Source organism: Engystomops pustulosus, chromosome 9, assembly GCF_040894005.1.
Source record: "Engystomops pustulosus chromosome 9, aEngPut4.maternal, whole genome shotgun sequence".
Lineage (NCBI taxonomy): Eukaryota > Metazoa > Chordata > Amphibia > Anura > Leptodactylidae > Engystomops > Engystomops pustulosus.
Window position 1 is genome coordinate 35,375,921 of NC_092419.1, and position 288,358 is coordinate 35,664,278.

At 41.3% G+C, this 288,358-nt stretch overlaps 6 protein-coding genes and 1 non-coding gene across 10 annotated transcripts; 3 read left to right on the forward strand and 4 right to left on the reverse strand.

Moving 5' to 3' along the window:
- The first annotated feature begins 3,526 nt into the window (after positions 1 to 3,526).
- LOC140076729 (pinopsin-like) lies at positions 3,527 to 38,359 on the forward strand. Its single transcript, XM_072123389.1, has 4 exons — positions 3,527 to 3,920; positions 20,293 to 20,621; positions 25,496 to 25,729; positions 37,486 to 38,359. The coding sequence occupies exons 1-4, from the start codon at positions 3,569 to 3,571 to the stop codon at positions 37,699 to 37,701; spliced, it is 1,131 nt and encodes a 376-aa protein (XP_071979490.1). The 5' UTR covers positions 3,527 to 3,568; the 3' UTR covers positions 37,702 to 38,359.
- Positions 38,360 to 66,119: 27,760 nt separating this feature from the next.
- On the forward strand, positions 66,120 to 93,737 carry CD40LG (CD40 ligand). The gene is made up of 6 exons (XM_072123248.1): positions 66,120 to 66,333; positions 68,848 to 68,985; positions 81,375 to 81,420; positions 83,959 to 84,021; positions 89,380 to 89,430; positions 92,948 to 93,737. The coding sequence occupies exons 1-6, from the start codon at positions 66,172 to 66,174 to the stop codon at positions 93,331 to 93,333; spliced, it is 846 nt and encodes a 281-aa protein (XP_071979349.1). The 5' UTR covers positions 66,120 to 66,171; the 3' UTR covers positions 93,334 to 93,737.
- Positions 93,738 to 99,561: 5,824 nt separating this feature from the next.
- ARHGEF6 (Rac/Cdc42 guanine nucleotide exchange factor 6) lies at positions 99,562 to 191,111 on the reverse strand. 3 transcript variants are annotated; one of them, XM_072125314.1, is made up of 22 exons: positions 190,776 to 191,083; positions 176,098 to 176,181; positions 172,626 to 172,710; positions 163,094 to 163,221; positions 159,008 to 159,209; positions 157,773 to 157,843; positions 156,095 to 156,189; positions 154,140 to 154,235; positions 151,090 to 151,212; positions 143,938 to 144,076; positions 139,279 to 139,338; positions 129,212 to 129,358; positions 127,573 to 127,659; positions 126,222 to 126,300; positions 125,255 to 125,394; positions 123,739 to 123,894; positions 116,633 to 116,653; positions 110,776 to 110,869; positions 109,293 to 109,382; positions 106,956 to 107,052; positions 103,493 to 103,547; positions 99,562 to 101,508 (listed from the first exon to the last, which is right to left on the reverse strand). In XM_072125314.1, the coding sequence occupies exons 1-22, from the start codon at positions 190,938 to 190,940 to the stop codon at positions 101,386 to 101,388; spliced, it is 2,337 nt and encodes a 778-aa protein (XP_071981415.1). In that variant the 5' UTR covers positions 190,941 to 191,083; the 3' UTR covers positions 99,562 to 101,385. The 3 variants fall into 3 exon arrangements, with proteins under 3 accessions (XP_071981415.1, XP_071981416.1, XP_071981414.1); XM_072125315.1 differs by lacking the exon at positions 190,776 to 191,083 and adding an exon at positions 182,766 to 182,841; XM_072125313.1 differs by lacking the exon at positions 116,633 to 116,653 and having other exon boundaries at positions 190,776 to 191,111.
- A 14,038-nt stretch (positions 191,112 to 205,149) lies between these two features.
- RBMX (RNA binding motif protein X-linked) lies at positions 205,150 to 210,055 on the reverse strand. Its single transcript, XM_072125476.1, has 9 exons — positions 209,912 to 210,055; positions 207,973 to 208,089; positions 207,680 to 207,786; positions 207,242 to 207,368; positions 206,828 to 206,947; positions 206,626 to 206,749; positions 206,422 to 206,547; positions 206,250 to 206,332; positions 205,150 to 205,774 (listed from the first exon to the last, which is right to left on the reverse strand). The coding sequence occupies exons 2-9, from the start codon at positions 208,079 to 208,081 to the stop codon at positions 205,467 to 205,469; spliced, it is 1,104 nt and encodes a 367-aa protein (XP_071981577.1). The 5' UTR covers positions 208,082 to 208,089; positions 209,912 to 210,055; the 3' UTR covers positions 205,150 to 205,466.
- Positions 207,857 to 207,926, reverse strand: LOC140101505 (small nucleolar RNA SNORD61). Its single transcript, XR_011850101.1, has one exon. It is a non-coding gene; the product is annotated as a small nucleolar RNA SNORD61 (small nucleolar RNA).
- A 22,663-nt stretch (positions 210,056 to 232,718) lies between the features above and the next one.
- Positions 232,719 to 260,513, forward strand: LOC140077988 (transmembrane 9 superfamily member 2-like). Of its 2 annotated transcripts, XM_072125690.1 has the most exons (17): positions 232,720 to 232,959; positions 240,194 to 240,261; positions 241,049 to 241,142; positions 241,230 to 241,351; positions 242,186 to 242,315; positions 246,504 to 246,631; positions 246,834 to 246,945; positions 247,796 to 247,875; positions 248,185 to 248,293; positions 249,672 to 249,804; positions 250,045 to 250,164; positions 251,011 to 251,068; positions 252,057 to 252,216; positions 253,356 to 253,507; positions 255,443 to 255,554; positions 256,804 to 256,975; positions 259,736 to 260,513. In XM_072125690.1, the coding sequence occupies exons 1-17, from the start codon at positions 232,837 to 232,839 to the stop codon at positions 259,801 to 259,803; spliced, it is 1,941 nt and encodes a 646-aa protein (XP_071981791.1). In that variant the 5' UTR covers positions 232,720 to 232,836; the 3' UTR covers positions 259,804 to 260,513. The 2 variants fall into 2 exon arrangements, with proteins under 2 accessions (XP_071981792.1, XP_071981791.1); XM_072125691.1 differs by lacking the exons at positions 255,443 to 255,554; positions 259,736 to 260,513 and having other exon boundaries at positions 232,719 to 232,959; positions 256,804 to 256,969.
- Positions 260,514 to 273,764: 13,251 nt separating this feature from the next.
- Positions 273,765 to 275,764, reverse strand: GPR101 (G protein-coupled receptor 101). The gene is made up of 2 exons (XM_072123790.1): positions 275,631 to 275,764; positions 273,765 to 275,398 (listed from the first exon to the last, which is right to left on the reverse strand). The coding sequence occupies exon 2, from the start codon at positions 275,146 to 275,148 to the stop codon at positions 273,883 to 273,885; it is 1,266 nt and encodes a 421-aa protein (XP_071979891.1). The 5' UTR covers positions 275,149 to 275,398; positions 275,631 to 275,764; the 3' UTR covers positions 273,765 to 273,882.
- Between the last annotated feature and the right edge of the window lie 12,594 nt (positions 275,765 to 288,358).

Genomic DNA, 288,358 nt, shown 5'->3' on the forward strand with positions numbered 1-288,358 from the left:
TCAGTTTTCTTGTTTCATAAAGAACTTTACTTTGTCTTACAAATTGGATGCAACAGAACAAAGAGTTAAAATGTAAAGGGGTCTGAATATTTTCTGTACAGAAGTTATGCTGTATGTTAGTGTGAATAGATACGGCTTGTTAATCTTCTACATACATTAGTACGAGTACTTGTAACTTATTGTATTTCAGCATAGACTATAACCTGTCTTGCAGGGACTATTGTGACTGGTTGTCTCAAGGTACAAACAGTGATGTTGAAATTGCTGACAGTAGGTCTATAACTTACTCTATAATTGGCTCCTCAAATTTTTGCTAAGCCTCACTACCTGTATATCTCCATCACACACAGGAGTATATGTACCTTGATCCGTTACTTTGGCAATCACAATAAACATCTCACTGTCGCACAAAAATAATAAAGAGAAAAGTCAGCTCACCTGGACATGGGGGACATGAAGTTCTGACATGGATATCATGAGCAATGGAAACCTTGGCTTCAAGTATAAATAGAATAGACACAAATTCAGCTTCCAACGGAATCCACAGAAGTTAAAAAATCATTCACATTGAATGAAAAAGCTTAAAAAAGTTGTACATACAACATGAAAGTGTGGAGGTAACTTACGTGGAGTCTGACATTGAGGGTGTGGACCTATGCTGACCGCATATGGAAATTACCCATTAGAATGCAGAACAGCTGATCAATTACCCCCTACTCTTAGGGTTCGGACGCACATGGCACTAGCGTTGCATTTACAAACACAATGCAAGCGTCTGAGGGCGGACCTTGGCCCGATTGCTTATGCAATTCCATGGAAATGCATGCGATTGATAACAAGCATGGGTTGCCTGCATACACAATAGTGTGGGCGGGCACTACTGGAAAAATGCGTAAAAGACTATTGTCCACGTATCCCTAAATGCAACATATGACAACACTGAAGAAAAAGGTGGGATACGTACAAAGGACTGACCATAAATAACAAAATATTTTATTGTAAATAACCACACATATAAACAGGACAGAAAAGAAAATTAAAAACACTTAAAAAGATACACACCAAGGTGTATCTAGCTACCAAGGGTCAATGAACCCTGTGGTCCCTCCCACATGCAGACAATCTGAAGGTATGTATAAATAAATGTACAGGATGACACCAGGTGTCCAGAACGCAATTAACAATATAATTTCAAGTGAAAAATCAATAGCTGAATGAAACTGGGTATACAAAAACCTGGTGATCAGAGCAAGGCTGCCTGGGAAGAAATGCAATGCCACTGAATGGGGCAATGCGTGAGCGATACCTATCTGGATAAAGGTGAAAACCAGTGCCGCAGGCAGACCAAGTCAGACGGGGAGGGATGTGGAGCAGACCCCACGCGTATCGTCACCTGACTGGTGACTTCCTCAGGGGTAAGTGATTTGTGGGTTACCAGTGTCCTGTTAAATACCCAGCATGGGTTGCCTTGCATGGACGCAGTGACTGAAATTTTAGAGTAAAGCTACCTGAACGTGAGTGATATTCTCAGGCTGCAAGCGACAGATATGTGGTTTACGTGCTTCAGGCATCATCACAGTGTATATCCGTAAAAACGCTACGTTACCCTGAAAGGTATAAAAGGGCAACTGATCCGCAAATATATACTGCATAAGGATGACACCTGTGTTCCTTCCATATGGCATCCGTATTGTTCTTGTTCCCATAGACGTCTATGAGAAGACATGGGCTGCAAATTCGAACATGAATAAGACCTGCTCTTAGTTTTCTCCGATCTCCTCACAGACCCGTGAATAACACCTCCATGTACACAAGGACGGAATTAGACAAAATGGGGCCCTGGGCAAATATAAAAGTGGAGCCCCAAAATAAAACTATTTTATGAGCAGTCACAGGCACAATAATAACACTTTGTAGTTACACACAGTAGTATGGTAAGTATCTGTAATATGGGGCTGTAGGAGAATTTTATAAGAGATAAGACAGATGAGAGGGAAATGGATGATAGAAGAGAAATATGAAACACAATACAGATTTATATATAGATTTATACAAATATTTATATTATACAAATATACAGTAGTTTATATATAGATAGATTGTAGAAGATAAATATGAGAGATAGAAGAACAATTGATAGATGGATAAATAATAGATAGGAGATAGGTAGGTAGGTAAAGCTACATGGTTAGCTTGTCAGATATATAGAAAGGAAATAGACAAATTATAGGAGATAGATAACTAGACAGATAGACGATAGATATATAGACAGGACAGATAGATGATAAGCATCTTCACCCGGGCATTCAACCAAGGAGTGTTAAAGTAGCAATACATCCTCTGCCCACAAAAGTCCACATACAGGGGGCCCCTTTAGGACAGGGGGCCCTGGGCAAATGCCCCTTTTGCCACTCCCTGATTCCAGCCCTGCATGTACAGTACATGTTCATTTTGAAAAAAACAGATAGCACATGGATAAAAATCTATAGGTGATTTCCTGCCACACTCTGCATCCTCTGATACATGTGTATGCCATGATAAATTACTGTGGTTCAAAATTTCAAAGGAGGTCCAGTGCCTAGTAAATCGGGGTCTTCACTAAAATATACTGCATCTCAGTTTGTCAACCTGCTTTTTCCCGGTAAATTTGCTTGTCCCAACTTGAAATAGTTTAGGCATCACATTTTAATATCTTATTATAAAGGTTTTTTTTTACATCATTAAAATTTATGTGAATTTCTTTTTCTGAGGTTTTATGTTTTATTGTTTCCTTTCATCCTTATAACTGTTGCTATGTTTATAAATGTTGTTGTTTTTTTTTAATCAAAAGAATTGATAATGACTAATGTTTTGTATGTTTTGCAACATCTACTCCATAAAAAAATAGTTAAAAGCAAAAAGTTCCAGTCAATAGGGGGTTGGTCCCCGCTGACTGTGTTGTGATAGACCAGTGATGGCGAACCTATGGCACTGGTGCCAGAGTTGGCACTCAGAGCCCTTTCTGTGGGCACTCAGGATATCAGCTTAGGACGAAACGAGGACAAATCCATTAAATCTTCCTGCAGTCCTAGGCAACTTATGAGATGCTGCACTCAGCACTATTTTACAGCGACACTTCATTGACTGTTTGGAACTGCTTGAAAAGTGAGAACGTGTTGAAAGAAGTGCATTATCTTTGGAGGTCCTCCTGCTGGACCCACCATTCTTTCTAGACAGAGACCCTGGAGAGAAGCTACAATGATAGTCTGAATTTGCCCACCTTGTTTCAACTGTATTGGTGGCCTCAGGAGGCCGATACAATTAAAGAAGTGGAAGAACAGGTAGCAATAAGTTACTGCTTAAAATGGCACATTGGCACATCAGGGTAAATAAGTGGGTTTTGGTTGTAGTTTGGGCACTTGGTCTCTAAAAGGTTCGCCATCACTGTGATAGACTATTGTTCTGCAGTGCGGCTAGCTGCCAGCAGGTGGAGCTGGCGCACACTCCGGTATCCCGGCTGCTGCAGCAGCTGCTGTACCTGGGTCCTCTAGCAGAATCCTGCAGGAGCAGAGGGTGATGATCAGCAGAGATGGTGTATGTCCTGGGAATGCAGAATGACTCTGGAGGGCACAATCTCAGCCTTGGTGACAGCAGGGACTCCTCAGTAGCTGGACTTAGCAGGACAGCCCATAATGTGGTGGCTGTGTGCCTGGGCTGCATCCTGGTGCTGGGATCACTCTACAACTTTCTGGTGCTGCTGATCTTTGTGAAGTTTGAGGCAGTGAGGACCCCCATTAATATGATCCTGCTGAACATCAGTGTCAGTGACTTGCTGGTCTGTATCTTCGGGACTCCTTTCAGCTTTGCAGCCAGTGTATCTGGTGGGTGGCTCATAGGACAGCAGGGATGTAAGTGGTATGGATTCTGCAACTCCTTGTTTGGTGAGTAATGTGTCATTTTATATGAATAGTAGTAGTGCTCAGCGTGTCAGATGTAGTAGTGCTGAGCGTGTCAGATGTAGGAGAGCTGAGCTTGTCAGATGTAGTAGTGCTGAGCGTGTCAGATGTAGGAGAGCTGAGCTTGTCAGATGTAGAAAAGGTGAGCTTGTCAGATATAGCAAAGGTGAGCTTGTCAGGTGTAGGAGAGCTGAGTTTGTCAGGTGTAGGAGAGTTGAGCTTGTCAGGTGTAGGAGAGCTGAGCATGTCAGATGTAGGAGAGCTGAGCTTGTCAGATGTAGCAGGGCTAAGCTTGTCAGGTGTATGAGGGCTGATCGTGTCAGATGTAGGAGAGGTGAGCTTGTCAGATGTAGTAGTGCTGAGCTTGTCAGGTGTAGGAGAGCTGAGCTTGTCAGATGTAGTACTGCTGAGCTTGTCAGATGTAGCAGGGCTGAGCTCGTCAGATGTAGCAGGGCTAAGCTTGTCAGGTGTATGAGGGCTGATCGTGTCAGATGTAGGAGAGGTGAGCTTGTCAGATGTAGGAGAGCTGAGCTTGTCAGGTGTAGGAGAGGTGAGCTTGTCAGGTGTAGGAGGGCTGAGCTTGTCAGATGTAGGAGAGGTGAACTTGTCAGGTGTAGGAGAGCTGAGCTTGTCAGATGTAGGAGAGGTGAGCTTGTCAGGTGTAGGAGAGCTGAGCTTGTCAGATGTAGGAGAGCTGAGCTTGTCAGGTGTAGGAGGGCTGAGCTTGTCAGATGTAGGAGAGGTGAACTTGTCAGGTGTAGGAGAGCTGAGCTTGTCAGATGTAGGAGAGGTGAGCTGGTCAGATGTAGGAGAGGTGAGCTTGTCAGATGTAGGAGAGGTGAGCTTGTCAGATGTAGGAGAGGTAAGCTTGTCAGATGTAGGAGAGCTGAGCTTGTCAGGTGTAGGAGAGCTGAGCTTGTCAGGTGTAGGAGGGCTGAGCTTGTCAGATGTAGGAGAGGTGAGCTTGTCAGATGTAGGAGAGCTGAGCTTGTCAGATGTAGGAGAGCTGAGCTTGTCAGGTGTAGGAGAGGTGAGCTTGTCAGATGTAGGAGAGCTGAGCTTGTCAGATGTAGTAGTGCTGAGCTTGTCAGATGTAGGAGAGGTGAGCTTGTCAGATGTAGGAGAGGTGAGCTTGTCAGATGTAGGAGAGGTGAGCTTGTCAGATATAGGAGAGGTGAGCTTGTCAAATGTAGGAGAGCTGAGCTTTTCAGATGTAGGAGAGGTGAGCTTGTCAGATGTACGAAAGGTGAGCTTGTCAGATGTAGGAGAGCTGAGCTTGTCAGATGTAGCAGGGCTGAGCTTGTCAGATGTAGCAGGGCTAAGGAGCTGAGCTGAGCTGAGCTGAGCTTGTCTGATGTAGGAGAGGTGAGTTTGTCAGATGTAGGAGATGTGAGCTTTTCCGATGTTGCGGAGCTGAGCATCTTAGATGTAGTATGTTAGCTTGTCAGATGTAGTAGACATGAGCTCTTCAGATGTAGTATATCTGAGTTTTTTTGATGCAGTTGAGGTAAGCTTGTCAGATGTAGCAGAGCTCAGCTTATCAGATGTAGCAGTGCTCAGCTTGTTTGATGTAGTTGAGGTAAGCTTGTCAGTTGTAGTAGAGATGAACTTGCCAGATACAGGTTGTTTATTGCAAGTTCTTTATGTAAATTCCTGGTTTCTACAGGTTTGAAATAACAGATCTCCCTGATTCCTGGCTGTGTATTAGTATCCCCCAGGTTTGTCTAATGGATCTTTATATCTTACCTCTCTTTCTTCCAAGGGAAGACCCTCTGCACCCATTTTTTCTATCTATTATACTTACTTTCTAATGTACCTTTTCTGTCCTGTCATGGTGGAGGCACTGTGCTGTCATTAGCATCCTCTTATGCAGGATTTGTTCCCCACATGGTGCTAAATGTGAGTTTACAATCACACCCACTCCTAGGGTGCTCTAGATGTGAGAATAACTGTGTAACAACATTCTCAAAAAACAGCCATAACCTCAAATAATCCAATCTGTGACTTTTCATGATTTGGCTGAATCCATTATGGGTTATTATGAAACAATGTGTTAGGGGGCACTTTTTTATTGAAAGGTATTGAAGTTGTTATTATCACGGTGCTATGGAGACTGCTGTTCTGTGGGTGATTTATAATTTCACATTGGATTGCTCCATCATTGGAGGGGGGTGGGAGGATCATAACTTTTTTATAGGATCACTTTTGGTGGTGATGTGTTGGATTGTTTGGCACAGAAGATGCCATTATGTTATTACTAGTATTGGAACACATTGGGGGTCATTTACTAAGGGCCCGATTCACGTTTTCCCGACGTGTTACCCGAATATTTCCGATTTGCGCCGATTTTCCCTGTATTGCCCCGGGATTTTGGCACACACGATCGGATTGTGGCACCTCAGCGCTGGCATGCACGCGACGGAAATGGGGGGGGGGGGTATTGGCCGAACGAAAACCCAACAGATTCGTAAAAACCGCCGCATTTTAAAAAAAAAAAAGTGTTGCGGGACTCGCGCTTACCTTCACCAGGAATAGGCCGGTGAACTTGAGTGCCTCGGGGAACTTCAGCGCAGCAGCGCCACCTGGTGGACGTCGGAGGAACTACCTTAGTGAATCCCAGCCGGACCTGAATCCACCGCAGAGAACACGCCGCTGGATTGCGAATGGACCGGGTAAGTAAATCTGCCCCATTGCCTTGTAGTGGTTTTTGCACATTCATGAGTAGTCTCTGTTATATTCGAGTCCGCAAGATCTCCTATGCATTGTAATAGATTGGAAAAAACAAACAAACTGGGAACCATAATTACTTGTAACTAGAGCATGAGCCCCTTTATATGTTCTGATAGTGGCCATACCGAAAAATCAGATGGGTCTTTATCATTCGTAGCTATACCTTCTGAAATCTGTGGTACGAGGACCAGAAGATGATTCATGTCACTGCCTGGTAGCACAGAGCTTAGTGCATGTTATCTGCTGCCCCGCATGTTCTACTGGGTTTAATATGGAGCCATATACAGGCAGCATGAATAGCAAATACTATGCTGCTCCGCAATGAAAGGGGTCCAGCTCCACAATAAAAGGGGCCATCACTAAGGGACTGACATTGAAAACATAATGTAATAGTAAAGCAGTGGTACCCAGGGATGAACCTAAACTCCCTGCTGCCTGAGGTGAGCTATAGTATGGCACCCTCTTCACCCCATCCAGAAATAAAATATCACATTATATTTTTTAGTAAGTGGGTTCTCCATGCGATGTCTCACACCCATGATGACATCAGGTGTGAAGTTACACTATGTTTAAGGTGTCAGGTCCTGCTTTATAGCAGGTACCTGCAACACTAATGGTACCCCCCATTTTGCTGCAGTTCGTGTTTCCTGAGGCAAGAAGCTCAACTCGCCTCATGGGTGGTGCGGGTGAGGTTGTCACCTCATTAAAGGAAATCAGCCATCAATATCCAGCGTCATAAACCAGGGACACTTATTCATGGATCCAGGCACCGTGACTGTGGTAATCTTCTTATATTTGTTATCCATGGCTTCCTTCTTTCTAAAATTAACTTTTAAAACTATGCTAATAAGGCAAAAGTTTTCTGGGGGTGTTATCAGAGCCCGTCAGTGGCCTCTCAAGCTTTTTCACTGTCTCCTTTTCCCGCCTGCTCGCTCATCACTTCTCCCTTCCCTTTCAGCACACTGTGGGAGAGGGGAAGTGCTCCTTGCACACTGTAACAACCTGTGAATCTGCAGCATGGAGGGGCTATAGTAACACCCTCAGGAGCCCTTCTGACAGCATAATTTAAACGTTGATTTGAGAAGGAAGGAGGCCATGGATCACAAATATAATAGGATTAAGTAAGTGCCCCTGGTTTATCATGATGGATTTTGATGGTAGATTTCCTTTAAATGTCATATAGGTTATATAGATCACAAAGTATTAATAGTTTTTTATATACTGTAAATGTACATTGTAGGACGTCACCTGATTTTCAAAGTTTATGTAATTGTGTAGCCTCTGCATTGTGATCCATTGTTTATTGTAGAGCAGCCAATAGAAATAGCTCTTTGCCCTGTTTGTCAAGGAAGGAGCATATATGTTATATAGATCATATATGTTACATAGATCACAAAATATGAATATGGTTTATTTATAGACGGTAAATGTACATTGTAGGATGCCAAAGTTTATGTAGTTGTGTACCTCCTTCTACAAGTCGAGGCTACTGCATTGTGATCCATTGTTTATTGTAGAGCAGCCAATAAAAATAGCTCTTTGCCCTGTTTGTCAGGGAAGGAGCACAGCCTGAGCAGTATCATGGAGGACTCCCACGGCAGAGAATCTATTGTACAAAGATGGAAGAAGTAGGTTGGCACTAAAACGGGAGCTCCTCACTCAGTTTCACTGTATTGCCTACATAAATATTATGTGAAGAGGCACTCCAGAACCTTTCCAAGAAATACAATTTATTCACACATATAGAAACACAGAACGTCACCTCCACTAGGAGGCCATTTTGAAGCTGCTTCTAAAATGTCACATTTCTGTATAGTATCGGAATAAAGCCGATTTCTTTGAAAAAATTCTTTCTCTTCATTTTAAATTCATCCAGATAGAAGAGGAATTCTGGGTCAAAGTACCAACCACCCCTAGTGTAATGGACTATTCTTCCTCCATGTTATATACCTTTCCATCATCAGCTCTCTCTATATTTTCAAGGATCCATCATTCATATCTATGTCTTTGTACATTGACTGAATTATTCACCATAGTTATAGTTTGAAAATTTTTTGATAAAATACATTTAATAAGTCACTTTTTGATTTTATTTATTATTAACCTCCTAAAGACATAACTTTTTTCATTTCCCCATCTACATAGTTGTATCAGGTCTTGTTTTTCGCAGGGGAAGTATGTATAGGTGTGTATGGAGACACCTTTAAAATGTTTTGTTGAGTTTAAGAAAAATACTCAAATCCTTAAGTGCCTTTTTTTTTGTTTTTTTTGTGTAGTGAAAATTTCATGTTAACTGTATACTGCAAGTCAGTGATGGGAAATGAAAATTTGGTTCGGTTATATTTTTCTAATTTAAAAAATACATTTTCAAAAAAACTTGATTTGTTCAAAAATATCCCTTTGTTATTTTTCTATTAACAGATTTGTGTGTGGGCTTGTTTTTTCTGGGACAAACTAAAGTTTTTTTTTTTACAGATATCATTTGGAGTAGATACAACTTTTACTTCTTGTAAATTGTTTGGAAGTTAAGGTGATCAAATCACAGAAGATCTAGACTTGTGTTTTATTAATTTTTTTACTTTGTTGTAATAGTTTCCCTTTTTGCTCCACAAACTTACATCACACTGAAAAATATAGATAACTCTAGAACCACCTTGCACCCAAATTAATAAATGTCCCTAAATGTGTCCTGGGATTACTGTATTTTTCGGACTATAAGGAGCATCAGATTATAAAGATGAATGACCAGCAGGTGGCAGACCTGTGCACAGTTCAAGGCAGCTGTTGTCTGTAAGTACGGTTCATATATAAGGTGCACTGGACTATAAGGCACACCTGATTATAAGGATGAGTGACCAGCAGGTGGCAGACCTGTGCACAGTTCAAGGCAGCTGTTGTCTGTAAGTACGGTTCATATATAAGGCGCACCGGATTATAAGGCGCACCTGATTATAAGGATGAGTGACCAGCAGGTGGCAGACCTGTGCACAGTTCAAGGCAGCTGTTGTCTGTAAGTACGGTTCATATATAAGGCGCACTGGACTATAAGGCGCACCTTTGATTTCTGAGAAAATCACAGGATTTTTTGTGCTCCTTATAGTCCGAAAAATACGGTATGTTGGAATGTACAGTAAGCGCATCAGTTCTTCTGGGTACACTTGTGCAGTTTTTGAAGGAACTTGGGAGGAAGGTGGTTCCAAACATCTTTGAGAACAAGTCACAGTTTTTTCTAATCCAATCACATTGGCTGCATGTTTCGGGCTGTTGTTATGCTACAGAAGAATTTTTAAACCTTCTACTTTTGAAAGGATTGTTATTTTGCGTCATTTTTCCTACACCTGCCTGAAACTTTTGCACAGTACAGTATGCAGCAATCAGCTCCAAACAATGCATCTAATCTTATATATAGGTCCTTGCTGAAAGGTCTTCTTCTTGCTCTGTTTGTAATCTTCTTCCTTTTCTTAACTTGATCTGGTAAATGCAGAGTGACTGGGTGTTACGAGCAACAAGGTCACTTATTTTCTGACGCATTATTTATTCATCGGACTCACAGGTCAGGATGGAAGAAGGATGAAATTATAGTTCTAATTGCCTATTGTTTTCTAGCAGCATGGGATAGGCTGGATACCACAGCACGATGACCTCCTTCTATCAGGAAGAATAATTATACCCTATTCACCACATTGATGTGTTCCCCCCAGCAATCAGAGCGAGGATCCCTCCGAGAAATATTTATGCATCATTGGCTAAAATGTTGTGGTTGATATTATGCTTAGGAAAATTAACATAGGAAAATATTTGGTGGCATGATTGTACATGAGAACTGAAGAAGTTGAAGGATCTATCTATCAAATGAGGGACGGGATTATGGATTGTGCTATCAGTAACAACTGGATTGAGGGGGCTATGGGGGTGTGAATGAAATGGTGCATTGAGCTATTGCTCCATTGAGGCGTAGGATTCGGGGAGCCCAGTTTCTATGATGATCAGGGGTCCCGGTGGTATCTTGACCAAGTGTTCAGACAGTTTTATCATGTGAAAAGAGGATAAGTGTAAAGTATTAGCTGTACAGAGGTAATCTTTTCAAGTTACCCTATTTTTCGGACTGTAAGGCGCACCTGATTACAAGGCGCACCATAAATAAATGCCTGCTAAAGCGTCTAGGTTCATATATAAGGCACACCTAATTATAAGGATGAATGACCAGCAGGTGGCAGACCTGTGCACAGTTCAAGGAAGCTGTTGTCTGTAAGTACGGTTCATATATAAGGCGCACTGGACTGTAAGGCGCACTGAGAAAATCACAGGATTTTTTGTGCGTCTTATAGTCCGAAAAATACGGTATCTATATCCTCAAGATACAGTATAACAAGCTGCTGAAGGTAAGGCTTCTTTTGTAATTATGCCCACAATCAGGATCCCAGCAATCTGGAGTATGGAGGTCTCATTCTCAATGCTGGGTGAAAAGAGCATGAGCATGGGTCGTGCTGATCCATTTAATAGTATGGGAGTGTCCGAAAAGGTTTAGCACATCGCTCCAGTATCTCATTGTCTAAGTGGGTGGGGGAGATATCTGATCAGTGCATGTCCACTCCACCCATGAGTGAGAACCTTCTACGTATTGCTGGGGGTACCAGGAGTCAGACCCCCACCAATCATTTGCTGAGGGCCTCATAACTTCAATGCTTAGCCTTTGAAGGCAACAAGCATGGACATTTTCTTATTCAAGAAATCATATTGTGGACTGTAAAAAAGTATTTCGATTTTTTTCTATTGAGACCCTACACTTTTTGTATAATATGATGCTACATTAAAGGAAACATGTGCTATATTAAAGGAAATCAACCACTGAAAAAACACAAAAAAACCTAGAAATTCTCACCTCACCTAGAAAAAAAATTTCTAATTATTATCACAGATCATGGGGAAACGATGTCCGTTGCTCCGGACTGCCAATTATGCATGAGCTCGCCACGTCCCTCTCACATGCATGGGGAGGGAGGCGATGTCCCTCAAGTGGTGTGAATTCACGCCCTCATACCTTTAGCATGTGAAAGGTAAGTGTGGGGGGCATGCATAATTGGCAGTCCGGAGCACCGGATATCTTATCCCTGTGCTCCGGTCTGCTAATAATAAGGTTCTTTTCTAGGTGATCCCAGCAAGACTAGCAGAGGACAACACTAGGATGAAGATGAAGAAGCGTGGAGGTATTTCTAGTTTTTTGGGGTTTTTTCATTGGTTGATTTCCTTTGAAAATCTAAAGCCTTTTCAAGTTTAGACACCGTATTTAATATTATTTTAGGTTAATTAAAACTTGGGTCAGTAAATCATTTTTTGTATAGTAAACTCGCCTTTTTTAAGCCAAGGAGAGATTTTGGAAAACCGGTTCCAGCTTTCTCTCTGCATTGCCTTTTAGTAATCCCTGGTATAATCAGCTATATAACATGTATTGCTGGTTGCCTACATTTGCTGTAGAGTTGCTCTAGTTAGTGTGTTCTTTGAAAGCACCATGTTTATATTCTCTGTGTGTCGCTGACCCTGTGAAGCAGTCATACTGCTCTGTGTGGGCATCTCTATTGATTTTTGTACCATTATACAGCAAATATCACATTTGTTTGCTGTAAATAAAGGTCATACTGGTAGCTGCACATTCTTCTGGGGAAATGTAACCCTTTCACTCATTGTATTCTATAGACTTCTACATCGTAAGTCATAAGGCAGCAAGAATACACTAGTCCTACAGGGAGTGCATGTGACTTTGATCATTTTTTCATTCTTTATTATATTTTTAAGAGCATTATTTTAATGTTTTATAGTCCATTGTTACAGGAGGAAAAAAATATGTGTGTTTTTGATTGTAACAACTATGGAATGTTTACAAAAACGTTCTTTTAAACACCAATTATTGTTTGTCTATTGCCAACTTTTCAGGTGTATTCAGCAAGAATTTGATATGTGTTATACTATAATATTTTGTTATATATATTATGTTTGATGTTTTAGGTCAATTTATATCTATTACTATTATTCCTTTACTCTAAAAATCGCTTGACATAAAAGTCTGACTGTTGGGACCCCCACTTATTTAGAGAAGGGGAACAAACATCCTGGTGATTGAGATGTCGATGTACAATTTGTTGCTTTAATGGGTCTTCTGCAGTCTTCTGAATGGGGTCCCCCATACTCAGACTTGTGAGATACAATGACACACATTTATACACTCATATGTACACGCATTTATATAAATAGATCATATACTCACACCATATACACACATACAGCATTAACATACAGCATATATACATCCCACACATAGAGATCATATACACATCATGTACACACATACAACACCATATACAGACATACAGCATATACACTCCCAATACACACCCAATGCAAGGGTCCCCATGACACTGTGGATCCCATAGTGGCTGCTATGGCTGCTGCACTTGTAGTTAAGCACCTGGCCATGCACCAAGTCATTCAGCCCTTGCGCCAAAAACTAACATTCCAGGCAAATTTACGGCACAATTTGTGCACCCAAAAAAGGACCCCATGTCACTATTAGGGAATTTAGTTGGGTTGCATGTAGTCTTAAGCTCTTTTTCATGACCTACATTTTTCCATGTAGTAAAACGGAATATGGCTGAGACTGTGCAAGTTTTTTTCTATTCAAATGCACATTTTTTTACAAAATACAATTTTTCAGACATTATATAAATACCTATGGAACCTGTATGTAGCAGGCATTCAGGGTATATCCTGTGGATATAGACATAAATGGCAGGATAGGAATACCCTTCACAGTAATGTGAGCCTGAGGGAGATTCAGGACACTAAACCAGCAGCAGGTACTTATGGACCAGTGTCCAAATAACCCTAAATCAAGTCTAAAAAATATTTACCTGCTTCTTCCAGGGCAGCGCAGTCATTCAGTGAGGCCAGGGTAGTACACCCCAGTTTAGTTTTTATACATTCTCCGTTGGTCCCAAGTGTGTTTTGGGCCACTAAAACACTGGAGCAGTGAATGGTTTGTATTACAGTAGTTTAGTTCATGGCTTGCTGCTTGGCCTGACTGTGGACATCAGTGCATGAAAATAGTTTTTGTCCGCTTTCTATTTTACTGATAGCACACAGACAAATTCATTTCTATGGGCTCACGCACATGGCCATGGTTTCCATGTGTGCGGACTGCCCATGCGGAAAACTCAGAGCAGGTCCTATTCCTGCCCATGATTATAGCTTTTCTATAGTCATGTGAGTGGATCTCACATACCAATGATACATGGGATGTATAACATGGACCATGTATCCATTCTTTGTGGCCCAAGAGTAGGACTGTGCGAGGGCGAGACTGATTTATACAATAGGTGACCCCGGTGATATAAAAATAGCAGCACACCCAAGCCAAAAACCAAACAAATTTGACCTGGCATCCTAAAATTGTAAAGGGAAAGACACATATTGCAGAAATATTCACCTCTAGTACTCTTGATTTTTACCTGCAAGATGTGGTGGATACATCAAGTATATTCACTTATATTACTATTAGTAGGCTATCCCATAATGCACCTGCAGTTAAGATGGTTGGGGGTGGCTTAATGTTGAGCGACCGTTGGTAAGAAAAGAGGGAGAAAGGGAGAAAACTTTACAAGTGTGTCCCACACATCCCACCACATATTCTGACACAAATAGAACATTGTTCTATGACACTTTGTAGCCCAGATGTTTGTGAAACTTGTTCAACTTTTGGGCTTGGAATTGTCCCATTCTTGCACCTCATAAGTCTTAATACAGAGAATGCTGACCCAGACTTACTTTTGGTAACCTTCTATTTGGGACTAAAAAGTGGCACACCACAAAAAGTCTCAAAAGTGAGACCAAATAGACAACTTGTATCACAAATGGGAAAAACGTAAGATACATTGTAATGATTAAGTAGGCAAACTTCTGGAAACTTGAAAAGTGGCAGCCGAAATACTATGATACTTGTATGATACATGTGCCTCACTGTCTCAGAATGATTGGTAGAACTTTCAAGGCAATTTTAAACACAATACCCGCATGTCGCATTGTCTGACGTGTGAACTAATTCCAAAAGCAAAAAATACTGCAATAGGACAATATCACAAAGAGCTGAATCAACTGTGAGGAATCTAACGATTAACATAAACAATAAGCAATTTAAGAGAGAAATAATGTATCCGCTCCACAGCTTCTCCGATTACGTCGGATGCTTCAATCACTTCTTTCCTTCCATGCTGGTTCATGTTGGGTGTATTTTCGGCTCTTTGCCATGGGCTATGTACATTTCTATTAAGCTGTTATAGACGTAGTCACATTTCATATCATCCAAGAGGTGGAGGCAGGAAAATCTGTAGCCAAAAACAATATCTTGTCTGGGGTCTCATTCTTATATTGTATATTTTGTATTATATTGCTTGCAATTTACAATTTACTATGCAAATAGTCTCAGCTTCTATTGAATGTTATGTAATACAGCCGAAGCTAAAAAGACGTAAATCAGCTGAAAATGCCACAAAGAATTACATGCATGAAGTGCTTTACCCATTGGTCATCAGATTTTAGCTGTGTTAATGCTAATTTTATCTTTAGGAGAAAGTGGAAGATGAAGCAATAAAGCGTAAACCAATGGCAGCTATAAAAACTGACTTATGTGTATGTGAGAGGGAGCACATCCACTACTCACTAGTACTTAGGGATACTTGCCCTTTGGGTAAAATTTACGGAAAGCCTAAAAAGTACACTCCACAGAGATATTGGCGCAGATTTATCAAGCAGTCTGAAAGTCAGAATATTTCCAATTGCCCATGGCAACCAATCACAGCTCCCCTTTAAAATATTCATGAGCACTGGTGAAATGAAAGCTGAGCTGTGATTGGTTGCCATGGGCAACTGGAAATATTCTGACTTTCAGACTGCTTGATAAATCTGCCCCATTGTGGCAACTAAGTGCATTCTTACTTTTAGACAGCTTGATAAATCTGCCCAATTATATCATGACAGGAGGTCATTTAAGTAGAAGCAGGTGATGCCATCATATCAAACTATTTATTGCTACAAAAGCGAATAACAGTGATGGATATACCCCCACCAAAAATTTCAGTGTCTCAACAGCTTGCCATGTGGTCTTGGACATCAATTACAGCTTGACAATGATGTCTAACGCTGTTTACAAGTCAACTAATTGGAATTCCACATGTCCTGAAGGGCAGCCAACTGGGTCAAGGAGGTTCTGGTTCACAGAGTTTCAACTACATGGTAATTTAACCAATCCCATAGGTTTTCAATGGAGTTCAGGTGTGGAGATAGTGCAGGACACTCCATTTGAGATCCCTCAATCTCCAGCAGCCGTTCATTAAAGAGGTGACGTTGATGAGTCTGTGCATTGTCATGCGTGAAGATGAAATTAGGCCTGTGTTGCACCATCTTCAAAGTGTATTTTAGTTTTGTATTAGCTAGACACGCCTGTCCACACTATAACACCACCACCACCAAGTGGCTGACATATAGCGCTCTTCTTGAACATCTCAAAAATCATTGGTGGACCTCATTAAACAGCCCCAGGCCCACTGGCCCCACATCTTGCATAGATACCCCTAGTCCATATGAATTGCAACCTGTGCTTGGTTGGGTGGTCAGGTACCCTAACAGGTCATGTAGATGTAAATGGTTTCGAATGACATGACACTTGGGTGCCTCTCATATCCCTAAAATGTGTTTGGAGTTGGGCTTCGATTATCTGGTTCTGAGGGACGTCGACTTCTAAACCTTTTCGTGACTATTCCAATCTCTCTGTGACAACTTGCTGATGACACTTTGTGAAACTCTTAGCTCACTGGCCAGTTCCATCTGAGAACATCCTGCTTAAATTTCACAATTCACGAGATACTGTTGATCAATTGTTAGGTGTCTTCTTGGTCTCATGATATGAACAGCATGATGAGGAGGACTGTTTCAATACAAATTCTAATTGAACCAGGAAATTTATTGGGCGACTCAAGGATCAAACACCTGTAAAGCCTAGAGTGCTATATAAATATATATATTGCAGCTCAGCTATGGGAAATGGATCAGAGCTTACCACCCAAAGGATCGGTGTGGTGAGGTTTGTAGAAGTTATACTTTTGTAAAAATGTACAAACCTTAGTGAAAAGAATAACGCATAGCTATATAGGATGTGTATCCGAAGTAAGAGGTCGGAATTGTTGATCAAACTTCTGGAAACTTGAAAAGTGGCATCCGGAATACTATGATACTTGTATGATACATGTGCCTCACTGTTTCAGAATGATTGGTAGAACTTTTAAAGCAATTAAAAACACAATACCCGCATGTCGCATTGTCTGACGTGTGAACTAATTCCAAAGCAAAAAATACTGCAATAGGACAATATCACAAAGAGCTGAATCAACTCTAACGATTAACATAACCAATAAGCAATTTCAGAGAGAAATAATGTATCCACTCCACAGCTTCTCTGATTACGTCGGATGCTTGAATCACTTCTTTCCTTCCATGCTGGTTCATGTTGGGTGTATTTTCGGCTCTTTGCCATGGGCTATGTACATTTCTATTAAGCTGTTATAAACGTAGTCACATTTCATATCATCCAAGAGGTGGAGGCAGGAAAATCTGTAGTATAAATATTGTTATGCTGCCTGACAATATACTAGTACAGGCGGTCCCCTACTTAACAACACCTGACTTACATATGACCCCTAGTTACAAACGGACCTCTGGATTTTGCCAATTTACTGTACTTTAGTCCTAGGCTACAATAAACAGCTGTAACAGTTATCAATTGTGCCTGTAATTAAGAATTATTGTTAATCCAGGTTCTTATGATAATCCAACACCTTTAAAATCCAATTGTCACAGAGACCAAAAAATTTTTGACTGGGGTTACAATAATAAAGTATACGGTTCCGACTTACATACAAACTCAACTTAAGAACAAACCTACAGAACCTATCTTGTATGTAACCCGGGGACTGCCTGTAGTAGTATATAAGATCAATTGTTGATGACAGGTTCCCTTTAACTTCTTTTGCTAAATCAAGCACACATGGATTGCTATATTTCTATATCTGTTCTACTCTGGGATTTATGATGCTTAGGCTGCCAGATGCTACAGACGGTGGGTTATAAAACAGAAGTCGCTGAGGAGATTGATATAGTTTTGTTTCTGTATTTAGGAAAATGCCTGCAGCTTTTAAGCTTAGGAGCTTAATATGTGAATGAGTGCCTTTCCTGCATGCCTCTGCACACAAGTAGCTGTCAGTCACTAATGAGAACCACCCTCTGGACTCCCTTTTGCTTGATACCCAGACCCCACAGATACTACTTTTGGAATATAGCAAGGCTTGTACTGGCGTTATAGCCTTGATAAACTCGCAATCCCAGGAAATGTGACAATTTTCCTCCTTATGCCACCTCCACGGCAAGTAGCCAGGGAGGGTTGTAGAGAAAGTCGTGGCAGGCCACAAGAGGTGGGGAGTCTCTCTGCCGCCACAAAAACTATAGCATGCGCTGGTTCCTGGTGCAGATTGTAGCACAATTTAGAATTACCTGTCTGCATAGCGAGGCATGCCGGATATACTAAGAGCGCGCAGCAACCTGTGGAGTGCGTGATAAATAGCCCCCTATCTATTGTGATCAGTTTTTATAATTATTGGTTCTTATTCAGACTGCAGCCGATTTTTGCCAGCATTCCTATGGATTTTTAGCACCTGAAGGTCATTGGTATATGACAGTACGGCCAGAATACAGGGAAGTACATTAAGAAAGTGATTTTTATCCAGCTTCATGGTGTTATTCCATTTTCGGAAACAGATCTTTATCAAAAATGAAACACCATTTTAATCTTTAGTAGATCTGTTACATCTCAGGGGATTTATTCTGGTTAGAGTTACTACTTGTTCTGTTTCCAGATGAAGACCCTAGAGTCTTGGCAGTGAGATGTGAATCAGGTTTAGTGTCAGGAATATAAATCAAATTTATCAGAGAAAGTTGTATCTTGGCAACTATGGAACATCATTGATTGGAGTGGACATAAATGTAAGCAAGAGCCACTGGGTCACTGTTACAAGTATATATGAGAAATGCAATATACCTATGGGGAATACTCAATAATTCTATATATAAAAAAATTGTTTTTTAGCCTACTTCAATAACATATCACAGTGGCAAAGATTTATAGTACTGTACACATTTTTTCAGCCAGGTTCCATAATTATTTCAAAAATAGAAGTGCTAAAATGTATTCTGAAACAGGACAAACTTACCAATCCCAAACTTACCAACCAATGTCATTGAGAACTATCTTCAGTAGAAGAACCTGGAGACTTGCAAATGATGAAATGGTCCCACTGAGCCCGTTCTAAAATTCATCGAGTATATCTGGATTTACATGAAGAGACAGAATGATATTGTCAAATCAAGAGCTACAGAACATGTGTGCTTGGTTATCCATGATGTTTGGCACTACCTCCTTACTAAGTTCCTTCAAAAACTTTAAAAAATTATAGAATAGGGGTTGATACTGCCTCTCTGTCCTATTAGAGTGACTCATCTCATTGTAAGAGGTGCAATCCAAGCTGCCTGACAAACAGCACCCGGACACCCAGCAATAAAGGGGCGGTATGCTCTGGCTTGCCATTCTAGCAAGGCCTGTCCACTTTAAGGGCATCAATGACCCTTGTGAAGATCCTCACTCCTGTGCTTCACCACCGTGCCCGCCCCTGGATGACATTACCATTAAGACATCCTTCAGGCTGGCCACTTCAAAAGCTAAGCCTGTTCTCCACCACGAGGTTTAACATCCTCTATTAGATAAAATGAGTCCACCTGCAACTTCCACCCAACTCCTCCACTGCCATCTCATAATTGTGACGGATATCAAAACCTACTCGTCTCTATTACTTAAAATTGACTCCCATTTTATTTGTTATAAATATGTTTTTATTCATCTTTTTCGTTTTAAAAGCCATGAACATAAAAATTATGATATAAGGTCCAGGCAACCAACAACCTCTGACTCACAAAAAACGTTATCACACAGCACTCAGGAGAGGAAAAACCCCCTGTGAAGGAAACCTCTAGGGAAGTCATGGATGAAGGATCGCCCTTCCTCTGGGTTTAGAAGGATAACAACAGCAATAATATAAAAAAGCTAAAACATGACCATTATTAAGTATGCATTAAAAATAGATGTTTCTCCGTGGTCTTCTACTGAGAGGAAGAGAGAGACAAGACCAGAAGTGACATCTACTGCTAGGTGCCACTCCTCTTATATTACCACCTTAGACCCTACATACTCTGCCCTCTTATAGCATTATTAACTCAATGCAACTACATAAAAATGCCAGCGTTATAGGTTACCCATACCAAACTCATGTCTCCCCATGAAGTTGCATGGGCTTCTGCTTATTGGTTTTTGGCCTTTTTCTTGTAGGTTTACAGTATTGCAGATACATATTACAGTATGTTATGGGACTGCAGTATCAAAAATGGTTTATGTACTTATGGTTTATGCTTGAGTTTTTCTGTAACGCAGTATTTAAAAATGATAAATTATGTTGTGTTTTTATTACTTTTATTACAGGCATTGTCTCGCTGATCTCGCTCTCCATGTTATCCTATGAACGTTATCTTACGGTGCTGAGATATACAAAAGTTGATGCTTCGAACTACAAAAATGCCTGGATTTGTGTTGTTGGATCATGGATCTATTCTCTCTTTTGGACGATACCTCCTCTTGTTGGTTGGAGCAGTTATGGACTTGAAAGTTCCGGCACCACCTGTTCAGTAGTATGGCACTCAAAATCACCCAACAATGTATCATACATCGTGTGCCTCTTCCTGTTCTGCCTGGTGCTACCTGTGCTCATCATGATATTCAGCTATGGCCACATTGTACGTGTGATACGAGGGGTAAGTTACCTTAAATTATTTACCTGCTTTTTAAAGTTGATACACATAACTAATTGTTGATGGGGTTGTCTTGCCATTCAGTTTTTATTAAAGGGGTTGTCTCACATTAATAAAAATTTTACTGGTGGGATGGGTGGATCTGTGAAAAAAAACCTAAACCTATACTTACCTCCCTCGGTGTTTCCAGTGTCCCACGTTGCTGTCCCTCGCTGCCGTGCTCCTCTATGGGGCATAGTACCTCCACTATGTCAATGCCTCCACCTGGATGTGGTAGGCCATCGGAAGTTGTCGGAGTGGAGGTAAACAAAAAGTGGCACGGCAGCAATGAGGAAGGTAAGTATAGGTTTCTTTTTTTTCCACAGATTCCAATACTTTGCATCCTTTAAAAGGTGTCACCCATGCAGTTGGAATATCTTCTTTAGTTTTGGTATCCAATGTGCCAATTACTCTTTTTTCCGATGGGGGGTGCCAGGCTGTCCTAAGACCACACCTGGCCTAATTACCATACTGGGATCAAACTTTACTGGAAGAGCAGGGGATAACATTTGTATCCACTTCTCCCTTGAGACCTGGTTTCAGTATATCAATTATTGTAGTCTGTGAATGTAAAGCTACATTCACATCCCTTCTTTTGTGTATGCTCAGTGTATATGCCTGGATAGCTCCCAGAAAGCTACTGGTATATAATGGCAAACAGATGAAACTTTATAAGTACTATACTGTGGAAAGCACAGGATTGAATAACATGGAAAGCTCAGACTTTCCATCCCGCACCCTGAATACGATCAGCAGAGGCCACTGGAGTGAATGGGGGACAGATGCAAAGTATTGCATCCTCTCCCAGCCTCCACTGAACGTACACTCAGGGAGCCCTCTACAGATGTCCCTGTCCATATAAGGACAGTGAGATCACAGGAAAAGCGCCATACACATTGGCAACAGCCAATCAATGGGGAGAAGGTGGCAGGACAATGTATCCCATAGTATGTGAATACAGTGGGATATGTCTTAGTCCTGTATGGACACTTTTAGATTTTGCCAAACATAACATTAAAACAGCGGACAAAAATATGGTGTTCTTAAGCAAGAATGTTTTCACTCACTGACAGCAAACAAATATCTTGCAAATGGGGAAGAGCTGAAACAAAGGGGCAGATTTACTTACCCGGTTCTGTCGCGACTCCGCGGCGTGTTGTCCGACGAGGATTCTGGTGAGCCGCAATTCACTAAGCTCGTGCGCCTGAGTTCCTGCATCCGTTGCTTCTGCGCCGAGGTCGCTCGTCTTGCGACACGATTCTAAATGCTAAATCTTGCGCATTGTCCGAATCCGTCGGGTTGTCCGATGGCAACGCGCCCCACGATTTCTGTTGCGTGCAAGCCGGCACTGATGCACCAAAATCCAATCGCGTGCACCAAAATCCCGGGGCAATTCGGCGCAAAACGGAAATAGTCAGGAAACCTGGCGAAAATGCGCTCCGCGGACCCTTAGTCTTTGAAAGCTGTAGAACTTTTCATTCATATTCTAGTTTAGTACAATGCACATAAAATGTCTTTAAAATAAGTATACAACATAAATGACTGATTTCTGTTTCTTTCCCCCAGAGATTGCTCCGGGTAAAAAAATAAATCCTCCCTACTCTCCATGCTGTGCTTTTCTTTGTGAATAAATGAGTTGATCAGAGCAGCCAGCAGGGGGCAGAGGTTACAATAGACCTGCTACACACAATGATTGTGCTTACTACAGGAGGCAAAGATTTCTAAATTTCTCTAGAATTGTCAAAATAGTTGTTATCCGTTACTATTATTTTCTACATTCATCACGGCTGAACAGCAGGATGTCACCACAGGCAGCAACACTTTTTTTTTTTTTTTTTTTTAGTTTTATAATATTTTCTCAATTTGGGAATATAGTCAAAACAATTTGACGGCAAAACTTGAAGTGAAATGCTAGAAATTCTTCAAATATGGCATATACATTCAAAAAACGCACACGGGCGGGGCAATGCTTTGTTTGTTTGGAGTGGCATTGACTGTCTCCACCTGGATTGTTATAGACTGAAAATGGGTACTTTTTGGGATACGACAATGATTGGGCTTGAATATGGTAGTCCTGTGGTGATCTATTCAATCCTGTCTTTGCTGTGGATAAACAACCCAACTATTGGTGAGACGATCTGGGGAGTCACCTAATACACTAGTCAGGTCCCCCCAATATGCTAGCGGAAATTTCATAAATATGTGCAGGACATCCTGCGGTCAGATGTGGTCCCTCATTTGTTTAGCCTCTTGATTTGTTGTCTGTCAAGTTGTGCTGGGACACCAACTTTGGCAACCAACTTGTGTGCAGGATCTACAGGATCAGCTGAAACATGCCTGCTGCTGGGTACAATACACACAACCTGTAAACCTCCACGCCTGACCGTATTTCATCGTGTATCTAGGATTAGAGTTAGTCCAACAGGTTCCTAAAACCCCCTACCAGTTGCACATTTTTCTGCAATAAACGCTTCCTTTTGGTTTTATATTGTAATTACACTTAATTCATCATTATATTCACAAACGTAAAAGGTTAATTCTGTTCCAACCTTTTGCTTGTACAATTGTTTTCACATCTCAGCTTTAACTACATAAGATTAGATCTGTATGCACTTGTATTTGGCTTTCATTAAGGTCAATAGGACCTATTTGCAAGCGCTTAGGGATTGGATCTTAGGTTAATATAAGTACGTTCAGAAATAATAGATAAAGTAACGAAGTCCTAAAGCTTGATTAAGTTTAATGAGAAAAACAGGTTTAATCCTTCTGTCTTACTAACACTTCTATGTATCACAATGCAAACTTTAATGAGAAGCTCAACTTTTTCTTATACGATTTAGCTGAGGAATTAGGATATTAGACACTTGAATTGTCTATGCGAATACATTTGGTGAGACACAAACTTCTTCAATTCAAACACTTATACTTTAGACAATGGGGGTCATTTACTAAGGGCCCGATTCGTGTTTTCCCGACGTGTTACCCGAATATTTCCGATTTCCCCTGAATTGCCCCGGGATTTTGGCGCACGTGATCGGATTGTGGTGCATCGGCGCCGGCATGCACGCAACGGAAATCGGGGGGCGTGGCCAAACGAAAACCTGACGGATTCGGAAAAACCCCCGCATTTAAAAAAAAAATCTGTTGTGGAGCTTGCACTTACCTCCACTCAGCCCGGCTCGGTGAATTCCAGCGCGTTCCGATGCTTTTCAGCGCATGGTGGACGGCGGAGGAACTACCTTAATGAATCCCGGCCGGACCAGAATCCAGCGCAGAGAACGCGCCGCTGGATCGCGAATGGACCAGGTAAGTAAATCTGCCCCATTCTCTCTACACAAGACTTATTTCATGATATATTTTAGGGATTTTTATATATCATTAGAATCTTCTCACCTTTGTATTCCTTTACAACATTCATTGAGTTAAAAGTATACAGTGGGTATGAAAAGTATTCGGATCCCTTTAAAATGTTTATTCTTTGTTTCATTGGTGCCAATTGGTAAGACCAATTTTTTGCTCATTAATGTAGACTCTGCTACCCATCTTGATTAGAAAAAAAATATATACTGTAGATATTTTTGGTAATATATTAAACAAGAAAAACTGAAATATCTCATGGTGAGAAGTATTCAGCCCCTTTGCTCAGTATTGGGTAGAAGCAGCTTTGGAGCTGGTGCAGCCAGGAGTCTTCTTGGGAAGATGTAACAAGTTTCTCACCCCTGGATTTGGGGATCCTCTGCCTCTTCCTTGCAGATCTTCTCCAGTTCCCTCGGGTTGTATGGTGAACGTTGGTGGAAACCATTTTCAGGTCTCTCCAGAGATGGTCTATTGGGTTTAGGTCCGGGCTCTGGCTGGGTCAGTCAGGAATGGTCACAGAGTTGTTCTGGAGCCTCTGCTTTGTTATTTTAGCTGTGTGTTTGGGGTCATTGTCTTGTTAGAAGGTGAACCTTCGGCCCAGTCTGAGGTCCAGAGCATCTGGAAGAGGTTTTCATCCAGGATATCTCTGTACTTGGCAACATTCAAGTATTATTATTATTATTATTTTTACAGACCCTCCCCCACCCTACAGCCATATATAAAATGTTTTTTATTCCTGCACAAACCCCTTTAAGAACCTAAGGCAGTCAACTTCTTATGATGTCACCAAAACATACTGATTGGAGGTCATTTACTAAGAGCCCGATTCGCGTTTTGCGTCGATTTTCCCTGTATTGCCCCAGGATTTCGGCGCACGCGATCGGATTGTGGCGCATCGGCGCTGGCATGCACGCAACGGAAATCGGGGGCATGGCCGTAAAAACTGCCGCATTTTTTTTAAAAAAGTGTTGCTCGACTCACGCTTACCTTCAACCAGGATGGCTCGGTGAACTCCAGTGCGTTCCGATGCTCTTCAGCGCAGAAGCGACACCTGGTGGACGTCGGAGGAACTGCCTTAGTGAATCCCGGCCGGACCCAAATCCACCGCATAGAACACGCCACTGGATCGCGAATGGACCAGGTAAGTAAATCTGCCACATAGTGTCAGGATGAATGTTAAAGAGCAGGTTGCAGGAAAAAAAAGTCAGTTAAAAATTTGATGGTCTGAACTTATATGTGTAAGTATAATTTCTTTTTATTTAATTAATTTTTATATAGGAAGCATTTAGCAAGTACATTTATTCTGTCAGACACCCCTTTAATTTAATCTGTTCCTGCTGTGGATGTAATTAAATTTGGACAATCTTTTTCTCTGCAAGTGTCGTATCTGGTGGTTCGGTGGATCGCATATAAATACGCATGTTGGATCTATTAGCTGTAAATGTCTTTATATTGCTTTTTTTTTTTTGTTCTTTTTGTAGATGTGTAGAATTAACCTAACTGCAGCTCAGAAGAGGGAGCACCATTTACTCTTCATGGTGGTGTGCATGGTCACTTGCTATTTGTTCTGCTGGTTACCTTATGGATTAGTCTCCTTGATCACAACATTTGGGAAGCCGGGAGCAGTCTCACCCACAGTCAGCATTATACCTTCCATTCTCGCCAAGAGCAGCACGTTTATTAATCCCCTCATTTATATTTTTATGAATAAACAGGTAAGATGTTGGAGGGTTAGTGAGGCAATTATAAGCGTATTATCAATTATATTGGCTATATTTTGTCTATAAAGGTTTATGATTGATATGCAAATAACATTCATGCCTAGTCCAATATCCCCAGAGGATGGAATTTACAAGGAAATTTACTGCACTTATTATGTTCAGTGCTGGTCAATTATCATAGGAGCTTTTATAAAAGGTTGTTAATTGTGTTTCAAATTGGTTTCAATGAAAACCCCTTTAACAAGCAGCACTTAAAGACTTCATAAGACTGTTCTTAAATGCATTTTACAACATTTTAATATTACTGACTGCTAATATTACTGTAATTTTACGCTCTGGGCGGTTTTAGAGACTGCTATGCTATGCTGTTACACTTCCTGTTATTCCAGTGTTCTACATTGTAGTAGAGAGTTCTGGTGTTCTACATTGTAGTGTAGACTTCTAGTGTTCTAATGTAATACATTGTAGTTTAGAGATCTTATGCTCTACATTGTAGGGAAGAGATCTAAAATTCTATGTTGTAGTGTAGAGTTCTGGTGTTCTAATGTTCTACATTATTGTGTACATTTCTAGTGTTCTACATTGTAGTATAGAGTTCTGATGTTCTACATTGTTGTGTAGAGTTCTGACATTTTTCATTGTAGTGTAGAGTTCTGATGTTCTACATTGTAGTGTAAAGATCTTGTGCTCTACATTGTAGTGAAGAAATGTAATATTCTACATTGTATTAAATAGTTCTAGTGTTCTTCATTATAGTAAAGAGATCTAATATGCTACATTGTAGTGTAGAGTTCTAGTGTTCTATATGGTAGTGTAGAGTTCTAGTGTTTTACATTGTAGTGTAGAGTTCTAGTGTTCTACATTGCAGTGTACATTTCTAGTGTTCTATATTGTAGTGTCGAGTTCTGGTGTTCTACATTGTAGTGTACATTTCTTGTGTTCTACATTGTAGTGCAGAGTTCAATTGTTCTACATTGTAGTTTAAAGTTTTGGTGTTCCACATCGTAGTGTAGAGTTCTTTTGTTCTACATTGTAGTGTAGAGTTCTGATGTTTTACATTGTAGTGTATAATTCTAGTGTTCTACATCTTAGTGTAGAGTTCTGGTGTTCTGCATTGTGATGTAGAGCTCTGGTGTTCTTCATTGCAGTGTCAAGTTCTGGTGTTCTGTATTGTAGTGTAGAGTTCTGGTGTTCTATATTGTTCTACATTGTAGTGTAAAGATCTTGTGCTTTACATTGTAGTGAAGAAATGTAATATTCTACATTGTATTAAATAGTTCTAGTGTTCTTCATTATAGTAAAGAGATCTAATATGCTACATTGTAGTGTAGCGTTCTAGTGTTCTACATTTTAGTGTAAAGTTGGCGGTTCAACATTGTACTGTAGAGCTCTAGTGTTCTACAATGTAGAGTAGAGTTTTAATGTTCTACATTGTAGTGTACATTCCTTGTGTTCTACATTGTAGTGCAGAGCTCTATTGTTCTACATTGTAGTTTAAAGTTCTGGTGTTCCACATCGTAGTGTAGAGTTCTATTGTTCAACATTGTAGTGTAGAGTTTTGGTGTTCTACATTGTACTGTAGAGTTCTAGTGTTCTACATTATAGTGTAGAGTTCTGGTGTTCTACATTATAGTGTAGAGATTTGGTGTTCTACATTGTAGTGTAGAGTTCCAGTGTTCTACAATGTAGAGTAGAGTTTCAATGTTCTACATTGTAGCCTACATTCCTTGTGTTCTACATTGTAGTGCAGAGCTCTATTGTTCTACATTGTAGTTTAAAGTTCTGGTGTTCCAAATCGTAGTGTAGAGTTCTTTTTTTCTACATTGTAGTGTAAAGTTCTGATGTTCTACATTATAGTGTAGATTTCTAGTGTTCTACATTGTAGTGTAGAGTTCTTGTGTTCTACATTGTAGTGTAGAGTTCTAGTGTTCTAGGTCGTAGTGTAGAGTTCTAGTGTTCTACATTGTAGTGTAGAGTTCCAGTTTTCTACATTGTAGTGTAGGGTTCTTGTGTTCTACATTATAGTGTAGAGTTCTAGTGTTATACATTGTAGTGTAGAGTTCTAGTGTTCTACATTGTAGTGTAGAGTTCCAGTTTTCTACATTGTAGTGTAGGGTTGTAGTGTTCTACATTGTAGTGTAGAGTTCTAGTGTTCTACATCGTAGTGTAGAGTTCTAGTGTTCTACATTGTAGTGTAGGGTTCTTGTGTTCTACATTGCAGTGTAGAGTTCTGGTGTTCTACATTGTAGTGTAGAGTTCTAGTGTTTTACATTGTAGTGTAGAGTTCTTGTGTTCTACATTGTAGTGTAGAGTTCTAGTGTTCTACATTGTAGTGTAGGGTTCTGATGTTCTACATTGTAGCGTAGAGTTCTGATGTTCTACATTGTAGTGTAGAGTTCTTGTGTTCTACATTGTAGTGTAGGGTTCTTGTGTTCTACATTGTAGTATAGAGTTCTGATATTCTACATTATAGTGTAGATTTCTAGTGTTCTACATTGTAGTGTAGAGTTCTGATGTTCTACATTGTAGCGTAGACTTCTGATGTTCTACATTGTAGTGTAGAGTTCTGATGTTCTACATTGTAGCGTAGAGTTCTTGTGTTCTACATTGCAGTGTAGGGTTCTTGTGTTCTACATTGTAGTATAGAGCTCTGATATTCTACATTATAGTGTAGATTTCTAGTGTTCTACATTGTAGTGTAGAGTTCTGATGTTCTACATTGTAGCGTAGAGTTCTGATGTTCTACATTGTAGTGTAGAGTTCTAGTGTTCTACATTGTAGTGTAGAGTTCTGATGTTCTACATTGTAGTGTAGAGTTCTAGTGTTCTACATTGTAGTGTAGAGTTCTGATGTTCTACATTGTAGCGTAGAGTTCTGATGTTCTTCATTGTAGTGTAGAGTTCTTGTGTTCTACATTGCAGTGTAGGGTTCTTGTGTTCTACATTGTAGTATAGAGTTCTGATATTCTACATTATAGTGTAGATTTCTAGTGTTCTACATTGTAGTGTAGAGTTCTGATTTTCTACATTGTAGTGTAGAGTTCTGATATTCTACATTGTAGCGTAGAGTTCTGATGTTCTATATTGTAGTGTAAAGTTGGGAGTTCTAAGTAGTAGTGTACATTTCTTGTGTTCTACATTGTAGTGTAAAGTTCTGATGTTCTACATTGTAGTGTAGAGTTCTGATGTTTTACATTGTAGTGTAGATTTCTAGTGTTCTACATCTTAGTGTAGAGTTCTGGTGTTCTTCATTGCAGTGTCAATTTCTGGTGTTCTGCATTGTAGTGTAGAGTTCTGGTGTTCTTCATTGTAGTGTAGAGTTTTGGTGTTCTACATTGTAGTGTAAAGATCTTGTGCTCTACATTGTAGTGAAGAAATGTAATATTCTACATTGTATTAAATAGTTCTAGTGTTCTTCATTATAGTAAAGAGATCTAATATGCTAAATTGTAGTGTAGAGTTCTAGTGTTCTACATTGTAGTGTAGAGTTCTAGTGTTCTACATTGTAGTGTAGGGTTGTAGTGTTCTACATTGTAGTGTAGGGTTGTAGTGTTCTACATTGTAGTGTAGAGTTCTGATGTTCTACATTGTAGTGTAGGGTTCTTGTGTTCTACATTGTACTATAGAGTTCTAATATTCTACATTATAGTGTAGATTTCTAGTGTTCTACATTGTAATGTAGAGTTCTGATGTTCTACATTGTTGCGTAGAGTTCTGATGTTCTATATTGTAGTGTAAAGTTGTGAGTTCAACATTGTACTGTAGATCTCTAGTGTTCTACATGGTAGTGTAGAGTTTTGGTGTTCTACATTGTAGTGTAGAGTTCCAGTGTTCTACAATGTAGAGTAGAGTTTTAATGTTTTACATTATAGTGTACTTTTCTAGTGTTCTATATTGCAGTGTCGAGTTCTGGTGTTCTACGTTGTAGTGTACATTTCTTGTGTTCTACATTGTAGTGCAGAGTTCTGTTGTTCTACATTGTAGTGTAAAGTTCTGAAGTTCTATATTATAGTGTAGAGTTCTTTTTTTCTACATTGTAGTGTAAAGTTCTGATGTTCTACATTGTAGTGTAGAGTTCTGGTGTTCTACATTGTAGTGTAGAGTTCTAGTGTTCTACATTGCAGTGTACATTTCTAGTGTTCTATATTGTAGTGTCGAGTTCTGGTGTTCTACATTGTAGTGTACATTTCTTGTGTTCTACATTGTAGTGCAGAGTTCTATTGTTCTACATTGTAGTTTAAAGTTTTGGTGTTCCACATCGTAGTGTAGAGTTCTTTTGTTCTACATTGTAGTGTAGAGTTCTGATGTTTTACATTGTAGTGTAGAATTCTAGTGTTCTACATCTTAGTGTAGAGTTCTGGTGTTCTGCATTGTGATGCAGAGGTCTGGTGTTCTTCATTGCAGTGTCAAGTTCTGGTGTTCTGCATTGTAGTGTAGAGTTCTGGTGTTCTTCATTGTAGTGTAGAGTTCTGGTGTTCTATATTGTTCTACATTGTAGTGTAAAGATCTTGTGCTCTACATTGTAGTGAAGAAATATAATATTCTACATTGTATTAAATAGTTCTAGCTCTAGTAAAGAGATCTAATATGCTACATTGTAGTGTAGCGTTCTAGTGTTCTACATTTTAGTGTAGAGTTCTGGTGTTCTACATTGTGATGTAGAGGTCTGGTGTTCTTCATTGCAGTGTCAAGTTCTGGTGTTCTACATTGTAGTGTAAAGTTGGGGGTTCAACATTGTACGGTAGAGCTCTAGTGTTCTACAATGTAGAGTAGAGTTTTAATGTTCTACATTGTAGTGTACATTCCTTGTGTTCTACATTGTAGTGCAGAGCTCTATTGTTCTACATTGTATTTTAAAGTTCTGATGTTCCAAATCGTAGTGTAGAGTTCTGATGTTCTACATTATAGTGTAGATTTCTAGTGTTCTACATTATAGTGTAGAGTTCTGATGTTCTACATTGTAGTGTAGAGTTCTAGTGTTCTACATTGTAGTGTACATTTCTTGTGTTCTACATTTTAGTGCAGAGCTCTATTGTTCTACATTGTAGTTTAAAGTTCTGGTGTTCCACATCGTAGTGTAGAGTTCTATTGTTCAACATTGTAGTGTAGAGTTCTGGTATTCTACATTGTACTGTAGAGTTCTAGTGTTCTACATTATAGTGTAGAGATTTGGTGTTCTACATTGTAGTGTAGAGTTCCAGTGTTCTAGAATGTAGAGAAGAGTTTCAATGTTCTACATTGTAGTCTACATTCCTTGTGTTCTACATTGTAGTGCAGAGCTCTATTGTTCTGCATTGTAGTTTAAAGTTCTGTTGTTCCAAATCGTAGTGTAGAGTTCTTTTTTTCTACATTGTAGTGTAAAGTTCTGATGTTCTACATTGTAGTGTAGAGTTCTGGTGTTCTACATTATAGTGTAGATTTCTAGTGTTCTACATTGTAGTGTAGAGTTCAGATGTTCAACATTGTAGTGTAGAGTTCTGATGTTCTACATTATAGTGTAGATTTCTAGTGTTCTACATTGTAGTGTAGAGTTCTAGTGTTCTACATTGTAGTGTAGAGTTCTAGTGTTCTACATCGTAGTGTAGAGTTCTAGTGTTCTACATTGTAGTGTAGAGTTTTAGTGTTCTACATTGTAGTGTAGAGTTCTAGTGTTCTACATTGTAGTGTAGAGTTTTAGTGTTCTACATCGTAGTGTAGAGTTCTAGTGTTGTACATTGTAGTGTAGGGTTCTTGTGTTCTACATTATAGTGTAGAGTTCTAGTGTTATACATTGTGGTGTAGAGTTCTAGTGTTCTACATTGTAGTGTAGAGTTCCAGTGTTCTACATTGTAGTGTAGAGTTCTAGTGTTCTACATTGTAGTGTAGAGTTCCAGTGTTCTACATTGTAGTGTAGGGTTGTAGTGTTCTACATTGTAGTGTAGAGTTCTAGTGTTCTACATAGTAGTGTAGAGTTCTAGTCTTCTACATTGTAGTGTAGGGTTGTAGTGTTCTACATTGTAGTGTAGGGTTCTGGTGTTCTACATTGTAGTATAGAGTTCTGGTTTTCTACATTGTAGTGTAGAGTTCTAGTGTTCTACATTGTAGTGTAGAGTTCTAGTGTTCTACATTGTAGTGTAGACTCCTTGTGTTCTACATTGTAGTGTAGGGTTCTTGTGTTCTACATTGTAGTATAGAGTTCTGATATTCTACATTATAGTGTAGATTTCTAGTGTTCTACATTGTAGTGTAGAGTTCTGATGTTCTACATTGTAGTGTAGAGTTCTGATGTTCTACATTGTTGCGTAGAGTTCTGATGTTCTACATTGTAGTGTAGAGTTCTAGTGTTCTACATTGTAGTGTAGAGTTCTTGTGTTCTACATTGTAGTGTAGGGTTCTTGTGTTCTACATTGTAGTATAGAGTTCTGATATTCTACATTATAGTGTAGATTTCTAGTGTTCTACATTGTAGTGTAGAGTTCTGATGTTCTACATTGTAGTGTAGAGTTCTGATGTTCTACATTGTTGCGCAGAGTTCTGATGTTCTGCATTGTAGTGTAGAGCTCTGGTGTTATTCATTGTATTGTAGAGTTCTGGTGTTCTACATTGTTCTACGTTGTAGTGTAGAGTTCTGATGTTCTACATTGTAGTGTAAAGATCTTGTGCTCTACATTGTAGTGACGAAATGTAATATTTTACATTGTATTAAATAGTTCTAGTGTTCTTCATTATAGTAAAGAGATCTAATATGCTACATTGTAGTGTAGCGTTCTAGTGTTCTACATCGTAGTGTAGAGTTCTAGTGTTCTACATTGTAGTGTAGAGTTCTTGTGTTCTACATTGTAGTGTAGAGTTCTGATATTCTACATTATAGTGTAGATTTCTAGTGTTCTACATTGTAGCGTAGAGTTCTGATATTCTACATTGTAGCGTAGAGTTCTGATGTTCTACATTGTAGTGTAGAGTTCTAATGTTCTACATTGTAGTGTAGAGTTCTAATGTTCTACATTGTAGTGTAGAGTTCTTGTGTTCTACATTGTAGTATAGAGTTCTGATATTCTACATTATAGTGTAGATTTCTAGTGTTCTACATTGTAGTATAGAGTTCTGATATTCTACATAGTAGCGTAGAGTTCTGATGTTCTACATTATAGTGTAGATTTCTAGTGTTCTACATTGTAGCGTAGAGTTCTGATGTTCTACATTGTAGTGTAGAGTTCTAATGTTCTACATTGTAGTGTAGAGTTCTAATGTTCTACATTGTAGTGTAGAGTTCTGATGTTCTACATTGTAGTATAGAGTTCTGATATTCTACATTATAGTGTAGAGTTCTGATGTTCTACATTGTAGTATAGAGTTCTGATATTCTACATAGTAGCGTAGAGTTCTGATGTTCTACATTGTAGTGTAGAGTTCTTGTGTTCTACATTGTAGTGTAGGGTTCTTGTGTTCTACATTGTAGTATAGAGTTCTGATATTCTACATTACAGTGTAGATTTCTAGTGTTCTACATTGTAGTGTAGAGTTCTGATGTTCTACATTGTAGTATAGAGTTCTGATATTCTACATTATAGTGTAGAGTTCTGATGTTCTACATTGTAGTATAGAGTTCTGATATTCTACATTATAGTGTAGAGTTCTGATGTTCTACATTGTAGTATAGAGTTCTGATGTTCTACATAGTAGCGTAGAGTTCTGATGTTCTACATTGTAGTGTAGAGTTCTAGTGTTATACATTGTAGTATAGAGTTCTAGTGTTCTACATTGTAGTGTAGAGTTCTAGTGTTTTACATTGTAGTGTAGAGTTCTTGTGTTCTACATTGTAGTGTAGGGTTCTTGTGTTCTACATTGTAGTATAGAGTTCTGATATTCTACATTATAGTGTAGATTTCTAGTGTTCTACATTGTAGTGTAGAGTTCTGATGTTCTACATTGTAGTGTAGAGTTCTGATGTTCTACATTGTAGTGTAGAGTTCTGATGTTCTACATTGTAGCGTAGAGTTCTGATGTTCTACATTGTTGCGCAGAGTTCTGATGTTCTGCATTGTAGTGTAGAGCTCTGGTGTTCTTCATTGTATTGTAGAGTTCTGGTGTTCTACATTGTTCTACGTTGTAGTATAGAGTTCTGATATTCTACATTATAGTGTAGATTTCAAGTGTTCTACATTGTAGCGTAGAGTTCTGATGTTCTACATTGTAGTGTAGAGTTCTAATGTTCTACATTGTAGTATAGAGTTCTGATATTCTACATTATAGTGTAGAGTTCTGATGTTCTACATTATAGTGTAGATTTCTAGTGTTCTACATTGTAGCGTAGAGTTCTGATGTTCTACATTGTAGTGTAGAGTTCTGATGTTCTACATTGTAGTGTAGAGTTCTGATGTTCTATATTATAGTGTAGAGTTCTGATGTTCTACATTGTAGTGTAGAGTTCTGATGTTCTACATTGTAGTGTTGAGTTCTGGTGTTCCAAATTGTAGTGTAAAGTTGGGGGTTCAACATTGTAGTGTAGAACTCTAGTGTTCTACATGGTAGTGTAGAGTTTTGGTGTTCTACATTGCAGAGTAGAGTTTTAATGTTCTACATTGTAGTGTACATTCCTCGTGTTCTACATTGTAATGCAGAGCCATATTGTTCTACATTGTAGTTTAAAGTTCTGGTGTTCTACATTGTAGTATAGAGTTCTGGTGTTCTACATTGTTGTGTGCTTTTCTAGTGTTCTACATTGTAGTGTAGAGTTCTGATGTTCTACATTGTAGCGTAGAGTTCTGATGTTCTATATTGTAGTGTAAAGTTGGGGGTTCTACGTAGTAGTGTACATTTCTTGTGTTCTACATTGTAGTGTAGAGCTCTGGTGTTCTTCATTGTAGTGTAGAGTTCTGGTGTTCTACATTGTTCTACGTTGTAGTGTAGAGTTCTGGTGTTCTACATTGTAGTGTAAAGATCTTGTGCTCTACATTGTTGTGAAGAAATGTAATATTCTACATTGTATTAAATAGTTCTAGTGTTCTTCATTATAGTAAAGAGATTTAATATGCTACATTGTAGTGTAGATTTCTGAAGTTCTACATTGTAGTGTAGAGTTCTGACGTTTTACATTGTAGTGTAGATTTCTAGTGTTCTACATCTTAGTGTAGAGTTCTGATGTTCTAAATTGTAGTGTAGAGTTCTGATGTTCTACATTGTAGTGTAAAGATCTTGTGCTCTACATTGTAGTGAAGAAATGTAATATTCTACATTGTATTAAATAGTTCTAGTGTTCTTCATTATAGTAAAGAGATCTAATATGCTACATTGTAGTGTAGAGTTCTAGTGTTCTACATTGTAGTGCAGAGTTCTATTGTTCTACATTTCAGTGTAAAGTTCTGGTGTTCTTCATTGTAGTGTAGAGTTCTGATGTTCTACATTGTAGTGTAAAGATCTTGTGCTCTACATTGTAGTGAAGAAATGTAATATTCTACATTGTATTAAATAGTTCTAGTGTTCTTCATTATAGTAAAGAGATCTAATATGCTAAATTGTAGTGTAGCGTTCTAGTGTTCTACATTGTAGTGTAGCGTTCTAGTATTCTACATTGTAGTGTAGAGTTCTAGTGTTCTACATTGTAGTGTAGGGTTGTAGTGTTCTACATTGTACTATAGAGTTCTAATATTCTACATTATAGTGTAGATTTCTAGTGTTCTACATTGTAGTGTAGAGTTCTGATGTTCTACATTGTTGCGTAGAGTTCTGATGTTCTATATTGTAGTGTAAAGTTGGGGGTTCAACATTGTAGTGTAGAGCTCTAGTGTTCTACATGGTAGTGTAGAGTTTTGGTGTTCTACATTGTAGTGTAGAGTTCCAGTGTTCTACAATGTAGAGTAGAGTTCTAGTGTTCTACATTATAGTGTACTTTTCTAGTGTTCTATATTGCAGTGTCGAGTTCTGGTGTTCTATGTTGTAGTGTACATTTCTTGTGTTCTATATTGTAGTGCAGAGTTCTATTGTTCTACATTGTAGTTTAAAGTGCTGGTGATCTACATTGTAGTGTAAAGTTCTGAAGTTCTACATTGTAGTGTACATTTCTAGTGTTCTACATTGTAGTGTCAAGTTCTTGTGGTCTATGTTGTAGTTTAAAGTTCTGGTGTTCTACATCGTAGTGTAGAGTTCTTTTGTTCTACATTGTAGTGTACAGTTCTGAAGTTCTACATTGTAGTGTAGAATTCTAGTGTTCTATATCTTAGTGTAGAGTTCTGGTGTTCTGCATTGTAGTGTAGAGTTCTGGTGTTCTGCATTGTAGTGTAAAGATCTTGTGCTCTACATTGTAGTGAAGAAATGTAATATTCTACATTGTATTGAATAGTTCTAGTGTTCTTCATTATAGTAAAGAGATCTAATATGCTACATTGTAGTGTAGAGTTCTAGTGTTCTTCATTGTAGTGTAGGGTTGTAGTGTTCTACATTGTAGTGTAAAGTTCTGATGTTCTACATTGTACTATAGAGTTCTGATATTCTACATTGTAGTGTACATTTCTAGTGTTCTACATTGTAGTGTCAAGTTCTTGTGGTCTACGTTGTAGTGTACATTTCTTGTGTTCTACATTGTAGTTTAAAGTTCTGGTGTTCCACATCGTAGTGTAGAGTTCTATTGTTCTACATTATAGTGTAGAGTTCTGGTGATCTACATTGTAGTGCAGAGTTCTGATGTTCTTGTGTTCTACATTGTAGTGCAGAGTTCTGATGTTCTTGTGTTCTACATTGTAGTGTAGATTTCTAGTGTTCTTTATTGCAGTGTAGGGTTCTAGTGTTCTACATTGTCATGTAGATTTCTAGTGTTCTACATTGAAGTGTAGAGTTCTGGTGTTCTACATTGTAGTGTACATTTCTAGTGTGCTTTATTGTAGTGTAAAAAACTTAAGGGCACTCTTTGTTTTATCAAACAATGTTTCTGATATATTCGGAGTAGCTCTTTAGTTTTTGACCTGAAAGAGCCCAACAGTGGGGAACCTTGCAAATTTGCAGTTATTTAGAGTGCTACTCCCTGATTGTCTACATTGTGATAGCAAAGTGACATACATATAACTCCTGCCGGTATAGGGCCCTTTAAGGGGATCTTTTGATATTTAGGAAATCTAAAAGTAACCTATACTCACTTCTGCGTAAGGTTTCCTTGATTTCAGCATTGTCCTTTTGTTCTTTGGTGGTTCTGGTCCATTCTGGTAGAAATGGTAAACAACAAATGAGGCCATCAATCGGCTTTACTACCATGTGCTTCTGATACTGGAGATCCACTGATGGATTTTAATTTTATCCTAATGCTGCCCCATAAATGGAATTCACATGACCATATGGGGGAGGGATGTACCACCGCAAGCTTGTGTGGAAAATATAGAACATGTCCTATCCTCCTTTCCATCGTGTCAGACTGGATGGGCAAACGTTTGTGTGAATTCGGCCTTACCTTTAGAAAATAAAATGCAATGCCAGATTTTTACCATTGGTGGTACTGTAGAGGAGCACCTTACGATCAGCTGATTATCTGAACCCTCTTATTAAACCGAAATAGAAAAATATGTAAAAAAGATTTATAACTTTTGCTGCTTGGTTATCAGATTGTTTTATGGAATATTCTCTATAACTAGGTGTATAGTAACTTGTACTGAGAATATTCAACAACTCAATAACTCTGTTTAAATGTAATTTTCATATATTTCAAACATTCTGTATTTTAGTATTGATGTGTCCGATTTTTTAATTTTCACTTTCTCATCTTTCCTATTTTCTGTGATTTTTCAGTTTTACAGGTGTTTTTTATCCCTCGTCAAATGTGAGTCAGAGCCTCATGACAGTGACTTCACAATAAACTCAAGACACTCCAAAGACCTACATGTTAAAGAAAATGGCAGGGTGCAGCAAAGCTTTAACCAGGATTTTGCAAGAAAGGACACAATGTCTTCTGCCGAAAAGCAGCAAAAGTTGACTCTTGTAGTTCATTACATAGATTATAGGTGAGCTTTAATGTCACGTTGCCTGCTGCTCAATTACATAAGTGTTTCTGTAAATCAAAAGAAGCAAATGTAAAAGGGTCTTAGTCGAGTTTCGAGGAGAGCTGTGTTAACAGAGTGCATACAGGGCAGTCATTACGTGATACATCAGAGTGGGACCATTATCGGTACAAAGAATGGAAGGAGTTTGACATTTACAATTGCACATCTGTAATTTGCATTCTTTGTAATGTTATATAAAGAAGATGGTTGATGTCACCATGCCTGAGTGTCAGCCGTGACATATTTACATGTATTCAGGCTTGGAAGATCTTCATGAGAAAAAACAAATGCAAGCTTGTCCTATAGCTTAGCCGGAAGCAATAGTCAAAATACGGCTGTGATTTCATGGAAGAATTAATGTACCATATGCTCGGGATTACCAAATGTTGAATGTTTACCTCTGAAAATGTCTCATGAGGATACGCGAGGATTATTGAAAATGTGTCATCTTCAGCTACAAATGTTGATAGTAGCCATGGAGTCGTAAGGAAAGGAAGAAAATGAAACGACTCTCTCAAACGTCTTTAGGAGAACATACTTTGATGATTCCTTTGAGATCAGTCCTGATGTCCCATAAAGATATTATATGTCCATCTTTTGACATTTTTGTGTCCTAGTTTAAAGGGAACCTGTCACCAGGGACCTCATTTTCACAAAAGACAGATTGTTACAAAAGCCCATGACAACTGCATTGTACATCTGCCTTTTTGCTTTCTCTAAGCATTTGCATTTCAATATAATTGTGTGTTTTAACTTACCTTGCATCCTATGTAGTCCCAGGGGTTGGGCTTTGGTTTGGATTAATTAAAAAAAAAACCAACACCTGACTTGTCTGTGCTGCAGACTGCTCAGCTCTTGGCCCCCACCTTTGTGTTCCTGTACAGCTCCAACCTCTTCCACTGATGTCCACTCACCACGTTGTGAGCTCTGTGCAGCAGGAGGGAGGAGCTGTACAGGAGCAAGAAGGTGGGGGCCAAGAACTGAGCATTCTGCAGCACAGACAAGTCGCATGTTGTTTTTTGAAATGCATTCACACCAAAGTCCAACCCCTAGGACTACACAGATGATTCTGTCAGGGTGCAAGGTAAGTTTTAACACACAATTATATTGTAAACCAAAAGCTAAAAGATAGCAGAAAGACATATTTGCAATGCAGGTGTAATGGGCTTCTGTAACCTGTCTTTAGTGAAAATGAGGTCCCTGGTGACAGGTTCCCTTTAAAATAGTTTACTGTGTTACACATTGAGCTCTTTGGATGATTACAGGAGTTACAGTGGAGCAAGAGAAAAGCATTCAGTCAAAAATGCTATCTAAGAAGTAATATTGTAGAACTGAGTAATAGATATACAGACATTTTACATTAGCAATGTAAGCAAATCATTAGTAAGATGTCTAGACAACTATTTACTTCTATTTTTACTGAAAAAACAGTGACCCTACCTGTTCCTTATGTGGCAGAGGGGCTCTTAGGTGCTATCAGACACCAGAATCCAGGTGCTACAGATACATTTGTGCTCCCCCAGGCAGTACCTACACATGCAGTAGTAGAGGTGCAGGCAAAACTTGCATAACTTTCGTAAGATTTTTATTTGACCGTTTATTTTATTAACCCATCTGATGGTGTAGTGTGAGGAATGGGGTTAACAAAATAAATCTGATTGGAGTTAATGCAGTTACACTGTGATCAACCATATGATGAATCCGTACTGTTCTTGTATGGCCGGCCATGAAAGTGACACTACATAGTCCATTTTTTCTTAATGTATAGTCATAAAAATGTGCTGGATTTTTTACATTTTACACTTAGACAGAATCTGACACTTTTTTGTATCAAAAATTTTATGCAAAAAGTAGGAATTATTTTGAAATGCTGTTAAAGTAAATCTACCATGGGTTATCTACTTTCTGAAAGATCCCCCTCCCTGCAGCCGCTGCACCCCACCTTTCCCTAATTCTGGGATGCAGCTCCTGCAGAAATAAACTGTAATTTGTGTTTATGCAAATTTATGTCAGAAGCTACTCACACAGCTCCGGGAGTGGGGCACCATGCCAGCGCCATGCCATGCCACCATGCCATGCCGATCTGTCTGTTGGCAACTCACAGGCAGCGGGCACATCTCAGGCTGGGCTGTGGAGCTGTCTAAGGGTAATGCCACACGTGGCGTTTTTAGTCAGTTTTTAGTCCATTTTTAAGCATGCGCTTTCAGTCCCTTAAAAAGCGCATCCATTTCTGACCACTTTTTTCCATTTTTCCCAATTATCTTAATTAAGATGAATTTTAACAAAAACTGCCAAAAACTGATGCGTTTTCAAACAACACATTTTTAAAAACAGATGCGTTTTATATCGGACTGAAAATGTATGCTTAAAAACGGACTAAAAAAGGAACAAAAACACCATGTGCGGCATCACTCTAAGGCCGGCAGCACACGTGGCGTTTTGAACCAGTTTTTGGACGTTTTTTAGGAGTCCGTCAAAAAAAAGCATGCGTTAAAAAATGTATGTGTTTTTGAAAACGCATCAGTTTTTGACCCGTTTTAGATCATCGGTAAAACCGGTAAAAAACGGATGCATTTCAAAAACGGATGCGTTTTTTAACAGACTGCTTAAAAACAGCCCAGAAACGGGTTCAAAACACCACGTGTGCCGTCGATCTCAGTCTACTCCATGCCCCCAGTAGTCTTTGAAATTCATTTGCATCTACATGAATTGAAGTTTAATTGTGCAGTTTTTAGGCCGTTTTTGGGCTGTTTTTAGTTAGTGCGTTTTCAGATCGCAAAAACGCATGCGTTAAAAAACGCATCCGTTTTTTTAAAATGCATGCGTTTTTGTCCGTTTTAATTGCGCAAATTCGGAAAACCGGACAAAAATGCATGCGTTTTCAAAAACGCACTTACTAAAAACGACCCAAAAATAACCTAAAAATGCCACGTGTGACATGACCCCAAGGGAAAAGGGGATGCAGCTGCTCCAGTGGGGGGAAATCTACCACCGGGAATCTTTCAGAAAGGAGATTTTCCCTATACTGATCATAGACTGTAATGCGGGATACTGGAAGCCATAGGTTCAGTCTTTGTACAACTTGGATTATCACATGTTCCCTTAAAACTCTGGATTTAAGAAAGAATCGGTTGAGCACATCAAATTGTTTCAGAGAATAATTAAGGGGGGCTGACATTGGAGCATTTTATAGGAGATTGTGGGGCTCTAACAACTGTTACTGGCAGAGTGGATGGAGCCGTTGTAGTGGCCATGTTGTGCTACTGCAGCTCAGCTCCCATTAATTAGAATAGAATCAGCAGACCAATATATGACCTATATACTAAGGCCATTCATGGTCAGACAATCTCTTTAATAATGATAATGACATTAGTAGTACTCATGTTTTTATATTTTTTATACGTCTTTTTTCTCATTTTTCTTGGAACCATGCAATTAAAAATGTTATGATGCCTGTGTGTTTCTTTGGACTGGATTATTCAATTTTTATTTTTTTATTTCATTTCATTTATTTACTTATTTTTTTTAATTTTTTTTAGTAATTATATTTTATTTTTATTTTTTTGTATCTTTCTTTTTATCGTTTGTTCTTATATAACATGTAACAGATACAACAATGCATGTGTTACAATAGATACAAATGAAGGCGTATAATTTCAGAGTTTCCAAAGTGTAATTGTATATCAAGCAATACATTTTTATATAAGCCATTTTATATATCGCTTACACTTAGCCTCAGCAATATTACAGATGGCTCAGTAGATAAGAGCTGGAGATGTAACAAGGGCATTAGAGATCACATTGTAGCTGAAGAATCTTTCTCTCCGTATTCCTAATGGTTAAATACAGTATTTTCTTTCCATATGTGGTGTTATTCCCTCTCCAAAGGTTACAAGAGAAATCTGTATACTTTTCCTCAGACTGAACCATAGAATTTACAAACTTTCCAATATATTCATCTTAATATATTCTGTTTAGCTGCTATACTTCCTTTATTTATATAGCGCACACAGGCTACGCAGCGCTGCACAGAGTTTGCTAAATCAGTCCCTATGGGGCTCACTATCTGATCAACATTCCCTTATGTTTTTGGAGTGTGGGAGGAAAGTACAGTAATTGGGTGGTGTGGTATGAGAGGGATTTGGTTTTTGGGTTAAAGGGTTAGGTTAACTCTTGCATCATTTTCTGACATGTTTACTAACTTGTATTAAGGTACAAGTACTGGGTTCCTGGGGGTGTGGGTGATTCAAACCCCCCCCCCCCCTCTGCCCCCCAGTGATCATGAGAAGCCACATTAGGTGAATTTTCAACGTGTGCTCTTTTTACTTCTGTACAGCTGTATCTGAAAGCCCAGTAGACGTCAGCGGAGAAGACGTCAAGCTGGTGCGCCTTCACACCATTCACATGGGTCATTTCGGGGGGCTTGTGGGCCACTATTATACTACATTATAAATTGTATGATTGTAAGGTGTGGCATTAACTCCATCACCCACTCTTTATTGTAAAGTACAAATAAAAGGTAATGATGGATTGGTGCTCCTTAGTTGTCCAGTTGTCACTGGAATAGATTGAGCCCTTTATCCTGGTGGAGCCCTTTATCCCCACCTTCAAAAATCGATAACTTTTTTAAGATGCCGTCACAGGGATTGCCGACCCTCGTCAAGATTTTTTTTAAGCCATTAACACCCGCAAGCCTTTGTTGCAATATACTTACCGGCTATGGAGAGGGTTCAGCCCGTGAGCCCTCTCCATGCACCCGCACCTGACGTGTGACATACTATTAATGGTAATAGGGTCGATAAGGGGTTAATGGATTATAATATCAGCAATGCCTACCACTGGCAGTCATTTGATTTATAATTTAGGAGCACAGTATTGTTATCTAAGGAACTCTGACTGTGGCATTTTTAGTGGCACAGTGTGGAGATGTGCGGTAAGGAGCCAAATCTATATCGGAATCTCAGCATTCTGTTCTTGATAGAGCACAGGCCCCGGCTATCAGTTGTCAGATGCAGGGATCAAGGGAATGGGACTGTATATATGTATTTAAAGGAAATCTACCACCAAGATAAATTGTAAACCAATCATGCTGACATACTGGTGAGTGTCCCCTCTGGTAGGTTCTGCTTTTCTTTTAGCTTCTTAGGACCTTGTTTTTGCAATAAAGATTATGCAAATGAGCCTCAGGGGCTCCAGTCTCTATAGATGTCAATTGAACTTGGAGCCCCGAAGGCTCAACTGCTTAACTTTTAATACCTCTTTTTCATAAAAACAAAGACATACAAAGCTACAAGAAGAGCAAATCCTGCCTGAGGGGATGCACACCAGTATGTCAGTGTGCTTGTTTTAGTATCCTTCATCCTGGTGGTAGATTTCCTTTAAAACCTTGTAACTTGTGAGGTACCCACAATTTACAGCTGTGGGCCCTTGGTAGCCTTATAATAAGGTTAGTTTATCATATAGATGCATCAGGGAGGGAGGGCAGTGCAGGAGCCTGTGCATAGGAAGTGAAATGCCGGACAGCCCGGCACATGTGTAATGAGGGAGAGAAGGAGGGGCACGGGCCTCTATGCACTGAGGAGGAAGGGACCGGCACCATCAACTGTTTCAGAGCAGCGGCCCACCAGCAAGTCTCCCGGTGAAGTCTATGGCCAGTCCGCCCCTGGCCTTAATCCATCACTTTCTGTAAGCTGTAGCATGTTTGGAGGTCATGTCAAAGTGATACTAGAAAATGACCATATTCAGTCTAACATAGTTGTTTCCAACACTAGAAAAAAGGCAGTTTTCACATTTACAGAAGAAAATCATCCTCGGCTCTTTACATCTCACATCCAGCTTCAGAAAAGACATGTTGCGATACCTAAATATAACACCGCGACCTGCAATGGAAAAGGCAGCTCATATGTGCTTTCCGAGATCAAAGAGAAGGGAGCAACAACTGCATTACACGATTGTGCTTTGTAGATTTGTCATAGTTCATGTGCTCAAAACCTCAGATTTATTTAATTTTTGCCTTTTACTGTTTTAATTTTGAACAATAGAAAAGTCATGTGGCTACTCAGATACAAGTTATATGAGAGGACGCATAGGTACTTTTTATTGCTGCTTAGCATCTTAGTTATGGGTCTGTGTAGTGTATTATTCTAGGAGCTATCTATTCTAGGACCTTATTACTAAGGACCTGGCTGCTTATATTGGAACAGAGCTAACAATCATGCGTAACAGACAAAATGATGGCTCTGCGAGGTCTGTGTACAATCTACTCAGCTCTTCTTGCTCTATAACATGCTGCATTTAGATAGGACACTATATATACCATCTGCTCAGCTCCTTCTGTTCTATAACATGCTGAATTTAGATAGGACACTATGTACCATCTACTCAGCTCCTTCTGTTCTATAACTTGCTGAATTTAGATAGGACACTATGTACCATCTGCTCAGCTCTTCTTGCTCTATAAAATGTTGCCTGCAGATAGGACACTATATACAATCTCCTTAGCTCCCCCTGTTCTATAACATGCTGCCTGCAGATAGGACACTCAGTACACTCCGCTCAGTTCATCCTGCTCTATAACATGTTGCCTGCAGATAGAACATGCTGCCTGCAGATAGGACACTACATACAATCTGTTCGTCTCTTCTTGCGCTATAATACGCTGCCTGCAGATAGGACACTATATACAATCGCCTTAGCTCCCCCTGATCTATAGCATGCTGCCTGCAGTTAGGACACTCAGTACACTCCGCTCAGTTCATCCTGCTCTATAACATGTTGCCTGCAGATAGGACACTCAGTACACTCCGCTCACCTCATCCTGCTCTATAACATGCTGTTTGCAAAGTGGACTGCATATTTAAATTGACAGGTTTGCTATAAATGGCGGGGATCTAAAGTATAACTTTGTGTATCCCACGTTTAGTTTCAGAATCTAAATTTAACATAACAACCTGCAAACAATATACATCTACTGCCAACAGGAAATGGTGCAGTCTCTCTTGGTTGCCAATGCTGAGGTTTGGTAGTTTAGGTGTTAAAGTATAAGCAATTTACGTTTTCTAAGAAAATATAATACGATATTTTCCAACTTAAGATATTTATGTCACACATTTATGCATAAGTAATCAATGCTATACATGCTATATACGCTATATATCTTTTTACTTCTTGCTTACAGTACAGTACCATACAGGACACATGGGTGGATGCATTGCCCATTGTAATGCATCTCCATAGACTTGTATGGTGCGTTTTTTAAACAAATGCGTTCAAAAAAAATGTGCGTGTGTGTGTGAAAAAAAAGTCTGAAAAATCCTGTTGATTACAATGGGTCAGAGTGCAATTCAACTTCTGCACGTCAAAAGCACTTGCGTAGCAGATCACGTCAGAGTCTGATTATGGAGAGATCAGGGTTTGGTCAGTGAAAAACTGACAATTTTCAGCAGAGATCAATCAGTTTTCAGCCAGAGTTTGTTCAGTGTCTCAGTTTTTCATGCTCCTTTTTTTGGCAATTTCAATGCGTTTTTCATGCACAGATAATGCGCTTGAAAATGACTCAGGACTCAACTCTATCTTTTCTATGGCAATTGATAAGTGAAAAACGCATTTCACTTGCGTTGGACTTGCATGCGTCTCCATAGACTTGTATGGTGCGTTTTACACGCGCGTGACTTGCAAAAGTAGAGCATGCTGAGATTTAAACGCGCGTTCAAAAAATACTGCGCGTGTGTGCGTGAAACAGAATGCAAGTAGGAAAATCCTGTTGATTACAATGGGGGTCATTTACTAAGGGCCCGATTCGCGTTTTCCCGACGTGTTACCCGAAAAGTTCCGATTTGCGCCGATTTTCCCTGTATTGGCCTGGGATTTTGGTACACATGATCGGATTGTGGTGCATTGGCGCTGGCATGCAAGCGATGGAAATCGGGGGCATGGCCGGACGAAAACCTGACGGATTCGGAAAAACCGCCGCATTTAAAAAAAAAATCTGTTGCGGAGCTTGCACTTACCTTCACTCAGCCCGAGCCGGTGTACGTGAGTGCGTGCCGATTCTCTTCAGCGCCTGGTGGACGTCGGAGGAACTGCCTTAATGAATCCCGGCCGGACCCGAATCCACCGCAGAGCACACGCCGCTGGATCGCGAATTGACCGGGTAAGTAAATCTGCCCAATCCCAATGGGTCAGAGTGCAATGCAAGTTCTGGGCGTCAAAAGCACTCGTAGAACACGCACGGGAAAAATACAAGTGTGAGATGTGCCATAGGCCCCTTTCACACTTGCGTTGCAGATCACGTCAGAGTTTGATCAGGGAGCGATCAGGTTTCGGTCAGTAAAAAACTGACAATTTTCATCAGTGTTCAATCAGTTTTCAGTCCAAGTTTGATCAGTGTCTCAGTTTTTCACGCGCCTTTTTTTTACAATTTCAATGCTTTTTTCACGTGCAGATAACATGCATGAAAAGGACTCAGGACTGAGCTCTATCTTTTCTATGGCAATTGATAAGTAAAAAGCATTGCACCTGCATGTGTCTCAGAGTGCAATGCGTTTTTAATACATCTCCATAGACTTGTGAGGTGCGTTTTTCACGTGTGTGACGCTGAGATTTAAACGCAAAAAATGAGTGTGTCCATGAAAAAAATGCAAGTCTTAAAAAAAGCATTGATTACAATGGGTCAGAGTGCAATACAAGTTCTGTGCATCAAAAGTACGCGCAGAACACGCGCGTGAAAAACGCAAGTGTGAAAGAGGCCTTACCCTTCTCAACTCATTTGCAAATGACTTTGGAGCTGATTTTTCATAGTGGACCTGATGAGTTTAACATAAAAGATGAAATGTAACGCATATTTCACACTCTACCTAAGATTACTGTTAGTCTAGTGCAGTGATGGCAAATCTTTTAGAGGCCGAGTGCCCAAACTACAACATAGACCCGCTTATTTATCGCAAAGTGCCAACACAGAAATTTAATTTGTGATTTATATTCCCTTCTCTGTCACAGTTTTCATTGATACCAGCACCCTGAGGACACCAATAAAGCAGAAAATAGTCCCAGGTAGAGCTGTCACTTTAAAATACCTCTGTGCACAGCAAGTCCTGGGCTGTCTGGGACTGCAGGAAGATACCTGGAGTCATCTCTGGTGATGGCCTGAGTGCCCACAGAAAGGGCTCCGAGTGCCACCTCTGGCACCAGTGCCACAGGTTAGCCATCACTGGTCTAGTGGGGTAAAACAGTAGACAATGTCCCTCCAAAAGGGAATAATTTGTACAAACCTTAGTATTAGATTGATTAAATGCTATGAACTCATGACTGGTTTGTTTGCTGGCGCATAGCCATATATCTTATCCATATAATGTGACACTTTCCAGAGCTCACCACCATTTACCCAGAGCAGATTTATACGGATAGATTTTCAGTTCCGTTGTAATGTAATGTAAAATGTTTGGGTTTTTTTCTATAGACATCTATTAAATCACGTTTGATACACATAACATTATAGCTACAGAAAATTGTGTTCGATTTGCTTCTGCAGACTCCAGTATAGGAACATCCATCTAGTCATTCTAGAAAGCGCATATTGAAAATTAGGATTGGTGAAACTTCCACTTGAGACACTGTGAGGATATATGGGATGACTTTGAGGATTTAGGGGGTTAATTCAGTGCTCGACAGCTTTACTTACTGTATATTAGCAGCACAAGTGTTCAGCCGTATTCCCTGCCATGCATCACTGAATTACCTTGCTGCCTGTGATGACAGCAACATCAGTTGTCTGAATAAGTACATCATGTGCCACTTATAGAAAGAATAAAGGAGACAGTAAAAGTTACTCTTAAAAACAGAATCTGAAATATTACGTTACCATTTAACCTACAGCACTTACACTAAACATGTTTTCCATTTTCCAAGCTGACAGGTTTTAGAAGACGTCAATCGAAAATATCATAAAAGTGTTATTTTTAAGGGTCTCCTGCTGAGTCCAGGGCCCTGGGCAGGACTGCATAAACCATAAAGTCAAAGAAGTATTTGCTTAAGGGCATCAAGCAATGTACTTTATACTGTATATATAGACAGAGCAGACCACCCAAATATTCAATATCAAGCAACAAGAAAGCAAAAGGAAAGAGCCCTAAAATCTAATTTTTTATTCTTGTACTGCATCAGCATGTTATACAGCACCTTGGCCAGACTGAAAGTGATAAAACATTCATACTACTGTGCCCAAGTCATACCAGCTCTCACATGACCTCTCCATTCTTTAGTTTAGGATATGTTCAGAATATGCAATATGCAATGCATTACTGAATTATTTCACAGCTACTAAAGCTCCGAACTATGAACAGTGAAGGTCTCAACTGATCAGTATTTCTTGTAGAATTGGTAATATTAACACAGTTCATTTAGTTCTGCGGAGATCAGTGAATATTTGTACATTTTTTTAAAGTCTTCTCCATTCTTCCGATCTTAACTGTCTTTAAGCATCTGATTAAGCAGAGAACATGGAGAGGACACAATGAAGAGAAGAATATAAATGTAAGTGGCATAACATGTTTACAAGTCTTCATATGTCGACTAGAGTATAAGCCTAGGTACCTAATTTTAAAACAAAAAAACTGAGAAAGCCTATTGACTGTAGTGTAAGCCGAGGGTGGGAAATGCATTGTTCACAGCCTTCACCCAGTATATAGCCAGTCAACCCGCCCATGCCCCAGTATATAGCCAGCCAACCCGCCCATGCCCCAGTATATAGCCAGCCAGCCCAAGACCATATAACCAGCCAGCCCCCTGTCCCCCAGTGTATAGCTAGTACCCCCAGTATATAGCCAGACAGCCAATGTCCCCTAGTGTATAGCCTGCCAGCCCATGCCCCCTAGTATATAGTTAGCCAGTTCATTACCCCCAGTAGTTAGCCAGCAGCCCCTGACCCCAGTATATAGACAACCAGCTCATGCCCCCAGTATACAGCCAGCCCAAGCGCCCTACTATATGAAAGCCGGCGCGATCGCGACACAATCCAATCACGTGTGACGCAATCCCCGGCACGTTCCCTGAAAACGACGGAAAACCCGACAGAGATGGGACTGTGGGGCCTTGGTTCACCCCTTAAGGACGCAGGGTATTTTTGCTCATTTCTCACTCTCCATCTTCAAAAATCCACAACTTTTTCATTTTTCCATGTATAGAGCTGTGTGAGGGCTTATTTTGTGCTTAACAAATGTTACTTTCTCGTGATGTTAATTATTATTTGATGCCATGTAGTGGGAAGCCGGAAAAAAATTCCAAATATGGAAAAATTGAAAAAAACGTGTGTGTGTCACGTTCTTGTGGGTTCAGTTTTTACGACTTTCACTCTGCACTCCAAATAACAGATCTACTTTATTCTTTGGTTCGGTGCGATTGCGGTGATACCAAATTTATACAGGTTTAATTGTATTTTAATACATTTTCAAAAATGAAACGAATGTGTACAAAAAAGAAAAACATTTTTGGCCACCTTCTGACTAATAATTTTTCCATACTTTGGTGCACGGAGCTGTGTGTGGTGTAATTTTTTGCGAAATGAGCCGACGTTTTCATTGCTACCATTTTGAGGACTGTGTGACCTTTTGATCATTTTTAATTAAATTTTTTATGTCATGTAAAAGTCGCGCTTCGGACATTTGGGCGCCATTTGCCGTTCCAGAGGTCACCGCCGGCCGTAACCGTTTTTATATTTTGATAAATCGGGGGTTTTGGGACGTGACGATACCTAATGTGTCTGTGATTTTTACTGTTTATTATATTTTATATCAGTTCTAGGGAAAGGGGGGTGATTTGAACTTTTAATATTTTATTAATTTTTTACATCTTTTAAACTTTTTGTTTCACTATTTCTTGGACCATCTAGGGTACATTAACCCTAGATGGTCAGATCGTTCCTACCATATACTGCAATACCATATACTGCAATTGTAATGAATTGGCCAAAGCCATTCAGCCTCGGGTCAAACGAAGACCCGAGGCTGTCATGGCAACCAATCGCCGCCCCCTCCCGATGACGTTTGGGGGAGCGACGATTGGAGCTAAGATGGCGCCTATGCGCCGCCACATTCTAAGTGCCGCCGGCGAGCACCGGATGCGGGTGTTAGCGATGGGTCTTTACTGCGATATGCCCGTGAGCCCACTTCATACAATCTTCATAGCTCCATGGTGGATATATCCGTCACGGAGCGTGAAGGTGTTAATAAGACCCATTATTTTTATGGTGTGATGAACAGTCAAGAAACAGTGCTAAAAATCCAAAGCAAAAATTGATGATTTTCCTTGTGTCCACGTTGAAATAGTTAATAAAATCTCATGAATAAGATATAGGCCCCAAAATGAAGAATCTGCATGCTGCAGAAGGAATATGGAGCATCTATGGCTTTAAGTCTCCACATGCCTTTAAGGTGGCCTTAATTGGAAATCTCTTCATAAGGAGAACACAACTTTAGACTTCTTGTCGGTCATACTTGGTGTTAAGGGGGCTGCCTTTCAAGGTAGCAAAAGGAGACATTGCTTTCCATCTAACACCTTGGGAAACATACTTGCATACTTCCCAGAATTCCCTAGTGGAGCATCTATGGCTTTAACTCTCCACATGCCTTTAAGGTGGCCTTAATTGGCAATCTCTCCATAAGGAGAACACCTACTGTCTGACCGTAGCTACATGCAGAAACATGTCTTGTTTAATCCCTGAGCTTAGTGGTTTTGCTGAAAAAACTATTATAAAATTATGAAAATGAGGCTCTATCGCTCCTGTGGCAGCCTCGGGGCTCCAGAGAATGCTATAATCACTGTGCTGTCCTTGACAGGCAGAAGTAATCAATCGCTGCACCAGTTGCTGTGTAGGAGTCATCCAGAAATTGGTAGTTAACCTGACATCTACTCTGTGTTCCATTTTTTGCTGCCTATCTCCTCAACATTTTTAAGAACATGAAGTACATTGTAACCTGGACACGAAGCTATAGCAAATCTGGCCGCTTGGACATTCACGTTCCTGCCTGTCCTCTGCCCGGCATCCAGGAAACATGGCCAACCAACTTACTATATGTACCCAAGCTTAAGATACATAACATTGTAGGAAACATTGTATGCAAAGGATAAAAATTAGTTTCTTTCACAAACATGACCTAAATAAGTAACAACACGCCTTCTTGGCATTGTGCCAGAGAAAGACTGATAGTTTCCTGTCGCAGAATAAAACACAAGAGTCAGCGCTTACGGCTAAGTGGTTAACACCTGCCTATCATGGGACTGCTTCGGAAATGAGGAAGCAGCATTTTTTTATCTAAAGTGCAGGTAGGTCGGTGGTAAGTATGATGGGCTGCAGAGCTAATCAGTTATACAAGAACTGCAGTAATGAGGATGTTACAAGTTAATGACTGAGCTGGTTACTCAAGCCAGTAAAGATGCTACTTCAATATAATTTATACATAACTGAGAATTATCGCCATTATCACAAATTAATATCATTTCCTGCTTCCCGTGTTATACATACATGATCTTAAAGTGGGATCTGAAGTACAGCCACAATTACCATGAAACAGATGGCTTAAAGGGATTTTCCAAGAATTATGGAAAACCCCATGGGGACTGGGCTGCCAAACAAAAAGATATAAGGTGTTCTTGCCCTGCTTCAGTTTCCAGTTCCACTATTGCACTAGTACTTCCAATGTCCCAGCACTGATTGCTCGGCTGCAAGTATCGGGAGTCACAAGACCTACTTCAGCCAATCGGTGGCCTCCTCAGACCAGGGGACATCACTTCCTCTTGCATCACAAGTGATGGCAGCCAAGTGGCCAAAGCAGGTCCCATGACCACCTTTGTGGCTGAGTGTAAGTCCTTGAGACTGGAAGTAACAGTGTGTGTGGGGGCCAAGAGAGTGGACGTAAATGTCCTGATTTTACTATACTATGTAAGACTATGGTGTTACTGAATATACTGGATGGCATAGTATACTTTAATTGCCTGTTGTGGGTATGTGTGTGCAACCATCTAATAACTGTATTTCACCAATACCTGTAAATGAATCTGGCACATACTCTTCTTGAGATGCATATTCTATTCGACCAGACCAAGTCTTTTCCACTATAAAACATGCCTTTGTACAATTATTAGACTTTACCAACAAATCTAACTACTAATCTAAGTACATTTCAAGCACTACAAAATAATTTTTCAGATCAGATCGGATATACAGGCGGTCCCCTACATAAGGACACTCGACTTACAGACGACCCCTAGTTAAAGACAGACCCCTCTGACCTCTGGTGAAGCTCTCTGGATGCTTTACTATAGTCCCCGATTGCAATGACCAGCTGTAAGGTGTCTGTAATGAAGCTTTATTAATAATCCTTGGTCCAATTACTGCATTTTTTTGTCTGGCTCTACTATGAAAAAGTATACAGTTTCGACTTACATACAAATTCAACTCAAGAACAAACCTATAAAGGTTTAGTTCTATAGTAAAATTCATTGAGCTTAAGATTATAAAGTTTTTGTCATTATTGTGGGATAAAACCTTTCCATTATACTAATTAACCTCCTGGTAAAAGTGATTTACAGATGTTGTGTCTTTTGCAGCACTTTCACTTTGTTTTATTATTATTTTTTTTTGCAATGGAATAAATTCTGAAAGACAGTGATATAACTATGCATCAATAACGCATAAAAACCTCATATATCTTACAAGGTCACAGTCTCCATTTTTCAGAAGTGAGGTGTCAAAAAAAAATCACTACAACAGAAGAGAACAACACATATTGCAATAAATAATGTAACTCACTATCAATAATGTAAACAATTAAGCCACAAAGCACCAGAGTGCATCTCCCTTATTAACCACTATAGGTCAATTTTTACAGAATAGCACATACATGTGACATTGTAGTGACATTCAGAAGAACAATGTGTAGGATCAAGCTTTATGTTGCTAAATTAACGCAAAAGCACAGAGTTCCTCAAGTGCTAGGTATGCTTCAAGGTGTTGACCTTCAATAATGTTGCAGCTGGTAACAAGCAATTTGCTTTAATTACTTCTCTATTATTAGCTAAAAATAAACTCTACACTTCTGAAAACTAAGAAGAACATTGTCCTTGAGCAGAGTGCAAGATGCATTCAGACAATTACCAATGCATTTTGTACAATGAATGCAATAAGAGGCATCTTGCTGGGGAACCTGGAGAGACCCCATTAGCTGTATTGAGGGACTGCAGAAATTCTCAACATATTTGTCACGCAAGGATCTAAGACTGATATCAGTAGCAGACGGGTAATACATAGGCAAGAAAAAAAGTATTGTGCAAACAGAGTTCACGTGGGGCGCTGAAAGTACAAAACCGAAAAAGTAAAATATACCAAACTTAAATGACTGACTTGAAGTTTGTACTCAATTACCTGTGAGTCCTACTTTTGAGAAAGGGTCGAGGACCCAAAGCGCATCATTTTGGACCATTTTATAGGTATTTTTATTTCAATATATAGATTTTTATATTTATTCATGGCCTGAAAGTTTGGTATATTTTACTTTTTGGGTTTGGTACTATCAGAGCCCCACGTGAACTCTGTTTGCACAATACTTTTTTCCTCGCCCATGCTCTGTGTTTGTCAGCTCAGTAAGAAACAGGCAAGGAGCACTTGGGCACAATGACCTGAGTCAACAATGAACTGGGAAGAAGCTGTCATGGCGAAACTCTGAGTCAGGAGGGTGTCGCTACGAAGACATGATTCTTAAATATACTCAAGATAACAAAATAACACATTCTCTAATTCAACATTATTAACAAAAAAAAAAGCATTTCACAGATAAAAGTCCAACCTGTCTCTATCAGTTCTGGTGTTTACAATTTTGTTTGTCCCTGGTTCCCACTGTAAATCTTCCAACAATTATCTTGCAATTATCTTGCAATGCAGGAGGAGGGGGAGGGTTAGGAGGAAGACAGCACACTACAGACAGTCTCAGAGGCACTTCTTGGTTCATCCGTGCTTCTGTCTCAAGTCTCTTTTGCTATGTGTCAGATACTAGTATATTGTTCAGAAGCTGAATGAAAGTGTATATAAACCTTGTACCCTAATCTAAGCACATTGTCAGCACACAGCATCTCATAGCACAGAGGAATCATGAAGTGTCTGCTCAGAGAGTCCCCGCCCACACTCTGGAATCTTACACTGACCATCACTGAGTGATAGGAGCTAAAACAGCAAAAAGAAAGTAAAATTGCAAAATAAGGCAATAAAATGATCTTTATTGTGTAAATATGAATAGGGGATTACAAATTGAGAACTTTCTTTCATAAGCAAGGCCTTTTTAAAGGGAACCTGTCACCAAGGACCTAATTTTCACTAAAGATAGCAAATATGCCTTTCTGCCATTTTTGGGCATTTGCACTACAATATAATTGTGTGTTTTAACTTACCTTGCACCCTGGCAGATTCATGTTCTGAGTCCCAGGTTAGTTTTGGATTGCCTGTATTTTAAAATTAAAACATGTGACTTGTGTTGCAAACTCCTTAGCTCTCAGCCCCCACCTTTGTGCTCCTGTACCAGCGCCTACAGCACCTTGGTTGGAAGGGAGGATTAGGCTGTAGGAATTATCTCTTCTCTAAAATCTGGACTGAGATTCCTAAGGTACTGTGTTTACTGATTTTCTCCTATTTTTGATGTTCAGGAGCACATTAAAGCAGTGGAAACATTAGGAATTGTATACAAATTGGGAACCCTACTAGTATGGACTAAGGATTTAAAAATCAAATTGTGTCGCAAGACATGGACTTACATGCACCGGGAAGAAGAAGGTGAACTCTGGCGGACCTCAGCGGGGAAGTGACACATGCAGGATATCGGGCGCACAATCTTGGTGAAACTCGACGGACTTCATCCTCGTTGGACAGTCCAGATCGGGATCGCGACAGGATCGGGTAAGTAAATGTGCCCCAATGTTTTTGCTCCATCTTTTCTAAAACTGCATTCAGGGTTTCTTTTTCTAGAATGATATTTAATAGCCAATTTCTATAGTTTGTTTTTTTAAAGATATTAGCAATTAGTCTTCTTGCTAGTGGAATGAAAGGATGCATCATCCACATGTAAGCTCTATGGACTACCTACCTACAGAGAATGCTGATCTAATATAAAGTACAGTAATTGAAAGCTTTGTAAACCATTGGAAAGGTCACTATACTGTACACTATATTGACATGAGCAACCAATCTATTCTCACAAAAGAACAATGTCAAAGGCAAATTACAAAGTGACCCTTCAGGCAAAAGATGAAAATTTAGCCTTTTCACAAAGAGCAGTTGCCCACTTGACCCCATTTGACGTTAATACACATCAATTCTTGAGATCTTTTGAGGTTTTCCTCAAGCAATTCTTCTCTTTGAGCGCACAGAAGACCAAAACACACGTGCACAGAGAGTTATCTCCCATTAAAATTCCCCATGCAGCCGGTGACTCAGGATCGGAGTAGGCAGCCATAGTAAAGGTGTCAATCCTCGGAGGACTCCCATGGGTTCTTGAAATGGAATGGACTAGGACTTTGAAGGGAAAGGGGAGCGTTCTTCTCCTTCTCGCTAGCAAAAGGTTTTTGAACCTCCAGACAACCCCTTTAAGAGACTTAAGAGACTTCCACTTTTTATAAAAACATTGATCGTTTTGCAAATGGCCTTTAATTAAATAGTCTATTGTATGATTTGACTAATTACTGTCAATTGATAAAATAACACCATTGTGCCAGTATCTTGTGTTACGTTGATTCTTACCTGTATTACATGGGAATTTATTGCTACATAATTCATTCTTTTGTGAATACAAGGAACAGCTTATTTCCATATGTATGGCTTTAGGCTGAGAGGTAGCGGTAGAGCTGCCCTGGTGATTTCTATGCAGATATAGGTATACACCTTCTCCATAGCTGCTCTGATTAGGGCTGCTCTGATGCTTTTGCTGTATCAGGGCAAGTTCTAGGTCATTTAGTCAACAGGGCGAGTCTCAGAAAAGCGCACATCCTCTCCACACACAAATAAGGTTAACAGCAATAATAATGATGCTACATAGCTAAAACAAAGCAAAAAGATATGTTTATTAACGTATAATACACATGGCATCTGCTGCAGAATCCCATAATACAACCTCAGCTGCTGCAGAACCTTATATTCAATACGGTTTATTTAGTTGAAAAGTGTTAGCATACATTTCAAGAGAAAACAATGTAAAACATTTTTGGTAAAAATGACAGTATGCATCATAACAGCAAAGGGACACGCAGGTCCCAATAATGACAAATGTGGATCGGGAGCCTCTGCACGCCGCAAGCAGACTGCAGCGGGGTGGTAACACACCGAGCCTACACAGAAAAAACTGACTCTAGAGACCGATTATGACAAGTGATGAATATGAGTAAAAGTGCAACTATAGAGTCAGGAGTAATACATATTAATAGGATAATAACGTTTAATGCAGGACCGGCTACACAGATAATAAAGGAAAGGGAACTAAGCGTAAAGGGAGAGGAATTTAAGTGGGGGGGGAGGGGAAAACAGGGGGGACCAAAAGGGGGTCAGGGGTAGGGAAGACAACATGATAGAATAGGGACACAATACAACTGTCACTCGCCGACGGTTCAGGCGAATAATGCTACATACTCTGCTGTGCCTTTAAACGGGAACCACGGTTGCCAGATTCTAGTGAATTTCTCCATGGTTTGATTTACCTCTGCCGAAAGCTCCTCCATGCGACAAATATTAGAGAACTCATGAATCCACTCGAGGAAGGGAGGAGGGGTGGGGGATCTCCAATGACGGGGGATGACCGTTCGAGCAACTGTGAGGAAAAACCTCAATAGGCCCTTCTTCTGTGACCCTACTGTACCCGGGAGGATGGACAGAAGGCCAATCTGAGCTCGGGTCTCTACTGAGCAGCCTGTGACCTTTTTGTAGGTAGCAAACACTCTGTCCCAGAAAGCTTTGAGAGCGGTACAATCCCACCAAACATGCAACATTGTTCCTCTGGAGTTATGACCCCGCCAACATCTGTCAGACACTGTAGGGTAAAATTTGTGTAGGACTGTTGGAACCCGGTACCATCTTGTCAAAATTTTGTAATTTTTCTCCTGTGCAGAGCATGCAGAAGATAATTTGTGGGTAAAGATAAACATTTTCTCTTTTTCCCGTGGCCCAAACTCGACACCCAGCTCCTGCTCCCATCTTTCCACAAATGCCGGGTCTCCCGGATGTAACTCATCCTTTAAAATAGCATAAATTTGAGAAATAACATGCATAGGTGGAGTGGAGGAATTGAGCATTTCCTCAAATGCAGACAGATTAGCTCCAAAAGTTGCCCTATCTCCCTGTGTGCGTATGAAGGATTGTAGTTGGGAATATTCCAGCCAAGAAAGCTGAGTGTCAGGAACTTGGGCACCTAGATCGTCAAAGGATGGTAGGGATCCGTCCTTAAGGACCAAATGCATGCGTGGGTCATCAGATAGACGCCATATCAAAAAAGATTCTCTACCTAGACCTGGGGGAAACATCGGGTTCTTAAACAACGGAGTTAGGGGCCCTAAAGGGCGGGATAGAAGACCCCAGCGGAGTAACCTTCTCCATAGCACTAATGCAGCCCGAGCATAAGGTGTGTAAGCTGCAGAACCTTATAATACACACTTCTACAGCTGCAGAACTTCATTATGTACACGTACTTCATAGGGCTGTCTCACCTTTATCATTATTTAAGCATGGCCCTATATTTTATGGTTACTGTACTCAAATGTTGTTTGGGGCCGTGTGCTATGTGTGTGTGAGACTAGCTCCACCCCCAAGACAAATCCCCCTATCACCTAACTCTACAACTCCAACCCCCAAACACACTCCTCCCACCATTTTCTGATCCCTCTCAGCCTATCCTTTCATGACCACATTAGGCCCACTTGCAGCCAGCTCAATGCTTACATTTATACACATACTTTACACTTACTTTCTGGGCAATATTTTCATACAGCTCCCCTGGGAGCCAAAACACGTGCAGGGGCGTCGTCATGCCGGAGTCTTGCAGCATGCATATATGGTGGTATACTACCTTATATGTATATAGAGCACTAGCTATTTACCAGATATCTGTTGGGCTCTGTATATAGACTACAATAGGGGGGAATGTACCCCTTTACTTGTGCATGTCTATTTCTTTTTTTGTTGTGACTTGTTATATGTGTACTCTGTACTAATAATTCGGTTCTGCCATGTTGAAGTCTACAGGCAATACTTGTTTTTAAATGTATATATTTAAAAAGAATAATAATTAAATAAAATTTTTATTTTTTTCGAGTGTTTTTTCTTAATAGAGTATATGAAATATTTTGAAGCAGCAGAAGCTTTCACAACCCTGTATTATGCCAGGACAGCAGCCTATCACTAGCCACAGATGGCAATATGAGGAGGGGGAATATCTCAGTTTGTGATTTCGCATCCTCTTCTAGCCTATACTCTTCTGGCCTATACTCTTCTGGCCTATACTCTTCGGGCCTATACTCTTCTGGCCTATACTCTTCTGGCCTATACTCTTCTGGCCTATACTCTTCTAGCCTATACTCTTCTGGCCTGTACTCTTCTAGCCTATACTCTTCTGGCCTATACTCTTCCAGCATTGAGGAAAACACACGTGCTGTAGCTATGAGTGCCCCTTCCACCCTCCTTAACCATACTGACTGTTCATTTAGAACAGTGACCAGTGTGACAAATCAGGGACAGCGCCCTCAATAGACAGTATCATCCTCACAAGGAGAAAGACAGCCCAGATGAGGACACAATGCGGCTATGGCCGCCTGTGACAGTTACTTAGTTAGTTTTCATGCACACTTCCGCAGTTAGTCAAAAGCCTGGTCCTCAAAACTGCCCTGCGCTGTATCACTCTTTTCCCACGTTGGGAACCTATTACTTATCTTTAATTCACAAAACGGGTAGTCAGAGATCATTGAGGAAGAAACCTGGACAGGGAGGTGAGAAAGGCAAAGGAGACTACAGGAGCAGAATGTTCACTATGTTTGCCCTTATGCATAGTAAAACTTATGTTTTCTTAGTAGAGGGTCATTGTAGTTGCCACTATTCCCTAAGAACTATCTTTGGCTACTGCCTTACTGAGGCTTTGCCAGATGAAAATTCACCTTTAGATCAATGTATTGTCAAGTAAGGGAAGATAAGGAAAGGTAAGGAAAGGATACATAGTACATCTGCTGAGATTTACTCTAGATTCTTCTCAAGTGCTACCACTAAAATCAGAGAGTTTGCTGTGCTGAACCAGTATCTAAACAATCTAACAGTATATCTATTTGTATCTAAGCTATCACGTAAGAAAAGCCCAATATCCTGCATGTGTCGCTTCCCTGCTGAAGTCCACCAGAGTTCACCTTCTTCTTCCCGGTGTATGTGAGTGTTTATCTTGCGACACAATTTGAATTTTAAATCCCGCGCTTAGTCTGAATCAGTCAGGTTGTCCGACGGCCACGCCCCCAATTTGTGTCGTATGAAAGTCGTCACGATTGAGCCAAAATCCGATCGTGTATGCCAAAAACCCTGTTAAATGCGGCGCAAATCGGAAATAGTCAGGAAACCCGACAGAAATGCGGTCCGCGGACCCTTAGTAAAGGTGCCTCAATGTGTCTAACAAAGTGATCATCTGAAAAGTTTTATGAGAAGTTGTGGGTATATCTATAGCTAAAGCACGGAAGTCTACGGAAGAAGAATATCTGCTTTATACCCAAAACAACCTGCTACTTTTCATTTATCCCATTACACTAATAGGGTTTTAAATTCTTTGTCTTATATTTTGTTATGCATTTTATGCTCTGGACAAGCAATGCAAGTTACACATAATACAGGTAATAATTAACCACAAAGCACCTCATTATGGAAATACAGTGAATTAGCATAATTTGGAATTAGTGTTACTTGGTATTAACACTGACAAGTATAAGCAGAATGCCGGAAATAAAGACAATGAATAACAAACTATTGACTCAAAAACACAAAAAAAACAACATAAAATCCATGCTGCTTTCTACTTTGAAAGGTGATGGGTTTGCTGTCTTCATTATATCCACTATTAGGAGAATGGAGGTACAAACAAAACACTCGATCACTAAGCTAAAATCACATAATGGGCAGGGAATGCACATCAGGACATTGGACTGTCTGGATTTGCAGGTTATTTAGCACAATAATGTATTATTTTGATAAATCCATTTGCTATGTGGTAATTGTCTTTTCAAATTGATAACAATTCAATTTGTATCCAACATTGGATGTGTAGAAATAATCCTATTTGAGGGATCACCTTAGTAGCACCGAAGGCTTTCAATTGGGTTGAGTTTTTGCTACTGGACTGGAAACTACCGGCATAAATAATGTCTCATCTTACAAAAGAAATTTGGATTCAACAATTCAATGGGTTTGCACACCAAATATTCATCAATCTATCATTAGGCTTATGTTTTACAACTACCTCAAAGAAAAGTTTGCCAAAGAGAAAATAGCCACCAAAGTTAATTACAATAATGAAGGCATAAGTAGCCTTTCAACAAACGTGTTCATAAATGAATAGTAAGGTTTGTTGCCATTTGTGTAATCGGTTTCCACTTTCTCTCCAGGCCTTATCTTTGATCATAAATTGTCTCAAAACTGGTGGTTGAAGACTAACTGCAATCATGTCTCCTACACACTGCCCTAACTCTGACTAGCATCAAAAGGATCATAAAGACCTTCATACTACCAACCACCAACAACCTGTTTGGATGCTTTTAGACACGACCGCTCGCAGGTGGCTAGATAAGATAAGCCAGGCTAAGAGATGAACTGAGGAGATGATATCAGCAGTGTAGAGTAGTGTAGACCAAGGCAGGGATAATACACAAAAGTAGGAACAGTCTGGGGAACATAGTTATGAGAATTGTAGACTGGAATAAAGTTGCAGTATTCAAGCAATGTTAGGATTTCCACATGGTCTTCTAGTAAGCCCAAACAGGAAACAAGATGGCCTCCATAACATGCACCATCGGTCATCTTTGATAAGTGCAAATTCAAGGGCAGGTACAGCAACCTGTGGTGGTGAAAAGTAGAACAAGTGCAGAGCAGTTAGAGAAACAGCAACCACTAGTGGTCAAGAGTTCTCCCTACTCCTCTCTCAATAGTCTTCTACATAATCTAAAAGTTTGTGTGGCAGACAATTTTAACAGATATGTAAAAAAAAAAAGGAATGCAAGTTTAGGAAGGTGGGGCTTAATTGGAGGAGAAAATATATCACAAAATTTGTAGAGGCAAGCACGTAGCAATAAAATTGATATTAATTTATCGACTGTATTTCAACAGGGGCCAAATTGCTTGATGCTTATAGTAAAAGGCATTTGGCTTAGTTGTAACAGTCACAATTGAGTCCAAAACTTTTAAGATTGACAAAACATTAAGAGATTGCCCCTCACAAACCTTTTCTTTTCATACATTTCAATTCCTTAATTAAATGTCATATTTAAAGGGCAAATAAATGACCGTTTTCTACTTATCAAAATCATTTACATTAGCTTTCTTTCCTCTGTTTACCACCCAATCGCCCTGTTTACCCCCAATCCCCTCGGTTATGTCCTGTATTTTTCCCATTGGTTCTGTCGCGCATGCGTCACCGCACGCACTAGCAGAGATTGATTGACCAGATGGGAAGGATAGGAGGATGATGGAACTTGAAGTCCCTTAGAAGTGTGGGTCGGCCATGTTTTTCATTAGGAGGTATGGCAATCGAGAAAATAGGTAAATATAACTATAATAGAAAAGAACAGGGAAGGTTTTGAAGGCATAGAATATGTATATATGGAACTAGAGGCGTGAAATTTGGCCAGAGTACCCCTTTAAAGTCACAAATAGTCTAAGTAGTAGCCAAAGCAGACAATCTTTGTGATAGGCTTCCTAGAGTAAACAAGGATGTCTCCTTATTCTCCCTGATAAAATTGTTATCTTTTCATAGGATAAAATAATAAATGGGGATGAAATGAGCATGAAAATATAAAGACCCATTACAACTCAGACCAAAGTATGTATATATATATATATATATATATATATATATATAAAAACCATTACAGCCATAAACCTTCGTAACAAGTATAAGTATTCACTCCACATACACAATAATACAAAGAATTTACATTATTCATGTCAGGATATATAGGATATACAAAATTCATGTCTCTAAGGGAATAAATAAGCTGTTTGTGTTGTAGGTGTCACGCAATCCTATCATAGCTGAGTGTGTTACTCTGTGTAGGGAAAGGGCTTTTAAAGATCGGAAATAGTACGAAGACGCCAGGTTTATTTGTAGAAATCAAGGTATTTGTATAAGTAAGCAGAAATCTAATTATATAAAACACACTCCCTCTCTCAATATAAAATACAGGGATTAACTTCCTCTCTGATTAGATAATTGTTTGACATCTAATCAGAAGAATTAGATTATACCATTTTCTACTTTCAAAGGGGTTTTCTTATGATACACATTGATTATGTATTAAATAAATGGTGGTGAGAGATGTAGGCGGCCAACAATCGGAAATAATTGTCTCTGAGGACACACATAACATAGACAACATTTTGGACCACGCATGTATATAGGTAAGTGAGGAGCATAGCTGTGGGCCAAGTGATTGGTCATCCACTATCTAAGATATTAAATTCTAGACACCATTTTAGGGAAGAGGCGGGTACTGAAACATCTTCCTTGGGCATCAAGGGATCTTGTGTCATCCCAGATATGTCATTAAAGGCGTTTTCCCACAAAAGAAAATTCTCACATTTCAATCCCCTAGTAATGTTAACACAATAAAGATCATTTTAACCCCTTACTTTACAATTTTATTCAGTATTATTGCTGTTTTAGCCCTTGGCTACTGAGTGCAAAATCCCAGGGTGTGGGCGGAGCCTCTCTAAAAAGAACATTATAATCCATCTAGTTATGTGGGGTGACAATGTGGTTACATTATCAGGGTACAGGTGTATATGCACTTACATCTGGCTTCTGACATTGTACTAACACACTGACACATAGAAGGAGACATGAGACAGATCAGAGATGCAAGAGATTACACAGAGGCTGACAGACTTTTACACTGTTACACTGTGAGCACTGCTACATCTCATAGATATGTGCCTGCCATCTGCTTCCCCTGGATCACTTATCTCCTTGTAGTTGCCAGCCTTTCTCTCTGCTCATGATCTCCTGGCAGGAAGTAATCAGTCAATGTCTCTGAGCTCCGTGCAGGGGGCGTGGCTACATGCACAGAGCAGAGAGAGACAGAAATCTCATCTGCCCAATCTCACACAGAAATCCAAGATGGCTGCCCGACCCTAAACCAGAAGTTACAGGGTCGTGTCTAGGGGCAACTGAAATTGTATACATCAGGGCTGATAGAGACAGGTTGGACTTATATTTGTGAAATGGTGCATTTTTGTTAATAACAGTAAATTTGAGAATGTGTTATTTTCTTATCCTGAGTACATATGACCATTTAAAAGGAGTTTTCCATACTATTATACCTATAGAGAACAAGGTTCTGTTATTCCAGATGACATTGATAAGATCTTCACCATATCACAATACAAGCTTTATGTTTCTTGTGTGCTTGAACATAACCACTTAAAGGGGTATTCCCACGAAGACAAGATTCTTAAATATACTCATGTTGTAGTAGTATTGCCTTCAGTTTGAAAGCTAAACAGTTTTAAATTTAAATTTTTTATACTTATGGCATATCTGCATAATACAAAGCACTTAAATACTGAATAGTTCCAGGTCCTGGTCCAGGTTCCCGGTCCAGTCAAGATAGACACCTTTGACTTAAAGCGTAAGTTAACTGGCCAAAAACAGTTATCAAACAGCTGAATAGAGCCATTGGCAATAATTCTATACCTGTACCTAGACTGAGATCAAGCCTGATAAGGCTATCAGCGGTATCTGTAAAATCCTTTCAAGCTTCAGGAAGTGCATGGGCACTTCCTGGTTCTGACATCAGTTTAGGGTCCCGAGACCAAAGAAGCTTCCCTCACTTTCCATAATGCTGAACTCTCCACACATGCACCAGCACAAAAAGCCTAGCCAATCGGGACACAGAATTTCAACCTGAAGCCTCTGCTTAGCCTTGCTGCTTGTAGAGGCATCAAGTATAGGGCAAGAAAGAGAAAACTCCTGTTAAATTGTTTTCTGCCTAAGGATCCTCCATAGAAACAAGTTCTGAAATTCACAAGGAGTCAATTAAAAAAAATTGTACAGAAAAATTTGCCATTTTGCCAAATTCTGAGACCAATAACTTTTTCATATTTCAATGTACAGACCTGTGTTAGGTGAAACTTTTTTTGCGGGACACGCCCACATTTTTATTTATATCAATTTGGGACCTATATAAACGTAATATCTTTTTATTCAAATATTTATGGAATGAAAAATGGTTGAAAAACTGGTGATTCAGATATTTGGGCGCTATTCTCAAGTACGCTGTTCATAGACGGGAATATTATATATTTTTTTATTTCGATAGAACGGCATTTTGAGACATGGTGATACCTAACATGTTTTTTTACTGTTTATCTATTTTTATATGTGTTAAAACTTTAAACGTTTACTTTTTAAAATAAAAAAAATTATATATATATTTTTTTTTAATTTTCCTATTATTTCAGGTACTTTGGGTACTTTAACCCTGGAGTGTCTGATCCACATACTAGATACTTCGATACTACTGTATTGCAGTATAGAATAATTTTACTGATGATCTCCAATAGCCTACCACTGGCGAGTCTCTATGAGACTGTAGGCTGTCATGACAACTGATCCTCAAGCAGCTTTTACATTTTTTAAAACATTTTTTTTCTATTATTTCAGGCTTGAGGGTTTGAACACCCATGCAATATACTACTGTATTGCAGTATATTTTACTGCTGATCTCTAACGGCCTGCCTTTGGGAGGCTAATATAGATCTATATAGCCATGACATTCCTGCAAGTTTCTATGAGACTGAATGCTGTCATGGCAACTGATCGGCGCCCTGTAATGACATCATGGGGGCATGAACAGCCATCCAAGATGGTGGTACCCACCAGCAGGGCTGTTAATAGGTCGACTGCTGCGATCAGTGTCAGCACCTACCGCAGCAGTTAGAGGCAGGTGTCAGCAGTGTTTTATAGGTAACACCCCTAGTGTATGGAGAGAGCCCACCCCCGCAGTGCCAAGACATTATAGTATGTTGTGGTGTCGCGTTCATTGTAATAGTATATATATGTTATATGTGAATGTTCTCTCCTATGATGGAAATAAAGCTACAGCCTCAATTTTACTGGATCACAGTGTTTGTTTTTGGTGTATTATGAACGGTACAAATAGAAAAATTGATTCTTGATAGTAAAGTTGATTCTTATAGTCCATGTAGGACTACAGCCACTTTCATAAAAGACAGGACAGTGGAAGGTGAGATGGATGAAAACCTTACCTGTAAAGTATCCGCAAAAAACCTTAAACTACTTTGTGTGCTCTGGTGCAATGTAAAAACTGCAATTATCATATGGATAATTCTAAAAAAAATTTAAAAGTTGTACAGGCGGTCCCCTACTTAAGGACAACCGACTTACAGACAACCCCTAGTTAAAGACGGGCCCCTCTGCCCACTGTGACCTCTGGTGAAGCTCTCTGGATGTTACTATAGTCCCAGACTGCAATGATTAGCTGTAAGGTGTCTGTAATGAAGCTGCATTGATAATCCTTGGTCCCATTACTGCAAAAAAATGTAAAACTCCAATTGTCCCTGGGGCAAAAAAATTTTTGGTCCGGAACTACAATTATAAATTATTTACTTTCAACTTACATACAAATTCAACTTAAGAACATATCTACGGAACCTATCTTGTACATAACTCGGGGACTGCCTATATTATCTTTATTTCAGCTTTTAAGCCAAAACGTTACCAGTGTTTAATTTTAGTGAAGGCACTTATGTTTTGTCATAAGATATAAAGTCCTTTCTGAAACAGGAAGACTTGGAGAGTTTATCTTTCACTACAGAAAATGTACAAAAGATAAGAAAAAATAGCCGTGCTGGCATCTTAGTAAGGATGACAAATGTTTCGATAGACAGCAATTCAGTGGATTTTTTGGATCATATAAAATATTGATCAAACCCCTATTTTCCATAGGAATAAATGTCAGTGGAACATGTTCTTTTAGGTACCATGGAATCTTAGTGAAATGTTGCAATGTGTAACATAGACGTTCTGCATCATACTGCTAGCTGCTCTACAAATATTCCAGGAAGTGTGTAGGTCTCACGTTCTACCTGTTGTGTAGCTTTAAGGCCATACACTTTACCAATTGCCTAAAGAAGACTTCATTCATATGCTGCACAATGATCAACTCCTACAATCAAACTCCCCCAGAAGACCCTTCCCGGCTAAAGTCACCGTCATCCATCATGAAAATTGCCCTGTGGATTTTTACTCTTTCTGTCTTTGCGCAGATTGTTGGGATCTGTATTTTTGGTGTATACCTCCACCAGAAAGTAGATAAGGTAAGTTAAGAAACGTACAAATTAAAAACCACTTCATCTTTTTCATTGACGTAAAAATAAGCAAATAAGATACAAAAATAGGAGATTTTATTGGAGACAATTGACATTCGTAAGCAATTGTTTTTAGTGTAACCAAAATATTTCATATCACAAAGTTTTTCTATAAACTTTCAAAAAGTTAAAGCAATTTGCCCATGGGTATTTTTTAGCTGTAAACTTTTCTTCTTTTACTTAACAATAGATGTCATATAGAGAAATACAGATGTATGTTATAGACACAGATACTCAGAAAGCTGTGATATAGGTTTCATAAGGTTTTACCGGTAATATTTTTTTAACCACAATTACTTTTACGTTAATTTTCAGCCCTGCAGGGAAAATCTTTTGAAACTTTTTGTCAAACAACACTTCTCATATGTAATAACCCTACAGGAAAAATTCTCTATGCCGAAGCTTCTTGGAGATCTCAGTTCACGTCCACATCTGAGATTCCATTACTAGTCTCCTTCGCAGATTTCATTAAAAAATCAAGGACAAAACGTCAAACTTGCAGGACTTTTCGACAGAAACTGAAACAAAAGCCCAACTGCCCCCATTTCGGTCAATGGGATCTTTGGGCTGCGTTGGTTGCTGGAATTTTATACATCACATCACATTATTAAATGTAATGCTATGCTATGTGCTTTTATGAAATATCTTCCAATTAAGGAGAAACGTATTGTGGCTTCTGCCTTTTGCTTTAGAGGACAATTATAGGACAGCGATTGGTGTTTAACAAGACTTAATCTTATCTACTGTTTTAGGGAAAAACTTATTAGCAGGTTAAGAGGGAGCCAATTAAATTATGTTAGTTCTAGCTCTACAGAATCTAGTTAAATGACAATCAGCTTCAGGGCAATCTAGAAATGAATCTAATAATATAAGGCAATTACATCAAGTGTTAAAGTATTAAAAACCTGGGACTAGGATTTATTTTTCCATCGATCGACAGCAAATCTCACCTTCAGACCAACTAGAAGTCTGTCCCCTATTTCAACCTGATATCCACTTCTGCCATTCTTCTCAGAGGAATTGTTTGCTTCTTAATGTAATTTTGGATGGTTTTACTGGTCTCTTGAATACATGGCAGAGATAGGTAGAGTTAGCACTGAACAGAACTTAAAGGGGTTTTCTCATCTAGACATTCATTTAATTTAATTCTTTTGGCATATTCAAACATTTCTTCAATGCGTCTTATTAAAAAAAATGTTGCTGTGTAAATATAATTTCCCATGTTTGTCCCTTAGAAACAAGACAGATGTCCTTGGATACGACCAAACCCCATTATAGCAACGGTGGCCGAGCATGCGCTCTTAAACCCTGCCTGACTACCTGGATTCCGTATTCATTGCCACAGGATGGCTGTTGGTCATGCAGTTACTCCCAGAGATTTCGGATGCAAAAACTATTTGTTTCTTTGTGCAGTCACTGCAGCAGTGGTGGTTATATCCAAGGACAGCTTTTTCATTTCTAAGGGATAATCATGGCAACATTTATGCGAAATTATATTCACACAGGAACATTGCAATTGAAGAAATGTACATATATATAATGCACACATATATATATATATATATATATATATATTATATCAGATTAATTATGTTTATAGACTCCTTTAGCAATACAGGTTTATGCTCTCAGATACTTCTTGTCTATTCAAAGACCCATTTGTATTTCATATAAATACAATTTTTTGTTAATGTCAAGTTGTATTGGTCACAACTTAGATCCTGGTCAAGGATTTTTTGCCAAAAGAATTGATTTTCAATGCTTTGACAGAATCTTTTAACCTTCAGGCAATAGGCATTATCATTCTTGTCATGATCAGCCAATTCAATTTTTTTAAACGAGATCATCCACCAGGAGGAAGAATTGTAAACCAAGTACACTTACATGCAGGTGTGTGCCCCCGCTGGTTGGATCTGTTTTTCTTTTAGCTTCTTATGCCCTTGTTTTTACAAAAAAAGGCTTTAGACATTTTGCAAATGAACCTGAGTGGCTCATTTGATGTTAATTGAGCCTGGAACCCCTCAGCCATAATAATTTGCATAATTTCTAAAGCCTTTTTTTGTAAAAACAGGGGCATAAAAATCTAAAAAAAAACAGCAGATCCTGCCAGAGGAGGCACACACCAGCATGTTAGTGTGCTTGGTTTACAATCCTTTATCCTAGTGGTAGATTTCCCTTAAAGCTTTCTCCTGCATCTGACCATTTCAGCTACGCCAATGTTTTCGATATTACAGACTTTACATATGTTGGCTAGCATTTGTTGAGTTTAGGTTCCCAATCTAATCTTCTTATTTCCTTCTAACCCTACAATAATAATTGACATTTAGTGAAGTTTATTGAAAACTTCTGTCCAGTAGGACACTAACACCACCAATGCCATGTTTTTAGCCATATTTTTTTTTTACAAGGTAGTTCAATAGCAAAAAAATACAATGATACTTCTATATTCATCTTTCCATAAAGATTGTAGAAGAAATGGACTTGAATGAAGATTACTTATTCATACGGAGAATACAGAAATGTGTGAAAGGCGGCAACGAAGAGGATTCTATGCTGAACTGCAAAACGGTTATAGATAAATTCAGTGACCTGATCTCGAAGGTATGTAGACCTGCTAATTGCTCGGGACACTTTACATTCATTCAACGTGAGATATAGTCATAAATAACTTTTATTATTCTGATTTGATTGGGCAGAGGCTTCCTGTGACCTGGTTGGAAATTTTGTCTCGAATTTTGTGGAGATAAAAATATTTCACAATTTGAAAATTTTATTGAACCCACTTTAAAGAAGCAAGAAAACCCCTCCAACTATAAAATATTGCTCCTTGAAATATTTGAAAAAAAACATTATTTTTAAGGTCCCCGAAACAATGGAATTTGCATTTCTAAATCGATCGGTCAACCTAATCTTGAAAAACCTATTTTTGCAACCTAGTTAAAAGGCTATATTTAAAATGTATCTTTAAAGGTCTGGTTTTTTAAATACAAATGTCCCCGAAGCAATCACCCAACTGAATTATGTTTAGAATTTGGGATAACTTAAAGGGGTTGTGTGGAGGTTGAAAAACACAGCTGCTTTCATCCAAAAATAGCACCACACCTGACAATGGTCTGTTCTGGTATTGCAAGTTGAAGCTCCATTCATCTCTATGCAGCTGAGTTGGAAGAAACCATGGTCCAGTTGCTGTTCAGGTTTTTCAACCTCTGGACAACCCCTTTAGGGAAAGTAATGGCAGATCTCTCTGCCATCACCAGAATAATTTCATTGCAGCTGACTCCTTTTTCCCTATCTTACAAACATGTATGTTGAGCGAAGCTAAGCAATATTATGGGTTAGTAGTCAGGAGCAGTGGCGTAACGAGAAGCTTATGGGCCCCAGTGCAAAGTCTGTGCCAGGCCCCCAACTATAATGTATGGTTTATAGTAATAGTCTTCTCATATGGGAAAGTGACACCATAAGGGCCCCCTAAACCTCTTGGGCCCGGGTGCGATTGCAACCTCTGCACCCCCTCAAGTAACGCCCCTGGTCAGGAGAAATGGTATTGGTTGCAATGGTGAGTGCATGGTCTTCTTGAAAGGGCTTTCGCACAAACACCTGTAAATAGGAGATAAGTGTTTACTGCTAGTGATCCCACATTGATCATGGAAATGAGAGCGGCATGAATGAAATGAGCAGTGGCGGCCTGAATTCCTAGGATTCTATTCACTTCTATGGGACAGAATTAGTGCAGTACTTGGGCATCTCCAACAGTTCACCCAAAATAAACAGAGTAATGGTCAAATATGCACACTACTGCTACACGGATATAGGAGTTGGGGCGATAAGTGTTGTAAGTAGAGAAAACTTTTTTTCAAATCATACGCATAGGCTTGGAGTTGAATGCCAACAAATTACATGATTTCAGCCCCCACAAGAGGGAGATAGAGAGCTTACTGCATACAGCTTTTACATTACATTCAATAACATAGTAATATGCTCCAGTGGATTTAGGCTCTTAAACTCCCCTTAGTTGTGGCAGCAGCCTGGTGGTGGATAAATTCTAAGGGGAAGTGTGGGATCTCATGCATTTCTTAACGGGTTTCACCATAGAAAAGTCTCCTATCACTACATTGCTTAATGGTGAGCTTGCACGCCTACCACACGGAAATTGGTTAGGTTTATCTTGCTAGATTCAAAAATAGCCATTGCCAGAGCATGGAGGTCCCGTCTATTCCATGTGCATTTGTGACATCTAAATTGACATGGATTATGATCAATGGCCAGCTAAGTCACGGCCAGTACGGTCAACAAATTTGACAAAATTTGGAATACCGGGCAATCGAGGATGATAAACCTATATGGGATAACCGTCCTTCCTTTGGAATGACGGCATCCAGAAGTGCAAGAGGGTGGGTCAAGTAGAGCTGATCAGTTCCCTAACCCCCCCTCCCAGAACTACCTTATTTCCTACTTCCACTCTTTCTTGCTGGTCCATGGTCAATTACGTTTTTGGTCTATGTTACTTTCTACCTTTCTATTTATCTTGACTGAATTGCAGGAACGGGTGAAGCAATCAAAAAAGAGAACTTGATGGACAAGTGTCTTTTTTAAACCGTATAAACTATGATACTATGAAGAATATGCATTTAGTGAGATGGTCTTATAAATTGTCTTATAAAATGTCCTTTCGTATGACTTCCTTGATTCCTCACACTGAGACTGTTCTCTAAACTATGTACACCGCATGTTATGCATTTGTTCTCTTTTTTGATTGTCTTTCCTTTTCATATAACATGGCCTGTACTGAGGATGATACTTGTCAAGATACACCTCTGGAAGGGAGGCATTCTGTTCTGTAATGTCAATTTTTTTGGCAATTCTTAATAAATCTGATTTGAAAACAAGTTATAAATATAGAGCATGTCCCACAGTTAAACTAAACTTCTTATAATACCACCTTCTTTACTCAAAATTTTTGAAATCTTCATGATGATGTACGGCATGTGTAAACTAGAACATTTCTGTAACACTTGGAGAAAGAGAAAAAGCGTGAAAAATTCATCAGACTTTAGCTTAGTTTTGAAATGATGCTTATCACAAAAGAGAACTTATCACTAGGCTATAGATACAGGAGTTTGAAAGCAAACGGGGCACACCCTAGTAGACAGAGTAATGTGACCACATACTGAAAGACAGGATCCCTATAGATAAGCCAGTCTATAACAACAAAAAAGGTAAGAGTCCTAAGGATTGGATGCTTGAGGTAATAGTCCTCAGGATTGGATGCCTTGAAGGGGTTTTCCCACAATCAAGTTAGGCCCTATTCTTAGGATAGATCCTAACTTGCTGATAGGTGGGGGTCGCAGTGATGGGACCCCCACAGATCGTGAGAACGGGGGACCATTGGGGTCTGATATACCCGAGTAGGACCCCTCATTGCTCCCTGAGATGACTAGAGCCGCCCATTAGATATGGTAGGACTACCCTCTTCATCTCTATGGAGCTGACGGAAATTGCCGAGCACCACGCTGAAACTCTCACGATCTTGTGGGAAAACCCTTTTAAAGGAAATCTACAAGTAGTATTAAACAAATTAAACTACAGATACTCACCTATTGTCCTCTTCTTCTGGATCTTGTCTTCTTTAATCATGACACGCCAGGATCGCTAGAAAAAAAGAATGATAAAAAGCAGCTACAGAGCAATGGGAGCAATTTCCAGCATTCTGGGTAGTTAATTATTTGTGCCTCTTGCATGAGGTCACCTCCCTCTCCCATTTTGGAGAGGGAGGTAACATCACACGAGAGGCGTGAATAATTAACAGCCCAGAGTGTCGGGACATTGCTTCCCATGGCTGAGGGCTGTTTTATACAACTCTCTTTTTTCCAGCGATCGCGGCATCCTGGAGAAAAGGAGGATAGGTGAATATCTGTAGTTTAATTTTACTTAATACTACCGGTAGATTTCTTTTAAATTCCATAATCGTTTCATGTTAAGTTATGCATAGCAAGTCCACAATAAAGTGTCATTAGAGGTAACTCGAATTTAACATTTGATCATCTTGTGAATTCATTATATTTAAAGGTGTTTAAAAGGAATCCACCAACTCCAAAACCTCCTCACAAGTAAACAAAGAAGTGTATAGGGCAAGATATAAGATTGAAGACTTATTGTTTCACAATGATATGTTATTTCAGATAAAATTCAATTTTTACCCTTATGCAAATTAGCCTCATGGTACATTTAGCAGGGGGTCATGTCTTCTGGTATACCTGCTTTGTTCTTTCAGTGATAGCACTAAAGAGTACTGCCCATTTGCACAATTGTTGACATCTCCCATAACAATTAGGTGTAAAAAGAAGAAAACTGGTCACCCAGCAGGTATGACTAGTCGCCCTTTGTATTAACTCCCCTCGTATCGTCGTTGGACGTCACTCCGGCTTCCTACTGCTCCTGCACTAGCCGGACCCCGGGGAGATGTGGTGTATTATCGCTTTTCCCTTCTCCACTCCTCACAACATTGCGATGAAGTAGCACAATGCATAGTGGAGCAGGCAATGCCGCCGGCCTAGAGGGGCTATTCAGAGCGGCTGGGTCTAATCAGACCCGGTCCAGCTGTGATCAGCATCAGGGGGTAATTCCCCCTGTAACTGGGGCTCTTATAAAAATGTAACATTAAATAAATAAATAACCTTTTATATTTTATAACCTCATGGGGGACACAAAAAATATTCATAAATATTCATTAAAAAGATTCACATTTCTCAATATAATTAAAAAAACGCTACAAACAACATTGTCATAGTCACCCGGTTTGCCCAAGACTATACATATTATATATATCAAAAGGACCGAAACACAATAGGGAAATCATTCATACACAAAAATGTGTACTATAAATTGCAAAAAAGCCTTTTTTTCCACTTTTAACCCCAAATATTACAAAAAATGAAAAAAAAAGGTTTCAACTTTTTACATTTATGTTTTAACAAGCTCTATGGGGCAGATTTACTTAACCCATTCCTGTCGCAATCCCGTGGCGCGTTGTCCGATGAGGATGCAGGTCTGCCAGGATTCACTAAGGTCATGCGCCCGAGTTCCTACAGGTGTCGCTGCTGCGCCGAGGTCCGCCGGAGTTCACCTTCTTCTTCCCGGTGCATGCGAGTGCGTGTATTGCGACACAAATAGTTTTTTAAAATGCTGTGGTTTTTCCGAATCTGTCGGGTTGTCTGACGGCACGCCCCCCAATTTTCTGTTGCATGAAATCCGGTGCCGATGCGCCACAATCCAATCGTGTGCGCCAAAAACCCAGACCAATTCAGCGCAAAACAGAGCAAAAAGGAAATATTTGGGAAAACCTGACGGAATTGCAGTCCGTGGGCCCTTAGTAAATGTGCCCCTATGTGTCCTGAAAAAGACACCACAGAAAATTTTAAAGTTCAAAAATTGGCTAAAAATACCTGGTCGCTAGAACCTTTTTTAAGCCGCATCACTAAGCGGTTAAAGAGGTAATATGCATGAATTTACATGTTTTGAATTGTAGTAGTGTGTTGACTGTGTTGGAGAAGCTGGGATCACGTTTGCCCTCTCAGAGGAAGTTATGCATTGCCGAGTCAGTGTTCTACCGTGTCTGGGTCTACAGTATCAGAGTCCTTGCAACTGCTATGTGCTCCGGCTAATGAGAGTCTTAAATTTGTGACCATCCTCTATTAACTTAGAATTCCAAGATCTGACATTTGAAAGCGGCAGTTCTCAGCCAAACCAACCATGTAACAGTTTTATTACAGTTCCTTTTAAAGTTCTATAAATGGCAAAAGACTCTAAATTGATTCCTACAGCCCTAGAATTGCATCTGTAAGTCATTTCCTAAGCAATAACGAAAGCCACATGTTGATCCTCAGTAGACAGAATCTGTTAGTTTTCACATTTGTTATGCAGTAAAATATTGCACTTATGCAAAACAGCATCTTCACTTATTCTGTGGTCACAAGATGCTAGATGAAGTAGAAGTCTTAATAAGTGATGTTTCGGTTTATTCTCAAACAACAGCATTGGTGGCAGAATGACTGTGAAGTGAAATACGCCCTAACGCACATTCTGCTTCTTTGACGCTTTTTCTAGGACCCCATTATTGAGTTTTGGTGAAAATTTGGCACAATAAATTTGGCACCGTCCTTAAGACGGTCCCCTACTTAAGGACACCTGACTTACAGACAACCGATAGTTACAGACAGACCCCTCTGACCTTTGTCTGTAACTACAATGAAAAAATATACAGTTTCAACTTACATACAAATTCAACTTAAGAACAAAACTACGGACCCTATCTTGTACGTAACCCGGGAACTGCCTGTAATAAAAGCCTTTGACGTCCTCTTTCAAACACACATAATGGTCCTCAAATATGTGGATCCTTTGTGACAAATTTCTTGAGTCCTTATAGAAGTCAATTATAGGGAAAACAATGAAAAATTTCCAACTTGGTTAAAAATATTTTTATTTGAATTAATTAAAAATCAGTGTGTTCCGCAGAATGACGATTTTCTGACGCGTTTTGGGCAAAAAAAAGGGGTCTTAGTCTCAGCGTGCAAACACTTGCTACAAAGGGGTTTAAGTATACATTTTCCAGTCCCAAGACACCGAAGTCACGTGCCCAACATAGTATCATGTGATTGGAGAACAAATAACTTTTTAAACCGATTTGTACACAAATGTTTGCGTTTTTTTTGTGGGTGGGAATACAATTTTTTCCATGTATTCCCTAAAATTTGGTCTTGTGTCACAAAAAAATGTATCCCAACATTAATAACGGGGTCTCATCAATCACAGACCTTCTAAGCTGCATTAAAAAAATTGTTGGACAGTAAGGATGGAGCACTTTTTGTGATGTTGGGAGAGAGATAGCAGCAAGCCATTCAACCATAGCAAAGGCTAGACTTAATGAGCCAAACTTACTAAAACAATTGAAACGGAGAATAATTATACTTGGATACGACTGCTGCAGTGATTGCACAATAAAATAAATAGATTTTTTATATGAAATGTCTGGGAGTTAGTGCATGTCCCACAGCCGTCCTGTGGAAATGAAAGCTGAACAAGTGAGGTGGTTGGACAGGCCTCAATATTATATCCATAGCAACTGCTGGAGGAGTACAATGGTGGTTGTATCCAAGGACAACTATCTTGTTTGTAAAGGACAATATGACTGCATTTATGGGAAATTATTTTAATCCAGGTTATACTTGCTAACATTTTAATGTGAAATAGATCTTCATCTGATTTATTCACCCGATGTGGAGTATAACCAGTTTTCGCACCCTTCCTGCACCTTGACATAGAGTTACATCATGGTGATCGCCCGGGCTCAAAAGCTGAGCTTGGGAGATCACTGCGGTCTTCCGGCAATATTCTGTAACAACCGGGATTGTGTCTATTGCAATGCCGGATGTTTACCCCTTACTGAGCGAGGTGTCTATAATCCCCCATATGTCCAAATTACAAAAAAATCTGAATGGCTACTTCTGTTTTATACCCAGCCGTGTACCCATACAGCAGTCAGCACCACATATGGGGCCTCCTCATACTCGGGAAAACATTAATACATTATGATGGTTTAATTTTTAATTACTGTCTAAAAAAAATTACATTTTGTACATTACACCTCCAATTTGATATAACCCCTCTGAAACATCAAAAGGGTTAACACGCTTCTTAAAGTAGATTTTTCATACATTCAGGGGTGTAGTTTCTAAAATGGCACAATTTACGGGGTTTTAGTGTCATTTAGGCCTCTTAAAGTCACTTAAACTGAGCAGGTGCCTCCATATAAGGGTTTTGCCGATTTTCATAAAAATTTTAAAAATTGCACCCAAAATTTTAGACAACCTAGAAAAAATAGAGAATGCATAAAAACCCACGCTAATATGAAGCAGACAGTTGGGAAATGTTAGTTATAAAGTTACTTGGGTGCTATTACTATCTGCCTGAAAAGCAGAATATTTAGAACTTTGCAATTTTTAGAAATGTTTGCCTAATTTCCATTTTTTTATAGCTAAACACAAAAGATATCATCAAATTTTTTGTAATAATTTGAAGTACAATGTATGACAAGAAAACAATCTCAAAATCCCCTGACACAGGAGACACATGGCATTTAATAATGACACAGGGCATAATGACCCTAAAGAACTAAAATGGCTTAGTCATGAAGGGTTTAACCCCTTAACGATGCGCGCCGGGTAAAAGTACAGCGCGTTGGATGCGGGTACATGGAGAGGGCTCACAGGCTGAGCCCTCTCCATAGTCAGTAAGTCTTTGCTGCATATTGCACCGATCGTGGCAGTTATCCCTTTTGCTCGCGGCTTTGCCGGTGGCTTCAAATGGGTGGCGCATGGGCACCGCCATCTTGGTGACGACCGTCACTCTTGATGACGACTGTCACTCCCGGTGAAGTCATCAGGGATTGGCAATCGGTTACCATAACAGCCTTGGGTCTTACGAAGACCCGAGACTGTCTCGTTTTAACCATGTTTTAACCTGTCTTGATTTAGCCATTGCGATTTGCACATTGTAATGACTTAGGAGAAAATCCTTCATATACTGCCATACTACTGTATGGCAGTATATGGTAGGATAAATCAGACAACCTAGGGTTAAAGTATCCCAGGGAGTCTGAAAAAAAGTAAAAATAAAAAAAAACTTAAAAAAATCAAATCACTCCCCTTTCCCCAGAACTCATAGAAACTAAATAAATAGTAAACATCATGAACCCATTAGGTTTGCCCGTGTCCGAGAATGCCCGATCTATCAAAATATAATAACCTTTTTTTACTGTGTTTAATCCCGTAACAGAAAACAGCACCCAAAGTTGAAAATGCCACTTTTTTTCCATTTTGAAAAATATTTAAAAAATCAATAAAAAGTGATCAAAAGGTCGTACAGTCCTAAAAACGGTAGCATTGAAAACGTCATCAAAAGTCACACAAAATGACACCACCCACAGCTCAATACTGAAGTATTAAAAAGTTATTAGCGCCAGAAGACGGCAAAATCAAAAAAACATTTTTGTACAGGTTTTAATTTTTGTAAACGTATGAAAATATTATAATACCTATACAAATGTGATATCCCCGTGATTGTACCGACCCAAAGAATAAAGTAGACATGTCATTTGGGGCGCACAGTGAAAGCTGTAAAAGCCCACAAGAAAACGGCGCTATTCTTTTTTTTTTTTTTACCATTTTGACTGCATTTGGAATTTTTTTCCCGGTTCCCAGTTCACAACATGGGATATTCAATACTATAACTATGAAGTGCAATTTGTTACACAGAAAACAAGCCATCAGGAGCTCTTTACCTGTAAAAATAAGAAAGTTATAGATTTTTGAAGTTGAGGAGTGAAAAATTGAAATGAAAAAACAAAAAAGGGCCTGGTCGTTAAGAAGTTAAATATGTCTAATCCTCTCAATTGATCATTTACCCTTTCCCAGCGAAATTGAGCATGCATGTTCCTGGGAAGATTAGTAGAATAACTGTTGGATGAAGTAACTGTCAGACAATGGCTGTTCCACTGAAGGTGTTTTGGATAATGGTTAAAGAGTTTGACCCTTTCCAATGAAATGGTGGTCAGACATTTGTAGCTCATCCTCATTTACATTTTGTAGGATTATTCTAGATACATTTTAGTGTGACATATGACTCATATCTCTTTGAGATGCCGGCATTGAAACCTTCAAGAACAGGTAATAATTCTGCAAGTCACTTTTTTCAAAGACCTGCCAGAAAAGGAAATTACAAGCTTGGAAAGTGTCAGAGCGGCTCCGATGACAGCGCAATCATCCAAAGCGGAACTTCCATCCGAAAAAAACACATCTGCTTAAACATTTATAACACTTTCCACCTAATATATTAAATGCAAATTAAATGTAATATTTCATTCTATAAAACAATTAAAGTTTATAAAGATTTTCCCTTCCTACTAGATAGAGACACTAAACTTAAATCTATCACTTTCTATACTTACTGCCTTAATCATAAGAAATGAAGATTTTTTTTAAAAAAATGAAAAATTAATTCAAATTGGAAAAAATAGTGAAAGAGGAGTGAAAAGGGGAGGAAGGTGTCAATACAGTGATGGGGAAGAGTGGGAGCTTTGGGAAATTAAAATGTGTAGGATTGTCAGTAATGGATGTTGCGTCAACTCTAATTATGATTATAGAAATCAACTGAATCAATGTGTGAAAAAATGTCTGGTAATAGCAGTGGTTATAAGTTATGTCATAGGGTTTCTCTAGGCCATAGATAAAGACAAGTAGAGATGAAATTGATACATATATAGAAGGATATTAACACCTTAAGGACGCAGGGTTTTTCCACTCATTTCTCGCTCTCCACCTTCAAAAATCCATAACTTTTTCATTTTTCCGTGTACAGAGGACTTATTTTCTACGTAACAAATTTTACTTTCCTGTGATGTCATTTATTATTCCATGCCGTGTACTGGGAAGCAGGAAAAAAATTCCAAATGTGGAAAAATTGAAATAGAAAACACATGTGCGTCACGTTCTTGTGGGCTCAGTTTTTTACTCTTCACTCCAAATAACACCTCTACTTTATTCTCTGGTTCGGTCAATTCGCGGTGATACCAAATTTATATAGGTTTTATAGCATTTTAATACATTTTCAGAAATTAAACAAATGTGTACGAAAAAGGGAAAAAAAATTTTGCCATCTTCTGACGCTGATAACTTTTCCATACTTTGGGGTACGGAGCGGGGGGAGGTGTCATTTTTTGCAAAATGAGATGCCGTTTTCATTGCTAATATTTTGAGGACTGTGCAACATTTTCATCACTTTTCATTACATTTTTTATGTCATGTAAAAAGGTGTAAAAGTTGCATTTCAGACATTTGGGCGCCATTTCCCGTCTTGGAGGTCACCGCCAGTTATAACCGTTTTTATATTTTGATAGATTGGGCATTTTGGGACACGGCGATAACTAATGTGTTTGTGATTTTCACTGTTTATCATATTTTATATCAGTCCTAGGGAAAGGGGGGTGATTTGAATTTTAAAAATTTTATAAATTTTTAAAATTTTTTAAGCTTTTTTTTTAATCTTGTTGTATAACGTGTTGATTGAAGCGTGTTTTGAATGCTGACTTGGTCTCACCCACATATAGCCAACCGCATTTACAGCTTAGTCAATAAATTATGTACATGCTATCACATGTTAGATAATGCACTATATCATATTGTTTGTTATCATGGGTAAAAAACGATCCTTTGTCCATATTACAATATTTACAATCTATTCATTTACAGCAAGGATAGCACCCATTTCTCAACTGGCCCAATATCCCTGTCTGTCTGCAAATTTGTGATGGACCTACATCCTCCCTCACTAACCTGTCTTTGAATTTCTGTGAGTATATGATAATAATGAGGGAAGTCACAACCTGAAAGTTTTGACCAGGGTCGGCGAATGATGTTGGTGATATTATGAAAGTTGTAAGGGAATTCTATCAAATCTTTTTGTTTCCTTCCTTTTGGATAATAATTCTGAACTGTCGATTCTGTTCACTTTCTGTAAATTATTGTCAATGATTTTTTTGAGGGTAACCGCACTGTTTAAACTTATTCGCCATGGTTACCAATTTTTTTTTTGTATGTTGTATGGTCCAGTGGTAATTTTTGTGACCCCAAGTAATTGCCTATAAGACAATGATTTCATCATCGTACGTGGATGACTACTTTCGTACCGCAGCAGGGTGTTCCTATCAGTTGGTTTTGAAAATATATCAGTCTCTATGCCCCCCCCCAGTATTGTAACTGAAACATCGAGGAATTGTAACTCGGTGTCTGAAAATACCACTGTAAACTTGATTGTATTATCATCTATCGTGTTCAGGAAACCATGAAATGGCTCCAAATCCTGCCTGGTGCCAGTCCACAGGAGGAAGACGTCATCTAATCTATCTACCTCCACCACCTATCGGGAGGCATGGACGACGTCCTCCTCCAACACCCGCATCACAATATTTGCATAGGTGGGTGCCATGTTGGCGCCCATCGCGATGCCCATGCACTGCAAGAAGTAACTGTCTCCAAAAAGAAAATAATTTTTTCTAAGGACAAACTCTAACAGAGTTAAAAAATAAAGTCCTGTGTTTTTTGTGACAATTTTTTTGTAGCAATTTTCTTCCTCACTGCTTCAATGCCTCTCTGATGATCTGTGGAGGTGTATAATGTAGATAGATAGATATGAAATTGATGGAAAAATAGAGAAATTGTTAGGAAAAAAATAACAGCTGCAGAGAATTATAGGGAATAGATGTATAGAGATAGATAGATGATAGATAGTGATAGGAAATAGATGAGTATGTGGTATGGTAAAGAATGGTTAATGTTGCCCGAGACACCCACAGGTATTTTCAAACCCCTACCAATATATACAGGACAATGGGGCTTACTGACTAAGGGTCACAGATCGCACTTTTAGTCCGACTGTTCACAGGTTTTCTGGATTTGCACAGCTTTGACAGGTATTGGTAGTGGGATTGTGTCACACACGATTGGATTGTGTCGCAGCTGCGCCTGCTTTCATGCAACAGAAATCGGGTGGCGGTCCGGTCGGACGATCCCACTGATTCGGACTGAGCCCAGGATTTAACTTTCAAATTGCGTTGCAAGACATTGCACTTACATGCACCAGGAAGAAGAAGGTGAACTCCGGCGGACCTGAGCGGGGAAGCGACACATGTAGGAACTCGGGCGCACAATCTTAGTGAATAGCGGCACAGGGCATTATCGTTGGACAATGCAGTTTCTGTGAACTCCGCAGGACCGGATAAGTAAATGTGCCCCAATATATATATATATATTCGATTTGTTAGTATATATGAAAGCTAAATTGCTCCCTCTATAAAAGTTGTAGGTTTTTTTTATAAAGTTTTGTTACTTGTAAAAATCAACATGGAGACTTTGTAACTTCTCGCATTCTTTCTGTAGATCGCTGAGACACAGCCTTATAAAGGAAAGAAAGAAAAGTTAACAGGTAAGTCTAAAGTTTTCATTTCCATTCTCTTAATTGTTCTATTGTTCTTTCAATTTATATTGATGGAAAAAGGTTTGGACGCAATTGTGGATGCTTCAGTGTCTTATTCTCTAACTACAGTCCATCTATGGAGACCCAGTGGTTACACATCCATTCTTAGTCACTAGTGGAAAGTTATAAAGAAAGACTCTCACAATGGGCGGAAGGAACGGCTAAACCCTTTTAGAGACCAAACACAGTGATGTTCCTCTGAATGCACCAACTTCCCATCAGAGATTGTAATCATTTATGTCAGAACATAGGAGTAGTCAAGTCTGTACTCCTGAATCCCCACCAACACCTGAACAACGAAAAGATGACACATCAGACAATAGTTATATGGAGGATAACTTATTAGCAAACCTCGTAGACTTTAATAGGACAAGTGAATATGAGAGAATGTGTCATACATCTTATGAATGAAGAAGAATTCTTTTCTTAGTCATCGGGTTCCTTTTCTTCTCCCTTTCAATCCTAAACTAACAATTACTGCAATCTCTCTTGCATCTAAGCTTTAGAGACTGCAGTTCACATTATTATCGCATTACAAAGAATGGTACCGGGGAGGAAGAAGGAGGGTGGAAGAATTGACAAAGGCACAGAATGTTTTATTCCCATCAGTACTTCTCCATATTCTATATGATGCTGCTTGTGCTTCAGAATGAACTGGTAGCACGGTGGCTCAGTGGTTAGCACTTAAGCCTTGCAGCGCTGGGGTCCTGGTTTAAAGTCCCATCCAGGTCAACATCTGCAAAGAGTTTGTATGTTCTCTCCATGTTTGCATGGGTTTCCTCTGGGTCCTCCAGTTTCCTCCCACACTTCAAAACATACTGGTAGGTTGATTAGATTTTGAGCCCCATGGGGACAGGGACTGATCTGGCAAGCTCTGTGTGTAGCACTGTGTCATCTGCATATTACTATGTAAATGAATAAATTGTACTTTTTGTATGGGAGATATGATAGCAGCTAGTTTTCACCCATCGCTTCAGGGAAAACTTTAGATTACAGATTGTGCCTGCAGTGGATAAAAAAAAAAACTACAAAAATGCAGAAAACAAGTAAAATAATAGTTAAAATTATGTTGTTACATATGTACTATTTACGATTGTTTTTTGCACAGTTGAGATGCACTTTATGGGATATTGAACTTATGGGCTCAGAAGCAGAGCCTGCGTGTTCTTGACTGTTTAACACCTTAAATGCTGAGGTCATATGTATATATATATATTGTATTATTTCATGTAATGAAGATAATGTTGAGCGGACCCGAACTGAAAGTGATCAAAATTAACCGTTTACATGCTGGCAAAGTTGCCGGTGCATTTAAAAGGCTGCGGTCACATACCAACACAAGCTATGATGATTTCATTGGGAGCAACGACCCTTCCCAACAAGGGCAGTGCCAGGGCACCAAAGGCACAGTATTTTAAATGCCGCTGGCGGCTTTGCCAGCGGCATTTAAACAGTTAACAACCTCCATCAGTGTAGGCACCAATTGTGGGTGTACATAGTTATAAAAAAAATATTTAAAAATGCCAACATTTACAATAAAAACACTCAAATCACATTACAAATGAACCCCTGGATGTTGGTAATTGACTGTACATTAGCCCTAGGCTACAATAAACAGCTATAACAGTTATCACAGGTTTCTGCAATTAAGCTTTATTGTTAATCCAACATTTTTAAAATCCAATTGTCACAGAAACCAAAAAAATTTGGCTGGGGTTACAATGATTAAGTATACAGTTCCGACTTACATACAAATTCAACTTAAGAACAAACTGCCTGTAATTAATAAATAAAATAATAATAAAAACATCAGTATATTTTAAATGACCACATTAGTTAACTTGTACAGTAAACATTGAAGGATACAAGATTTACACAGCTCCATGGAAAGCAGAATAAGAAAACTAGGCAAATAAATAAGTTCATAAAAAGTCGTCAATAGGCTTCAATGCATGCCACAGAGATAATGCATGCCACAATAAACGAGTCCTTGTCTAGTGATGAAAGGGAAAAAAGTTGTGGCGACTTTGTCAAAATTCATGGCTTTTAAGGTTCTAAACTTAAAATGTAAAGTCAAAATGTAATGTCAATATTTTTGCAAATCATTTCCTTTCAATTCCTTATGACTTTCGGTAATATAATCATTATTAAAAATGTATTAACAAAATGAAAGAGCATGTATGATCCTTAACCTCGTTTATTCAGCTAATTTGTAATTTAATATAACAATCCATTTCTCGAGTGCTGACATATTGACATCATTAAATGATTGGAATTTCTTGTCCAAATATTAAAAGCAACAATTTGTTTTCACCTCTCTGCAGCCTATTACATGTTTCCTAATTGGAAGTGGATGTAACTAAGTTGTTCCATTATGTATAATGGCAATTATTACTATAGGGAAATATAAAAAAAAGCGCGGTTATGAACCACTCAACAAAAAACTGTACATGGCTACTTATACAATATATTTTTTTTCAATTTCAGATACAAAATTGATATCAAAACCACTGCCTTTTGTAGGAGGAAAAGATGTTACAGTAAAGAAAGGTAACGTGAATCTGAATTGTATTGCGATTTTTAAGTAATTTTTTTATTGAATGAAAGAACAAAAAATATTTCAAAGGTAGCTGTTGTCTCAAAATGATTTCACTAAACTTTGAAATATATTTTATTTGAGAAAAACGACTTTCTCTTTGTATTAGTCTTTCCTGTCTGCTAAACTGCCAAGTTACCAGTGGTAGAGTGTACTTACAGGCAGTCCTCGGTTACGTACAAGATAGGTTCTGTAGGTTTGTTCTGAATTTGTATGTAAGTCGGAACTGTATATTTTATCATTGTAACTCCGCCCAAAATATTTTTTGTCTCTGTGACAATTGGATTTTAAAACTTTTGGGTTATCATAAGAACCAGGAGTAACACTAAAGCTTAATTGCGGACACCTCTGATAACTGTTACAGCTGTTTATTGTAGCCTAGGGCTAATGTACAGTAAATTACCAATTACCAGAGGTCCCTTTGTAACTAGGGGTCGTATATAAGTCGGGTGTTGTTAAGTAGGGGCCCGCCTGTATTAGTCTGCTCTTTCAGTCTATGGGATGGGGGACCTTTTTAACACGCTTTCTGGCATCTTTATTACTGAAATAATAACTTTGTTAAACAGCCGGAGGCGCTCAGGCTGACAGTGCCTCTCGGCTTCCCTGGCTTTTAATTTATGCGCGCCTCCTGCTGCTCCCAGCCAGGGAAATAGTAGAGATCACATGCCCCGACCCTCTGACGTCACCGGATGGATCGTAATTCCATAAAGATTCCATAAAAGATATAAACATCTTAGAGTTATATGTGCTCCAAGACCTCTGTGTCTGTGGAGCACATTTACTTACCTGTCCCTTGGAGTTCACCGAAAGTACATTGCCCCGCGATTCACTAAGATTGTGCGTCCGATATCCTGCATGTGTCGCTTCCCCACTCAGGTCCGACAGGTCTGCATGTAAGTTTAATCCCGCGCTGAGTCTCAATCAGTCGGGTCGTCCGACGGCACCCCCCGATTTGTGCCAAAATCCCAGCGCAAACACCTGTTAATGAGCGTAGTAAATGAGCCCCAAAGTCTCATCTGCCCCTCATTGAAGAGGAATCTGGCAGCCAACTGAGCAGTTTAGCAGGCGGGAGAGGACTAATAATGGAGGATAGATGCATGTTCCTCTTTACAAAGGTACTTTACAAAGTTTCTGAGTTATCCTTAGTTATCAATTCACTAAATATAGTATATATATATTTGGAACACTTCTAACTCGAAAGGACCGTAATTTTTTTTATATCTTTTTGTTACATTTGGTGGCCTGATTTCCATGAAGTTAAGTTTTATCACAGTACCATTGCGCTGTTCCATCTCAATCATTGTGCACATCCAGTGATTGCCACTAAATGTATGTGAATAATGACCAAATTTGACAAATACTCAGCAAATATATGAGCTGTCCACAATGGCTCTTGGTTCTGTATTGTGAGGTGCACATTGTTTTTGACAGGGAGAATAACACACATTTCATTATAATATAAGGTTTTGTTGGTATTTTATAGTGGATCCATTTATGACTCAAAAACAAAGCTATTCAGGCTGAGTAATAAACTTGCGCCTCACTTTTTAGTTTTATGTTAAATGAATCCAAATGCTCCATGAATTTAGTTTCTCGATTGTTAAATTTTAAACGCTTCATTTAATCCATGCAAATTCTAATTTAATACCATGGTGTGAGGAGTGGCAAGAGCATTAAATTGCTAAGATATAAAATTTTTTAGGAAAATATTGAAGCAGTTTTCATCATTTTCTACTTTCATGATATTTTTTTATTGCAAAAATTATGCTAAAATGTAAATTACAGCTACACATCATAATAAAAAATCTAGGCATAACAGATATCCATACAACTTCGTCGTCATCGACATCTTCGAGCCAAAATGATTCTTGCAATGTTGGGTCCAGGATATTTGCATTTCATGCACTGTCGGGGGGTTGCCTTGTATTTAGGACATTCGTTTACATGCAGGGACAGATTGCTGGTTTGGTGATAATCATCAAGCTCATTTTTCCAGGATTGTGTCCATGTCAACACACATGAAAACTTAAAGGGGTTGGCCACTATACATCATGTTTTTGTAATGAGTGTGTAAGTGTGAGCAGGTTATTAGGTAATTTACCAATATACATCTTTTAATAATGCTGCTCCGTTTTCTTAAAAGTTAGTAGAGTAAAGCCCCTGGTCCAGTTATGTCTGTTACCACATTATTTGCCTTTTCTGTCCTTAAAAATGGCTGGACATGGCAGGTCATGTGATCCTAACTCTCCATGACCACTCTACCTTCCAGGACCTTAAAGGGGTAGTCCGAGAGTAATGAAAAAAAAACTGTGGCTGGAGGGGGCTGCTTAAAAAAATAAAGATCTACTTACCTTCCAGTGCCGTCCTGTATCCCGCGCTGCTGTCGCTCCGGTCCGGGCGCCATGTAAACAAACGCAATGTTATGTAGTTTTCTGACTGCCACTCCTGCCCAAGACTGCTCCTTACTATCAATTCTAGAACAGCTCGAGAAGGAGCTATTCTCTCAATGTTATGGTCAATGTAATGGTTCTTTACCATGGACTTCTGCATCAAGTGGCTGGTTCTTGGCCGCTCTTCTAGATCTAGACTTAGATAGGCTTCCTATATTTGAAAGATTTACAAGGACTTGGATGGCTCAGTGGTTAGCGCTATAGCCTTGCAGAACTAGGGTCCTGGGTTCAAGTCCCATCCAGGTCAACATCTGTAAAGAGTTTGTATGTTCTCTCCGTGTTTGTGTGGGTTTCCTCCGGGTCTTCCCACACTCCAAAACATACTGATAGGTTGATTAGATTGTGAGCCACATTGGGGACAGGGTATGATTTGGCAAGCTCTGTGCAGCGCTGTGTAATCTGTGTGCACAATATAAATAAAGGAATTATTATTATTCTAACTACCCAACGGCACATTAGTCGGCATATCTTGCAGCACCAACATGACTAATTCGTATTGTGATTTTCGAACATTCTGAAACCCATGTAGGTGGTCAAAGATCCCTTCAAGGTGCAGTTAGAATTTTATCAATTCCCTTAGTTCACTTGGAAGAATTTGGAACCAGAAACTATAACTTAAGAAACAGCAATTGCATTTTGATGTAAATTTTGACATCATTTTGGTCAGGATTCCAAATTTTCACTTCCAAATATTCTACGCGAAAACTAGCAGGAAATCGGGCATGTTACTTTTTTTCCCAGGAGCTGAAAAAAAACTGCTCACAGATGGAAATCCAATCCACCTTTTATTTCTGTATGGCTCCAAAATTAAACTTGGAAAATCGGACGCGCCAAGACCAGTTGTGCTCTTACAGTGTGACTCCAATTACAGTACAAAGCACATATTTATATCAGTAAAATAGCGAGATACATAAAGCAGTAATCAAAGTCTTATTCTTTATGAGAAATCTCCTCCTATCCTACTTTCATTGGTTCAAAAACACATGGAATAATACGAGCGTAAAATATAAACTTCTCTGTACATCACAGATTCTGACCTTCAATGTACCATATTTTTTCGGACTATAAGGCGCACAAAAAACCTTTGATTTTCTCAGAAATCAAAGGTGCGCCTTCTAGTCCAGTGCGCCTTATATATGAACCATACTTACAGACAACAGCTGCCTTGAACTGTGCACAGGTCTGCCACCTGCTGGTCATTCATCCTTACAATCAGGTGCCCCTTATAAATAAACCAAGACGTTTTAGCAGGCATTTATTCATGGTGCGCCTTATAATACGGTGCGCCTTATAGTCCGAATAGCGAATAGAATAAAAATTATTCTACAGTTCGAGCGAGTATAATATTCTACAGTCGTGAAGAATGCAATGCAATTCTAGCAGTGTACACTGACACAAAAATCTCAGTTGGGAATTTTGGGAATGAGACATCCATCTAAACAAACAATCAGAATCCACCATGTGAATAAGCCCTCGTATTCAGTAGATTTTGGCTGTAGATTCTCTCTTTATACTTTTGGCAGCTTAGTTTCCTAAAGTGGAATAACACTCAATCAGAAGTATAGTTTTACGTAAATATGCAAATTAGCATTTGTTTTATTTTATTGCAAATGTCCCACACTGGTATAATAACCAAACTTCCTGTTTGCAAATAGATGTGACAAAGATAATGTGTGGAAAGTCTGAGCATATTCTAATAATAAATGACTGGTAATTATTCCTTTTTTTTTTAATACAAAGCCACATAAAAAATGTTGCAAAACATTTTATGAAAGTGAATGTGCTATATACAGCGGTAACTCATTCACTCATAGGACCACCTACAGACCCCTCTTACTCTATAATATGATCTCTGCAGATAGGACACTGTGTACAATCTGCTCGCCCACTCCTGCTCTATAACATGCAGATAGGAGCTTATATGCTATCTGCTCAGCTCCTCCTTCTCTATAACATGCTGCCTGCAGATGGGACATTATGTACAACCTGCTCAGCCCCTCCTGCTCTATAACATGCTGCCTGCAGATGGGACATTATGTACAATCTGTTCAGCCACTCCTGCTCTATAACATGGAGATAGGGGATTATATGCTATGTGCTAAGCTCCTCCTTCTCATTAACATGCTGCCTGCAGATAGGACACTATGTACAATATGTGCAGCACCTCCTGCTCTATAACATGCTGCATGCAGATGGGACAGTATGTATAATTTGCTCAACCCCTCCTGCTCTATAACATACTGCTTGCAGATAGGACAGTATGTATAATTTGCTCAGCTCCTCCTACTCTATAACATGCTGCCTGCAGATAGGACACTATGTATAATCTGCTCAGCTCCTCCTGCTCTATAGAATGCTGCCTGCAGATAGGACACTATGCACAATATTTTCAGCCCCTCCGGCTCTATAACATGCTGCCTGCAGATAGGACACTATGTACAATCTGCTCAGCCCCTCCTGTTCTGCTAGGCAGGGCAGAATATCCATGTAACATGACTTGTCATGGATGTCAGGTCAAATTTACAGACAGATATGAGCAGAGGCTCAATTAAGGAACATTTACAAGAATTTGCTTGTATTTGATGTTATGTTAAAAAAAAATATGACGTTATTAAAAGAGAATCAATGATAATTATAGCTCTGTAATACATGTCTATAAAATTGGCAACAGATAATACTCAGGGCCACATCCTATTATACTGTATATAAAGACACCCCTCCCCCCCCCCCCCCCCCCCGTCTGTCTTCCTCATTGCTTAAACATTTATGTCCTTGGTTTTTTGTACAATTTCTTAGTTCAAGGAATTTATCTTCTACAGTTTATGTGCAATAGGAATAATGTTAATATGTTATCTCTTTCAGACACAGTTGCCATCCATCTAGTAGGAGACAAAGTCAACAGCACCAAAGAAGGTAAGTAACAATATGGAAGATCAATGTGGTTCCTCATGTGGTTATAATTGTATAGCTCTCCATTAAAATATGAAGTTCTCTATTTTTTAGTGGATCTATGTAAATAGGTTCGGTATGTAGCCTCTCACACTCTCGCTTACGTCAGATGGGAGGAGACACTATTTGTGAGGCCCCTTTCACACTTGCGTTTTTGACGCGCGTGTTCTGCGCGTGCTTTTGACGCGCAGAACTTGCATTGCACTCTGACCCATTGTAACCAATGGGTCTTTTCAGACTTGCATTTTTTTAACACGTTTAAATCTCGACATGCTCTACTTTTACAAGTCACGCTTGTGAAAAACGCACCATACAAGTCTATGGAGACGCATCAAAAACGCATTGCACTCTGAGACACTTGCAAGTGCAATGCGTTTTTCACGCATCAATTGCCATAGAAAAGATAGAGCTCAGTCCTGAGTCTTTTTCACGGGCATTATCTGCGTGTTAAAAACGCATTGAAATTGCATTGAAAACGCGCGCGAAAAACTGAGACTGTACAAACTCTGACTGAAAACTGATTGCACTCTGATGAAAAATGTGCGTTTTTCACTGACCAAACCCTGATCAGACTCTGACGTGATCTGCAACGCAAGTGTGAAAGGGGTCTAAGTGTCAGGGCCTGCTTTGTAGCAGCTGACTGGATCCCCGATGCTGCTCCACAACTTGCTGTAGGCGGTGCTGCCTGAGGCGAGAGGCTCAACTTACGTCATAGCTGGTGCACCCCTGCCTCCACAGAGTGTTAATTCAGTGTATATGCCGGGAGCTTTCCTGGAGTATAAACTGAGCACATCACAATGAACTCTGAGTCAGGTTCCCTTGAATATTATCCGCTTACTCTAAATAATGGAAAATTTGTTTAGACCAAAAACACAGACCCAGCACGTTGATTTATGGTTGGAGTTGCATATGACTCATTAGAAATTGTTTGCCTTGTGGCAGATTTTTTAAGTCGCGTTAATAATTTCTTTTTATCATTATATTAATTGATTCTTATGAATCATAATCATAAAGAAGATGATGTCTATACTACATGTTCCTCAGCCCATGTGATGGGATGCAAGGTGGGATCAGCAGGTTTTCTACAGATATGTTCCAAAATATTAACAATGTGATTTTTTTTTTTGCAAGAAGGATGATGGAAGGAGAAGTCCACACTGTCCATAATCATAATGCTAATGGACAACATAGTAATCATGAAAATATGATGCACAATCATTGGGATTTAGCAACTAGTCATACGGTGTTATTTCTGCAAACCATTTTGTAGTTAAAGAGGACCTGTCACCTCAATTTTCGGCACCAGGAGCTGTTTACTAAAGTAAGCAGCTCCTAGTGCTTGAACAAACGCCGCAGTGTTACAGTGATAGCTTTATCGGAAACCTCCGGTAACGCTATCAAACACTGCGGCGGGTGCAGTGTAATCATCGGCGTTGCCTCTTCCCCGGACCGCCCCGCTCACTCCATAGGCCGGCAGTCACCGCCCCTAGCCACGCCCCAACCCCGCCCCCTCATGAATACGTCGGACAGCTTTGCGAGCTGTCCGACAATTACACTGTACCCCGCCACAGTGTTAGATAGCGTTACCGGAGGTTTCCGGTAACGCTATCACTCTAACACTGCGGCGTTTGATCAAGCACTAGGAGCTGCTTACTTTAGTAAGCAGCTCCTAGTGCCGATAAATTGGGTGACAGGTCCTCTTTAAGCTCAGTTGTTCACACAGGGTACAGGATTTTTTGAGGTGCATAATAAGGGAGACATTGCTCTAAGATCTTTACAATGACAATCATGATCTTAGATGGACTGATTAGTATTACAAATGAAGGCTCTTCTATGGCTCATTGACATTTATCAAATAGTTACTGCAATTCACGGTTTCAATGTAAGTTTATGTCATAGTCAATGGGCTCATTTACTAAGGGTCCGCGGAGCGCCTTTTTGTCAGATTTCCCAACGATTTCCGTTTTGCGCCACATTTAACAGGAGATTTTGACGCACGCGATCGGATTTTGGCGCATCGGGGCCGGCTTGCACGCGACACAAATCGTGGAGCAGGCCGTCGGACAACCTGATGGACTCGGACTACTCACAGGATTTAACATTTCGAATTGTGTCGCAAGACACGCACTCACAAGCACGGGGAAGAAGAAGGTGAACTCCGGCGGACCTCGGCAGGGAAGGGACGGATCCAGGAACACGGGCGCACGAGCTACGTGAATCGTTACGGACTTCTTCGTCGGACCATCCAAATCGGGGGTCGCGACAGGGCCAGGTAAGTAAATTTGCCCCAATGTATTTCTGGACTATCTGACCGGTCGTAAAAGATCTGGGACAACTGGTTATTTACAGTGGTATTGCCTTGAAGTAAAAGGAAAATCAAAGATGTCTTCTTCAGATCACATGGACTTACCTCCACTGGTATCCTCCAAGAGGCTCTGGCCTTCAAGTAAATGCAGGAGCAGACTGTGCCAGTTCAAACCTGTCGACGAGATTGTTTTTTCCCATAGTCTCTTCCCGGTTTTCTGACGGAGACTATAGTAAATGTGCCAGATAAAGCATTCACTCCGCCCCAGCAACCACCCACTCCCGGCCCGGAAACTACCAGAGTGAGGAAGATTCATGCGCCTTTTCCACCAGAAAACTGGTGGAGAAGCCATAATAAATCTCCCCCATAGAGTCTGGGTTGTCAAAGAACACTCCACATCCAATTGCTATTGTACTTCATGGTTTCTATGTGGATCTACACATTGACAATTGGGACAATGACAGAGAAGATGTTCCTTATTGAACATAGTCATCAATTAGGCCGAATTCAGCAACTTGAGAGTAGGGGTTGCTTTGAGTCATGGATGAAAACACAGGAAAAAAACTATGAAAATTGAAAAGTAGGTCACACCTCAGATATATCACCTAAGTGACTCACAAATATGTGATATGCAAATATGCAACTTGTGGTTGATTTTATCTGCAGGATTACTAATTCCATCCCATCAATAAATAAAAGGTCATAAATAGTTTTCCTTACCTTGCATTATTTTTACTGTTTTGTATGGTCCTTGCCCAAGTAACAGTTTTCCAGTTTTAAGGTGGCCCTAAATGTGTCCAAAACTAGTGGCTCTTCCTCACCAAAACATTTGAAGGTATTTTCTGGAGTTCACTTAGGCTACTGCTTCAAACTTTCCTCTTAGGGGTAGTTAAGGGTACATTATAATAAAAAGAGTATAGCATAGATATCACCCATAACCTGCACCAGTTCTCCACGGAGGGTATAACTACCCATTGAGATTAATATACTTCCCTGTACCATCTTCTTCCTTATTTACATCTGATTTTTTTTCTAAATCGGTAAAGTGTGGTAAAAAAAAGTGGTAAAATTTTTGGGGCACAAGATGGCAGTGCATCTATTTTTAACCAGAGAATGGGAAAAAAACAAATCTAGATCAATGCATTTAATTAAATAACAGTATTCTTCTCTCCTCAGCTCTTCGTTGGAAAGAAAGAGGATATTTAACAACAAAATCGGAAATCTCATATGCCAACGGGAAACTAAGCGTGGAAATACCTGGTATATATTATGTGTATTCCCAAGTTAGTTTTAGCTCAGCCTCGGCACAGCTGGTGAAGGCTCCCTTTGTACAGTACATCTATATGAAGAGGCCGTACGAAACAGAAAGGCTTTTGTTGAAAGGAGCACATTCTATGTCATCACAACCCCCCGATTCTAACCTGCACTCATCCCAGATCGGAGCTCTCTTTACATTCAAGAAGAACGATTTTATTTTTGTCAACGTAACAGATCCTTCACATATCGATTACAGTCCTGAATTTACGTACTTTGGCATGTTCAAGCTCAGCGAAACGTCATGATCTTTACGCTACATCCTTATATAAAGGTCTGGTACACCACTCAACTCTCGTATGTTAAGTTAAAACGTATTTCTTGCTAGATACAGAATTTTACAAGATAACTACAATGGATTTGTCAACTTTAAGTGCAGGTTGTGTTAGTAGTGTTATTCCTTATGGACATGGTAAAACCTACATGGTTCTGTATTGAGTCCAATGGTTCAGTAGTATGTACTGTTGTGATTCCCCATGGAAGCATACCTAAGATATTCTGCATGGTAAGTTTCGAGAAATTTATAGAAATTTGAGAGGATATGGGTCTATTGCTTTCTATATACACCATTATACCTATCCGAACAAACCACAACCACGCAACCACACAATATACATCCACTATCTCTTTGGAGACAATTTTTTTACTCAAAAAAAAACCATCTTGTATATTATATTTTGTTCTTGACAATCATTCAAAAGTATAAAAAGTAAAGGATTTTAAGTTCAGAATAAATCCAAAAACTTTGAAATTACAAGTTTCCAATGGCAATGGTGTAAGTGTACGTGCCACCACAATGTGTTTGATGTTTTTGATATATTTTCTGATAAAGAAATACCGCAAAAAGCCAGAACATCCTGTAAAGGATTCCTTTGATAGTTTGTATACTTCAAAAGCATCTCTATAATGATATCTGTCCGCCTTAGGCATCCCAACATTTTCTAAATTCTTTAAGTCTTTATACTTTCTATGAACTTTATTACCCTTAAAAGTTTCATGAGGCTTTGAAACTATCTTGGATTCCTCTAATGTATCAAAACAAAATGATGCTTAGAAAATAATCTTGATAACACAGTCAGACCCTAAACAAACTGTGGGATTAGTTTGTAATTCCTTGCACCAAAACACTGTTGACGTGTGACCATGGCTTAACCAAAAAGTTGCGACCTTCTGGAATTTTGTGGTCATTCACTGAGCTTAAAAGGGAATAATGTCGGCAAGGCTGGGGACAACCTCTTAATGTGTTACTCTCTTCCACCTAGTCAGATGGCAAGGGTCATATACATTATCCTCTTTGCTGAACTGTTCCTCAAGGGGAAATTGTTGAATACCAAAAGCTAAAGAATAAAATTTGTGTTGCATGCTACCTAGTGCAGCTGCGCCGCAAAAGGGTTGCGTGTGACCCATTTGTGGTTCAGACACTTCCAAAATACCTGTGCAAGCAGTTTACACTAGAAAGAACATGCAAAGTCCCACAGAAAACCTTCTTGAGTTCCCCAAAATTTTGTTGGGTCGGTATTTCTTGGCTCACCAAATAAAATTTCAGAATGTCAGTCCAACACAACAGTTATTTTAGCTTGTCTGATTAGGGTGACCATACACATTAGGCTAAAGTAAGAACAAATTCATGAATTTTGGAAAGACCAGCCGACAAACTACTGCATATTGGACATTTATCTGAAATTTTAGCTTAACCCATCATTACTGAATATATAGATCAGGGTTAATGTCAATTAGATTGGACGTTCAATAGTCAAAGTTATTTTTTTGCCTAAACTTATTAAATACAATCTCTATGAGATACAATTGCAATGCTCACTGGTTACTTATGATGAAATGTATGTATAGACTAAAGGTCCCCATACACATAAGAGAACAATCATCCAAACCTCCATACTGTCTTATGTGTATGGAGGCCTCCCAATGGTGTATGGGCACCTTAAGAATTTTTGTATCTTTTATGCACATTATATCTATTTATAATTTCATTAAATAATGCTTACAAATAAAATTGTACAGTTTAAGTTATTATCACAATGTACATACAAATAAAAAAATAAATTCCTTTATGGAGTCTACTGTATTATGTTATTACACGGAAGCCAAGATCTGACCAAGGCTTTGTTCACATAAGCACCATTCTAGATTCTGTAAGAGATCCCAGTAGATTCTTCTAAATAATAAGGAGTTTGTCGGGATTCAGGTTAATAAAGGAGAATATTAGTCTATTCTTGGGACTCTCCATTTGGCCTGACTCTAGGAAGGTTGTCAGTAGATCCTCTTTTTTTTCTAAATGGGTGTGAACCCCCCCCCCCCCCATATGTCATGTATTTAGGTAGAGAGAACATGGCACACACCAGAATTAATTTTTATGATTTTATTTCAGTGAATATTTCACACAGCATAGCCTTCACCATGGTGTATGATCACAAGATATAAGTTATACAGATCGGAAATAGTTTATTACATCTCAACTTTTCTAAGATCTGGCCTGAAAATAGAAGGATATAGGGAAAAGATCAGACTAAAACCCAAACAACAAAATACAGTAAGATGCTATTTACAAAAAATGTCCAGGTACATTATGCATAAGATATAGAAATAGCATATTGTAATGATCAGGTTATAAAAAATGATGGGGGGGACGGACGGACTGACAATGTAATAATGTGTAGAACCAGAAACATATAGTTATGAATTAAAGTATCCCATCAGATAGTACCCATGAGTTGCATGAATTAGAGGGCAAAAGTTATAGAATATATCGTAGAAATAGGGGTTAAATAAAGATAGAGCATAATTTAGAGAAAGAATATAGTATGTAGGGGTAGATAGGACTGGTATACTCACTTAGCAGAGCGGAATGTATGGATATGGACAGGCAGCATGTGATCCGGCTTAAATGGAGTCAGTGGGGCACATTTACTAAGAGTCTGCCGGACACATTTTCGTCGGGTTTCCCGAGATTTCCGTTTTGCGCCGAATTGCCCCAGGATTTTGGCGCATGCGATCGGATTTTGGCGCATCGTCGCCGGCTTGCACGCAACAGAAATCGGGGGCAGGGCGTCGGGCAACCCGATGGATTCAGACAAACCGTGGAATTTAAAAAAGGATTTGTCTCGCAAGACCCGCACTCACATGCACCAGAAAGAAGCTGGTGAACTCCGGTGGACCTCAGGGCAGAAGCGACGGATGCAGGAACTCAGGCGCACGACCTTAGTGAATCGCGGCAGACCCGAATCCTCGTCGGACAACTCACCACGGGATCGCGACAGGACTGGGTATGTAAATGTGCCCCAGTGCGTCCATAGAGATGGTTTGTGCATGACCAGCAGTGAGGTAAAACGGTAGCCATAATAACTAGACGCTCCAAGACTGGGAGCCGCGATGTATAGTAGTAGTATGCGCCTTGTGTGGTTATAGGAACGGATCAGGACATATCGGGGAAGTTTTGAAGTATGAGAAGTAATATGTAAAGGGAGATTTGTCCATGGAAAAGGAGGTACAAATTCATTCTGGTCTGTGCCATGTTCTCTATATGGATTAAGGTGGACTGAGAATCCTACATTGAGCACCACCATCCAACTGTGTGCGGTCTCTATTGTTCTGCATGTCATATCCTGTAGGTATGTCAGAAGTTTTATACATAAGAAAAATCCCTTTAAGGAGAGAAGTGCAGTGTTGAGAAATACAAATTAATACTCAAATTATTTATAAAAGGAAATTTATTGAAAATGTCAAATAGCAATAAAAAAACACATTACAATGGGCAATACAGCTGTTTACAAGGTTAAAGCACGACAGAAAGGCGTAGTATTCACACATCCTGTAAACAGACCAATAGCAATACATACATTACTTCTATTACTATACCCATGGCTTACCTTCCGTCTTTGGATTCTAGTGCTTGCATAAATGGTTCTGTGGGAAAATCACTTTAAGTGATGTCCCATATTTGTCACTGGAGGAGACCACAGGCCTCCCGTAGCTTCTCTATACTTTAAAAGATAGCTCTGTCCCTCGGCTTGACCGCTAAGAAATAACAAATTTCTTCAACTAGCCAATGTTTTTGTAAGTAAATACTGATGTTACAGTGATGTCTCATTTAAATGGGTGAGGTCATCAAATTTTGTAGAACTGGGGACATGATGACCTACAAAAAAGGCATTAAATAGAGGTAATGGCCAAATCCTACACATTGTAAATAATGAGGGTAGGTCGAGGTAAGGATAGGCATTCTAAAAGGTGTTGATGAACTTTTTTTTTTAATTTGCTGGGGGTAAGAAGAGGCAAGTACACTTTATTATGTTACTACCTAGTATTTGGGAGCCAAATTTAAATTAATAATACAACTCATAAATGCTTTTAGATCGTATGTACACGAACATGAGCACTGGCCAGCGGCTATCTCATAACTCTATAGCCTTCTATTGGGCATGTTCATGATGCAGAGCATTCACCGTGAGGGCAGTGCCTTACCGCATCGGGAACTCGCCCAACTGCCCAAACCATAAAATATGGGGCAGGTTCTATTTCTTCCAGTCCATGTGGCAGGGGCAGTTATTTTCTATGGACATTGGTGGGGGTGAACGGAGCTCACCCTCCGATGTCAGATGGGCCGCAAACAATGGCAAAAAAACATGTGGACACCCAACCGTAAAGGGTGAATAGTAGACCTGGGGGGAAGCAACGGTTCCTAGTATCATAGATGACTATATTTGACTCTGATGCAGTGAGTGTGGGTCCCTGGTCAATGTTTAGTCCAGGAAATAAGGCCAAAAGGGTCTTTCCTAACAGTAGATAATCTACATTCTCCAGACAAACGTATGGAGGAACATGATCACGGCCCCATAGACATCTATAGCACCTGGTCAAGGTGCGGTGACAACACACTGTCTAACGGCACCGTGCCGGAGCACGGAAAAATATAGGACATATCTTGCCGTAATACGGCACCCGCCGCTCAGCTTTCGATGGGGCGCCACTCAGAATGTTGTCTTATCCAACAGTTCATACCGTTACTAAAAAATATTCTATTTTGTAATCCTTCCTGAATATAAGAAACGCCTTGGGGAGGCCGAGCATTCGATCCCTGTCTGCATCTGATACCTCACTTCATATCAGATGCAGACAGATGAATGACAAAGACTGAACAAGAGATCGGAAATCAGGAGGAGCACATTTTACTGTATGGGATAAGTTATTTGAGGACACAGAAACACGTTCATTTTATACAGAAATTGGTATTTTTAGCCGGTCTTAAGCGTGTTACACTCATATTAACCATTTAGGGAGAGAGGTTTTTTTATATTCCCGTAAAATAATAATATAACATATGGTGGTTAGATGATTACATAGAATAAGATTACATGTTTATTACTTAAGAACTTAAAGGTAAAATGTATTCACAGTCATCGGTTGCACATTGAACCTTATTGCATATAATGTGCAGCTATATAGAAGGAAACCTTCACAGCAATCTGGATGGAAAAAAACACAGCGCCAAAAAGCAACATGTATAGCATGATCACTACCACACAGGAAATATGAAATAAGAATAACAATGCTCCAAGCATCTACATGGAGACAATTGGCCTTCCAGGCCAACAACACAAACTTTCTTTGTTTATTATATGCACCAATTTTGATAACTGATACCCAATGTGTCTTAAGACTTGAATGGGAACCACTCACAGTTCAGCTTTCATTTGTTCATAACAGTATAGGAAGTTAAAGCTGAGCTTGGATTGGTTATTATGTGCAACAGAGCCAATATCAATAAATGACGCACGTTTCTTGACACCTGAATGGGACTCATCAGTATTGGCCATACAAAGCTGCAGACAGTGTTAGGTGTTAGTCCTAGAGATCTGTGTAACCATATGTGTGTCTCGTGAGTAGCAGAAAGATGGTGAAACATGTATTTAAATTCCAGGATTGTAACTGGATTTTGCAGCACTCAACTGCACTGGTATATGAGATCTCGTCACTATACTGCAAATCCAATCCCCTGAAAAACTGCTGTATTATTCAAACAGTATCTGCTAAAACAGAGGGAGGGACTGTGCGACAGTATCTCATACACGAGTGCTCCAGAGTGTTCGGAATCCAGCTACAATCCTGGAGTACAAAAGCATTTTTTATACTCCTAACAACACACTCAAAGATTAATAAGCCTAAAAGACTAATTTAAGATTAATTGGTTAAAAAAGATCTCCAGGATCAATAAATAACAACGTTTGCAGTTTTGTCGAGTCAAATTTGCTGACAGATTCCCTTGAATTTCATGTAATATAAACATTGTATGAAGGATTGTAAACTAAGCACACTGACATACTCTGGATCTGCTCTTCTTTAAGCTTCTTATGCTTTTGTTTTTAGGAAAAAAAGGCTTTAAATTATGCAGATGAGCCTGAGGGGCTCTAGTCTCCAGTAACACCTAAGGAGCCTGGAGCACCTCAGGTTCATTTGCATAATTTTAAAATCCTTTTTTCTGTAGAAACTGTGGCATAAGAAGCTAAAAGAAGAGTGGATCTTGGCAGAGGAGGCATACACCAGTATGTCAGTATGCTTCGTTTACAATCCTTTATCCTGGTGGTAGATTTCCTTTAAAACTTACACAAATCCCCTATTTACAGGGTGATAACAGGGTGCTCGACCACTTCACAAGAAATAGAAATGAATGCGCGTTATATATGAATGAATGAGGATTTAGTGCTATTAGATTGCTCAAAATGTGAGGGAAGTGAAAGAGGCATTGGTCATGCCTCCACACTACCTCCCGCTCACATTGTGCACCTCCATGTACCATTTTAATTGGGATTCCTGGGGTCCCAAGCAGTCTGATCCCCTATTAACCACAGTATCCTGTAGACAGAGGGTCTCCAAATATAGGAAAAAAATATGACTGCTTGCTCTGTAGATGAGGGGGGAAATATTATTTCGTAATGCCAAAAAAAGGTAGAAAGAGAGATTTCCATCAGTTCCCTTTTGGACTTTCAGTTAAAATTAACCACCAAACAATCACAAGTCACCTCTAATTTGGGGATTTTTTTAATAAATACTATAGTCTTTTTTCCTGAAATTCTTTACTCTTTGCTAGGCACAAAATGAATTCTCCAATTTTAAACAAAGGTCACTTTGAGAGTTTAGTAAAACTAAAAGTTCCCATTTCAAGACAGATGGTCAATGATACAAAATCTCTTGACATGAACGGGAACAGAAAGGGAGGAGCTTCTGCTAAAACCCAACTAAAAGCCCATTTTTAGGACAATATTTCTAATGAAAAGCTGGTGTATTGATATGTATTATAAGCTACAAACCAAGTTTTGTGTATGTTGGGTTTTCTTAATGCTATTTTTGTTATTTCTATGGCGCCAGTCACATATTGCTTGTGGAGGGAGACAATATTGCACTTTTGACTATAATACAACCAACCAAATATTGCTTTAAGTGCTATCAATACATGGAGGAATATCTAGAACACCAATGTGTTCCTAAATGAAGCTTATCCCAGCTATACATTAGCCGCCCCCCACTCACCCTGAGTACCCTATAACATGCTTACTGTGCATTAGGACATGACTCAAATCACATCTTGTCCATCCGGTCATGTGAATATGTTCAACACACAATGTAACTGGTCTCCAATCATCTGTATGTATCAATCATATGACATAATGACACTAGTGGCCCCATTGTTTGTCCATCATGCTGCATTAGATGTGGCTTTTCGATTACCGTTTCAGCCAATGAGAAGATTATTCTTCTCCTCTAAGAAAAAAAACCCTATTCTTTAAAGGCTGATTAAATAAAATGTGTAGTAACTCTATAACATTTCACTATGTCATTACCTGTTTTATATGTCAACATTTATAGTGCGACTTCATATACAGTGAAGGAAGCCACTGCCGCTGAGCGGCCAATCAAATAGTCCAGCTATTAATCCATTTCCATCTCACAGATGTTACCGATAGAAATGTGGTCTCATTCACTGTTAATAAAGTTTATTGAAGCCAGCACTCTCTTGTGGGAATATCTAAGAGTAATACATATGTGAATGATCACTCGCTGTCAATAGTCAGAAAACATAGAGTCCCCGTTTCAAAAATGAGACAACCCCTTTAAGAGATAAAAAAATCCAGCCTATAAAATGACTGCCTCATGGATTCCCGCCATGTGTGTATCTCTTCCTCACTGAACCCTCACATGCAGAAGGTTATATATGGCTGTGCACACTCATTGTCCTCCAAAGTCCTTACAGTAAGTGTCACTGCTGACATTACAAAGATAAGTGAGAACTAATGTGAGACGTCGTCACGTGACGTCTCGCTAGTTTGTTTCAACATTTTTCGGACCAACTTTTCCAATTCCTTTCTTGACTTTTGTTCTTCGTCCAAACTTTGCTTCATCCTTTTATTCTCCTGAAAATAAAGATAAGCAATAAATATGCTTAGACGGCAGCATCCAGCATTGATCGGTGTCAGAATGACTTTAGTCTTGATTGTGTGTAATCATAACTTTGTGCAGTCAGCAGCAGGACGATTATAAAAAAAAGATAGATTTAATGGTATATTGTAGGATTGAAGTTTTTTCAAGTGCACTGGAGGCGTGTCCTCACACAGCTGTGCTATATGAAGAGAACTGCTCCAGTGTCCCTCCCCTCTGCGACTGCTGTAGTAGCCAACCAGAAGACTGCTACATCTTTTGCTCTCCTGCACTATTCTCATGGGGGCAATAATCAGAAAGGAAGGGTATGTCTGGAGAATACATCAATGCAGAAAGATAAGAGCGCAGCAGTGTGAGGACAAACCCCTAGTGCACTTGGAGAATGCTTTACAGTTCTGCTGTTACTAACAACAATCAAAAGTATTATGAAGTCAATGGGGGAGATTTATCAAAAGTGTCAGAGCAGAACTGTTCTTCTTGCTTATGGCAACCAATCAGAGCTCAGCTTTCATTTATCCACAACTGTTTTTAAAATCAAAGGTGATCCCTGATTGGTCCCCCTCTACAGCAGATTTACCTCAGACACTTTTAATAAATCTCCCCCAATGTAAATAGTGTAAATCTGATGCTCCAAATTCATTTTTAGAGAAAAAAAAATCCTATTCAAAACTACCCTTTATTAAAAAAGCTAAAAGAATCAGCTCCCATTTTGGTGGACTTCTCCCATATCACATTATGTGCCCATTTACTGGAATTATATATATATATATGTGGTCATCCACAACTTTGAACCCTTCTATACGGACAATTCTATTGGATAAAACTATAGGCTGCAAAAAATGATCCCAGAAGGTTTCGCTTTACTCAGCTACTAAGCCACAAAAAGAGGAAGTCACCTGGGGCTCGAATAGAGAATAGGAACCCAGAAAAGCTACTCAGCTCAGGAAAACACTGATAAGAGCTATGAAACTTCAGAAAACCAATTCTGAGAAATGTATTCACTGCTCTCCATGGCACAGAACACGTGCCACTGATCGAGTGAGAAAAGGAAACAAAAATGAGTTACTACCGTCATCATTTACCATAATCTATGTCCCCGGAACACCCAAGTGGGGAATATTCTTCTACCTTCTCTGAGATCGAGACTGGATACAGGATATTGCATTTTTGTGACTTTAAATAGTGACTGATCTGATATTAAAGACCTACCATCTATGGATTAGGCTCCTTTCACACAACGTGTGCACACCAGGCCATAGCCTGGGCTAGCACATGGCAGTGCGATGGAGAGAAGGAGCGGTGAGCGCGGACCGACCATCTACTGATTAGGCTCCTTTCATATGACATGTGCTCAACCAGCAGTAGCCTAAGCAAGCACAGGGCAGTGCGATGGAGAGAAGGAGGGCTGACCTACCATCTATGGATTAAGCTCCTTTCACACAACGTATGCTCGACCGGCCGTGATTCAGGCAAGCACATGGCAGTGCGCTGGAAAGAAGGAGGGGTGAGGACTGACCTACCATCTATGGATTAGGTTCCTTTCACACAACTACGGCCGATGGAGCACATGCCAGCACACTGGAGGGTGGCAAGCCCATACTTACGGGGGAAGATTGAGCCTACTCTATCTTCTTTCACCCCGGTGCCGTGCCGGTGGTCAATACGTCCATCAAAAAGGGTGGATGTATTTTTTCCAATGAAAGGCGTGGAAACGTAAGCTACCTGTACCCCAACGGTATGACACGGGTTGCATACAGCTGTTTTCACACAATCGTGTGAAAGCGCCTTAGCCGTAGTTTGAACCCAGAATATTCTTTAAGAATGTTTTATGTTGAGACATGTTCTCAATTGAGTTCCAGTTTTGTTGATATGATTCAAAGATAGAAAGCCAGAGATTTGTCCTGTTATCTGAAGCTTAGAAAGTCTTGACAAAATATATATCTTCCCTGTCCATCATACCTGTTTTAATTCTTTAACTTCATCTCGCAAGGCATATACTGTGTCTACAAGACTCCTGCAAGGCAAACAGTGAAAATTAAAAGATACAAAAAGTAATTTTGTTCTATCAAATAAAACTTCCAGTGCAGCAAAAAAGTTGGCAAATTGGCTTGGCTGTGTGAAGCCGAAAAAAAAAAGCTCAATTGTAAAAACAATCAATACCAAATCAGCAGAAAATCAATATGCTGGCGTGTAGTACCTCAATAGACCTCTTTTAAAATCAGACTCTCTCACAACATCCATTGTTAATCTAAAAATACATTAAACAACATAAAGATACAAAAATCTACTGAAAGTAGAAGCTGGTGCTTCAGAAAAAGGCTTTCCTTGATACCTAAAGGGGGAGATTTACCAGAAGTTTTGAGGTAAAAATGTACTAGTAGCCCATGAAAACCAAATCAGAGCTCAGCTTTAATTTTAGAAACACCTGTGGGAAAATGAAAGCCAAGCTCTGATTGGTTGCCATGCACAACAGTTTCGCTCTCAGATACTACTGATAAGTCTCCCCATCATGTTAGTAGCAGTGCTCTTCAGAAAATATGAAGAGAAGATGAAAATACACAACATTACACATATCAATATAGAGAAATTAATCTAAGAAGGTAGTGCCAGATCCTTTATACAATGCGTTCCAACACGTTTTTAAAGGGAACCTGTCATCATGTATTCACCATTAAATCTAGGTTCCCACAGAGGTCTTCATACTATGCCCCATGTTTGTATAAAAATCCATAGCTAAGATATAGCTAAAAGCACTTTTAAAAATGGAGCTTCCTCATTGAGAAAGGGGGGGAATGAGAGGGTGGAGAAAGACCTGAAGGAGGGGGGATTGGGGAAGTCTAGGGAGACGTGGACTTTGTGTGTTACACTAAAAATAATTTCTGAGTAAGGGGGGAATTAAAGGAAATCTACCACTAGCTGGTAGACATTTTAAGCTACAAATACTGACCTACGCTCCACTTGATATTGATCCTGGCTTATAATTATATAACTTATAATTAGCAGCCCGGATTGCAGAGACACGATATCCAGCGCTCCGGGCTGCTAATTATGCACGCCTCCTAAGTGACATCACCTTCCACTCCAACATGGGAGAGGGAGGTGCGAGAGGCATGCATAATTAGGAGCCAGGACCGCTAGACATTGCGTCCAGGTTTTTTTTATTAGGTGACCCCAATGTGTCAAACTAGAAAAGGAAACTGCTGGGATCAACATCAAGAGGAGCGTAGGTAAGTATTTGTAGTTTAATATGTTTACCAGCTAGTGCTGAAGAAAAATGAGCTTCCTCATTCCCCTTCCCTCAGACTCTCTCTTCAGCTAGTCACACACAGCCAATGTCTCTTAACTCCTTCATTCCCCTCTCCAAAATGACTGAAAATAAAACCCTTGTGACACTCCTAGCAACTTTTTTAAAGATATTTTAGGAAGATCTGAGCTATACATTTTATACAAAAATAAAAGCATGTAGGAACCTGTCATCAGGTTTAATGATGAAAACCAAGTTCCCTTTAATATAATAGTTGACATAAACAGACCGTTAATTTTATTCACAGGTGAGTCTATATATACCGTATATGCTGGCGTATAAGACGACTGGGCGTATAAGACGACCCCCAACTTCTGCCCTAAAAATATAGAATTTGGTATATACTCACTGTATAAGACTACCCCTCTCCCAAATGAAAAAAAGTTTGCTTAAAACTTTGCAAAACAAACAAGAGAGCAAGTGCCTGGTGATCATAACTGTAAGCTGCGATATTAATGAAGATCCGACAGGCTTCTGTAAGTGCCGCCTGTGACCCCCAGCTCTGTGACGCCGACCGCTGTGACAGGGCGGCTGCATTAGCATACAGCGCGCCGCCTCGTCAGCCCGTACTAAGCCTCTTCTAATGACTGTGAGAGGCGGACTGCCGCGCATGCGCGGCGGTCCCAGGAAGCGGCTCTCTGCGCGCTGACGGGGAAAAAAAACACCTCACACAGTGCGGCCCCCGTATATCCGGCGTATAAGACGACCCCCCACTGTAGCCATTATTTTAAGGGGTTAAAAAGAAATCTTATACGCCAGTATATACAGTATATATATATATTAAAAGAAAAGACACCCATTTGGCTCAGAAACCTGTGCTTTCTACTGAATCCACTACAAGGAAGTTGCACTTATTGACGGCCATGAACACTGGAACACAGGAACATTGGAACCGTAGCTCCGATGCATTTTTGTATCTAAGGTCTAGAAGTTCACATAACACTTCCTGCTCCTCCTTCATCCTCTCCGGTTAGACACTGTTACATAATGCTTGGGAATAACAGCTCTAGATTAACCAATATGTTTCCAGCATAGACAGACAACTTTAATTGCCTGTTTGGGAAATAATTTGAAAACTCTCTCTCTACCCAAAATACATCTAGGTTACAGCCTCTTCAATATTTGAAGAAAAGGAACACATAAAACCTCAAAAATAAGATCTAGACTATTGTACTTTAAAATAAAGAAATGAAGCGGCACTGTGAAATCGGATTTAGATCCAAAAATAGGGTGCAAGCTTGTGGAGGTCTGACTCGAAGATCCCAAAGTTCCAATAAGCCAAGATAGAGAAGCAGCACTCCGTAACAAATAAGTGTTTATTTCACAAGTGGGAAGTGGGAGTGTATTTCCCACTTGTGAAATAAACACTTATTTGTTACGGAGTGCTGCTTCTCTACCTTGGCTTATTGGACAATTAAACCTGTCACCAGAAGTATGTGATGAACATCAGAGGAAGGGGTATTTTACCTCTAGATGCTTAAAGGACATTACCACCAAGATGAAGCATTGTACACCAAGAACACCGACATACAGGTGTGTGTCCCCTCTGGCCGGTTTCACTATTATTTAAGCTTCCTATGAAAAAAGGCTTTAATTTATTAATGATGCTAATAAACCTGAGGGGCTCCGGGCTCCATTAACACCTATGGAGTATGGAGCCCCTCAGACTCATTTGGATAATTTTAGAAACTTTTCTTTGAAAAAAAAAACAAAAAACAGGGTATTAAAAGATAAGAAAAGAACAGATCCTGCCAGATGAGGCACACACCAGCATGTAAGTTTATACTGGTGGTAGATGTCCCTTAAACAGTAAAGAAGGGCTACTTAAAAAAGCATGATGTTCAACGCATCCTTCTAATGATATAGAACTTCTTCTCTTCACTACATCCAGCTTGGATAGTATCCAAAAAAGGAGACCCCAAACAGGAACCCACAAGGTGCTACTCAAGCCTTAGAGTTGTTGTGTCTAACAAGACATTACAAGGCGGGAGCCATTTATTGCGTGTTTCATTCTGGCTCATTAATATTTGGTCTCCTAGCACATTACTTTGGAGAAGAGGACAACCTCTCAGGGGAATAGCATTCTTTCACAATCCTGTTTTCTCAATGGAAGCTTACTTTTCTTCAGTGGTCGTCTGTCCATTGCTCATGTCATCAATGATCCGACTTTCATCCTCGAGTAGCATGACCTGTGGAGCAGAATCTTTGCGGGAACCTGCAGAATAATAAGACATAGGCTCTTATAGAAGCAACCCTTCAGGGCAATCCTCTCAACAATGTCCTCCAGAGAAGACAAGAGTCTATTCACATCCCATTGAGTTTCTGATCACTTCAGCTCTCACGTTTTTTTTTTCTTTATTTTGCTGTATTTTCTAAATTCTATGTTATAAGCTGTCATTAAGAAGCCTTGAAGTGTGTACAGGCGGTCCCCTACTTAAGGACACCCGACTTACAGACAACCCATAGTTACAGACGGACCCCTCTGCCCACTGTGACCTCTAGTGAAGCTCTCTGGATGCTTTACTACAGTCCCAGACTGCAATGATCAGCTGTAAGGTGTCTGTAATGAAGCTTTATTGATAATTCTTGGTCCAATTACACCAAAAATTTTGAAACTCCAATTGTCACTGGGGCAAAAGAAAAAAAATTGTCTAGAACTTCCATTATAAAATATACAGTTTCGACTTACATACAAATTCAACTTAAGAACAAACCTCCAGACCCTATCTTGTATGTAACCCGGGGACTGCCTGTAGAGCAAAAACTATTGTGGAACAGACAATAGTTGCTGAATAGACAATGGAGAAATATTAAAAAAAAAAAAAAGTAATTTTTCATTTCTATTTCATAAAATGTTGACAAAACTGTAGTAGTAAAATAGCTGAAAGATGGTGTTTACTTCAGCATCCTACGCATCAATTTATTTTTGTGTTGGAAAGAATTGATGAAGATACTGCTGCGGGGTAAGCAGTATAATATAGTAATAGAGAAGAAATCTGCCCTCGTGTACTGCCCTCGCATGTAGCACTCAAAAAGTGACATTTTTGTGGCAAGAGTCTATTGATTTGGAGATATTCTTGTTTTGTAGCGCACACAGGAAGCAACAAGATTAACATCTCCAGCGTACAGATTTAGAAACTTTCTCTGATCACTTTTGACAAAGAATGAAGTAGATTTTTTTGTTTTTCGAAAAAACAAAAAAAAAATATTTTAAGGAAAGAAATAAGCTATTGACATAACAATTGTTTATAAAAATGTCTTGTGGTGTATGATTCCCTTTTTCTATTTTCTTGTTAAAAGGAAAAAAAAAATTTTTTACACTTTTTTTAATTTTTTTAATTTTTTTTAAAAGATCAAACAAATGCTACAGGAACATAACCAAAACAAGTCATACATTGACAGTGTTTCTAATAGGTGTGCTTGGCCTACAAAGGGATGAGTAGAATTAAGCCATGGTATAAAGTCTTTCGATTAAAAATAATTGCCATGCCTGTGGGACAACAATTTTTGTTGGGTTTAGTTACCTATTTTCTATATGGAGAAGTGAATGTGTTTGTCACTGATGAGCAACATTTCTGTTAGGTCTTCAGTTATTTTAAAGGCAAAAAACAGGAGTGGCTCAACAAACAGAACATGTACAAGTCTTTCCATTATAACTTACCTGTTCTGTGTGTTTGACCAATGGATTTGTCTCCAAAAAACTGAAGGAAATAACTGAAGACCTAATAAAGATGTGAACTGGGGCCAAAGATGAATGAAAAAAAAAAAAAATCAATTTTAACTTTCAATCCCAACATTGTTTTTTGTTACTTTTAGAGAAAGGTAATAGGGTATGTTTAGTTCTTGTGAAAAAAGGCAATAATCAGTAAATTGATGCTTTTGATCTTATGAACCTAAAACTGGATACCCTCGAAGACTGGGCAGCTCTCCAGATGTATCAGCAGATGATCCAGAGTTTTGAAGAAGAGAGCAAACTACAGGTGAGCTCTTCCTGTAATCCTGTTACTTCTACCATCCTGTAAATCTACCATCAGAGTCATGGATTATAAACCAAGTACACTTACATGTAGGTGTAGTTTTTTTTTTTACTTCTTATGCCCTTGATTTTTAAGAAAATATGCTTTAAAAACTATGTAAATTAGTCTGAGGGGGTCCAGGCTCCATTGAGCATGGAGACCCTCAGACTCATTTGCGTAATTTTTTAAGCCTTTTTGTGTAAAAAACAAAAACATAAAAAGCTAAAAGAAGAGTGGATCCTGACAGAGGGGGCACACACCAGCATGTAAGTGTACTTGGTTTATAATCCATAATCCTGATGGTACATGTCCTTTAAATTTAAAAAAAAAAAAAGTGTATTGCAGCGCAAAATACCCCTAAAGGAAATCAGAACCCAACCATCATTGAAATCACATACTCCTGAGACGGAAGGGGCTGCAGCCATGATTCAACATTTACCAGACGTAAGGTTTTGCTGAAAGCCGGCTCCAGTGCAATACGCCTCAATCACTTTGAGAATCTGAGCATCTTCTTCCAACGCTACCGTGCCTGTAAAGATAAGCATCATTACATATGCAAATTTACTTAAACTGACAACTTTAAATTGGAGAGATGAGATTCATTTTCTGACAGCCTGCACAAACTATAACACTGACTAATTTAATAGCAAGAATAGACTTCCCTTTAGGGGAGCCATGCAGGTTTACATACCATTGTACACTGTTGATGGAGCAGAATTAATCTGTTGGGGTTGTCCTTTTGAGCCTACAATGTGAACCGAGCCTTAGACCGCATTTTTTGGAGATGCAATGTGTTGCATCCCTCCCAAGCCTCCACTGTGTGTACGTTCTGGGAAGTCCATATAAGGACAACAGCATCACTGGGGAAACACCCTGAACATTGGCAGCATCCAATCACTGGCCGCTGCTGATGTTTACTCTTCTTCCCGCTCTCAGCGGGACGACGTATCCTACTTTATGTCCATTCAGTGGGATGCTTCCAAGACCTCCGTTATATAGACAGATTAGGGCATATTTACTTACCCACTCCTGTCGCGATCCAGCGGCACTTTCTCCATCGAGGTTTCGGGTCTTCCGGCGATTCACTAAGGTAGTACGCCAGATGTCCACTAGTTCGCCGGAGTTCACTATCCTATCCTGGGTGCAGGTAAGTGCGTGTCAAGCGGCATATTATATTAATTCTGTGTTTTTTCCGAATCCGCCGGGTTTTCCGTCGACCACGCCCCTGATTTCCGTTGCTTGCATGCCGGCGATGGGCTGATGCGCCACAATCCGATCGCGCGCGCCAAAAAAACAGGACAATTCAGGGAAAAACTGCGCAAATCAGTAATATTCGGGAAACCCGACGAAAAATAGCAATTCGGGCCCTAAGTAAATGACCGCCATCATGTTGTGAAACTAGACTTACTCTGCCCAATACTCCAGACAGGGAAAGTTTTAGGAAATGGAAAAGTGGACAAATCACCACAACAACAGGAAGTTGAGAAAAAAAACCCAACACCACAATAAACCAGTGAGTGGAGAGAGAGAGATAACAATTTGAAACCACTTCAGCTCCCAGTGGATGGAAGGTGAAGAGTTTATTCAGAGTTTATACATTGTGAATAAAAGCTTTTGAAATGACAAGACTAAATATGAGGTTAGGTTTGGGGGCTGAATGGTCACATGTACTGATATGTAACGCCAGGAATTTTGTTTCCAACAACTATAAAGAACATTGGAATCTCTGATACATTCCTTAAATTGTGAGTTTCTCTGTATTTTCTATAGGCATGTTATTAGAAAGTGTAGGGGTACAAAAGTGGAGCTAAGTAACACAAGGCCGTCCATTTATACACCGCTAAAAATGTTCTTTTTTTCCCATTAAATGAGAACTAGAAATCTTTAGTAAGAGAAAACAACATGACATAAGTGCAGCATACTTTTCCTAAAGGCAGAGTCGTCGTCTGATGCTTTCCTTTCAGGTTTTCGCTTTGGTAAAAATTTCTTGACATTTTTGGGGCTTTTACTGGAATCCTGCAAAAAAGGTTTCAAACAGACACTCAGTCTCCATTTATCCATTCAATGTGATGTGGTTAAGTGCTGAGACACAGAACACAAAAATGCAAAATCTGACAAGCAAGACAATGCTTTAAAGACGCTGCTTGACACGGGCGAGAAGCTTTAATATGTCTCCAAATCCTGGCAACCCTTCACAGTCCAGAGGATTTGTCTTGGTTTATGGAAATATCATTTAACTACAGAAAATTTCTAATATACTCTGTGCTTCTATTGTTCATAGATCTCTGCTTGCTGTCAATGTTAGGAACATTCTTGTAAACCTCTAAAGGCTTAAAGAAAATCTACCATCAGAATTCGTCACTATAAAGCAGGGTCAATTACTCATAGATCCAGCTACAATGATTGCAGTAATCTTCTTATATTTGTTATCCTTCCTTTTAAAATCTACTTTTAAAATGATGCTAATGAGCCTGAGGAGCTCTGGTGGGTCTTCTCAGAACCCCTCATTGATGTCTTTTCACAGAGGATGACGTTGACAGGGAAGGACATCGGAATGAAGCAGTGGGTGTAGCTAAAGAGCGGTGGGTAGCATTGATTATGCCCTGGAGCCGGAGCACAGAGAGTTTCTGGTAACACACCCCAGAGCACTTCAGACTGATTTGTATTTAATAAAAACCATTTATATATTGTGGGATCCTGAACGGAGGTGTGAATAAAACCATTTTACCTGGCTTGTTCAGGAGATGAGCAAAAAGAGGTTTGGGGGGCTTATTTGGCATGAAAGATTTCCTTTCAACCAACTAAAAGGAGTTATAAAATCATTCAGCATCAGGCTCTATGATGAATCTGGTGTTGTTAAAGACTTTATCTAACATTTGGTTAAGAACAGAAAATAAAAACCTATTTACCTTCCCAAGGCCATAAATGTTCAGCATGTTCAGTACAAGGTATGACAGTTCTAAGCACCATTAAAGGGAACCTGTCACCAGGGACCTCATTTTCACTAAGGACAGGTTATAGAAGCCCATTACACCTGCATTGTAAATGTTCCTTTCCGCTTTCTATAAGCATTTGCACTACAATATAATTGTGTGTTATAACTTACTTTGCACACTCACAGAATCCTCTGTGTAGTCCCAAGGATTGGGCTTTGGTTTGGATGCATTTCAAAAAGCAACATGTGACTTGTCTGTGCTGCAGACTGCTCAGCTCTTGGCCCCCACCTTTGTGCTCCTGTACAGCTCCTCCCACTGATATCAGCTCACCACCCTTTGAGCTCTGTGAAAGTGCAGCAGGGAGGAACTGTACAGGAGTGCAAAGGTGGGGGCTGAGAGCTGAGAGAGGAGTGAGCAGAAAAGACAAGTCACATGTTGTTTTTTGAAATGCATCCAAACCAAAGGACAGGCCCTGTGTCCTGTGAGGGTGCAAGATAAGTTATAACACACAATTATATTGTAGTGCAAATGCTTAGAGAAAGTAGAAAGGCAGATTTACAATGCAGATGTAATGGGCTTCTGTAACCTGTCTTTAGTGAAAATTAGGTCCCTGGTGACAAGTTCCCTTTAATATCAAAGACATTGTGGACCTGGGATATTATCAAAAGGACTGAAGAATCCTACATTCAATACAGACGGTCCCCTACTTAAGAACACTCGACTTACATACGACCCCTAGTTACAAACGGACCTCTGGATATTGGTAACTTATTGTACTTTAGTGCTAGGCTACAATAATCAGCTGTAACAGTTATCAAATGTGTCTGTAATGAAGCTTTAGTGTTAATATTGATTTGTATGACGACCCAACATTTTTAAAATCCAATTGTCACAGAGACCAAAAAAGTTCTGTCTGGGATTACAATGATAAAATATACAGTTCCGACTTACATACAAATTCAACTTAAAAACAAACCTACAGACCCTATCTTGTATGTAACCCGGGGACGGCCTGTAGTAGTATTCTATAGTAGCAATTCCCTTATTGTACGTTAATAATAGCAATGTTGCTTAGTAAATATTCCTAAAACATGCTGCAACGATGAAAGGAAACCCAGCAGACCATCAGCTGCTATTTATGGTGTTCTGCCTGCCAATGCAGATGCCACCCAACTCATCAAACCGTCTGTCTTCCAATAAATCTGATAGAAACCGCATGGATGTGAGAATCCCGACAGCCCTGGATCCTATTCTCATAATATATGAAACTGACCTTTAGATAAAAACCTATAATATATATTCCACAGTGGTTACAACAAGGATAGATGAAGTCAATCATTTTTCACAGCTCTATCCATAGTGAGCGCAGCAATGGCTTTCATATGTTCTCCTGGTCACCAGGAGTGATGTGGGCAGCAAGAATTAAAATAGCATTGTAAATGTCTACTTCTACCACATGACTTTTTATAGAGGTACTATCTTTGGATCATAGGATTAAAGGTCATGGTTTATGGGAGAGTAAGAAATAAGCATTTCCTGCGATGACTAGTGAATGCTAATAATAGAACTGATAGGTCATGACCATTCAACTTAGACTGGGGACTGATAGAAATAGTCATATAAGCAGTACAGGGTTGGCCCAGATCTACCAGCATCCATTCTCTGGCCAATCAGCTTTAAAACAGCTTCCCTACACTTTGCTGATTGGCCACTAAAAGACAGACACATCATCTAGGTTAACAGAAGTTTTTTTTCATGTATATATATGTATATGCATATATGTATATGCTGAGAGTATCCATAGAAATCCTGCATCAAGGCATAAGGCATCCTTCCCTGACCTCTGCTGAGCACACACTCAGGGGGGTTCCCAGTGACCTTACTGAGCATATAAGGACATTGACATCACTGGGGGAAACATGCTGAACACTCGCAGTCAGTCACTGGCTGCTACCGGTGTTCACTCCTCCTTCAGCTTTCAGGGGGAGGAACAGAAAGCATACAGTGGGATATGTCTTTACTCTCTGTTGAGTAATCTGCCTGACCAGGGTCGGCTCAAAGTTTCAGAAGGCCCATGGGCGACAAAACCCCAGTGGGCCCCTTTGCTGTGAACTCATGTGACGGCATTAAAAATTCAGAAACTAAAACAGTTCCCTAAAATATTCCCTAGTTTATTATACCAATCAGCCCACTCATGGTTATTTTATATAAAGCTCACCTCACCCTTTATGGATTCCTTATGTACAGCTCTACGTGGAGCGCCCCTCCCCCCCCCCCCCAACAGCTCTGGGCCCCGGCACTTGCCTAGGTATACCCAGTGCTGGCGACGGCCCCGAGATTGACGTATACCTATAATGGAGGGCAAAATGAGGTGTGAAAAATATCATTCCCTTATACTCCTGCACTTCTCCCTCTCTGGAAAGTTTACAGAAGGTGACTACTACCCATTTACTTTTTCTTTTTCTACTCCTGACCTGAGAAGTTATGCAGAAGGCAAAACGAAAAGGGTTATACAGGGATTACAATATTAATAATAATGATGATTATGTATCAAAGTCATGGATATGTTATCAAATTTATAGGGGGTCCAAAACCCAGGACTTACACAGAACAAATGTTTTCAGCAGTTGATACCTAGAGAATGGAACAGCTCCACTTTCTGTATAGTGGTCAGAACATGTTATGGCAGATCAGCTAATTTCACCTAAAGGAAATCTATCATTTGTTTTTATCCATTATGAAGCAAACATACTGATGCTGTAGATACACCGATTCAGAAACATATTTTAATTCCTGAACTGAGTGGTTTTGCTGACAAAAAAAATTATAAAATGCTTCTCCTCTTACCCTTATGCACTGCTACAGCCGTGTCCTGCTAAGAATACATATTCACTGTGTTCACCCTGACAAGCATAAGTAATCAATCGCTGCACCATCCTGCAGCTGCTGTGTATAAGTTATGCAGCTCGGGTTGATTAGTCCTGTCTAGACAGTTAAGTAATGTGTTTATGAATGGCAGCCAGTCTGCACCCAGCTTTCCCAAGATCCTGAATTGTATAATTGTTTTTGAACACTACTGCTCAGTTCAAGGATTAAACAAGATAAGTTTCTGCATCAGTATAGTTACAGCATTCTTAACGTATGTTTGGTTCATAATTCACAAAAACAAAATGGTAAATTTCCTTTTAAAGGGAGCATTCAGGGCCTACACTAAGAACTAAGGGGTCGGCTTCCAGTTCCATTCTTTGTTCATCAATGCTGAAACTCCACCAATATGAGTTTAATGACCTATCATTAGGATAGGTCATCCACATTTATGGCTCCGAGAGCCTCTTTAAATTATTTCTATATCGTCAAGACAAATCTTTTTTTATACCACTTTTATACCAACAACATTTTCGCTGTCTGGGTTATATGCATAAACTAAAGGGACATTAGTATACCCTTGGTATTTTAAATAAATAATTTGGATAAAAATCCCCCTTCAGAACAGGAATATTGAATTGACTTGCCACAAATGCCATAGTCTAAGGATAATGTGTTATCTTCCAGACCCAAGAATTGCAAAGCATTTGTAAAAGCAAACGTGATTTCTTACTCATGTAAGTAGCAATACACATTGTTAATGCAACATAAGGCAGAAATAAGCAAAGGCTGTCTGTAGACACAGCAATGGGACACCAGTGAAGCAGAGCCGTATTTGTATGCTTTTCCATGGAGACCATTTACTTGTACCTTACCACATCTTGAGAAAATCCACTTTACACATCACATATTCTTTTCCAATTAGGGAATTATTGATGGCGCAGTATTAAGACATTTTAGCAAAGAGCATGTATTATGTATGAAGGTCATCTTTGCCAAAAGGTCAGGCACATTTTTTAATACAATTGACAACTTTTCGTCACCGAGTATTTGCCCATAAAATCATTGAATTACCTGCAAATACAAGTCCCTGAGTCTTCCGCTTAAGATCTTTGAGATGGCCCTGAACCTAAAGGGATCGTCCCATAAAAAAAACATTTATCACCTATACACAGGTAATAAATGTGTGATCACAAAATCTTTGACCGTAGGGACCACCAGTATTCACTAGAACAGGGGATTTTAAATGAAGCATCAAGGCTCTTTCACCCCTCTTCTAAATTTAAAGGGAGTCTATCACCTGCCCCCTTGTATTATATTCTGCTGACAGCATGTTGTAAAGAAAAGTGCTATGTTTTCTAACCTAGCTTTATTATTTCTGTCCAGTATACCGTCTCTGAGAAATTCCCATTGTAATTGGTATGCTAATGAGGCCGTTGGTGCACCCGAGTCCCACCCTCCGTGCCTGTAGACTGCTATTACTGCTTGGACCGCCCCCTTCCCATCACATAAAAAAGAGAATTGTCTAATAAAAAGCACTTGAAGGAGAGGGAATTGGTAGAGTTTAGTAAAGCAGTGCTCAGGTGCACCAACTACCTCAGTAACAAACAGATTAAATTGGGGGGGGGGAATCACAACACAATTATCTGCTGCCAGCAGATAATAGTGCTTCGGGATAGTGGTTGACCTAACTTATTAGTTACTGATGGTCAAATAAATTTTTCACATGATAATTTAAATACATGAAAAAAAGAAAATTAAAGGATTTCAATGGGCGACTCAGGACCTTATATTCCCAGGTAAATTTTTGACTTTTTTTTTTTTTAAATAATCAGAATCTAACTTATTTAGCCTAGTTCTGCATGGACCACACTGTGATTGGTTGAGATTAAGACAGACAAAAGCAAGAAAACTAAAGGCAGGGGGGAGGGGGCAAAGCTTTTTAATTGCAGCAAAAACAATTTGGTTCTACCCTTACCTTTAAGATATAAGACATCCTCTAAAATAAATATGTAGAAAGAGAAAAGAATATATGTAAGAAGATAGCAGACTAAAATGGCAGCAATTTTTTATTCCAAGAAAAGTACGTAATGCTATAAGGAAACAGCTTTCGAGTGGGCTATACGTCACTCCACCGTCTTTCCTGTTCTTCCAGGGTGCGACACTGTCAAAATAACTTCACCTCATGCTTAGTAACCTTGTAGTAGAGAAGTTCTGTGCTAGGAACCTGGTAAAAGCTTTGTTGGATTATATGTTCTATTTTCACTTCTGCATTGAGTGATAACACACGTTGTCTTCTAAGGGAAGTAATTGGTCTGGTCAAGGGTTATTCCCAAATGGAGGAATATTGCCAGGGTATGCCATTCATTTATCATCAGTAGACATCTGGCCATCGGGACCATCTCTGATCTAGATAAAAAGTGCAACACTGGTGTAGCAATGCATCACTTTTAAAATGTATCCACGCAAAGTGGCTCGTAGGACTAGTAGGGGGGGGGGGGTGCTTTGGAATATGGAAATAAATTTTGTAATAAAATATCTCTTTCTTTGGCCCCGTGAACATAGGGATGTCCATAGGGTATAGGGGTAAATCTGTGAAGGGCCTAACTATACACTTTAAGTTGACCTGTAAGAGAACATCTAGGACAGTGATGGCTAACCTATGGCACTGGTGCCAGAGGTGGCACTCAGGGCCCTTTCTGTGGGCACTCAGGCCATCACCAGAGATGACTCCAGGTATCTTCCTGCAGTCCCAGACAGCCCAGGACTTGCTGTGCACAGAGCTATTATAAAGTGACAGCTCTACCTGGGACTATTTTCTGCTTTATTGGTGCCTCAGGGGCTGCTATCACTGAAAACTGTGACAGAGAAGGGAGTATAAATCACAAATTACATTTCTGTGTTGGCACTTTGTGATAAATAAGCGGGTCTTTGTTGTAGTTTGGGCACTCGGTCTCTTAAAGGTTCGCCATCACTGATCTAGGATATCCCTAATACAAGCGGTCCCCTACTTAAGGACACCCGACTTACAGACGACCCCTAGTTAAAGACGGACCCCTCTGCCCCCTTTGACCTCTGGTGAAGCTCTCTGGATGTTACTTTAGTCCTAGATTGCAATGACCAGCTGTAAGGCGTCTGTAATGAAGCTTTATTGATAATCCTTGGTCCCATTACAGCAAAAAAATGTGAAACTCCAATTGTCACTGGGGCAAAAAAAAAAAAAAATTGTCTAGAACTTCAAATTATACAATATACAGTTTCAAGTTACAAATTAAACTTAAAAACAAACCTATGGACCCTATCTTGTACGTAACCCAGGGACTGCCTGTATACCATTAACCCCTATAATGGAGAAGGAAGCTGTAGCTATCCAACCTGAAAAATTCTAATTATCCACCAAGTTGACCATTTTTGCATTTAGTTGAATCTTCAAAGCCAAGACTTTCTTTATTTCACCTAAATGGCCCAAAAGATATCTCCAGCAGTTAGGTTAAAGGGAAACTGACCTAATTTTTTTAGGGACCTAATTCTCACACTAAAGACAGGTTGCAAAAGCCCATTAGCTGTAGTCCCAGGTTCAAGTCCCGCCCAGGTCAACATCTGCAAAAAGTTTGCATGTTCTCTCCGTCTTTGCTTGGGTTTCCTCCGGGTCCTCTGGTTTCCTCCCACACTCCAAAACATACTGGTGGGTTGTTTAGATTGTGAGCCCAATTGGGGACAGAGACCAATTTGGCAAGCTCTGTGCATAATCTGTAGGCGCTATATAAATAAAGAATTATTATTATTACTCCTGCATTGTAAATATGCCTTTCTGCTTTCTCTAAGCATTTGTACTACAATATAATTGTGTGTTATAACCTATCTGGCTTCTTGACGGAATCCTCTGTGTAGTCCCAGGGGTTGGGCTTTGGTTTGAATGCATAAAAAAAAACACATGACCTGTCTGTGCTGCAGACTCCTCAGCTTTTAGCCCCCACCTTTGCTTTCCTGTACAGCTCCTCACTCCCCCACTAATGACCTCTGTGGCCTCTGTCCCTGCAAAGTAGCACAAAGGTGGGGGCCAAGAGCTGTGGAGTCCACAGCACAGACAGGTCACATGTTGTTTTTTTGAAATGCATCCAAACCAAAGCCCAACCTCTGGGACTACACAGTGGATTTTGTCAGGAAGCCAGGTAACTTAAAACAATTATATTGTAATGCAAATGCTTAGAGTAGACAGAAAGACATATTTGCAATCCAGCTGTAATGGGCTTCTGCAACCTCTCTTAAGTGAAAATGAGGTCCCTAGTGACAAGTTCCCTTGAAGTCTTCAATTTTTAATTAGTGTCTGGAGTACCAGATAGAGCCACATGCTTAAGGACTGCATTGCTGGCCCTGTATTCTGATGATCAGTGATGCTTTGGATGAGGGACCCCCACTGATAATACATACAATGTATTACCTATCCTATCCTAAGAAGAAGCTGTCAACAGATTGTAGTTATTGTATGTTCAATCTGCTATCTGCAAGTGAACATTAGTATATGACAAGAATCAGAAAAGTTGTCATGCTGCTCCCAAATACTCAAAAAATTATGACATTTTGACTTGATTATGAAATGAAGTAGAGGTTTGTGATACAAGGTGGAATGCCTTTGTTGCTTAAGCCATTCAGAAAGATGAGAAGATCAGCAGGGAAGGATCTCAACTACATATAACTTCACAAGATTTAGGAGATTCTCTTGAAGTAAAATGGTACCTCCCATATTCCTAGCAGAATAGGCAAGTGTCATGAACAAGTCTGTCTGGTAAAGCATTTACATACAGACAGCTCTTGCTTGTACATCCCTTGATTTTAAGAGGAAATAACAGTGTACTGGGAAATCACAGATATGGTCATTGATGCCCTAACAGTTATGAGATGTTGAGACCATAGCGCTTATGAGGCCTTAGTAGAACATTGGGACAATCACAGTCATTGGCCGTCCCCATTACGGAGGCACCATGGCCGTCCCCATTACGGAGGCACCATGGCCGTCCCCCTTACGGAGGCACCATGGCCGTCCCCATTACGGAGGCACCATGGCCGTCCCCATTACGGAGGCACCAGGGCCGTCACCATAACGGGGCCACCATGGCCGTCACCATAACGGGGCCACCATGGCCGTCACCATAACGGACGCACCATGGCCATCACCATAACGGACGCACCATGGCCATCACCATAACGGACGCACCATGGCCATCACCATAACGGACGCACCATGGCCATCACCATAACGGACGCACCATGGCCGTCAATACTAGTGAGGCACCATGTCTGTATCACAGATATGGTCATTGATGCCCTAACAGTTATGAGATGTTGAGACCATAGCGCTTATGAGGCCTTAGTAGAACATTGGGACAATCACAGTCATTGGCCGTCCCCATTACGGAGGCACCATGACGGTCACCATTACGGAGGCACCATGACGGTCACCATTACGGAGGCATTATGAGCATGACTATCATGGAGATATGATGGAGGGGTATTTAATAATAAGTTGAAACATTTTGATTTTGTTTAAAAAAAAAAAGTCCCAAATCAAAGATTTGTGTAATTTTTACCGGTAGCTGCTTAAAAATGTTAAAACAAGCAAGGTTTTTCCATGTGTATTCACCACATTTACCATCAAGCCTCTGTTTCGGTGAACTTGATGACCGAAATCTATACTGATTATGGGCTTGTCAAGATTCCTAGAAGCCTTGCCCCTCATTTAGGACAAGGTGTGTGGCTCACCATATATTAGGCTGCTTTACGAGTCTTGATAATTATCCTATTTTGTGTCTGCCGTTGTTTTGGAGCATTTGAATGCAAACCTATTGGTTGTCCCTGCTATAGGTGCAGTTATAGGGGCACTGCGGCATCTGATCTGCCATATATAACCTAATTTCTTGTGTAAGAATACGACATTTCAGTTTCTGTGATAGTAAAAACAGTAATTTGCTGACTAAGAAAGGGCACAAGGTTTGTGTCAACCTAAATCTGTTACACTGGTAACTAAGACGACAGAAAGGGGTTTGATGGTTTACCACTCGTGAAGAGAGACCCTCAAGAGGGTCCAGACCTGGCCTATACTTCCACTTGAAGGCTGCAGGTTTATAATAAGAGACAGGAAGTCTGACACTTTCCATAAAATCACATGTGCAAAGTTGTCAGCTTTTAAAACACACTCTAAGCAAAACTAAATGCGCGTCTCGGGTGACCTTCAAGCGCTTCCTGTTTTCTAGATGCACATACAGGCAGTCCCCGGGTTACATACAAGATAGGGTCTGGAGGTTTGTTCTTAAGTTGAATTTGTATGTAAGTCGAAACTGTATATTTTATAATGGAAGTTCTAGACAATTTTTTTTCTTTTGCCCCAGTGACAATTGGAGTTTCAACATTTTTGGTTTAATTGGACCAAGAATTATCAATAAAGCTTCATTACAGACATCTTACAGCTGATCATTGCTGCCAGGGAATATAGTAAAGCATCCAGAGAGCTTCACCAGAGGTCACAGTGGGCAGAGGGGTCCGTCTGTAACTATGGGTTGTCTGTAAGTCGGGTGTCCTTAAGTAGGGGACCGCCTGTATCCAGTAATAATATAATTCTCAACTTACCATAAAAATAATAATGAAACAGAAGCATAAATATGTATAAACAAATTTCCACAGCTGTATTGTTTCCGTAAAGTATCACACCCAAAGAGTTGACCAGATTATAAATACACATAATGTTGTATCATGTACAAGTCTGGACAGATCCCTGAATCGAGGTCATCAATGCAACTAGATATGAAGCCTAACGATTGGTATGGTTTTGTTGTCTATAAAGATTCTATTGCCTGGCACAGTGTTAACTTAAAGGGTTACTCTCATCTGGACATTCACATTTCATTGAATAAATCTCCTATATACACACATTTCTTCAGTTGGATGTTATTAAAAAAAATGTACCGCGGGAGGATAATTTCCCATAAATGTAGCCATGTTCTCCCTTAGAAACTAGATAGTTGCCGTTGGATACGACCACCTCTGCTGGAGTGATTGCACAAAGAAATGATTTTTTTACTGAATATGAAATGAGCAGGAGTTTTGGCATGTCCCACAGCCGCCCTGTGGTAATGAGAACTAAATCCAGGTGGTGAGGAAGGACTCAATATGTGGCTACCACTGCCAGGGTGTGGGAGTGGTCGTATCCAAGGACAGTTCTCTTGTTACTAAGGGACAACATGGCTATAATTATAGGACATCATCTTCATATACATAAATTTGTTGACTAACATATAATTGAAGAAATATTATGTATGGCAGATGAATTAAATGAAATGTAAATGCCCAGTTGGGAATACTCCTTTGACATGATAATATATATATAGAAGCAAGGCCTTCTCCACTGACATTACTTTTTGAATTTTGAAAAATTTCCACTACTAAATCTTGTAGAAAGTCTCCAGAGAAGATTGCAAGCTTCAGCAAGGGGTGACGAGCTTTGTATTAGAGCCTTACATCATACAGAGTAGAATGACCTAAAAACTCTGCTGGGTGTCATGTGAAGTTGTCCCAATAATGTTGCATATATATGCATTATATATAACATTATTGGGCCAACTTCACATGACACCCAGCAGAGTTTTTAGGTCATTCTACTCTGTATGATGTAAGGCTCTAATACAAAGCTTGTCACCCCTTGCTGAAGCTTGCAATCTTCTCTGGAGACTTTCTACAAGATTTAGTAGTGGAAATTTTTCAAAATTCAAAAAGTAATGTCAGTGGAGAAGGCCTTGCTTCCAGTCTCTATACTAGTTAACCCAAAATCTATTAGGCTAAATTCACACCTGCGTTTGTTCCATAATTAATTAGTAGAAATAGTGTACATAGCCATTTGTACATGGAAGCCTATGGGGAACCGAGAGTGAAACGGAAAACCTGAAATGAAAAGTGTAATGGAAAGCACTGACCCAGGTGTGAAAGGGGTCTAAGATCTCTGTGCAGCCAATCAAGATCTTCCACAAAAAACTTCTACAATCTTGCCATTGTTGACCATGTTTTGTACACTGTCATGCTAAAACCAAAAAAAACTCTTTCAGAAGAAGTTGGAGCCATAAAATTTCCTAAAACTCATGGAATGTTGTATGATCGAGATTTTGAGGCTATACCACAGAGAAATAATAACCCCATAGAATTATCCTTTTTCCTGCAAAAGGCAGGTAACGTTCTCCAGGAATTCACCAAACATAGATTCAACTCATGTATCAGACCCCCATTGTGCTTTATACCAGGGGTCCCTGCCACCAGGCCACAGCCCTACCCTGTGACCAAAAAGGTAAGGACTGATACTCACCTTTCCCTGTTTCCTCCATAGCAGTCTGCTTCTCTAGTCTGCCATGGCTGTGTACTAATGCTATCAGGCACAATGAGGTCATCACATAGCGCCTGCAGTCTTCATAGCCACGCACAGTCACAGCAGAGGAGAGGGGAGAAATTATGCGTGGGAAGACAGGGAAAACTTAGTATCAGACGATAAGCTATGGGCTAAAGAACATACGAAGTAAATGTCCCTCATCCATATTGTTGGGGAAAAGAGGCTTAGGATGATTGAATATGATTTAGCACAGAACTTTGCTAAGGAAATGTTACTCAATCATAAAGTTGGGGAAAAGAGGTTTAGGATGGTTGAATATGCTTTAAAATTCCTTTCCCCTCACCCGCTCTGAACCTAACTTGTAGTCCTTCAAGATATTATCAGAGCACTCTCAGTGGAACAGTGTTGTCTTCAGAACTTCCAGGTCGTGCCATTGCCTGCTTCTTTTTATTTTGTTGCGGCACTAGGGAGTCAGACTTTTTCTTTTCTGAACAGTAGCTACTTCAGATGTCATTCAGTAACTATTTCAGTGGCAAGTACCTAACACTTGTTTCACATAGTAATTATGGGGATTCTAGTCGGGGTGTTATAATTACTGTACTTTTGCAACACATTAAAATTATAATCACAAAACAAAATTAGAGAAACTGAAAACAAAAGTCGTCATGTTCAGCTACAGAAGTGTAAACTACTCTCACAGCGAGAAACTTTTATACCTCTTTATAGCCAAGCGCAGCAGATGGTCTAAGTGGAGGAGCTGGCCGGAGACAACTCAGGGTCCAGGTTTTATAGATTTTGGGAGGTTCCAGGGGGCCACGAGGAAGTACCGGAATTGTGTGGTGAGAAGGAGGTCGGGTCTTTCGATCTGTTACCTATGGCACGAAAAAAATATTTAAAAAAAAATCAACATAACATCTTGGTTAAATATGTGAATCATTGATATGGTACTCGAATTAGCCTTGTTAATTTTGAGAATATTGAGAAAGGACTAGGATGACCGTGTCTAGAAATCCTGCCTTCCATTTTACCTTTTTCTACCTATACCACTTCAAGTTACTGCAAATGGAGTTTCTGACAAGCTCTTGTAACTGGATTTAAGTTACCTAGCATGATAAACCAGGGATATTTGCTCTTAGATCAAGGTACCGTGACTGATGTTATCTTCTTTGGCCTTTCCAAAATCTAGTTTTTAAAAATCATGCTAATGAGCCTGAAACGCTCTTATCGGGTTACCAGAGCTCCTCCATGGTGTAGGTTCACAGGCTGTTACAAAGTGCTTGGAGCACTTCCCACCCCTCCCACTTCCTATGAAACGTCCTCTGCTGTAGTAAGATTACATAAACTAGAATAGTGTCTGAAGATAGACCACAGATGGGCTCTGGTAACACCCACAGGGGCCTTCAGGCTCATTAGCATATTTTTTTTCATTCATTTTAGAAGAAAGAGACCATGCATAACAAATATAAGAAGATTACCACAGCCACGGTGCCACAGTTTATTATGCTCGATTTTAATGGTAAATAACTTGGTGATCGTGGGGGGCTCAGTCATGAGATTCCCATGGATTACGAGAAGAGGTGTACGTTGTACCACCATTGTACACAAGTTGTGCATGCGCCCGCTGCTCTGTTCATCTCTATGGCATAAATGGAGATGGAATCACAGTACTCGCCTATCGCCATCAGCTCGATAGAGATGAACAAAACAGCCTGTGCATGTGTGGTTGGATGCTCTGGTCACTTTGGGTACAACAGGGGTCTAATGGATCCCTGGGGTTGCCACCACTAAGATCCCCATCCTGTGGATAGGGCCCAACTCCTTTAATGTTCCTCAAATCCTTCACATGTGCACACAGAGTTGGATTGGGGTTCAATTTATTCCTGGGGGCCACCCTTCATCTTCCCTGGGAAATAGACCCTCCTATGAATTAGGTTTTTTATTTGTGTCATCTCCGTGATCCGGTATTTGGCTAGAACTAGGGCTCACTGGAAGGAACACTGGTGGCACAATCGGACGCTGTATGCACATGGCCTACAAATAAAATTACATAAAACATTCCTTTCCCTCTTGTAGGCAAGTAAAAAGTGCTCAGCTATGGCTTCCAGGACATTGTTCCTAGTGTTAATGTATTTTATACTGAAACCTATGCAAGCATAAAGCTCACCAAATAAAAATTCGTTAAAATTTTTTTTAAAAATAAATAAATTAGGGGGTAGACATCTTACCACTTACCGAGTGACCTGGCCAGGATGGCGTCTTACACAATGAGGCATGAGAACCAGGAGACTTGGTTAGTCTGCACAGATGCTCAAGCCATTCCTGGCAGTCCTGGCTATTATTGCAGTAGACCACAATGCGTTCTATCATATGACCTAAACGGAAACGAAATACAATATATGAAGACATGCAAACAAGCACACATGGCTGGAACATAAAAATGGAGGCAAGGGGTATCCTGAGGAGAAAAATGAAAGGGGTTCTCCTCTATACTGCAACACCTTAAAGCGGTCATAGTGGGGGCATCAGTGGCGTAACTAGGAGAAGCAGGGCTCCATAGCAGATTTCTGAATGTGGCCCCACTTCTCACTTAAATATATAAATATCACATTCATATATACTCACATATTTATATACCTATATACATAAACATACAGCTCTTCATATACACACACAAATGTATACACTTTTACACACATTTATACACTCATACGCACACTTATAGAGCATATACACATCACATATACACACATACAGTGGCATATACAGACGTACAGCATATATACACACATAAAGTGTATACATACCATACACACATATACAGCATATATATGTTATATACATATTATACTGTACAATGTGCAGTATAATATATATATGCGCACATTCTCCATTCATTAGTGTTAGGTCGGATGACAGGGCCTCTTTACACCGTGGGCCCCATAGCGGCTGCAATGGCTACTACCATTGTAGTTACACCCCTATGTGTCATGACAGGAAGTTGAGTACTGTTTTATCTCCATTTATAAAACTGGAAAAACCCTTTAATGTCAATTTTGAAGTAAAAAAGTTTTGCTTGAAGTTTGATGAATTTGCTTTAAATACAGTCATTTGCCATCTCATATGCCATATACAGTCTACCACAGGTTCTCTAATAATGTATAAAATACATAACATCTTACATGGAGGAATGAGAACTCACCTGAAATCTCATAAGCATTGCTGCTTGTATCAGTCTCCTCCAGCTTCATCACGGACATACCCGTTAGTGGTAACCTTCCCTTAAAAACCAATATGGACGTAAGAAGATGAAGTAATCGTCTGATTACAGTGATTTAACCATAAAAAGACAATGGATCCTCTTTGTGGCACAACAGTAAGTGATGTTATACAATGGTTATAGTAAAAAGTCATCAGAATTTACACCAAAGATCCATGGAATTCTATCTTTGGTGCCTATAGCCCCATTGACACTGTTAGGTGGCGCAGTCGGGTTCGACCACCTAAGTTGACTGCCATGATCGGTGCCAGCACCGGCAACAGCAGCTGCCCTCAGGTGTCTGCTGTATAATACAGCGTAGACCCGCCACATATGGAGAAGGCTCGGTCTGTGAGCCCTCTCCATACTCCCCACAACCGATCGACTTATATTTACATTGAATGGACATGAAGGGTTTAAGGCCTCATGCTCACAAACTATTACCAACTGCCGCCAACTTACAGCTCCATTTACTTCTATTGTGCCTGCTTACAGTGCGGTGCAAGCCGGGAGTGTGCTAACTGCCTCCACCACAAAAGATAGGGCAGGTCCTATTCCCTCCGTCTGTGTGGTGGGGGTAGTCACCATGACATCGTCAAAGTCAGAAGGGACTCAAGCAACAGGACACAGCCCACTGCTTGTGGAACACAAAATCCACACATTTGTGTGCATGAGGCTCAAGACTTAGATATCCCTCAATTTGAGTGACATAGAATAATGCCTTATATTAATACGGGTGTGGCTACAAGACAATGGGTGTGGCTCTGAGAAAATGGGTGTGGTTTAAAAAACTATTTGTTTGCAAATTTCTTGTCTTGCACTGACGGATTACAGCCGAGTTCTAGCGAATACATCTATCCATCTATTCTATTTAAAGTGCCTTCGATGATATTCTTTATATCTTCTTTTTTAAAGATTTTAATCTACATAAAAGTTTAGGAAATTCTGGGACTCTACTTCAGACATTTTACTTGATGTAGTGTTGCCTTCATTGTTCCAATTTTTAGAACTGTTCTGCTATTGTTTATGGGGTCTGTCCTACGGAGCGCATGTATACAGGCTCATTAAACTCCACGTTCATGTATAAATCTTTATGATAAATTCTGTGCTATCGATGTGGGCTCCTCCAAGGACACTGCCCGGGAATACACCTATTAATATTCATGTGCGTCTGTCTCACGATCGCTATAGTTAAAGGCAACCTTTGGGTGTAACTGAAGCTGTGTGATCTGTAAAATGAGGCAATTATATTGTGGAAACACAAAGAATCAGCAAAGAACAATCTCTATAATACCTGATAAATGAAGCCGCTCATCCGTGGACTGGCAGACAGCGTTACAAGTGCGTTGGGAAACAACATAAAATAGCGTTCCTCTCTTTCCTTGATTAGAGAAGATGGATAACATACAATCAGTATCAGGAACACGCTCCGCACCACAGCGGCATACAAATCCCACAGAGACCGGACACACCAGGGAGATGCATCAATCTAAATTCTGGCTTAAGTGCACTGGAAGAATTACAATCGACATGGAAGGCAAATGTACAAAGTGTCTTGATATCTGATGACACAAATGACATATAATCCTCCTTCCTACCCACTAAATTTAATACAGTTTTCAGGTTAAAGGGGTTGTACCGATACATTAAGTTACTTTTAAGCATAAACTATTATGTCTAGTTCAACATTGCACCTGCTAAGCCAGATTTATCATTAAAAGGAACCTGTCATCAGCAATAGGCCTAATAAACCACTACCAGTATATTATCAAACAGTGTAACACCTTCTAGTTATTGTTTCTTTCATGGTCCAGTGTGATGGCACCATCCAGAAAATCAACTTTGAAGGGAGATGTTAATTGGTTCTGTAAAGACAAGGAGGAGGAGAGTTTAAACACTGAAGTCAAGGTGGGGAGCTACAAACGCCTCCTCCTATGTGATTGACATCATGTATTGGAGTTCAAAAGATCTGGTTAGTGATGTCTCTATATGCAGGACCATGAATTACAGTGAAGGGGCTTTCTGAGGAAGAGAGATCTTGACCTCAATGTTAAAATCTCCGCCTCCTTGACTTTATAAAACCAATTACATCTCCCTTCAAAGTTTATTTTCTGGATGATGCCACTATACTGGGTCATGAAAGAAGCACAATCTGGAAAGTGTTCAGTTGCTTGGTAAGATACTGGTAGTGGCATATTAGGCCAATTTCTGCCAACAGGTTCCCTTGAAGCACCCAACAGGTTATCACTTAAATTAAATCTACCATATAAATTCGGCATGATAAACCAGTGACACTTACTTACAGATCCAGGCACTGTGACTGTGGTAAACTACTTTTATTTGTTATCCATTAGCCTACTAAAATCAACTTTTACATTTATGCTGATGAGTCAGAAAGAATCTAGGGGCATTAAAAGAGCCCCTCCGTGCTGTAGCTTCACAGGCTATTACAATATCACTCCCTCCCCTCCCTCAGTACTTCACAGTCCCTCTACCTCATGAAATCTCAATGCAGCAGAGGAAGTTTCAGAACACATTGGGCTCCTGCACACTGTAACAGCCTGTGATTCTGCATCACAAAGGGGCTCTGGTAACATCCCTCAGTCCTTGTAATAAATTGCCAATTTGGTGTTACTAGTTAGGGATGTATATCTTCAAAGCCTAATACTGACCATGCGCAGGGCAAACTCTCTACTGGTAGCACTCAATGGTAAATTTACTCCGAAACATCAATTTAGAAAAATCAGAATTTTATTGTAATTATTGCAACAATTATTGTGTTATTAGTTAATTAATTGAAACCCAAAATAAAATTCTGAAATATAAGGAAATTAAAATTGATTAATTAATATTAGTTTATACCACTATAGTCTATGGGTGACAGAAGAGGGTCTAGTATTACTATTAGAGATACTAGTGTTACTGTTACGTACCTCACTTGCTCCATATTGTACCATAACTTGTGACATATACACAACACTTCCTAATGTCTTTATGTCTTCTCCTTCCCAACCCTGGATGGGCTCAGACAGGATCTGTAGCTCCAGTTGTTTCCTCTTCCTCAGTTCCTGACACTGGGTCTTTAACATGAAAGGATACAGAAAAGTTTTAATGAGCGTTAAACTACATAGTTCCAATAACTCAATTTTGGGTCGCCGACCGTCTAGCCCCCAAACTCATCTATGCTTATATGTTCTGCATTCCCGTTCGGGTTTGGGTGTGCCCCACATGGCCAGGGCATGTGTCCCCTTGGCCAATCACAGCCATGGCTAGTAGCTGTTGGAGCTAATAAGTCGGGGTCATGTGGGGCATACCCTAACCCCAACAGGAAGTTCGGATCCGCTCATTACACAGGATGAGTGGGTAAACCACATACAAAAATGATGACTTGTATTATGTTATTAGAGGGAATTTAGCCAGGGAAGCCGTGTGTGGTCCAAATTGCATGAAAAAAATAAGAAAAATGTATATCTTTGATGCATTTTTATTTATTTTCCAGGTGTAATGAGGAGAAGGCTTAGAAAATGCCTAAAACGTACATGCCTTCCTGCTACGGTGCAGCATGTGACCTGTGTTGGACAAGTCTTTTGTAATATTACATGGGTATTTAAAATGGATTTTAAAAAAATTATGGTTTAGAAAAAAAAAAATCGGATTGGAAGAGAAAACCATACATTTTTTATTGATATTTTTTTGCATTTTTGATATATAGCAGTTTAAAAAAAAAAACCTGTATAAATATTTTTAAAAAATTAAGAAAAAAAAAAAAAAGAAGACCGTGTCATTGGGAAAAAAGTGAACTTTTCAGCAATTCTAGTAGTGCTTTTTGTAGCGCTTTAGATTGATTTTAACTATTTAGTGACAGAAGCTGTGCACAATATATAGCCACCGCTTGGTAGTTAATAAAACCAATCAGTTACGCTCGAAAGACATCAGGGTAGCCCAGGTCTAATGAGCGATTTCTGGCGTTGCTATGATTAGATTACTAATGACACATTAAAGATAATTTATGATTGAGCCACTCAATAGGCCATTGCAAAGCTTTCATGGATACATAACTTCACAGCCGCCCATTATATCATCCTCGGCTCATTAGCTGGGGAGTTATTCACTGATGCTGTCGCTAGGTTACACCTGATACGTGGAACAAGAATTGTCATCTCATTGTACAGGTAAGAAGTAAAATGATCACTTTAACAATCCTTCCTGACTCCCTCCTATATACAGGGCTGGATTAAGGGTGGTGTGGGCCCCTGGACTCAATCTGGTGGGGGCCTTTCCAACAATGCTTTTGGAAGTGTATAGCCTTCCAGCCCCCTGTAGTATGTAGCCTGCCAACTGGTGGGGGCCCCTTTAAAAAGTGAAAGTGGTGGGGGCCCCGGGGCTCGAGCCCCATGAGCCCCTCCTTTAATCCGGCCCTGCCTATATATATGCATCCTCAGATCGGCTGGGCGTGCAGGTTTAAGTAAATAGAAACAGGATTTTTCTTTAGCACTCTTTATTTTAAAAAAAATAATAATAAATTATAAGTTACGGTATGTTAAAATATGAAAACATCCCAGCTGTGTCCATATGCATTAGATTCTTCATTATGTCTATAGCAAACTGATGAATATTTTACAATGCAATGTATGAAGATATAATCTACATAGAACAATCAGTAAGTTTCTTCATACATTACATTACAGTACTGATAGTAGTGAAGAGCTGCATTAATAATTCTGCTGGCTTCAGAGCTGAACTCCCCAGTGTCTGTACAAAGCACAGTCTACTAATTTGCATTCTAAGAAGTTCACCCTGGATAGCAAAGCATCTAGGAAAAAGTTACTGCTAAACTGCAAAAAACTATGATATCAGCTTTAAAGGAAATCTACCACCAGGATAAAGGATTGTAAACCAAACACACTGACATACTGGTGTGCGCCCCCTCTGGCAGAAGCTTCGCTTCTTGTAGCTTGTTTTTAAGAAAAAAAGGGTTTAAAAATTATGCAGATGAGCCTCCGGGGCTCCAAAGTCCATTGACATCTATAGAGTCTGGGGCCCCTTAGGCTCATTTGCATAATTTGAACCTTTTTATTGTTAAAAAAAAGTCCTAAGAAGCTAAAAAAAAAAAAAGAAAAGCAGATCCTGTCAGAGGGGGCTCACACTAGTATATCAGTGTACTTGGTTTACAATTCTTTATCCTGGTGGTAGATGTCCTTTAAGACATGATAAGGAGAGAAAAAGCTTCTATGCGAAATATTTCTTATATATATATATATATATATGAACTTTGAAATTGCGTTCAAGGGAACCTGCCACTCAAATTAACCCACACAAAATAAGTACTTCATAAAACTATGCTTAAAAGGCCAAATAGTTCCTTTTCATGGATGCAATGTTAAATAAAAAAAATCAGTTAGTATACCTGAGGTGAGACCAATGATAATAATGGAGTCCGGGCACATACACTAGGATGCAGCGGTATTGCAGCAGGGTGACGTATTAGTGTATGTGCCGCACGGGCAAGAAGAGGATAAGCTGCTGGGAGAAGAAGGTGAGTAAAGAGGGTTTTATTCCGAGAGGGCCCCGTCGTGTTCATTTCATTTATCTAAAGTCTGGAAATGTGTGTCTAGCTTTGGGGACTTTTTGTAAATTTTTGGGTTTGATTTATCTTCGTGGATGATAAATGAGGCAGGCAAGTCTGTTGGTTTTTTGAGACTTTGGTCTAAAGACGCACAAAAGTCTCAAATGTTTAAGCAACCCCCTTGCCTACGCCTGACCGGAGTTTATTTACACAAAAATTGCGACTATTTGACATCTGGAAACTTATGACACATCAGACACTCCAGTGGGAAAAACAATACATTGAACCTGGTGAAATGGCAACAAAAGTAGCAAAACAAAGGCCCCAAAATGCTAAAAATTTGCAAAATAGACAGGAAAAAAAGGTCGCTAATTGCCTCCCTATGTGATTTGCATGCTCACAATGCAAAACACGGACGGAGCACATTTACTAAGGGTCCCCACACCATATTTTCGTCGGGTTCCCAGACTTTTTCCATTTTGCGCCGCATTTAACTGGGTTTTTTGGCGCACGCAATCGGATTTTGACTTATTTGCGCCGACTTTCATGCAACACAAATTGTGGTGCGGGCCGTTGGACGATCCAACGGATTCAGACTACGCTTGGGATAAAACATTCAAAATCGTGTCGCAAGCCAAGCACTTACATGCACCGGGAAGAAGAAGGTGAACTCCGGTGGACCTGAGCGGGGAAGCGATACATGCAGGAAATTGGACGCACGAACTTAGTGAATTGTGGCAACTCCAAATCCTCGTCAGACAACGTACCTCGGGGATCGGATGGGACGGCTAAGTAGTAAAGCTAGTCTAAGGTAACTACCATTTGACTCGTAAAGATAATGGGGCACTTTTACTAAGAACAGTGCAGTCTGTACTATGTGCAGTTTCCCTGTGTAGTGTGCAGGGGGCGCCAGATTAAGGATTTGTTGTGCCCATTCTTCATGAATCTGCACTGCCCTGAAAGAAGGCACAACTTTCTTTTTTGGTGCACCTTTGGAACACCTTGGAACACAGCCAGTTCCTCAGTAATTCATCCTGGTACTGAATGTCTCAATAAACTGATGTATCACTAATGCCATAAAACACACTAAAATTCACACTATAGAGTATGTACATTAAGAACACCATTCATAGGAAGAAGTCACCAAGAATTTCGGTGTTCAAAGTAGCAGATCATCACCTGCTCTCTGTCAGTGGTAATATCCCCCACCAGAAAAAAAAATGCCTGTTGCTCACTTGCAGGAAAATGTAAATAAAAAATATGATACGTAATTATGTAATATTAATATTTCCATCAATGATAAAAAAAAAATTGTACACACAAAAAATTCTAATAATTACCGTATATACTAGAGTATAAGCAGACTCGAGTATAAGCCGAGACCCCTAATTTTACCATCAAAAACGGGGAAAACATATTGACTCGAGTATAAGCCGAGGGTGGGAAATGCATTGGTCACAGACCCCCCCAGTATGTATACAGCCTGCCCCCAGTAGTATACAGCACAGCCCCCAGTAGTATACAGCACTGCCCCCAGTAGCATACAGCACTGCCCCCAGTAGTATACAGCCTGCCCCCAGTAGTATACAGCCTGCCCCCAGTAGTATACAGCCTGCCCCCAGTAATATACAGCACTGCCCCCAGTAGCATACAGCACTGCCCCCAGTAGTATACAGCCTGCCCCCAGTAGTATACAGCCTGCCCCCAGTAGTATACAGCACTGCCCCCAGTAGCATACAGCACTGCCCCCAGTAGCATACAGCACTGCCCCCAGTAGCATACAGCACTGCCCCCAGTAGTATACAGCCTGCCCCCAGTAGTATACAGCCTGCCCCCAGTAATATACAGCACTGCCCCAGTAGTATACAGCACTGCCCCCAGTAGTATACAGCACTGCCCCCAGTAGTATACAGCCAGTCCCCAGTAGTATACAACACTGCCCCCGGTAGTATACAACACTGCCCCCGGTAGTATACAGCACTGCCCCCAGTAGTATACAGCACTGCCCCCAGTAGTATACAGCACTGCCCCCAGTAGTATACAGCACTGCCCCTAGTAGTATACAACACTGCCCCTAGTAGTATACAACACTGCCCCCGGTAGTATACAGCCTGTCCCCAGTAATATACAGCCCTGCCCCCAGTAATATACAGCCTGCCCCCAGTAGTATACAGCACTGCCCCCAGTAGTATACAGCACTGCCCCCAGTAGTATACAGCACTGCCCCCAGTAGTATACAGCACTGCCCCCAGTAGTATACAGCACTGACCCCAGTAGTATACAGCACTGCCCCCAGTAGTATACAGCCAGTCCCCAGTAGTATACAGCCAGTCCCCAGTAGTATACAGCCTGCCCCCAGTAGTATACAGCCAGTCCCCAGTAGTATACAGCCTGCCCCCAGTAGTATACAGCCTGCCCCCAGTAGTATACAGCCTGCCCCCAGTAGTATACAGCCTGCCCCCAGTAGTATACAGCCTGCCCCCAGTAGTATACAGCCAGTCCCCAGTAGTATACAGCACTGCCCCAGTAATATACAGCACTGCCCCCAGTAGTATACAGCCCTGCCCCCAGTAGAATACAGCCCTGCCCCCAGTAGAATACAGCCCTGCCCGCAGTAGTATACAGCCCTGCCCCCAGTAGTATACAGCCCTGCCCCCAGTAGTATACAGCCTGCCCCCAGTAGTATACAGCCAGTCCCCAGTAGTATACAGCCTGCCCCCAGTAGTATACAGCCTGCCCCCAGTAGTATACAGCCTGCCCCCAGTAGTATACAGCCAGTCCCCAGTAGTATACAGCCCTGCCCCCAGTAGTATACAGCCCTGCCCCCAGTAGTATACAGCCCTGCCCCCAGTAGTATACAGCCCTGCCCCCAGTAGTATACAGCCCTGCCCCCAGTAGTATACAGCACTGCCCCAGTAGTATACAGCACTGCCCGCAGTAGTATACAGCCCTGCCCGCAGTAGTATACAGCCCTGCCCCCAGTAGTATACAGCCCTGCCCCCAGTAGTATACAGCCCTGCCCCCAGTAGTATACAGCCAGCCCAGCATTAAAAGAAAACAATAAACTTATATACTCACCCTCCGGTGGCCCCGCCCTGCAGCGCTGCTCCCCCGATGTCCACGCGGGTCCTCTCCTGGCTTTGGCGCCTGTCTTCTGTCTTCACTAACTTCGTGCCGGGCACCGCCATTGTTCTCCCCCGGAAGGCGCCTAGTATGACACGCCGCTGCTGACGTCATACTAGGCGCCGCCTGGAGGAAAAACATGGCGGCGCCCGGCACGAAGCCAGAAGAGGACCCGCGCGGACATCGGGGGGAGCAGCGCTGCAGGTCGGGGCCACCGCAGGGTGAGTATATAAGTTTATTATTTTTTAAAGTATTTTTTAAGTGACCTGTGACTCGTGTATAAGCCGAGGGGACGTTTTTCAGCACATTTTTTGTGCTGAAAAACTCGGCTTATACACGAGTATATACGGTAAATAGCAAAAACTAGACGAAAAGAGGGAAATCCATGCCAAAAATGAACTTTTTAAAATAGAGAAACTTTCTTGATAACAAATTAATTCTTTAAAATGTACTAAAAAGTTAAATAGCATTTAACACTATAGATTTGTTTGATGACACATTCCCTTTAAGAGGTGAACATGTTCTATAACCCAGCATATGCATGTCTGCAGGACCTTGAAGGTGCCCAAATAGCTCCCTGTTTCCTATAGATGAAAAGAATCACACTTTGGGTCCTGTTGTAGAGTTTGGACTGGGGACTATGGGCTTCCCATTAACCCCCAGTGTCGGCTGTATTGGCTACAATATGGGAAAACTTTTTCCTAAGTATAAAGTGTGACATGTGATTAGATATAACGTTACAGAAAGCCAAGTCTCAGCTCCGTTATCTGTATCATCATCACATTTTCCAGCTCTTGTTTTCTGAGAAGCTCGCTCGTCCTATGAACACATTGCAGCCATTACAGCGACGCTGCGGTTTTTCTCACTAGAAAACTCAACTTCACAGGGGAAACAAAAGTTCTGCGCACCAGGGGCAATCCCACATTTGTCACAGAATTTGTCAATTTAAGAATTTCACACAAAATGAAGGGAGATGTTACCCGAGAAACCTAGAATAGCATTAATTTGGGGTCAGACATAGACGCATATAGAAAGAGTATAGAAGGAGGGAATACATAGAAAAAAAAGTTAATGGGGTTTGCCCATGAAAGAAAGTTTTTAAAACTCTACAACTTTACAATTTTGCTCAGTTTTACAATCTGCTCTGTATAGATCTGCTGTAACACACACTGTCAGCTCTGCTATACCGCCTTCCGCTTCTATAAAGATCTTATCTGTAGTTTGTAGAGTAAGCCTTTGCACATTGCTGCGTGCCAGCAGGAAGTGCCTGTGTCTGAGCTAGTCTTGTAATGCAGGGGGGAGGGGCAGAGAGCACTGCATCGTGCAGATAGCAGAAGCTATTCATTAGAAGAAACTGCTCTTTAAGACCATAGAAGATAGAAGATTTACAGTCAGATCCCATGGGAACCCAAAATTGTATACACCAGGGCTGATAGAGACAGGTTGGAATTATAGCTGTGAAATGTTTGTTAAGAACAGTGAATTAGAGAATGTGTTGTTTTGTTATATTTAAGAATCTGGTCTTTGTGGGAATACCCCTTTAATACGTATTGTCATTGATCTATGCACCAGTCTAATTTATTTAGTCTTTACATATTATTAAATTTGTGAACTACTTTGGTTTATCGTTTCTCCTGTAGGCAGATCAGTAACAATGATCAGTGGTCAATTAACAAATCATGGCGGCATGTAACAATATTGGTGTTTTGCAGTTGTTATGGGTCAATGCAGTTATTTTGGGTCAATGCGCTATTTCATATAAGTTTACTGATGAGGATAGGGACTGAGGCGAGGCGACGAGGGGGACTGAGGCGCGCCGACGAGGGGGACTGAGGCGCGACGGCGAGGGGGACTGAGGCGCGACGGCGAGGGGGACTGAGGCGCGACGGCGAGGGGGACTGAGGAGCGACGGCGAGGGGGACTGAGGAGCGACGGCGAGGGGGACTGAGGAGCGACGGCGAGGGGGACTGAGGCGCGACGGCGAGGGGGACTGAGGCGCGACGGCGAGGGGGACTGAGGCGCGACGGCGAGGGGGACTGAGGCGCGAGAAAGCAATGTGCCAATAAAAGGAAATGATGCTTGGCAAAACAGGAGCCAAAGACAGATATCCAGTTGGTAGCCTTGGAGAAGCCTTCGTAATAGTTGTGACTGTAAGACTCCTTCTACACTCACAATGCGTGCTCCCCGGATCGCATGGCCCGACCGCTGCAAAGTTCAGTTCTGGTGTTCAGCATTCGGGCCGTGTGATCCGGGCAGGACGCATTGCGAGTGTGATAAGGGGACACTCGCGAGTGTAGAAGGGGCCACAGAGAAGCAAAGGAACAACTACAATAAAAGAATATTTCGGCCATGGCACGTCACCCGATGCAACGTGCAGTTTTCAAATGTGGTCTCATGTAGGCCTTACTTATTACTGCGAAGCCTCCTATGATTTTATAAAGTAGTATCTAAAAGACTACAAAACATTGTAAAAACCTCTCAAAACAACTTTCTGGCATATAGATAACAACTACACAGACAATCGAGTTTTCCATAACATCAAAATGCATGAATATCTCAGAGTGTGTTTTCACATCATATCTCTCCATCATAGACCAGTTCTCTATGATGTGAGGGAATTTTCATTTTAAGATACAATAGGTATAGAATAACCACAGGATATAACTGGGGAGAAAGGAAACTGCACCCACACAACTTACATGTATAGGAACTCTTACTATCGCATCGCAAATGTGACCATGTGCATCATCCAGGCTGTATTACTCACTTTCCAGGACATAGAATTATTCACGTGGAGTGAACTATGTATCAACTATGTATCTGCCTTTCCCTTTCTTCTGGTCCATTATAGAAAAGAAAAACTGAAAGGTCGACAAATTTACCATATGATGGATATTGATGGATCCCTTTGCCCCCCCCCCCCCCCCCGACTATATTGGGGTCCATTTGGTTTTCATCATTTTGCCAGACAAAATGGCAGAGATTGTGGTGTTTCATCTATAGGTAGATATAGGTAATTTTGGTTCTAAATGCACCTCCAATATAAAAGTAATTTCCTTGCATGGCTAGTATTACTATTTTAGTACTATTTTACTAAAATGGAAACAGAGGGATAACTTGATGTGATAGGAGCCACTTGCATCTATGTTCGTTTGACCAGGGCCCAAACATTATTGCTAGATCCCGGAATTGAAACAAGAAAAACTCTATAGGTCTACAGTTACACTAAGACACAATGGAAATGTGCAATTCACTGATCAAATGTGCATTCATGTAAATGATGTGCATTTTTATGTTAGCCACATTACTTAAAGGAAATCTACCAACAGGATGAAGGATTGTAAACCAAGCACACTTAAATGCTGATATGTGCCCTTTCTGGTAGGATCCACTAAGTTTTTTTTACAAAAAAAGGCTTTAACACTAGTGCAAATGAGCCTGAGGGGTTTCGGGCTCAATTAATGACTATAGAGCCTGGAGCCCCTCAGAGTAATTTGCATAGCATTTAAAGCCTTTTTTTGTTAAAAAAAAATAAAAAATACCAGCATGTAAGTGTGCTTGGTGTAAAATCCTTCATCCTGCTGGTAGATTTCCTTTAACAGAACTAGGCACTAGGTTCATATTGCATAAGTAGCCATTATGATCTCATATAGCGCTCAGTAGTACACAAATACATCTTAAAATACGTCTCATGTCCAGTAGAACTGTGCACATAGTTTTAATGCTACATTCTGGAGCAAAGTAATCCAACTAATAGTACAGATAGGACACTATGGGGTTACTTAACATACACTGGCACCAAGTACACCAGCATATGATTTCATCCCCACCCCTCTGTCAATGGGTGGCTGTGGCTGTGTCCGTCAGCTATTTTACTCCACGCCTTGCTTGGCAATGAGTTGCACTCTATGCTGCACCCGTTCAAGGCTTGCTAGTACGCAGGTGCAGCCTGAACTTCCGCCACCAGTGCCCCCTTCACACCCCTCCAAGCCCCCTTGGCATGGAGGTGGTGTAAAGTAGTATTTGCCCCAGGGTCTGTAGTTTTCCATCTACAACCAATCACACTTCATTATGAATTTATGAATGATATTGATTTTGGTTGTGTGCAATTAGCCTAAGATATTGGGGGTTCTCCAGGTTTATAATGGTTGGTTCAGAATACAGAATTTCTAGAAGGTGCTTCAAAATGGAAGTCTGCTTCCCGACCTGTTCCACTCAATGCACATGGAAAAATTATAGACTTGATGCTCTCTTCTCACAACCCCACCACTAGATATAAACACGCAGCGTCTGGCGGCAATCTCATCTTACCACAAGAGCCTTGAAAGAGGCAGTAACTCGCAGAACATCTTTGTGATCTGGATGTGCTTCCTAGAAGAAGAAGAAAAAAAAAAAATCATTGATATGGTTTAGTTTTTTTCCATATGTTGCGTTACACAACATACAAACTGCTAATCTCCCACAGTCACATACAATTCATAAGAAGTGGAAATTTTTGTTGTTGTGCACAATGAATTTTTTTTTTCCGAATTTTTTTTTTATAAATTGTTAATATGCCCCTAAAATGCTGAGGTTTTGCTGCGGCTTTTTCTTAAATATTTTCTATAATTTGAATAAGAAGAAAAGAAAGTTACAAAAAAGTTATGCATTACTTGAACGGGGCGCGGACCGGATATTGCGCAGGCGCATGCCACTAAGGATCATGGGACTTGAAGTCCCAAGGAGGAGGGCCACGCCATCATGAATCTTTAGTCAAGCTCAGAAAATTAATGACAAGAATGACAAAAAAAATGGAAAAAAACTAAAAAGGGGTAATTTCAAAGGGGGGGGGGGCATAAACTACTGTAATTAGATTACATATATACTTGAGTATAAGCCGACTCAAGTATAAGCCGACTCAAGTATAAGCCGAAGCCCCTAATTTTACCACAAAAACCTGGTAAAACCTATTTTTTTTTTTTTACTCGAGTATAATCCAAGTTTGGGTTTTCAGACCATTTTTTTGTGCTGAAAAACTAGACTTATACTCGATTATTTATGGTATATACGATAGTTATTAATCTTTTTTCCTTTTTTTTTTTTTTAATAGAGTGGCCGGAGAACCCCTTTAAGTCATTAGAAACTTTATCAGCAGCCACTGTGAGTACAAGAGAGGAAACTCATTTATGCAAACTGCTGTAAGCAGAAAAAAAATGAGAGGACAAAGAAATATTTTTCTTTAATAAAGTATATATATATATAAATGATTTATACCATTTGGCTTGGTTTAGCTTAGTTCCGCCTCTGTCCTAGCCCAAAGCTAAAATACAGAACACCGTCATCAATTCTTCTTTCAGCATTGAGATTCTGCTAAATACGTCAGAATTTTTTTTATCACAATAATTAAAGAGACAGAAAATATTTGTATCAAAGAGGTTCTGTTCTTGTAGCGAAAATGCCGAGTGATCTGGAGTGAGATTGCAGAATAACATTTCTGCTGTGTGCATTTTATGTATCTATATTATAGAGGTTATAAGGGAGGCTTTTATGTGGCGGGTCAAAGATATCGGAATAGAACAGATTGCTGGCGCTGTGGAGAATCAGAACAGTCTTCTTAGTTTTGTTTCTTCGCTTTCTGAATTTACACGGAGAAACGGCAGCGATGTGTACATTATTCTTATGTAAATAAGGCCATTTATGTAGAAATATTCTGCTGACTGAAGACTCTAGCCATTTCCATACAGAGCGGCTAACTCTCCTTAATATGTCCTCTTTTCCAAACACTGACCCACATTAACTATGCTGAACACGGCACTTTTCTGCATCTCATTTTAGACACATTTATTATTTAGAAGTCCCCCCCCCCCCCAAATAAATCTGATTTTGCACATTTATAACATTTTCCGTTACTAGAATATGACAGTCATAAAACTGAAATAAACTTTTCTAGCAACAAAACAATAATGCAAATTAGAGCAAAATGTTATTGGTTTAAAGTTGTATGACAATTGCTTTGGTTGTAAATAAAGCCAAAAAATTGATTTTGCATTATTGCATTACCTGTCCGTGTTCTAGCCCTCTACAAATCAGAACATTTTACTTAAGATGGTTGAGTGTTTTTTTTTTGGTTTTGTTTTGAATTTCTTTTATAAACCATGAAAAATTTTCCACAATTTTCAAGCACTTTTCTAATAGTAGACAACTTTAATTATTTCTAAAAAGTTTCAGAACTTCATTACAGGCGGTCCCCTACTTAAGAACACCTGACTTACAGACGACCCCTAGTTACAAACAGACCTCTGGATATTGGTAATTTACTGTTCTTTAGTCCTAGGCTACAATAATCAGCTGTAACAGTTATCACAGGTGTCTGTAATGAAGCTTTATTGTTAATCCTGGTTCTTATGACAACCCAACATTTTTAAAATCCAATTGTCACAGAGACCCAAAAACTTTTTGACTGGTTTTATAGTGTATACATTATAATGAATACAGTTCCGATTTACAGACAAATTCAACTTAAGAACAAATTGACATCCTGTAAGTAACTTGTGTTTCCAGTAAAATTCACCTTTATGAACCATATTCATAAGAGAATCAGCACGTTTCAGTTTTTTACGCTTTACTCATCAGAAATCACAAGTAAGGCCCAAAGAAGAAACAAGTCAAAGGGCTGGAGCTATTTACAAGTCTGTGTTTGACCGCCCATGACTCCGGGATATCCAGGTTTTACACGCACAGAGTAAGTGGTGAGCAGGTGACTGGACATTAACATTTTATTTATTCTTATAGAGAAGCCTATGGGGAAATATATTATAGATGAAAGAGCCATTATGACAAATATGTACACAACGCAACCCAAAATACACTACTGTCGTCAAAAAACTCAAATGATAGCTAGTTTATGTTCTGGTGAAAATATTAGATCTACCTAAAATTAGAACATTTTAAAATTACAACTTTATTATAAACCTTGAAATAAGGGCCACTCTTCAGCCACCAGAATCAAAGACATTATTCAGCATATGTAGAGGACAGTCGGATCAGGATGTTGATGTCCCTAAGATCCAATCTCTCTTTTATATCACCCCATACATTGCTGAACTAATGTATTACACAAAGGTGCTACTCTCTAATCCTATAATATAAATACCAATATAAGTATATAGGATCAAAGATTCTCATCCATAAACTGTAACTCCAGTATTATAAAAATATTTCAAATCTTTATTTATACACAATATGGCAATCAAAAAAACACTTAAAAAAACATACAATAGAATCCACAAATCCTCAATAGTGCCGAGATATGCCGGCGGAAGCACATAGGGAGAACTGTGTGATGTGCATCCGCAATACTATTACACCTTAGTGAATCCATGCGCCTCTGATGACAATTCCCACATATTGGGACTGTAGAAACACATCAGATGAATGGTGCACAGGCTATTTAGGATAACTTACCACCAATGTTTATCAGTATCCGTTGTAATATTGTAATTCGGCATGGTGCTATGACCTGGTATGGATGAGAGCGTAGCACCCTTGTGTTATACACTAGTTCAGCAATGTATGGGGCGATATAAAAGAGAGATTGGATCTTGGAAACATCCTGATCCAACTATCCTCTACATTATGGTGGCTGAAGCGTGACCAAAATACACTACTGCCAAGTGCATTTGCCATTATTTTGCTGTAGACTGCAATGTATGAACTGTTTTTTTATTCTAAATACTGTTCAAATACATAAGAAAATTCGGCAAAAATTCTAGGAATCCATCTGTAATCATAAACCTTAGAAATGACAGCCTCTCCCAGTGTACATGTGCCTATGGGCGATCTGAATCATACCTTGTATCCTAGCTTTCTCTGACATATTTAGGATCTAAATAATACAAACACAGAAGCAGAGCTCCGGATGTATATAGATTCATAGCCTGCAACCAGTTATATATTACATATTAGAAGAAAGATCTAATTAATAATGCAGTCAGAGACGGTGAGGAGCATGACAACCTCGGCCAAGCTGCTTCTCACCTCTGCCCTCCACCTAGTGCCAATAGAAAATGATGCGAGGTGCACTGGATACTGGAGATTTTAATGCACCTGCTAAGGAAGTGCAAATTTAGACCAGACAATATTATGTGGCACTTATGTTAACTATTAAAGTGTATGAGATTGTTTAGTCTTACTTTACACCTATTGCCAGTTGGCTCAGTTTAAAGAGCACCTGTCACCAGGAATGTGATTTTTAGCTAGTGACAGGTTCAGATAGCCTATACTGTTCTGATTTTAAAAATTCCTTTGTCAAAATTATGAATAATTTCAGTCGTTTTTATAAGTTTAATTCACATTACCGGGCTCCATGCCAGCAGAACGTGGTGAGTCCCTAGGGAGGGGGCAGTTGCAGACTGTGTCAGTCTCCTCTACTTCAGACTCATCCAGCTTCCTCTCTACTTTCTGTCATGTGCATTGAGAAGGCAGGGGTGGGAGGGGGATGGTCTGGAGTAGAGGAGTAATGCATGAGAAGACACAGGCACACATAGGCTGCAGCTGCCCCTTCCGTCAGGTCTCACCACATGCTGCTGGTAGGTAGCCAGGTAATGTGAATCAAAATTATATAAACTATGTAAATGATTCACCATGCTGACATTTTTAAAATCAACACAAGATCAACATAGCATAGTATATTGGAACCTGTCAGAAGCTAAAAATGACATTTCAGGCTTTAAGGCAGAAAATGAAATTCCCCAGAATTCGATCTAAATTTCTGCCTAAAAACTGGGGATTTTGAAGCAGAGTGGGCTTGACCTCAGTTGCAACACCATGTGCCAGAAAAAAGTAATATATATATATATATATATATATACACCCAGCCTTATGATGCTGAAAGGATGCACACAAAAAGGATGCACCCACACATTCGTTGGATAATAGTTTACATCAAGTAAATGCTACAACATAAACAGGCGCTTTACTAGTAACACTTACCTCCATGTGCCTTTCCAGTTCTTGCAGGAGGCTGACATATTTCTCCAGCCTCATGAAAGGTTTGCTGAGGCTTGTGGTTAGCAACAAAATTCCTGGGTTAGTGGCTCCTTGTCCTTCCATAAACTTCTCCAGTTCATCACTAATAAAGAAGAAAAGGAAAAGGTAAATGGGCACCAAAGTCACCAAGATCAAGACCCTAGAGAAATAACTGAATTAGTGATCGCTTAAAAGACTCCTATATAGGTAATGTGCTGCTCATGTAGATTAGTTAGTAGTTTGCACACAGGGATGGATTACGACTGCCATGGTCCCTGGGCTGTATGAACATTAAATCCCTTAAAGGTCTGGGATTCACTTCCTACAAATGGTACTACAATCAGCTTCTTAAGGAATGGAGGATGTGTCCCTTCTGTCTGCTTTTAATCTGTATTTTCAGGACCTTTGGAGGACCTTTCAAGGTCCTGAAATGGCTCTTGTGTACATATGAGTTTAGAGCAGGAACGGATTTACGAGTATCTCATGGCTGGTGAGGGCTCTTCTCAGTATAAAGTATGGTGGGTGGACTGGGTAGCCATGACCCCCTAGAAGACCTGGGTCCGGGATACTGCCCAACTGCCTACATTATAACCAACTAAATAATGAATGTGCAGATGTTATTTGTTTTACAAAAACTTCTCTGTACAGAGAGAGGTTTTCTTGCTGGTTTAAATCAGACTTAATCAGAGCCCAACACTTGCTATATCCCAAAAAAATAACATATATACTAATCACTAAAAGGGAGTATGGTATTCATCCAATCAGAGATGATGATGTAAAATATCAGATTGAGGAGATGATTAAATACTCACCTTCTAACTCCTATGTAGGAAAAAAAAACAAGACCTTAATCTCCAAATCTGACAATTAGGTTGCAAATAACCTCTCTGATTGGCAAAATCAGTGATAATATGAAAAAGGGTTCCTCTATTGCCCCATTGAGGTTACTTTAGGTAGTACAGGGGGAGAGATGTCGGTAACAATCTGGAAATTTTCTTCCAGATGCGGGTTGATGCTTCATCCCTCCCTTACAGAAATTAAAAATGTTAAAAATAAAGTCCGATCTCGAATATTGTACATTTGGGGTCCCAGGTAGCCACACAAAGTTTCCCTTCTATAAGTCACTTGTGTCAGGCCCACCAGAGGATTCTCCGATCATCCGATGGGCCAGTCTGACTGGCACAAATCTACAAGTCTCCCCTATCTGTAGTATTTAGAAAGTGAATGGTAGAGCCAGAGAACGCCCAGTGCTATATACAGTTGGTCCCCTACTTAAGGACACCAGACTTACAGATGACCCCTAGTTAAAGACGGACTGCCCACTGTGACTTCTGGTGAAGCTCTCTGGATGCTTTACTATAGTCCCGGACTGCAATAATCAGCTGTAATGTGTATAATGAAGCTTTATTGATAATCCTTGGTCCCACTACAGTAAAAAAAAAAATTAAAATCCGATTGTCACAGGGGCAAAAAAAAAAAATGTCCTCTGGATCTACAATTATAAAATATACATTTTTACATACATACAAATTCAACTTAAAAACAAACCTACGTACCCCATCTTGTATGTAACCCGGGGTATGAACCCTATTGAATGGCGCAGCTGGATGCATGCCCGTCCTGAGCTCTTACCATTAGTCAGAACAGGACCCCCACTCTCCAGATTGCTGGGCTTCCGTTCTCATGCTCGGTAATTGGACCCTCACCGATCAGTAATCCCCCATCCTGTTGTACAACCCCTTTAAAACTGCTATCATGTAGATATCCTAAACATTCCACTAAATGGCTCTGACAATGATAATCCATTTCATTTAGTAGGTAGTGATCAGCTGCATTTGCCAGACATGGAGTAAAACGGCTTATTAACTACTGATATAAGGATAATGAGGTATGGAGGGTCTCAGTTATGAGGAAAGAGACGACTATGAGGGGACATGGTTAATTTATATAAATATATTTTTTACCATCCAAAAAAATATGGTGGTAAGTTGTTTCAAGTTAAATCAAATCAAATCAAAAGACGAGGAGATGTCTTCATCTGGAGAAATCAAGGGTTTATCACCAGAAGCGACAGAGGTTTTTTTTTTTTAGTATGAGAACTGTCAATCAGTGGAATAGCCTGCCTCAGGCGTTGGTCACAGCAGGGATAGCAGAGAGCTTCAAGAAGGGTCTAGATGCCTTTTTACACCTAAATAACATTGATGGTTATGTTATAAAGAATTGTTTCCCCTAAATCTCTTACTCTTCCTGGACATGTGTCTTTTTTCAACCATATAAACTATGGTACGGAGGCTGAAATCTGTCTACTGTAAAATTATTTATAAGATAAATATTATTTAGATTTTTTTAGAAATTTCTGTCATACTGAAGAGGCCAAATGCTATTCCCCTTTTGCCTTGAGTGCTTCACCTCAAAATCTATAGACCTATAATGAGTACTGGGGTTTGTAAATTAAAGCTGAAGAACTTAGAGTAGAGCCTGTTCACATCTTAATTATTTCATCAATTCTTAGCCTCATTTATCATCAGCTAAAACCATGTGTGGTCAGCACAGAATCGGTGCAAATCTTTCCATATAGATTATCTCTGCTTGGGCTCAAAATAACGGACGTAAAAAAACTTGATAAAATAACATAATAGTCAACTGACCCTTAGACCCACACTGATTATAACTTTTTTATATGTTACTGTGAATTACCCTTCAGTTACCAATATGGCATCAACTAGTCTAAAAATTCTAGAAGTTTGCTTAAAAAAAAATCTCAAAATAGCAATATCCCAGGCAGATACAACTACTGTACTGGGCACAAATCAGCTCTTGCTCCGGTGGATGATTTTGGCCCCCCCTCCGAGTTTACAGTCCTCGAATCTGATGGTTGTCTATTTGGGGATAGTTACCCACAGAGATATCTCTAAGCTTGAGTTGCTTAACATTGCCCCAGTTATGTATTATGTGACTGCAAAGTTAAGAGTATGGTCGTTAGTAGGTTTGAGTTAATATTGTTAATATGGTCCTCCTACCTACGCAATCTTACGGCTTCGTCATTGTAGCCCAGCTCTCATTTCCTATCCATTAATAAACTCCTGACCCTGTTTTTATGGAGAAATGGTCAACCAAGAATTGCAAGGGACACTATGAAGGCCCCGATGGACGGAGGTGGCCGGGCACTACCCCACATGCAGAAATATTACTAAGCAGTACAATTGACTTATGATGTTTGGTGGATAAGGGCAGACCCCGATAATCCATCTGTAGGTCCTTGTAGGCTCCTATAAATCAATTTTGTTTACAGGAGTGGGAAGACTCATCGGTTGTACTATTCTACGAACATGGTGGTGACGGTTTGAAGACTAGGGGGTATGGTCTCCCATTACCCCCCTCAGGCGTTACCATTTCCTACCCAAGCTATGCTTCCTTCCAGATTATCAATTTTCGGGCCATAAGTGGGTTAAATATCTTACCCCAGTTAAATCAGAATGGAATTCTTAAGATATTTGTGTCCCATGGTCATTGCCAAGTTCATTGCCTTCCAAAGGTATTTACAGTCGTGTCACACGCTAGGGGTGCAGTTTAAGGGGAAGCTTGAGCACAACCCATTAGAAGCCATTCCTAGGACTAAGGATCTGGCTAAACCTACATCCACCTTCTATAAATAATTTATGGACACTCAGCCTTCACCCTCTGAGAGAAGCTTTCATATCTGGCAGAGAGATATTCCTGAGTTAGAGGATTGTTTACCTAAAAGAAATGACATGTAACTGGCGATCAGCAGTCATCACTGCCCGGGACCAGCTGATACAGATCAAATGGATGCATCAAATATATCTGACCCACTTGCGTTGGCATCAGATGCACAGACTTCCCTCTGCTTAGTGCCCTAAATGTGGGGATGCCCATCCTTTCTGGACATTCATTCATACATTAAAGAGCGTCTGGACCTCCCTGGAGTCTGCTCGCCTTAGGTATGTCTGCTAGGTCTAGTTAGGATGCTAAATTTGAGAGGGCTCTTTTTAGTCTACTAAAAACATCTACTAAGCACTCCACACTTGCTAAATGGATCTCGCTGATCAATACGGATCTTCTGGTCTATAAAACGCACTTATGTTGCCAGAGGCACCCTGGATCAATTCTCTTTGCTTTGGGATTTATGCCTGGCTGCCCAGACTGCGTCGCACATGGAGTAGGCATCGCTTCCCTGTGTGTGTTGTTTATGTGGTTGCGTGTCCTCCGCCCTCGGGTAGGTGCCTTAGGCTGGGATAATTCCTGCTATTTATTTGCTTTGCTGCATGATGTAATTATACTAGGAGGCTCTTTATATGCTATCGCCAGAAACTTTTGATTGTATTTTGTACTTCCCTTATGTAGATGTTTGGTATGTTGTTACTTTTTTGAAAATTGGGAAATAAAGACTCTGAGAAAAAAAAAAAAGATAGAAATACTTAATTTCTCTAGTAACAAAATAATTGTACTGTAAGCCAGTTGTAGTGTAGAATAAAGTAGGAGGGATGCTGGTGCCAGGCTGGTACTATACTCTGCACTGATGAAGGACAAGCAGCCTGAACCAGCAGCCATCTACATTCAGAGGCTTTGAATATAAGGGAGGGTTACATGCAGAGCGCCACCAGGTATAAGGAATAGGTACAACAAACATAGATAAATGCTCTTTATTAAAAATGGTAAGGGCAATGTGTTTTGTCTTCATCAGGCCAACAAGGTAAAAGCCGCAGGAATGTAATGGCGGAAGTGTCTTGCAGTGGTCTACATAATCTACATTGGTCTTCCTACTCCTTACAGTCGTGTAAGTGTCAGCCATGTAGAAGCGCTACACACGGCGTGATAACTACTCACCTACTCAACCGGTGAGCATTTTTGCCTCTCCTTTTTTCAATCCAACCATATTTGGGCTTTCTACGCCATGATATACTTCTCTTTCTTAATTTTTTTCTTATTAGCATTTATCTATTGTACATTCAGTTATTGTATTGTGTTCCCATGTCAGCAACTCATTGTTATTGTTTGCATGATGAAAAATTACACATTTTTCCAATATACTTTCTGTATCAATTCCTCACAGTTTTCTACATCTTATGGACATTTTATGGACAGGAATCTCTGGCTGATGAGGTAAAAGACAGGAGGCTTCACCTTACATATCAAGAAAGCAGAGCAGAACTATTACTAGATGTGTATTGGTAAATTACCTAGTATCCTGCTCCTCACACTTACATACACATTACAAAAACATGAGGTAAAGTGGCAAACCCCTTTAACTGTGACGGCGAGTCATAAACTAGCAATTTAGCTCCATTAATGCTGGTAAGGGACAGAATTTTCCGAGCAGGAATTGACTAATAGCATATCTGACCTACTAAGTTGTGGCTCTGCCGTTACGATTTGGTGATCATCTGTTACATATGTTCATATTATTGTTTCCACACTTTTTTAATCTTTACAGTACTAGAACTGGATCACTTGCCTCGGCTAGTTTTTATGTAATCACACTTAGATGCCGGCAGAATGATCCTGAAACAGTATCTTATCTTCAGTAACGCTAAAAATAACATCCAGAGAAAATAGACTAACAAAAATATGTAAATGAGGCTCGGCCCCTCCTGTTAGTGTCACCCAAGCTGCTAAGTGCTCCGTTGGCGTAAAATTATTCAAGCCTCTTGCTGGTGCTTATTTAACCTCCCTTTAAATGGGGTTATTATGAAACACATATAGAAGACCTATCCTTAGGAGAACTCATGAATCTGAAATTGGTGTTATCCTAAGGACGGCTCAATAAAACTTTGGTCCAGGAAACAATTTAGTTGTATTTTTCATACATTATAGAACATGTATCATTGAAGGGGACAGTACAAAAAGATGGAAATGGCCATGGAAGTGAAAATTCTCCTTAACAAAAAAGCCTTAAGGACATGATGTGTGATCTGTATACTGTATAAGCTAAATCCACATGTTAGGAAGTTGAATAACTTCCTAAATTTTTCATTTACTTCTCATCTTATACTGATCCGGAGTTACAGATTCTATCCAAATCCATTCAGGATTCCACTGCCCACTATTCACAATAGATAGCATGCGCATGGTTACATACATCAATCATGTAACAGCTGAATGCCAACAGTGAATGGGGGGGGAATGAACTTTTGACACTTTCTGGTATAAATACAGCACGTTTTCAGGTGAAGGAGCTGCTCATCTAAGCTGCGGCCAATCCGCAGCTACACCAAAAGTCGCAGCTTTAGGCAAAAACCAACCCTGCACCTACACCTGAAACTTAGATATTTTAATCATCAAACGTAAAAACGTAAAAGGGGTTGTCTGAGCTTATTAAAAACCCCTTGGGTGGCCGGGATGGGGTGTGTTAAAAAAATAAACATGTACTTACCTCTGCATCCAACGCAAACTGAACGCACCACGGCTTCCCTGACCCTGTTCGTTTACATGGAGCATGGAACGGAGAGACCGCAGCGCTGGATGCGGAGGTAAGTACATGTTTTTTTTTTTTTTGACTCGCACATCCCAGCCACCCAAGGGTTTTTTTTTTTTATACCCCTTTAAAGTAGAAACTCCTTCAAGTCAGCAAGGAGTTCTGGGAGATTTCAGCTGGGAGATTATTTACAAAATAATTTTTACAACAACCAAAGCGAAACATAAAACTTACATAACTGTGCTGACCTGAACACAGACATTAACACATTTTATTACTATACTGATAAGGCAAACAATAACCAATCAATCATTCTGAAGCTTTAAAGACAATTATAAACTCCTCCACTGCCCTAGACCACCAGGGAAGCTGTTAATAAGATCACAACATAATCCCTGATGGAAGCAGGTATTAAAACCTCCATCACCCAAGACCCCCAGGGAACCATATACTAAAATCTCTTCTTTTGTGAAACACCAGAGATGGCTGTAATAAATATTTCAATCCTCTAGACCAGCTGGGAAGCCGATGTTAACCTTTTAAATATCTTGGACCACCATAAACATCAGAAATTGGTTTTACACTTTTTTTTTTAATTGTAGGCATATTATGCTTCCATGCGTCATATAGCCCTCGAAAATACCATATAACTAGTAATTGCAAGGTAAAAAAAAACCTACCTGTGCTGAGTGAGGACATTGACAGCCATTGGGTGATTTGCACAGTACATCAAGTATAAAGATTTAAACTGATTAAAAAGTGTCAGAAAACAACCTCCAACGTTTTGATGATTTTCTGGCAACCTGTAAGAGATGAATATTAATGTGCGTTAGCATAACCTGGCAGATCTGCTGATGAGTGCTGCCATTCACTAATATATTCTACATCAAAGTTCAATCCAATCATTAATCTCAGGGTCCGTGGTTAAAGAAAAAAGGAGGAATAAATCACATCACTTTATCCATATGTATGGTACCAGTAGATTCCTATGGCCCTATTCAGAGACCCATATTTAATGCTATAGATGACCATGTATATTGTTTATATGAAATATGATCAGTTTCCTATATGTATACTTTTTCCTGATACTTTTAAAAATATAGATAAATAATTCCAGCTTCACAGTAATCCACAGCAGCACGGTGGCTTAGTGGTTAACACTACAGCCTTGCAGCGTTGGGGTCCTGGGTTCAAGTCCCAGGGTTAACATCTGCAAAGAGTTTGCTCCGTGTTTGTGTGGGTTTCCACCGGGTCCCCCAGATTCCTCCCACACTCCAAAACATACATATAGATTGATTACATTGTGATCCCCAAGGGGACAGGGACCGATTTGGCAAGCTCTGTGCAGCGATACGTAATCTGTGTGCACTATATAAATAAAGGAATTATTGTTATTAAAGGAATTATCCAATAGATACATTATAGGAGACACAGGATTGTGTGCAGCCAATTCCAAGACAGCTGATAACACAGTGACATCTAGTGGAAAGATAGAGGAAGTGCTTTTCACAATTAATAAAAACCATTATACCTAGAAATTAACTGAAAATAGTATTTAGCAACCTGACAGATAAGACTATAGGACATTATAGGATGGTCCGTGGTGAGGACTTGCATATAGGTGGAGGGTTTCTTTAACCCTTTAAAGGAGCAGACCATTTTTATTTTTGGTGTTTTCGATTTTTTTTTTTAATCCTAGTTTTGGAAAAATTGCATATTTAGAGAACTGTATGAGGGCTTGTTTTCTGCCTTACAAATTGTACTTCCTAGTGCTGGCATTTCGTATTCCATGGTAGTTAGTGGGAAGCAGGAAAAAATGCCAACTTCAACGAAATTGTAGGAAGAGAAGTTTAGAATAGTTTTTACAGCTTTAACTATTTGATCCAAATGACACCTCTATTCTTTGAATGAATACAATCACGAGAACATCACGAGAATATAGGTTTTATAATGTTTAACAGAATTTAAAGGGAACCTGTCACATAGTTGTACACCACTAAACTAGTTCCTCTGAGTAAGAAGGGTCCTATGAGGCGTACACACACACACACACACACGTCAGATAAATATGACTCTTCTCATCCCTTATTTCATATGAGATGAGTCAAGTTTAGTGGTTTCAGGAGGTAGTGTCACTTCTGAAGCCCCTACTTAGGTTTCTAGGTACTATAGAACAGAAGACGGGGGCTGCTGAAGGGACGCTAACCCTGCAACCACTACATTTGATTAATCTCAGGTGTAAAGGAGGCATTTTTCCCCAACCTAAGGTGAGATTTTTTTTTAGAGGCAAACAGCTGAGATATCACATATCAGAGCGAATTCTAGAAAGGGCATTTCATACCATACACGAGGTGGCTCTTTAAAAGGGGTTGTCCGAGAGTTATGAAAATTAACTAAAGGTGGAAGCAGCTTAAAAAAATAAAGAACCACTTACCTTCCAGTGCCCTCCGGTGTCCCGCACTGCTGTTGCTCCGGTCCAGGCGCCATGTAAACAAACATGGAGCAGCGCCCGGCCGGACCCGACAACCCTCCGGCCCGCATTTACAATTCTGTGAATAGGGACGGATAGGCATACCCGGCCACAGCCGGCCTGATGCTGAGTCCAGCACTGCTCCGGCAGCCATGTTTGTTTACATGGCACCCGGACCGGAGCGTCAGCAGTGCGGGACACCCACAGGGCGCCGGAAGGTAAGTAGTTCTTTATTTTTTTAAGCAGCCCCCCTCCGGCCACCTTGTCATAGCTCTCGGACAACCCCTTTAAAAAATTTTAATCTTTTATACAAGAAATGTTTCTTCATTTTGCCCTATTATGACACCTATTACTTTTTCATACGTCGACGTACGGAGCTGTGTAAGATGTCAATTTTTTGCCGGCCGTGATTACATTTTCATTGCTACTATTTTGGGGATCAGACTTTTTGATCACTTTTTATAAAATTTTATATGCTGCAAAATGGTGAAAAAGTGGAGATGTAGACATTTGGGTTCTATTCTCCGTTATGGGGTAAACAAGTTCACAACTGTTTTGACATGTTGATAGAAAGGGACATTTGGGAGGTAGTGATATCTAACATGTTTATGATTTTGTTTATTTTTATATGAGTTCTAAGTAAATGGGGCGATTTGAAATTTTTAATCTTAATTTTTTTTTTAACCTTCTTTTAGTACTGAGTACTTTAATCGTAGGGGGTCTCATCGCTCCTAGCATATATTGCGATACTACAGTTTTTCAGTATAAGGCAAACTTGCTATGGATCTATAACAGTGTGCCTCCAGCACGCTGTTATAGATACTGATGAATGACTGGTCCTGGAGCCTCATACAGACTCCATGCTGTCATAGGGAATGGATCATCCCTCACTGAAGACATCACAGGGAGTGATGATCCCATCCAAGATGGTGGCGCCAACCTGCTAGCGGCATACAACTCGCTGCAGATGTTAACCATGTACCAGGTAAATGGCTATCACCCACGATTGGTGTCAGCATTATAATCTGCTGGCGGCATGCTGTAGAGAAATGCACGTGTTTTAGAGAAATCCAACATACTATATTTGTTACTGTCCATTATGCATATTCCTATTTGAAATATCAGTGTGAAATGGTTGGAGGAGATTGTAGACTCCCATCACAAATGTAATGTTCATAATGTCTGTCCCCAGTTATAAGAGTAAACATGCATTGTATTGTATGGACATAACAGTAATTACTTAGTATCAGAGATTCTTACTTTGCACAGTCTTCTAAGGTCTGACATAGTGTTTGCTGAAATGTGCAGATTTCCTCAAAGTTTCCCAGCAACAATGCAACATCTCCGGCACTTAACCTGCAACACAAACAAAAAAAAAAAATTGAAGGTGGATAATCATATAACTGAATTATAAGTCAGTATTCTTTTTATTTTCAGGTTGCTATATGAGGAGGTTTTTTCTAGTTGTTCTTTTTATTGCCACTAATTTTGAAGTAGATATAATTTAGTGATTATTTTGACTTTAAAAAAAGCCCCCTGGTATTCCCTTGAAAAAAATACCTTTGCTGTATCAGTACCATGCCCATAGCAACTACACAGTTTGTTTGTTTTTTGAAGAATAAACAATTAAGTAATTATGATAATAACAAAATAGGTCTGTATGGATTTAAAAATGTAAAAGAAGATGGTCCTAGGTAGTTTGGGCTGTTTCCAATGATGAAGTAGGACCTGTCTGTCAAGAGTAATCCAGGGAGAACCTTGCCAGTTTTAGACATGGAGGAGTCAAAAGAAATTGTTGGGTGTAAAGGACTAAAACAAATTTGAAAAAATACAAATTTCCTATGCCCAGAAAATGAACTTTGTAAGCCTACCTGGCACCCTGTGAGACAGAGCAGCGAGTCACAAGGGGCTTATCCTATTCATGCGATGTCTCGGGCACCTCTCTCATTCCTCCTGCAGTCAGATGACGTCATCCTCTGCTCTGCTCCGTTGAAGGCAAGGGGTAGACAGTGATTCCCGAGACATAGGCTGAGTCACACAGTAACTGGCACGGATAACACACACCCCTTGTGACTCGCTGCAAGCTGCCAGGTAGGCTTCAGATAAGTTCATTTTCTAGGGGATAGGACCTATGCATTTTTTTTCAATAGGTTCAATAGTGAAAATCTGGTGACAGGTTCCCTTTCTCCTGGGTCGACTGGATTGCACAATGTACATAAAAACACAACACTCAATGCATCTTTACTGCCCACCCACGACCCACCTGTCTCTCTTTTAGCTTAAATCCCTTTAATTGTGAGAGCTACTATACCTTTAACATTACATTTAAGGAGAACACATCGAGGAAATGCATCAAGGTTAACATTATTTGTGAATCTTTATTTTCAGTTTTCAGCTGTAAAAATTCCATGTTACCTTTATTTTGTGGGTCACTATGATGCAAATTATACCAAATGTGTGTCATTTATCCATGACCGAGGTATGTAAGGCATTTTTTTTATTGGACAGGCTGTAGTTTATATTTCTTCTAATTTTTTCTCTTTTCCTTTTTCTCTCTTTATTTTTTTAGGGACCTCATGGCATTGTACCTCCAGCATAAATCATTTTAAAAACAAAAAAATTCCCAAACGTTATAATTTATCTTTTTTTTTTTAAATCGGTGAAATTAGAAAGATCTAATTATTAAGTTTGTTGCACTTTTATTTCAGGTTATACTTGTATTCTGGATCACAATGATCTGTGTTCAGTGGCGGATTAAGTGTCCCATGGGCCCTGGGCTGTTCACCCGACCAGGGCCACCCCAGCATACAAACCAACCTTGTGCCCCTCCGTCCGATGACACCACCACAGAGCACCCCCTTTACAGAAATGTCCACAGCAGAGCCCCCCTTTACAGAAATGTCCACAGCAGAGAAGGGGAGAAGAAGGAGCCGCGGGGCTAGGAAGAAGAAGCCGAAAGTTGAGTTGAGGGTTTTTTTTTCCCGAGCAATCTTCATATAGGGCCTAGGTATGGGTGGTCATGGGCCCCTCAGCGGGTGGTCAAGAGCCGTCATTGTCTGTGTTAGTCCCGGGAAGAGGTTAAAATTACTGATGCAATACACGGGTAGCAGCACAGAGCTCTAAGAAACCGTGAATCAGGGTTATAGAGATACCAGTGATACCAGAAATACATATAGAGGTTTTCCGGTAGAACAGGAACACGTCTCTTTACTCACTTATCATATGTCTGTAGAGGCCTGAGGTAAGTTGTCAGCAGTAACTGAAGTTCTTTTGCATAGCTTCGTTCGGTTTCCAGAATATTCTGCAGGACCTTTTAAGATAAATGATTATTTATGTATAAATAAGAAGTAATTCCACAGGTTTGTACATTCAGTTAGGGGCTCACATACATTACATACGACAATCACAAATGAGTACAAAATAAACCAAGCCAGACAGAATTAATACAAGTGAAGGAAGGACCCGGTCTGTGAGGGCTCATAATCTATATGGGAGGGTAGATGGAAACACCAGATGTGAGAGCATAGGATTGGGGATATTATATATTGAGGGTTATTCAAAACAGATGGGTTTTCAGGTCACGTTTGAAGGTTTGTAAGTGGGGGACAATCTGACGTGTTTTAGTTTCCAGAGTATTGGAAAAGCACAACAAAAGTCCTGGAGATGGTTGTGAGAAGAAGAGATCAGAAGAGATTGAAGCAGAGGGGGTGTTGTGGGGATCAGAGATTGAAAGAAAAGGTTGGGATTACAGGCAGTCCCCGGGTTACATACAAGATAGGGTCTGTAGGTTTGTTCTTAAGTTGAGTTTGTATGTAAGTCGGAACCGTATACTTTATTATTGTAACCACAGTCAAAATTTTTTTGGTCTCTGTGACAATTGGATTTTAAAAATGTTGGATTGTCATAAGAATCAGGATAAACAATAAATCTTAATTACAGGCACCATTGATAACTGTTAAAGCTGTTTATGGTAGCCTAGGACTAAAGTACAGTAAATTACCAAATTCCAGAGGTCCGTTTGTAACTAGGGGTCGTATGTAAGTCAGGTGTTCTTAAGTAGGGGACCGCCTGTATTTATTTCACATGGAATTCATAGATGAGAAGCCAGAATAGTTACTAAAATTGGTACATGTATTGTCACTGTAGTGGACAACAAAGACCCCATTGGCAATGTCTATGGCCAGTGGTATCAGACTGGTTTGAAAATCACATTTATGGCCAAAGTGGCCAAGATCTGCGTGTTATATGGAATCTGTCAACCGTTTTGACCATGCAAAAGCTGGACAGCAACCCTAGGGATATGTACAAACCATACCTTTGTGACCATGAAACATTGATTTTCTTTTCCATGATTGTAACTGGACTCGTAGAACTGGGGGGGGGGGGGGGGGGGGAAAGAGTATCCTCACACTTCTGTGCTGTGAGGTCTCCTTCCATCTACTGTAGTATTTAAAGGAAATCTACCATAAAAATCCATCATGATAAACCAGGGACACATACTCAGTCTCAGGAACCCTGCCTGTGGTAATATTCTTATATTTGTTATACATGGTCTCCTGCCTTCGAAAATCAGCTTAAAATTATGCTAATGAGTTTGAAGTGCTCTTGGGGTGTTCCCAGAGTCCCTCTGTGCTATTGCTTCACAGGCTTTTACATTGGGCAAGGAGACTTCTCCCACCCATTGTGCACGCTTAAACTTCCCTCCTGCCATAAGATTGCATCAGGCAAAGGGAGGAGGAGTGTAACAGTGTAACAGGAGTGCACAGTGTAACAGCAGCACAGGGGGGCTCCCGATACACCACAGAGCCCTTCTGGATCATTAGCATAATTTGGTGCACAGTCCTGCTGCTGCTATCACACACAAAGTGCACTGAAAACCACGTACTGACTTACCGCAGTGTAATAATTTTTGGTTAGCTGATTGCTGTCGAAACTTTTCAGTCCCTTCGGAGAGAGTGGTTTATCTAGAAGAGAGAATTAATCCATATTATATAAATAACAGATAACAGATCGCTGCAGGAATACTGTCTGAATCCCATGGTAAAGTGCAGGGTTATCCTCTTAGACCCTCGTGTGCGCTGACATTTACATTTTGCTGTTCAAAGCAATTTATTCCCCATGATGGGAATTGTTCCTTTATGAGTGGGAAGAGTCTATGGACCTTCTCCAGTTTCCCCAGGACCTGTATGCCAATAATGGAAAATCCCATTTCTTCTTAGATCCCTGCCACTCATAAAAGACATATTCTAGTAACGAATTCAAGTCTATACAGGCAGACCCCAGGTTACATACAAGATAGGTTTAGTAAGTTTGTACTTAAGTTGAATTTGTATGCAAGTCAGAACCATACACTTTAAAATTGTAACCCCAAAAAATTTTGGATTGTCATAAGAACCAAGATTAACAATAAATCTTCATTATAGACACCTTTGATAACTGTTACAGCTGATCATTGTAGCCTAGGGCTAAAGTACAGTAAATTACTAACATCCAGTGGTCCGTTTGTAACTAGGGGTCGTCTGTAAGTTGGGTGTTCTTAAGTAGGGGACCGCCTGAATATGGAAATAGTATCTAGTGTATTAAAGGAGAGCCTGCGCTACCTCAAGCACCTACAGCCCTATATGTCCTTCAATAGGTGTCGCCAAGTGATACTGGTGCAGTAGAAATGTGTTCTGTAGCAATATGACCCAATATGCTGATTAGGCTACAGTCATGTGGGTGGTCCTAGACATCCTGCATCAGACCAGCCCCACCCACCTGACAGTAGATAGACCAATTATCAGGTACTGAAGCTTATGTCACTATAAAAGGCGGTAAAGTCTTGGATTTGGTGGAGGCGGTTATTATTTTGCTAGTATTTCCTGAGCATGTATACAGCTCATAGGAAATCCCACTGAACTTCAATGTGCTACTCATGTGTCCTATTCTGGCAAGTAGAGAAGAATGGAAATAAGGAATACGTTTTTATACAATGTTTGTAGAGGGTAACAGGACAAGGCAATACAAGCTAGAGAAGAAGCTATGTATGTTATATGAGAAAAAAAAATCTCCTCTATAAAAAAAAAAAAAGATGGCAACGTAGCCTGTTATTTCCAACATTTGTGCACCCCCCATACCCCGATACTTACCATTAGGCTTACATTCTTTGACATAGTTGCTAGGGAACCAGCCCGTTTTGCCATTGAGTGTTCCTTCCCACCAGCCGCCATCTACTACTTTGGTAACATGGATGGTGTCACCTTTAGAAAATGATAATTCATCTTCATTCTGCTGCTTGAAATTAAACTTTGCTTTCACTATCAGTTGAACGCTGCCATTTCCGCTCATGTCCTGACATGAAACAAGTAAGAATTAATAAATAAGTTAATAAACGCAGAATCTACTGATGAGAGGAAATGAATACAGAACAGCAAAAAGACAAGTTATCTGACGGACCACTACTCGCAATCTTTACCTTTAACCCTTAAGGCAGGCGCTGACATTTTTTGGGAAGACTTTGTGGGAAACAGGGCATAGCTTAAAAGGTTTTTTTTATTTGATGTTTTTATATGTGTGTGTAAGTGCGGGGGTAGGACATTATACATATACATCAAGCTTAAGGTCCTGAAAGGTAGATTGGTCACAGACAATTAGAGATGAAATGACCCTCCACCTGCGGCCATTATATTAAAGGGAACGGCTGCTGAAGACATTAAAAGACATTTCTGAACCTTTACTTTGCATTTCATGAAAGCCACAAGTAACTGGTAACAGATGTACATAGATAAGTGTTTGTTGTTTTAAACTTTTTTAGTTTTCTATTAATTTATTCACTACATCATTTACTAGTCTTTTCAGATGTGACTGAGAGTCCTGTTCTGTCACTTAGAAACAGAAAATATCTTGTCCCCCTGCCCAGTCATAGGGAAAGTCTATTTGTCCTGGTTTTTGTGCCATCTATAGACAAAGCCTGCGAGTCCTGCTCCCTCTGCCCATCTATAGACAAAGCCTACGAGTCCTGCTCCCTCTGCCCATCTATAGACAACGCCTGCGTGTCCTGCTCCCTCTGCCCATCTATAGACAACGCCTGCGAGTCCTGCTCCCTCTGCCCATCTATAGACAAAGCCTGCGAGTCCTGCTCCCTCTGCCCATCTATAGACAAAGCCTACGAGTCCTGCTCCCTCTGCCCATCTATAGACAACGCCTGCGAGTCCTGCTCCCTCTGCCCATCTATAGACAAAGCCTGCGAGTCCTGCTCCCTCTGCCCATCTATAGACAACGCCTGCGAGTCCTGCTCCCTCTGCCCATCTATAGACAACGCCTGCGAGTCCTGCTCCCTCTGCCCATCTATAGACAACGCCTGCGAGTCCTGCTCCCTCTGCCCATCTATAGACAAAGCCTGCGAGTCCTGCTCCCTCTGCCCATCTATAGACAAAGCCTGCGAGTCCTGCTCCCTCTGCCCATCTATAGACAAAGCCTGCGAGTCCTGCTCCCTCTACCCATCTATAGACAAAGCCTGCGAGTCCTGCTCCCTCTGCCCATCTATAGACAACGCCTGCGAGTCCTGCTCCCTCTGCCCATCTATAGACAACGCCTGCGAGTCCTGCTCCCTCTGCCCATCTATAGACAACGCCTGCGAGTCCTGCTCCCTCTGCCCATCTATAGACAAAGCCTGCGAGTCCTGCTCCCTCTGCCCATCTATAGACAAAGCCTGCGAGTCCTGCTCCCTCTGCCCATCTATAGACAAAGCCTGCGAGTCCTGCTCCCTCTGCCCATCTATAGACAAAGCCTGCGAGTCCTGCTCCCTCTGCCCATCTATAGACAAAGCCTGCGAGTCCTGCTCCCTCTGCCCATCTATAGACAAAGCCTGCGAGTCCTGCTCCCTCTGCCCATCTATAGACAAAGCCTGCGAGTCCTGCTCCCTCTACCCATCTATAGACAAAGCCTGCGAGTCCTGCTCCCTCTGCCCATCTATAGACAAAGCCTGCGAGTCCTGCTCCCTCTGCCCATCTATAGACAACGCCTGCGAGTCCTGCTCCCTCTGCCCATCTATAGACAAAGCCTGCGAGTCCTGCTCCCTCTGCCCATCTATAGACAAAGCCTTAGTGTCCTGCTCCCTCTGCCCATCTATAGACAAAGCCTGCGAGTCCTGCTCCCTCTGCCCATCTATAGACAAAGCCTGCGAGTCCTGCTCCGTCTGCCCATCTATAGACAACGCCTGCGAGTCCTGCTCCCTTTGCCCATCTATAGACCAAGCCTGCGAGTCCTGCTCCCTCTGCCCATCTATAGACAACGCCTGCGAGTCCTGCTCCCTCTACCCATCTATAGACAACGCCTGCGAGTCCTGCTCCCTCTGCCCATCTATAGACAAAGCCTGCGAGTCCTGCTCCCTTTGCCCATCTATAGACAACGCCTGCGAGTCCTGCTCCCTCTGCCCATCTATAGACAAAGCCTTAGTGTCCTGCTCCCTCTGCCCATCTATAGACAAAGCCTGGGAGTCCTGCTCCCTCTGCCCATCTATAGACAACGCCTGCGAGTCCTGCTCCCTCTGCCCATCTATAGACAAAGCCTGCGAGTCCTGCTCCCTCTGCCCATCTATAGACAATGCCTGCGAGTCCTGCTCCCTCTGCCCATCTATAGACAACGCCTGCGAGTCCTGCTCCCTCTGCCCATCTATAGACAAAGCCTGCGAGTCCTGCTCCCTCTGCCCATCTATAGACAAAGCCTGCGAGTCCTGCTCCCTCTGCCCATCTATAGACAAAGCCTGCGAGTCCTGCTCCCTCTGCCCATCTATAGACAAAGCCTGCGAGTCCTGCTCCGTCTGCCCATCTATAGACAACGCCTGCGAGTCCTGCTCCCTTTGCCCATCTATAGACAAAGCCTTAGTGTCCTGCTCCCTCTGCCCATCTATAGACAAAGCCTTAGTGTCCTGCTCCCTCTGCCCATCTATAGACAAAGCCTGGGAGTCCTGCTCCCTCTGCCCATCTATAGACAACGCCTGCGAGTCCTGCTCCCTCTGCCCATCTATAGACAAAGCCTGCGAGTCCTGCTCCCTCTGCCCATCTATAGACAATGCCTGCGAGTCCTGCTCCCTCTGCCCATCTATAGACAAAGCCTGCGAGTCCTGCTCCCTCTGCCCATCTATAGACAAAGCCTGCGAGTCCTGCTCCCTCTGCCCATCTATAGACAAAGCCTGCGAGTCCTGCTCCGTCTGCCCATCTATAGACAACGCCTGCGAGTCCTGCTCCCTTTGCCCATCTATAGACAAAGCCTGCGAGTTCTGCTCCCTCTGCCCATCTATAGACAAAGCCTTAGTGTCCTGCTCCCTCTGCCCATCTATAGACAAAGCCTGCGAGTCCTGCTCCCTCTGCCCATCTATAGACAAAGCCTGCGAGTCCTGCTCCCTCTGCCCATCTATAGACAAAGCCTGCGAGTCCTGCTCCCTCTGCCCATCTATAGACAAAGCCTGCGAGTCCTGCTCCGTCTGCCCATCTATAGACAAAGCCTGCGAGTCCTGCTCCCTCTGCCCATCTATAGACAAAGCCTGCGAGTCCTGCTCCGTCTGCCCATCTATAGACAACGCCTGCGAGTCCTGCTCCCTCTGCCCATTTATAGACAAAGCCTGCGAGTCCTGCTCCCTCTGCCCATCTATAGACAAAGCCTGCAAGTCCTGTTCCTCCTGCCCTTTCTCAGAGAAGATTTGCTCCGCTTGTGTCTACTATCCAGTCATAGAGAGAAAAGTCACTTGCACACATTTATATGGAGAGCAGTGATCTGAAGGTCTATTACATGCAGTCATGTTCGTCACACAGTTCGTCACCGCACCATGACAAATCCTAATTACAGCCTGGGTGAAGCGCACGGTTGTGTGCATGAGGCCAAAGCCTGTGAGTCGATCTGCCCTTTGCCAGTTGTATAGAAAGATTATTATTTGGCATTCCACTGTCCATTGTGATTTTCTTGTTTTTGTATAGCAAAAAGTGTCATTCAGTGTGAATGGATGGGAGAACAAGACTCACAGGCTATATCTATGAGTCCAGTCAGCATTTAACTAACTTTATAAATAAAAACACCAAACCAAATCATAGAAATCCCCATTCAGCTTCTCCCCTTTATCTTACAGAAAATAAAAATATATGTGTAGGATCCACTTTACTACATTTGTTTGCTGGGTCCATAAAAGTTTTATTTTAAAAATCTCAAAATGTGTTAAATACTCAAAATCAGAGACATACCATAGGTTTCGATTGCCTCCGTAGTACTCGTGTCGAACTCTCGGCTCCCTGTGTATTTATCTGGGAGGTTGCTATGAAGCTATGCGACTGTGAAGAAGTCCGAGAACATGGCCTCTTCAATGCCTCTTCTGTCAAGGACAAAGATAAAAAATAATGAGGAATAACTGATAACAACAATAATATGCAAGAGAAAGTAAAATGTATAACATTGTTATATTTCACATGGTAACAAGACTCTTCCTTCCTCCCGTTATCTTACTATGTTTATCACGAACACAGATAACACTGTCTAATGTTTGGCAATATATACAAAAATACATGGCCGTGTATGGGGATAGATGACTGCAGGTTCATACTACACACAGGGTATTGTTTGTAGTCTGTAACTATGATGATGCATAGTAGCTGCATACCTAAAACGGTAAAGGTACATTCACACATAGGTGGGCATGCGGCGCCGCGCTGAAGAGGAGGAGCTACTCACCCGCACACGGAGAAAGATAAAACATGCTCTATCTTTTCCCTGTGTACGGCGTGAAACCGTACCGTGGCTGGGCCGCCATTGCCATCTATGTGACGTATATATGTGGCTGCAAATATCCCCCCATGTGATCACGTGAATGTAGCCTAAGATAGTTTATTTGCACACACACACACACACACACACACACACACACACACACACACACACACACACACACACACACACACACACACACACACACATATATATATATATATATATATATATATATATATATATACATATATAAAATATAGCATTCATATAATAAAGCAAAAGTACCAGGAGAAAATCAATCTATAAGAAGTTTTATGTCTGGTTGATCACCATTTGGGCATTGTCCTGGAGGGCCGGACATCTACCTACAACTTGTCTGGGCACTTGTGACGTCATTCAGATCAATACACAAAGGACTACGCAAATTGATTAAATAGCCTTACAGTGAAAGGGTTACTAACTTTTTAACAAACTCTACATGTGTAAGGCTGGGTTCACACCACATTTATTTCCCTCCAATGTAAGGATATGTCCGTAATGTCCTTGCAACAGAGTATTATCCCTCTCTATGCCTACGCAGTGGGATACATCGTCCAGTTACTTTCCTTTGCCTGAAAGCCGTAGCAGGAGTGAACGTTGGCTTTCACCCCTGATGAAGCCAGTTCTACTGGTGAAACATGCCGGGGGGCTAATGTTTGGAAAATTTTAATCAGCAGTGTGGCAGAATCTTAGGCAGGCAGTGGCAATAATTATAATACCATCAGTTGCAATAGGGATAGATAGTATCAGACCTAGATCACACCTAGACCGTTCAGTCCACTATATCTCTAACGATAGGATTAGGATCTCCATACAGTATTTATAACAATACAGCCTGCTACCACAGCGGCCCCTGCTGGGGCAGTACAGGCAACACTGTTATTCATGGTCTAGGTCAGTGATGGCGAACCTTTTAGAGACTGAGTGCCCAAAGTACAACAAAGACCCGCTTATTTATCGCAAAGTGCCAACACAGAAATGTAATTTGTGATTTATACTCCCTTCTCTGTCACAGTTTTCATTGATACCTGCACCTGAGGACACCAGAAAAGAGTCCCAGGTAGAGCTGTCACTTTAAAATAGCTGTGTGCACAGCAAGTCCTGGGCTGTCTGAGACTGCAGGAAGTTACCTGGAGTCATCTCTGGTGATGGCCTGAGTGCCCACAGAAAGGGCTCTGAGTGCCACCTCTGGCACCAGTGCCATAGGTTCGCCATCACTGCTCTAGGTGGTCATTTTAGGGCTCTAATCCATACAATAAGATACATTACTGTAGCAGACAATACTGCTTAAGACAGTCCTCTTTATCTGGCCAATAGTGGACTTATAGCAATTATTATAGGTGGATATGGACCCCGTATTGTGCCCACTATCTCACATTTCATACCACTGACCACCTGCAAAACTGCCTATGACCCAGTTCACACTGTGCTTTTAATCCACTGTTTGTCCTGTGCATCTAGTGGTTTGTGCCACAACAGCTTGTAATATAGTGCAATCTTTTTTAAGAATCCCTAATAAAAGTGATGTTTTACTTTATTTTTTCATTTGTCCGGATATGGGTTAATCTTGACTGCCCAAAGGCAGTTTTGTAAAATATTTCCTCTGAGTCTAATCCCTGCCGTGACAATAAGGTCCATTGTTTGTTGTATACAATTCCATCTTGCATGCAACAGGACAAAAGCGCATTGAGGTGAATAGAAAAAAAAACATAGTGTCAGTCACCAAGAAGGATAAAATCCCAAATCTTTATTGATACAGTGTTTTAGTGCGGAGAGGACGCCAAACACAGCAGGCAACGGGTCGTTTCGTGCAAGTGTGCGCTTTCAGTATCAATGAAGATTTGGGATTTCATCTTTTAAAGCGAGTGCCACTTTTTTTTTTTCTATTCGGATGATTCATTGATGAATCGTTCTTCTTAGATTATAAGTTCATTTAGACATTATCCTGCATTATATAAAGGCTACGTGTACAGTATAATGGTGACGTATGATATCTGTATTTCAAGGAAGTTCAAATATTTTGGGTTAACCAAAGTTTCAGGCCACGTTCACACGGTGCGTTTTGGTTGTGCTTTCATTGCGTTTTGAAACGCATTACAACAGCTGAGGAGAGTTGATTTTCCTAATTACATCATTGTTAACACAACGCATTTTAATATTAATGTTAACGCATGTGTTAACTGTTAAAGCTATTACACTGGACTCAGACGTCATCTTACATATTGTCGGACATTTTAAAGATTCAGCATTATTTCACATAACTTTGTGTAGTGATAACTAAGTTTGGGTGTTTCCCTCTGCAAACAAAGACTTAGTGCTCACTAGCACCACCTAGTGGAAGGTATCCAGGTGGACATCTGGACATTTGGTTTATGTGAAGTTTCAGTATTTCCATGTAGCCAATAGTATTAGACTCCTTTGTGTGCTTACATTCAATAGTGTTACATTTCCTGGGTGAGAACACCCAATTATAGTTGTTGCTTTCCTAATTACACGCCTTATGTAAAGTGCCTTATGGTTTTCTATAAATGTCCGTCCCTCAATAAACTTATCAGTCTTGTTGCTAACTTCCTGCAAGGACAGGTCTTGTCTTTTCATTCAAGTTAGTCAAATTCCAGCGCTGGACACAGACTCATTTAATTCGGAACTCACTTTTGCAATGTGGATGAGGATGGTTAAAGCCTCGTGAATCAAAAGACCCTTATGGTCATATCTCCCTGATAATTGACGCCCGACGCGGGGCTCAGGTGTGGACAGCTGACCACTGAGGCAAGCTTCATATTAGTCTGTGCCGCTCTTGTGAACTGAACTGACAATGGTGCACCCGAGGTAAGCAATTTAAAATTACCTTGATATGTCACTTCACTTCATGGAATGGTTAGACAGAGTAAGGTTGCCTGTGTGTGTGCAATTTATTTAAACTGTTCACTATAACCTGAGTTCACTGTAATGATGATAAAGGACCCCTGCAAAGTGTGTTATAAAACTTTTTGAGAACCTGTGTGTGTTGTAGAGAAAGGTCTGCAGTGCCCTCTTGTGGATTGTTGAGATAGTTCAGAAAGTTTGTGATGGTGGAGATTTTTGTTCATGTAAGCGCGGACAGAATCTGGAAGTTTGCAGAGACAAATTCTGGCCAAATTTACGTATCGTTCCTTCGGGATTGATGCAGCCCCGTAATGCGGAAAGGACAGTAGAGGCAGGAAGGACACTGACAGGAATTTTACAGTTGAGGGTTCTCCTTGATTTCTGAAATACTGTGTGAAGGTCTCTAATTTGTACTTACTGATAGTTAGCGGGGTAGTCTGGAGCTGTATGTACGGAGGATATCTATAGCCCTTGAACAAAATCAGGTATTCCACAGATTCCACAAAATGGGTAGTGAGCAAAGTAAGACTGTAGCTGGACACTGCAGACCTAAGAAGGCAACTGACATAGAGTCTCACAGGAAAGGTAAAGAGTGAGTAAAAGGAAGTTATGAGGTATTGAAGTTTTTGGGTATGTTAGATGATCCCCTGAGTGTGCAGAGGTAGGAGACAGCACTTGATGAAAATGGTGGCTGGCTCAAAGACAAAAAGTGGCACACCCAGGCAGAAGGTTGTTTTGATGTAAGTAGAGAGTTAATGACAAAGGAAAGTGGATGGGGTTGATTACTGGAGACTTAGACCAGTGACTACGGACGGACCAGGACAGAGGGACAGGAATCCTAGAGAGTGCTGGAATGCAGACCAGCACCCTCTTAGACTCCACCCCCGTATCTGGGGGGTTAGAGAAGATGACACGCCCTACCATCTTTTAGTGGTGGCCATCTTAAGACAGTATATTCTTTTCAAGTCCCTGAAAGTGAATTGCCTATAACTCTATACTGTAGGCTGGTTCTAGGATAGCAGCAGCTTCACCCTTGAGGCATCCTGGCGGATGTTTGAAATAAATGCCGGCAGGTGAATATTTTCACCAATTTCAAACATTTGCTAAGGGTCTTGAGTGTGCAACGCTGTTTGTTTATTTTATTTTTTTATTTTTAAACTTATTTGATCTTGACAATTGCAGAAAAATTACTAGAAAAAGTGTTGCAATGTCTCTGGTACCTGCTTTCTGGAGTTGAAAGAGTTAATCAGGGGGAGATCTGTGGGCAGCTGGGCTTTGCTTTGTCTTATCTATGTCTGTGAGAAGTGGCCTTGAAGCACACAGAAAGCATCTGTGTTGAGTGGGGGAAACAGAGCTGACAATCTAAAAGACTTAAAGGAATTTGCTTGTGATAAGAATACAAAGAGACACACTCTAGGAAACGTAGACGGCCCCAACAGGGCGGGACAAGGGGGGTGGTAATGGACAAGGATGTCAGCAAGAAGAGTCCCCCTCTTCTGAAAGCCCCCCCCCCCCCCCCCCCCCAAATAGAGTTAGTGCCTTTCATTGTAAAACTCTTCCCTGTTGGCAAATGTTTTCCTCTCTGTGCCCCTACATGAGGATTACAAGTACCTATTTGCCTTTACCAGTGTAGTATTTCAGTATATCCAATGTAGATTCCCACAAGGGGAGGTAAAACTCCCCCAGCCAGTACTCCATACTACACAGCCCTACAGGGAGTAGACTGGCAGACTAGCCCCTTACTGGATGTTCTCCTTTTCAGTATGCGGAGGATCAACTGTTGTTGTTTGCCAGGATGCATTTATTGACCTTATGTGTTTTCTGTTCCAGAAGGGTTGTAAAGTTTCCTGAGACAAACTCCAGTACCGCCAGGAGAAGGTGGTCTTCCTAGACCACTGCTTCTCAGCCACAGGCAGACACCTGACAGAGGAAAGAAAGCTGGCAGTCCAGAATATGCCCCTGCCCTGAGTCCTTAAGCCTCTTCACATGTTTCTAGGACTGGCCAGCTCCTGCAGGCCTAGGATAAGGTCTGCTGCCCCCAGCCTAATGTTGCCCCTTGATAATTGAATTGCCTCTTCTCCATTTGCCCTTAGTCAGGAGGCAATTGATGCATTCCATAGCCTTAAGGTGGCAAATCCTGTCTGCACTGGCCCTAGGCACATCCCACTGGATCAAACTTATGTTTTATTTTGCACTGAGTATCTAGGCCACGCCACAGGTGTCGAGTCCAGGAACGTGGTGGCCTCCCCAGTGGCCCACTATTAGGCCCAGTTAGACTCAGTCGTGAGGGGAGCCCCTCATGTGTCAGTAGCTGCAGAAGTGAGGCCAGTGAGTTGATCCTAGATCACTCAGATACAGTGCAAACGCCATATACCTTGCACAGTGTCCTCACCCAAGTACAGCCCAATCATCTGAGCAAAGGCCAGACCGCTCAGACTCCAGTGTGCACTCCTGATGCCCCAGGACACACTGACAAGGTGCAAAGCTCTGAATCCTTCGTTCTATCGCCAGTCTTCCAGGATTCAGAGAGGGGGGAGAGAAGGGTGATTAATGCAGATGTTGAGTTTTTTTCTCATAGGTGGCTCCAGGTCTGCAGGAGAAGACAGACGGTTCTACACTGGATATACAGTGGTCAGTGGCGCACATGAGGTAGTACAAGCAGAACCACTCCCTCCACACAGATCAGCGCAGGAGGTGAAGTGACGGCACTCAGGGAAGCGCTACAGCTGGTGGAAGGTAAAAGGACAAACATCTATACTCAAGGTATAGTCCTGGGGTCTAAACACGACTATGAACCCATATGGAAAACTAGAGATTTCCTCACCTCTGCATGGAACCCCGTTAAGCATGGCACGCTGGTTAAAGAGCTCATGGATGCTCTCTTTCTTCCACAAGAGGTGGGGATAGTAAAACTAAAAGCACACACAATTTGGTAACTCCACAAGCCAAGGGCAAGTATGTGGCTGACGGGATGGTGAAGGCAGCTGCACAGATGGAGCCCGGAGACTGTCCTGAAGTCTCAGCGGTGAGTTCTGAGCTAAAAGTTTGATCCACAGGTGTTCCAGTCCCTGGTGGCCCGAGAGTCATCAGAAGTGAAGGGAGTGTGGAGGAAAGCTGGAGCCCAGATGCCTATGGGACCTGGATGCTGGGAGAGAGGGTGTGCCTGCCCGGAGCCCTGCACCCGACAGTAAGTCAAGTAGCCTACGGACACATACACATCCAAAATGGCCATGCTAGTACTCATAAACCATAAGTGGTTTGCCCCGGGCATTACTACCCCTGTCACAAGACTAGTGAAAGCCTGTATAGTCTGTGCCCGCCACAGCCCGGGTAAGGTGGTAAAGACCCCACAGAAGGTGACACCCAAGCCGCTGTATCCCTTCCAAAGACTGCAGATGGATTTTATCCAGCTACCAAAAGTGGCACGTAGGAATACGTGCCTGTGTGCACTGATCTCTTTCCAGGGTGGCCAGAAGCTTTTCTCATGACCAAGGCTACTGCCAGAGCTGAGGCAAAGAAGTTGGTGAGTGAGATTTTTCTGCAGGTTTGGACTTCCGGAGACCATAGAGTCCGGTCGCAGAACCCACTTCACTGGACAGGTAAAGACCTGAAGCCTTGTCCCTCCTGGGTGTAGAGCAGACCCTGCACAACCCTTACCCTTCCCAAGTTAGTGGTGGGATCGGAAAATTAAGCTGCACTCTTAAGTTAGAGATCCAGGAGGCCATGGAAGTAAGAGGGAAACCATGGTGCGAGTGCTTTTCTGCTGCCCACCATTCAGTTAGGACCACCCCCAACAGAAAGATGGGATTGTCCCCCTTTGAAGTATTTTTTGGCTGTGCACCCAGACTAGGCCTCTACTTCCCATAGACCCTATAGCTGATGGCAGGAAACAAGGTGGAATATGCCACAGTTGAGCCAGGCCTTGGAAAAGGTCCGCAAAAGTGTTTCTGATTCCTTTTTCAGATCCAGACAGAGACCTCAGGATACATAACCTGAAGCCCGGAGACTATGTGATGGTAAAGAGACACCAGAGAGAGAGTCTGGAGCCTCGCTAAGATGGTCCTTTCCAAGTCCTGCTGACCAGTGCCACATCTGTGAATCTAGAGGGAAGTCAGCACGCTTCCATGCTTACTTATTCTTCCTGCTAGCTGGTCTCTTCTGACTGACTGTATGCTCAGGGACACCCCAAGCATGACTATCACTGTAACTATAGGGGTGACCAGGATGCCCCCAGGGTAGGAGACTTTACCTACGGTTGGTGCAACAAGACAATGACCTTCTATAACATTGACAGCACAGGTAACCCTGTATTAGCAGTGTCTGATGTGTACAGAATTTGTGGGGATAGGAGAGTCAGGTCCGGCCTAGAGGCTGGGAAGGTGAGTGTGCTGTGATAACACTTGTGCATTCCTTCCTCGTGATCCCCAGGGATAAGTTTGATCGGACACAAAGTAAAGGTAGAGAATCCCAAAGGATTCTGGAGGTCTGAGAGAGAAGCACCTAGATGACAACGTTTATATAGATACAGTGGGAGCACCAAGGGGGGTCCCAGATGAGTACAAGGCCCACAATCAGATATGGGCAGGTGTAGAGTCCATTATTCCCCAGATAGCTATGAGTAAAGATGTTGGTTGGGTTAACTGGTTGTATTGTAATCAACAGAGATTTGTGATTGTATCCGAGATGCTTCCCAGAACCGCACGGCTTTGGACATGATCCTTGCTGAGAAGGGAGGAGTCTGTAAGATGGTGGGAGTGGCTTGTCGCATGTACATCCAGGATGACCTCGCCCCCTATGGATCCATTACCCATGCACTTGAAGAGATTGAAGGACTGTCCAGGGAACTCAAGAGAAACTCTGGGGTGGACATTTTGTCATTCACTTTGTGGGTGGGGGATTGGAAGGGTTTTCCTTTAAGGGGGGGTGATATTGGGGATTGTGATTTTGCTCTCGTCACTTATTACGTGTTGTGTGGTCCCCCTCATCAAGTCCACCATGTTCCAGACGGCCGTCCAGGTGGTAAGAACCATGACAGGAGAAGTCCCGGTGTGGAGGATACCGTCTTGTTGAAGAACCAGCCTGTTAATAAACTCATAAACTATGGAAACACAATTATGTAATTTGAGTATGCAGGCCTGTAACCCCCGAGTGACTGGCCTCCAGGGGATCTGGTGAAGAGTTAACAAGTCCAGCAGGTAAGGGTTTAGCCTACCTGTGGGTACCTGGAGTTTGAGGAGGTCACTCTGGACAACAGTTACAGGCCATGCAAAGCTCAAAAGGGGGGAAATATTAAAGATATTACACTGGACTCAGACGCCATCTTACATATTGTCGGACATTTTAAAGATTCAGCATTATTTCACATAACTTTGTGTAGTGATAACTAAGTTTGGGTGTTTCCCTCTGCAAACAAAGACTTAGTGCTCACTTGCACCACCTAGTGGAAGGTATCCAGGTGGACATCTTGACATTTGGTTTATGTGAAGTTTCAGTATTTGCATGTAGCCAATAGTATTAGACTCCTTTGTGTGCTTACATCCAATAGTGTTACATTTCCTGGGTGAGAACACCCAATTATAGTTGCTGCTTTCCTAATTACACGCCTTATGTAAAGTGCCTTATGGTTTTCTATAAATGTCCGTCCCTCAATAAACTTATCAGTCTTGTTGCTAACTTCCTGCAAGGACAGGTCTTGTCTTTTCATTCAAGTTAGTCAAATTCCAGCGCTGGACACAGACTCATTTAATTCGGAACTCACTTTTGCAATGTGGACGAGGATGGTTAAAGCCTCGTGAATCAAAAGACCCTTATGGTCATATCTCCCTGATATAACAATGTGTTACCATTATTCGTTTTGTTAACACATGCATTTTATTAAAGTACAGGTTTACATAATGTTAACAAAACCGCATGTGTTAACATTATGTTTTACGATGTGTAAACGCAAGTGTTGACAGTAATGTAATTAGGCAAATCACTTCTCCTCAGCTGTTCCAACGCATTTCAAAACGCAATGAAAACGCAACCAAACGCACCGTGTGAAAGCGCCCTTAAAGACAAATTTACTACTACACAACGCTGACCTGTAGCTGGATGTGGACGCCTTACCTTCGGTGGCTCTGTTGACAGCAGTAAGTGTGTTCAATATCTTCGAAAAGTTCTCACCAGCATAAAGGTCGTGCGCTTCAAATAACTGGGGAAAAAGTGCAAGTTCAATGTATCAGTCTATCATTCCATGGAAACATACGTCCACACATTCCAGTCTCAAAATAACGGATGCCCAGAGAAAGCACAGGTGATCCATCACCATTAACCCCCCCCCCCCCCCGCCGCTACCTGCAAGGTGTGTATTTCAGAACCCAAGATATTTCAGATATTTGCCTAAAGACTTTCAACATACCACAAACTTATATGCCTCACTGTACGACATGTGCTACATGAATCTATACCATCTCTGGACGCATCAGGGCACCCTTGAATTTTGCAATAATTTAGGCCAATTTAATCATGTGAAAAATGGGTTCTCAACAATAAGTAGAGTATTAGAGGGGTACAGTATTAGGGTGATGTCACACGTGGTGCTTTTAGTCAGTTTTAAAATGTATGCGTTTTTGACAGTTTTTGTTAGTTTTTCCCAATTATCTTAATAAATTAACAGGTTGTTAACAGCAAAACCCATGAAAAACTGACAAAAATGGACTAAAAACCGCATGCTTAAAAACGCACTAAAAACACCAAGTGTGACATCACCCTTAGGGTGTAAGGTAAACCTGCCACCCCCTGCAACTTTTGCCTTTAATTTTTTTAAGTTACATCAGCAGGAGCTTCTAGTCTCTGGTAACTTAATTCAGGGAGTGGGTTCCTGGGTTCAAGTCCCAGGACAACATCTGCATTTGAGTTTGTATATTCTCTCCGTGTTTACATGGGTTTCCACCGGGTCCTCTGGTTTACTCCCACACTCCAAAACATACTGGTAGGCTGATTAGATTGTGAGCCCCATTGGGGACTGGGACTGATTTGGCAAGCTCTGTGCAGTGCTGCGTAATCTATAGGCGCTATATAAATAAAGGAATTATAATTAGAGGTCTTTTTTCCAGGTGCGTCAAGATTAAAGAGGACCAGCACCGGGATTGGAATGAAGAGGAGCACAGGCGAGTATCTGTAGTTTATTTTTTTGTTAATCTTACCAGTAGTTTGCTGGTATATAAATATATTTGCAAGGTGTACTTGTGCAGAACGTGTGTATGTAACATACGTGTGTAAACACAGTAGAAAATTTCCTGCCGAATCATTTACGCAATACTACGCATATAGGTGTTATCCCAGCGGCCTTTTATAACCTGGGGTCACACAGGATTTTGTGGAGACAAAATTTCTACAAGGCTAGAGAAAGATGGGGACATATACACTGTAGGGCTGCGGTCACACGTTGCGTTTTGTTTGCGTCCAAGGCATGTGTATTCAAACAGCTGAAGAAGAGATTTGCATAAATTGTTGTCAACATCGCATTTACAAAATGCAGGTGGTAACGCAATGTTAACATATACGTTAACAAAGCATTAACAAACACACCTGTTAACGTTGTGTTAACAAAGCTTTAAAACATGCATTTTGTAAACACTATGGTGCAGATTTACTTACCCGGTCCATTCGCGATCCAGTGGCACGTTCTCTGCGGTGGATTCGGGTCCGGCCGGGATTCATTAAGGCAGTTTGTCCGACGTCCACCAGGTGACGCTGCTGCGCTGAAGAGCATCGGAACGCACTCAAGTTCACCGGCCTATTCCTAGTGAAGGCAAGTGCAAGCTCCGTGACACTTTTCTTTTTTTTTAATGCAGCGGTTTTTCTGAATCCGCTGGGTTTTCGTTCGGCCACACCCCCCAATTTCCGTGGCATGCATGCCAGCGCCGATGCGCCACAATCCGATCGCGTGCGCCAAAATCCCGGGGCAATTCAGGGAAAATCGCCGCAAATCGGAAATATTCGGGTAACACGTCGAATCGGCCCCTTAGTAAATGACCCCCAATGTTCACACCAATGTAATTAGGCAAATCTCCTCTTCAGCTGTTTGAAAACACATGCGTTAAAATCGAACTGTACCCTCCAGCTGACCCTGGCCCTGAGTCTACCATGCCTGGCACACAGCAGTAGACAAATAATGAAGAATATTTTGATGTCTTTTAGATTCTTAGGGGGAGAGTTATCATTACGCAGGCTCTTTGCCATAGTTCTGTATCTGCCTTTGGAGCTTCTCTGCTTTTCAGATTTCTTGGTGGTGTTGGCCCTTTAAAAAAAACCTCTCTGGGAATTCATAAAATAATCGCAAGTTCAGTAAAATTATTGCAACAGCACATACGTCAGGAGGGGAGGGGAGTGACCTTGCAATTTTTTTGGAATTATTTTAAATAAAGTTGCAATTATTTTTTTGCCTCTTTTTTATACCAAAAAGTCAGAGATAAATCTCCCCCCCCCTTAAACTGTCTTATACTTTATTAGTTTCTCTAATTTGTAAGGAGAGGAATGGTGGCAAATAGATAAAAAGAGCAGAGATAGTGTATTCTGCAGCAACATGCCAGACCTAGAGATAATCAGGCAGACAAAATATACCATCATTCCCCATCATGTACATTCCTCTGACAAGCCACAGCAGCGTGTCAGCTATACAGTAACTGAAAGGAGAAAAACAAGCAAAGGTTGTCATTTTTAGAAAATTTTTAACATTCTATTTTCATATATTGCAGAAGAACTGGAAGGAATTTTTAAGGGAACTTGTCATTTTTGGTTCAGACAGCATGGACATGAAGCTGGGCATGGACTGACAGATCTCGCCCAGTCTAGGTAATAGGGAGAGATCTGTCAATCATGTAAATCGGGGCAGGCTCCCAAACTCAAAACTACATCTTTTTAATATAAAACAAAGCTCTTCCTCATTAGACACCTTATTATAATTGTGTTATCCCTGTCATTTGGAAAGAATAAACCCGATTAATATTAATAATTCATGTACAGGGGGTTCCCTACTTAAGGACACCCGACTTACAGACGACCTCTAGTTACAGACAGACCCCTCTGCCCACTGTGACCTCTGGTGAAGCTCTCTGGATGTTAATATAGTCCCAGACTGCAATGATCACCTGTAAAGTGTCTGTAATGAAGCTTTATTGATAATCCCTGGTCCCATTAGAGCAAAAAAAATTTTGAAACACCAATTGTCACTGGGGCAAAAAAAAAATTTGGGCTTGGAGCTACAATTATAAAATATATAGTTTCGACTTACATACAAATTCAACTTAAGAACAAACCTACGGAACCTATTTTATACGTAAACCCCAGGACTGTCTGTTCTCCAAATAGGTGATCCAAATTAGACTGTCAACTACTAAAACCTCCTACCCATAAAGTTAGATTTTAAAGATGTAGAAATCATTCACCTCTTTGCACTTCGTATGAACAGGATCTTTTACACTGTACAGAAGTGAGGTAACCTAGTTAAAGCAAGAATAGTCTTCTGATGTTACCTGCAGAACACAGGTAGAGCAGCCTCATGTATAATACAGGGGTAAGTGATAGCTCAACTCACCTCCACACGGAGAGGACTACATGCTCTTAGGAACTCGCGGATGTTTTCCAGGCAGTCAGCTTCACTCTTTGGCTCCGCAACAAACTAAAAGACGTAAGAAAAAAATTCAGGATATGTGAGGACAGACAGACAGACAGTATATGACGGATAGACACTTAGAAGAAAGAACACAAGGATAGCATTAGGTTGCCATGGTCACTTTGGTAACACGTATCAGTGATAATTAATCATTCCATGTGTCTTGTGTTCTTCAGCATCATATGCATAACACTCAACAATGACCTACTTCTAGATTTACTGTAACACATATCACAGCTTATACAAAGAGTTATATTATATCTAAGTAATATTCATAGTGGCCTATAAGAAATGTATACATTTCATATTCCTGTCTTCCAGAAATTTACTTTTACAAGCATTATTGGTAGAGACTTAACACCCAGCACCTCCACTGTACAGCACCAGAACGCACACAGACAATGGACCCATAAGCACAGCCCCATTCATTGTGTGGTGGTCATGAAGAGTTATTGCAGCCAGGGCCGGCGCTAAGGGTAGGCAAAGGGGGCAATTGCCCAGGGCCCCCTGAAAGGGGAGAATCTCTTCTTTCAAATGAATCTTGAATTTTGTTTCTAGGTGCTCTGGATCCAGAGATATTCAGGTTTAAAGTGAGAATATCAGGTGCCATTTATATATAAAAATCACTCCTGACGGCATTTTAACAGTTAATAGCTCTGTTTTCCTAACACTTAGAAACACAAAATTAGATTCATATAAAAGAGGAGACTCTCTTCTTTCATAGAAAAAAAGAAGTGAGGTTCTATGTGTCACAGAGCCAGAGATACAGCCCCCTGAAATGTCCTCCCCCCTTCCAGATTCTTAACCGGCAGCTACAGGGAGAATTTGCTGCACACAGGAGCTGCTGCACCTCACAGATAATGGAAATATTCACTTTATATGTTACTACATTTTGAGAAGGAATAATATCAACTAATATTCATGTTTTTAAGCCCTCTCACACTTTCTCTCTTATTGCATTTTATTTTGTGATAGTTTACCTTACAATGAACGTTTGATCCTCTTCGCCTAATGTGACTACACCGTGACCCAGAACATGTCCATAAAGTTATATGTAACACCAAAAACACTCACATGTTCTGGAATAAAGTTTTCATTTCCCACCATCCTCCATTATTTCCACCGATGTTATGACGTTCTCACTCAGATTCTTATGAAGCGCGGAGGGTTCTGTTATTGTGCGGATAATACAATGGCGACATCTAAAAGTGACTTTTGTTATCTCATTAGCTTGGTTTATGGATATATAGTTATTTATTTGGGTTACTATTGTGTAAGGAACAGACAATGATACATGTGTGTGAATTTTCTGCAGTTCCCTTTGCTGCATATTTTGGTGAATATACACACGTGGGGTCTGTATGATCCTCCTCACATCTTACTGTTTTAGGAAAGTAGATTTTCTTTATATAAGTATCTGGATTTGTACATATTTTAGAGGAAATTTTGAATGTTAATTGCCAAATGCATCGCCTGGTTGTCTGCTTTCAAAATTCTATAGGTTTTATGGCACCTTTACTTTTTATTCTGTTTTATTGATATATTTTGCAGGTTGTGACTTAAAATTTCTAGCTGAAAAGCAGATATCTAGTTATTACAGTTTTAATGATATTATGTGGATTTATGTGAACATATCAATAGGGCACATATGTAAACTCTACAAATGTCCATGTATTACATTTCGGAGATGTGAAGGCAAATATTTTCTGTTTGGAACAATTTTTTTGCCATCAAACTCAAATTTTAAGTATATTTCATAAAATGTTTCAGTTTGAATCAAAATTGCATGAAGGCGCCGAGGTCTATAAACTCTTTGATGCAATTTTGAAAATGGGGCAAGTGTCTGCTTTCAGAAAATATCGGTCCCTGTCCCCAATGGGCCTCACAGTCTAATCAACCAACCTGTAATTTTTTGGAGTGTGGGAAGAAACCGGAGGACATGGAGGAAACCCACACAGTCACAGAGAGAACATACAAACTCTTTGACCAGCGCTGCAAGGCTGTAGTGCTAACCACTAAAATTCTCCAAAATTACAGTTTGTATTACCATACTAAAGGGAGCCTCTTGCTGACTGTGACTGTTCATAAAATAGTTTTATTTTGGGGCCCCACTTTTAGTTTTGCCCAGGGCCCCACTTTGTCTAGAACCGGCCCTGATTGCAGCTCAGCTACCCCTGACTTGAAGGCTTCTGTTTTTGACTCTGTCCACTGTATAGTTTAGGAAAAAGAGGCTGACAAGAATAGCTATTTAGAAAGGTTTAAAGTAAATCTACCATTAGATTTAATGCATTATGAAGTAAATATACCTTCAGAATGCTGTAGCTACACTGATGCATCTCTTGGTTAATCCCTGAGCTGAGTGGTTTTGCTGAAAAAATAATTATAACATTCAGGACCTTGGCAAAGCTGGGTCAGCATGGCTTCCTCGATCAACACATTACACACGGGAGCTTGGAAGTACAAATGGAGGTTAGTCAAGTATGACTAATCAACCCGAGCTGGACCACTCATACATAGTAGCTGGGGGATGGTGCAGAAATTGATTATTCTGTCTGGCAGGGAGAAAAATGATTGCATCATCTCCTGCAGAGAAAAACGCACATGACCCAAGCGCTGAAGAAACGATAGAAGGGGCAAAGCTTCATTATCATAATATCCGTTTTATCAGCAAAACCACTCAGCACAGGGATTAACCAAGATATGATCCTGCATCAGTGTAGCTACAGCATTCTCAAGGTATGTTTGCTTCATAATGCATCAAATCAAATGGTAGGTTTCCTATAAGGGCATTGATATCAATAACAAGGAAAATCCTAATAAAGATGGCTACTGTTATACACTGTATATTGATGCGAATAAAGCAGTCGGGAGAGATAGAAACACACTACTTTGCTGTAGCAGCCTCTGTCTGTGTATATTCTCTTATTACATAGATACGGCTCAAATCTCCCCCTCTCCTCCCCATAGACCTCTACATGATCTAATGTGAATGACAATGTGTCTTATTTTAAGCAGAAACCTCTGTATTGTCAAACAAATTACAGGAAATGTTACATACAGTAATTTTTTGACAATTGTAGAATAAAAGATATCATACATAGTAACAAAAAGCCATACAATGAAGACCTCAACTCCCTCACCCCTACCCAACCCCACAATCTGGCCAATACCCTTCATAAGTGTACAGTACAACTGATACACATCTCCGATCTCAACAAGGGTAAGGGTGCAGTCACAGCGTCCCTTCTGCGCCCATTTTTAAACTCACTGAAAAGGCATGCACTATTGTATGTTTACCATGTGTTTGAACCCATTTTTCTTCCTTTCTAAAAGTGTAAGGAGCTGTGAAAATGTTAATACAGCTGCTTACACTTCCAGAAATTTGGAAAACGGATTTAAACCAGCCAAACGCATAATAAACATGCAAAAACACATGCACATTCAGTCCGTTTTAATACACACCAAGGACGGACCAAGAACACACCATGTGACCGTACCCTAAGGCTTGGCTGAATGATTTTTAAAAGCTGACTGTTCATCTTTTTTGGGATTTGCACAGCTTTGACAGGTATTCAACAGGTGCATGCACAGGGTTTGTGTCACTTCCATTCGACACAAATCGGTGCATGGGCCGTCGGATGATCCCACTGATTCGGACGAACCGCGGAATTTAACTTGGCGCAAGCCCAAGCAATTACACACACCACTTAAAAGAAGGTGAACTCTGTCGGACCTCAGCGGGGTAGCGACACATGCAGGATATCGGGTGCACAATCTTAGTGAATCGCGGCAAAATGCACTTTCGGTGAACTCCGTCAGAAGGGCAAGTGAAAATAAGTAAAATTTTCATGCCTGGAATCAACTGCAGATTTTTAAATAGATTTTAGAAATATGCAATGTACAAGCATGGTCAATCATCCCCCCCCCCCCATCTATTAATCTGTCCTACAATGGATTCAGTAGTATGTCTTGACTTCCATTATTGAACAGAAGCTATAGTGCAGATGTGAACAAAGACTAAGGGGGCTGTGACAAGTTCACATAGCGAGCATATACACACACATAAGGTGCCATATACAAATATACAGCATATATGCACACATAAAGTATATAAACACACCATACACATATAGCATATAATAGCACACACATAAAGTATATAAACATACCATACACAAATACAGCATATACGCAACACATATTTATTATATACATACTATGCTGTACAATGGGCAGCATAATATGTATATAATGGTGCACATCATCCACTCTTTAGTGTGTCAGGTAGGATGACTGGGCCCCCTGACACTGTGGGCCCCATAGCAGCTGCTATGGCTGCTACCACTGGAGTTATCCCACCGTTTATGAGAACCCAAGTCTCTTTCTCATTAAGCAAATGAACCAGCAGGTAGAGCATGAGTCCTACCGCTCCTGTCTTAACCAATGGAGTGTCAGCATGCAGTCCTCAAACATGGGACACCCCCTTTAAAGCCATACATATAAATTTCCCTACTGCACATATGATATTTATGATATACATATATCAATCCATTGTATATTAGGTTATACAAGCCTTGATTGAATTCTGTAAATTACAGTAGGCACATGCCGATCTCCATCCTTGCAGATGTGCACATACAGTTATCCCCTCTGTCGAGTATTCCAAGTATTTTATCATTGGGATCACTGATTTAATCTGACAATAAACATGAACGGTGCAGGCGGCTGCACTATGAATATGGAATATTTCTCTATGTTAGCGATCTATGTTCATACAAAACTATAATAAGGGTCCACAATCTATTCCTACTTTGGCACTCCAGGAAAAAAAAAAACAACCTACAGTCAATACAGAGAAAGAGTTATCTGGAATGAATGGGAACTGTGTAATACTTCATTTGTCCTGTGGCGGTGCTGTAGGGATTCAGACATAGACTTTTAGATTTCAAAAAGAAGGTATTAAGCGTAACAAAAGAACACTTCCATCGTATGTCTGTATAATGCAAAGACTCCCTCCAGTGCAAGGTGTGCAGTCCGTGGGATCAGGCCAACATACAGTCCCGTTTTCACACGCTGCAAGAATTCATATGCAGACGGCCTGGGTCCTATTCTTAGATGTCTTTGAGGCCAGGGCCTCCTCATAAGAGTCTATGGGAACGTGAAAAATACGGACAGCACATAAATGACACCCAGGTGTCATCCATGCTCCATCCGTATTTGCGAATCAGTTGGCATTATCATGGGGGGCGTTTGTCTTAAAGGAAATCTACCATTTGATTTCATGCATTATGAACCAAACATACCTTGAGAAGGCTGTAGCTACACTGATGCAGAAACATATCTTGTTTAATCCCTGAGCTGAGTGGTTTTGCTGAAAAAACAATTCTAAAATGATGATAATGAGGCTCTGTTGCTCCTATCGCTGCTCTGGCGCTTCTCCTCTTACCCTAATTATACACTGCTCCAGAGAATTCTGTATTCACTGTGTCGTCCCTGACAAGCAGAAGTAATCAATTTCTGATGTATGAGTCATCGAGTTCAGGTTGATTAGTCCTCTCTGGACCGTTCAGGAATCTCCGTTTAAAGGAAACCTACCACTTGTAGTGGCAGGTTTCTGATGGAAATACCGGGCACCAGCTCAGGGTGAGCTGGTGCCAGAGCTTATTTTCGTTAGTGTTTTAAACCGCGGTATCGCGGTTTAAAACACTTTTTAAACTTTATAGCCGGCGCAGGCAGGTACGCGCTCGGCGCTTACCATGCGCGCGGCTCTCATTCACTTCCTATGTAGCCGCGCGCACCGAGCTGGTGCCCGGTATTTCCATCAGAAACCTGCCACTACAAGTGGTAGGTTTCCTTTAACACAGCAGTCAGTATGCACCCAGCTTTCCCAAGGTCCTGAATTTTATATATTGTTTTTTGAGCAAAACCACTCGGATCAGGGATTAAACAAGATATGCACCTGCATTAGTGTAGCTACAGCATTCTCAAGGTATGTTTGGTTCATCCATTGTCTCCAGCATGAGAACAACACATGTTCCAGTGTTTTTAGTCCAACTATGAGTCTCCGTTCTGTAACATTAGTGTAGGAGTTGTAGGCTGACATGGTTATCACAAGTTCGTTTGTACATTCAGCCTATTCATAGTACATCTTTTTCAACTTCATGTCACAACACATTTCAGCTATCACCCAGCTTTCCCAGATCCCTGAATGACATCTCTGTTAACGCAGTGATACATGATAAAGGGATGTGGCTGCATAACCATGTAGATCAATCCTTGAATGGTTGAAATCCAGTCATCTCAGTTGTCACAGATTATCCCAGCTTTCCCAGGAACAGATAAAACTATGTACAGCGCATTACAATTTACAATAACTATGTTAAGCTGTAGACATTTGGTATTAGGCACAGCCCCTCTATACATAGGTCCTATACACCCCACAGTGCACACTGCCCACACATCTCATATGTACGTATAGCAGAGCTGAGTTTGTCAGTCTGATCCATGACCTATTCCTCGTAACGTGACACCTCTGCAAAGTCAACACACAAAAGATATGAAGAATAAAGCCACGAGAGGCATCCACTGACCTTGTATGTGGCAGTCTGTGGGACAGAGCAGCCTTCGGTGCAGCAAACTACAGTGTATACATTCACTGACAGGAAGAGAAAGCAAACTGGGTTGGAAAATTCCTCTGACCAATGAGAAAGTCACAGAGAACTCACCAATTGCAGTTTCTAGCAATCTACCAATGAGGGAGGGTCTTCTATCCGCAGCTCCAGGAAGGAGGCATGGGGAAGGAACACAAGAATGATACAATGTATCACTGGGACTATACATCCCCCTCATGTTATACACTGTATCACTGGGACTATACATCTGCCTCATGTTATACACTGTATCACTGGGACTATACATCCCCCTCATGTTATACACTGTATCACTGGGACTATACATCCGCCTCATGTTATACACTGTATCACTGGGACTATACATCCACCTCATGTTATACACTGTATCACTGGGACTATACATCCCCTCATGTTATACACTGTATCACTGGGACTATACATCCCCTCATGTTATACACTGTATCACTGGGACTATACATCTCGCCTCATGTTATACACTGTATCACTGGAACTATACATCGGCCTCATGTTATACACTGTATCACTGGGACTATACATCCCCCTCATGTTATACACTGTATCACTGGGACTATACATCGGCCTCATGTTATACACTGTATCACAGGGACTATACATCCCCCTCATGTTATACACTGTATCACTGGGACTATACATCCCCCTCATGTTATACAATGCATCACTGGGACTATACACTCACCGGCCACTTTATTAGGTACACCTGTCCAACTGCTCGTTAACACTTAATTTCTAATCAGCCAATCACATGGTGGCAACTCAGTGCATTTAGGCATGTAGACATGGTCAAGACAATCTCCTGCAGTTCAAACCGAGCATCAGTATGGGGAAGAAAGGTGATTTGATGCCTTTGAACGTGGCATGGTTGTTGGTGCCAGAAGGACTGGTCTGAGTATTTGAGAAACTGTTGATCTACTGGGATTTTCATGCACAACCATCTCTAGGGTTTACAGAGAATGGTCCGAAAAAGAAAAAACATCCAGTGAGCGGCAGTTCTGTGGGCGGAAATGCCTTGTTGATGCCAGAGGTCAGAGGCAAGGCAACAGTGACTCAAATCGCCACCCGTTACAACCAAGGTAGGCAGAAGAGCATCTCTGAACGCACAGTATGTCGAACTTTGAGGCAGATGGGCTACAGCAGCAGAAGACCACACCGGGTGCCACTCCTTTCAGCTAAGAACAGGAAACTGAGGCTACAATTTGCACAAGCTCATTGAAATTGGACAGTAGAAGATTGGAAAAACGTTGCCTGGTCTGATGAGTCTCGATTTCTGCTGCGACATTCGGATGGTAGGGTCAGAATTTGGCGTCAACAACATGAAAGCATGGATCCATCCTGCCTTGTATCAACGGTTCAGGCTGGTGGTGGTGGTGTCATGGTGTGGGGAATATTTTCTTGGCACTCTTTGGGCCCCTTGGTACCAATTGAGCATCGTAGCAACGCCACAGCCTACCTGAGTATTGTTGCTGACCATGTCCTTCCCTTTATGACCACAATGTACCCAACATCTGATGGCTACTTTCAGCAGGATAATGCGCCATGTCATAAAGCTGGAATCATCTCAGACTGGTTTCTTGAACATGACAATGAGTTCACTGTACTCAAATGGCCTCCACAGTCACCAGATCTCAATCCAATAGAGCATCTTTGGGATGTGGTGGAACGGGAGATTCGCATCATGGATGTGCAGCCGACAAATCTGCGGCAACTGTGTGATGCCATCATGTCAATATGGACCAAAATCTCTGAGGAATGCTTCCAGCACCTTGTTGAATCTATGCCACGAAGAATAGAGGCAGTTCTGAAGGCAAAAGGGGGTCCAACCCGTTACTAGCATGGTGTACCTAATAAAGTGGCCGTTGAGTGTACATCCCCCTCATGTTATACACTGTATCACTGGGACTATACATCGGCCTCATGTTATACACTGTATCACTGGGACTATACATCGGCCTCATGTTATACACTGTATCACTGGGACTATACATCGGCCTCATGTTATACACTGTATCACTGGGACTATACATCGGCCTCATGTTATACACTGTATCACTGGGACTATACATCGGCCTCATGTTATACACTGTATCAGTGGGACTATACATCGGCCTCATGTTATACACTGTATCACTGGGACTATACATCGGCCTCATGTTATACACTGTATCAGTGGGACTATACATCGGCCTCATGTTATACACTGTATCACTGGGACTATACATCCCCCTCATGTTATACACTGTATCACTGGGACTATACATCCCCCTCATGTTATACACTGTATCACTGGGACTATACATCCGCCTCATGTTATACACTGTATCACTGGGACTATACATCGGCCTCATGTTATACACTGTATCACTGGGACTATACATCGGCCTCATGTTATACACTGTATCACTGGGACTATACATCCCCCTCATGTTATACACTGTATCACTGGGACTATACATCCACCTCATGTTATACACTGTATCACTGGGACTATACATCCCCCTCATGTTATACACTGTATCACTGGGACTATACATCCGCCTCATGTTATACACTGTATCACTGGGACTATACATCCGCCTCATGTTATACACTGTATCACTGGGACTATACATCCCCCTCATGTTATACACTGTATCACTGGGACTATACATCCGCCTCATGTTATACACTGTATCACTGGGACTATACATCCCCCTCATGTTATACACTGTATCACTGGGACTATACATCCCCCTCATGTTATACACTGTATCACTGGGACTATACATCCGCCTCATGTTATACACTGTATCACTGGGACTATACATCCCCCTCATGTTATACACTGTATCACTGGGACTATACATCATTCTGCCTCATGTTATACACTGTATCACTGGGACTATACATCCCCCTCATGTTATACACTGTATCACTGGAACTATACATCGGCCTCATGTTATACACTGTATCACTGGGACTATACATCGGCCTCATGTTATACACTGTATCACTGGGACTATACATCCACCTCATGTTATACAATGTATCACTTCACATGCAGAAGGGGAAACAATGTGCGTATGAAGAACATAACCTGGGAATGACATGGAATTAGCAAGCCATCTATGTCAACATTTTCAGAAGTGGGCATGCTGGGATCTGTAGTTCCACATAGGCCAAAGCTTAAAGGACATCTACTATCAGATTTACTGATGGTAGATACCCTTAATGAAGTGCTTGTTATCTTGTCTAGGGGATGATCTTGTTTTTCTTTAATCCTGGGAGTCCTTTATTAAGCTAAAAAAAAATAACTTTATAAAATACTAGCTGTAGCTCCCGGTGTTGCCAGGGATAGTAAATAACTGCTCTTAGCTACAACAAAATAGAATGGGTTAAAAAATATTTTATATGTATCTATAGACCGTCTGAGTCACTGACCGTCCCTTTTTTATAAACTTTTTGGACATCTCAGCCACCTGCACTCTCATTCCAGTGGCTGTCTGTCTCTAGCACATGGTCTGTCTCTGGCACTCTCATTCCAGTGGCTGTCTGCCTCTAGCACATGGTCTGTCTCTGGCACTCTCATTCCAGTGGCTGTCTGTCTCTAGCACATGGTCTGTCTCTGGCACTCTCATTCCAGTGGCTGCCTGCTGCTGTCACTCTCATTCACTGGAGCGTCTTTTGCCTCTACCCTTCATCGTCCCGCTGGCAGAGCCGCAGACAGTACGTGACGTCACCTTTAAAGGAAATTGACGGACGTTGATGCTGTCAGCTTCAATGAAAAAACATAAGTTAGTCCCTGCAAACACAGAGAACAGGCAGCAGCCGACGGCCTGTGAAGAAAGAGGAGTGCCTGGACGGCCCCCTAATGAATAAGCCGGACCGCTGGTCTGTGGATCGGACATATAAGTATGTTATATTAGTGATATTAGTAAAGCCAGGGTTATGAAATGGACTGCTTTCGAGAGGGGCTGGGGAGTAGATTTAGTAGGTATGTTTGGATGGGGGCAATAATTTGTGGTGACAGGTCCTCTTTAATAGATATTTCTTTATTGCTGTAGCTATAGGGTGAATGTATCTGTATTTACAGTATCTATGCTAAGAGGATAATTTTTACATTGGGCCTTCTCTGCGCATGCGCTGAACACATTCCTCTGAAAATCTAGGAGAAGATAGTGTGAGATTTATCATACGCGGTGCTTCTGTGGCCATCAGCAATTCTACGCCAGGCCGTGCATAGCATAGAGTTATGCCACAGCCTGTGAACTTATGAGAAGTTTGCTGGTGCGCAGACGTGGGGCGGGAACACCTTGCGCGGGCCCACTCCACCGCGGGCTACCATTCTTCACACCCACGTGGCATATTGGGGAAAGTGGTGTACAAGCTCTGATAAAACCCCCCTATAGTCCTAATCTTCATTATACTACCAGTATTCTATAAAACTGTAGTATAAATGACGTCACAATGTAAAGACTACACTAGGGAATTGTAAGAAGTATATGGTATAAAATGGGAACATGGCACCAGGCCAGACACGGGCTCATGATCAGGGGTGCGCCAGTACAAGACATCTCTTCTGGTATAATACTTCCGGTAAAATGTTGGTTAAAGGGTTAATCATTCCTGGTTTTTAACCCCGTCTTCAGTTTTTCCTTCTTCTGCTTGTATGAGAGCAGATTGTATTGTAGCCGCGCGGGAAGCCGTCCAGCACTGTATTTAGATGAGGAATGTAGAGGCCGGGTCCTCGCCATCACAGCGAAGGAGGAGCTGACGTCCAGATTGCAGAACGTGTTTAATCAAACACCATGTGGCTTTGTGTAAAATCCGACTTCCTCCTTTGTGCAGATGCACATTGTCCTAGCTGCAGTCTCTTAATGTACCACGTTATAAGAGAGACTATTAGGCCCCATTCATAAGGTCCTGTAACCTATAGCCATAGTATTTGCCATCCATTCAGTACACAAGTGTTCCTCCAATATTTTACAAAGGATCCTATGTGTACATGGACGCCGTGCTACAGATACAGCCACGAGAGACAACAGCGCCATATGGCAGTGCATGGGGTACATACTGCACCTACCATCTGAATATATCAAAAGATTTATCCGATGACTGAAGGCAATGAATACACCGCTGTATAGATACATCACATATGTTACCATAGGGTCCCATTAAATTATTTTCGGGGCGCTGCAGTTCTTCCCTGTTGAAATATATATAATAAAAGAAGATGTCTATACAGTAGACACTAGGAGCTCACCCTATACACTCTCCATGGGTAGGGGGGAGGTTATCATGGCTTCTATGCCAGCTTTCCACTTGATGTATTCGGCAGGACACAGGTAGCATGGGCAGCGGCGTAACTAGAAGCTGATGGGCCCAAGTGCAAAGTCTGTGCCAGGCCCCCGACTATAATGTAGGGTTTATCGTAATAGTCTTCTCATATGGGAAAGTGACACCATAAGGGTCCCCTAAACCTCTGGGGCCCGGGTGCGACCGCAACCTCTGCACCCCCTCAAGTTACACCCCTGAGCATGGGCTTTATCATACACGGACGCACAAGCACCTGCATGATAAATTCTCCCCTGGGTTGTGCTATACATAGGAGTCCATTGGGAAGTCCTTATCTGTGCTAAAGCTATACCTGTAGACCTAATCATACAAAGGTCAATTCCTGGATAGGACCACTCACCAGGATTCTAACCCCACATTAAGCAAGAAATTGAGTGAATTAAATACAAAATATGCTAAAAGTTCTCCTGTACACCAATCTATTAAACTCTGCCTGCTGTATAACTTGCTTTCTGCTGATAGGACACTATGTACAAATGTTCAACTCCAGCTACTCTATAACATACCGCCTGCAGATAGGACACTATATGCAATATTTTCAACAACTCCTGCTCTTTAAAATGATGTCTGCAGATAGCACACTGTATACAATATGCTGTTCCTTCTGCTTTATAACATGTTGCCTTCAAATAGGACACTGTATGCAACCTGCTCTGCATCTAATGCTCTATAATAAGCCACCTGCAGGACACTATTCTCAGCTTCACCTATATGGTATGGTTGTTGCAGATAAGAAACTATGTAAAACTGATCAGTTGATCTATAACAAGCTGCTTGGAGATAGGACACTATGTACAATGCATCAGTTGCTGCTGCTCTATAACATGCTGCCTGCAGATAGGACACTATGTACAATGCATCAGTTGCTGCTGCTCTATAACATGCTGCCTGCAGATAGGACACTATGTACAATGCATCAGTTGCTGCTGCTCTATAACATGCTGCCTGCAGATAGGACACTATGTACAATGCATCAGTTGCTGCTGTTCTATAACATGCTGCCTGCAGATAGGACACTATGTACAATGGATCAGTTGCCGCTGCTCTATAACATGCTGCCTGCAGATAGGACACTATGTACAATGGATCAGTTGCTGCTCTAAAACATGCTGCCTGCAGATAGGTCACTATGTACAATGGATCAGTTGCCGCTGCTCTATAACATGCTGCCTGCAGATAGGACACTATGTACAATGGATCAGTTGCCGCTGCTCTATAACATGCTGTCTGCAGATAGGACACTATGTACAATGGATCAGTTGCTGCTCTAAAACATGCTGCCTGCAGATAGGTCACTATGTACAATGGATCAGTTGCTGCTGCTCTATAACATGCTGCCTGCAGATAGGACACTATGTACAATGGATCAGTTGCTGCTGCTCTATAACATGCTGCCTGCAGATAGGTCACTATGTACAATGGATCAGTTGCCGCTGCTCTATAACATGCTGCCTGCAGATAGGACACTATGTACAATGGATCAGTTGCTGCTGCTCTAAAACATGCTGCCTGCAGATAGGTCACTATGTACAATGGATCAGTTGCCGCTGCTCTATAACATGCTGTCTGCAGATAGGACACTATGTACAATGGATCGGTTGCTGCTGCTCTATAACATGCTGCCTGCAGATAGGACACTATATGTCAACTGTACAGCTCCTCCTGCTCCATAACATGCTCTATAACATGCCTGATGATAATACTCTATATACAGATATATAGGACACTATGTACAACACTTTCCCTGTTCTATAACATACTCTCTTGGGTTATCTATATCAATTCATCATACAGTAGTCCAGACTATTATACCAGCCATTTGTATAAAACAATAAAAAAAACATTCTTAAAATGTGTTAATCATTAAAACTAGTGTAAACTATGTGCCTTATTCCGCTACTTGTTGTAATGTGTGTTCTGGGGAATTTGAGGATATTGGACATTGAAGAATTCATGGGGTGTGTTCAGGAATGTGTCCTTATTGGGTTAATACTTGCACAAACATAGTTCTCACAATTCAGTACAAGCTTCCTGACTTTTTCTGCCATGGGCAATGCACAAAACATATAAGTCACACATAACAGCACACTTAAAGGGACGGTAATGCATAAAACATATAAGTCACACATAACAGCACACTTAAAGGGACGGTAATGCATAAAACATATAAGTCACACATAACAGCACACTTAAAGGGACGGTAACACATGTCAGCCTGACTGTAGAGTTTGTATTTTGCACATGTCTTGTCTCATGATCGCCTCCTTATCTCATGTATCTCCTGCCCTGATCATCTCCTGATACACTAACATGTGGCTGAATATTAGTAGGAGCTTTGGGGTCCCTTTAAATCTTACCCTAAGGTTTGAAAGTCCTGTATAACTTTCCTCAGTCTGAACAGCTGCCTATTGCTTCTACAAGAACCGCAGTTCCCGCTGAGAGTTGTAGTTCCTGGAAGTTGTCCCCCCCCACCTGGGACTTCATCTCCCCTCATCAGGGCGTTTCCCTCTGTCTCGCAGCCCCATACCCCAGCAATATAGATGAATATTCAGGGTATATAGCGCAGCCTCCACATGCAGGGGTTAACCCCATGCTTACCTTGTCTACAGATCCAGGCAGCAGCCGGCTCATCAGCCTGCACAGCACCACCCCATCCTTTAGGGAGCACTTTAGGAAGTCCTGGGGGTCACAGATGTTCTTCTTGGGGGAGTTGAGGACCCCCAGAGAGATGAGCCAGGTGACAGTCTGCTCCTCAGGGTTCATGGCTGTGCTGCTGGGGCTGGATGACTGTAATGTAGCCACATCCTGATTACATCTCAGGCTTCTTCCTTTTTCTGTGCTGTAGCAGCAAACACAGGAAGCTGCTCTGGTGTCAGCCACTAGTGTACACAGGGGGGACTCCAGGGACAGGCTGACTATGACGAGTCTGTGCCTGGGAAAGCTGGGTGGCGACTAGTAACAGTGGAGGCACTCAGCTTTCCTGGAATCCTGAGTGACAGTATCTCTTCACAACTAATTAGTGGAGTCTAAGTAACTTGACAATGGGCGGATTTTAAGCCTGGGGTTTAAAGCGCTCCTTACATTTGTGGCAACTCTAATGATGGCCATAATGGTTATCCAGCTTTCCCAGGATCAGATAGAATACAGGAAACAACTTATATTTGGATGGTGGAAGTGATTGTAAGAGGAGTTTGAAGGAGAAGGTGAACTCCGGCGGCGACACCTGCAGGAAATTGGACGCACGATGTTAGTGAATCGTGCCGGACCCGAATCCTCGTCAGACAACGCACCGCGGGATCGCGACTGGACCGGGTAAGTAAATCTGCCCCAATGTGTTGTGTCGCTTTTTTGACGCATTCAAAAGCCTTCAACCTTGATCACATGTTGAAGTAATATTGTGTTTCCATTGGATTTGCGAAAATGCAATGTTACTTCAACATGATCGAGGCTGAAGCCTTTTGAATGCCTCAAAAACGCATCAAAAAACGCAACAAAACGCATTGTGTGAATGCACCATTAAGCTATTTTAGCCACAATCCTTTGGCTGATAACACACGTGGTCATTCAAGTTGCTTTTTTCCATAGCATTTTTGATTCCCATCTTAGATGCTAGTGATGGGAAACTCTGGCTCTTCTTATTGATCTGGCTCATTAGGCACCGCTCACCAATAAGAGCCGGCTCTTCTGGCTCCTGAACGGCTCTATATTAAATGTACAATAGGGAGCCACAGGCCAAAAAGAAACCCCTCTCCACGCTACTGTTAACGCAATTTAACAGGGTCAAAGGGGGGAGGTTACCCAAATAGGGGGGGGGGTTCTGCACACCAATCTAAAGATGCCTCTTTGGCAAAATCAAGAAGTCACCATGATGTTCTGGGCCACATGGAGAGCAAAGGAAATCCAAGAATGCATAGAGTCCGCCATAACAACCTCAAATGGCAGAGGGTGATAGCACTGATCGCGGGTGTTACCGGTAAGTCTTTGCTGCATAGTGCTGTGTCGTTGATCGCCTCTGGCAACGTTGCCGACGGCTTAAAAAAGATGGCGGCGAATGGGCAACGCCATCTTGCCGAGGATCGTCGCTCCCCATGACGTCGTACCGGCTATGGAGAGGGCTTAAGTATCTCCAGGCCAGTCAGGAATGGTCACAGAGTTGTTCTGCAGCCTCTGCTTTGTTTTTTTAGCTGTGTGCTTAGGGTCATTAGTCCAGATTTATTAAAGCTGCTGCACCAGTTTTCTGTGCAGGTTCTTTTCAGTGCAAACTTCTAATACATGAACCTATGTCCCTGTCTCCTTAATGGTCCATTATGCATCAACATGGCTCCAGCACTTTTCCACATAGTCTTGGTCTATCCATATTCTACTCTATACAGATCTTGGGTTCTTGTTACCTGTATGCTTTTCTCCCCCCCCCCCCCCCCCTGGTTCCTCTATGTTTTATTGTTTTTTAACGATACAGAAGCTGGTTATGTATAAAAAAAAAATTCTGCCTTGATCTATTGTAAGGCATTTTCCTATGTTTTTCAAACAATAAAACCTTGTTGAAACGAAACTGCTTGTACATGTATTTATAAAATGTTCACAACACAAAACAAAATTCTGCACTGAAATGGGCGTTTCGGTGCACAGTCGAACCGTGTGCCACATTTAATATGCAAAGTCTGAGAGAAGTGCCGCACACCCTATATTAAAGGTGCACCAAAAAAAGTGGCACACTCAGGACAGTGCAGGGGGCGCCAGACTCATGCAGAACGTGCGCCACAATTCATGAATCTGGTGCCTCCTGCACAGTACACAGGCAAACCTCACACAATGCAGTTTGCACTGTTTTTAATAAATGTGGGACACTGTCTTGTTGGAAGGTGAAGGTTTTCATCCAGGATATCTCTGTACTTGGCCGCATTCATCTTTCCTTCTATTACACCCAGTGGTCCTGTCCCTGCCCCCATAGCATGATGCTGCCCCCACCATGTGTCACTGCTGGGATTGTATTTGGCAGGTAATGAGCAGCTCCTGGTTTTCTCCACCGCTTAGAATTAACACCAAAAAGTTCAATCTTCATCCCATCAGACCAGAGAATCTTATTTCTCATAGTCTGGGATCCTTCATGTGTTTTGCACACTGTATGCGGCTTTCCTATGTCTTACACTGATGAGCGGCTTCCATCGACAGACTCCGCCATAAAGCCCCGACTGGTGGAGGCTGCAGTGTTGGACACTTTGTGAAACTTTCTCCCATCTCCCTACTGCATCTATGGAGCTCAGACACAGTGATCTTGGGGTTCTTCTTTACCTCTCTCACCAAGGCTCTCGGTTTCTTAGTTTGGCTGGACGGACAGGTGGAGGAAGAGTTGTGGTAGTTCCAAACTTTATCCATTTAAGGATTATGGAGGTCACTGTGCTTTTAGGAAACTTGAAAATTCTTTTGTAACCTTGGCCAGATATGTGGCTTGCCATAATTCTGTCTCTGAGCTCCTTGGGCAGTTCCTTAGATATGATTCTCACATGCTGTGACATGCACTATGAGCTGTGAGGGTGCAGTCACACGTTTACCGCATGCATGCTTTTAGCTGAAGAGTGATTTGCCTAATTAAACAGCTGTTCACATGTGTGTTTAAAAAACACAACCGCTAATGCATTAACACATGTGTTAACATTGCGGTTAATGCATGCGTTTCTTAACAGTGTTAACATTTGCGTTTTACTACCATTTTGGGGACTGTACGAACTTTTGATCATGTTTTATACAATTTTTGGCGTATAAAATGGCAAAAAATTGGTGTTTCGGACACTTGGGGGCTATTTTCCATTACGGGGTTTACCGCTGGAACTTTTGGGAAGTAATGATACCTAATCGCGTTTATGATTTTGTTTATTTTTATATCAGTTCTAGGAAAGTGGTGATTTAAAATTTAAAATTTTTTTACATTAATTTTTAGTACTTTTTAGGCCCCCAAAAGTATTTTATTCATAAAGGCTCCAGACTGCCATGGGAACGGATTGTTGTTCATCGATGATATCACAGGGAGCAAGGATCCTTTCCAATATGTTTGCATCTATGCACAGGTAAATAGTTAGCACCCACGATTGGTGTAAATGGTGGGTGTTGGCTGCTTATCTTAATAAAGTTTGACAAGCCAGGTATCTTTTAAAAAAAACTTTAAAAAATAAGCTAATTGTGTGCGTCATACAGGCATTCCAGGCTAATAATTATGCACTCCTCCAGCGTGATACCTCCTCTCCCCTGCTGGAGCCCGGTGACGCCATGCAGGAGGCGTGCACAATTATATATAAGGGTGCTCTGTGTACAGAAGGCGTCCAGGCTAATGATAATGCACACCGACAGGGAGATACTCACCTCCTCTCCCCTGCTGGAGCCTGGTGATCTCATGCAGGAGGCGTGCACAATTATATATAAGGGTGCTCTGTGTACATCACGTAGGCGCTCCAGGTTAATAATTATGCACCCCTCCAGCATGATACTTACCTGGAGGAAGTGAGTATCATGCTGGAGGAGTGCATAATTATTAGCCTGGAGCGCCTACGTGATGTACACAGAGCACCCTTATATATAATTATGCACCCCTCCACCATGATACTCACATCCTCTCCCCTGCTGGAGCCGGTGACCTCATGCAGGAGGCGTGCATAATTATATATAAGGGTGCTCTGTGTACATCACATAGGCGCTCCAGGCTAATAATAATGCACACCTCCAGGGAGAAACTCACTTCCTTTCCCCTGCTGGAGCCTGGTGACCTCATGCAGGAGGCGTGCATAATTATACATAAGGATGCAATGTGTACATCAGACAGGCTATATATATATATATATATATATATATATATACTGCCTCTACTCTATCTGCACAGGGTATGATTAACTAGGATGTCCATAGCCGTATGGCAGTCATGAAAGGGTTATTCTCGATTTATCTTTTTGAGGATTCAACATAATTAAAATAACATTTTGATACTAATTATTACATGTTGAATGGTGATTTAAATACTGTAGTTATTTTATTTTTACTTATTGAGTTATTATTGGTACAAGGCACTAAAATACTGGGAGAGTTTTTTTTATTTTTTTAAATTAGGCCAACAAGACTTTGTACTGGGATTTCCAGATATAAATTACTATGGAAATCAGGAACAAACATGTGATCAGGTGTTTCCAGGTTTTGACATTGATTGATTATTTAGATAGTGGTTAAGGTCTTGGCACCAGCTGTTTGGATGACAGTTATCTTCATAGAGAAACATAGGGCATGGTGCCATATTCCGGGGAAAGATAGGACATCCCTGGTATGCAGGGATATCTATAGCCAGTAAAGGTGATCACATGAAATCACAGCATGCCTGCATGGAGAGAAGTAGAAGTCCATGGAAGCTGCTGTGAATTCATCAGATAAATGCATGCTGTAGTTTGCTAATGTTAGGAGGCTAAAGGACCTGAGATGATGTCACCCTGGTCCAGGGGTCCCCAAACTTTTTACATAGGGGGCCGTTCATTGTCCCTCTCAGACCGTTGGAGGGCCGGATAAATAGCGGTACATGTGACCGCATCTGTAATACACTGCCCCCCCCCCTCAATTAATTATTTAATATACTGCACCCCCTTGTGAACTATTTTATATACTGGCCTAATGAATTAATTAATTGGGTCAATTAATTATTGAATATGCTGCCCCCCTATTAATTACTAGACTGTCCCTCATAATTAATTATTACCTATGCCCTCCCTCCACCATTAATTATTTCCTATGCTGCCCCTCCACCATTAGTTATTTTATATGTCCCCCCCCCACCATTAGTTATTTTATATGTCCCCCCCCACCATTAGTTATTTTATATGTCCCCCCCCACCATTAGTTATTTTATATGTTCCTCCCCCCACTATTAGTTATTATATACGTCCCCCCACCATTAGTTATTTTATATGTCCCCCCCCCACCATTAGTTATTTTATATGTCCCCCCCCCACCATTAGTTATTTTATATGTCCCCCCCACCATTAGTTATTTTATGTCCCCCCCCCACCATTAGTTATTTTATATGTCCCCCCCCACCATTAGTTATTTTATATGTCCCCCCCCACCATTAGTTATTTTATATGATGCTCCCATAATGAATTATTTCATATATTAGGGCCCTCCGCTGGCACAATGTTTTTACTGCCACTTAAAAAAAAAATCCTATACTTACCTCTGGCTCCTGCGTCTTCTTTCTTCTTGCGGCTGCCGGACAGGAAAAGGTGCGCGGCCGCGTGATGACGTCATCACGCGGCCGCACATGCAGGTTCAAAGAGCGATGTGCGCCGGGGTGGTTTTCCAGCCACATCGCTCAACCTGCAATAATAGTGCTCGAGCGGCCGGAAACGGCCGCATCGAGCACTATACAGTGGCGGGCAGGAGCTTCCTGTCCAGACGGACTGAAGCCCCTGCCCGACTGCCGGAGGGCTGCCGGGGCCGCATAGAAATGGTTCGCGGGCCGTAGTTTGGGGACCCCTGCCCTGGTCACACGACATTACTGCTGCATGCAGAAAAGGCACGGTGAGGAGACAGCCACAACCCCTTGACTCGGTATAGCTATCCCTGGATACCAGGTAAAATTGTAAACTTGATTACATGGGGTTGTGAGGTAAATATTTTTTAGCTAAATGAAGGGTGTCAGTTAGTTACTAGGGCTCTATGGGAACCTGCCACTCGCTGTGTATGTGAAATAAATGTGGTGACAGGTTATATTCAGTGTTATCTAAGTGAATTCCTTGGTTTCCACTCATTAACCTATATACAGGGATTTGTATTTTGCTGTGACCAGCATAACCAAGCCAGAACAATCTGGACTAGACATCTGCAATGTCCCTATGGCTACAGAATCCCAGGAGAAATGCACCAAACTTGCTGCTGTACAAAATCTGTGGGTCCTCAGTCCATGATGCACAGCAGGTACATCCGTCTCAGTATTAGTCCTCATTTCTATGGGCTCATACACAGCCTTGTGAGCGAGATGACTGTACAGCCGACTGCGGGTGACTACGAGGACATGCGCATGTAGCCTAAGTGCCTGCTTATATGTTCCGTTTTCAGATGCAGTTTTCGAAGCCCCAAGCAGGTGTGGATTATAATGGGTGAGAACATATCAATGAGAGGTGCTACTCCTCCTCCTCTTTTATCACTCCCGGTTTGGACATGATAAACTGCATCTGAAAAACTGAACATATGAACGCACCCTTAGGGCGTGGTCACACGGTGCGTTTTGGTTGTGTTTTCGCTGTGTTTTGAAACGCATTACAACAGCTAAGATGAGGTTATTTGCCTACTTATATTACTGTTAACATTTGCGCTTACAAAACGCAACATTACAGATGTGTTAACATAAACGTGATGTTAACAATGTTTTAACAAAGTGCAATTGTTAATGCATTAACACATGCGTTAACATCACATCTACACTGCATTTTGTAAATACAAATGTTAACAGTTAATGAATTAGGCAAATCACCTCATCACGCACCATGTGACCACGCCCTTACAGGTATTGTGTTACTACTGATTATTATGCAGGTCCTGATGTACTCCAGGCTCACTGAGGTTTATCATCGCCTCGGCCTTCCTTGACACTTGATATACATAACTTGCAGGAGGTGAAAAATATTGTAGATCAACCAAGTAAATAAAGTATAGTTTTCAAATGTTAAAAAAACAAAAATAGAAAAAAACTTTTGCACCTCCGAATTAAAAAAAATAAATACAAAAAAAACTGCCTCAATCTCTGTTACTCTCTAACGATACATCTAAATTTGCAAGATTTATGAAAATGTCTTTTAGGGCAATAGCAAAACCCATTCTTGATATTTTTCAGCTTTAACCACTTCCCGCCGATGCCCGTTTTCGATTGTTACGTTTCTGTTTTATGCTCTACTTCTTAAACCCCTACAGGAAGCAGCCAGTTTATAGCTTAAGGCTCCGCCCCATTTTTTTGGATTCTGACTTGCGTCGCTTTATATGGTTATAACCACTGTTACTTATCAAAACGATTGGGAGACTGTGTCGTCCCCACATTTTGTAAATTTTGGCTGATAAGTTTCGAGTTTATTTACAAAAAAAAGAAAAAAAATGAAAATTTTGAAAAATTTTCCATTTTCGAAATTCAAAATCATTGCATTTTCGGGCAGATAGATTTACCACCTAAATAAGTTGCTGAATAACATTTCCCATTTGTCTACTTTACATTTTCAGCATTTTTGAAATGTCTCGATAATTTATTTTGATGTCACACGGTTTACAAATTGAACATCGGTTTTCCTTATTTTCAGAATTGACTATTTTGCGGAAAAATACCTGTTTTGAATGAAATTTTAAATATTTAAGATTAAAAAAAAATCCTATATAACAACCCATTTTCAAATCTGCATCCATCAAGCTATCAGAAACAGCTTTTAGGAAGATTGTTAACCCCTTCAGATCTTCATAGTAATTCAATCACAATGGAGGCGAAATTTAGAATGGTCAAATTGTGCCGGTTATACGTTCATTTATCCCTAAAATTTACACATTTCCAAAAGATAAAACCTATGTTTCAATGTGTTATACGATTTCTCCTGAGTACAGAGACCCCTCTACATGTGGCCGTGACTTGTTTTATGGGCGCACAGCGAGGCGCAGAAGGGGAAGGTGGGAAAAAAATCTATCATTTTTGCATCGCCATCTTCTGAGTGGCTTAACATTTTAACTTTTTTGGCTATGGAGCTGGTTGATGGCTTTTTTTTTTGCCGGACATGTGATACTTTGCATCAGTATCATTCTGGAGGACACTTGTTTTTTTGAGAATTGCATTTTTGTGGAATTATATAGGTAAAAATCATAATTTTGGCAACTATTTGACAGTTTTTTTTTTACAGCATTCATTGTACGGGTTCAATAATTATTTACTTTTATTCTATGGGTTGTTACTATATAATGTGGGGTTTGTGTTATGATTTAGACTTTTTTGTGCATTATATGTCTCTTTATAGGTTATGGGGCTTATGGGCATTTTTACAGATTTACCATAGTAATGATCAGCACCCCCTGAAAACAGCACATGCGTGATCGTGGGGGAAAGTCCCCAGAATAGAAGTTAAAATGCCACGGTCACGCTGACCACGACATTTAACAGGTTAAACAGCCGCAATTAGAGCCCACTCCGACCGCAGGTGTTACTTGGGGATGTCAGTGGTAGATTACCATAACGCAAGGAAAAACAGACGATGGTGTGTGTAAAAATGATTGTGCAACAGTACCTACAGGACAGATCGCACGTATCTCTCCAACACCACAAAATGCAGAATGACATCTGTCATGACATAGATCAGTCATGACTTACATCATTGAAACTGGCCATTCTGCAATCAAATTGGTCCTGTGATGTCAGCAGGAGGGTGTCGCCTAGCGATCCCCACCCGCCCCTTGCAATCATCACGTTTCGCGAGACTGGGTGACATCACAAAACCAGGAAGCTAAGTCACTGCGCTCAGCGTCTGATGTATCAGACATGGAACGCCAACATGTTAAAAATCCATAATTTTTATTCATTTTTTCCATGAACAGAGCTTTAAGGGATTATTTTCTGTGTAACCAATTATACTTCCTAGTGGTTGTATTTAATATTCCATGCCGTGTACTGGGAAGTCGAATAAGATTCCAAAAATGCAATGAACTTGCCAAAAAAAACAAACAAACAAAAAAAAGCTTATGCATGTGTGCTCTAAATCAGTGATTTTCAACCTTTTTTGAGCCGCGGCACACTTTTTATACTTAGAAAATCCTGGGGCACACCACCAACCAAAATAGCACAAAATGACACTAAAACAGTCATAAAGGCCCCCTTTACTAATTAAAAAGCCCTCCTTTATTAATAAAAAGCCTAGCCTCCCTTTACTAATAAAAAAAAACACCCTAGCTTCCTTCCCATTACAAATAATAACCTTATATACTTACCCTTGATGTCTTCTTCCGCGTACCTTTACTCCTAATGGCGATCCACCCACCTTCTGTAGCTCCTGCACCGCGCGCCTCTGGTCACGTGAGCTACAGAAGATGGGGAGATCGCCGACGCAGGGCTTGTAGGTAAGCCTTGCAGATTGCTAAAATAACAGGAACTTAGAGGACATCGCTCATAAAGAGCTGAAAAGGCGGCATAGGACACGGGATGGAGTAGATGGGAGGAAGGACATGCCCCTTCTGTGGCCAGGGAATCTGATATATAAAGCTGAGTGTATACATGTATTTGTGTGTACGCTTAAAAGAACCTGCACCGTTCTGTTTACCATTGCCAAATTTTGCACAGCCGCTCTCTGCGACTAAGGGAACGTCAGACTCTATTGAATTGAAATCCTCACCCCCACACTTTTTGAAGAGACCTGGGCATTTGTAGCAGATTTTCATATAGTGGTTTAAAGGTGATAGCTCCTTTTCCGTGCCTCTTTAAAATTTTCTGCTGCTTTTTTAGGGAAACATAGGGCTTATTAAAAAGTAAAGACATTGCTGTAGACTCCGGACCTGCACCCGCTGATGTCAAAGAGTTCTATATGAGCTCCGATTAGTTACTATAGGCAATGACAACTTTTTTTCTTCAAATTTTTAGCTTTCACCTGTAACATGGCAATCTATTAGATGCACTAGCTCTGATTAACCCTTGAAGACTTGTGCCGGCTCTACTCCTCACTGCACCATGCTGCTTCAGCACTATGGAGTGGAGAAGCAGTAATACACGATTAGCACAGGAGTAGAATGACAGTAATGTCAAAAGTAGTCTCTGTACACTCAGGACCTGCGCCCGCTGATATAAAAATCCCAGTTTTGATCAGCAAAAAATATGCAGAGGAAATGTCACTTCTTCCCCTAGCTCCATCCCACATAATTCTACTTCACATTTGGTATTTCCAAAATGTTGGGTCTGATCTCTGGTGTTAAAGGGTCTATCCTCTGGCTCACAGGAGCAAGAGGTCCAATGGGGTGACAGGTACCTGTCTGCCCCCCCCCCCCCCCTTCCTGCTGTGGGAAGAGAACTGTGGCGAGTCAGTCAGGGAGCAGGGTTTAGGATGTTATTTAGCTGTAAAGCTGAAAAGATCAATCAAAATTGAGAGGCACAAAAGAACAAAAAGGATAAAGTTTTGTAGATTTGGTACTTTGGTTTATATAGGGATGTGGTGGGAGGGTTATGAGTGCATCATGTACCACAGGGGCGGAAGATCAGGACTGCTGCATTATTACCAGACTTCTCATTATCTAGCAACTATTAGCTGCACACTTTCAGAGGCCACTATAAGGCAGGGTAACTGGTTAACACCGATACATTCATTGCCCATTCATTGAGAAGGTGTGACATCTTGTATGCCAATTACAGTAAATGCAACACATTTATAAGGCAGAAGCTTCTTTTGACACTGGAAAAATACAAAAACCAGACTAATTGAATGGAGAATATTTTATTGAAACACCAACATGAATGTTAGAATGTAAACGAATTGACTACAGAATAACTACCAGATATCAGGGTCACTTCAACCCTGGCTGTCCCAGGAGGTCTTGCTTAAAGTTTAAGGGAACCTACTATTGTTTGACAGCTTATCCACAGAAATCCTAAAACTGGGATACACCTTAGTGCTGTGCATTCTGGACAACTGCCTGTTACTGAAAGATCTCCAATTCTAGAAAGGAACTCTTGGTAAAACCTCTGTCTATCAACTGCATGAACGGCCATTCATCTCTAGATGAAACACTCCACCAGTCTTAAGTCAAGTTATTCATGAAATATCTAGTTTATGTCAAAAGAATTCAGCTAATTTACAGAATGCAGTGTCTGCCATATCGCAGATAAGATGCACAATGCCATTTACAGGAACTCCTGGCCCAGAAGGCAGGAGGTGGTAGTTTTAGATTAGGAAAGTGGTACCCCCTGGTTAACAGTAACCATTCACTTCTGACATGCCTGCAAACACTTATTCACTTAGCCACCGATTGCTGCTAATATGAGATCTGTGTCCCACATTTAACTTTTATTCCTCCACTCAAAGTTGAGGTGGGAAAACTCATACATGCAGCCATGCTCCCTCCACCTCCTCACCACTAGCCTGCTAATTCTAGAAGTGTGCACTTAAAAAGGGTTGTTCCCAGCATTTCAGCAAATGTTATTGTTTGTATAATGAAAAGTTATAGAAAGTATATTGGAAAATTGTATATCAATTCCTCAGTTTTCTAGAAATCCATTTGCTCACATTCTATAGAAAGCTTCCATGTTCTCTTCCAGTGGACAGAAACCTGACCATGGTCACACAGGTGCACTGCTCGTTATATGAGAGTAATCAGAGCTGTGTGATAAAACGAGCCGTGCACCAGTATCACCATCGTCAGATTTCTGGCCACTGAAAGTAAACAAACTTTCTATAGAAAGTTAGCAAAAGATGAGAAATCGATACAGAAATTTGTACATTTTTCATCACGCAAACAATTACATTAATTTGCTGGAATGAGAATACCCTTTTAGTAGTCAAATATGCAAAGTTTTCCAGGATGGCATAAAGAAAAGCATGCCTCTTTTAGTGGTTGACTTTAAGGCAGCTCCCTTGACATCCAGCATGACCAACAAGAGGCCTTATGACATGTGGGATTAGAATCAAACCAGTGTATTTATACCAGAAGAAACAGACATCCCCCTTCCCCTATAGACAGCGCTGTTTCAACCTTATTGGGTCTCAGTACAGCTTAGGGAACAGGTTTGGCTAAATGAGAGGCTTGTGACTAGTGTCGGGAAGCAAGTTCTCCTTACAGAGATGGCCAAGTAAGGCATGGGGTCAGTCTCTTCCTTCTGGAATAGATTGACTGGTTTGGTTTTACTCCCACATGTCAGAAGGCCTCCTGTAGGTCATGCTTTATGTTTTCCTTATCCCATCCTTGAAAACTGCACTTAAGAGGCACAGAAACCAGTTCACAGGGCAGGAATGGATGTTGGAGCCAAGGGGGAGAGACTATAGACAGCACAGTCCTATTGCTGTCTATACTTGGAAGCTTTTAATTTCCTCAGGATCTTGATCTGCATCACATGACCAGTAATCAAGATGTGTCAACAGGAGGACATTTAATTTCTATGGTAGCCATGATGTGAGAAACATCCTGTCTATAAAGACTTGGCATTACCATAACGGCTGAGCACCAGAAGGAAGTTGTCCTCAAGACAACATTTGCTAGTCTCTGTTTTCAGCTATATCCCCAAGCATAATAAAAGGGTCAACCTTCCTATTCTCCTGGTTCATCAGGGACGGCCATTTACGGTTATAAAAGCTTTATCAATCAGTGGTAAAGTATTCATATGCTTTAGTTAATCTTCAGAAGGAAGAGTCACAGCTCATAATGCCTAGGGCACATTTGGCCAAGATGTATCCTAGATCTGATGAGTTATTCACATGCATTATAAGGTTAAGCCTATATGAATACTGAATTTACCAACACAAGTGCCAGATCTTTAGGTTTATGGCAGAAAATGTTCTTGTGCACAGAACATTTACCTTTCATTCCAAGTGAAACTCATATGTGGTAGAATGAGGATTATCACTCTTATTGTGGCAGGGAGACCACTTACCAAGCCTCCCCACATAGTCACACCTACACCAATCCAGTTGAGTTCTCTTCATTTCAACCAAAAAACTTTTCCATAGCATGTTGAACACCTGTAAAAGAAATAACACTAAGCATAGGGTCCACAACGGCAGAAGACACACAACACTGGTCATATGGCTCATACACTCATTTCCTTCAATAGTCCATTACCCTCAATGGACAAGCAAGTTTACCCTTTCCCATATTAAAGAATCTGCCTACTAAGAATCATACCTCAGTTTCCCTTGGAGCAAGTTGGTCTAGTCAAAAAACCCAATGCTCTCTGTGGATCTTCAGCCTGCAAAGAAAGCCATCATAAGAACCTGTTTGAAGGACACAGCCCCATTTCTACCCTCCAACCCTAACTTGTAGTTGCCAATTTTTGCAATGCCATCCAGTAGCCATTTGTTTGGAAAGGAACATTGGGATGACTTAAAAAGAACAGGTAGTTTCCTTTGCGCACTGCCATGTTAAGCTCAGGTTTTTGCAGATCTCCAGTATATTCAAGCTTCAAACGGCAAGAGTTGAAGTGTCAGCACATGTACATGTGGCAATAAGCTGCTGTTTTTTTGGGGGGGTTAGTTTATAAATCTAGATGTGTACTTTTTTGTTTGAACTTCCAAGTCTAGGGTTGAGTCAGCATTTCACTTCTAGGAATTAGTTTAAAGTGAAACGTCACTATTGAAAGTTGGGATCCATTTCCATACTAACCCAGGTTTTTTTTTTTTTTACTCCAAGCACAATATGGTTTGTATTTAGTTATCCAGCAGTGCCTTTCCAGGTTTAATTGTTCCATAATGTAAAGAACTCTGTACCATGAGACATATGCAGCGCAAGTTTTGACTTAGACTGAAAAACAAAAATTTGTTGTCTTTGCTTACCCTCAGCAGTTTCTCGGTTTACTGTGGAAACATTCACTTGTTTTAGGTTCATGTTCTTTTGAGGACACATCATTTGGTTCTTCTTTAGCCTTTAGAGTCAAATCCTTTAAAAGTGACACTACAGATTTGCAAACACATTGAAACAGTAAAAGTACATATTGTTTGGAAGCTTCTTTGAATGGACTATTTGTTAACCGTGTGTCAAAATTCATTAGAGTGGGTGTGCTACGAGTCCATTGGGTTTGAAAACTGGTTGGAAAGCTTGGGATGCATTATCCAGGTTTAAAGTATTAATTCTCAAGATCCATGTACACCTGTTTCCCATACATTGGAGATTCATTTGTTGTGTGAGCAGCACTCATTTACAATTACAAAGAAGCTGCATTATTTCTGATTTAGTTGTTTTTCCATCGCAATTGGTGTGTGTTCGGTTATATGAAATAAGTTGGAGCATGTGGCGTTTCACTGAAACCTTTACTTTTTGAAAAGCTTACAACACTAAATACACAACTTACACTACACATTGTACATTTCAGAAAAAGGCTAACAAAATGTGAAGGTTAAGCATTTCAACTTCCTCAAATGAACATAAGCTTCATGGTAGGAGGGGGGAAATAAAGAAAAAAACTTACAGGTAAAAAAGGAAAAAAAGATAAATTAAAAAAAACAAAACCAACTCCGTTATGTAGTCTGCTGGTGGTGGAGGCAGAGCATATGCCACATTGTCACTGAATAAAATGTCTTTGGTCCATGTTTTAGGATTGGTTTTACTTTAGTATCTGCTTCTGCCACCTCCTCTATCGGATCTGCTTCCACCTCGGCCACCACCACGGGGGACACCCCGGCTTGAGCTGCTGTATGAATCACGTGGAGGTGGATAGCCTCTATCCATTGGTGGCGGCAAGCCACGTTCTTGTCTGCCAACTCTGTCCCGTCCGCTTGAGTAGAGATCATTTCTGCTGCTTGAGTAACTGTCTCTGCCTCCATATCCATCTCGGCTGCTGCTGTAATCATCATAGCGACTGCTTCCACCATATGATGGAGGGGGCCCTCTTGCAGGTGGGGCACTACGTGAGTTACCTGCAGGGTTAATGGTCAGGTAATAGGGCAACACTGAGTTATATATGACATTGCAATTTGATATTTGCAGCTTATTTTTACGTTTGCTTGTACTTTTAGTAGATTTTTTTGTTTTGGCATAGTCTGCCTTGTGCAATTCTATTGATTAGGAGTGAATGAGAAGGATATAACCTACAAAGGTGGAATATAATAAAGGCACACTTAAATCTCATCTGACTTGGGTACAGATCTCCAGAGCAGCAGCTTAGATTGCAGATTATGCCACATGATATCCATGGAGTTGCGTTTGCTTCACTGGGATTTTTTTTTTTTATCTTGCTGTAGTACATATTAGTATTCCACGTATGGGAGTGTATAATTTGTCTCTGCCCCAAAGACAGACTAGTATTTCATTTTTTGTTTGTTTAGTTTTATCTTCAGCATGGGGAAAATATGTATCCTGAAAGACAGAGCAATTTGCAACAAGACTCCTTACCATAAGGCTCATACGAGTCCCTGTATGAACTACTAGGATGATCCGAATAGTCCCGGTCACGACCACCATATCCATCGCGATCACTAAATGGAAGAGTAGCATTTAATAAATGGAATTCATTACACATTTACATTGTGTAGTTTGCACCTAAACACATTACGCATGTACATACCCATAGCCTCTGGAGCCATAGTCATCACGGGAACTTGAGTGGCCATAGTCCCGATAGGCATAATCCCTTGGAGGTGGTGCATAATCTCTAGAGTCCCTGGAGCTTCCATAATCTCTGCCAGAGTAACTGGAAATATATATTCATAAGTCACTTCACCAATAACCAACAGTGAGCTCACCAGCATACACAGATGTAAACACTTACCCATCATATCTGTCTTTCCCACTATAGCCATCATCTCTTGGTGACAAGTAGACATCTCTACGAGACGGCATCGGTTCCCTACGTGGAGGTCCTCCATAGCCATCTCTTTCACGCGACAGTGGAGCTGTGAATAGATAAGATTGTCAGAACCCACAACCAAAAAATGGATACATTATTGATTCAAGACAAAGTGAACACCTACCTCTTCCACCCAAGCTACTGCTGCGTACAGGACCAGATGGTGCAGACCTTTTTGGTGGTGGACCCCCACTCCTGGGTGGAGGGCCTCTCTTAAGAGGCATTTGTCCTCTTGAAGAACCACCTAAAAATAAATAAATGCCTTTAGACTACAAAACAAGTATGTTGCGCAAGTTTATCCAAGAAGCCAACAAGCAAGTTGTGAAGCAGATGCTGCCCAATTTTACTCTCCTGGCTAAAGTCAGTCAACAGCAGAAAGGATACTAGCAAAACAAATTATGTAAAAGTAACATTTTGTAAATGTTCAGCAGCTCAAAGTCTCTGAAGAAATGCAAGTTCTCATAGCAATTTAAATCTATTACGATAGAAGGCCAATTATGTTAGAATTATGTCATGACCCCCCAATATTGTCCATTACCTCCTCTTGAACCTCTAAGACCTCTTGGTGGGCCTCTGCTTTTAGGAGGAGGTGGGCCTCTCCGGCTGTCTGCTCCAAAAGTTGGCTTTATAGCTTGTTCAACTTTGATTGGCTTCCCATCTAAAGCCTGAAAAAGTAGAAACAGATGTCAGACTATGCATATGGATAAAGATCTAAAGCAAGGTTAAGATCTGGCTATAAAAATGGCAGATGTAAGCACATTATGAGAAATGCTAAATATTTCCAAAAGACATGGAGATTACTGTAAATGTCCTAAGGGTTGCTGTAAAAGTCAAAAATCCAGTATTCAGTCTGCCAAAAGCCCTCAACTCAATAGCTTGAAGGTAGTGCCGAAAAGGCAGAAGAGTGGCAACTGCAGCCCAACAACTATATCTATTGCCAAACAATAGTGGACGTTCTTGTTAACCCACAACATACCTTCCCATTCAGTTCCCTGGCTGCATCCTTGGCATCTGCCGGACTCTCAAAAGTGACAAAGGCAAAACCTCTGGATTTGTTAGTTTCCCGATCTTTCATCAGAAGAACTATGGAATAGAAAGCTCATGTTAAAACCATCTATAAGGAAACTTTATCACATTTATAACATTTAGACAAACGCTCAGAACTTCTTAGAGGACAAAAAGGCTTTATCAGTAGTGATCAATGCCAGAGTTTTCGTCATTGCGCTCACTCGCTACAACAAGCTAAACAGGATACAGCACCAGGCTTACCTTCTACAATGCGCCCATATTTTCCAAAGATGCCTTCCAAAGCCTTCTCAGTGGTCTCCAGGTTCAAACCACCAATGAAGAGTTTCCCAGGGCGATCTGCTTCATACATTTTCTAGCCTGAGGAGTTCAATATTGTACAAGTGAGTAAATGCAGTCACACTGATTGTAGTCACCAAACACACCACTCACTGCATCACACATGGTTAGCCTGTCACTGGGAAGCTCCCTTAGCATTGTGGGCTGGTTCATCATTTGGCACAGGAGTCCATGTTAAAACCCTCGTCTCCAGCCTGCCGCTGTTCATCCAGTCCCTAAGCTATGACCACTCTGAACAGTGCATATTGCCTGCCATGTGATGCCAAGGAAGTTCAGTGGGAACTGGGAGCAGTTATTTTATTAGGTTTTCCAGGAACTCTGAAAAGTCCCTTTTGGGGCCACGTGCTTCCCCTGCTCTGGCTGCCACATGACACCAGGACTTCCGCACCCATGGGGGATGTCACAGGACATGCTTTATAAATTCTGTCCCCACCCCTTCCAACTGTTAGGCATTTATTTTACAATGTACAGGAAAAGCCCAGATTGTCACGGCTACCCTGCAGAGGAGTTCTAAAACTTAGAAGCCCTGTGAAAAGCCCATACATAAAATTTAATTTCAATGGACAATCCATTACAAAAAAAGTTACAGGATTTTGATAGCAATTACTCAGATATCTGCTTGTCCTCAGTATGATACAAAGGAGAGGACAGACAGGAAGTCCACCCTTTGTGCTGTCAGTAGTTTCCACCCCCTCCTATACATTGACCCTGATGGACAACAACAGGTGATAAGTGAGGATCCCAGACTACGATACAACTCAGGGACAATGCTAAGTTTGGAAGGGAGCTGGATCATTCAAAGGAAATCCAACATCAAGATTCATCACGATAAACCATGGGCACTTACTTGGATCCAGGCACAGGGATTGTGGTAATGTTATATTTGTTAACCATGGCCTCCCTCCTAAAGTCAACTTTTAAAGTTATGCTAGTGAGCCACAATGATTACCATGGCCCATTAGTGCTCCGCTTTCACAGGTTATTACAGTCTCCCTCCCTCTGCCTGGAGTAATCTCACTGCAGAATAGGGGTGGGGGCAAATGTGCTCCTGCACAGTGTAACATCCTCTAAAGCTGGGAGTCGCCAGAGCCCATGTCTCATTAACATATGTTGATTTTAGGAGAAGATAATTGATAAAAAAAAAAAATGAAGATTACCACAGTCAGTGTCTATGAGTAAGTGTCCCTAGTTTATCATAATGGATTTAAATGCGTGATTTTCTTTAAGAATCTTCTTTATAAGAAGCACAGTACAGGCTGTAACTTCTATGAGGATGGATCAGATGAGCAGCAAGGTTTGCACCGCCTCAGTCATACACAAGGCTGCACAACGACCGGCTCTTTGTGTGAGGAGATGAAAGGGTCAATACCGTCACGTGACCGGCGCCTAAGGGCACATGGCGGGAGGGTCAAGAGATGATCCCGTTAGTAAGACACAACATACTTGCAGGCACCAGTAACAATCCATGTGGATAACTATACCGGCGTATAACGAGACCAGACGCACAGTAATAGCGCAAGATGGCGGCGCTCACCTCACGAGCGGGAAAATGGCCAGCACGCCGGGGAAGACGGCGCCCAGGCTTACAGCTCCGGACCCGCACGCAGACACCGTGCGTGAAGTAATGGCGCCCAGAGCGATAACCTCCGCCCGCACAGGACGAAGCAGAGGCGCCAGTATGGTCACCGCGCTCCGTCACAAAATGGCGTCTGGACGGCGCAAGAAGACCCCCGCAGCGTCCCCTGACCAGGAGAGAGCACGCCCGCCATGATACCCACACACACACACACACACACACACACACACACACACACACACACGAGGCCCCGGGGCCCTCACTTACCGGCTCGTACACTCCTCCCTCACAGAGATCCTCAAGGAAAATGACCGCGGACAAAGACGGTGGGCCACTTTAAATAGGAGTGACGTCACCAAGCCAAAGCGAGGCTCCGGGCACCCGGATGTTCTGTGAGGCGAATAGAAGAAGGTCACGTCCAGACGTCACATGACGCCCCGGCGCTTAGCGCTGTGATTGGCTGGATGGTGTATAGTATTGTGTGAATGAGGGACGTGTGAGGGGAGGGAGAGCTCCATGTTATTGGCGGGTACAGCCCGGGCCTCACCCGCCTCATACCTCACATTACTGACAGCAAAACCTACACAGTATAAGGCAAGATACACAAGTGGCGTTTTTTACGCGTTTTTGTTGCGGGTTCGACCCTACGAATGGAAACCTTCTGCTTATAGGAAATCTACCAGGTGTTAACCCAGGGACACTTACTCATAGATCCCGGCCCTGTGACCAGGACTGTGGAGTCAGAGTTGTGATAAAATAGACTGACTTCAACTCCACATATAATAAATTGTAAAAATGATGACATTTCCTTCAAATGTCTGTTCTTTTCCTGATCTAAGGGCGCGTTCACACGTTCCGCTAGCCTCACGTTCATAACGCGATGCTAGCGCACAGGGGGCGGGGCTCGGGCCGATAGTATATGTGTTTCCCAGGGTTGAGCAACATTTATTGGTCCAGGAAGGCCGGTGACACGTCACGTTTTTGATAGGTTTTGTAATATAGTTTTTGCATCCTTCAGTGCGCGTTCACACGTTACGTTTTGGTTGCGTTTTCATTGAGTTTGAAACGCATATACAACAGCTGATGAGAGGTGATTTGCCTAATTACAATGTTGACAGAACGCATGCGTTATCGCTTTGTTAACGCGTGCATTAACACCGCATTTACGATGCGTTTTGTAAACGGAAATGTTAACAGTGATGTAATTAGGCAAATCACCTCTCCTCGGCTGTTGTATATGCGTTTCAAACGCAATGAAAATGCAGGTCAACACGCAACGTGTGAACACGCCCCGAAATATTGCATCTTATTTGCATATTGTTTTTTTCAATGGGTTTTAGGTTAAAGTGTCTTAACTTGGCGTTTTCTCCCTTGCATTTTTTTTTTGTCTGCGGTTTATGAGGTGCGTTTTCATTGTGTTTTTAAAATCAGTTGCATTTTTGAAAACGCATGCGTCTGTGGTCTACTTTTTATAACGTGATTAGGCCGCGGTCACACGTACCGCTAGGCGTCTGTCATAACGCGACGCTAGCGCACAGGGGGAGGTCCTCGGCCCGAACGCACATGCATTTCCAGGGAAACGCATGAGATTGTTAAGCCGAGGACTTCCCCCTGTGCACTAGCGTCGCGTTATGAACGGACGCCTAGCGGTACGTGTGATCGCACCCTCAGAGAGGACTCCATGTATCTTCCTGCAGTCCCAGACAGCCCAGGACTTGCTGTGCCCAGAGCTATTTTAAAGTGACAGCTCTACCTGGGACTATCTCCTGCTTTATTGGTGTCCTCGCTGCTGGTATCAATGAAAACTGTGACAGAGAAGGGAGTATAAATCACAAATTAAATTTCTGTGATGGCACTCTGCGATAAATTAGTTGGTCTTTGTTGTAGTTTAGGCATTCGGTCTCTAAAAGGTTCGCCATCACTGCACTAGAGCATAAAACTATTAATAATGGAGACCCCAGAGCAGACAAATACTGGGGACCCCTCGTGCATAAAACTATTAATACTAGAGACCCTCAAAGCAGATAATACTGGGGACCCCTAGTGCACAAAACTATTAATAATGGAGACCCCAGAGCAGACAAATACTGAAGACCCCATAGTCAATAATTATACCGCTAAAGCATAAAACTACTAATACTTAAAGGAGTTTTCCCACAAAGGAAAGTTAGGCCCTATCCACTTGCTGATCAGTGGGGGTCTCAGTGCAGATCACGAAAACGAGGGGTCCCTCCTCAGACTAAATAACTTTTAAATGTTCTCAGGGTATCCTTGAAAACCCCTTTAAAACAGTAGCAGTACCACGCTGCTTCCCAGCCTAGTGATATCACATTTATCTGTATGTACCTTCATGTGAATAGGGCTAAGCTGAATTACCAAACATGGCCACTATATAAGTATAGCGCTATGCTTGGCGAGAATCAGATCTAAATATGACAGATCTGATATCATGAGGTTGAACCGACAATAGCTCCACACAGAAAACTCCTTTAATTCTCAAGATACTGTACATGACACAAGTTCTATAGACCACAGTGACGGAGGATTATCTGCAGCTGTGTATAGGGTCATGGTTGTGGAGAAGAGTAAAACCTATACTGGACGGTGCAGAATTAAGCATCGCCATCAAGGGCGTATGAAGACTGCCATAGGCCGTGGGCTGTATGAATATTATCGCCCCTACAAGTCTGGAATTTACTTCCTACATATGGTACTAGAATCAGCTTCTTGGGGAATGGAGGATGTGTTCCATCTGGCTGCTTCCAATCTGCGGTTTCAGGACCTTTGGAAGACCAAGATGTGTATTGAGAGCAGGAACCGTTGTACAAGGATTTCATAGGAGAAGGTCCTTCTTAGTATAACATTTGGTGGGTGTTTTGGGTGGCCATTGGCCCATTAGAAGGCTTGAGCCCCGGGCTACCACCCAAACCGTCTCTATTATAATCCACTTCTGATCACCATGAACAAGAGTACATTCTCATCCAACAAATTGTTCTTAGTGTGTAAATGACAGGTGTAATAATCCATGCACATGCTCCATTTAGATGATGCCAAAAATGTCTGCAATAAATCTGCCACATGTGAACATGCCCTTATATGTGTCATCAGGGTGTAATGTCACAATTTCGCACAGTACAAACCTGATACTGTATACTGTGATGTGGTTATATGGAGGGGGGAGTATTAGGTATAATAACAGTTTCAGTCTATGTTTGATGCAAGATACAAGAGGGTCACATTTGAAGAGCCCCTTTCTTATGCAGCTATGGGGCTGCATTATAATTATGGATCTTTCTTCAGTCTGGGTGTAGCCGCTGTTCACACCTTGCATACAAATGAGGGTGGGGAAAGATTCTGTTTTGATACAATTATGGGACCTGGTGAGGTCAAGAACAGGATGTCAGACAGCGGTGTGGACGTGTCACTATAACGAGCCTAATATCTCCAAACAAAGAGAATGGAAACTATAGGAGCAAGACAAAAGAAGTGACAACGTCACTACAAATACAAGAGCCTGGACGAAGACGCTCAATAAAATCTGCATAATGTAAGATGGTCATTTGTCTTACAGCATCATTTAGGCCGCGGTCACACGATCCGCTAGGCGTCCGTTCATAACGCGACACTAGCGCACAGGGGGCGGTCCTCGGCCCGAACGCACATGCGTTAACAGGGAAACGCATGCGATCGGCTTATCAATCGCATGCGTTTCCCTGTTAACGCATGTGCGGTCGGGCCGAGGACCGCCCCCTCTGCGCTAGCGTCGCGTTATGAACGGACGCCTAGCGGATCGTGTGACCGCGGCCTTACACTTTCACCCCTAACAAAGTTCCTCAGTTAGGCCAGAATGGGATTGTGCTTTCCTTGGTTTGGAAAACTTGGTCACTCTGATCCTGTAGAATAGTCAAAAGGGAATGTTTAAGTGTAATGTTGTTTTTTACCCCTTCCCGCTCCTCTACATTTTTGCGTTTCCATATTTTGCTCCCCTATTTTAGAAATACGTAACTTTTTTAATTTTCTGTGTACAAAACGTTTTGAGGCCAGTTTTCTGCATAAGAAATTGTACTTCCTAGTGGTGATATTTCATATTCCATGCCCTGTTGTCAGGCTTGCAGGTGTGGATCCTCTGGACCACTGCAGACGATGACACAAGCCACTTCCTGGGACCGGAGTCTAAGTGGTACCCGGTTTTCATCAGAGCCCGCCGCAAAGCGGGTTAGACAAGCTGCGGCGTGGTACCGTCAGGTCGTTCCTCAGGCGTGACTTGTCTGCAGTGGCGGCCAAGGTCGAGGTACAGCAACAGGAGATCCAAGCAGGAGGGTACAGGAACACAGCACACAGGACAGCAACATGGAGAAACACTGGTACACGGGAACACGGAGGGACTCAGGTAACAGTGGAACACAGAGGGACTCAGGAATGCAGGAGACCCAGGAATCGCAGGCAGATCTGGCAGGGAGAGATGGGAGAGGCAGATATAAATAGCCTCATGGGAAATGGCCAGCGCCAATTAATGGTGTGCTGGCCCTTTAAATTTTCTAAAGCAGGGACGCGCACACACGGAGCGAGGCCGGGACTCGGTAGCGGGGAGAGGTAAGCAGCGCTGACGCTGAGCCTGTGGGGAGCAAGAGGCACGGGTGACCCCGCGACCCACGATAAGGGTCGCGGGACCACCCGTGACAGTACCCCCCCCACTTCGGCCCTCCCCTCTTCTTGGGCTGGAGAAATCTCTGCAGAAGATCGCGGTCCAGGATATTGTCCTCCGGCTCCCATGACCTCTCTTCCGGACCGAACCCCTTCCAGTTGACTAAGAAGAACCGCTTCCCCCTTAGCGTCTTCACATCAAGGATGTCCTTTACCTCATAGGTGTCGGTGGAGTCAGCCACAGGAGTGGGAGGAGGTACTTGCCGGGAGAAGCGATTTAGGATGACAGGCTTGAGCAGGGAAACATGGAAGGAGTTCGGGATGCGCACGGTGGGAGGAAGGTGCGACTTGTAGGATACCGGATTAATACGGGCCAGGACCTCGAAAGGACCCAAGAAACGAGGACCGAGCTTGTACTCGGGTATCTTCAGCCGGATGTACCTGGAAGATAACCAGACCTTGTCCCCAGGAAAGAAGACGGGAGGAGGTCTGCGTCTCTTGACGGCCTGGATTTTGGTGCGAGCAGAGGCCCGAAGTAGAGATAGACGAGTCTGTCTCCAGACAGAACTGTGGTCCTGCACCAATTCTTCCACCGCAGGAACATCTGAGTGAACTGAGAGAGGGAGTGGTGGGCGTGGAATTCTTCCATAGACAACAAAGAATGGAGCTGCGCCAGCAGATTCTGAATCCAGAGAGTTATAGGAGAACTTTTGCCCAGGGCAACAAAGTGGAGCAGTCATCCTAACGGGCAGAGTCAAAATGGCGAAGGTAGAGAGACATCTTCGAAAACCGGTCTGTCACCACCCAGATGACGGTATTGCCCAAGGAGGATGGAAGGTCCGTGACAAAGTCCATAGCTATGTGTGACCACGGGCCACTGGGTATCGGCAACGAGAAGGCTTATTACGAGCACAGGAGGTGCAGGGTCCCACAAAGTCCCGAACATCTTTGACCAAGTCTGGCCACCAGTAGTAGTAGCGGGAAATGAGGGCCACGAAGCGTTGCATCCCAGGGTGCCCAGCCAGGCGGGAAGAATGTCCCCCAAACAAAATCCTCTTCCGCAGAGCAGGTTGGACATACGTCTTGCCAGGGGGAAGCTGCCGAAGATCCACAGGAGCGGCTGCAACCAACTGTTCCGGAGAGATGATATGCTGAGGAACCGGCTCTTCTACAACAACATATTCTTCTCTGCAGGTCGGAAGTGGATCATCAAGTTGAAGCGTGAGAAGAATAGTGACCAACGGGCTTTCCTGGGGTTAAGACGTTGGGCTGTCTGGAGGTAGGAGAGGTTCTTATGATCTGTGTAAACACAGACTGGATAGCGAGCTCCCTCCAAAAGATATTGCCATTCTTCCAGGGCAAGCTTGATAGCCAAAAGCTCCTTATCTCCAATAGAGTAGTTCTTCTCTGCAGGAGAAAAAGTTATGGAAAAGAAGCCACACGTGAGTGTTCGGCCCCTGGGCCCCTTCTGGGTAAGCACAGCCCCTGCACCAACAGAAGATGCGTCCACCTCCAGGATAAAAGGCTTCTCCGTATCTGGTCTAGAGAGAACCAGAGCTGTGGCAAAGGCGGACTTCAACTTTGCAAAGGCCTCTTCAGCTGCAGGAGGCCAAAGGTGTGAATTAGCGCCTTTCCTGGTGAGTGCCACGATGGGAGCGACTAGAGTAGAAAAATGTGGAATAAACTGTCGGTAGTAGTTTGCGAACCCCAGGAACCTCTGGATAGCGCGAAGGCCCTCTGGACGTAGGCACTGCAGAACGGCAGATAATTTGGTAGGATCCACCTGGAAACCTTTTTCGGAGATGATGTAGCCAAGAAAAGGTAGACTCCGTTGATGGAAGAGACACTTCTCGAGCTTGGCATGGAGACGATTAGCCCGAAGGCGGGCAAGGACTTGCTGTACGTGAGACTTATGGGTCTTTAGGTCTGGAGAGATTGCCAAGATGTCAAATAGGTAGATCACTACACAAGTAAACAGAAGGTCTCTGAAGATGTCGTTGACAAACTCTTGGAAGACAGCTGGAGCATTGCACAGTCCAAATGGCATCACAAGGTACTCAAAATGACCATCTCGGGTGTTAAATGCTGTCTTCCATTCGTCTCCCTTGCGGATACGAATGAGATTGTAGGCCCCGCGAAGGTCCAGCTTAGAGAAAATCTTGGAACCGCGCAGGCGGTCAAACAATTCTGTGATCAGTGGCAGAGGGTAGCGGTTTTTAACCGTGATCTTATTAAGTCCACGATAATCAATACAAGGACGCAAGGAGCCGTCCTTCTTGGTAACAAAGAAGAATCCTGTGCCCACAGAAGAGGAGGATTTCCGTATGAAACCTCTTTGCAAGTTCTCCTTGATATACTCCGTCATGGCTGCGGAGACTTGGATCTGGTGGATCACTATGGTAGCGAGGTATGGCTTGCTGGGAGACGGAACCTCGGCTGGATCCATGGCCGGATCTTACTGTCAGGTTTGCAGGTGTGGATCCTCTGGACCACTGCAGACGATGACACAAGCCACTACCTGGGACCGGAGTCTAAGTGGTACTCGGTTTTCACCAGAGCCTGCCGCAAAGCGGGTTAGACAAGCTGCCACCATGTCGTTCCTCAGGTGTGACTTGTCTGCATTGGCGGCCAAGGTAGAAGTACAGAGACGGCAGACAATCTTGTGGTCAAAGTCCAGGCACAAGGTTAGGGCAGGCGGCAGGGATGCAACGTCAGAGTCCGGTCCGGGGTCAGCAACAGGAGGTCCAAGCAGAAGGGTATGGGAACACAGCACACAAGACACAGAAACGCAGGAATCGCAGGCAAATCGCAGAATAGCTTTCTCTCAGGCTGTGAGGCACAAAGATCCGGCAGGGTGAGATGGGAGAGGCAGATATAAATAGCCTCATGGGAAATGGCGAGCGCCAATTATTGGCGCGCTGGCCCTTTAAATGTTCTAAAGCTGACGTGCACCCGCCCTAAGGCACAGGGACGTGCGCACACGGAGCGAGGTCGGGACTCGGGAGAGGTAAGCAGCGCTGACGCTGCGCCTGCGGGAAGCGAGAGGCACGGGTGACCCCGCGACCCACGATATGGGTCCACCCGTGCCACCTGTACTGGGAAACTGGAAAAAATATCAAAATGCAGTGAAATTGACCATTTTTTGTGGACTTGGTTTTTATTATGCACTCTAATCAGGGACACTTACTCATAGATAGGCCCCGTGACTACGGTAATCTTATTTGTTATCAATGGCCTCCTTCCTTCTACAATCAACTTTGAAAATTATGCTAATGAGTCTGAAGGGCTCATATAGCAACACAGCGACCTATACAAAATAAATCTATTTCATTATTTTAAAGCCAGCTGTTTTTTTGTCTTTCCCTGCTTTGAACACTACAGGTCTCATTGAAATTCTAGAATTTAAACTTATTATAAAAAATAATGATTGAATAACTGATAGTGCAAATCGATGCAAAGACTATTTGTCATTCATGGAAAACAATATTAAAGATAAGATGGAAAGGAGTCTTCCATTTGCCTTCCATTACTTCAGACTGAAAGAAAAACTATCCGCTCAAATAACCGAAGGCCTAAAGGAAGATGTAAAAGCAGAACGAGCAGACAGTATTATAAGTCCACTAACATTAATGGGGATAATGAGATGTGTTCGTCATCCATTATTAAAGTTTAAAAACAGAATTGCTAATTAGAAGTCTGAACGCAGATGTCAACTGGTTCTAACAATTATTGGGGACACAGTAAGAGGTCTGCACGACCAATTTCCTTGCTGAAACTTCCTCTGTGAGATTTACATCAGGCAGAGCTAGGGGGAAAGTGCTCTGGGAGTGGAGGGGGAGGGGTGTAACAGTATGTGAATCTGTTACATTTGGCTCCGGGAACCACCCCGGTAGAATTTTAGCATAATTTTAAAGGTTGATTTTAAAAAGAAGACGGCCACTCTATTTATAAACGCAGCGCTAGCAACAGCCTAATAGGCTTAAAGCCACTACAAGTTAACTCCTCTCGTCATTTCAGCTGTAACCAGGAACAACACTTGGATGAATTTGTCACACCAGGCGCGTTTATGGGGCAGAGACTAAAAGGAGGATTCACGTGCTATCGTTTGTGAAATAGAGTCATCACTTATTCATAAGTATCCTTAGCCAGGATCACCAAGTTGCTTTGCTGCTTTCACACTGCATTTCCTTCAGGTTTTTCCTGGAAAAAGGCTCTCCTGGCCATTGACTGTTCAAGGATGGCCTGGCCTCATACACTTCAACAGAGCTGTGCCGCACTATGTTAAGCAACTTGCGGGCAAATTCTTAAGAAAATATGCAACTTGAATAAAGAGAAATCTTAATTTTATTGCCATTTACAAATGAGCATCTAGCTTACCCATGGGTGTGAATGCCAGACCCAATTTCACAGGGGAATCAGGGCTCTTTCAATCATGGCTGTAATAGATTGTGGGCGGGGAACTTGGGTATGGTGCACTAAAATTTTCATTAGTATAACAATGAAAATCAATATTTGTCTAAATTCCCAAATGCACTTGTTCAGGATTGCCGTAGTTTTTGTGTCTTTTGTACTTGCATTTGTTCTCATGCTAATGTATGTGAACCCCTTATTGAATGTACAGAACCATGGAATGAATAGTAATAAATAATAATCCAAATACCAAGGAAGAGACTAATCTGTAATATAATGCCACCCCTGTATAGTCGTAAAAAATGTAACTTCCCGTCTTCTCATCATTTAACTCCAATTATATTCTATGATACATGAGTGATCCAAACCCCAAAACATGGCTGCAAAAATGGAATTCATTTTTTTCAAACGTTAAAGGTCATCTACCATCAGATTAGATGTGATGTGAATCACTCACCACGCCCCCACCAACCCCCGTCCCGTGCCCATTTGCAATAAGCTTCTTTTATTGTATCTTAAGAAGGCTAATTTTTGTCAAAATTGTAGATGTGCATGTCAGGAACCAGGGACAGTGGACCCACTGGACCACCGCAGACTATGATGTAAAGGCGACATCTGGGAGCGGAGTCTAAGTGGTACCTGGTTTTCACCAGTGCCCGCCGCAAAGTTGGTTGGACTTGCTGCGTCGTGGTACCACCAGGCACCTGTGGTCGGTGACAGGCAGGAGGTCGAGACAGGCAGCAAAGGATCAGAGTCGGGGACGTAGCGGTAGGTCAAGAAGCGGTTCAAGATGACTGGCATTAGGAGAGATACATGGAAGGAGTTCAGGATTTGCATAGTGGGAGGAAGGCAGAGCTTGTACGCCACAGGATTAATGCGCTGTAACACCTCAAACGGACCCAGGAAACGTGGGCCCAGTTTGTAACTGGGGATCTTCAGCCGGACATACCTGGAGGACAGCCACACTTTGTCTCCAGGAGAGAAGATGGGAGGAGGCCTGTGTTTCTTGTCGGCCTAGGTCTTGGTTCAAGCAGATGCCTCTAGCAAGGAAAGTCAAGTCTGGACACAGCTGGAACATCCGAGGGCACAGAAAGAGGAGGGCGTGGGTGCTGTCCATAGACACTGAAAAAGGGAGCAGAGCCGGCACACTCAGACTCCAAGGAGTTGTAGGAAAACTCTGCAGCAGGAAGGACCAGTCGTACTGTTGAGCAGAGACAAAGTGGCAAAGGTAACAGCCCAGAGTCTGAGTGACTCTCTCAACAACTCCATTAGACTAAGGATTATATGCAAAAGAAAAATCCAGCTTAACTTGTAATTGACTACACAACGACCGCCAGAACTTGGAAACAAACTGGACCCCACATTCTGAGACAATTTGCAGAGATGAAGCTGGAAGAAGTGTAGGAAGAACAGGGCAGTAAAGCGTGGAGCTGATGGCAGGCCACAAAAGGAACAAAGTGGGACATCTTGGAGAACCGGTCATCTACCATCCAGATAACGGTATTACCAAAGGAAGATGGAAGGTCCGTAATAAAGTCCATAGCCACATGAGTCCATGGGCAACGGCAAAAGAAGACCGACAGGCTTGAGACGAGATGGCTTGTTTCGGGCACAAGAAGTGCAGGAGCCCACAAAATCCTGTACATCCTTGACCAGATCAGGTCACAAGTAGAAACAGGAAATGAGGGCGACAGATCGTTGCACCCGAGGGTGCCAGCCACACTTGATCAATGTCCCCAAGTTAGTATCGCTTTCCGCAAGAGCAGGTCGGACGTAGGTCTTGCCAGGAGCAAGCTGCTGTAGGTCCACTGAAGCAGCAACAACCAGTCGCTCAGGAGAAATGACATGCTGAGGAGCCGATTCTTCCCCAAGAACATCAGAGGCATTAGAGAGGGCATCAGGCTTGACGTTCTTCTCTTCCGGGCGGAAGTGGATTAGGAAATTGAAACAGGAAAAGAAGAGTGACCAGCGAGCTTGTGGCGGATTGAGCCGCTGAACAGTCTGGAGATAGAGGACTTTTTGAAGGCAAGTTTTATGGCTAGTAGCTCTCCATCCCCTATGGAGTAATTCCTCTTTGCAGAGGAGAAAATCTTAGAGAAGAACCCACAAGTGCGAGTTCGGCCCTTGGGCCCTTTCTGGGTAAGCACTACTCCAGCTCCTACTGAGGAATGGCTTCTCCGTATCAGGCCATGTGAGAACTGGGGCAAAGGCAGACCTTAGTTTAGAGAAAGCTTCTTCAGTCGCCGGGGGCCAGAGTTTAGGATTGGCTTTTGTCTTGGTCAGCGCCACAATGAGAGATACAAGGGAGGAAGTAGGGAGATACAAGTGTGGTATAAACGGCCAGTAGTAATTGGCGAAGCCTAGGAATCTCTGTATAGCACAAAGTCCTACTGGGCAAGGCCACTGGAGAACCGCAGACAACTTAGTGGGGTCCATCTGTAGGCAGAGATGATGTACCTGAGGAACAGAAGGCTCTTCTGGTGGAACTGTCATTTCTCGAATATGGCATAAAGGTGATTGGCCCTTAGACTTATGAAGACTTGCCGTATGTGGGACTGGTGGAACTCAAGATCCGTAGAGAACACCGGGATATCATCGAGACAGGTATATAGCAAGTCTCTGAAAACGTCGTTGACGAACTCCTGAAAAAAAGCTGGTGTGTTACCAAACGGCATGAGTCCAAACGGCATGACCAGATACTCAAAGTGCCCATCACGAGTATTGAAGGCGGCCTTCCACTCATCGCCTTCGGGGATACTGATGATGTTATATCAAAAAGTTCTGTGATCAACGGTAATGGGTAGCAGTTCTTCAGGGTGATCTTGTAAAGGTCGCAATAGTCTATGCATGGATAGAGTGACCCACCCTTTTTGGCCACAAAGAAGAACCCTGCACTGGAAGGTGAAGAGGGCTTGTGTATGAACCCCCTCTGCAGGTTCTCTTTCACATAGGCCGAAATGGCTGCGGTTTCAGGCATAGACAGTGGGTAGACCCGACCCCATGGAGGAGATGTGCCCGGCAGCAGGTCAATAGAACAGTCGTAGGGGCGATGCGGTGGCAGAGTCTCTGCTTACTTCTTTAAAAAAATGTTGGCAAAGTCCATATATGGAGCAGGAAGACCCACCAAAGGCTTGGAGGACATCGGAGAAGACACTGTGGAGATGGGACAAGATAGCTCCAAACAGCGTGACTGGCATTATAGTTCCCAGCAAAGAACTTCACCAGTCTGCCAGTTAAGCACTGGTGCGTAGCGATGCAACCACGGAACACCCCGAAGAATTGAAAACATGGACTGGGTTAGCACGTAAAATGAAAGTCTCTGCTTGTGCAAGGGCCCCTATTTGCAGGCATAGGGGTCCAGTTCGGTACCGGAATGGGTCGTAGAGTATCTGCGCACTGACAGCAGCTTCTCGAGACAAACCACAGGAAGATGGTACTGAGAAACCAGGGCAGCATCCAAAAAGCTTCCTGCAGAACCGGAATCCAAGAAGGCAGAGACTTGAAACTGATTACCTGTGCCGGAGCTGAGTAAGACAGGAATGTTCAGACATGGAGAAGCTTTGTTCTCACCCAGGGATGCTTCTCCCAAGAACCCTATGTGCATGCGTTTCCCAGACCGGAGGACAGAGTGGACAAGTCTGAAGGAAGTTTTCCGGGCTAGCATAATGGAGACAAAGGTTCTCCTGTCATCGCCTGGAACACTCCTGGGGAGTAAGCTGTGCTTCGGTTCCTCTGCAGCTGACACGGCAGGTGGCTGAAGAGGTCTTTGGAAGGCAGTAGCCAAGTGGGGGCAAACATTGGGCACTGACTTGCACTGTTCAAGATGTTGCTCCTCAGAGCGCTCCATAAACCGGATGTCTGAGTGGCCAGAGAAATAAGACCACTCAGAGTAGATGGCGGGTCACTTGCAGACAGTGCGTCTTTAACCTGTCCCTTTTTAAAAGTTGCGACCAGGGCTGCTTCATTCCAGGTTAGCTAAGAGTCCAGGTTACAGAACCGGCCCCCGTAATCACCAACAGATGAGTTCCCTTGAAGCAGGTTCAGCAGTGCGGTCTCAGCAGAAGACGTCCGTGCAGGTTCTCCACAGGTGCAACTTTGTCCGCGGTGGCAGCCAAGGATAGTACAGAGTCGTAAGGCAAAATTGTGGTCGGGGACAGGCAGGAGGTCTAGATAGGCAGCACAGGATCAGAGTCGGGGATGGTGCGGTAGGTCAGGACAGGCAGCATGGGATCAAAGTCAGTAATGGAACCGGAGTCACAACAGGAAATTGCACTATAGGCACAGAGCATGAGAAACAAGCTTTCTCGATGGCAACGAGGCACAAAGATCTGGCAGAGGACACAGGAAGGGGCTGAATATTTAACAGAATGGGTGGCAGGCCGGGGCCAATTATCGGCGCGCTGGCCCTTTAAATCTATGGAACGTGCACCCTAGGAGGCAGAGATGTACATGCCTGACCATCAGCGCTGGGTCGAGGCAAGGTGAGAGAGGCAGCTGGGTCTTGGGGAGTGGAAAGAAGCACCCCTGACAGTGCAAAGCACCTCAAGACGCCGCCGCAAACTAAATTATGCACACCTCAGTGTCTCCTGGCACCACCGATGGACCGCTATGAGAGCCACTGATTTGCAGATGAGTGTGCGTAGCTACCAGGAAGAGGTTACTTCCAAAAAATTGAGAAAAACGGATTACAAACCAGCCAAACGCATGCATTTTGCAATAAGTTTAAAAACGTACTGTGTGACTGCAAAACCTCTGTTAAATGAAGCTATTCATATTGAATAATTTACTGAGTGGTGATTCCACAGCTTCAGACTGTTTGGTTTCTGATGCGGTTTTTTAACGCGTGAGAAAAGAGCTCAAGCTGTGCATACAAAGCTTGTATTCCGCTTTGGATGACATGAGGTGGATCATAAATCCCATTTTTTTATACTTTATTAGAGCCAAAACCTACAACCCAGATGGATCAATGAATGAATCCTGTTCCATGGACGGTACTCCGTGCATCATAGTGATATACACTCACCGGCCACTTTATTAGGTACACCATGCTAGTAACGGGTTGGACCCTCTTTTGCTTTCAGAACTGCCTCAATTCTTCGTGGCATAGATTCAACAAGGTGCTGGAAGCATTCCTCAGAGATTTTGGTCCATATTGACATGATGGCATCACACAGTTGCCGCAGATTTGTCGGCCGCACATCCATGATGCGAATCTCCCGTTCCACCACATCCCAAAGATGCTCTATTGGATTGAGATCTGGTGACTGTGGAGGCCATTTGAGTACAGTGAACTCATTGTCATGTTCAAGAAACCAGTCTGAGATGATTCCAGCTTTATGACATGGCACATTATCCTGCTGAAAGTAGCCATCAGATGTTGGGTACATTGTGGTCATAAAGGGATGGACATGGTCAGCAACAATACTCAGGTAGGCTGTGGCGTTGCAACGATGCTCAATTGGTACCAAGGGGCCCAAAGAGTGCCAAGAAAATATTCCCCACACCATGACACCACCACCACCAGCCTGAACTGTGGATACAAGGCAGGATGGATCCATGCTTTGACGCCAAATTCTGACCCTACCATCCGAATGTTGCAGCAGAAATCGAGACTCATCAGACCAGGCAACGTTTTTCCAATCTTCTACTGTCCAATTTCAATGAGCTTGTGCAAATTGTAGCCTCAGTTTCCTGTTCTTAGCTGAAAGGAGTGGCACCCGGTGTGGTCTTCTGCTGCTGTAGCCCATCTGCCTCAAAGTTCGACGTACTGTGCGTTCAGAGATGATCTTCTGCCTACCTTGGTTGTAACTGGTGGCGATTTGAGTCACTGTTGCCTTTCTATCAGCTCAAACCAGTCTGCCCATTCTCCTCTGACAGCAACAAGGCATTTCCGCCCACAGAACTGCCGCTCACAGGATGTTTTTTCTTTTTCGGACCATTCTCTGTAAACCCTAGAGATGGTTGTGCGTGAAAATCCCAGTAGATCAGCAGTTTCTGAAATACTCAGACCAGCCCTTCTGGCACCAACAACCATGCCACGTTCAAAGGCACTCAAATCACCTTTCTTCCCCATACTGATGCTTGGTTTGAACTGCAGGAGATTGTCTTGACCATGTCTACATGCCTAAATGAACTGAGTTGCCGCCATGTGATTGGCTGATTAGAAATTAAGTGTTAACGAGCAGTTGGACAGGTGTACCTAATAAAGTGGCCGGTGAATGTATGATACAAGGAATCCTTGCTTACCCATTGAACAGTAATCGTGTAAAACAGTTTGGTGCTGTCCTTGCATCAAATATCGCTATATTACATGAGTCCTATCCATGGCACAGAAGGGTCTGTGAAGCAGGACACTGTACATTCCTTGATTCACTGTTCGACCTCAGCCATGGGCTTAAAGGGAACCTGTCACCACATTTGCACATATACAGCCAGTGACAGGTTCCTGTAGAGCTCTATTAACTAACTGCCCTTCTTCTTTTAGTTAAAATTTTTTCGCTTACATCCACATAAATCACCTTTTATCTTACATTACTTGGCATCAGTGGGGGGCATGTCCTGCTCGGACAGCCTCTCCCATCTAATCCTCCCCATGCCTTAGGGAAGTCAAAATCTGGTGACAGGTCCTCCTAAACCCCTTCCCGACGTGCGATGTAATCCCCCCCCCCCCCAGAACCCTCCTAAACCCCGTCCCGAAGGCAATAGAATTATTCAACCATACGGTGGTGAAAGCGAAGGACCAAGTCACACCCTCATTCCCCCTCCCCCCAAACCCTCTCCCCACCTCCTTAAAATAAGGTAGTAACTGTAATGTTATTTGTGTTGTTTATTTTGTGATAAACTGGTCATGCCTTACCTGGAGTAATGATGCACAAAACAATTTCCCAACGGGATTAATAAAGTTTTATTCTATTCTAATAGTACATCACTTGTCGCTGCGGGTGAATGGAGAGGGCTCACGAGCTGAGCCCTCTCCATATCCGGTAAGTCTTTGGTCTTGGTGAAGATGGTCGCTCCTTGTGACCTCATCGGGGGACCGGCAATCGGTCACCATAGCAGCCAAGGGTCTTCCGAAGTCCCAAGGCTATCTAGCACATTATGATGAATGAGGAGGTAAATTCCCATGTACTGCCATACATTAGTATGGCAGTATATGGTAGGATCAGTCATACAGCCTAGGGTTAAAGTACCCTAGGAGGTCTGAAAAATTGAAAAAAAAAAAAGTTCAAATCACCCCCCCCCTTTCCCTAGAACTGATATAAATAAAATAACAAATAAATAAACAGTAAAAATCATAAACATATTAGGTATCTGATCCATGTCCGAAAATGCCTGATATATCAAAATATAATAACGGTATTTCACTGTGTTTAACCCAGTAACGGAAAATAGCACCCGAAGTCCAAAAAGGCACTTTTTTTTGCCATTTTGAAAAATATGTAAAAAAATTCTTTAAAAAAGTCATCAAAAGGTCATACAGTCTTAAAAATGGTAGCATTGAAAACATCATCAAAAGTCACAAAAAAATGACACCACCCACAGCCTGTACACCAAAGTCTAAAAAAGTTATTAGTGCCAAAAAAAAAAATTTGGACAGGTTTTAATTCTTGTATGAAAAAATGATAAAAGCTGTATAAATTTAGTATCCCCGTGATCGTACCGACCCAATGAATAAAGTAAACATGTCATTTGTGGCACACAGTGAAAGCCCCAAAATACCAAGCCCACATGAAAATGGTGCAAGTGCATTTTTTCAACAATTTTACTGCATTTGGAATTTTTTTCCCGCTTCCCAGTACACGGCATGGAATATTAAATACCATCACTATAAAGTGCAATTTGATACACAGAAAACAAGCCATCACGGAGCTCTGTACATTAATAAAACATTTTTGAAGGTAAGGAGCGAAAAATGAAAACGGACAAAGCGAAAAAGGGCCTTGGCGGGAAGGAGCTGCATTATGCTGCAGATTCTTCACATAGAAAACCCAGGTGTGAGGGTGTCCCTGCATGGGTGTCCTATGCACACTTCTGCAGAAGGGATGTACCTCAGCAGTAACCCCGCACTTATTCCACAAGAATCAGAAACATCTTGCCATTGTCTTGCTTCTGATGTGTACACTGCCATGACTCACTGCGGAGCTCAATTTTTGCATTGCTAAGGTTGATTACAACCCAAAATCTGCAGGAATATGTGACATGTCACTTATTTGCTGCTGATGGAAAATCTGCAATGGAAAGGAATTGCTGCCGCACACCTTTTTTCTACCATGTGGTTATGGATTGCCATTAATCCTACCATGTTATGAAGCAGATTTACCACAAAATGCCACACAGCAAATCCACATCCAATATGAAACACATGAAACATGTGGAAAATGTATGTGTGTGTATATACCGATCAAAATTAGATTTTGTCCAAAATAATGTAATCTCCATTGATCAACATTTTCTGTTTTCTGTAAGGGGAACACCATGCCCCTAAAACAGCATTTTACCAAACTACCAAAGTACATCAACATAAAATCTTTATTTTGCAAAAAAAACCATGATGATCACCTAGAGAACAGAAAAAGATTATATAGGTAGTTCCATAGGTTTGTTCTTAAGATGAATTTGTATGTAAGTCAAAACTGCATATTTTATAATTGTAGATCCAGACAGATTTTTTTTTTTTTTTTTTTTTTTTTTTTAAAGCTGATCATTGCAGTCTGGGACTAAAAAAATCATCCGGAGACCCTAACCAGAGGTCACAGTGGGCAGAGAGGTCCATCTTTAACTAAGGGTTGTCCTTAAGTACGGGACCGCCTGTAATTACATTTTCTGAAGGTTACACCACTCACCAATTAGTAGGTGCACAGACCTTTGCTTTGAATGATTTAACCCCTTAAGGACCAGGCCCTTTTTCGTTTTTGCGTTTTTATTTTTCACTCCCCACCTTCAAAAATCTATAACTTTTTTATTTTTCCATGTACAGAACTGTGTGATGGCTTATTTTCTGCGTAACAAATTGCACTTCGTAGTGATGGTATTAAATATTCCATGCCGTGCACTGGGAAGCGGGAAAAAAATTCTAAATGCAGTGAAAATGATGAAAAAACACATTTGCGCCATTTCTTGTGGGCTTGGTTTTTACAGCTTTCACTGTGCACCCCAAATGACATGTCTATTTCATTCATTGGGTCAATACGATCACGGGGATACCAAATTTGTATAGGTTTTATAATGTTTTCATACATTTACAAAAATTAAAACCTCCTGTACAGAAAAAAAATTCTTCATTTTGCAGTGTTCTTGCGCTAATAACTTTTTCATACTTTGGTGTATGGAGCTGTGGGTGGTGTCATTTTTTGCGACTTCTGATGACGTTTTCAATGCTTCCATTTTTAGGACTGTTCGACATTTTGATCACTTTTTATAGAATTTTTTCTATTTTTCAAAATGGCAAAAAAATGCCATTTGCGACTTCGGGCGCTATTTTCCGCTACGGGGTTTAACGCAGTGAAAAACGGTTATTATATTTTGATAGATCGGGCATTTTCGGACACGGCGATACCTAATGTGTTTATGATTTTTACTGTTTATTTATATTTATATCAGTTCTAGGGAAAGGGGGGTGATTTGAATTTTTATGTTTTTTTAATATAATTTTTTTTTTTTTACTTTTTTTTATTTATTTTTTTTACTATTTTACAGACTCCCTAGGGTACTTTAACCCTAGGTTGTCTGATTGATCCTACCATATACTGCCATACTACAGTATGGCAGTATATGGGGATTTTGCATACCATCTATTATAATGTGCAGATCGCACATTATAATAGATAGCCCCGATCATGACAGCCTGGGATCTTTGTGTGATCCCAGGCTGTCATGGCAACGGATCGCCGCTCCCCGGTGACGTCACGGGGAGTGACGATCGGAGCCAAGATGGCGGCGCCCACGCGCCGCCGGCTCTTTAATGCCGCCGGCAGCTTTGCCGGCGGCAATCAAAGGGTTAACACCCGCGATCGGTGCAAGCACCGATCGCGGGTGTTAGCGACGGGCGTTTGCTTCATTATGAAGCAAACGCCCGGTGAGTATGAAGAGGGCTCAGCCTGTGAGCCCTCTTCATACTCCCCCATGCGCAGTAAGACGTAAGGGTACGTCTTATTGCGCTATGGGGTTAAGCACATCTGCAGCCACAGGACATGCTTAGTCTCACATGGCTCTGCTGGGATTCTGCTCCACTCTTCTTCAACAGTTCTGTGACTGTTGTGGGTTTCTTGGCCATAACTTAGAATAGAATACAAGTTTTCTATTGGGTTAAGATCAGGACAATGGTCCAGCCATTCCATTGTTTTATTGTGTGACAGGGGTAATTGTCCTGCATGGCAATTGCTGACTGATTGAGTGATGAATAAAAGTAAGACCACAAGTTGTTGAAGAAGGTTCTGACACACACTTGCATTCACTCTGCCATTTAGCAGCATTAGAGGTCCAACTCCTGCCACAGAAAACATTCCCCAAACTATGACACTTCCTCCACCACCATTCACTGATTTCTTTACACACTTTAGGTTTCCCAGTTTGTCAACGCACAATGTTTACCATCAAATCACAATAATCTAAAATGAACTGTGGACCCCTTCCCCTGTGTTCACCACACAACAAGCTCCTCAGTAAAGGTGAGCTTTTTGATTCTATCTGCTGAGAGATTTGGTCACTGCTGAGTGGGCTTTCATTCCAAATGCTCTCAAACATTGAGGCACTATATGACAAGACAGATCTTTACCCTGTTCGGTGCTGAACTGGTGAGCAATTCCAACTGCAGCGTTCAAACGATTACTCATGAAAATACTCTGCATTATCCTGTTGTTAGGAAAACTTACGTCTGGAATACTGTACACCAAACTACCACACAGTCTGAGTGCAGGCTGACAGAACAGAGCAAGAGGGCGAACTAACCCTGCGCTGAGCTACCAACTAGACCCTACCAAGGCAGAAACCCCCTTGAAGGTAGGGAGCCTCTGCCGCAGGAACATCCTATCTAACCCTGCAAAGCCCTGGGAGGTGAGAGGAAACCAAATAGGTCTGTCAGCCGCAGTGAGGTGATACGGACAGAAAAGCTGCAATGTGGGTGTTAGGACAGTATTCAGACAGAGGGAAAAAACAGGACAAACAAGGATGAAACAGCATAAGAAACCAAAGCAGACACAAGGAAAGAGAACTAAAGATGTACAGACACTGAACATAGAAAGGTAAGCAAAACCGCCGGGTCACACCAGAGGGTACGTCAAGGTCAAACCACTAGACAAGGGAGCGTAACCTAACTGGTGGATACAATACCAGGGTGAAGCAAACAATGCTACAGGAGACCTGGAAAGGACAAACACTGGCACAGGTGAAAGGTCCAGATCCAATGTATGCAGCCTGAGATCCGCCCCCAGAATCCCATAGGAGCAGGAATCCAGGCTGATTCAGACAGACAGCTTTAATTTCCCTAAAGCACACGCGTCCTGGATGCCCGCTGCCCCGCGCGTGGAGCAGGGTTAACTCGCTGCAGACTGGGGGTGGAGCCAGCGCGGAATGCAAAACGGAAATATGCGGGAAACCCGACATCACAGACTTGGAATGACCAACAACTCTTTCTATGGCTGATAGGGTCACCCCTTTGGCCTTCATCTGGACATCCTGCTGCCCACAGTGTTTCAGTCACTTTGAAACAACACTACAATTTTGGAAAATTCTGTACAAACTTAAAAGTTAAGCTTCCAGTTAAATAGGGGTTGTCAGATAATTAAAGGACATTCCAACGGTAGACTGTCCTCGCTGACATGCTTGTTACCTTTACAAAGGAATGGCAATTTTTTTCTGGAAACCGGCCAACTGCACGTGGAGTCTTCTCTCGCACACACAAGACTTTCAGGCAGCCGAGTGATGTTAGCAGCTATCTAAGCTCAAGAGGAAACGGTGACGTTATCCGGAGTGCCCCAGGCTCATTTGCATATTTTTTATAAAGCCCATGGCCGCCAGCTGTAGAGTAGTAGGTCATAAACCTGTTAAAGGGGTTGTACCAAGTTTATTCCCAATGTTGTAGAAAGAGGCTAACAATCTGATCAGTGTAGACCTCTACCAATCACAAAAACAGGGTTCCCAATCTCACTAATGGGTAGTGGGGCAGGCCTCTTGCAGCTCCGATCAATACTATTAGGTCACTGGAAATTGCTGAACGCAGTGATCAGCCACTTTCACAGTATGCAAACACATTTTCCAGGATGGGACAAGGAACTGGTTTGACTTTAACCCCTTGACGACGAATAGTTACATCACGCGTTAGCTGTGGGTGTTTGGAGGGGGCTCACAGGCTGAGCCCTCTCCATGGCTGTCGTTTCACACTTTTTATTACAATGTGTGATTTGCACATTGTAATAAAAGATGAGGCAAAATCCCCATATATTGGCAAACTGTAGTATGGCAGTATATGGTAGGATCAATCAGACAACCTAAAGTTAAAGTAGCCTTGGGAGTCTGAAAAGTTGTAAAAAAAAAAACTTAAAACTTAAAAAAACAAGTAAAAAGTAATTAAAAAAACCTAAAAATGTAATTCACGCCCCTTTCCCTAAAACTGAAATGAATAAAAATAAACAGTAAAAATCATAAACTTATCAGTGCATCCCAAAATGTCTAATCTTTTAAAATAGAATAACGGTTATTCCCACGGCATTTAACCCCATAACGGAAAATAGAGCCCAAAGTCATAAATGGCACTTTTTTTGCCATTATGAAAAATATTTAAAAAATTCTATAAAAAGTGATAAAAAAGTTGTACAATCCTCAAAATGGTAGTATTGAATATCATCAAAAGTTTCAAAAAATGACACCTCCCACAGCTCCGCACACCAAAGTATGGAAAAGCTATTAGCACTAAATGACAAAAAGAAGATTTTTTTTTTTTTGTACAGGTTTTAAATTTTTGTAAATGTATGAAAACATTATAAAACCTATACAAATTTGATTTTTGTATCCCCGTGATCGTACCATCCCAAAGAATAAAATAGACGTCATTTGGGGCACAGTGAAAATCCAAGCCCACAGGAAACATTTTGGACTGCATTTGGATTTTTTTTTCCGCTTCCCAGTAGGCAGCATGGAATTTTGAATACCCTCACTGTAATGTGCAAATTGTTACACAGAAAACAAGCCGTCACACAGCTCTTTACATGGAAAAAAAAAATTATGGATTTCTGAAAGTGGGGAGTGAAAAATGAAAATTGCTATAGGTAGGAATGGAAGCCCGTTCTCGTGATCAGTGGGGGTCCCGCTCTAGCAGAGGCAAAAAGATCCGAGGCCCATGCCCCAGATCTTTTGGCCTGTCCCCAGGTTGGCAGGACGATCGTCCTGCTACTACGGTGTCTCTCCCCGGATTCAAGTCTGTCTGTGTCCACAGTTAGACATCTGTACGATGGGGGGACGTACGATGGGGGGACAGAGTCGTCTCCCCGCCACACCGCCACGTTGCGCCCATAGAAGTGTATGGGGGACGTATATCGGCCGTATATACGTCGGCCGTATATACGTCCCCCATATGTTAGTGTGAATGTAGCCTAAGGGCGCGTCAGAACAGCCGAGAAAAGGAGAGTTGTCTGATTACTGTCTCTGTATAACATTCTGGGGGCTGTTTGGGTGGCCATGGGCCCTGTACAAGAATTGGGCCCCAGGCTACCGCCCAGGACGCCTGTATTATGATCCACTACTGAGTATACTTGGTAGAACTCGCTGGTCATGAAATAATTAGAGGATGCAAGTTTTTGATAGAAGAGCAGAGACTGCAGCTCATTCGGCAAAATACAAGCCCTCACACAGGAGAACGTATTGAGGAATGGGGTCTCTAGTGCGGCAGAGCTGCAGTTAGACAGGAGATCACGCAGGTAAGTCCCCGGTCAGGCGGCTGCAGGTAGCGCCAGTCACCACAGACACCGAGCAATAGAGAGGAAGTTTAGCGCCTCCCCCATCACCGCGCACGAAAATATGGACGCGCACGTTACGCCATGACGTCACGCCTGGCGCAGAGTTGAACACCTAGCAGCGGCGCGGCGTCACGGGGTAACTGCCTTCATCATCTGACTGCTGGGGTCGTGTGTACACTGCGCGGCGGGATGGAGCGCTGTCTGCGGTTACTGCTGCTTCTCCTGGGCTCCGGCCTGGGCTCCGCTTTTTATCTTCCGGGTCTCGCTCCTGTAAGTTTCTGTGAGGAGCAAAAAGTGAAGGATAACTGCAAGGTGAGTGCGGGGAGGGGCGCAGCGCAGGTAGTCTGCCCGACCTACCTACCTACCTACCTACCTACCTACTTGACAGCTCAGTGCGAGACTATGACAATGATCGATCCTCATATGTGCAGCTAAAGATGCAAATTATCATCAGATTTAAACTTCAGTGACCTCTTTGATGCAGAAATTTAGGAGGCAAAAGCAAGTGAAATTCAGCCTTAAAAGAATAGTAATGGGCGGCTGTAGATGCCGGCCGCTGAGCTCTGTCTATATAATATAGGGAGGTTTTCCTATAATAATGTAAGTAATTGCTCATATTATAACTTTATAATTATTTAAGAGTCCAGTGGGAGGTGCTAGTCTGCAGTGAACAGCTTCCCGGCAATTTTGGACACTAAACCAGCCACAGGTTCTTCTGGCCAGGAGGTTTAGTGTCCCACGTCGTCCTGTTTTAGTTGTTTTTAGAAAAGCAAAAAAAGCTTAAGTCACCTAATTCCCCTCGGCAAGTGAAACCGCAGTATTACACCCTGGCTTTACTGCACAAGCACGGTAGGTATGGTGCCTGGAGGCTGTCATGAAAAGAGGCGCCAGCAGGATCTTCTGATGTAAGTCCTATGTGTCTAGGTAAGTATATCAATTTTTATCATTTTTGTAACTTAAAAAGACTTTAACATCGATTTCTAAACCACAGGCCCATAACGACCTGTAGTTGGATTAGGGTCCCAAATAGACCTGATAGTTCCTCTTTAAAGCACATCTACCACCAGGATAAAAGACTGTATGCAAATGAGCCTGTGGGGCTCCAGGCTCTATTAACACCTATGTCACCTGGAGCCCCTCAGGCATAATTTGCATACAACCCTTCATCCTAGTGGTAGATGTCCTGTAAGAGCTCATACAGTTTTGACCATAACAAAACGCATCGGTTTCAGTATATTTTGTGTCTTGTCATCCTTTTTTTTTCTTTTTTGACATCCGTGAAAAGGAAAACTTAGGGTTTTCATAATTTACACGGTAAATTAGAGGAACAAAAAATGGACTGCACATAAATGTTATTGGCTTTCTTTTTGTTTGAGGACCCTTTGAAGACCCTTTATAGTATGAATAACTGAAAGGACCACCCACTGGACTCTTAAGCTTAGACCATTTATGCAGAGGCTTTTTTCAATAAACTATAGGAATCTATTCAGCTCCTGGGAAATGTTTAGTTGATCTGGAGCACTTCTCCCATTGCTTCAGTATGGAGGAAGCTTCTTCCTAATTCTTGGGGTCACTGTCTGTTTTTCACTAGGAGGAAACTCTGGTGCGTGAGCCCTGAGTTATCTGTGGGTTCTGTAAGAGCTGTCGAGGAAGTGACCATTTGATGATTTCCTTTCGGTTATTAGATTTACTTACTGCAATCATTTACATAACATTTTCATAACTCTCAGGAAGATCATAATATTATACAACTCTACAGCATGAGGAACAATTATAGTGAATCTAGTCTAGGGTTTTATACTGATGTGGATTTTACGGCCACACTATAGATCCTACGATAGTGCCACAGTTTGGTCATTTGAATGTATCATCTTCTCATTAATAGCGCCATTGATGTAGCAGAAAAATGGCGTTCAATGAAGTAAAAACCTTCATTGAGGTTAATTTCAAAGGGTGAAATCCATCGTCAGAATCTTTATAATTATGTTACTGGTCTTATTTTGGATTGGTGGTAAATATTACATGATCCATTGCATGGTTATGCTTGGTTATGGCGTGTACTTTGTTAGTATTGTGGCAGGTAGGCATGGAGTTGTTGTTAGATGATGCTCTGAGATGAAGGGCACGGCGCATCTGTGCATCCATTTGGTCGTGAGCCCAGATTTTTCTGTATCATGTGCATCACAAATCTGTTGAATTCAATGGAACATCCATTAACATAACATTGTCTAACACAGAGGCTGATCGGTTGGTGCACTTCCCTTTGTTACTTAGCTAGTGGAACCCTTTAACCCAGAGACTCCTGACGTGTCTGTAAGATTATATGAATAGACTTCCTTATAGCAGGGAGGACAGTGCAAAGTTTAGATCCTGCTACAAGGGAGGTGATGACGTGATTCACAGGGCAGGTATGTGTGCGCGCCTTCCTTTCTATATCTGTTTAGTGTCATCACTCACTGTCTGCTGGTGCATTTTATCCAGTTCTGCTTGTTCTAATTTAGACACGTCAAGTCAGGTTAGTCTTTGTGGATACTAAAGCTCTGTTCCATTTCCAGTTTTATTACATTCCTCAGATTTTGGTTAACAGCAGAGCAAGGAGAAAACTTAGGATGCTTCATATATATCCGGTAGCACTGTTCCAAGGGGGGATATTGATCAGTTTAACAGAGCAATCTCTCTAAGGGCGCTGTCCCACGTTGTGTTTTGACTGCGTACGCAAACGCATACAAAACCGCACCCACAGGCGCAGGCCGTGGCCCAATCTCATCGGCATTTCTATGAAAACACTTGCGATCGGGAATGAGCCACCGGTTTTTTTCGTTACTTTAACCCCATAGCGCAATAAGACGTACCCTCACGTCTTACTGCGCATGGGGGAGTATGAAGAGGGCTCACAGGCTGAGCCCTCTTCATACTCACCGGGCATTTGCTTCATAATGAAGCAAACGGCCGTCGCTAACACCCGCGATCGGTGCTTGCACCGATCGCGGGTGTTAACCCTTTGATTGCCGCCGGCAAAGCTGCCGGCGGCATTAAAGAGCCGGCGGCGCGTGGGCGCCGCCATCTTGGCTCCGATCGTCACTCCCCGTGACGTCACCGGGGAGCGGCGATCCGTTGCCATGACAGCCTGGGATCACACAAAGATCCCAGGCTGTCATGATCGAGGCTATCTATTATAATGTGCGATCTGCACATTATAATAGATGGTATGCAAAATCCCCATATACTGCCATACTGTAGTATGGCAGTATATGGTAGGATCAATCAGACAACCTAGGGTTAAAGTACCCTAGGGAGTCTGTAAAATAGTAAAAAAAATAAATAAAAAAAAGTAAAAAAAAAAAAATTATATTAAAAAAACATAAAAATTCAAATCACCCCCCTTTCCCTAGAACTGATATAAATATAAATAAACAGTAAAAATCATAAACACAATAGGTATCGCCGTGTCCGAAAATGCCCGATCTATCAAAATATAATAACCGTTTTTCACTGCGTTAAACCCCGTAGCGGAAAATAGCGCCCGAAGTCGCAAATGGCATTTTTTTGCCATTTTGAAAAATAGAAAAAATTCTATAAAAAGTGATCAAAATGTCGAACAGTCCTAAAAATAGAAGCATTGAAAACGTCATCAGAAGTCGCAAAAAATGACACCACCCACAGCTCCATACACCAAAGTATGAAAAAGTTATTAGCGCAAGAACACGGCAAAATGAAGAATTTTTTTTCTGTACAGGAGGTTTTAATTTTTGTAAATGTATGAAAACATTATAAAACCTATACAAATTTGGTATCCCCTTGATCGTATTGACCCAATGAATGAAATAGACATGTCATTTGGGGTGCACAGTGAAAGCTGTAAAAACCAAGCCCACAAGAAATGGCGCAAATGTGTTTTTTCATCATTTTCACTGCATTTAGAATTTTTTTCCCGCTTCCCAGTACACGGCATGGAATATTTAATACCATCACTACGAAGTGCAATTTGTTACGCAGAAAATAAGCCATCACACAGCTCTGTACATGGAAAAATAAAAAAGTTATAGATTTTTGAAGGTGGGGAGTAAAAAATAAAAATGCAAAAACGAAAAAGGGCCTGGTCCTTAAGGGGTTAATGCAAAACACCGACGGCTAGTTCCTGATCGCAGGCGTTTCCATTGTATCACCCCCTTATCCTCATAGACTGTAAGCTTTTGTGAGCAGGGCCCTCACTCCTATTGTTCCATATGATTGTTTGTACTCTGTAATGTAATATTATATTTGTATATGTCCCCTATGATTTGTAAAGCGCTGCATAATATGATGCCGCTATGTAAATAAAGATTCATAGTATAGTGGTGGCGAACCGATGGCACTGGTGCCAGAGATGGCACTCGGAGGCATCTCTGTGGGCACACAGGCTGTCTCCCAGGCACAGAGTTTGCCAGACATGGCATCTTCCTGCAGTCTCAGGCAGTTCAAGTAGTGCCCTGCTATTGTAAAGTGACCCATTCTGTGCTGCTTGGTCCTGTCCAAAGAGTGAAAAGGTATCGGATTGGAGCTCAAAGATTCTGGTAGCAATAAGTTTGTTACTGCCTAAATTGCTGTTTTGGCACTTTGGAAAAAGCTAGTGGTTTATGAGTCTCACTTTGGGCACTTTGGATCTCTAAAAGGTTCACCATCACTCAGAGGTCGCATTAACGCCTCACCAAGCGTCATAGACGCATGATGAGGCGCCATTACTCCCCAGAATAATTGCCAAGCGTAAAAGTACGCTTGGCAATTATCCCCCTGTAAGGTGCTGGATAAGCAGTCTAGCGCGCTGCAGTCGTAGAGGAGAGTATCACTGTGATCGCAGCGCGCGGGCACTGCTCAGCACAAGACCAATAGCAAAGCTCCTTTACGCTGCCAGAATTAAGCAGCATGTAAGGGGCTTTGTTATTGGCTGTAAAGTATTGCCGGTAGATCGGTCGAGTCTGTGTATCTCCCTGCAGCATAGTGTCGCGGATGGATTAGTCAGGCTCTGCATGGGAGACCCGGCGGGTGCTGGGCGGGATCCCCACTACTTCCTTCCAGTAAGTGTAAACCTCGGGGATATGAGGGAGAGGGTGACGGGGGGAATCCTCACACGGTCCAAAGATTACTGTGCGATGTCTGGTCCGGACATTGCTGACAACCTGAGTCTGACATCCCTGTCACTGGGCACTGCCACAGGGGGCGACACTGTGTACAGGCCCTAGTGCTTGTGTGTATATTACTAGTACACTAGAGTCTGCACATGTTTCACTAGTTTGTGCGGCTGCCAGACTTCATTCACACACGCTCCTCTGCTCCACAGTACTGCAGAACCAGGTAAAAAAAGCCATTTGCCAGCTCCCATCCTGCTCCTATCACTTGGCCCTGTACTGTCCTCCAACCCAAGCAAACCCTGCTCCACGCTGCTGTATGGCACTAGCTGCCCTCGTTCCTCGCCTCCCCCGGACAAGCTGCCGCCGTCATGTCCCTATAGCCACGGGAGGTGATATACTGGAGGTCGGGGTAAAGGCCAAGTGTGCAGAGCTGCGTCCGTAGTCCTGCTTCTACCCCTCCCTCACACACTTTGCTCAGCATCAGCGATCATCATGGCAGAGGAGCAACAAGTTGTGCAGAGGCTCCCTCAGCTGCCCCAAGCACCCTCAGCTGCCCTTTTCGTCCCCAGGGGCACTGCCAGCTCTGCTGATAGAACTGCAGGGCACAGAGGCCAATGCATTGTAATAGATGGTCAATAACTGCATCTGGTAAGCTGCGGAGCCCTGTGTCCTGTCATTCATCTATCATGTTATTTATCTCTGCCATCCTCCTTACATGTGACTGACATGTATGACATGTACAACAGGGAGAACACATGTCAAAATATCTTATGTATGTATTTTGTACACAACACTTCATATATGTGTAAGCAGGTCTGTGCGTTTGTGTAAATATACTGGGACACATTTACAAAGGGCAGTGCACCAGTTTTCTGTCTAACTTCGCACATTCTATTAGGTGCAAATTGCTTGTGCAGGTATTTAACAAGTGTCTATGCCACATTAGTGTTGCACGCTGCTGTTTTGTGCCGCGCTGCACTAGTCTTCACACGACACAAATTTCTTTACTGAACGGGGCGCCAGATTTCTCATCAGGTGCACCAGAAAAAAAAGTGGTGCACTGTGTTGAGGAAGTGCTGGTGGCACCAGATTCATGAAGAACGTGCGCCAGAAATCCTGTACCCTGTGCCTTCTGCACATTACACAGGCATCTGCACATAGTACAGACTGCACTGTTCTTAGTAAATGTGCCGCACATGCTCCCCTACTCCACAAGGAATTCGGCAAAAAAAAAAAAAAGTAGAAAAAGTGAGAGCCATTAACGACAAGGATAGCCCGCCTGCCCATGTTTACTATTGCATCACTATCAGTTATATGGTTATAGGGTAAAGGTAATACAATTTAGGCTGCTTTTACGCATTCCAGTTGACTTGTGTTTAGAAACTCAAGTCAAGCTTTGTGCGATCACATACGTGTTTCAGCTGAAACTCATGTGATGTGTAAGGGTGCGGTCACACATACTGCTAGCACTGCATTTACAAATGCAGCACTAGCGTACGAGGACGGGCCTTGGGACAATAACCTATGTGTTTCTAGGGTGTGTACTCCTTGTCGGCTAAAAATACTCCTCCAAAATGCCAAGAGGAGTATTTTTACTCTGCCTTGAAAAAGTTAATGCGACCTCTGCCATCACTGTTATAGTATACATAGCAAGAGGATTTGGCCCATTACACACAGCCGTAAAGGGGGTCTGTACCAAGATTTCTGCAAATCTGCTGAAATAGTGTTGTCAGCTTAGCCACATGTTGGATGTGGTAAGTTATACTAGAGAATATTCAACGTGGACAGGTTTGTAATCCTGCATCAGAGATTACTAACCATGAGGATCTTCTGTTAAATTTACCAACTTCATTTATATTCACTGACAAGACATGATAGCAATTTAGTACTAGGGCAATACATTTTAAACCTGGGGTTTTTGGTTGTCCAAAAAAAAATTGTGTTATAAAACACCAACAAAAAGTTTTATCCATTGACATTTATTAATTGCCGTGAGGCAGTTGAAGGGACTCTGACCACTGCAAGCCCAAACGCTCCATGAATGGCACTTTTATGATGACCTAACATTTAGGACACCTTTTATAAAGCCATATTGAAGAACTAGGACATTATGTCCTATTCATGTGTTACACAGACAACTATTTTAGTTAATGCTCCCTTTCATCTGTATTAAAATTTGTCCCAGCCGAAAAGATTTCTATCTAAATAACATCAGCGGCTCCTCAGTTTATCACCCAGACGGTTCCTTGAGCTGAATGTTCTGTATGCAGGACTATGATTGACTTTCAGGGGGTATGTGTGGAGAGATTAGACCTGTAGAAGACCCCCGGCTGTGATAATCTTATCACTGGCTTGTAATTACCTGGGGGATCTGTGCGGTTTGTTTGTGTTTTTAGATAAAATGATCATCTGATAAATGTTCCTTTTTTCTCTTGTAGTCTCAAATTGAACTCCTAGTCAACCGTCTGGACTCTGCGGAATCTGTTTTACCCTATGAATATGATGCGTAAGTATGCTTTAATCATGTTACATCATCCTATAACCATTAAAAGAAATCAAAATCGAGCATGATCAACCAGGGACATTACTCAGATCCAAGTTCCTTGATTCTGGTAATCTTCTTCTATTTGTTATCTATGGCCTCCTTTCTTTTAAAATCAACTTTTAAATGATGCTAATCAGCCAGAAGGGTCTTGAGGTTGTTACCAGAGCGCATCCGTGCTGCAGATTCAAAGGCTGTTAGTGTGCAGGAGCACTTCCCCATCTCCGTGTGGAGAAGAGAGGCCACAGATAACAAATATAAGGCTACATTCACACGCGGTATGCCCGCCGTGCAGGAATACCGCCGTATGCTGGAGGTGAGGAGGAGGTGACCCCTATTCCCTCCATAGAGAATAGCGGTGCGCGGCCACACACACGCCGAAAGGTAGAGCATGCTCTATCTTTTTGCGGTGTGCGGCCCGGATGTGTGGCACCATATCTGCGCCGTGCCGCTATTGCCGTCTATGGGGACGTAAATGCGGCCGCATGTACGTCCCCGCAGACGGCCATGTGAATGAGCCCTTAGAAGGTCACTACAGTTGCCATGCCTGAATCTATGAGTAAGTATCCCTGGTGTATAATTCTGAATTAGCTTAGTAGATTTCTTTTAAAGGTTGATTCCAAACATTGAAAAAAAACCCAATTTAAATTGGAGAACTCCTTTAAGTGTCTGGAGCCTCCATATGCCAGTATTGATGCACTTATGAAGGTTCACATCAGAATTAGAAACTCATTGATTCTTCCTACCGCAGCTTTGACTTTTGCAAGGATGAAAATGAGCGGCATCCGTCAGAAAATCTTGGGCAAGTGCTTTTTGGAGAAAGAATTGCCTCGTCCCCATACAAGGTTTGTACAGTGCTGCCTTTCTTCTATGTCCTGTAAGTGGATTCCTAGTGAAGTTGTAACTGTACATTGGAAATATTCTTGTTGCAGTTTACATTTAACAAGAATGAAACCTGTCAGAAGGTTTGCCAGAAGACCTATGACCCAAAATCTGGTGTCAGCGCTCTCGATTTTATTAAAAAAGGAATTCAGCTCAATTACCAGCATCACTGGTGAGTACTGATCTTTGGTTGTACATTTATGTAGCTGGCAAATACCTTCCTTTAAAGGGGTTTTCCCACAAAACAAGTTATCCTGGGCCTATGTGGGAAAACCCTTTTAAAAGATCTTGTCATTTTTTTTTGTGTGCCAAGGGTTCCTATGTAATACTACTCGCCTATCTGAACCTGCAGTCATTCTCTCTTTAAATCCCTAATGTGATATATGTGAACACAATCAAATTGTGCAGGGTTTTATAGTGTACAATCAAGAAGCGCAAACGATGGAGCAGTAGATATCAGGCCCTCAGAGGATGGGTAGTGCTTTTAATATGCCATTAAGATGCATGAATCTTGCACATGCACTAGAGGTTTTGGTGGCGTCCACATAACTACCAGATTTTGGCTTCTGTCATTTGCAAGGGGCTTTCTCTTCCACTATCAAGGTCATTCTCTATGGGTATGTTGATGCTTTATGGTGCTATAGATAAACAAATACATTAGAAGAGTTAGCTAGGACACATGGGCATAGTATATCTAATATTATCATGTATTACATATGGCCTAGTGCGCTATCTGTACATTGTATAAGTAGAAAGCAAAACACAGTGCACATAGGTTGGCATTGGCAGTGAAACCCATATAGGCCCAGTCCGTATTTAAAACGCTCTTTACAAAGTAACAGGTAGCACATTTTTAGAGAATTTATCAGCTGCTAAAACCAATGATGCTATCCTAATGTACACACATGCCAGTCTTATGACATGAGTGTATTGGGTAGTACTTTACCATTATTTCCCTAAGCCACGTTTTTAGGGTGTTTTTGTCCTTTACTTTGTTTTTTAATAGGATTATTGATAACATGCCAGTGACCTGGTGTTACTATTTTGAGGATGGCCAGAAATACTGCAGCCCAGGATTTCCAGTAGGATGTACGATCACCGCAGATGGGAGAGTGAAGGACGCCTGTGTTATCAATGTAAGATTGTGCTATTATTTTTACTATGTACATGTAAGCTGGAGTTGTCGTACAGCTAAGGCTTTCAGTGCACGTGCCTGCACTGGTCAATAAGAAATGCGAGTGATTGACCACATAGTCCTGTGAGCTGAAAAGCTACAGAGCTACTCATTGCCCTATTATTCTAAGAATAGTCATGGGAAAGAGGCTGCCAACAATCTACTTTTCATTCATTTTCTATAAAGTCACACCTCCTATTTAATGTGCCCAGACCGGTTGTCACTACACCCCGATCCTTTATGGGAGAAAGCAGAACCACCCACTTGTAGGGGAACCTGCTTGAAATGTCAGTAACCAATTATGTAACTATGTAATGGTCCACTTATTCAGATTTTCCCTATTTTGTTTTTCACTAAAATGTTATCTGATCGTGATGGAGATGCCTGTGGAAAAACAGTCCTTAAATGTACACACATTAGAAAAACATGAAGAATAACCACAAATGTACACATCAAGAAAGGACAGATAGAAAGACCTTTCTAAGGAGGATACATTAAATCCACCTGTCATCATTAAGGAGATGCGTCTGTTCACACCCCGTGAATTTTTCAACAGCAATCAGAGTTACACCCTAAATCCAGAATGTATGCTAGTCGGGGGGGTTACGCACCATCTAGTGCAAACTTTTATGTTTACATTACGTTTTATGTTTACAATGAGAACATACACAAATATTCTGATCTACTTTTCATCCTGCTGTGCAATGCATACACTCAGCAGAAGCTATTTGAGGCAAAGAAAATGCATGCAATGTATTGCATCCCTCCCCGGCCTCCGCTGAGCACAGCAAGGTCCCCAGTACATGTAAGGGCAGTTACAACACTGGGGAAAATGCCCTGTATGTCACTACTCCTCCCAATTTCAGGCGGAGGAGCAGGTTGTTTGTGCATGCCACTTCACCCTCCGTTGTGAGGACGCATTGGGAATCCGCTCAATATAGCTTTACAATCGATAACTAAAAACATGTTGTAAATTGTTCCTTAGTCTTTTATTGTATAGCATTGCCACATTATTAAAATAGTTTGACTTTATTAACTTTGAGTATCTAGTATATAAAGGTGTGTGTGTGTGTGTGTCCATTAAAGGAATCTTCACATTTGCATTTACAATCGCCAAATTACAATCGCTCTCTGTGACTCAGGGAGTGTCATAGACTAGGTAATTCAAACTGAAATTTGCAACCTGTGCTTTCCAAAATCCACTTATTAACCCCCTTATTCAGAAGCCATTGTCTGCTGCTGCTGTGGCATTTAGAAGCTGAGCTGTGATTGGTTGCTGTTTTGCCACAGACTGAGCTTTGATTGGTTACTAGTGAGTATAAGAAAGCTTGTGCGTGAGGTAATATGGATAGCGAGACGGAGAGACGCGTAGGAATGCAGTTTAGGTTACAGATTTTAGAGCTCGGCACATCTCTTCTTAATTTGCCTTTAAAAGAAATCTGGATCAATACCGCATCAAAGAGCTGACACACTTCAGATTTATAATCCTCATCGCATGACTATTTCCACACTGATAACATCTGTGTATGAGAGTTTTTGGTAAATCTCATCCTGGAACAGTTCTGATGTTTTTCCACATGAAATCCATGCGTTACCCAGACTGTATGGAGTGTATGGATTGTGCTAGATCAGTGATGGCGAACCTATGGCACGGGAGGCACTCGGGGACCTTTCTGTGGGCACCCAGGCTGTCGCCCCAGGACAAAGTTCACCAGACAGGACTTAAATCTTCCTGCAGTCCTAGACAATTGAGATGCAGCTATCGGCACTCTTTTAAGGTGATGTATCCTTGACTGATTTGAACTGCAAAAAGAGAAAGAAGGTGTGAACAGGGCCAGAATATTTTTGGAGGTCCTAGTACTGGCCCCATGATTATTCCTGTACAGAAAGACCTTGGAGAGAAGCTACAATGATGTCTGAATTTGCCTTCCTGCTTTCAACTGTATTGGTGTCCTCAGGGGGCTGATACGATTGAATGTTGTGAAACAAGAGAGAGCAATAAGTTGCTGTTTAAATTGTCATGTTGGCACTCGATGGTAAATAAGAAGTTTTTAGTTGAAGTTTGGGCACCCGGTCTCTAAAAGGTTCACCATCACTGTGCTAGATGGTGTGTTCTACTATCCCTAGGCTAGGCAACATTCTGGGTTCTGTCTACAACTGAACTCCAATTGATGTTTGAGAACAACATTAATTGTAAACAGACGGGACTATATGTGGTCAAATTATCCTTTCAATCTTTTACACGTCTATTTAAAGGGATATTCTATTAAATGAATGTTGTATATCCCCATGGCGCAATAAGATGTACCCTTACGTCTTGTTGCACATGGGGGAGTTTGAAGAGGGATCACGGGCTGAGGCCTCTTCATACTCACTCGGCGTTTGCTTTAAAATGAAGCAAACGCCCGTTGCTCACATACGTGATCGGTGCTGGCTCCAATCGTCACTCCCCGTGACGTCATTGGTGACTGGCGTTCCGTTGCCGGTACAGCCTCGGGTCACACAAAGAGCCTAGATTTTGATAGCCTCGGATATCTATTACAATGTGCGATTTGCATGCACATTATAATAGATGGTGTGCAAAATCCTCATATATTGCCATACTGTAATATGGCAGTAAATGGTAGGATCAAGCAGACAACCTAAGGTTAAACTAAAAATAAACACATTAGGTATAGCCGCGTCCCAAAATGTCCGATCTATCAAAATATAATAAATGGTTTTTCACTGTGTTTAACCCCCTAACGTAAAATAGCGCCCAAAAGTTGCAAATGCCATTTTGAAAAATATTAAAAATTCAATAAAAAGTGATCGAAAGGTCATACAGTTCTCAAAAAATAGAAGCATTGAAAAGGTCATCAAGTTGCAAAAAATACACCACCCACAGCTCTGTACACCAAAGAATGAAAAAGTTATTAGCGCCAGAAGATGGCAAAATGAAGAATTTATTTTTTTTTGGTACAGGTGGTTTTCATTTTTGTAAATTAATGAAAACATTATAAAACCTATACAAAGTTGGTATCCCCATGATCATACTGACCCAATGAATAAAGTAGACATGTCATTTGGGGCGCACAGTGAAAGCCGTAAAATCCAAGCCCACAAGAAATGGCACAAATGTGTTTTTTCATCATTTTCACTCATTTTTTCATTCAGAATTTTTTTTCCCGCTTTCCAGTATGCGGCATAGAATATTTAAAAAAAACAAACCCATACACAGCTCTTTACACGGAAGAATAAAAAAGTTATAGATTTTTGAAGGTGGGGAGTGAAAAATAAAGATGCAAAAACGAAAAAGGTTACATAAATGTTACACAAGTTTGGTAATTCAGCCCCTATGGGTGACTGCATCTCAGAGAGGTTTAAAGGGAACCTACCACCACAAATCTACCTATAAAGGTAGATTGGGTGGTAGGTGGATCAATGGGACGTGAGGATAGCCCTTTTAAGGGCTAATCCTCACGTCCCTGAACTTTTTTGATAACTTTAATTTGATATTTATTCAAATTTACTTATGCGGCTACCGGGGCGTGGAGTAGCCGCATATGAGATTACACGAGGCGGCTACTCCACGCCCCGGTAGCCACTTTACCCCTCCTACTCACCCATCTTCGGCACGCAGCTCCGCGTAGCTGCGCGCCCTCGTCCGGCGATCCTGCCGTCTGCGCCTGCGTGGTCACAACTCCGAAACAGGCGCGGGCCTGCTCTTCTGCGCATGCGCAGACGGCAGGATCGCCCGACGAGGGCGCGCAGCTACGCGGAGCTGCGCGCCGAAGATAAGTGAGTAGGAGGGGTAAAGTGGCTACCGGGGCGTGGAGTAGCCGCCTCGTGTAACCTCATATGCGGCTACTCCACGCCCCAGTAGCCACATAAGTAAATTTGAATAAATATCAAATTAAAGTTATCAAAAAAGTGCAGGGACGTGAGGATTAGCCCTTAAAAGGGCTATCCTCACGTCCCATTGATCCACCTACCACCCAATCTACCTTTATAGGTAGATTTGTGGTGGTAGGTGCCCTTTAAAGTTCTATTTATGTATTCTTTCTTTACATTCTTTCTTTACATTTGTTCTAACAAATGTAACATTTCTTTCACTCCATTTTTTTCCCTTTTTACCTGAAGATATATTGTTTTGTTTGTTTTTTTTTAGTCTGAATTTAACAAGAAAGATACGATATACCTGTTCAATCACGTTGATATAATAATTACATACCACAGTGGGAAAGATGAGAACTGGGATGGCGCCCGACTGGTCGCTGCAAGACTTGAACCAAAGAGGTGATTGATCTCATTTTTCCTCTTTGTGAGGTTTCTTTTCTCACTGGCCATATTCTTCATGCTTTGCGTTTTTGTAATACAATATGGCTGTGTGTAAATGGAGCCTCGAAACATCTGTTTGTTTGCCTTATTATATATATATATTTTTTTTTTAAAAAAAGGAACGCAAATGGCTAAATTGAAAAATTTGTATAATTTCTAGTTATAAACACACCGGAGATAAGGCGATAAAATGTGAAGGCCCTCCTATGGAGATCCCCAAAGATCTTACAAGCAAGTTTCAAATCACTTATTCCTACTCTGTGATATTTCAGGTAAGTCCTTCAGATTCTGATGGATGTGCTTTCTATTTATTAATAATAATCTTTATATGGCACCATCAAATTCCGTAGCGCTTCACCGATTCTGGGGAACATATACAAATAAAAAAAATTACAGACTAATAACAGTCATATGAAACAATAGTTTATTGATGTAGAATTACAACTATTTCATTGTCTTTCTCCTGGGAGCTGTCAGAAGTCCCATAAAGGGAAAGAATCCCAACCCTCCATTTGTATGAGACACTTCAGGGGTCTAGCAGGCTTTCATTCTTGTGATTATTGGTGGCCTAATTTTCAGGACCATGGCGATCAAACCCGTATTGCCTACTCCCTATCTAGGGATAAGTGGATTTACATTCTGGATAACCCATTTAATTCTAATAGAATGCCAACGTAGAGAAATTATCAACTTGCATACAACCATTGACTGTCCGTATAATGGGTATTCTGAGTTTTTAGAGCGAATCTGTGTTCTAGCTCTTAATAATCCATTGGATTTTTTTTTTTTTTTTTTTTTTTACTCCTTCTGTGAGTGATGGTTTTCTAAAGCAGACAGCCAATTTAAAGAGGTTTTCAAGGATTTATTTTATTGATCATCAATCCATAGAATCGGTGATCAATATCAATTCGGCTGGGGGCCAACACCTGACACCCTCTCCCCCACCACTGTTTGAAGTGGTTGCAGCGTCCCAGTGACATGGACTTATTAGATCCGATATTGATTACCTATCCTCAGGATAGTAGATTAGTGAAAATAAATCCTTCAATACCCCTTGGACCAAAGTTGGCTACACTGCATCTTTTAAGAGATTTGAATATATGTATTTTCTTTTATATGTAGGAAAATGACACCATTAAATGGGCATCTCGATGGGATTATATTTTGGAATCCATGCAGCACACAAATATTCAGTGGTTCAGGTAAGAATACGAGCATCCTCTAGATATCACACACCTTTTAATGATGAGTAATGAGTGTTACACACTGGTGTCTGAAGCCGTGTTTTCAGTCAAAGCCGTGAGAGGATCCAGTAGGTAGATGAAGTAAAGCTCTTTAAAGGGAGTCTACAATCTCCACCAAGTGTTATAATCTGGCAGTAGAACGTTGTATAGGAATGTTCTGTGATTTCCAAAACACTTTTATACTTTCTATGTTTTCTGAGAAATTCCAAATTGAACCTGTATTTAAATCTATATTATATAAAACAATGTTTTTTCTTCTGTCCTCAGTATCATGAACTCGCTGGTCATTGTCCTCTTCCTCTCTGGAATGGTGGCCATGATTATGCTACGAACTCTTCACAAGGATATAGCCAGATACAATCAGATAGATTCTTCTGTGAGTATTGTGTCTTGCACACTGTGTTATTGCTTCTATCAGAGGGGTAGTCCAGGGTCATGAATTTATTTATTATCATGGGACCAGGGGGTATAAAAATATCAAACTCTACACTCTCCTCTCTCTGGTGCTACAGTCCAGCACTTTGCCTCAGTGGGAAAGTGGTGCTGTCAGCCACATGCTTCATACAGGCCGCAGCTATAGACTAAAACGGGAACGCACTTGTCAGTAGTGTCACTGCTGATCTTCTATATACAATGGACTGACAGTGAGGGAGGATGGACTGATGGACTGGAGCACCGGAGATAAGTGTTACTTTTATACCTCCTGGAGCCCAAGAAAAAAATAAATAATCCTGGACAACCCTGTTCATAATCTGTTATATTCTGTAGTTTGTTCAGTCTCTATCATATAATTTAGCAAATTAATAGATACAAAGCGGCATAGTTCATGCAATACAGATCTTCCAGGAACTAAAGTGTGATATGCATTTGGGTTATGGATGCAGTGTTTAAAGAAAAAAACAAGTGTGGCTAATAAATGCAGAAAACCTTAAAATGTTAATAAGCAACTACTTACTGCAAAGTGGCCCTAGAGGTTAATTTTCTAGGTTCTGGTCCTCAGATTCCAAGATTTTTTTTCTTTCCTGCTCTTTTGGATCCCACATCCGGGGGGAGGAGGGAGTGTCCCTGACTACTTTGGTTCATGACTCCTTCCTTCCCACTCTGATGGACATTTCTCAAGTAACCAAAGCAGTTTGTGTGTGTGTATATATAGAAAGTTGATCAGTATAATAAAATACTTTTGGGCTTCTTTCACACACCAGTGCGCTGCAGAGGAGGAGGAGGGTTGAGAACTGCTCACCCCTCCCCTCTCCATAGAAAGAAGTGCACACCAATACTTGCAGATGAAGAGAGTTCTTGCTCTAAATCATTAAAATCGATGGTCATATTGCCCATTGAAAGGCAAGGGAATGTATGCAGCCCATATCGCTACGGTACGGGTTTCGTACGGCTGTTTTTGTGTGAAAGGGTCCTTACACAGTATAAATTTTAAAAAAATGTGGCATTGGCTTATTTAAAACATAGAGATCAGTTTTAGCTGGGATTAGGAGCTTTTTTTTTTGACCTTTTGGGTACTGCACTTGTAAGGGCAGGAGTCAAAGGGGTAGACCTTGTCATAGTAGGTGCTTCACCCCTCTTTTGAAGGTATAACACGCATGTACACCTGACGTCTCACTGGACTTCCTTACCCTGGACAATTTATTGTAAATGGGGACCTTTTTCCTGTTTCCAAAACTTTGCTTCCCATTTTGCTTGTTTAGAAAAAAAAAAGGGAACCCCCCCCCCCTTAAAATGTCACAATTTCTTTTCTGCAGGAAGATGCCCAGGAAGAATTTGGTTGGAAGTTGGTACATGGTGATATATTTAGACCACCAATGAAGGGGATGCTTCTGTCCGTCTTTTTGGGCCAAGGAACACAGATTTTCATTATGACGTTCATTACATTGTGTAAGTTTTATTCCTTTAGTTATCCTCTGTGTTGCAGATTTTCTCATACTGTGTAACTGGACTAAAATGCGGGCCTGCAGGGGGTGATCTGCGCAGGTTTTAGGAGGCTGACCAAACAATTGGGGCCACCGCTGCAGGAGGTGGGGGAGGGGGGTGTCAAAGTTTTTATAACTACTGAGTTACTTTCTACCGTCATGTGATGATTCTAGCATAACCCTGTTTCTCTATTGCTCTCTCTAGTTCTCGCCTGCCTTGGATTCTTGTCGCCTGCTAACAGAGGAGCTTTGATGACCTGTGCTGTTGTGTTATGGGTCTTGTTAGGAACCCCTGCTGGTTATGTATCTGCCCGGATGTATAAGAGTGAGTAGCCTTCTTAAATGACTATTGGATCTGTGATGATGAACCCGTTTCAAAGATTGGAGGTGTATGAGTCCGTGATTCATTGTATTATCTGGGGACTGATGACTCTGACACTCAAGAGTTGAAAACATGACTTGTCTTCTTGTTGGTGTGAATTTGGCTCAATACCTACCACTGGTCTTTGAATTAGACTTGAGGATCTGTAAAACAGTCCTACTTTAATTTATTGTTCCTACTGAAGATTTACCTTGTGCTATCGCTGAAAGGTAATTTAGTTTACATAGACTGAGCTTTTGTGACTATTTTAGCAGAGACAAAGGAATAAGACTCTATAATGTCCTAGGACAGGGAGGCAAGAAGTTAACAATACAAATGTCTAAATCCTTCTTTCCCCTATGGAGGGACCATGTTTCCCACAAGAAGCAAGACCAGCTTTTAGTGTAATAATGACCTTTTATTTCTATAGCGCTATCATAAATAGCGTTTTATAAATCCTGATGGACAAATAAAACAAGACATTAAAGAGTAAAAACCTAGTCATGTAGTCAAAACAATAGCAGTGAGGGTCCTATTGTCTATGGCCTGTGTGTAATTATATTGTGACTGCAAACTGGACACGATCACTGGTTACTTAAGTGTGCATTTAGCCGGCCATCTGGGGGCATGTACATCCCCACAAGTGGCAATGGCGGCCCGGTGGCGATACTGTGCCACACGCCTACGCCGGGAAAAAATGGAGCCTGCATACCGCCGAGTGAATGCACCCTAAAGGATACATACGTTTGTGTGAGTGACAATGGGTTATTCATATTCAGCTTCTCAGTTATCGTAAATTTCATTTTTCAGCATTTGGTGGAGAGCGATGGAAATCCAATGTGTTATTGACAGCACTTTTATGTCCTGGGTAAGTGTGTGCACATGAGTAATATGGTTTCTGCTCCTTGTGTTACATGTATCCTTCACTTTGCAGTCGCTCTCTTCTCTCTGTACTGTGGGTAGTGTCATTGATCCTTTGACTCTCTGTTCTCCTTCTCTATATAGTTATGTGATCTGACCCTCCTGTGGCCTTCTGCCACTTTTGCTAGCATGAAATTGAGCTTTTATTGAGCGGCAGCTTTGTTCATAAAAGGTTTGTTGAAAGAATCATAATCGGTCAGTTTCTATCGGGTTCCATTTAAAGGAAATCTATTATTGGGAATCTACTTTCTAAAGTACTTCCCAGTGGAGATTCCCCCTTAGTGAAGCATCTGCACACCTTTTTTCTTTTAATCTATTATTCAGCCTTGGTGAAATGGTGGTAATTCTTTATTTATGCCAATTACTTGCAGAGGCTATTGGGGTGTGGAGTAGCCTCGGACAGCTCCAGGGCGAAGGCTACTCGTCTCCCCTGCATACCCGCCTACCCTTCTTTGTTTCGTGAGCTCTGATGAGCTCTGTGCAAGCGCACAAATACCTGCTGGAGACAAGCCTGTTGGGAAGCTTATGTCCAGTATGGTCTGTCGGCAGTGGGCCAGCAGCAGGAGTGCTCTGCACTTGCACAGTAGCTCCTGGTGGCGGACCTGCGGGTGATGCACAACAAAGCAGGTGGGTATGCAGGGGCGACTGCGGGCGTGGAGTAGCCTTCTCCCTTGGAACTGTCTGAGGCTACTCCATGCGCCCAGTAGCCTTTGCAAGTAATTTGCATAAAGACAGAGGCTGAATAATAGATTAAGATAAAACCGGTGTGTAGATGCTGCACTAAGGGGGATCTCTATCAGAAACTTTTTTTTTTTTTTGTAAACCATGAGAAAGGAATACTGTTATGGAAAATGTATAGTGTTCTAATCCTGCACAGGTTGACCATGTTTTGGATGGTTTAATAACACTTTTTTTTTTTTTTTTTTTCTTTGCAGGATTATTTTTGCTGATTTCTTTGTCATGAATGTCATATTATTGGCCAAAGGCTCTTCAGCTGCAATTCCATTTGGGACACTGGTGGCCATCCTAGCCATGTGGTTTGGCATCTCTGTTCCACTTACATTCCTTGGAGCATACTTTGGATTTAAAGAGAGAGTAAGTTCTGTAGCTCACAATTTCTAAATGCTATACAGCAGGTAAGATGGGAGGCACATGGCAGCACTAAATGCAGTAGTTTTTAATGGATCATTGCCCACAGCTGTTATTTTATTGGACTGTGCATCCAGTCCATTTAAAGATTAGAGCATGTCCCATTTTCATGCAAATCACTCAGTAGTTTATGAGGATCCGTGGAAAAAACAGATGCCACATAGATGCGGTCACTTCATTTTCTTTTCACAAAATAATAGCTCTTAGGTTGTAGAACAACTTTGATTATCTTGATTACATGTGTGCTGCAGTGTGTAGCAGAGAGTGGTGTAGCAGAGCTCAGTGTGTTCAGTGCTCTGGATGCAGAAGACTCCCACACAGAGTAGTAAGGTAAAATATGCCTCCTCTTCAGTGTCAGCTCATCCATCCCAGTCTGTGATTCTACAGAACTCTCTCGGTCTCTTTGCACCTCAAGCTGTCTTATAGACTTCTCTGCACCCCATCCCCATCTTCTATTACCATTTTCTACATAGTGCAGATGCTAATGACCCTTAGTTCTCCCACAGCACATACTATACACTTTCATGTAACTGTTCCACTGCTGGTTTGTACTACGTATTACATGCTGCATGCTCCTCCATGTAATGAAGGCTAGTCTCCATATAGTTTCTGTATGTACACTATGCAGTTTTCATTGGATTTACTTGTAGGAACCTCATTGGATTTGTTACTAAATCACTGAATTGGATTTGTTACTAAATTACTGAATGAGCAAACACAAGGCATCATAGGAAGTGAGTGCTATGTCAATTTGACTGTAATGTAGCTATAGTTTCAATGTATTTCTACTCCTACTAGGTTGAGTAAGGTAATTGCTTTTGTAGGAATCTGTTATTTGAACACTAGATGTCCTTGTTCCTTTCAGTAGTAATGGGCATGATTTCTATGACTTGTATAGAATTTTCAGTTTTTAGTATCTTCCTTGACACATAATGAAGGAGAATATTCTAAGGAAATTATATAAAGAAATATAACAAATAAATTCAATTGTCAAATTAAAGTGGAGGTGGAAATTGTAACTAACGGCTCATATTTTAATAGAGTTTGACACTTAGATATCTTTATTATTATTATTTTTTTGTTAGGCAATTGAACATCCTGTTCGAACAAATCAGATTCCTCGGCAGATTCCCACCCAGTCATTTTTTACTAAACCATTCCCAGGTATTATCATGGGAGGCATCTTACCTTTCGGATGTATCTTTATTCAGTTGTTCTTCATTCTCAACAGCATTTGGTAAGTGCCTATTAGCTCTTTTGTCACTTGTTGTATTGAAAGCACAAATTCGAGTGATGATCCACAAATAACTGTAATCTGGAGGTAAAATGTAGAAGCGCTAATGCTACGAGGCATTATTTTTATTTATTTTTTTATTCATTTGAGCATTTTATTACCTTTTTTTTTTTTTTTTTAATTTTTGAGGAAATTTTAAATGATGAAAACATTTTTGATGTGTCCCACTGAGCTACAGCTGTGTACTGTGTCTATGCATACAAAACGCTTCACATAGACGAGTAGGAACGGGACCCAACACAGTCTCCTGTGATGACATCACAAAAAGGGAGCAGCCAGAGTCTGGTGTGGCAGGAACAGAATCTCATGCACAGCTTTGTCTACACTGAGCAAGTAGATCAGTACAGTATAGAAGAACAAGAGCAGAACGCTCTCTATCCTCCTCAATCGTCACCTCATTAAAGATCCAAATTGTCTGTATCCTCTACCTGCTACATTATCCAGGGAATACCTCCTCTGGCTCTAAATTGGATGAAAAAAAGAAATAAAATTAAGACCATAATCCATTTCCTTGCTACTTTCCAAGAATCGCCTATTGAGAAACAGGAATGCAGAGAAAAGCAAAGTGATTGGCTGTAACTGGGGTATACAATCAGTGGATGGTGCTATCAATTTAAAGGGAACCTGTCACCAGAAATTGGCCTAATAAACTACTACTAATAATAAAACGTTCAGTTTTTCAGATACAGTTTTTGATGCCCAAACCAGGAATGGAGTAAAAGTAGAAGGAGGAGCAGCACCTTTCAATTATTTATCTCTCCTATTATGATCCACACCTGCTTTTGGTTTCAAAAACTGCATCTGAGAAACTGAACGTGTGACCACACCCTTAGCCATGAAAGAAACCTCCTCTAGAAGCTGCTTGACAACATACTAGTAGCGGTTTATTTGGTCAATATCTGAAGACTGGTTCCGACTGCTAATATCTGAAGACTGCTCATGAATGTTTTCAGCCCATGGAAATGTATATTTGCCGGATCCCACAGACCCAACACTTTGCACGGGACTGGAGTCCTTGCAAGATACATGCAGAAATATGATGCAAGGACTCCCTGTCTGGCAGCCAAATTTCAGCACATAAACGGTAAGAACTGTTACAGCAGCAGTGTTGCTGTATTTCTGTCTCGTGCAAGCACTCCGGTCCTGTGCAGTCTGCCGGGATGAACCAACATACAGGTCCATTTCCACAAGCTGTACATGTTCGTGTGCAGCCAGCCTGAAAAATTTGGGCAGTTTTGATTAACTGCACATTTTATCTTGTTTCTGGATTGATGGGGAGGAAGACTGGCGCATCATCCCCATACCAGCGCACTACACGCAGGATTTCCTTAGGGGTTTTGGCCTCTTAAGTAGTTCTGGCGCAAATCTGTCATAGTTCACCAGAATACAATCTATATACCAGGTCCTGTTAGATTTCAGCTATAACCTTTGCCAGCCCCCCTTTACTGAAACGCGGGCTTATCCTGCAATAATCTGTCTGCCTAGATACAGTGTGCCATAGCTGCATCATACAGCCACCCATGACTGGTGCATATGTAATCTCTAATACAGCATAGCTGTGATAAATACAAGGATCGTTCTTCATTCTGCCAGACGTTCCCTCATTCACATAGTTGGGCACAGCAGGATGCCCGCACGTATCATGCAGCCTACGTCTATTCCGCTGAATTATTGTATTTCTCTAGCTATTTACTGCCGGCTGGTTACATCTCGTTTTTGCTGATCAACCATATGAAATGTAGTCGGATCCTGTTCTGCTTAAAGTGGAATTAGTTTGTGTTGGTTACTGTGTTACATATGACGGTGTGGCTGCATTATACAGGTCTGTCTGCCTCATGTATTTCTGTCTATTTCACAGTTTTGTATTTTGTTTTGTAGGTCTCATCAAATGTACTATATGTTCGGTTTCCTGTTTCTGGTATTCATTATACTCCTGATAACTTGTTCAGAGGCTACTATCTTGCTTTGTTACTTCCATCTATGTGCAGAGGTATTATAAACTGATTTTCTGGTTAAAGGGATACTGCCCAGTCCATATTACCTTTAAAACTGAGGGTGCGGTCACACGTACTGCTAGTGCTGCGTTTACAATCCCACCCTGCGTTGTGTTCATGAACGCAGCGCTAGCTGTTTGACCGCACACTAATCTGTTAATCTGTAGGACCTGAGCACAGCAGGAAGGCGTTTCATCTAATCACGGAGCTTTTAGGTCTAAACGCTTCTGAGATTAGAGGAAGCTCCTCCCCTCTGCGCATGAATTGAGTTTCGAAACACATTTCAAACGTAGTGTTTGCAGGCAGCTTAATAGAAGCCGAAACCTAGTGACCACAAACGAATGAAACGATGCAGAGAGTATGAAATTTGGTTTGCCGATGCAGCCAGGAGGACCAGACGGTTTATGTGATGTAGCTCTTGGCTATTGCTGCTTACTGTCCCCCTCTCTACCTCCACTGGGGACCGTTCAGCCTCGGCTTTCATCATTCTGGTCTATTGCCAAATCTTTCAAATTGTCGTCCATAGAGCACTTACTTGTAGGTTGATTTGCATATCATTAAAAAGGTCATTATCTGCATTATTATTGGATTACGCTGCATTTTGGACCTATTGATTTGTATACAGTATTCTGTGTTTGAAAAACATTTTTTTTTTTTTTTTTTTTACAGAAATTTCTGACCTTCACCAGAGGTCAGAAACTGTGACCTCTGGTGAAGCTCTCTGAATGCTTTACTGTAGTCTCAGACTGCAATAATCAGCTGTAAGGTGTCTGTAATGAAGCTTTATTGATAATCCTTGGTCCCATTACAGCAAAAAATGTTTAAACTACAATTGTCACTGGGTCCAAAAATTTTTTTGTCTGGAGCTACAATTATAAAATATACCGTTTCGACTTGCATACAAATTCAACTTAAGAACAAACCTCCGGACCCTATCTTGTATGTAACCCAGGGACTGCCTGTATACGTCCCCTCCCCCCCATACGGCCCTGTGAATATAACCTTGCACAGCCTCTGGCTACTGCGTGACGTTGTTTGATATCTAGGCGTATGTTATGTAATGTTTGTCTAGACTAGTACTATACCATTAATATAGACATACATAACATTTCAGTTTTCTGACCTTTTTTTTTTGTCTTGCAATATTAAACAGTACATCATTACTGGAATAGGCTTATTTATTAACAATCCTGTGATGGCACATTACCCAACATTGTCTGTCTGTGTTTTTCCACTCTCCTGCAGGATTACCACTGGTGGTGGCGGTCCTTCCTGACCAGCGGATTCACGGCTGTTTACCTCTTCATCTACGCCGTTCATTATTTCTTCTCTAAGCTACAAATAACAGAGACTGCCAGCACCATTTTGTACTTTGGGTACACGATGATCATGGTTTTAATTTTTTTCCTGTTTACAGGTACGTAACAAATTATATGGAAAATTCCCAGAACTGTTTGTCTGACCTCAGCGCCCAAGTTCATAAAACACGTGCAAGTGGTGGGCCAAAATGTTAACCTTTTACATTGATTTCGAGGAAGAAGATGCGTCGTGCTATGTTGTAGTTTTGGTTTATCTTGGTAGCTTATGCTGCTGGTCGACAAATTAGGCTGAAGCTTCATTGCTATATATGGACGCATGGCCTAAGATAACAAATGCTTAATTGCACCCAATGAAAAGTTCCCTGAAACAAATCTGAATTCGCTATTGCTGGATGTGTATGGCAGTGTGATATATATGTGATCAAAAAGGTGTACCTAATGCCACTGTAGCCTTTGAGCATTGGGCCATTGACTTGCGTTATACATGGTTATTAAGTGGGTCTTACCCCACCCTGGCGGAGCTGGGCTTTAGTTTTGCAACGTGGCTGCTCAGCCCCTTGGAGGTGGGAGGTGTGAGGAGTGCTATCCCATATCCGAAGGCCCAAAATGCCGCAAAATGGGGAAACAGTTGGTCTAAGGCTACATTGACATGGACGTATGGGGGACATATATACAACCACAAGCTTGCGGCCGCACAGGCGTCCCCCATAGATGGCAATAGGCGCACAGAGTGATACGGTGCCGCTAACATATCCTATCTTTCCCCCTTGTTACGGCTGTGCATCTCTATGGAGAGGGGAGTGGTCACCCCTCCTCCTCTCCAGCGCACCAGACGTATGTGCAGCAGGGCGGGCATGCATCCGTCTGAATATAGCCTAATAGCGATTACAGATCTGCAGTTTTGTAGAGAGGGTCTTCTTGTATCACCCTCGGTGCGCACCATTGGAATCATTTTGCCGATATACTGAGCGGGAGGGAGGACCGAGGTGTAGATTTCCACCACAGGTCACCCGGTGCAGTGTTTTATAATGGTGTATTTTATATATTGTCTTCACGCTTCCTGTCACTGACAACAATAGGAAGATTTCCCTTCTCCAGACCCTCCGCCATCCACTCTGTTTATCAAGCGGGGTGTTTATCTAGAAGCCGGCACGCTGGTTAAATTGCTTTAGTTGCTGTGACTACTGGTTCTCATTTAGAAGCACGGTAAATATTTGCATACAGAGCCAATTTTGTCTTTGTAGACGCATGTAAAAAATAAATAAAAAATTGCTGCCTGTCTTCTGGAGTACAAGAAAGCCCACTTCATGGGGGAAAAAATGTAAGTTAATTAATTCCAATCTGCTCCGAAAATGCAGCGAGGCAGTTGTCTGCGAGTGTATGTTTTCACTTGCCTAATGTATGTTTAGACAGATCCAGCATTAAGCTCTGCTAATTTACCGCTCATTCTGCCAGACTTTCCAAGTCAGTGGGAAACATTTACAGAATTTCCTTTTTTATTACTGCGCAGGCAGGTTTTTAGTCAATTGCTTTAAAGGCTTCCTTGCTGAGTGTATATCGCAGTACCTGCAAAGAGAGTAGAACGGCGCTTCAGCTGGGAAAGACCCCCCCCCCCCCCCCCCCCCAGCCCTAAATTCAGGAAGAAGATGGAACACAGTCTTGGTATCATGAGTCCAAGCTATTAATCGGTAAAAAATATCAACAGAACTGTTAATTTAATGTCACAGTAAGCGGACAGCGCCATTCTCTGTGTAGTGGTCAGGCCATGTTACTGCAATTCCGCTCCCATTTCTATGAATAGGAAATAAGTTACACCGAGTTGGTTTGGCCACTACACTGACAATGGAGCTGCCTGCTTCCACCTCCCTGGGGTTGCAAGTGTTTGACCCCCCCCCCTAATGATGTACCACCCTTTACATTAGGTTATTGCAGTTTTCCAATTTTAGTCGCCTATATTGTATTTGTACTAATAAACTTTTTTTTCTGTTGGAGCCATGAATCCTACAACAGATCAGTTGTGGCTTTTGGGACATATGCGGACTTCCACAAGATCGGGGGCAGTGTGGTCATTACTGAATTCACTCCCCCTCTGAACATCATTCTCATGTCACTGCTTGGAGGAGCATGCAGAGGACATCCCCTCCAGCCAGGGACTTGGGAGCAGTGTTCATGGAGGGGGGGGGGGGATGTTTTCCGTAATGACTGCCCGGACCCTCCAGACACCTGTAGGGCATGACAGGAAGACAAAGGATAGCAGCTGGACAGTCACCTGACATCTGACTCTTACCTGGTAAAGGGGAAGGTTTACCAGGACAAGTACAATATGGGTGACCCTGTAGGAGCATTGTATTTGCGGTGAACTATCTTCATGTCCAACCCTTTTACATGAAATCTACCATTGAAATCCATCATGATAAACCAGGGACACTTACTCATAGATCCAGGCACCTGACTATGGTAATCGTCTTTAATTTATTATCCATGGCCTCCTTCCTTCTAAAATCAACTTTTAAAATGAGCCAGAAAAGCTCTTGGGTCGTTGCCAGAGCCCCTTCTGTGCTGTAGCTTCACAGGTTGTTAAACTGTCTCCCCTGTGCTCCTGCACAGTGGAAAAGCCTGCAAAGCTACAGCAAGGGGGCTCAAGTAACGCCCTCTAGAGCTCGTCTGGCTCATTAGCATAATTTTCAAAGATGATTTTTAGAAGAAAGGATAACAAATATAAGAATACCTGCCTGAATCTATGAGTAGGTGTCTCTGGTTTATCGTTTTGGATTCTGATGGTAGATTTCCTTTAACTCTTCGCATGTGCATCGGAGAGGGCGTTAAATGATGGTTGTATTTTGTCTCTCCCTCTTTAGGCACCATTGGTTTCTTTGCATGCTACTGGTTTGTCAGGAAAATCTACAGCGTTGTAAAGGTGGATTAACGAAGACTGGCAGTAAATTAGGCACAAATCCTTATGTACCTGTGTGACTCCAAGAATAAGGAGATGCTACACCTTAAGGACTAGCAGCGTATGGAAGGATCGCACAATGTAGAGACTTGCTTAGACGAGCACTTTTTTGGGAGACCGCGTTTACGACATTCCGCCTTGTGCTTCTCGTCATCCTCGTTATTAGGGGGTTTTTTTTATTCGCCTTCTGTTGTAAATACACGATGCGTGTGAGCGGCAGAGTGTCGTGGCTGGAGTCTCCCATGGCCAGTAATAAGTCCCGGCTGATGGTGATTGATGTCCCTCCATGCTTTTATGGCAATTTATAATTTTTTTTGCTACTGTGCCTTCCAGACATGAGTTTTATTTGTACAGAGATTCATTATGTCCTGCGTACGTACTGTGCGTTCTGGGAAAAGTTAATTATTATTTTTTTTTTTTTTTATTTAATTGGATCTTTATCTTTTTACCCATTCTGTCCAGTTTTCGGTAGTTGCTTAGCATTTCAATGTTTGTCTCCTTCTTGTGTCCGTCAAAGTCCAACCTGTATATACTGGTAGAAGTGATGGGTTCCTAGGGGAAGGGCCAGGTACTAGGGCTCCAGAATTTTTTTTTGCTAAGGAATAAACAACCAAAACATGTGGCATGTATTTTCTACCCTTTTTCCTAATGTCTTGTTCTGTGCAATAAAATTACTAAAACCCAAAAAGTTTTTTTTTTTTTTTTTAATACCGTATTAACTTACTGTATGGCTTTTCTCTTGTAGAGGCAGCTTATACTTTTGTCCAGTGTTAAAACATAAAAATGCTGTAATCCACGGGTTGGAAGTTGTGTTGTATGCTGTAACTTGGCAGGTTCCACGCCCGGTGTTGTCCATAGGTTGAAAAACATAGCCTTTTTTTTTTATACAATGGTATACATACCATACAACTAAACTCCATTCATCTCTATAGAGCCGAGCTGCAATACCGGCACAAACCATGGTCATGTGTTGCACTATTTTTGTTTTTGGAAGAAAGCAGGAATGTTTTTCAACCTATTGTAGAAAATTTGGACACCAAACTACTTACAGACCCCGTTTATTGTCCATAAACGCTCTAGAACTGTCCTGGACTGAAAGTATATAATGCATTTTGGACACTAAACCACCGTTTCATTAGGATCTGTAGGTAGTTAAAGGGGTTTTCCCACAAAAGAAAATTTTCTCACACTTTCAATCCCCTGGTGGTGATAACAATAAAGATTATTTTAACCCTTTACAATGTTACTCGGTGTTTTAGCTCCTATCTATCACTTGGCAGCTCAATGCAAAATCCCAGGGTGTGGGCGGAGACTCTCTAAGCAGACACATTATGACCCATCTAGTTTTTAGGTTCACAATGTGGTTAGATTATCAGGGTACAAGGTGTATATATACTTTTTCATCTGGATTCTGACATTGTACTAACACACTGACAAATAGAAAGATGAGACAGATCAGAGATGATTACACACAGGCTGACAGACCATGACACTGTGAGCTCTGCTACATCTCACAGCTATGTGCCTGCATCCCCCTTCCCCCAGATGACTTATCTGCTTGTAGTTTGCAGCCTCTGCTCACCCTCTGCAGGCAGGAAGTGATCAGCGAGTGTCTCTGAGCTCCTTGCAGGGGGCGGGGCCACAGGCTCACAGTAGAGACAGACCGAAATCTCAGCTCTATGATCTCATCCAAGATGGCGGCCTGACCCACGTGAGAAGTTACAGGGTTGTGTCTAGCGGCGACTGAAATTTTGTACAGCAGGACTGATAAGAAGCAGGTAGAGGCATCCAGGGACATCACTAACCAGATCTCCTGCTGAAGTCTAACAAATGATATCAATCACAGGGAAAGTTTGACTTTATTGTTTAAAGCCTTTGCCTCCTTGACTGTATGCAATCAATCTAATTCAGAGTTGATTTTCTAGATTACATCACCGTTAAAGCAACATGCTCTAGAAGCTTTTAAGGTGCTTGACAACATACTGGTAATGGTTTATTAGGCCATTTTTTGATGACAGGTTCCCTTTAAGTAAAAAAAAAAGTTTTGTTTTTTTCAATTTTTTATTATTTTGTTAATTGTCATGACAGCAGTTTGCACAAATCATCTCAAGTAGGATAACAACAAAGCGTGTGAACTGGATCCCATGTATCCATGACTAGGCTCTTTACTACCTGCGCAGGTTGTCATGGATACATTGAACTTGTTCTTGTAGTCAGCGATGCACTTGAAGCTATTTTCCATACATAGTGAACTCCAAATTGGGTGGAAATTCTATTTTACGGTAAAAATAAAGTGTAAGAGCTCTTCCATGAGCTGGATATGAGAGTCTTCCTGTATGAGCACATTCGGTTTTGTATAAAAATGGAAGCAGGCTCTAGTCTTCTGGCCAGGAATGCCATAGTAACTCAAAAATACAGGTTGCCGTAAGGGGTGAAACCCCCCCCCCCCCTCCTCACAGAAGCATTTAGGGGAGCCCTTAGTCTAGTAGTTGTGAATGCAACTGTCTAATGTGAATGGTATGGATACTGATGAGCGGACCTCATCAGAACTTTGAACATTGGTTCCAGTACCCAAACACCCACTGATTACACTTGTGATTGATGCTGGCAACAATCAGGGGTGTTAGCCCTTTAAATCCTGCCAGTTGATTTTCTCAGAAATCAAAGGTGCGCCTTATAGTCCAGTGCACCTTATATATGAGCCGTACTTACAGACAACAGCTGCCTTGAACTATGCACAGGTCTGCCACCTGCTGGCCATTCACCCTTATAATCAGGTGCACCTTATAGTCCAGTGCTCCTTATATATGAACCTAGACGTTTCAGCAGGCATTTATTGATGGTGCGCCTTATAATCCGGTGCACCTTATATATGAACCGTACTTACAGATAACACGCCTTGAACTGTGCACAGGTCTGCCACCTGCCAGTCATTCATCCTTTTAATCAGGTGCGCCTTATAATCCTGTGCGCCTTATATATGTATCTAGACATTTAGGCAGGCATTTATTGATGGTGCGCCTTATAATCCAGTGCACCTTTTATATGAACCTAGACATTTAAGCAGGCATTTATTGATGGTGCGCCTTATAGTACGAAAAATACTGTATAGAGAATCATCATACGTACAAAAAGATCAGATGTTTTATACATAAAACCGTGGTATACAAAGATAGTCAACCTCCTTTTTGTCCTGACTGATACACTTTATTGTAGTGAGGATACTCATTTAGATTTATTGGGGTCTTCACTTGTTGTCTGATGTCATTCTGTTTATTACAAAATTTACAAAAAATGTTAGGTTTTTAATGATTTTCCTTGATCTGCATTTTCCTTATCTCTTTAATAATTTTAATCTCCACTTTCTGCTTTCTCCTCTCCTCCATATCTACAGCCTGTGAAGGAGACTTGTATCAGACTGTGTTTGCAGAGGCACGGATGTTAAAACAGAATACATGATATTAAAATGGAATAATGCCAAATATAAAAAAAAAAATTCCAGATGTAATGTGGAAAGTGCACTTGACTCGCCGGAGTAAATAGTGATTGATTTGTGTTTGATTTGCCAGGAACACAGATTAACATTACACTTTGGGCAAGATGTCCAGTGACTGAATCATTTCATTGGAAGCTGAACACACAGCGCATGCAAATGTCAGTGTGTCATAGTCTTGTACTGGAGAGATGGGAACACAATGAGGCATTAAATAAATATAAAATAGCACAAAATCATTACAAAGCACCAGTTATATGGAAACAAATGCCAAATATCCAAACCATTATGTATAATAGTAGAAGCGTAGTGTTAAACAGTGCTAAATATTTCTACTCTTATGAAATTATATATATATATATATATATATATATATATATATATATATATATATATATATATATATATATATATATATATATATATATATATATATATATATATATATACACACACACTCACTGGCTACTTTATTAGGTACACCATGCTAGTTCCACCACATCCCAAAGATGCTCTATTGGATTGAGATCTGGTGACTGTGGAGGCCATTTGAGTACAGTGACCTCATTGTCATGTTCAAGAAACCAGTCTGAGATGATTCCAGCTTTATGACATGGCGCATTATCCTGCTGAAAGTAGCCATCAGATGTTGGGTACATTGTGGTCATAAAGGGATGGACATGGTCAGCAACAATACTCAGGTAGGCTGTGGCGTTGCAACGATGCTCAATTGGTACCAAGGGGCCCAAAGAGTGCCAAGAAAATATTCCCCACACCATGACACCACCACCACCAGCCTGAACCGTTGATACAAGGCAGGATGGATCCATGCTTTCATGTTGTTGACGCCAAATTCTGACCCTACCATCCGAATGTCGCAGCAGAAATCGGGACTCATCAGACCAGGCAACATTTTTCCAATCTTCCTCTGTCCAATTTCGATGAGCTTGTGCAAATTGTAGCCTCAGTTTCCTGTTCTTAGCTGAAAGGAGTGGCACCCGGTGTGGTCTTCTGCTGCTGTAGCCCATCTGCCTCAAAGTTCGACGTACTTTGCATTCAGAGATGCTCTTCTGCCTACCTTGGTTGTAACGGGTGGCGGTTTGAGTCACTGTTGCCTTTCTATCTCTGGCATCAACAAGGCATTTCCACCCACAGAACTGCCGCTCACTGGATATTTTTTCTTTTTCGGACCATTCTCTGTAAACCCTAGAGATGATTGTGCGTGAAAATCCCAGTAGATCAGCAGTTTCTGAAATACTCAGACCAGCCCTTCTGGCACCAACAACCATGCCACGTTCAAAGGCCTCAAATCACCTTTCTTCCCCATACTGATGCTCGGTTTGAACTGCAGGAGATTGTCTTGACCATGTCTACATGCCTAAAAGCATGTAGTTGCTGCCATGTGATTGGCTGATTAGAAATGAGCAGTGTTAATGAGCAGTTGGACAGGTGTACCTAATAAAGTGGCCGGTGAGTGTATATATATATATATATATATATATATATATATATATATATATATATATGTATAACCATGAAACGTTAAGATTCTGAATATCCAAGGTCTGATTTGCAGTTTCAGTTTTGATCATGTAAGTTCAAATAGACATCAACCCGGCCTCTCACATAATTGTCATAATATCTGCGATAGCTACAATGGATCTTGGCGAGTAACGCTGAGGCCGGTGTCACGCAAACGATTTTCCTCAGCATAAGGACAGAGAGTAGCATTCTCTTTTCACTTGCCGCTTGGGGAAATACAGTGTGAAAGCCTCTCCGTTACATCTGGCCAGAGTGTTTTCATTTTCATTACTATCCGAAAACCTACTGTAACCTTCCAACCTTACACTTCATGAAAATGTGGCATGACAGTGACTAAATCATGGATGTGAGAGTCACAGGTGATAATTCAAAGGGATTACTACAGAGATTTCTCTAAAGGATCCTTGAGCTGTGTACAGTATTTTACAAAACCTCTGGAAGAAATGCTACTTATCACATACAGATGCCTTATAGGACACCCCTCTGTGTATGTTTGCAACTTTGATACCAGAAAAAGTGCACAAAATACTAGTTTTATAAAATTATATAAGAAGATCTGCCTTTTTCCCCCCAAAAAACAGAACCATATATAGTCTCTTGGCTATAGGTTGTATAGAAACAGAACCACTCTTGTCCATAGGTTGTAAAGAAACAGAACCATTCTTGTCCATAGGTTGTATAGAAACAGAACCACTCTTCTCCATAGATTGGGTCCTGTATCACAGCTCAGTTCCATTGAATGACAAACTCTTAAAGAGGTTGTATTAAAGTTAACTTCAAATGTATGATTGCTGGAGGTGCCAGACAACTCAAGACCCCTAAAATCCACAGAATGGGGGTTGACAAGTCCTCCTGACCTCATCCCTTCATGTCAACTGTACTTCTAGGTTTCAGAAGTCCCATAGAAGTCAATGAAACACCAATGCGGCCCCATCTTGACTTTGGTTGGCCAAAACCTGGAAATTGCACTGGTAAAAGGATGGTTCCCCTATTCTGTAGATCAGTGGGGTCTGTCTTGACTGTCAACCTCCCCCATGTTCATGTTAAACATGATACAGCCCCTGTAATGGTATTTTCCAGCTCTGTAATATTAATAAACTAACTCCACACTGATCAGCCTAACAGTTAATGGAGATGGAAGTATAGCTCAGTTTTCTGTCTAGTGGCTGATTGGTGTTACTTCACTTGAATGGGAGCTGACTTGCAGCCACCCAGCCTGTCCACTACTCAGAAAATGGAGCTGTATATCCGCCTTGGTGTTCTGTGTAGATTCTAGACCCAAAAGCCAACTGACACAGTATTGATGATTTATCCAATGGCTAAATTATCAGTATCATTGAGTTGGAAAACACCTCTGTAGTTGCTATAGGAGTCACATTGGGGCACATTTACTAAGTTTCCGCATGGCGCATTTTCGACTATTTAAGTAAATCTGCCCCATTGTCTTATATGGCAGCAATTGAGATAAATGGCCCCCATGGCAATAGCCTCTGTGACAATCAACAGTAACTGTAACCTTCTACAAAGGCATTTTCCAATAAACATCATTATCCTCTGATTGTGAGGGAAAGCCCCTTTAAAGGGAACCTGTCATCAGGAACCCTTTTCTGGCTCCCCCATGTCCCCATACAGAAAAGTGTGCACATTGCAAAAGAGTGTTTATAGTAATACTGGCTTTAAAAAAAAAAAAAGAAATGATAAGTTGGATGAAAGTTTACCTTTCTGTATGCAGAGCTGTGTCCCTAGTCCCAAGGGAGGGGCCAGTGAGGGGTGGGGCAGACATGGAAGAAATCCTGGGGGGGAAGGAATGGTGGGGGGAGATATGGGAGATATTGGAGTTTTTTTTATTATTTCTAATCTATGCATGACAGAGCGATTTGCCAAGGGTGAGGGGAAACTGCTCCTCACTGGCCACTCCCAGGGGACTAGGGACACAGATCTGCATACAGAAAAGTAAACTTTCAAGGGGTATTCCCATTTCAGCAAATTGTTTGTCTTATAAAAAGTTATACAACTTTTCAATATACTTTCTGTATCAATTCCTCATTGTTTTCTAGATCTCTGCTTGCTGTTCTTCTATAGAAAGCTTCTATGGTTACTTCCAGTGGAGAGAAATCTGTCCATGGTCACACAGGTGCACGGCTCGTTATATCACACAGCTCCGATTACTCTGTGATACTAACAAGCTGTGCACCTGTGTGACCATGGTCAGATTTCTGTTCCCTAGAAGTAAACGTAGAACCTTTCTATAGAATGACAGCAAGCAGAGATCTAGAAAACCATTAAAAACGGATACAGAAAATTCCAGATTTTGGAAATTTGTATAAGTTTTTATAATAAAAACAATAACATGGAAACATGGAGGAACCAGAAAAAGGCCTACTTATGACAGGTTCCCTTTAAGGATGCATCTCTATAGGTCGTTGTAAATTCTAGTGTTGCTGTCCCTATGATAAACTATCATAATAAATAATACAAAAATCAAGTTGAATAATCATTATCAAATTAAATCACTAAATCAGTTTGGTGTCTGCCTACAGAGACATATAGGGGCAGATTTATCAAGCTGTCTGAAAGTCAGAATATTTCTAGTTGCCCATGGCAACCAATCACAGCTTCCCTTTAAAATATTCATGAGCACTGGTAAAATGAAAGCTGAGCTGTGATTGGTTGCCATGGGCAACTAGAAATATTCTGACTTTCAGACAGCTTGATAAATCTGCCCCATAATGTCAAAGAATTCTAAAAATTTGAATTTTTTTCTCATACTTAAACAAGACACAATCTCTAATGAGTCACTTTAAACAAAACGTGCAATAATGTTGGTAAATCAAATGTTTTGTTTATTGAAGAATTCAGTACAAATAGTTATTTGTCCTCTGGGTTAACCCTTTAGTTCCAGTATAAAGTGCATACAAAAGCAGCCTGAATTCTATACAACATAACTATGTAATGTTTTTTTTTTTTTTAATTCTGGTTTCTTCAGAGAGTTGCCTATCCTTAAAAAAAATTTGATGACAATTTTCTAAGAAAAAATAAATAAATCTGATACTACATATTGCCAAAATATTGTAAGTAAACAAGCAACACAATAGGAGAAACCATTGAAACTGTCAGTAAATTTACGGAGGGTTGGCATCTCTGGATGCTCTTCACGGAATATTTCGGAAAGGGGGCTGTCACGTAGTTCTGCTCCAGGCATTTAAGGGGTCATCTCACAAAGATAGAATCCGCAAGACTCTGTAGAGCGGCTTTATCACTCTGTTTATGATTGTGTTCACCATTGATTTTTAGCTCCCTGTCCTACAAAAACAGCAGCTCTACAAGGTTAGACAAATTCCATTTTTGAATGGTTGACCCTGTAGAGTTGTCTTGGTAACTAAGTGCACCTACCATGTCACTGGCAGGCACAAAAACGGCAACAGTGTAAAGAGAACCTAAGCAAACAACTCTTGGATGTAATGGGGAATTGGGGTTAACTGTAGTCAGACCTAAATTTTTTAGGATTAAAGTGGAATTGGTCTTAAAGTAGAGCTGTTGCCATAAAAATACAATCCAATATGAAGTTAGCATGTTATAGAGCAGGAGAGGTTGAGCAGCTTGTACAAAGTGTCCTATCTGCAGGAAACATGAGAGATCAAGGAGCATAGCGGATTATACATAGTGCATTATACTGCAGGCAGTACATTATAGAGCCAGATGAGCTGAGCAGATTATACATAGTGTCCTATCTGCAGGCAGTACATTATAGAGCCAGATGAGCTGAGCAGATTTTACATAGTGTCCTATCTGCAGGAAAAATTCTATGGAGTACAAGGAGCCTAGCAGCTTATGCTTAGGGTCCTATCTGTCGGCAGTACATTATAGAGCCAGAGGAGCTGAACCCTTGGTACATAGTGTCCTATCTGTAGGTAGCTTGTTATAGAGCAGGAGGAGCTGAGCAGATGGTTTTGTGGGAAAATATTCAGTTTGACTTGCCATGGGGGTCCTTTAAGTGATTAACAGCCATCTATGACCAATCATACACAGATATTATTCAATAAATAATACCATCCATGACTAGATTACCTCTTTTCAACATAGATATTAATAAATTAATAACAATACAGGCTGAATCTTTACCCACTAAACTATGTACACGCTGTTCAGCTTTACCTGCTCTATAACATGCTGCCTGCAGATAGGACACAAGGTACAATCTTCTGAGCTTCTTCTGCTCTATAACATGCTACCTGTACAATATTTATAATCTTCTCATTTCTACTTGCTCTTTAACACAATGTAGTCCGATAGAACATAAAATACTGTATGCTTAGCTCCTTCTGCTCTATAACAATCTGGTAGATCAAACTGAGCCTTCAGCTTGATAGGTTAACTTTAGGCAACACTTTGATTTTTCTTGAGAAAAACTTTCCGTTTCATATTAGATTTTAATATAGCAGCACATTAGAACATCTTACCCCTGACATTTGTTTTCTCACATAGTAAACAGCTGGGGTGTGACAGGTCACTAAAATCTCAGGGTTACCGATAGAATAAAGCAAAGTCCACAAGGCAAATGTGATTGAGATTGAGATAAGATAATCATTATGACTGATCCATAATAACCATTGAAGGGGTTGTCCAGGGAAGAGCAAAAATGTGGAATGTGATTCCCATTTTTTCTTTTTACAATTACTTGGTACATATAGACTTCAGTGCCAAAGCACCTCACAGCCACATGATGACTGCAGCTAATCCCTGTTCTCTGCAGAAATACCTGCATACCTGGCACATGACCCATTAGGGCAGCAATTTTCTGCAGCAATCATATGGATATATGTAACCTCATCACTGCGGGACATCAGAGGGGATCAGTGTTGCAGTGAATTTGGGTAGCAAAGTAATTTTTTTTTAATTTTACAAAACGCCCACATCTTTAACCTGGACAAACCTCTGCGGTATATGAACCCTTAGTACTGCAAAGAACTTGATGGATTTACAATCATAAGGCAGGTTGAAATGGTATAAAAATAATATAATAAATATTCTTTATATCTGATTTTTGGTAGATTCTAATAAATTGCTAAAAAAAAATACAAATGAGAAATGTAGGTCATAAGTGTAACAACAATTCAGCATTTTGATCAATGCTTATATACAACGCTGGTTCTGACAGATCCAAATGCTGGAGTGAGTGACAATCTAACATCTATTGGCCCAGGATCTATATGTTCCGGGTCATAAGTCATAGTTTTATTACGCACACAGCTCATGGGGATGCCAGAAGTTACTTTATGTCCACATTTTACAAATTATTTCACTATACAATCTTATAATTTTAGATATATATAGGTTGTTTTAATAGAATAAAATCCATATCTTTATTTTCTATACAATTCCCTGGTAGTCATTACAGGCCCGGAGCGGTGTATTATAAAATATGGGCTTCAGTTTTAGAAACCAAACATTTATTAACTGCAAAACTACTTGAGGTTATCACTTTCAGTAATTGGACCAATTACTCAATTATTTTACCAAATAACATAAAACTAGTTTGGTTGCCAATCACAGTTCAGCTGTTTTGTCTTGAGAACAGTATAAGAAATGAAAACTGCACTGTGATTGGTTACTACTGTTTTTGTGGCCACATGCTTTCCAGGGTGCACATGTTCCTGAGTCTAATGTGCCTGGAAAGAAGTGCTGTGAGGTTGAGGAACCCACACTGGCCACGGTGGTCACCTTGATTGAGCAAAGTGGATCCTGAGATTTCTTGGTATTTGTGAAACTGCCAAAGACAGGAAGTACCAGAACACTGCAGCACCCTGTCTCTAAGGGGTTTTCCAGAATTCATTTAAAGGGAACCTGTCATCAGAAATTGGCCTAATAAACCACTACTATTATGTTGTCAAGCAGCTGAACTGCTTTTACATCATGTTTGTTTCATGGCACAGCTTGGTGGCATCATCCAGAAAATCAACTTTGAAGTAAGATGTTTATTGATTGTATAAAGTCAGGGAGGCGGAGAGTTTAACAATGAAGTCAAGCTCTCCCTGCTCTCCCACTTCCAGATATTTTACTGACATCTTGTTCCGGACTTAAGGGGATATTTGGATACAGGACCATCAATTAAAGTGAAGGGGGCGTTCTGTTCTAAGACAGGGAAAGCTGAACCTCAATGATAAACTCTCCGCCTTCTTGACTTCATAAAACCAATTTACATCTCACTTCAAAGTTGATTTTCTGGATAAAGCCACAACACCGGGCCATGAAAGAAACATCATTTAGAAGCTGCTCAGCTGCTTAACAACATACTGCTAGTGTTACTATTAGGCCTATTTCTGATGACAGGTTCCCTTTAAATGTTTTTCTTAAATTCAATCATATTAATAACCCATGCATTAGAATAGGTGCTGTAGTTGGCCACTACGCAGAGAACAGAGCTAGACTTCCAGCTCTTTTCTCTTCGATCGGATTCTCAATATCGGATCATCAATATTATGAACCCAGTAAACTCTTTTGGAAATGATTCAGATGGCAGAAATGCATTTATGTTTTACAGAGGGCCTCCAATACCCCAAACTAGGGGCACCATGCATCATAGGGATCTCTGATGCTCCTAGTTAAAATCATTTTACCTGCAGTTATGGATGGATGTCATGGATAGAATACTGTTGCCTTATTTTTCAGTTCCATAAAGAACCTTCGAGTGAATGTCTAACGTAACTCATCATATAGAATGGAAATATGATTTCCATATTATTTACTCACACAGCCATAAATAAACTATAAGATTCTGCTTACCTGCAGCCACCACTAGGGGGAGCTGAGGAGGTTACAGTATAAAATCATCTGTATACAGTTAATGCATAAAATTTATCTGCCTAATAAAAGATGGTGATTCCCATAAGGGTGGCCATATATGAAGTCATTCAAGAATCACTTCCCTGAATTGTACATGAGATTTGATTCAGGTCCAAATCTCATTTTGCTTTATTTTTCCTGGAAACTGGTATATAACTTACCTAGTTCTCTAAAACACAGTTTTTTTTAAATAATAATAAAAAGGTCCTTTATTGTTTTGTTAATTTTTATATGATATTTTGAATATTGAGTTTTTTACTAAAATGATAATAACGGAAGCCGAATGGACGCAGACCCTAACAGACAATAACAGAAAATCAAAAGTCCATTGTAATCTATGGATATTTTAACAGACCAGTTAGACATCTCTTATATCAAATTCCATTTAGTGCCTAAAAATTGGCAGATTCGTCCCAAACAGATTTGCTCATCTCTATGACATATCTTCACGTCTTCCCTTCAATAATTTTTTTTTGCTATGAGCAATAGGAAGATTCATACTGATCTAACTATCAGGTTAGCTAAGACTTTAGGAAATCTATAGAAACACTTCTGACTCAAGGTGTTGCTTGTTGTGCCTCAAAGCGCAATTATTGAGCAAAAAGTGTCCCGTCTATGAGCCTCTTACAGGGGATAGAAAATAAACATATGACACTCTGGTACTATGCCGACCGACAAATACCGACATGTAAACGTGCTCTACCAATGAAGTAAAATACTTAATTTTTGACACATTCATCCAAAATAAGCTTCAATGGACCCCAGTGCCTGCATGCACAAGCAAAGTGCAATTCTAAAGGAAATCTACCATCAAAATTCATCATGATAAACCAGGGACACTTACTCATAGATCCAGGCACCGTGACTGTGGTAATCTTCTTATATGTGTTATCCATGGCCTCCTTCCTTCTAAAACCAACATTTATGATTATGTTAATGAGCCTGAAGGCTCCTAGGGGTGTTACTAGTGCCCCTCTGTGCTGTAGCCTCACAGGCTGTTAGAGTGCTTCTCTTCTACTCTCTCAGCAATTCCCCCCTTTCTCTGCCGGATGTAATATCATGGCAGCAGTGGAAATTTCAGCACATGGCGGGAGGGAGGAAGCGCTCTGGCACACTGTAACAGCCTGTGAATCTGCAGCACTGAGGGGCTCTGGTAATACCCCTAGAACCCTTTAGGCTCATTAGCATAATTATAAAAGTGGTTTTTAGAAGGAAGAAGGCCATGGATCACAAATATAATTAATGCCTGGATCTATGAGTAAGTGATTTCCTGTGACAGTTCCTGCATATATTCTCCATGTAGGCACATGCATTTAGATGTTACATTTTTTGCTTGCTACACTGCAAATGCATGTAAGCCTTGGGGTCAACAATCTTTACATTTTTCACTTAGAACATGGCGGAAAAAGATAATTGCAAAAATGTTAAACAATCATAACATGGTTGAAGGCAATCTATAGGTCCATATCCATCTATGAGCCTTCTTAGCAATGCATTGGAACAAATTCTATTATCAGTGGCTTAGCAACAGGGGTAGCAGCCGTAGCAACTAGAACAGGCCCTGGGAACTCTGGAGGCCCTAAGGTGACCCTAACCTATTACTCATTCCACTGCTGCTAGGTACAGTAGGTACCAATGCCCAATGTATCGGAGGGTGATCCTGGTATAACTAATATTCGTTTAGGGTGGGATTTTTAGCTGGATATGGACCACAGGACCATCAAACGTGCATTAATAGTCTATGAATGACATCAAATCGAGACAAAAACAAACCGGAATTTGGCACTTATACTATGGAAGAACATATTTCTACCATATTTTACAGGCACCTGTTAAAAACAACTCCAATGATAGGTTCCCTTTATGATGTATATATTCTATCAGCTTCCTCATTTTACGTAGATATTTCTATTTTTGCATTTTTTTATCACAAAAATTTTATGTATCAGTTGAGAACATCTACAATTACGGACGGAGCTTAAGCCCCACAATTTAGAAGATTTCACCCTTTCATTGCCTGTGTTGCCTCGCACGACAATGAAGAGGTTAAACTGCACACGGTACCACTACATTTTATACCCACTTTGAACACTTTTTTTTTTTTATATATACCAACTTTAAATACAGAAAACTTCAAAACATATTTACTCCGTAATTTAGAAAGTTTCCGTTGTTTAGCAGCTAATGAGTTGGGGTAAGTCAGGGTCTGTCTTTTGCTGACTGGATGGTTTTTCGGGGGATATATTGGCAGAACTGCTTTCTTTTCTATTGTCTTTTATCTTTAGGTTGTTTAGACTCTTTCCGGTGATGACAGATATCGTAGTTTCTTCCTCTAGGAATTTGACCGTGGGTCCAGTAGAGAAGTGAGACTGAAAGATTCGGCCGTCAGTCAGTATAATATAACTATCTACTATGGCATTTTGAGGGTGCACCTGCTTACAAAAAAATCCATGCAACAGCAAAAGGAATTCCTTTTTCAAGCTTTTATGCATATATCCATAGATATACGGATGTATACAACACTGTAGGAAAAAGAGGACAATGACTATAGATGTTACCCATTTAGGGATGATTGTACCGGCACAGGAGGAGACAATGCTCAGGACGCTATAAGGGCCCATACTGATTATGTAGGATGATAAAATAGCAAAGATAACCTTGGCTGCTTTGCAGTGATAGAGCGGTCTGTGATGACTTGTTTTGTCAAGTGCGTTTAATGCAGATGATCTTGTCCCTTCTGACCTGTCACATCCATTTGCCTGAACTGGGTGAACTAAGGCGTTTTGCCTCCTGGCAGCTCTGAACACCATCCCATAGCACGCCAACATAATGCTCACTGGCAAGATGAACGAAAATAAGGCGCTGAGCGTGGTGTACGAATAACTTGAAGCCCATAGTACTTTGCAATAGTGGCTTTGTAGATCAAATTCAACTTTGCCCCATCCGTATAGAGGAGGGGTGCTCTGGAGAACGCTGAGGATCCATGTGAAGAAGATGAGAAGACTTCCTCTCTTTGGGGTCATCTTGGTAGGGTAGGATAATGGATGGATTATGGCCAAGTATTTATCTACAGAAACCACTGTAATAGTATTCACTCCAGCAAATGCAAAGAGATGCATGAGCACCACCACTGCGCCACAGAGTCCATGTTCCAAAGGCCAAATATCTGGGAGGGAGGTAACAATGACACAAGGCATCACCAGGACTGTCTGCAGTAGATCAGCAACCAAAAGGTTGAAGATGAAGCGGTTGGCCACCTGGAGGAGCTGAGGCTTTCGATGGAAAACCACTAAAAGCATAATATTCCCAAACAAAGATAGGCATAGCAGTGATATGATGAGGGCTATCCTGAGGACTGTGTCCGGCATTGAGAGTGGTCCTTGATCTGCAGGGAATTGACTCTGGTTCCCAGTGGCCCTGCGTTCACTTAGCCTCTGCATGTTGAATGAGAGACCCTGATTACACCTCCATTTAGTATGGGGTGAGTGGTGAATGCATGCCGTAGCACAGAATGACAATGATGGGGCTTATTCTATACCTTCACAATTCATGGCACTCGTAGCGAGAGTTCCTCTGTGCATTCTGCGTCCATACATTATCCGTCTACCGCATCAGGGAGACGCATATTGGGTTAACAGAGACTTCACATGCTGCCAATTATCTAGATTTTCACTTCTTATCCAAAGAGGCCTATGTAAGGGAATACAGAAATGACAACACACGTTTTTGAGTGAAAAGCACAGATTTATGAATAGACCATAGTCAAGCTTAGAACCATCAGTGCACATCACAAATCTAGAATGATACATATAGGTAACGTCCCAGTGTTAAAGGGTATGCCTTGTGCCCAAATATAATACCCCCCTCCCTTTATACAATGCATATGAGATGGAGATAGAAAAAAACTGCAAGGGTCTTTTACCTGTTGATGAGCATTGTCTTATCCCCTGTGGTCCTGAGGAAGGTGATACAATGATAGATGTGTCTCCATGCCCCCTCCCCGTTGTGTCTATTTCTGTGGTTTGGACAGCTCAGTGCTGCTGGAGAGAAATCAGCCCTCTCCCTCCTCCTCCTCCTCCTCTCCCCCTGTCTTTGCAGCCCTCCCCCCAATGATCCTTGCTTCAGCTATGGAGATGCTTATGTTGAGCAAGCAGAGGGAGCTGTACCAACACTGGCAGACTCATTTCTTTCAGAACCAGCCGATTGCTGCATTAAAACATTTTACATATTTTTCCTTCTCTAATGACTTTCAATTTTAAATAATGAAGTTTGCAGGGATTCCACAAGCCCCTTGCGGTAGCCATTGTACAGTGCAGATTTGGTTAAACAATACGTCTCAATCTCTGGGAGAGAGAGAGAGATGCTGCAAATGTCTGCCTAGACCCGGTTGAAAATATATGAGACATATTTACCAAATGTGCCCGATATGACACTATGACTAACTACATGTGACGTTCCGCCACTGAGCAGACACTCCAAAGCAAATAACTTATCACACATATTGCCATTAGGTTTACTCGTAATATAATAGCGAGTCGTTTGCATTGACAGCACCATCTCTGTTTTCATTTCATCTTCTCACAGATACCAACAAGCCTACAGATTATTACCGCACGTCAATCATCTCCACTGCCTGCACAAGACTTTTTATATTACTTAGCAGCAACGTTCCTGTTTTGGGTCTCCATTAGCTTATTCCTAATTGTAATCTGGTCCAAATAATGGAGAAAAATGATGCATTTGTGGTAAAATTCAAGAATGAGTTGTGGGAATCCAATTACATGTCACCATTGGATCGTGAATGTCTTAAAGGGGTTGTCTCACAATTGACTGATAAAATTCTGTAATGTAAAACCTAATTTTTAATTACAGTTATTAAAGTGCTCCTATGTCTAGATATTGCTGTTACATGCTTGTTATGAATGTCCACCTAAAAGTCCAGTGCTGGTGGTCACATATGCCCATGTAGTTCACCCAGACCACCCACAGCCGCTACAGTAATTCTTAATAGCCGATTTTGCCTTATTGTTAAAATTGTAACATTTTGCTTGATAATTGTTTTTTTAACACATTTAATATGTGAATAGGCAATAAATATTTGATCCAGGAGTGTGGACAGCAGTGACCGGAAGCCCCCAAATCCTGCAGAGGACCTCTTGGATTGACTTGTAAGTCATGATGTAAGTCAATGGAATGCAGGATGATTTCCATTGCATGCTCCATTGATTGCTAAGGGTCCTCTGGGATGTCTTACAGGACAAGCCGATCTAGGTAGTCTCAGACCACCTAGGAACCTGCAGTCACCCCTTCTGCCAATTGCTGGTGGTATCGTCATTCAAACCTCACAATCTAGACATCTGTTTCCCTGTCCTGTGGAATGGGAAAAAATCCATTGTATTATACAATCTTGATATTGGTTGACTATGAAGCACATAAAAATGCTGCTGGAAGATACAGTACAGGATGACTATTATTTGCTACCTTCAAAATCAAGCATGTAAAACCAGGGACACTTACTCATAGATCCAGGCACTGTGACTGTGGTGATCATCTTATAATTGTTATCCATGGCCTCCTTCCTTCTAAAAGAAACTTTTAAAATAATGTTCAAGAAGGGTTAACAAACCAAACAGAAACCTCAAATGGATGCATACAATGGTCAAGAAGGGCTCTGGGGGCATTACCAGGGCCCCTCAGTACTGCAACTTCACAGGCTGTTACACTGTCTCACCTCCCCCTCTGCTCCAGAGCTCATTTGCATAATTTTAAAAGTTGATTTTAAAAGGAAGAAGGTAATGGATGACACATATAAGAAGATTATATTGCCTGCATCTATGATAAAGTGCTCTCTACTGATTTTAGTACCTGCACTTTCGACACTCATGCATTCTCAATGGGGAGAGGGTAGAAAATTGATGCCACACATTTTGATGGTGGCTCATCTTCCACGAAGAAAAAGGGATTAGACATGTTGAAATCAGCGATAAGTAGGCATGAGTGGACCCATTCAGGTCCCATAATGTCATCATGGAACGAAGTTCCTTGGGTAAATACTGGTAAGTATGCTCCACCAGAATCTATAGGGTAACACCTCTGGGGTGAGTTCCATTTTTATGGTCAGTAACTTTTCAACAAACTTTGCATACATACATGTCACAACTTTGCTATATATGATTGTTAAGTAAAGAAATATATTTTATATAAAATTTTTCTTTCTATGTATCACTGCAGCTAAAAAGCTTAAGATTACATCAAAGTCTATGGAGAAGAGAAGGTCGGGGGTGTGAAATAGGGGGCACACAGTAGTTTCTGGAGCGAAATATGAAGTTTCTGTCTCACCCTGGGATGTTAAATACAGTAAGAAATAGAATGAGGGAACAGACTGATATGCTGAGAAGTGTACTCACCTGTACCCCCCTCCCCTTGTCCCTCACCACCCACTATTGTATCTTTGCTCTTGAGTAACCCTGATCAGTCCATGAGGCACTGTCCAGCAACATTTTCAGTAATATTTTGTGTAAAATATTTAAAGAAGGGTACACTCGCCAATTCCCCACCACTTGCACAAATTATGGTGAAACATTTTAAGACCAAAGATGAAAAAGTTATAGTCCTAAGACCCTTTTCTTCTGAACCTTCATTCTAGGTTCTTGTAGTTGTATTTTGTCCAATGTCAATGCATCTTATTGCTGATTGGTGAACAAACCCCCGCGCCATTAGAGGAAGATGCAGTTACTATTTGGAGCGGACAAGCAGACCTGGTTCAGACTATTCCAAACTGAGCAGAACCTACATTGTACAATGCAGGGGTTGACCATTCATAATAAACTTTATGTGACCCTAATAGGATAATCCATATCATTATTGATCTAGTACAGTTCGCCAGTAGCTGCCGGAAGTTATGGGTCACATGACCCTCCAGCAGCAGGATTCCGGACTTCCTGTGACATCTCGTGTCCTGCTGGCTTCAGGTGGATGAGAGGAGGCAGGGTAGCAATCACTGTATACATTCCCCCTCCATGATCATTACTCTAATAACAGTGGTTAAGGGGCGTACCAAGGACATCCGCACACCCCACCAACTTCTAATAGGGGTGTGGTGATCACATAGGGATGGGGCATACAGTAATGGGCTGGTTATGAGTCCTGGTTATGAGGGGGTCACTCCCTGTGGCTGCTGACAAACTTTACCAGGGTAAGTATGATATAAGACCCTGCTATGGTCTTATACTCCCCTGTAAAAGCTTCTAATAACCAGTTTTCAAACTTCAATTCTATCATTTTGAAGCCTAGAAATGATTTCATTTCATACCTCAACCTTTATCAGCATAGTCACTCTATATGGACCGCTTTGTGGCTCTTCAGACACTTTTTATAAGGATTCCATCTCTGCTATGTCATATCACATCATATTACCTGAAACTACAACCTCCATCTATAGTCATTGAGGCATACTGAGAGTTGTAGTTGCACAATAGCCAGGGACTCAGAGGTTGCAATCCACTGCTGTAAAATATGATAACTACTTAAAAATGATCAATGTTATCTGTTACTACTATAGAAGGTTTTAGACTGAATGTCCTCCATCCATATTAACTATAGATTTAACGCTGAGATCTCCTATTCTGTCTACATCATATTCCAAGCTATTATATTATATGCAGTAATGCAATTATCAAAGATTACAAATAATAGTTTCTTTATAGGGCATTCATAAAAAGAAAAGGCGTAATCTTCTACTGTGTTCCACAATAATATGGGGCAATTCTATTCTAGTTAATGCAAATCAGAGCTCAGCAATCATGTTAATACACTGCAGAGCATGATGAATCATTCCCATAGCAATGTTTGCACACCTACATATTGTGCCAGTGCTGATGTCGGGATTGTATTTTTAATTGAAGAGTCTGGTAAATGGAATTATTCTAAAACCTCGGCAATATTAGATTGTTTGTGGCTTAAAGACCACTGCCTTAAAATACCAGGATCAGGTAACAATGTAATTAGATCACAGTTGCCAACATAAGAATACAGTTTCCAGGGATACATTAAGGTTGGCCAGGCAAACCTGTGCACATCACATGCAAGCCATTTCCATGAATAGAAAGCTTCAGACACTGAAGCGTGACCACTGAACACCATCAGCACATGCCGCTGACATAATTGGAACTTTTATCATCTATATTTTCATGTATGCTGTATATATAGTCAGCACATTTCTGGAGGACAATTCTTCCATTTTCAGATCAATGTCAATTACAATATCAAACATCAAAATATGTATAGCTTAAAAAACTATAAAAAATATATAGAAATGTGTACGCAGGTGACAACGCACCTATATCTGTATGTAACAATACACCAGGAAAAATTGCTTAATCCCCGTATATAACACTTATAAATCAGAAAACAAGAGAAGAAGAGGGGAAATGAATAAGGACTCAGATACAGTTAAATCATGAAAAAAGTACAAATATTTATTAATAACAAAGTATTAGATAAAAACATGTGTGGAACAATAAAAGGAACACTGGCTGTAGGAGACAGAAGATCATATAGACCCGGCACTATGGAATACAGAGAGTAAATACTGCAGAGTCAGAGGCATATAAAAAACGTACTAAATAGAAAGCATTATAGCAATGACTATGCCTAGCAGGTTTAGCAGTGATAGAGTGTGATTGGCATATACATCATCAAATAACTAAGCTAGTCGTTGATTCTTAGCAACTAGCATAGCTAGAAAATGCCTAAATCTGTATCCATAATTACCTGGTCGCTGGTATTTCCAGCGACCAGGTAATTATGGATACAGATTTAGGCATTTTCTAGCTATGCTAGTTGCTAAGAATCAACGACTAGCTTAGTTATTTGATGATGTATATGCCAATCACACTCTATCACTGCTAAACCTGCTAGGCATAGTCATTGCTATAATGCTTTCTATTTAGTACGTTTTTTATATGCCTCTGACTCTGCAGTATTTACTCTCTGTATTCCATAGTGCCGGGTCTATATGATCTTCTGTCTCCTACAGCCAGTGTTCCTTTTATTGTTCCACACATGTTTTTATCTAATACTTTGTTATTAATAAATATTTGTACTTTTTTCATGATTTAACTGTATCTGAGTCCTTATTCATTTCCCCTCTTCTTCTCTTGTTTTCTACAATATCAAACACTCTGTAAGAGCGCGGAATAGTTATGTCTGTGCCCCTTTGTACCAAACTTCAATCGAGGAAGGTTTAATAGTTGCTAAAGATGACTGAATTATTCAAGATTTGCTTCATAGAACAAATTTTTCAAAAGATTCCATTTGGAATCTAAATCGATTTAGTCCAAATTGATGTTGCTCCAATAGTCCTGGGCGGGCACAGGTAGGTGGAGCCCCCTGGGTGCAAAATCTGATGGGGGCTGTGACTGAATGTAGCCCAAACAGTGGTAGACATTATCATTAATATTGTATAGCTTATCCTCCTTACATGTTAGCCCAGTGGTATCAGTACTGACTACTAGCCCCAGTCTCCACGCCAGTCCTCTGCACTGCTGTTTCCCTGAGAGTACTCACTTTTTCTCTCACAGATTGGGGCTCATTTACTAAGGGCCACGCGGACCGCACTTTCGTCGGACATCCCAATGATTTCCATTTTGCGTCGCTGGGGCAGGGATTTAAAAGGTTTTTTTTGCGCACGCGATCTGATTTTGGTGCAATCGCGGCGGCTTTCATGCGACACAAATTGGGGGTCGGGCTGTCAGACGATCCGACCGATTCTGACAAACCGCCTGATTTAACATCAAAATTGTGTCGCAAGCCAAGCACTTACATGCACCGAGAGGAAGATGGTGAAATCCGGCGGACCTCAGCGGCAAAGCTGCAGATGCAGGAAATCGAGCGCACGATCTAAGTGAATCGTGGCAGAGTGCATTCCGGACGGACAATGCACTTTCGGGAACTCCGAGGGACCGGGTAAGTAAATGTGCCCCATTAGATGATCTGAATATCAAACATTGCTGCTGGGGGACCCCTCATGAGTAAAGTGGTGGGGGTGCCCCTGGAGCCCTCCCTAAACCGGCCCTGGTCCTGGCTTTTAGTATACAACCTCCTTTAGTTCTCAAAAAAAACATTTTTCATGAAAAGCTACAGGTCAGGGGAAAGGTAAGAGGATTTAAAAATGATAAAAAATCATCCAAAAAGAAGAAAAAAATTTGGTGCCTGAAAAAAGGCAGAACACTTGGTGATTACAGAGTCTGAAGGTCAAGAAAACAAGTCAGGAAGTTGCCACCCACCCAAAAATTTTAAATGTTTTTTTGCCAATCCCTCCCACCGCAGCTGGTTACTGCGGTAGCTCTCCACTACTCCTTTATCTTAGTGATAGGTTGTGTATTCACCTTTTTTGCTCCTTAGGACTCTATAGGTCTGAGATAGTCGAATAATGCGCTCAGCTCTCTCCTGCAGCATATATAACATGTTGCAAGAATATATGTATATATAATACATTTAGGATGTAAAGTGGGACAATGATTAGTAATGCAATAAATAGTAGTAGTAATAGGACATCTATAACCAAGATGAAAGACTGTATGCAAATAAGCCCGGGGGGCTCCAGGTTCCATTAACATACAGTCTTTCATACTGGTGGTAGATGAACGTTAATAATAAAAATAATCTTTAATTATATAGAGAACTGATAAAATATAGAACTGATATATAAAACTTAATGAACAGTAAAAATCAAAACATGTTAAGTATAGCCGCATCTCAATACGCCCGATCTATATAAATATAAAGAAAGGTTTTACCCAGCAGTGAATTCCATAACGGAAAATAGCGCCCAAATATATGAAACGTCACTTTTGTGCCATTTTATATTACATAAATTTTTTTTTCATAAAAAGCGATCAAAAGGTTGCATAGTCCTCAAAGTGGTAGCAATGGTAACATCAGGTCATCTCACAAAAATTGACGTTTATACACTGAAGTATGAAAAAGTTATTAGCGTCAGATGGCGAAACGGAATTTTTTTTCCACACACATTGGGGCTCATTTACTAAGAGCCGCACTTTTGTTGAATTTTCTGACATTTTCGTTGATTGTGCGGCTTTTACCAGGGGATTTTGTGGCACGTAATCGGATCTTGGTGTCGCTGCGCCAGCTTTCATGCGACAGAAATCGGTGGGCGTGCCATCGGACAATCCGACTGATTCGGTCTGAGCGCGGAATTTAACATTCAAATTGTGTCACAAGACATGCACTCACATACACCGGGATGAAGAAGGTGAACTCCGGTGGACCCGAGCGGGGAAGCGACACATGCAGGATATCGGGCGCACGATCTTAGTGAAACACGGCACAGTGCATGATTGCTGGACACTGCACTTTCTGTGAAATACTCCGAACGGGTAAGTAAATGCGCCCCATTGTTTTAATTTTTGAAAATGTTTGCCATCTGCCACAACCTTCCTATACCACCCGCAAGCCCTCGTGAACGGCACATGCGCAGTGCGACTGCTTACAATTTCAATTGACGAGCTGATACAAACGTCATAAAACTTGTGAATATTTCCATTTCATTTATTACAGCCATTGTGTGAGACTTCAACATCTGCTCCAACGAAAGCAGAAAACTATTACATTAAGCCTAACAAAAAGCCACTGCAGGTAGCGCCTGGCGCTGTAAACTGTCCTCAGATGACCAATTATTAAGCCTAATTATCTGTAAATCACTTCTCATCATCTCAGCGCTGCCTCTTCTGCAGTTTCTGGCACTCTAACATGTAAAATACTTGACTGTCTCTTCTCTTTCCTATTATACAAAGCACTTTCTTGCTTTTTGTTCAGAATCGCCTCTGTCCATGGTGCTGAACGCCGGGGTCTGGATAACTAGGTCACCAGCTAATTACCTGCCATACAAATTGCAGTCATTTGACTTGATATTGTTGGCCGGGGTTATGCTGTCAGCTTTTGTGCTGTCGTATTCTCATGTTGCTCATGTTTTCTGCACTGCTTTTGCTAAATGTTATAAAAGGACAAATGTGCACAAATAGTTTTACATTCAATGCAATTTACAGGTTTTTTTTTCCTGGGTAAACATAGGCAGGAATATTAAAGGGTTTATTCAGAAGTCTAATTTATCTCAAATGCTTTATTATAGCTATTATTATATGTTATAATTGAGGTTGGAAATAAAATGCGTTTATTGGATATTGGCTGCTTCAGCGTCCTGTTGTGTATTGGTTGAAAAGCTAAAAGTGGGTGGGGCTTTTAGTTAAAGGGATCTGTTCACAAAATTTTACCCCATTAAACTACTAGCCCCCATCAGGTAGGGTATGAAATTACCTATCTAGAATTCCTCTTTTTAATGTGAAAACTTGCTTTTATCATTAGGAATGTTTGCTCTGCCCACTCCATACATCTGGCATCCCAGCCCTTCTTCCTAATTATGACATCATTCACTGACTCTCAAAAGATCTAGGGGCGTAACTAGTAGAGACAGGGAAGACTTCTGAATGGGGCCCCACTTTAAAAAAATGTACATATTTGTATACTCACACATGTGAGTTACAATCACGCACAGTATATAAACACACAGCATGTATGCATACATATAGCATATACACACATACATACAGTACCATATAGACTAATGCATTATATACACAGACACACATATGCAGCAAAAACACACATAGATTACCATGTACAGACATAAAGCATACACACACATTCAGTAAATACACACATAAATACAATACCATATACAGACATACACTCACCGGCCACTTTATTAGGTACACCATGCTAGTAACGGGTTGGACCCCCTTTTGCCTTCAGAACTGCCTCAATTCTTTGTGGCATAGATACAACAAGGTGCTGGAAGCTCCTCAGAGATTCTGGTCCATATTGACATGATGGCATCACACAGTTGCCGCAGATTTGTTGGCTGCACATCCATGATGCGAATCTCCCGTTCCACCACATCCCAAAGATGCTCTATTGGATTGAGATCTAGTGACTGTGGAGGCCATTTGAGTACAGTGACCTCATTGTCATGTTCAAGAAACCAGTCTGAGATGATTCCAGCTTTATGACATGGCGCATTATCCTGCTGAAAGTAGCCATCAGATGTTACAGGGTACATTGTGCTCATAAAGGGATGGACATGGTCAGCAACAATACTCAGGTAGGCTGTGGCGTTGACGATGCTCAATTGGTACCAAGGGACCCAAAGAGTGCCAAGAAAATATTCCCCACACCATGACACCACCACCACCAGCCTGACCCGTTGATACAAGGCAGGATGGATCCATGCTTTCATGTTGTTGACGCCAAATTCTGACCCTACCATCCGAATGTCGCAGCAGAAATTGAGACTCATCAGACCAGGCAACGTTTTTCCAATCTTCTACTGTCCAATTTCAATGAGCTTGTGCAAATTGTAGCCTCAGTTTCCTGTTCTTAGCTGAAAGGAGTGGCACCCAGTGTGGTCTTCTGCTGCTGTAGCCCATCTACCTCAAAGTTCGAAGTACTATGCATTCAGAGATGCTCTTCTGCCTACCTTGGTTGTAACGGGTGGCGATTTGAGTCACTGTTGCCTTTCTATCAGCTCAAACCAGTCTGCCCATTCTCCTCTGACCTCTGGCATCAACAAGGCATTTCCGCCCACAGAACTGCCGCTCACTGGATGTTTTTTCTTTTTTGGACCATTCTCTGTAAACCCTAGAGATGGTTGTGCGTGAAAATCCCAGTAGATCAGCAGTTTCTGAAATACTCAGACCAGCCCTTCTGGCACCAACAACCATGCCACGTTCAAAGGCATCAAATCACCTTTCTTCCCCATACTGATGCTCGGTTTGAACTGCAGGAGATTGTCTTGACCATGTCTACATGCCTAAATGCACTGAGTTGCCACCATGTGATTGGCTGATTAGAAATTAAGTGTTAACGAACAGTTGGACAGGTGTACCTAATAAAGTGGCCGGTGAGTGTATAGCATATACACACATACAGTATATACACATCCTCTCACATACAGCATATACATACCCAATACCCTAGATTCCGGAGCCCCCTAACACTACAGGCCCCATAGCAGCTGCTATGGCTGCTACCCCAGTAGTTACACAGCTGCTGTCCACAGACTCCCTCCATCATAACAACTCCCAACTAATGTACTGGAAAAAAGCCAAAAAAGGGGACAGTGTCTCATACAGAATTTCTAGAATAATAATATACAGGAAAGAGGGACAGAGATACCGGTAGGAGCTGATTCCCATACGGTACTTACCTTGGGTGGCTCAAAATGAGCATATAGTATTAGCATGAAAATGGTAGCTGCCCTCGGCTAACCAGCTCCATGTTTGGGAATGCATTCAAAACCGGAATAGGTAGTAGGAGGAGTGGTAAAAAATGTAGAAAAACAAGCGCTACCAAAGTTGGGTGCTTTAATATCCAAGCGCCGTACCAGCGTTTTTTCTACTATTTTTATCGCACCTCCAACTCCCAAATAATTGGCTGGAGGTGTGTGCAGATGTTTCTGCAGTGACTGTACTGCCTGCTCTATCCCTAAGGCAAAAAAATTCAATTTCAGTTGAATTTCAGTTCGATGAGGAAGAAAAAAGCCTGATAAGATTTATTATACAGTCTTTTATTGCCTTTTATTATTAACGCAAAGTTTGTTATAAAGTTAGTGACCATCAAATAATTGTTTTATGTCATAGTACTAATCTAAACTGAACAGAACTACAGGCGGTCCCCTACTTAAGAACACTGGACTTACATACGACCCCTAGTTACAAACGGACCACTGGATATTGGTAATTTATTGTACTTTAGTCCTAGGCTACAATAAACAGCTGTAACAGTTATCACAGGTGTCTGTAATGAAGCTTTAGTGTTAATCCTGATTCTTATGACAATCCAACATTTTTAAAATCCAATTGTCACAGAGACCAAAAAAGTTTTGGCTGGGATTACAATGATAAAATATACAATTCCGACTTACATACAAATTCAACTTAAGAACAAACCTACAGACCCTATCTTGTATGTAACCTGGGGACTGCTAATGCTAAAACTACATGATGCTATGTACATAGATAAAGCATATAGCATAGAATAAAACGCTATAGCGCAAGCACAGCTAAGGTCACATATAGATTTCTCATTGCACCTTCTTTAGTGACATAGCTCACAGGTAAATTGTTAGTTCTGACCCCAAGGCATAAAGCATGTGATCATGTTTTCCATACTCTTCCACTATGAAGAATACTTGGTCACCCTTTAAATATTGATACACTCGTATAAAGTTCCTACCAAATGTTACTGCCATAGAGTCAGCGGCCGACCATGTGGAAAAACACAGACACTTTGCTTCAGGCACAAACACCAACAGAGGGTGAAGAGCGGAGATTAACCGGCAGGAGCTGGAGGCGCATGTCACCACATATAATGCTCTACTCTAAAGCTTCAAACACCAATAATAGCAAAATTGTTGCCTTCTAGGCTTCGACTATGTTTAAAAATGTATGTTGTAGTGTGAACTGTAACCAGTGTTTATGGAAGGCTGACCTGCAGTAAAGTACAGAATCCTCCTGAAGAGCATCCCCAGCTCTCCAGAACCTGTCTAATCTTTTATCTCTTACACGTTGCATCACCACAGCTTCACCATTCATCCCCATCTCTTCTGGTCACCAACTGTGAAGGGTCATTTAGTTCCTTTGTCTCTGGATGAATCTCACTCCTTGAAGTCTCTTTCATCTCTCTGCTCCGTCTGTACATATATTTGAGGGTTGTGTTGCTTGTTCCTCCACAGCAGGGGTGCCTCCATTACATGTTGTGTCACTTCAGTTACATCACTGCATCTGTAGGACATTACCATCAGACCCGCCTTTCCTTGATCTCCTGCACCGCCGATTGACGTACGTGACATGTAGTGACATCTCTTCTTGCAATTACTTTGCCAAGTGAAAAGCAATAGTGTTGTTGGTCAATGGACTGCTATCTTCTCTACTAGGTTGGAGAAGATGTGACTTGGGTCTATCACATTGATGCATATTTATGATCAGAATTATGCTGAAAAAAAACAAAAACTCAAAAAAAAAACCTTGTATAGGGCAAATCACAAGATATCTAGTCAAACCTTATCTGTTTCTCACTGATCTGTCATTAAACAGAAAATTACATTTTTATCTTTATGCAAATTACCTTAATTACCTTTATTGGGGGCGGGGCCTGTTGAGCAGACCCGACCTTCCCATTCGAGATTTGGGTTCGGATCCGGGCGTATTGCTGGATTGCTGGCCGAACAGACAATCTGGCCAATTGGTGCCCCTTGAAACTAACCATTGCTATGATTGGCAAAGGGTGTTCGAGTTGAGTGGCCGAACCCCAAACGCAAAAGGGAACATCTCTACCCCGTACAAAGATTGACATTACACAAAATTTTTTGTGTCATTTTTGGGTGCTGGAACACAAGGGAGCATGGGAGCAGGAACACGGGAACACGGGAACAGGAACGCAGGAACACGGAAATGTCACGGGTGCTCCTGCGACCGATCACCCAGGTCGCAGGCGCACCCGTGCCCCTCTCCGCTGCTTCTGGCCCCCAGACTTCCACTTACCTTAAAATTCAAAGAAATGCAGCACCTTATC

Coding starts and splice junctions, on each gene's coding strand:
- LOC140076729 (XM_072123389.1), top strand. CDS start 3,569: ATGGTGTATGTCCTGGGAATGCAGAATGACTCTGGAGGGCACAATCTC. Junction 3,921..20,292: donor ATTCTGCAACTCCTTGTTTG/GTGAGTAATGTG, acceptor CTTTTATTACAG/GCATTGTCTCGCTGATCTCG. Junction 25,730..37,485: donor ATATTTTTATGAATAAACAG/GTAAGATGTTGG, acceptor GTGATTTTTCAG/TTTTACAGGTGTTTTTTATC.
- CD40LG (XM_072123248.1), top strand. CDS start 66,172: ATGATCAACTCCTACAATCAAACTCCCCCAGAAGACCCTTCCCGGCTA. Junction 68,986..81,374: donor TCAGTGACCTGATCTCGAAG/GTATGTAGACCT, acceptor TTCTTTCTGTAG/ATCGCTGAGACACAGCCTTA. Junction 81,421..83,958: donor AAAGAAAGAAAAGTTAACAG/GTAAGTCTAAAG, acceptor TTTCAATTTCAG/ATACAAAATTGATATCAAAA.
- ARHGEF6 (XM_072125314.1), bottom strand. CDS start 190,940: ATGAACCCTGAGGAGCAGACTGTCACCTGGCTCATCTCTCTGGGGGTC. Junction 144,077..151,089: donor AATGTCCTCACTCAGCACAG/GTAGGTTTTTTT, acceptor CTTCTTTATTAG/TGATGAACTGGAGAAGTTTA. Junction 116,654..123,738: donor CTGCGCTTGGCTATAAAGAG/GTATAAAAGTTT, acceptor TATTTATTTTAG/AGGATGTCTTATATCTTAAA.
- RBMX (XM_072125476.1), bottom strand. CDS start 208,081: ATGTATGAAGCAGATCGCCCTGGGAAACTCTTCATTGGTGGTTTGAAC. Junction 207,787..207,972: donor ATATGGGCGCATTGTAGAAG/GTAAGCCTGGTG, acceptor TCTATTCCATAG/TTCTTCTGATGAAAGATCGG. Junction 206,548..206,625: donor GGGAAAGACAGATATGATGG/GTAAGTGTTTAC, acceptor ATATATTTCCAG/TTACTCTGGCAGAGATTATG.
- LOC140077988 (XM_072125690.1), top strand. CDS start 232,837: ATGGAGCGCTGTCTGCGGTTACTGCTGCTTCTCCTGGGCTCCGGCCTG. Junction 246,946..247,795: donor CCTACTCTGTGATATTTCAG/GTAAGTCCTTCA, acceptor TTTTATATGTAG/GAAAATGACACCATTAAATG. Junction 250,165..251,010: donor ATCTGCCCGGATGTATAAGA/GTGAGTAGCCTT, acceptor TTCATTTTTCAG/CATTTGGTGGAGAGCGATGG.
- GPR101 (XM_072123790.1), bottom strand. CDS start 275,148: ATGCAGAGGCTAAGTGAACGCAGGGCCACTGGGAACCAGAGTCAATTC.